The sequence below is a fragment of the Orcinus orca genome, chromosome 15 (genome assembly GCF_937001465.1).
Source record: "Orcinus orca chromosome 15, mOrcOrc1.1, whole genome shotgun sequence".
Classification (NCBI taxonomy): Eukaryota; Metazoa; Chordata; class Mammalia; order Artiodactyla; family Delphinidae; genus Orcinus; species Orcinus orca.
In genome coordinates, this window is record NC_064573.1 from 72,679,979 (window position 1) to 72,965,190 (window position 285,212).

At 44.9% G+C, this 285,212-nt stretch overlaps 5 protein-coding genes and 1 long non-coding RNA gene across 13 annotated transcripts; 2 read left to right on the top strand and 4 right to left on the bottom strand.

The window, feature by feature from the left end:
• The first annotated feature begins 17,747 nt into the window (after window positions 1-17,747).
• Window positions 17,748-136,762, top strand: SPPL3 (signal peptide peptidase like 3). Of its 3 annotated transcripts, none has more exons than XM_033408621.2 (11): window positions 17,748-18,320; window positions 87,882-87,959; window positions 118,129-118,217; window positions 125,148-125,267; window positions 126,039-126,117; window positions 127,035-127,147; window positions 131,205-131,311; window positions 131,794-131,957; window positions 132,706-132,905; window positions 133,963-134,131; window positions 135,034-136,762. In XM_033408621.2, the coding sequence occupies exons 1-10, from the start codon at window positions 18,298-18,300 to the stop codon at window positions 134,097-134,099; spliced, it is 1,110 nt and encodes a 369-aa protein (XP_033264512.1). In that variant the 5' UTR covers window positions 17,748-18,297; the 3' UTR covers window positions 134,100-134,131; window positions 135,034-136,762. The 3 variants fall into 3 exon arrangements, with proteins under 3 accessions (XP_033264512.1, XP_004281456.1, XP_049554205.1); XM_004281408.4 differs by having other exon boundaries at window positions 17,750-18,320; window positions 133,963-134,072; XM_049698248.1 differs by lacking the exon at window positions 118,129-118,217 and having other exon boundaries at window positions 17,754-18,320; window positions 133,963-134,072.
• Window positions 18,331-66,472, top strand: LOC125961295 (uncharacterized). The gene is made up of 2 exons (XR_007471827.1): window positions 18,331-24,854; window positions 41,602-66,472. It is a non-coding gene; the product is annotated as an uncharacterized LOC125961295 (long non-coding RNA).
• Window positions 136,763-168,572: 31,810 nt separating the features above from the next.
• Window positions 168,573-183,601, bottom strand: ACADS (acyl-CoA dehydrogenase short chain). 2 transcript variants are annotated; one of them, XM_004281409.4, is made up of 10 exons: window positions 183,452-183,601; window positions 182,223-182,386; window positions 171,663-171,812; window positions 171,307-171,418; window positions 170,714-170,865; window positions 170,266-170,436; window positions 170,058-170,195; window positions 169,796-169,891; window positions 169,530-169,586; window positions 168,573-169,383 (listed from the first exon to the last, which is right to left on the bottom strand). In XM_004281409.4, the coding sequence occupies exons 1-10, from the start codon at window positions 183,495-183,497 to the stop codon at window positions 169,231-169,233; spliced, it is 1,239 nt and encodes a 412-aa protein (XP_004281457.1). In that variant the 5' UTR covers window positions 183,498-183,601; the 3' UTR covers window positions 168,573-169,230. The 2 variants fall into 2 exon arrangements, with proteins under 2 accessions (XP_004281457.1, XP_049554204.1); XM_049698247.1 differs by having other exon boundaries at window positions 168,573-169,423.
• A 2,236-nt stretch (window positions 183,602-185,837) lies between these two features.
• Window positions 185,838-203,270, bottom strand: UNC119B (unc-119 lipid binding chaperone B). The gene is made up of 5 exons (XM_004281410.4): window positions 197,843-203,270; window positions 195,203-195,316; window positions 191,628-191,751; window positions 191,327-191,499; window positions 185,838-189,415 (listed from the first exon to the last, which is right to left on the bottom strand). Exons 1-5 carry the CDS (start codon window positions 198,084-198,086, stop codon window positions 189,303-189,305), a joined length of 768 nt encoding a protein of 255 aa, XP_004281458.1. The 5' UTR covers window positions 198,087-203,270; the 3' UTR covers window positions 185,838-189,302.
• A 1,189-nt stretch (window positions 203,271-204,459) lies between these two features.
• Window positions 204,460-220,621, bottom strand: MLEC (malectin). 3 transcript variants are annotated; one of them, XM_049698251.1, is made up of 5 exons: window positions 220,598-220,621; window positions 212,265-212,443; window positions 211,375-211,551; window positions 211,211-211,268; window positions 204,460-210,029 (listed from the first exon to the last, which is right to left on the bottom strand). In XM_049698251.1, the coding sequence occupies exons 2-5, from the start codon at window positions 212,427-212,429 to the stop codon at window positions 209,800-209,802; spliced, it is 630 nt and encodes a 209-aa protein (XP_049554208.1). In that variant the 5' UTR covers window positions 212,430-212,443; window positions 220,598-220,621; the 3' UTR covers window positions 204,460-209,799. The 3 variants fall into 3 exon arrangements, with proteins under 3 accessions (XP_049554208.1, XP_033264666.1, XP_004281459.1); XM_033408775.2 differs by lacking the exon at window positions 220,598-220,621 and adding an exon at window positions 219,086-219,195; XM_004281411.3 differs by lacking the exon at window positions 220,598-220,621 and adding an exon at window positions 218,231-219,002.
• Window positions 220,622-230,911: 10,290 nt separating this feature from the next.
• On the bottom strand, window positions 230,912-253,332 carry CABP1 (calcium binding protein 1). 3 transcript variants are annotated; one of them, XM_049698246.1, is made up of 7 exons: window positions 252,612-253,332; window positions 240,128-240,304; window positions 237,211-237,241; window positions 236,796-236,939; window positions 234,922-235,031; window positions 234,552-234,699; window positions 230,912-231,370 (listed from the first exon to the last, which is right to left on the bottom strand). In XM_049698246.1, exons 1-7 carry the CDS (start codon window positions 253,257-253,259, stop codon window positions 231,345-231,347), a joined length of 1,284 nt encoding a protein of 427 aa, XP_049554203.1. In that variant the 5' UTR covers window positions 253,260-253,332; the 3' UTR covers window positions 230,912-231,344. The 3 variants fall into 3 exon arrangements, with proteins under 3 accessions (XP_049554203.1, XP_004281461.1, XP_004281460.1); XM_004281413.3 differs by lacking the exon at window positions 252,612-253,332 and adding an exon at window positions 245,043-245,634; XM_004281412.3 differs by lacking the exon at window positions 240,128-240,304 and having other exon boundaries at window positions 252,612-253,325.
• Window positions 253,333-285,212: the final 31,880 nt, after the last annotated feature.

Consider the following 285,212-nt stretch of genomic DNA (forward strand, 5'->3'; position numbering starts at 1 on the left):
GCCTGCCAATGCAGGGGACACGGGTTCAGGCCCTGGTCCAGGAAGATCCCACATGCCGTGGAGCAACTAAGCCTGTGCGCCACAACTACTGAGCCTGCACTCTAGAGCCCGTGTGCCACAACTACTGAGCCCATGTGCTACAACTACTGAAGCCCGTGCACCTAGAGCCTGTGCTCCACAACAAGAGAAGCCACCGCAATGAGAAGCCCGTGCACCGCAACGAAGAGTAGCCCCCGCTCTCCGCAACTAGAGAAAGCCCGCACGCAGCAATGAAGACCCAATGCAGCCATAAATAAATAAATAAATAAATTTATTTTAAAAAAAACTGTTATTGGGAGCAAAGCAGAAGCAGCCGCAACTGTAGAGCCTGTAGCAGAGTCGCTCGCTCCCCAGTGTGAGCTGCTTGGGGTATGGAGGGACCTTGCAGCGTCGGGACTCAGATTTTGATGCCTCCCCTCAATGGCTTATTGGCTGTGTATCCTTCTGCAAATAGCTTGCCCTCTCTGGGCCTCTGAGCCTCTGGATGGACTGCAGGAGATGAAGCTGTGAGGCTCTGAGCTGCCTTCTCAGCATTACGCAGCACGTTGTACTCTGAACGCATCATGACAAGCCCCAGGCTGTGCTGACAATGGCAGGAGTCCCCACGCCACCGCCTGCCTCCTCCGAGTGGCTTCAGAGTCCCCAGGTAAATACCTGAGCTCGCCTGGCCAACCCCAGCTCTTAAACAACAGAGCTCGCGTTAGGAGAGCGTTTTCCCCCTCCAGGACCTCACCTCAGTTCCACAGCTTCTTGAGCCCAGGCTTGTCCCCAGTCCACCTCCAGATTACTCCAGGCCCTTGTCTTTGTTGCTGTGTTCAAATCCCACTTCTGCCGCGTCCTAGCTATGAGCTTGGGCAAAGACCAGGCTCTCGAACCCCGGTTTCACCATCTGCATAACGAGGACGTGTGAGGATTCAAGGAGATCTTACTGTACATAAAGTGTTCAACACACAACATGGTACACAGCAACCCCAGTAACTGTTTACTATATAATATTCAACACATACCATATAACATATTTATTCCGAAACCATTTATGAAGGACCTGCTGGGTACCAGACCCTGTTGTAGATGCCGGGGGTACAGCAGGGACTGAGATTTCATTGCTGCTTTTGCAGAGCTTACTTTGTAGGAAGAGCTATAGATGATATACAAACAACAACTAACATTTTCATCTCTCACATGGTAATAAGCGTTCCAGAAAAATATTAAGTAGGGACGAAGTAAAGGAGCACAGAGCGGTGATAGGGGGTATAATTTTACAGAGCATGACCTTTAAAAGCTTCACTGAGGAGGTAATTTTTGAGCAAAACCCTGAAATATATTATAAAACTTAATCACAAAATAAACATCTTCCGGGAACCCACCTCCTAATTTATGACCTAGAACATTATCTCTTGTGAAGCTATTATTTTTGTTTTTATTTTTTTTGCATTGCTTTCCCCACACTGAATAGACATTGCTTTTCAAACTTTAATGTGCTCTGGAATCCCCTGGTAATCTGGTCGAAATGGAAGCCAGGCCTCAGGCTTTGCATTTCCAACAACAAAGATATGGCTTTCATCTTATTATTTTCATTTCTTTATTATGGCCTACCCCAGCTTTAGCCATCTTAAGAGGTCTCTCCTGGACTTCCCTGGCAGTCCAGTGGTTAAGACTTCGCGCTTCCACTGCAGGGGGTGCAGGTTCAATCCCTGGTCAGGGAAATAAGATCCTGCATGCTGCAAGGTGCAGCCTGGAAAAAAAAAAAAAGAGATCTCTCCATCTTTCTCCATCCTCCTCTGTCAAGAGGGCTTCCTGTCTGCCATACCGCACATTTGTCTCCTTTCTCATGAGTTCTGAAGTGCTTTACAGCTCAGTTGGAAAACCTGAGTCAGGAGGTCTGTGTTCAACATGTGGATTGACCACAAGCTCTCTCTGTGACCTTGAGCAAGTCATTGGCCTGTGCCTCAGTTTCTCCATTCTGAAACTGAAAGATAAGAGGCTCTTCAAGACCCCTTCCAGCTTAGACCATGGATTGGACCTTGTGTGTGTGTGTGTGTGTGTCTTTGTCTTTCCAGCACGGGAACCTCATTCCTGTGTTTGGAGGATCCAACTTGTAGATCAAATCAGATTTTGTGTGGAACAAAAATATCAAATACTGTTCTCACCAAGCTGGATCATTTGGAGGGAACCCCTCGAAGCACAGGCTGAAGGCTACACAGGAGGAGAGGTGGTCTGGACTTCAGGTGGCCGCCAGTGTCCAGAAGAGGCAGCAGGCTGTTTGTGGGGAAATCCTTAGCTGTGGCTCCAGCCATCCTGCTCCTGAAGGTTTCTGCCAATTCTCAGATCCTGTCCCACCTATCAATTCTCTAAGCCTCCAGACATCCTTCCAACAAACTCCTTTCTGCCTAAGTTACCTAGAATTGGATGCTGTTGTTGGCAGCTGTTGGGCTCAGACCTTCAAGTGATCCTGTGACATAAGCATATGTCTTTAAAAAAAAACCCAATCATTTAAATTAATTAATTAACGTATTTATTGGCCACACTGTGCAGCTTGCAGGATCTTAGTTCCCTGACCAGGGATCGAACCTGGGCCCCAGCAGTGAAAGCACCGAGTCCTAACCACTGGACCACCAGGGAATTCCCCCATGTGTATTTTCTTAAGTGTCTCGCCATTTTTAAAATTTTATTTTATTTTTATTTTGTGGTACGCGGGCCTCTCACTGCTGTGGCCTCTCCCATTGTGCAGCACAGGCTCCGGATGCGCAGGCTCAGTGGCCATGGCTCACGGGCCCAGCCGCTCCGCGGCATGTGGGATCTTCCCAGACCGGGGCACGAACCCGCGTCCCCCGCATCGGCAGGCGGACCCTCAACCACTGCGCTACCAGGGAAGCCCCAAGTGTCTTCCCTTTTGAATGTGTATGATTTACATCTCACCGCCCCCAGCTTCCCCTCCCCAGATAGAGGGGTATCTTGAGGGTCCCAAAGTAGTGCAAAACTCAAAACCAGGTGGTTCAGAGACATGGAATCCTTCCAAAGATCGTGGAGCATCTTCTAGGGGACCAAATTGTCAACCCGATACAGCCAGCATGTGGGTACCCTTTGTTTGCAAATTTCACACAAAAGTTTCAGATTTCCAGATTTTCTCAGAAAATCAGAAGATCTGTCCACACTGACCCAAAGTCCCACATGGCAGCATTTGATTAGAGCTGAGTAGCACCTACCCCCTTTGGATGGAGTGTGACTTCTCCAGTTATCCACAGTCTCCACTCATCCCTTTTCTGTTACACCTGGACGGCTTCACTCATTTAAATGATCTATTGGAGTCCAGGAGGCACTGGAGTTTGCATCCCTTATTTAGGTGGGTAGAATGCTGTAATTCCTACCTTGTTTTCCTTGAGCATGTCTTTAAGGCCACAGCTGGGGATAAGATGTGGCAGTGTGAGATCAGCACAGACCTTGGAGTCATTTACTAGCTGTATAACCCTGGGAAAGTCCCTTAACCTCTCTGACCCTCAGTCCCTTCAACTCTCAAATGGAAATAATAGTTCACAAGAATGTTGTAAAAAAGATAAATGATAAAACCTGACACAGAGGACGTGTTCATTTAAAGTTTATGGAAGAGGGACTTCCCTCGTGGTGCAGTGGTTAAGAATCCGCCTGCCAATTCAGGGGACATGGGTTCGAACCCTGGCCTGGGAAGATCCCACATGCCACAGAGCAACTAAGCCCGTGTGCCACAACTACTGAGCCTGTGCTCTAGAGCCTGCGAGCCACAACTACTGAGCTCACGTGCCACAACTACTGAAGCCCGCACGCCTACAGCCTGTGCTCCACAACAAGAGAAGCCACCGCAGTGAGAAGCCCGCGCACCACAAAGAGGAGTAGCTCCCGTTTGCTGCAACCAGAGAAAGCCCGCACGCAGCAACGAAGACCCAACGCAGCCAAACATAAATAAATAAATAACTTTATTAAAAAAAAAAAAGTTTATGGAAGAGTTAGGGGATTCTGAGATCTTAAATTTGGAAGGGTCCAGTAGGGCCCAGACTCAGAGTGGGTGCTTTGAAAATGTGCTTTCTCTTCCCCCAGCTTCCTGATTGCTGGGCAGAGACACTGGGTAAGGATGTTTTGGCTGAGAGAGGCTTGGGCAATCAGGCCACGGTGCCCTCCAGTGGAGTCTTGTGGGCTGGAAATAGACCAGTCCCTGAATAACTTTGGGATATTAGGTATGAGGTACGGCCAGCCACACCCCCTGATTTGCATGGGACCCGAGGGCTTCTTGGGAAAGAACTGATATCCTGTCCAGGTGTGTGAACCTGGGATTCAGACAGGTTCAAACCAGCCCAACCGTCTTGGCAGGGCAGAAGGAAGCTGGATAGAGGGAGGAATGGGGCCCAAGGGAAAAATCACAGGAGGAAGATAACTGGCAGAGAGGGCCTGACAGCGGGCTGGGCCTGAGATTGGAGAGAACAGATATTCAAGGAACAATCTGAGGCTGTGTTTGCCCTCCTTCATGCCCACGTGGTCCTTGCTTGCTCCGGATGGAGAAGCCTGTGGTATGAAGGCTAGAAGGGGCTCACGTGGAGCCCAAACAGCTCTGCCAAGGGATCCCCCTCCCTGTCGAAGCTCCACAGGAAACATTGCAGGGTCAGCAAATAGCCTCCTCCGTCGACAGGCCGGGGGAGGCCGGCAAGGGGGGCAGGGCCTGAGAACCCCAGACAGCAAACAGCAGCTTGAGTCACACCTGAGGCAACTCCTCCCTTCCGGGACCTCGGAAAGAGCCACAGCGCCTGTCAGAACCCGGAGCAACACTGGGATGCTCGGTGAAGGGGACACATGTCCAGGACAGGACTTCCTGCTGGCCCAGCTCAGGGTGGGGGTGGGGTGCGGGGGGGTTTGGGGGGCCTTGGAGTACCAAGACTATAGGTAGAGGTGTGGCTGTACCCGTGGTCCCTATTATATTTGCGGCTCATCTCCACCTATTCACCACCTGCTCTGTGTTAGGCTCCGTCCCAGGTGTACAGTGGGAGCAACGGGCAAGAGCTTCAGGGCAGTGGGGGAGATAACAAGCAAGTGACCAGATGAGTCAAGGAAACATGGAAGTGATATGTGTTGTGATGCGTCCCAGTGGCTGAGGTAGGTGGGGCTGAGTGTCCAGGGCAGACTTGATCCTTTGTGTCACCGTGGGATGAGCTAGGTAGGGGCAGAGGGACCACCGCTGTTTCCTCCCAGGTCCTGCATTGCGGGGGCCCCTATCTCTCCTGAGAACTCAGGTCCATGGAATGACCTGCCCAGGAGGGGCAGCCTTCTCAACATGCCAACCCCAGCTGTCTCATTTTAGGAATGAGACCAACTGGGTGGGTGTCCTCAGAACCACTGGTGGGGTTGGCAATGTGCTCCTACCTGCCCAGGTAGGCTCAGGCTCCAGGGCTGGGGCGTCACCTGTGACTCATCTCAGGTGGCACCTGCGGAGCCGCCTGCTGCACCCCCACTGCCTGCCCACCAAACACACACACACACACACACACACACACACAGAAACTCTGCCCTGGCTTTGGGCTTCTAGGAGAGGATGTGACCAGAGATGCTTACGGCAATAGGGGTTTACGATCGCTGGGACAGCAGCCGTACCCTACAGCCCTGCAGACCCCATAGTGGCCATGATGAAATTTGAAGTTCATTTCCACCCCTTCCTGTGGGCAGGGGGTGTGGTCCTTGAGGACATGATGTCAGCATTTCTTAGGGGAGTGGACTGGGCTGTCTTGCAGCATTCAGAGCACTTGCTCTAGGAGGCGGCCAGCCGGCTGTCCCACACAGCGCCCACCCGCCCCCTGCTTGCTCCTTCTCCCTCAGAAGTGCCTCCTCCAAAGTCCACTCTGTTTCTGCCTTTGCACCCCCATCTCATTCCTCAAAGCCAGACCATACGCCCCCCACCTCCAGATCTTTCACTTCCCAGGTCATCACCTTTCCTTGGATTCAGATCCTGGCCCCTGTCCAATTATTACCTGTCTGCCCTTCGACCACATCTTATTTCCCTCTGCATTTTCAGTTTCCTCTTCTGTAAAATAGGAAGAAAGAATCTAGCCTCATAGGGTAGTTATCAGGTTTTTCATCCAGCAAATATCGTGTGAGTTAAGAGACCCAAAGCACTTTGAACAGTGCCTGGCATGTAATAAGCGTTCAATAAATGGTAGCTGTTTCACTATTATCGTAATTAACTAGCAAGTATCTCTTCTGCTAGGTGTTGGGGATTCAGTGGTGAGGAAAACAGCCAACATTACAGTGGCTGAGGTACGATAAAGGATGTGCAGGATCTGACACATAGAGGACCCCCAATAAATAGGGGGATCCTCCTGCCTTCTTTCCCAGGAGAATTCCCAGCTCTGAGCATGCCTCTGGTCCTCAGTGTTCACCAAAACCTATAGACCTGACACGGGATGGAGGCTGAGGGATGCTTCTGGCTGGCAGTAGAGTCCCAGGAGGGTCTAGTCACCTCGGGGCGGGCCATGTGCCACCCAGTAAGGGTTTCCCTGGGGAGGAGTCCTGAGGAGAAGTCTGGCAGATGGAGGGCCAGCTCCGAGGGTGGTGGTGAGTCCTTTCATATCCCCCGAGCTGCCTATCCGGCTTCTAGAAATGAGGTGTTAGGAGCTTGCCTTCCGTGGGTCCTTTTTAAAAAATTTTTGGCCATACTGTGTGGCATGCGGGATCTTAGTTCCCTGATCAGGGATCGAACCCGTGCCCCCTTCATTGGGAGCATGAGTCTTAACCACTGGACCGCCAGAGAAATCCCTTCTGTGGTTTCTCTTAGTTGGGCCCAGGTTCCCCTGAGTCTGACTCAGGCCTGACTCTCAGCAACAGGGGTGGTTAGTTTCAACAATTTAAGTCTGGTTTTGTGATTTTCACAACCCATTCTGGTATTCAGAGTTGCCACTCAGGGCTTCACTGAGGGTGTGGCCTAGAAGGTCCCAAACATAGGCAAGAAGGAGCACAAGCTGAGGCCAAGGGCATCTGAGTCACTTCTAAGAAGCTCTTCCAGGCTCTGGGCTCAATTATAAATGCTTCTTGCTCCAGGGCAGAGGGGGTTGGTGGGGATGGGTCAGTGGCAAAGATAGAGGTTGGGTTAACTTTTGGGAGAGAGGGATTTTGAAATACCTTAGAAAACGTAGGTCTGGTTTAATTCTGCAAGTCAGATTTAGGTAGGAGACAGAACAGAGTTCAAGGCGGCAGAAAAGCTGAGGATGTGTTAATAGTAATAGCTACTGTCTGTGGAGTGCTTACAGGTGTCAGGTGCTGTACAAAATGCATCATGTGCGCCATCTCATGGAATCTTTACAACAGCCCTGTGAGGTTACTGCTATTATTATCTCCATTTAAGAGGAAAGAAGACAAAAGGTTCAGAGAGGTCTGGTCACCTGCCCAAGGCCACCTAGCTAACAAGTGATAGAGCCAGGATGTGGATCTAAGTGGAGTGACTTTAGAACCTTCAGCCTTAACCCCAGCACTGGTATCACTACCTAGGTGAAGCATGATGGAAAAGTGAGAGTCCTGAGCTACAGTAGACAGAGGAATACTGGTGGGAGGTACTTTGCCTTTACCAGAGGGATTTTTAACCCTGACTGGGCATTAGAATCATCAGGAAACAGTATAAAATGTAGATCCCTAGTCCCTACTGTTAGAGATACTAATCCACTAAATGGGGCCTAGCATCTCTATTTTGCATAGTTTTGCAAATGATTCTGATGATGTGGGTTGAAAACTACTGCCCTAGCCTGAATAGGGGTTTTGAGGGATCTCACCTCTTCCCATCCTTGGATATTTTCCAGTGGGCTCTAGGCTAGAATCCAAACCACCTTGAAGATGTTTGGGAATGGTTATGAAGTGCAGCAAGGATACGGTTATGTCATTTGGTTGGTTTCAAATTGTGACTCTGCCATGAACTAGGTATGTGACCTTGGGCAAATGGCTTCACTTTTTTCAAAGCCTCAGGTTCCTCCACTTAATAATGGGGGCTAATTATACTGACCTTAAGGGGGTACCCTGATGAATAAAGGGTTAAAGAATATAAGGGGTGGTAATAGCAGAATTAACCTTCCCTCAAATAATGATAAAATCTGAACAAAATATGTACCAGAAAACTCCAATTATTTGAAGGCACTGAGACAACATCCAATAGGAGGCAGAAATGTGAAGGAAGTCAACACTTGAAAGATAAGAGCTGCATTGGATGAGATTTGAGTTCTTGTGGCCTCTTACCTCTGGCACTCTAATCTGTGTGGGAGGTGGGGATGTGTAGAAAGCTTTGATCTTACTGGTTTGAGGTGTCAAGAGTACAGAATTCCAAGCTAATTGTTGGAAAATTAAGCAGGAAATCCCAGGGGAAAAAATTAGCTGTAGAGGAACACCAAAATCTGTATATAAACTCTGTCTAAATCCTTCCCTGTACACGGAACTACACATATGCACAGGAAGCTCCATGGATCCCAGTAAAATCAGTGGCTGGAAGCTGAAAGAACTGAGTGGAAATTTCAGCTGCTGCCCTTTACAAGCGATACAAAGTTTGGAGTTTGAATCCAGCCAAGTTAATTGACTGCTAGAATAAGATTAACACTCTTGAGAGAAACATAATAGAATCCAGGGTCTCTACAATGTATCATTGACAATGACCAGCACACAAAAATCAAGTGCTAGACATAGGAAGAGACAGAAAACTGACTGAATTTCAAAGAGAAAAAGTGATTACCCAGATGTTGGAATTAGCATCAAGAATTTAAAAGCAACTCATAAATATTTCCAAGGCCCCTCCCTGCAAATATAGTCATAATGAAGGAACAGATGGGGAATCTCAGCAGAAAACTGAAACTATAAAAAAAAGTCAAATGGAAATTCTAGAACTAAAAAGTACAATAACTGAAATGAAGAATTAACTTGATAGGTTCAATAGCAGAATGAAGATGACAAAGGAAATACTGAATTTGAAGATCAATCAATAGAAATTATCTATCCTTAAGACCAGAGAGAAAAAGAAATAACTGGAAAAAGTTAAGCAGAGCTTCATGGACCGGTGGGACAACATTCAAAGATTTACACACCACATGCAATTCAAATTTCAGAAAAAGAAAAACGGGAGAATGGGACATAAAAATATTCGAAGATAAGGAGTTCCTTGGTGGCCTGATGGTTAGGATTCCAGGCTTTCATTTCCATGGCCTGGGTTCAATCCCTGGTTGGGGAACTGAGATGGAGCAAGCCATGCGGCACAGCCAAAAAAAAAAAAAAATCGAAGATATATTTCCTGATGATTTCTCAAATTTAATCCAAGATAAATTTACAGATTCAAAAAGCTCCGTGAAGTCCAAGCAGGATAAATGCAAAGAAAACCAGGCCCAGGCATGGTGTAGTCAAACTACTGAAATCCAAAGATAAAGAGAAGAATCTTGGAAACAGCTAGAGAAAAATGGCACATTATAAACAGGAGAACTATGATACAAATGACAGCTGACTTCTCATTGCAAACAACAGAGGATAGAGCCTAATAGATCAACATCTTTAACGTACTGAAAGAGAAAAAAGACCCTCTCAAACCAGATTTCTACATCCAGTGAAGATATGTTTTAAACATGAAGGCAAACTAGACACATTTTCAGATAAACAAAAACTAAATTTGTCACCAACAACCTTGTATTATGAGAAATGCCAAAGAAAGTTCATCTGGCTGAAAGGAAATGACACCAGATGGACACTCAGATCTATTGAAAGGAATAAAAAGGACTTGAAATGGTAAATATGTGAGTGAATATAAAACACTTTATTTTTTTCTTCTCTTTTTTTAATTTTAATTTTTTAAATTGAAGTATAGTTGATTTATAATGTGTTAGTTTCAGATATACGGCAAAGTGATTCATATATGTATGAATATATATATATATATGATTCTTTTCCTTTATAGGTTATTACAAGATATTGAATATAGTTCCTTGTGCTATGCAGTAGGTCCTTGTTGTTTATCTTCTTTTCTTCTCTTGATTCCTTTAAGAGACATAGGACTGTTTATTTTTAATATTTATTTATTTATTTGGCTGTGCCGGGTCTTAGTTGTGGCACGTGGGATCTTCGTTGCCGCGTGCGGGATCTTTAGTTGTGGCATATGGGATCTAGTTCCCTGACCAGGGATCAAACCTGGGCCCCCCTGCATTGGGTGCGTGGAGTCTTAGCCACCGGACTACCAGGGAAGTCCCCATAGGACTGTTTAAAAGCTAAAATTATGACTTTGTATTGTGGGGTTTATAACATAGAGAGATGTAATTTCTATAATAATAGTAGCATACAGGGTGAGAGTGGGGATAAGTGGAGCTATATTGTTGTGAAGTTCCTACATCTTATGTGAAGTAGTAAAATACTAATTTTAAGTAGATTGTGATAAGTTAAAGACTCATGTTGTAATCACTAGATCAACCATCACAAATACAATTCAAAGAAGGTAGAGCTAAAAAAGCCAGGAGAGGAATTAAAATGCAATACTAAAAAGTATTCAATTCGGGGCTTCCCTGGTGGTGCAGTGGTTAAGAATCCGCCTGCCAATGCAGGGGAGACAGGTTCAAGCCCTGGTCTGGGAAGATCCCACATGCCGTGGAGCAGCTAAGACCATGCGCCACAACTACTGAGCCTGTGCTCTAGAGCCCGCAAGCCACAACTATTGAGCCCACGTTCCACAACTACCGAAGCCCACGTGCCTAGAGTCCGTGCTCCACAACGAGAGAAGCCACCTCAATGAGAAGCCCGTGCACTGCAACCAAGAGTAGCCCCTACTCGCCGCAACTAGAGAAAGCCCGTGCACAGCAACAAAGACCCAACGCAGCCAAAAATAAATAAAAAATTTAAAAAACAAACAAAAAAACACTATTAAAAAGTATTCAATTCACCCAAAAGAAGGCAGGAAAGGTGGAACAGAGGAACAACAACAAAAAAGGATGGAAGAAGTAAAAAGTAAATAGTAAAATGGTAGAACTAAACCTAAACATATCAATAATTACATCAAAGGTAAGTGAGCTAAGCATTCTAATTACAACAACTGAAATTGTCAGACAAGGCAGAGAAGTGAGATCCCCAAATATGCTGTCCACAAGACACACACTATTTATTTATTTATTTTTTAATTTTATTGAAGTATAGTTGATTTACAATATAGTGTTAATTTCTGCTATACAGCAAAGTGATTCAGTTACACACATATATATATATTCTTTTTTAAAAAAGTATTTATCTATTTATTTTTGCCACGCTGGGTCTTCATTGTGGCATGTGGGATCCTTGTTGCGGCATGCATACTCTTAGTTGCGGCATGCGTAGGGAGCACGGAGTCTTACCCACTGGACCACCAGGGAAGTCCCCATATATATATTCTTTTTCACATTCTTTTCCATTATGGTTTGTCACAGGATATTGAATATAGTTCCCTGTGCTATACAGTAGGACATTGTTGTTTAACCATTATATATATAATAGTTTGCATCTGCTAATCCCAAACTCCTAATCCTTCCCACTCCTAATCCTTCCCACCCCTACTTCCCCTCCCGCTTGGCAACCACAAGTCTGCTCTCTATGTCTGTGAGTCTGTTTCTGTTTCGTAGATATGTTCATTTGTGTCGTATTTTATATTCCACATGTAAGTGATATCAATATCATATGGTATTTATCTTCCCCTTTGTGACTTACTTTCCTTAGTATGATAATCGCTTAGTATGATAATATCTAGGTCCAACCAAGACATATACCTTAAATACAAAGCCACGTTTAGGTTGAAAGTAAAGGAATAGAAGAATAAAACCACAAATCATAAGAAAGCTGGAGTGATTCTATTAATATCCAATAAAGTAGACTTCAAAATAAAGACTGTAACAGAGGTATTTTACAACAATAGAAGAGGCAATTCGTCAGGAAGATATAACAGTTTTAGGTGTGTATTAACCTAATCATAGAGCTTCACACATGAAATCCAGATAGAATTAAAGGAAGAAGTAACAAACTCACAATCATGATTAGAGATTTTAATACCTTTCTCTCAATAATTGATACAACTATTAGATAAAAAACCCATGGCAGGGGTGGTGGTGGTGGGCTGAATTGGGAGATTGGGATTGACATATATACACTAATATGTATAAAATGGATAACTAATAAGAACCTGCTGTATATAAAAAAAAGAAAAAGTAAGGACATAGAAGACCTAAACAACATTAGCAACCACCTTGACTTAATTGACATTTATAAAACACTACATCCCAAAATAATGGAATACAAATCCTTGTCAGGTATACATAGAATATTCACCAAAATAAGTCATATGCTGGGCCATAAACAAGTTTAACAAATTTCAGAAGGTTGAAATCTTACACAATATGTTCTCTGACCACAGCAGAATTAAATTAGAAATTAATAACAATAAGATAGCTGGGAAAGCCCCAAATATTTGGAAATTAAACAACACTCTTCTAAAAATCCCATGGTGGGACTTCCCTCGTGGCTCAGTGGTTAAGAATCCGCCTGCCAATGTAGGGGACATGGGTTCGATCCCTATTCCGGGAAGATCCCATATCATGGAGGAACCAAGCCCGTGCGCCACAACTCTTGAGGCTGCATGCCACAACTACTGAAGCCCATGCTCCTAGAGCCCGAGCTCTGCAACAAGAGAAGCCACCGCAATGAGAAGCCCACACACCACAACGAAGAGTAGCCTCCACTCGCTGCAACTAGAGAAAGCCAATGCGCAGCAACGAAGACCCAACACGGACAAAAAAAAAAAAAAATCCCATGGTATTCCAAAATAAATTGAAAGTTATGTCCATGCAAAAACTTGCACATGAATATTTATAGCTGTTTTATTCACACTTGCCAAAACCTGGAAGCATCCAAGCTGTCCTTCAATAGGTGAATGGATAAGCAAACTCTGGTACATTCATACAATGGAATATAATTCAGTGATTAAAAAACAACAACAACAAGGTATCAAGCCACGAAAAGACAGAGATCTTTTTTTTCCTTTGGCTGCATTGGGTCTTAGTTGTGGCATGCGGGATCTTCGTTGAGGCATGCAGGATCTTTCATTGCGGCACGCGAGCTCTTCGTTGTGGTGCGCAGGCTTCTCTCTAGTTGTGGCCTGTGGGTTTTCTCTTCTCTAGTTGTGGCACACAGGCTCCAGGGTGCATGGGCTCTGTAGTTTGCGGCACGCAGGCTCTAGTTGAGGCGCGTGAGCTCAGTAGTTGTGGCATGTGGGCTTAGTTGCCCCGCGGCATGTGGGATCTTAGTTCCCTAACCAGGGATAGAACCCATGTCCCCTGCATTGCAAGGTAGATTCTTTACCACTGGACCACCAGGGAAGTCCCACAGAGAAGACTTAAAAGCATATTGCTAAGTGAAAAAAAACCAATCTGAAAAGTCTACATATTGTATGATTCCAACTATATGACATTCTAGAAAAGGCAATCCTATGGAGACAGTGAAAAGACTGGTGGTTGCCAGAGGTTTAGTGGGAGGGAGGGAGGGAGGGAGGGAGGGATGAATAGGGGGAACAAAGGGGAATTTTAGGGCAGTGAAACTATTCTGCATGACACTGTGGAAGTAGATACATATCATACATTTGTCAAAACCCATAGAATGTACAACACGAAGAGTGAACCCTAATGTAAACTATGGACTTTAGTTAATAAGAATATACCATTATTGGCTCATCAATTGTACGGAATGTACCATAATAATGCAAGATGTAAATAATAAGGGAAACCTTGTTGGGGAAGAGGGAGTATGTGGGAACTCTCTGTACTTTCCCATCAATTTTTCTGTAAACCTAAAACTGCTCTTAAGGGACTTCCCTGGTGGTCCAGTGGGTAAGACTCTGCACTCCCAACGCAGGGGGCCTGAGTTCTATCCCTGGTCGGGGAACTAGATCCCACATGCCGCAACTAAGAAGCCCACATGCCACAATGAAGACCAGGCGCAGCCAAAATAAATAAATATTTTTTAAAAAAACTGCTCTTAAAAAGTAAAGTATTTTTTTTGGAAAAAAAAAAAACCCTCATGATCAAAGACTGCAAGTGAGCTGATACCTGATAAGCTTACCATGTACCTTACCTCCAATCATCTTTCTTCCTATAATGTCTCTAACAGAGATTTCTCTGCCCCAAGGATTCTCTTTCTCAGCTGGGAGGAGGCCGTGGGGGATGGGAGAGGGCGCTGAATTTGAGATCCTGGACAGAATCATGGGACTATCAGGCAGAACCAGTTGTTCCGAAACCTGGTTTGCCTTCTCGCTCACTCAAGCATTCATTCCACAAACTTTGAGCTTCTCTGAGCTGAGTTCTGCGCTGGACACAGAAGATGGAACTGGCAACAAGCCACAGTCCCTTCCCACAAGGCATTCGCAATCCAGAGGGAGAAGATGACAAGTAAACAGGCAGTGACCATTCTCTGTGCTGAGTGCTAAGACACCGGGAAATTCAGGGGTCTGTGGGAGCGTGGGGGAGGAGTACCTAACCCAGCCTAGGTTTGGTCAAGTGAGACTTCCTGAAGGAGGGGACATAGAAGCCAAGCTTCAAACTTAATGAGCAGCAGTTGAGAAGCAGAGATTTTGAAGCAAAGAAGAGCATAGCCCATTGGAAGCTGCAAGTGGCTCAGTGCGCGCGCGCGCGCGCGTGTGTGTGTGTGTTGGGAGTATTGCATAGAGGTGAGAAATGGGCTGCAGAGGCAGGTGGGGACCAGTCAGACCTGAGCCTTTGACCCTCTCAGAAGCAGCACCTAAGCAGCCCAGTCAAACCTGGCAATGCCTCCTCCCTGGAGCCTGCACCTGAGGCAGATGACATGTCCTGGGGAGACTCACCAAGTCTCTTTTGAACACACTTGGTAGAAGGAGCAGTCCTATAATTACCGTGGTGATAATTAGAGGAACTTCCATTGCCTCTTTCAACAAATATTTCACAAGCTGTGGCCCTCCCACCTGTGTGGCGGTTGGGGGTCAGTGGGGGGAGCCAGGCACCCCTCCCGGGGGGAGCCTGTGCCTGTGTCTCCTGCCAAGCACACCTGACTCCCCGGCTGAGGCCCAGAGGTGCCATAGATACCACCTGGGACCGCTCCAGCCTGGAGCTGAGTGCTGCTGGCAGAGGGACTGAAAGTCACTCCCCAAGTACCCCAGGCTGGGTGGCCTCCAGCCAATGGACAGACTTGAGATTTATTTCAGCCTGGCCTTCTCCAGGGGACTTCAAGCCTGCAGAGGTCCTGACCAGGACCTGGAGGTGCCTTCTACATCTGGGCAACCTTAGCCTGAGACACTTAAGCCACCAGTTTCTGGGCTCACACTCCATCTGCCTGGACCACGCACACAGGCTTTCCATGGCCTGGATACCTCCCAGCTCTGCCAAATGCTGTTTGGCTTCTTATACGGTCTGCGTTCACATGTCTTCCCAAGAGATGCTTGGAGGGCCTCTGGTTTACACGCAGAGAAGAAAACCTTACTTCTCATTTCGGACCCCATACCTTCACCCAGACCCCTTCTCCCTCCTTTCTTCCACCAGACTTTTCTCAGTGCAAAAAAATGGTCCCTTTGCTTCTGGGAAGGCCTTGACTTTCTTTCCTCAGCACCTCCTGTTCCATCCCTCCAATACCAAGTTTGCACTTGGCTTTGCCTTCTCTGACTCACTGGGAACGAAAGCCCAGGTGAATTGCCCAGGGCCTCAGTGTGTCTTTTTGTTTCATTAGTGACATGTCTGGTCTGTTTTGTTCTTAGCTCTCCAGGAAGGAGACTCTGCACCTCCCAAAGCCATTTGTGCCAATAGTTTCTGGCCTTTCTCATGGGGCCTGAAGCCTCACCCATTTGAGACTCAGAATGACTGTATATCACATTCAAGCGTACAGCTGACATTCTGTAAGAGCACCTGGAAAAGCTGTAAGAACTAAATGAAATAAAAAAATTTAGGCTCTTTGCTTTCCTGTCTCCCATGATATCTCCACATCCAGCGCCATTTAGAGCTGGGCAGATATTTGCAGGCTGGTACCTTTCTGTGAATGGTCAGGGGAGTGGCCCTTGGTGATCTGGTATATTCTTGGGGCCCTGCCTCTAACCCTCTGGGGAAACCTTGATCTTATCATCTTGCCCTTTTCCAGGGCTCTCTGGTGGAGCTTCAGGAAACACATTGAACCTGACTGGTCCTAGCCTCTGGCAGTGGGGGAAGGAGGAAGAAGCAGAGATGGCTTCTGAAGGAAAAGTGTACTTGGTTTTCTCATGAAGGGGTTCCCCCTGGGGAATGGGCAAGTGGCAGATGTATGGGCAATGGCTAACTGATCCATTTGGAGATAGATTCAGGGCGTGGTGTTCCCTGGTGTTCCGTGGTGTAAGGCTGGGCAGGTCTTGGGAAACTGGAGCAGCGCTAGATCCTGGCCTGAAATTGGTCCAGCTGCAGAGGATCTTGAGTATGCTGGTTTCAGGTGTGCCAGCTCTGCTCCCTGTGGAGAACGGGGGTCTGGGAAGTCTAGTGTGTCTGTTGCCCAGGCATGCTTCTAAAACCTGGAGCTGCACTGCTCATTTTCATTCGTGAACATAGTAAGTGGCAGGGAGGCTTAGCTAGGCCTTTCAAATTCTGGCCTCAGAGCACTTTTTCAGTCTCTCAACACTCTCCAGCAGGAATCATCCATCCCTCTCCTGGACCCAAGCTCACTCCAAGCCTTCACATCTTTGGGCCTTTCCTCATGTCATTCTTTTTCTATAATGTCATTTCTCCTAGCAAGCCGCTCACTCTTTCAGTCTGCCTCATCAGCTCCTGGAAAAGTATTCCGCAGTGCCCCTGGGCTCAATTCATCTCTGCCTCCTCTCTCCTCCTAAGCCCCAGATTCACTCTGTCGGTCTCTGGGTCTAGCTCTATTAAGTTTACTTCTTTGCCTGCCTCCAGTCCTCCAGATGGGCTGTTCCCTGAGATTTGCTCTTGCGTGGTCAGCTCCTCCTCATCCTCAGATGTCACCTCCTCCACCAGGTCTTCCTTCACCATCCTATAGAAACTAGGCCCCACCCCTACACACTCTTTGTCCCATTACCTTGTGTTATAATCTTCATAAAACTTAGCAGCATCTGAAATGATCTTCACTTATTTGTCGGCTTGGGTTATCTATGTCATTTCCTCTAGAACGTAAGCTCTCAGAGGGCAGAGACCCAGCAGAATGAATTGATACATAGTTGGCACCCAGTAAATATCTGCTGACTGATTATATGAAGGCAAGTGTGGTGTATTCGACTTGGCCCCAGAGGACTTGGCACAGAGTCTGGGCGCAATAAAAGCTGGCTGCGTGGAATATTTGCTAAACGAATGAATGAACCAACGAACATACGAACGAAGGCATGCAGCGTTCCGCCTGCTGACTGACAAGTTGACTGACAGCTGGGAACCCACGGCCAGCAGACTCTTGATTGATGGGTGACAGCTGAGTGGCAGCCAACAGACGCGCATCGGGGCCCCTGAATAGCTGGCTGCAGCAGCCCCTCAGAAAGGGTAAGGGGAGGGGGGGGGTCCCAGGCGACCGCTCCGCGTTGGGAGGGTGCGGCACCAAGCGGCGGGAGGCGGCCGAACAGTCAGAAGCCGAGAGAGCAACTGTCGCCTCGAACTAAGGAACCGACGTCTCCGCGCATGGGCCCGGCGCGAGGGGCGGGGCGCGCGCATCACGTGAGCGTGTTTTGGACACGTGACCCGCGCAGGGCCAAGGCTCGCCCCCGCCCCCTCCTCACCTCCCCTTCGCGGGTGTGAGCTGAGCGGCCTCGGCTCACCGCTTAGCGCCTCCCTCAGCCGCTGCCGCCGCCGCCGCCGCCTCCGCCTCCGCCCGCTGGCCATGTCCTCCGGCCGCCGCCGCCGCCGCACGAGCGCGGGGCTCCCGCGGCCCAGCGCGCAGTGAGAGCGGGGCCCTCTTGCCGTTCGCCCGCCCCGGGGCCCCCTTGTTCTCAGCGCCGCCGCCGCCGCCATGTTGGGTTCAGAGCCGCAGCGGAGCCGCCGCCGCCGCCGCCGGTGAGGGAGGCCGAGAGCGGAGCCCGCCCCGCCCCGGGGCCCAGGGAGCGGGGCCGCCTCGGAGCCCGGCCTCTCCCCGCCAGCCGCCTTCCCGGCCCGCCCGCCCGCCCGCCCGCGGTGTGAGCGAGCGAGCGAGCGCCGGGCCGCGCCTTCCGTTCCCGGCCTGAGCGAGCCCGCCGTCCGTTCGTTCCCCCGCCGCCGGGCCCGGTCATATCCTGCAGCGGAGCCCTCCAGAGTCAGCGCCATGGCGGAGCAGACCTACTCGTGGTGAGTGCGGGGCTCCGGGAGACCGGGGCGCGGCGAGGGTGGAGGTCGGGGCGCCGGCGAGGCCAGCCCGGGGGGAAGAGGAGAAGGAACAGGTGCCTGTTGGGGGGGCCGCGGGATAGGGGTGCACGCCCCCCTCACCCCCACCGGAGGGGGCGGCAGGCGCTCGGAGAAGGCGTTGAGCGGCCGGGGACCCAGCGTCTGAGGAGGGGGTTGGAGGAGGAGGAGGCCTCCGCGGCGGATGTCATCTGGTCATGGGCGGAGCAGGTGATGGAGAAGGGGAGCTTGACTCCGGGGTGGGAAGCCCACGGAAGGGAAGTGGATTTCCGCGGGCACCCCGGAACTGGCCTGAGGGGGTGGCTGATGGGCAGGAGCAATGGAAAAGGTGGAGAGGGGTGGGCTGGGGCAAAGGTGGGCCACGCAGCTGAGAGGCATCTTCTGAGAACAGGTGATAAGAGGCCGAACTTGGAAGTTGTGAGAGAGGAGGAGCCACCTCTACTGGGACTGCCTTGGGATGGGGAGTGAATGGAGAGTTGGTAAGGTGGGCAGAGGCCCAGGTGTGAGCGGAGGAAAGCTACGGAAGGAGAGAGTCTTGGGAACCCTGGAGGGACACCCTGGTGAAGAGGTTGGAAGGGGAGACTGTTTGGATAACTAGATTCTGGACAGGAAGTCATTGGTGACAGTGGGGCCTGGGCAGAATCTTTGTAAGGGTTGGTATCCTGTTTTGTAGAATATGAAGTGGCCCGGTGCCCTGGGTCACATATGGGGTTGGAGAATCTACAAGTTATGTCCATTTTAATGGGACTTTTTAAAGTTATAACATATCTTGTTAAGGACTGAGAAGCGTACTATGTAGTTTATGGAATGAGAACATACCTATCTTGAGAAGGGAGTGCTGTGGTTTGGGGAAAGGGGGATGAGACACCTCCCTTTAGCAGGCAGAGGTGGAATATTTGCAGGAGGGAGTTGAAGGAATGGCGATAGTATCGTTGAGGAGTGGAGTGGGGAGGAAGCAAGAAATGGGATGATGGTAGGTGCAGGGATGGAAAATCTGCTTGCAGTCTAGAGCGATTGTTCGAAGATGGTTTACTCTGTGAAGCCAATGTGGTTTGGGATAGAACTAGAGACTTTCCCTTCTTAGAAAAGAGCATAGTAGAGTGGGAAGAGCATGGCGTTTAGAGTTGGTTTGGATGTCGGGTTCACCACTTAACTCGGTTTACAACTAGACAAGATAGTAAGTTTTCCATTCTTTTCTCCTTACCTATAAAATAGGGGGATTACCTTTTTCATAAGCTGTAAGGATTAAATGAATAACTTTACAAAGCACAGGGTAAACTGTAAGGTGCCATGTTTTAGTATATTATAATTATCTTAGGGAAACAGCAAAGAAATGGGTAATATCTGAAAATAAGGAATGGCCTTGGGTAGAAGGCTTTAACTGAGTGGATGATTTGTGGTGGTTGGGGTTATGAGAAGTCAGGAACTCATTGTGTCTTCACATAGGGGAAGAGGATTGGTGATTGAAGACGATAATTCAAAAGGGAACTTCAGTGATGTATATACAATCTCAAAAAGAAGAAAACTGAGAGACTGAGAGAAAGCAATGCTAAAGCAAGAATTAAAATCTTAGTGAAAAGTTGTGACAACATATGTATTTTTAAAAGACGTTTAAACTACTTTGTTTTGAGCAACAGTGAGCTGCCTCTCTGTAGCAGGGGATTCGGAACACAGGATTAGAATGTTTCTAAAGAATTAGAGCTTTCTTATGGACAGAATAAGAAAGGAAGTGAAGGGGCCCCTGCGTGCCTTGTGCTAACTCACTCATCTTGAGCGTCTTAACACTCTGGCCCAGCTGAGAGTCCTGATGACGATCCTTCTGTTTGTACTGTGCTGTAGAGAGGCTGTGGATGGTTCAAAGAGTAAGCACAGTGGCCAAGAATTGGGGATAATGAGAGTGTTTTACTAGGTAGGTTGGCCACACACTGTGATGTTGGATGGCTCTGCTACTTAAAGGAGGGTTGTTTAGTGAAGTTTGACAGTTTATAAGATTTATCCTCCTGAAATACTTCCTTCAATCTCAGGTCCCTTAGTTTGCTTTACAGGTAAAGAAAGAAGCTTCTTGAAATCAGAATGCTTAGCTCCTCACCTTTAGCATGTTTTGAGATGGAGAAAGTTTTTACAGCATCTTGGAAGAGGGTGGTGTATGGAGGGAAAGGATTGGGAAGCCAGGCAGCTTTCTTCCTGAGTAGTTCTTCCCAGGTCAACCAGGCAATAATATAAAGAACTATCCATGTGACATTTAATATATGCACCTACTTGTTTCTCACAAGTCCCTGGGGTAGGTGATCTTTCCCTATTTTACAGAGGAGGAAACTTAGGCTCAGGCGCCCAAATGATTTGTCCAAGATACTTCAACTGTGGTGCTTTTTCTTCTTGTTGTTGTTTGGCATGAATTCTCCATGATTTTATTCATTCTCATTGAAATATAAGTATGGAAAAGGTATGCCCAAAGTACATGTAAACGGTTTTGGATTGTCTGTCATTTTGCAGTATCTTTGTCACTGTTCCCTTGGTTTGATCAACAATCAAGAGTTGATTTTTTTGAAAATAGGTTTGCACTTTATTTGTATGTGGTCTTTAGGAAAATCAACCTTGTGGAGACTACTGTGGTGGTATGGATATGTCTGACATGGAGTCAGTGAAGAAGGTAGGAACATATGAAAATAGGTTCCTTTAGGATTTTTGTGGAGTAAGACATGTAAATTATAAAACAGGATTGGCCATGAGTTGATTATTGTTGAATCTCAGTGGTGAGTCCATTTATTCTGTATACTTTTACATGTTAAACATTTTCATAATAGATTAAAAAAAAAGCTTCTACACAGAAGTTCATGCTGTTCTCTGGTTTCTTGTGCCTGCTTTTTTCCTAGCAAATTCTATCAAAGTTCTGTTACCCAGCTGTGAAGCATTTTCTGACCACCCCAACTGAAAGTAAGCTCTTTGTTGTTTTTTTTTAAATTTATTTATTTTTGGCTGCGTTGGGCCTTCATTGCGGTGCATGGGCTTTCTCTAGTTGTGGCGAGACGGGGCTACTCTTTGTTGTGGTGCGCGGGCTTCTCATTGCGGTGGTTTCTCTTGTTGCAGAGCCTGGGACTCTAGGTGCGCAGGCTTCAGTAGTTGTGGCTCGAGGACTCTAGAGCACAGGCTCGGTAGTTGTGGCGCACGGGCTTAGTTGCTCCGCGGCCTGTGGGATCTTCCCGGACCAGAGATTGAACCCGCGTCCCCTTCATTGGCAGGCGGATTCTTAACCACTGCACCACCAGGGAAGTCCCAGCTCTTTGTTTTTGACACTTGTTTTGTCTGCCTCACTTCTTCCTTTTCAAGTGTAAATACCTAGTCTCCTCACTGGATGGTAAGTGTTTTGAGGGTAAGGATGCAGTTACACTAACCTTTGTCCTCCTCTAGTGCCTAGCACATTGTCTTGCCCATAGCTCCTGCTTAGTAAATACTGAACAATTGAATATGATAGGTTTTCAATGTGGTTCGTCCTTTGTTGAAAGAATATTAAATGTAAGAGGAAGCTACAGATAGATGAGTGTTTGTAATACATATACTTACAAAAGAGAGCTTTTGGTAACTTAGTTTCCTGGTGTCTCAGTGTTGTAAGAGTGAAGGGTACCATCCCTTAATAGTTTTAAATAAAAACGATTGACAGAAGAAATTAAAATAATTGGTAGTAACACCACAGTCTTTATCACGGGTCACGATTAACCACAAGATTCTGCTTGTATCCTTTTTATTCATAAAGACTGAGGAAATAAAAGCATGCATATGAAAACACACATTGAAGGTGCAAACTAGACTTTTATTAATTTGAGAGAAACACCTTGCTCAATGTATGTTTATGAGCAGTTGTTTTAGCGTAAGTTCTGTGAGAAATAGTACCTTCTCTCTTCTTGGAGTCAGTGCAGTACTTGTATATACCTGCACTTGAATCTTGGTAAAAATTACTTATATTAGGGTGAATGTTGCTGTGTAGGGGGAAAAGGAAGTCAGTCCATGTGAACCTCATTCACATGAATTTCATTACCAAAGTAGTATCATCATAATTTATTGTGTGTTTTCTGTGTGCTGGGGCTTTACAATCATTGCTCAGTAAGGAAACTGAGGCTCAGAGAGTGTAAGTGACTTGCCCAAGGATATAAATAGAAAAACGGTTCTAAGTCAAGACCGTTGCACACCAAGATTCCAACACTGAATCTATCTGCTTCCTTGTCCACAGTCACTACTCTAAGCCAGCCCTCTTTTGCTTGAGTTCCTTGTTAGCCTCCTCACTGGTTCCCTCCATTCTCCGCACAGTGGCCATCCATTCTCCTGAGTAGTCTTCTGACAGCCTAACTCAGGTCATGTCAGTCCTCTGTTTAAAACTCTTTAATGGCTTTTGGCCACATTTAGAATAAAATCCAAATTCATTAGTGGGGCTCTTCATGGCCTCATTTTGTATGTGTTTTTGAGGGATGACAGATAGTAAAAAAACTACAGGTTACACAGAGGTAAAAGTTTTTCTCTTTTGGTGCTCTGTCCAGTGCTTGGCATATAATAGGTGGTTTGGCAAATATTTACTGAACAGTGAATGAACATGCCTCCCCCTGGGCTGCCTGTCTGAAGATCTGTTCTAAGGACTGCATTATATTGAGGTGATATGTTGTGTGACAGTGAACATTGTCAATGTCAGATATTTGCAAATAATGCTAAACTGGAGAATGAAAAGCAAAGCAGATCTCTAGAATGAATGGAAGTTATATCTGGTTTTGGATTTCTGTTATGTATCACTGTATCTGTTATGATCATATCTGATTGTCTTGTGATCATTGCATCTGGTGAAAGTTTTTCAGAGAGAAACTATTTACTTGAAAATGTGTGTCTAGCATTATAGACTTTAGATTTGCTTATTATTTTTAAAACATGTTTTGCCTGTAAAGTGCTATGATAGTAATGTTTTGGGGACTTCCTGGTGGCGTGGTTAAGAATCCGCTTTCCAATGCAGGGGACATGGGTTCGATCCCTGGTCGGGGAACTAGATCCCACATGCATGCCACAACTAAGAGTTTGCATGCTGCAACTAAGGAGTCCTTCTGCCACAACTAAGACCTGGCGCAACCAAAATAAGTAAATTTGAAAAAAAAGATAATAATGTTTTGGTGATACATGATTCAAGCTAAAATTAGCCAAAGATAAGACCATGAATTTGTTTTGAAATAACCTTCCTCAATGTTTCTTATGTTTCCTCAGTGTTGGGGATCTGGGGACTTGGTAACCATATCAGCCTGTAATTTATCAAGTAGTACTACGAATTAAAATGCCTAATGTTCATGCATTTCTCAAAATAGATTTCTGTGGTCATTTATTTTAGAGATGATAAATGCCACTGAATTGAGGTGTCATGTAGTTCTGTATAATTGTATTTTACTTCAACATTAATAACTTATTTAGTTATCATCATTCTTACCTGTTTCATCAAAGCATCTCATGAAAAATCAAGGATGCCCTAAGAAGAAAACATCTAATGAAGTGCTGTTTTAGTTGGCTACATTTAGTACCTGAAACTTTATGTGATTGCTGTCCTTGACAATAGAGCCATAAGTATAATTTTATTTTCAAAATTCTATAATATATTTTCTGGAGTTTAATGGTTCCTTCTTAGGAGTTAAAGGAAAAGAGTGGTTTTATTTGTTGTATGTATAAATCAAGAAACGCTTGCAACTTTGAGTTTCTATAGCATATTTTCTAATCCTCACTTAAAGAGTTAGAGGCAGAGTGCTCCTTTTCTGGAATTTTAACCTCTTAGATGTCTAGAGGGGCTCCATGTGACCAAATTCAGTTTTCAGGGAAAATCTACAGTTAGTTCCCATGATGTTCACAATGAATTACCTCTCAGATTTTGTTAGTAGATCTCATTAGGGCCACAGCTTAAAATAAATCAGACCCACTCATTTGCTGTGATAAGACTAGATTGAGCTCCTATGAAAAAGTTAGGTTTGAAAATACTTTTAAGACATTAGACCGATGAATATGTAGCAGCCAAATAGAGACCTAAGAGAGAATCCCATTTCTTGATTGGTCCGGTTCACCCTAACTTGGTAAGAAAACTTGATAATCTCTGTTTTGGAGTTCCAGGTTTGATAATGAAGAACCACTAAAGGATTTTTAAAAAATGCACTAAAGTAGAGGTGTGTTTTAATTGCTTTTTACATGTTTATAAATTATACTGAATATAAGTGATCACTCAAAGTATTCAGTTCTGTCAGTACCACTCATTAAATTTTATTTGAAATCCTAAGATAGGATCTGATTCTGTTCTGATTTATTTTTTTTCTTTTCCTTTCTATTTTTTAAATTAATTTATTTTTGGCTGTGTTGGGTCTTCGTTGCTGTGCGCGGGCTTCCTCTAGTTGCGGCGAGCGGGGGCTACTCTTCGTTGCAGTGCATGGGCTTCTCCTTGCAGTGGCTTCTCTTGTTGTGGAGCACGGGCTTTAGGTGCGTGGACTTCAGTAGTTGCAGCACGTGAGCTCATTAGTTGTGGCTCACAGGTTCTAGAGCATAGGCTCAGTAGTTGTGGCACACGGGCTTAGTTGCTCCGCGGCCTGTGGGATCTTCACGGACGAGGGATCGAACCCGTGTCCCCTGCATTGGCAGGTGGATTCTTAACCACTGTACCACCAGCGAAGTCCCATGTTCTGGTTTCTTTAAATTGAGAAGTCTTTAGTTTGAAGGTGATTTTCATCTCTGATTAACTGTGACCTAGTCTTGTCTTAGTCCCAGTGTTGAATTTTGTACAATGGTTATTATGCCTGTCATACTCCACAGGGTTGCTCTAAGGATTCAGTGAGGTAATATATGTGAAAATGCTTTGAAAATTGCTACATGCAATATAGAAGCAAGTTATTTGTTCTCTAAATTTTTAGACCCAGACCAGTTCCAGGCAGAGTTCCTCACTGCAGATAAGATTTTTCTTCTTTTTTTTAATATTTTAAAAAATTGAAGTGTAGTTGATTTACAACATTATGTTAGTTTCCGCTCTACAACATAGTGATTCAGTATTTTTTAGAGATTATATTCCATTTAAAGTTGTTGCAAAATATTGGCTTTATTCCCTGTGCTGTGCAGTATATCCTTGTAGCTTATTTATTTTATGCATAGTAGCTTGTACTTCTTAATCCCCCATCCCTATCTTTCCCCTCCCCCACAAAAAAGATTTTTCTTGTTTCACGATTTAAACAGCATTTAAACTTTGAGATATCCTAGTAAGAATTCTATGGAGATGTTTGAATAATGCCATATAAAAAGAAATAGAAATATTAGTTTGCAAGTTGTCATTGATTTCTATTGTTGCCTTTGAAATGTGTTATAAGGTCATCTCCGTTTAGTCACAAGTTTCATAGTCCAGTGCTGCTTACCACAAAACAAGAAAAATTGTGACTTGCATAAAGGCTAAAATTTTTCGTAATAACTGTATTTTAATCTTTTGAAGGCAGTTTCCCTCATAATCGTGGATAATCCTAGTCATTGTCTCATTTTTGTTTTGTTTTTAAATGCACAGGAAAATTTTCTACCTTAAAATGCCTGAGGAGGGGCTGTTAGTGGTGGGTTATCTGTTTTTCTTACTGCACACCAAGTCTGCCAGGCACGCTCACTTCCCTTTATCTGAGGGCTTCAGGCTTGGGCTTCACTCTTGACCTAAATAAGACATGTGTAGCAAAGTTTTGTTAATTGTTTCTTCAACCTGGTTATACACACATTTTGGCCTAAGTACAGTGCTTGACCTTTTGTTATTTCCTTGTCTTAATTTTTGCCCAGAATTGTCTAGCTTGACCTTCCAAACTTGACTAAATCTTCACGCCTTGCCTGACAGCCTTAACTTTTAAACCTTTGACTGTACACTCTGATTTTATAAATGCCCAGAAATTTACATTCATTTCTCGAAAGTGCTTGCAAAAATACTACTGTTAGAAGTAAAAGCTAGTTTTAGAGAGTGAATGCTCTTACTTATGCTACTGATTAGCACAAGCACTGATACATTAAAAATATTAAGGCCTAATATCTTAAAAAGCATTTTCAAACCTAACTTCATAGGGTTCAATCTAGTCTTATTACAGGAATACATCCTGGGACCACAGCTAGGTTAGCTAAAGTTAGTTAAAGATTTGAGATGAGGTCAGTTAACCAAGAGGGAGAGTGTAGAGAGGACAGAATGGAGGACTAGAGTTGAGGCCTGGGAAACTCATAGTTGAGAAATGGGAGGAAGAGGAGGAGTCAAGGGAAGCTCCATCAGAGGTAGGATAATTAGGAAAGTGCAATCAATGGTGATTAAAGAAAAGGCACAGAGAATTTTTAGGGGCAGTAGTGTAAAAAGCTTCAGGATTCAAAGAGAATGAAGAAAAAACAGGCTATTGACTTTGCAAAGGAAGTCGTTACTGAAAGTGCTCTAATAAAGATCAGAGGAGTGAGGGTGAAACGGAAATTAGGGATGGGTAGTGAAGAAATAAAGGTGTCCTTTGGGCCTTGGGTACTGGCCATTTGTTTGAGAGATGGGATGTGAAAGACATAAGGAAGGAGGATGGTTGATATAGACAGCAGAGTCATGAGGATCTTTTGTTTTTATTTATTTTATATAAGGGAGAGAACTGTGTATTTGAAGCCAAGGAGGAGAAATTGATCTTGGAAAGAAATTGGTTTTTTACTGTAGTTTAAGTTTTAGAGATTTCTAGTTTTTTTTTTTAAGTCCTGGATTTCAGTTAGGAGTTGTGAAGAGGACTTAATGGGGAATGAATGCTATGTAGTGTACATTCAGTCTTTGTTTCTTTTGATCTTTACATTGTCACTAGTTTGGATTGTATTACATTTGCATTCCTAGGGCTTTTTTAATTGCCTACAGTGTAAAATCCAATCTTCGGTCTGCTTTTCAAAATAATCTGGCCTTGTAACCCTACTTTTCTTTAAAAATTTGTTATTTCAGCCAAACTGGATTACTCGCTGTTTCCCCTTTTCTTTAAGCTGGCTGGTATACCTGGTTAGCCTTTCTCCCAAGCCTCTGAAATATGTGAGTCCTACCTGTCTTTTCAAGGTCCAGCTGAAATGCTGTCCTCTTGTTACAGAGCCTTCTGATTGGCCCAGGAGAAATATTCTTCTGATGCCTGTAGTTCTTTATCTGATCCTGTCAGATGGCAGTGCTTTTACGGTTTTCTGACCTTGTATTGAATGTATTTATGTGGCTCTTTTCCCATGTTGGCAGTGAACTCTGTAAAGGTAGGATCAAAGGCATTAATTTCATGGTTTAACGACCTATATGCATAATAGAGACTCAGATTTTTTTTAAATTTTATTTATTTATTTATTTATTTTTGGCTGCATTGGGTCTTCGTTGCTGAGTGCGAGCTTTCTGTAGTTGCGGCGAGCGGGGGCTACTCTTCGTTGCAGTGCATGGGCTTTTCATTGCAGTGGCTTCTCTTGTGGAGCACGGGCTCTAGGCGCATGGGCTTCAGTAATTGTGGCTTGCAGGCTCCAGAGCACAGGCTCAGTAGTTGTGGCTCGCAGGCTCATTAGTTGTGGTGCATGGGCTTAGTTGCTCCGTGGCATGTGGGATCTTCCCGGACCAGGGCTTAAACCCATGTCCCCTGCATTGGCAGGCGGATTCTTAACCACTGTGCCACCAGGGAAGTCCCTTTTTTTTTTTCTTTTATAGAATGAATACTTTAGAGGTGAAGTTTGTCAGGTGCAGGATTTTAGAATAGAATGTCTCCTTAAAAATAAAATGACAGGGCACATAGAAGAGAGAAAATAATAACTTGCATAACGTCTCATTCCTCTTTGAAGAAAATACAAAAGTAAAATTGTTGCTATTAAATTGGGTCATGTGTTGTGGCCAGATTCCCCTAACTTCTTAATATCCATACAGCACCTAGAGAATGAAAGTGGCTCAGCCTGGGAACTGAACTCCTAAGGGAGACATTTACAAAGGACCACAGGCCCTTTAGAGTAGTCATCTCCATTTATCTCCAGTCTTCTTCAACTGCCCACAGACTGACTGCTAACTATTTATAATTTATCTCCCAAACAGGTACTGGTTAATATGTGACATATATGACACCTATGTAAGTGGAGAAGCTCTGCTATTTTGTTTCTGCAATTAGCAAAACAGTTTTAGGGAAATTTTTTTCAAATGAAAATATTTTGCAGGAAACTTCCTTTGAGGTGTGAGGAGAGCTATAAGCTATATGGAAACTAGCTTCTGAAGAATTTAACATTTTCTCTCTTTTGCTTCTATTTAAGAAATTCATATTTTTTTGTATTTAAGCTTCTGTTTAAAAAGTTAACATTTTTAAAAGTAGAAACTTACATTTCATTTTTTTCCTGTTTCTAAAAGACTGTTTTCTCTTTTGACTCATTTTTTTGGTCTCTTGTTTAATAATTAATATTCAGAAAGGGAAATTAAATTTTTTTAAATTTAAATTTAAATTTTAAAAATTTTTATTGGAGCATAGTTGATTGAAAATGTTGTGTTAGTTTCTGCTGTACAGCAAAGAGAATCAGTTATACGTATACATATATTCACTCTTTTTTAGGTTCTTTTCCCATATAAGTCATTACAGAGTTTTGAGAAGAGTTCCCTGTGCTATGCAATAGATCCTTATTAGTTATCTATTTTATATATATATTACTGTGTATATGTCAATCCCAATCTCCCAGTTTATCCCTCCCCCACTTCCCCTCTGGTAACCGTAAGTTTGTTTTCTATATTTGTGACTCTATTTCTGTTTTGTAAATAAGTTCATTTGTACCATTTTTTTAGATTCCATGTACAAGCGATATCATATGATATTTGTCAGAAAGGGCAATTTAAAAATATATGGCTTGGTGTGTACATATTATTTTTGTTTGTTTGTTTGTTTTGTTTTTGCGGTACGCGGCCTCTCACTGTTGTGGCCTCTCCCGTTGCGGAGCACAGGCTCCGGACACGCAGGCTCAGCGGCCATGGCTCACGGGCCCAACCGCTCCGCGGCATGTGGGATCTTCCCGGACCGGGGCACGAACGCGTGTACCCTGCATCGGCAGGCGGACTCTCAACCACTGTGCCACCACGGAAGCCCTGGTGTGTGCATATTTTAAATTTCATAGATACAGTAGTGATTCAATCTTAGGTCAGAATTAAGTAACCTAGTTGGGACTTCCCTGGTGGCGCAGTGGTTAAGAACCTGCCTGCCAATGCAGGGGACACAGGTTCAAGCCCTGGTCCGGGAAGATCCCACTTGCCGCAGAGCAGCTAAGCCCGTGCGCCGCAACTACTGAGCCTGCGCTCTAGAGCCCATGAGCCACAACTACTGAGCCCGAGTGCTGCAACTCCTGAAGCCCGCGTGCCTAGAACCAGTGCTCCGCAACAAGAGAAGCCACTGCAATGAGAAGCCCGTGCACCGCAACGAAGAGTAGCCCCCACTCGCTGCAACTAGAGAAAGCCCACATGCAGCAACGAAGACCCAACACAGCCAAATAAATAAATAAATTAATTAAATAACCTAGTCATCTGGAATAGGCATAAACCAGAAGTTTGGGGAATTAGGAGTTTGTTTTTGAACCTTTGCATGCTGCACGATGGTGAAAATAACCTGCAGGCCTAAGGATGATGTATTAGGCTGGTATTCATGGATAGCAGAAATTCTAAAAACCAAACTAAAGGTTATCAACCAACTTAGAAAAAAGGGAATAACAGGTAACCTCTTCATTCTTTCTCATCTTTGCTCCTGGATGACCCTTCTTTGTGTTCTCTTAGTACACTGCACTTGCCTCTTTTCAGTTGTTTGTTTCCTTGTTTATCTCCCCGTAAAGTTTTGAGGACATGAGTTATAGTTTGTTCATGTCTTTATCTTCAGTGGTTTGGTACCTAGTTTATTTAAATTAGTATTATTCTGTCTTTAATTTTTTAAAATAATAATCTTAAAATAGTAAAATTAGTAAGATGGAAGAGTATGTAATATCTTAAATTGCTCTCAACCTTTAGTTTAAGAGCTTAAAGGGACAAGCATTAAATATCTTTTGAGATACATAGATCGCTCTCTTAAGCTGAGTAAATGAAACTTTATTCAAGGTGCTAAGCTGGACTTACCTTGATAATCACTTTCATTCTTGGAACCTTTTCAAAATACAGTGGGAGAATTGGCTACTGTATTGGTTAACTATTGCCACCATAATACTGCATAACAAATTGCCCCATAACTCAATGCTTAAAATATCAATTGATCTTCACGTTGGCTGGGACAACTTTGCTTCTTGCTTCAGATCTATAAGTCAGCTGGGTGACTGCTTCATGTGTGTGCATTTTGGAGCCCAGGCTGAATGGGCAGCAGCTACCCAAGGGAAGTTCTTCTCATGACAGTGGTAGAAGCACAAGAGGGCAAGTGGGAACATGCAAGGCTTCTTGAAGCTCAGGCTCAGAACTGGCACACTACCATTTCTGCTTCGTTCTTTCGGCCAAAAGAAGTCATGTGGTGGAACCCAAAGACAAGGAGCCACAAAACTAAACCTTGCCATTTTTGTGGGAGCAGCTGCAGAATCACAGGGCTAAGGAGCAGATTTGGGGAGGGGTGAGGAATTCGGGCCAGTAATGCAGACAACCATAGTTGAAATTCTTTCTTCCTTTTCATATGGCTAGCTTTCACTTGTTCATTCTGTTCTATCTAAAATGAAGGATTTCATATAGGTCCCTTTCTATAACATTATGGTTTTCATTCTAATGGTTTATGTTTTTAAAATAGCTTTTTTGAGATATAATTCACATACTGTACAACTCACTAATTTAAAATATACAATCCAGTGGTTTTTAGTACATTCACAAAGTTGTGCAACTATCACTACAGTCAATTTTAGAGCATTTTTTTCATCCCAAAGGAAACCCTGTACCTGTTTCATTTCCCCCTTTTCCCCAGTCCTGGCAGCTGCTAATGTGCTTATGGTTTCTGTGGACTTGTCTATTTCATATAAATGGAGTAATAAAATATGTGGTCTTTTGACTTATTTCACTTCGCATGTTTTCAGGGTCCATCATGTTGTAGCATGTATTAGTGCTTCATTCCTTTTTATTGCCAAATATTCAGTTGTATGTATATACCACATTAGTCTATTTATACACATTTGTCCATGGTTGTTTGGGTTTTCACTTTTGGGCTATTATGTATAATAATGTTGCTATGAACATTTATGTACAAGTTTTTGTGCAGATATGTTTACATTTCTCTTGGGTAGATACCTAGGAATGGAATTGCTGGCTCTTAGGGTTTCTGTGTTTAACATTTTGAAGAACTGCCAAGCTGTTTTCCAGAATGGCTGCACCATTTTGTATTCCCACAGCAATGTCTGAGGGTTCTGATCTCTCCAAATGCCCACCAATTCTTGTCATTGTCCATCTTTTTAATTATAGACATCTTAGTGGGTGTGAGTAGTTTTTGTGTAATATTTATATCTTAGAGTTTATAAAAGAGGAAAAAAGCAGTGGTTTTAGAAGGTTAGATCTGTTTGTTCTTAACAGTGTAGTACCAAAGTTGAACCTCAGTTTTAGTTACCTAAAAATCCAGCATTGAGGGAAAAAATATAATCTTTTGGCTCACAGATTTTTCTTCAGACTACTCCTTGTATTTTTTACGTGCTAGAATCATTTAGGAAGAAATTAGACTCAGATGACTGTTACTTCCCTTTGGGTAAGTGAATGACCAGATTGCTCTGGCAACCTGCTGCATCATCAGTAGTCCTGGGACTGGTTTAATGACTGAAGTTGTTGTGGTTTTGTTGCGGGGGCGGGGGGGGGGCTCCATATCTCTTTTTGCCAGGAAGGTACTCACTAGAGGAATTAGTTGTAAAATATGACCTTCTCTGGGGAAGCACTGTCCAGTAGAAATATAATGTGAGGAACATATATATAATTTAAAGTTTTCTAGTAGCCACATTAAAAGCAGCAAGTGAAATTAATTTTAATAATGTCATTTAACTCAGTATATCAGAAATATTTATCATATCATTTATTGTATATAATCAATACAAAAATTATTAACAAAATATTTTATGTTATATTTTTAGCACAAAGTCTTCTCAGTTCAGACTGGCCACATTTCAAGAGCTCAGTAGCTACATGTGGCTGGCAGCTACCATATTTTACAATACAGTCCTGGAGGTCTAAGAGTTTATGATCTAGATTTCTGCTCACATGTATGATGATTGTGTATCGTTAGGAAAAACAGATGAGTGCTTTATCAGCCTGTATTTCTGGTTCTTTAATTTTATGTTGTTACTGACCCCTCCCCCCCCCTTTTTTTTTAATGTGGAAGACAGTCTTTAGAAGGGTACAGAGAGGCAAGCTCCTTACAGGTCAAATTTTTATGGTGAGTAGAGATTAGTTAGCAAGAGGAAGAAAAACATTGGTCTCCCTCATCATTAAGGATGTATGAGGTTCCATTGTTCTTAGCAAATGAAAGAAATCTGTTGGATCTGCTGTTGTTTGGTCGTAATTCTAATTGTTCTGTATGTTCAGGGTCTGCTTTGGCCTGTTCTTTAGATAGTTATGCACTACTTGTACTGTTTGACCACATAACTCACTTGGTTAGACAGAAGAAGTTGTAGATTTGATTTCTATAATTAATGAATGAGTTTATGTCTGCTGGGACTCCAGCATAGTAACTAAAGCAGAATAAACAGGATCCTCTCTCTTCCATGAGTTTGCGGTGTTGTTAGAGACTGTTTGGCATTTGCTGGGTTAAATGCCAGCAAATGTAATTAAGACAGTTTTGAGAGAAAGGAGATTTCAGGGTGGGCCATTATATAGACTGTGTGTCCCAATCATTTGATTACTGGAAGGACTGAATTTGGTCAAAAGTGTCTTAATATTTGAGTGCCTTACTCATAGTGTACATTTTCTTTCTTCTTTTTTTTTGGCTGCACCTTGCAGCCTGTAGGATCTTAGTTCCCTGACCAGGGATCGAACCTGCGCCCCCTGTGGTGGAACTGCAGAGTCTTAACCGCTGGACCACCGGAGAAGTCCCCCATGGAGTACATTTTCTAATTTGCCTCAGTCCCTACCACATTCTGTTCCTGTACACTGAGTCTCTACATCACTAGTTTATATTATTTACCTGGCCCCTAAAGGCAATCAGGTTGTGGCCCCCTGTGATCAGTTCGTTGCCTCAAGGATGGGCTAGGGATAAGGAGATAGCGATCAGTACCCCAGTGCCTCTGGATATGGGCACTTGCATATTGAAGACACAAATACTTTCACCAAATTTGACCACTGCATTAAGTATCACTGACAGTCGGATACCTTAATGTTCTAACAAATGTTCCATCGGCCATTGTTCTGGTTTTCTAAGTGTTAATAATGCAGTTATTCTAAGTGGAATTCACATGCCTTTGGATTGGGGTCTATGAATGGTATCCTGACCAAGGAAACAAAGATCAGTACTTAATTTACATGGAATAGCCTAATGCACTCATCTTTGAGCTCTTGGCATTTTTGATAGTGTGGACCCAGGGCCCGTTTGTGAGTTTATAGATTTGAATTTGAAGGCCACGTGAAATCCTTGTGTATTGTACGTCCTCAGTGCACAATTGTGGGATTAAAGAATACTGTGAGTGGTACTATTTTTTTTGGTCAACAGTTTATTTGGTGGCTTTGTTGTGTTTTTGATACACATTATGATTTTGATAATTTCCAAATAAAGTTTGTCTCTTGTTCGTTAACTTCATTTTTTGAAATGGACTTGAAAGCTTTAGCCAAAGAGAGAAATAATAATGTTTTTTAGTTGTTGAGTTTTAAATGCTTTGGTTTGTTGGAGGGATGAAATATTGATTTAAGGGCTATTTTACTTGTTCTCAGCTGAATGCACAGTATGCAAGTGGCTAAGCTTCCAGTTTGTTGGGCCAGTGTGGACAGAATTGGAAGGCTTACTTCTTCTCTGGTCTTGTATACTAAATAATTCCACTCCTCTGGTAGTAAAACCTAATTTAGATCTCTTCTGGTAGTAAAAACACAAGACCTTAACTGATGTGAAGTTAGTTATATGACCTATTTATCACACTTAGTGTAACTCTTCACTTTGCTGCAGGAATGTTTTTGTTTTTGCTTTTTTTCGCCATGCCGCGCGGCTTGCAGGATCTTAGTTCCCCCACCAGGGATTGAACCGGCCCTGGTAGTGAAAGCACTGAGTCCTGACTGCTGGATCGCCAGGGAATTCCCAGGAATGTTTGTGTTTGATTGTGGAGTACTGCCTGAAACCCTTCTCGGGATGTTGGGCAATGCTAATGTATGTACTGTGTTGCCTTTCTTAACGTGAAAAAATCAGGATTCTGAGACATCTTTAGTTGCAGGAATATCAGATAAGGAATTTTGGAACTGTAATACGTATTTTATTGGTACAGATTTGAAAAATGTAGATAAACAGAAAACGGTAAGAACACTACTCAGAGTCCCACCAACCCACAGAAATCCTTCATTAAATTTGTTGCTTGTCTTTCAGTTCTGTAAAAAAAATGCATATGCTTGTGACCCCCCCCTTTTTAAAAATTTACACAAAAGTTCACTGACAATCAGAAATCTCAGATAAGGAGTAATTTAAAAATTATAGCTACCTAAAATTTAAATTGCCTAGAAAACTCATGGTAACATTTCATATTATCCTTTGGGGTAGATCTTTTTTTTTTTGCGGTACGCGGGCCTCTCACTGTTGTGGCCTCTCCCGTTGCAGAGCACAGTCTCCGGACACACAGGCTCAGCGGCCATGGCTCACGGGCCCAGCCGCTCCGCAGTATGTGGGATCTTCCCGGACCGGGGCACGAACCCATGTCCCCTGCATTGGCAGGCAGACTCTCAGCCACTGTGCCACCAGGGAAGCCCCTGGGGTAGATCATTTTTTACACAAAAATAGGAACAGCTTCATACTGTGTTTTCATTTTTATGTGATGTTTATTATCTACAGAAGAATGTGTTCTGTGTATGTAAGTTATGAAGCATAATGAACACTCAGGAACATCACCAAATAACTAAATAACTATGGGATTACGAATACTCTTGAAGTTCTCTATGTACTCCTTGGTCCCTCCTCCTGCCTCTGTCCCCTACCCCTGCAGGGTAACCTCTGTTGTGATTTTGTGTTTACCATTTCTTTGCTTTTTAAAAAAATGAGTTTTACATTTACTGTGTTTTTATGTTTTACTGTACAACATAATGTTTAGTTTTGCTCTGTTTTTATAAACTTGAGTATTATAAAGATATATATTATCTTTCATAATTTGCTTTTTTCAATAAATATTGTTCCCAAGACTTGTCTGAGTTACAGTACTCATTTCCACTGCTGTATATTGTTCCATCCTGTGCATATCCCATACTTTATTTATCTATTCTTCTGTTGATGGATATTTAGGCCTCTAGTTTGGGGCTATTGCAAAGAGTTCTGCTGTGAGCATTCTTGTATGTATTCCTGGTGTTTGTGTTCATGGGTTTATACCTAGGGCTAGAATTTATCAGTCTCTTTTATGGCAAGTGCTTTTGTGTCATAAGAAATCCTTTTCTGGCCTGGGGTCTTAAAGATATTCTCCTATATTTTTCTTTAAGTAGGAATGGGTTAGGGTTAATACTTTGCCTTTCACAAACTTAGAATTTAGTCTAAATTGAGATGGCTTTAGATAAGACTAAATTAAGACGTCTAGAATAAAGTTTAATTTGTCTGTGGGTGAGTTAGGAATCCGGTTGTCCCAGCACCATTTACTGAATAGTCCCATCTTTCCCTAATGATCTTTAATGTCACTTCTTAGACTCTTTCTGGGCAGGTGTGTGTGTGTGTGTGTGTGTATGTAAGTGTAAGGTTAAATGGTAAATAGTATTTTGTTATCTGCTTAATATATCATGAGCATCTTTTCATACCATTAATATTTTATAGATCGGTTTTTAGTGCATACAGAGTAGACCACTGTATTCAACCCCTCTTTATTGTGTTCATTCCTGATCCTACAGCCTCCCTCTACAAGAAAATTTATAACATGTGTTTTCTCTCCATTCTTCTAGAAATATATGCATATGGGCATGTATGTGTATAACCCTGTTTTTTTATTATTGTAAAATATACAAAACATAGTTTTTCATTTTAACCATTTTTTAAAATAAATTTATTTTATTTTTGGCTGTATCGGGCGGCTGCATGCGGGCTTTCTCTAGTTGCAGCGAGTGGGGGCTGCTCTTCGTTGTGGTGCGCGGGCTTCTCATTGTGGTGGCTTCTCCTGTTGCGGAGCACGGGCTCTAGGTGTGTGGGCTTCAGTAGTTGTGGCTCGTGGGCTCTAGAGCGCAGGCTCAGTAGTTGTGGCACACGGGCTTAGTTGCCCCGCGGCATGTGGGATCTTCCTGGACCAGGGCACGAACCCGTGTCCCCTGCATTGGCAGGCAGACTCTCAACCACTGCGCCACCAGGGAAGCCCTCTTAAAGACTTTGCTTTCAAATTTTTTGGATGCATACTCAAGTGGGATTGCTAGGTCGTATGGTAATTCTCTGTTTAATTTTTTGAGAAGTTACACCATTTTTCATAGTAGCTGTACCATTTTACAGTCCCACCAGCAATGCACAAGTGTTCCAGTTTCTCCATATCTTCTCTAACACTTGTTATTTTCTGGTTTTTTGTTTGTTTGTTTGGTTGTTTTTTTAAAAATAATAGCTGTCCAGATGGGTGTGAAGTGGTATCTACTGTGGTTTTGATTTGCATTCTCCTGATGACTCTTGATGTTGAGCATCTTTTTATGTGCTTATTTGGCTATTTGTATATATTTGGAGAAGTGTGTATTCAAGTTCTTTGTCCATTTTTTATTCAGGTTGTTTAGTTTTGTTGTTGAGTTGTGGGAGTTCTTTACATATTCTGGATATCAATCCCTTCTCAGTTGTATGATTTGCAAATATTTTTTCCCATTCCATAGGTTGCCTTTTCATTCTGTTAATAGTATCCATTGGTGCACAAAAGTTTTGAATTTTGATGAGGTCTCAATTTATTTTTCCTTTTGTTTCCTGTGCTTTTGTTATCATATCTAAGAAATCTTGCTAAATCCAAAGCCATGAAGCTTTTTCGTATGTTTTCTTCTAAGAGTTTTATTGTTTTGGCTTTTTACACTTTGATCTGTTTTGAGTCCGTTTTTGTAGATGGTAGTAAGCGTTCAACTTCATTCTTTTGTGTAATGCCTTTTTAACAGAATGATAGCATACTATACACTATGATGCTGTATCTTGTTTTTTCCACTTAATAGTGAATCTCAGCCCCACTAACTTGTTTCCTTTTGTTCTATACTCTAGTATTCAGTTGAAAGGTGTGAGTCAATACATAGGAGAGCTTTTGGGTATGACTTTAATAGTTAAATTAAAAGAAAATCAAATAGGAATGTTAAGCCCAGGAATGACCACTGAAAGGAAAAGACAAAAGTGAGGAGAGAGGGAGTGTATGGGAATAAGTATCATCAACTTTTGTTCTCAGGAGGACAAATTGCAGTGTTGTTGAAAATTTATCATGTACATTTGTTAACACTCTCTGTGTGTATAACCTACCCTTAAGTCAAGTCCTCTGAAGTTTAAGTATTGTTTCCCCCATTTTACAGTTGAAAAAAATGATTACTCAAGATTATATAGTTACTGGGTGGCAGAGCTAGAATTTGAACACAAGTATTTTTAACTCCAAAGCCAGGGCTCTTTGCCATTAGTGATTCTCTGAGAATAAAGGGAACCTTTAATCAAGTAAGCTTGAGAAAGGCTGCTTGTTAAATCCCTCTTTTGGAAATTCATAGTTTGAATTAGCATATTATGAGCTCTGGTAAGTTGGATAGTAAAAAAGAAACCTGTTTAATTTTATTTTAAATGTTAAAAGACACTTGCTCAAGGGAGGGGTTTGCTTGGCATCTTAACAGTACCTGGAACAGTTCTCCCTTAACACTATTTTGGGAAGTGCCACTCACAGTTGTGTTCTCTTGTATCAAATCTCAAAGGCTAAGGACAGGAAATTAAATCCTAACTTGGTGAAAAGGAACAGCCTATAGAATTACCAAACACAGACCAGGCTTATAAGCTTTTTGGAGAGTGAGGGTCAGCTTATACCCCAGAGTCTACTGTGAGGTAACTCAGAAGGACAGGTGCTCTTCCAGAGGTGAATTGCATGTGACTACAACTTTTCTTGTCCACATGACAAGTATTAAGTTCTAGCTTTATTTCAGTGTGTATGATATGATAAAACTATAATACAACAAAAGGATCTAAGACATTCATTTAGAGATATTTAAGAAAAAATAACATTTGACCTGCAGTACTTCTTACACATGAGCTTTGTGTTAAAGATTCTGTCTTGGTCATGAATTGTTCATTTTAGCTGTACCACAGGTAGCATAAGCTATGATTTAGGAAATGAAAGATTGTGTCTATTATGAGGGTAACATTTAAACACTGGACAGAAGCTAGTGTTAGAGATGGTCAGCAAATGAATGAATCAGCCATCTATTTGCATTTATTTTGTAAGAGAAAGTCATTTATGAGTTTGAGACCCAACCCCTCGATTAGGCATTGCTTTTAGTATTCCAAAGGGCTAATCCTATTTTTTTTCACTGATTGCTCTTTGATTTTTTTTCCCATTTATTTTTCCAAGTTCTCAAGCTCTGTAAAGTATCTTGTTAATGTTTGTTGTTTTTGCTTTTTGTGTTTTTTGCCTCACCATGCTTGTGAATCTTAGTTCCCCGGCGAGGGATTGAACCTGGGCCTTCGGCAGTGAGAGTGTGGAGTCCTAACCACTAGACTGCCAGGGAATTCCCTTGTTAATGTTTTTATATTTATTTATTTATTTATTTTTAAAAAGAACATTTATTTATTTTTGCTGCACCGGGTCCTAACTGCAGCATGTGGGCTTCCTGGTTTCAGCAAGCGGACTTCTCAGCTTTGGCACGTGGACCTCTCAGTTGCAGCATGTGGACTCCTAGATGCAGCATGCGAGATCTAGTTCCCTGACCAGGGACTGAACCTGGGTCCCCCGTTTTGGGAGCACGGAGTCTCACCCACTGGACCACCAGGGAAGTCCCTTGTTAGTGTTTTTAATTGGGAGTACATTACATCTGTTTTTCTAAGTTTTGTGTATTTATTTATTGAAGTATAGTTGATTTACAATGTTTCAGGTGTACAGCAAAGTGATTCAGTTATATGTATTTTTTCAGATTCTTTTCCATTATAGGTTATTACAAGATACTGAATTTAGTTCCTTCTGCTGTCGTAGATCCTTGTTGTTTACCTATTTTATATACAGTGGTTTGTATCTATTAATTCCAAATTCCTAATTTATTGCTCCGCCGCACATCTGTTTTTTAACTTGTGCAAAATTATCTCCTTCATGATGTTATGGTATGTTTCTTCTCTGCAACTAACCAAGTTTTTCTCCCGTTAAAGTTTACTACACTAAATTTACATTCACTACACTAATTACCAAGTATTTTATACTTTTTATTGCTGGGTTTTTTTTGTTTTTTTTTTCCGGTACGCGGGCCTCTCACTGTTGTGGCCTCTCCCGTTGCGGAGCACAGGCTCCGGACGCGCAGGCCCAGCGGCCGTGGCTCACGGGCCTAGCTGCTCTGCGGCACGTGGGATCTTCCCGCACCGGGGCACGAACCTGTGTCCCCTGCATCGGCAGGTGGACTCTCAACCACTGCGCCACCAGGGAAGACCCTTTGTTGCTGTTTTAATGGAGACATTTCCCCATTCTTTTTCTAGGTGGTTATTACTGCTGTATAGAAATAGCATTGATTTTTGCAGATTTGCTTTATATCCAACAACTATAGTAGAGAAATTATTCTAATGGTTCTTTGCTTAAATTTTATATAGAATCAAGTAGTGATATATATTTTTCAGTAATTTTTGTAATTCTCTTGTTTTATCTGTCCCTTCAAAAAAAATTACTCTGGAGTAAAAAAATCTGTAATATACTGTTATAACTAATTGAATCAGGTGTCCCTTGGTCTTTTAAGTGGAAGACCCCTAATGTTTAACCATCATATTTGTAATGTGGATTGTTTTAATTATATTTAAAAAGAAAAGTTTTTTATTGCTTTTTATAAAAAGGGAGAGGAGGGGCTTCCCTGGTGACGCAGTGGTTGAGAATCTGCCTGCCAATGCAGCGGACACGGGTTCGAGCCCTAGTCTGGGAAGATCCCACATGCCGCGGAGCAACTAGGCCCGTGAGCCACAACTTCTGAGCCTGCGCGTCTGGAGCTTGTGCTCTGCAACAAGAGAGACCGCGACAGTGAGAGGCCCGCGCACTGCGATGAAGAGTGGCCCCCGCTCGCCGCAACTAGAGAAAGCCCACGCACAGAAACGATCCAACACAGCCATAAATAAATAAATAAATAATTTTTTTTTAAAAAGGGAGAGGAGCCAATAAAAATTATGAATCACATTTTTTTTTCTAAAAAAAGTGTGGGGGCTTCCCTGGTGGCGCAGTGGTTGAGAGTCTGCCTGCCGATGCAGGAGACACGGGTTCGTGCCCCAGTCCGGGAAGATCCCACATGCCGCGGAGCGGCTGGGCCCGTGAGCCATGGCCGCTGAGCCTGCGCGTCCGGAGCCTGTGCTCCGCAATGGGAGAGGCCACAACAGTGAGAGGCCCATGTACCGCAAAAAAAAAATAAATAAATAAATTTAAAAAGTGTGGGATTCATTGAATTTTATAAAAGTTAGTCTTCTTTAAAAATAAATTTATTTTTTTATGGCTGCGTTGGGTTGTTGTTGCTGCACGTGGGCTTTCTCTAGTTGTGGCGAGCGGGGGCTACTCTTCGTTGCGGTGCGCAGGCTTCTCATTGTGGTGGCTTCTCATTGCGGAGCAGGGGCTCTAGGCGCACGGGCTTCAGTAGTTGTGGCTCGCAGGCTCTAGAGCACAGGCTCAGTAGTTATGGGTCAGGGCCTTAGTTGCTCTGGGGCATGTGGGATCTTCCCGGACCAGGTATCAAACCCGTGTCCCCTGCATTGGCAGGCGGATTCTTAACCACTGTGCCCCCAGGGAAGTCCCTAAAAGTCTTGCTGTCATGACTTTTTTTTTAAATAAATTTATTTATTTATTTTTGGCTGCGACGGGTCTTCGTTGCTGCCACGTGGGCTTTATCTTGTTGCGGTGCGCGGGCTTCTCATTGTGGTGGCTTCTCTTGTTGCAGAGCATGGGCTCTAGGTGCGTGGGCTTCAGTAGTTGTGGCACACGGGCTCAGTAGTTGTGGCTCACAGGCTCTAGAGCGCAGTCTCAGTAGTTGTGACACATGGGCTCAGTTGCTCCGTGGCATGTGGGATCTTCCCAGACCAGGGATTGAACCTGTGTCCCCTGCATTGGCAGGCGGATTCTTATCTACTTCTTCTCTTCTTCCACCAGGGAAGTCCTGTCATGACATTTTGCATGAATCTTTTGCTTGTATGATATCAATAGTTAATCTTATTTAAAACCCTTGCATTCTTAGAACAAAACCTGTTTAGTAGTATTTAGTAAATCTCTTGAGGTATTGCTTTAATTGTTTGAGTTTTATCTAAGATTTTCACATCATTATTTGTAAACAAGATTGTCATATAGTTTTCTTTTTTCATTTTATCTTATCAATTTAAGGACCTGTTTCCTCCACAGCACTTGGAGGTGAATATACCTGCCACATTTTTGTTAGAAATCTTTAAATTTTCGTGTAATGCTGTTGGGTTTTAGTGCTCTCGTGGGGGTAAAGAAGGGATGATTGTGTAACTTTTTGTTACATTGGTCAGCGTCTTCTGTTATGGATTTGTTTCATGTTTTCTTGTATCAGTTTTGGTATTTAACATTTTACTAGCATACTACTCATTGAACTTAAGTTTTAAAATTTATTAGCATGTAAATGTGTATGGTATTCTCCAATAATTCTGAGCTCTTTTATTTTGGCTCTTATGATTTCTTTCCCACTTCCAGCTTTGAGATTTTTCTTTTCCCATTTAAGTTTTAAAATTTTAATCAACTTTCTGAGGTATATTTGCCTACAGTAAAATTCACTCATTTTAAAGTAATAATTTGTGAGTTTTGGACAAATACATGCTATTATTGTGAGACTACAATCCCAGTCAAGAATAGGACAATTCTTTCCATCACTCCAAACAATTCCCTTGTGCCCCTTTACAGTTAATTTTCTCCTCTCACTCCTAGGCCCTTAGCAACCACTGATTGCATTTTGTCTCTCTCTCTATATATAATTTTGCTTTCTCTAGTTTTTCATATAACTGGAGCCATACAGCAATAGTCTTTTTTTTTTTTTTTTTGCGGTACGTGGGCCTCTCACTGTTGTGGCCTCTCCCGTTGCGGAGCACAGGCTCCGGACGTGCAGGCTCAGCGGCCATGGCTCACGGGCCCAGCCGCTCTGCAGCATGTGGGATCCTCCCGGACCGGGGCACAAACCCGTGTCCCCTGCATCGGCAGGCGGACTCTCAACCACTGCGCCACCAGAGAAGCCCAGCAATAGTCTTTTGATTCTGGCTTCTTTCACTTAGGATAATGTTTTTGAAATCATGTATTTTGTTGGGTGTATCAGAAGTTTCTTGTGTTTTTTTTTTTTCCCCCCTGCCTCAAGGCTGGCAGGATCTTAGTTCCCCTACCAGGGATTGAACCCAGGTCCTCAGTGAAAGCGCTGAGTCCTAACCACTGGACCTGCAGGAAATTCCCCAGAAGTTTGTTCTTAATTGCTGTGTGGATATATCACAATTTGTTTACCATTCACCAGTTAGTTGATGGACGCTGTTTCTCATTTTTTTTTTTTTTTGGCTATTATAAATAAATCTGCTATGAATATTCAAATACAGGTCTTTCTCTGGACACATGATTTTATTTCTCTTGTATAAAACCTGACAGTGGGAATATTGGGTCATATTGTAAGCATATGTTGAAGTTTTAAAGAAACTGTCAAACTGTTCTTCAAAGCCTGTAGCATTTTGCATTCCCACCTGCAATGTGTAAGTTCCAGTTGCTCCATTCTCATAGTGGAGAGTTTTAGTTGCTTCATTTTCTAGCCATTCTAGTGGTGTGTAATGGCATCTCATTGTTGGTTTAAATTTGTATTTCCATGGTGACCGATTATATTGAGCATCTTTACATGTGTTGAAATGCTATATAAATATCTATTAGGTCAAGTTGATTGATAATGTTCAGATCGTTGGTGATTTTTAAAAATTCTATCAATTACTGAGAAAGGTGCGTTGAAGTTTCCAGCTTTGCATGTTTCTCCTTTCAGTTCTGTGAGTATTGAACCCCTTATTAGGTATATACATATTTAAGATTATGTCCTTTTGATGAATCGACCCTTCCTTCATTATGTAATATCTCTCCTAATATTCCTTGTTCCAAAGTCTACTTTTGTTGTAGAGATATAGTATAGTCTCCTTTTATCTGTTCCAAGATCCCCAGTGGATGCCTGAAACCATGGTAGTACCGAAACCTGTATATACTTTTTTTAAAATGTTTTTTCCTATACGTACATACCCATGATAAAGTTTATAAATTAGGCACCGTAAGAGATTATTGTAATAAAAGTTATGTGAATGTGGTCCCTCTCTCAAAATACCTTATTGTATAAATTTAATGTTTTTTCCACCTTAGCTAAGCACTTACCATTCCCTGTAGCTGTAACTTTTGCAGTTTGAGGTGTGATGTCAAAATGAGCATGAATTTCTTTTTCTTTCTGTACAATTTCAAAAATTCATTCTTACTGTAGATCTTAGCAACCTCAGCATATGATTGCTTTTCTTATGAAGTTGAAAACTTTCACCTTTTCACTTAAAGGAAGCAGTTTGCAGCTTGTCTTTGACGTGTCCGTATTGCCAACATCACTACTCCTGTGCTTTGGAGCTATTATTAAGTAAAATAAGGGTTACTTAAATACAAGCACTGTGATACCTCGACAGAGCTAGATGGCTGGCTAGTAAGTGACTAACAGGTGGATACTAGAGCACACATCTTTTTAATAGTCTGTGTGATGTAATGGGAAGTTATAAGGCGCTTATAACTTCTTATAAGTACCTTAAATTATAAGGCACTTACTTCTTCTGCAAGTTGAAGTTCCGTGGTGGTTTTAACATGGAGGATTGTTTGAGTTGCATGCTGACCTAGCAACATTTTTCATGGGATACCATTTTTACTTGAGAGAATAATTGACAGAAAAACTGTTGTTATTCAGATTTGAATATTTGGCAACATTTTCTCAAAAATGAAGGAGCTGGGAGTATTTGTTGCCAATGATAAAATTTGAGTTTGACAAATTACCACTATTTAAAGACTTCTCTGATGAGATCAGTGGTGATGTTAAATATGGATTTTTGGTATTGAATAATGAAGTGTATCAATGTTTTAGGAGTCACACAACACTAGTGAACTATTTGCTGAGGAAAGATTCATGCAAAGTGCAAAGTAGACTGATGGTTTTTAATGTAACAGAGTACAAAAAGTTCATTGGTAGGGTTTCAGATTCCACACTGCCTGTAACCTTTAAGAAACTACCATCTGTTGAGTTTTTTTTTAATTATTATTTTAATATTTATTTTTGGCTGTTTTGGGTCTTCGTTGCTGCGCGAGGGCTTTCTCTGGTTGCAGCAGCGGGGGCTACTCTTCATTGTGGTGCGCGGACTTCTCATTGTGGTGGCTTCTCTTGTTGCGGAGCACGGGCTGTAGGCATGTGGGCTTCAGTAGTTGCAGCATGTGGGCTCAGTAGTTGTGGCTTGCGGGCTCCAGAGCGCAGACTCAGTAGTTGTGGCACACGGGCTTAGTTGCTCCGCGACATGTGGGGTCTTCCCGGACCAGGGCTTGAACCCGTGTCCCCTGCATTGGCAGGTGGATTCCTAACGACTGCGCCACCAGGGAAGTCCCCATCTGTTGAGTTTTGTTGCAGTATTGAAGAATATCCAGTTATCTGAAAGGCTATTAAAATACTTCCCTTTCAGGGCTTCCTTGGTGGCTCAGTGGTTGAGAGTCCGCCTGCCGATGCAGGGGACACGGGTTTGTGCCCCGGTCAGGGAAGATCCCACATGCCGCGGAGCAGCTGGGCCCGTGAGCCATGGCCGCTGAGCTTGCGCGTCCAGAGCCGGTGCTCCGCAACGGGAGAGGCCACAACAGTGAGAGGCCCGCGTACCACACACACACACACACAAAATTCCCCTTTCTTTCTTTCTTTTATTTTATTTTTGGCTGTGTCGGGTCTTAGTTGCGGCCCGCAGGATCTTCATTGAGGCATGCGGGATCTTTCTTTGTGGCGCACGGGCTTCTTTCTAGTTGCAGCCTGCGGGTTTTCTCTTCTCTAGTTGTGGCACACAGGCTCCAGGGCACGTGGGCTCTAGTTGAGGCGGGCGAGCTCAGTAATTGTGGCGCGCGGCTTACTTGCCCTGCGGCACGTGGGATCTTAGTTCCCTGACCAGGGATCAAACCCACGTTCCCTGCACTGTAAGGCAGATTCTTTACCACTGGATCACCAGGGAAGTCCCAATACTCCCCTTTTAAACTACAGATTTGGGTGAGGCTGGATCTTCTTCATATACTTCAACCAAAACAAATGATCACGTCAGATTAAATGCAGAAGTAGATATGAGAATGCACTTCTGTTAAAGTAGGCATTAAAGATATTTGCGAAAATGTAAAACAGTGCCATTCTTCTATTTTTTGTTTGTCTTGGAAAAGTTATGTTTCATTAAAACATGTGATTTATGTAATATGTAATACTTAGTTTCAAAATAAATATTTTTAACGTTCACGGTTTTAATTCTAACATAAATATCCATAGATATAATGTACATAAACAAAAGTTTGAGAACAGCTAGCTACTTTAGACATTATGGACATTATTTTACAGTAGTACTGATTGCATTATACTTATTGTTGATTAAATCATTGTTGTTTTTGAGTCTTAGTCCCTTCAAGTACGTTGCCCAAAATTCTAGAATTGAAACCATGAGGAAAACATGAAAATGTTGAGAGCTACCACCCAAAGCTGTGGTCTCAATCCTTTGAGAGTTATCTCTTACCCCTAACTCTCTTGTAGCCCTCTTGTTCTTTGGTATCTCGGAACTCTTGGGTATCAGGGATCCAGGTCATATTTTGAAGGGTACTTTCTGCTCTTCCCTCCTTCTCTGCCACATCAATTACCTGTGTTACTCCTGTAGTATAGTTATTGGCCTACAGTTTACAGTTGAGAGATTGTTCTTCAGAGATATTTTAGGTATCTTTTAAGTTTCATAATTTTATTTAAGATGGTTGGAAATCTGCTGGTGGGATTTTGTTCTTTACATATATTAAGGCAATCACGGTCTGGTGGGAAACTGAATAATAGGGGTTAGGAAATCTGGATTGTGGTCTTGAATCTGCTTTTAACCAGCTATAAAATTTTTGTTCCCTTAGCTTCCTCATCTGTGAAAGGCAGGTAGCAATTACTCACCCTTACTCACACCTTACTCATTCAGCAAATGGTTGGTTGGTTGGTTGGTTGATTTTATGTGCTTGTTAGAAGAGATGGAAAGAAGACTCGGGCATGAATCCTGCTCTCGAGTAACTTAGGGTCTAGTAGGAAAAGTAGTGTCATTTTTGCATTGCATTTTGGGTATTTACGATGTATCTTACTTTAATCACTAGAATATAACTTTTTTGAAGGCAAAATCTTATTTTTATACCCTTAATAATGCATACCACCAGCAGAGCTTTGCAACTCTTAGGCACAAAAGCTATTTCAAAACACAAATAATGAGGGACAGAACTAATCTGTTAGGAGATTGGATTGTTTTATATGTTATGATTTCAAGGATGTGATTTTTTTTTAATCAACCAGAGATTTGATTATATAAGTGTAATGTCAGACAGTGTTCTTCCCTGCCAGTTAAACCAGGATTCAGTCCTTTGCTAAGAAGTATATAAACAAAGACATCTTACCTGTGTAGTATCATCATAGGGCACTGTAGTTTATTATAACAAAGCAAGAATCCACCACAACCTGTTTAACATATGACTAGAAACATGGCTGATCGCATAGCTAAATGAGATCTAGACCACATTGATAGCAGTCTCTTCAGGATTGGTTTCCAAAAATCTTACTCTTTTCCTTTTACTTTATTGCCAAAACCCTTTCCAAGGTTCTGTCCTTTTGGAACATTCTGTGCTTTGTCTCCTTTCTTATTCTATTTTTCTTGAATGTTACAGTACGGGAATCAGCAAACTGTGACCTGCAAGCCAAATCTGACCCATCGCCTGTTTTTGTAAAGTTTTCTTTTAACACAGCCATACCCATTTTGTTTACATGTCATCTATGGCTTCTTTCATGCTGTAATGGCAGAGTAGAGTAGTTGCAGCAGAGACTGTATGGCTTGTAACACCTAAAATATTTACTATCTGGCCCTTTACAGAAAAAGTTTGCTGGCTTCTGCTTCTCAAACTATTTCTGGTAATGTACCAGTTCCTCCTTCTTCCCTCCTCCCAGTTTGTCACAGACAGATTTTTTTGTTAAAATACACTAAAAATAAATTACCAGATTAAAAAACCTTACAAAACGCATGCCCCAAATTTTCATTATTAGGGTCAACAGGCATAAAATTACCAAATTGCTGTAAAGGTTTTGAAACATTTATTGTTTTTCTTTTTTTTTTTTTAACTTAACTTGAAGTGGATTGGTTACCAATGGTTCGTGGACCAACACCAGGGCTGAACCACCCTTTGAATAGTCCTGTTTTAGTAGTCAGTGTATTACTAGAAAACTTTGACATTTATACAATTTATTCACCCCTTTCATGCAAGTATTTTTGTAGACCAGGTATATTATATGTTATATACACTTGTGGTTAAGTATGATGAATATATATCATGAAAGTGATGTGACTCTTCCAGTGGTGAGCCAGATCCTTCCTAGGTCATTTGATGTATACTTTTATCACCTCAGTGATTGAGAGGACTTTTGGACTCTATATGTTTTTCTATTATGTTGAAACTTAACATAGCTTCCTTATTAATAGGGACAATATGACTGTAGGCATAAGTGTTCAAAAAATTCTTTTAAATCAGTGGTTCTTAAAGAATTTCTGTTTCAGGTACTGTTGGTGGGTTTTTTTTTTTTTGAAGAATTTAGTAGGTTCTTTTTTTTAAATTTTTTTAAAATTTATTTATTTATTTTTGGCTGAGTTGAATACTTAAAGAATTTCTGTTTCAGGTACTGTTGGTGGGTTTTTTTTTTTTTAAGAATTTAGTAGGTTCTTTTTTTTTAATTTTTTAAAAATTTATTTATTTATTTTTGGCTGAGTTGGGTCTTTGTTGCTGCACGTGGGCTTTCTCTAGTTGCGGTGAGTGGGGGCTACTCTTCCTTGTGCGCGGGCTTCTCATTTGCAGTGGCTTCTCTTGTTGTGGAGCATGGGCTCTAGGCGCATGGGCTTCGGTAGTTGTGGCATGTGGGCTCAGTAGTTGTGGCTCACAGGCTCTAGAGCGCAGGTTCAGTAGTTGTGGCGCACGGGCTTAGCGGCTCCACGGCATGTTGGATCTTCCAGGACCAGGGCTCGAACCAGTGTCCCCTGCATTGGCAGGCCAATTCTTAACCACTGTGCCACCACTGTGCCCTGTTTTGTTTTTTTTGTTTTTGTTTTTTTGTTTTTTTTTGGCGGGAGGGCAAAGTAAACTACATACACACACACAATATTATATATAGTATGTATACTATACTATCACAATTTTAACCTCAGTTACTGCTTTATAAAAACATTTAGATTCGGCAGTCTTTATCTTATTTAGGTGACATGTTAGCACTTATCTTTATATTTTGCTTGTAGCACGCTATAAATTTATACATAAAATCTCCCCATTGGAAAGTTGTTTTACTGTGTCTCTGAGAAACATGATGAGACAGGATAAAAAATGAAAATATAACTCTGTACTATAAGGATCCTAAATACAGTTAATAAATAAGGGGAACACTAATAGATTCTAAAAAGAAACTGGCTCTAAGAAGTTAAACAAATTCACCATATGACCCTACAGTTTCACTCCTACTAGTTTGACTGCCTGTAAGTTCTTGGCTCACGTGTGGTTTCCTCTGTTGTCTTCTGCCATGTAGCATTGCTGTCAAAGACTAACGATATTCTGATAGTCTTAACATTACAAGTGACTTGGATTTTTTGCCAGGATGCCGGGACTTCTGCTTTTTAAAAGATCCAGTAATTATACTAGACTGTTTCTCAGAGTTGGTCATTAGGGATTGACTGATTCAATATAGAATATTTTTTCGTGAAATTTTTCTTAAATTGTGATTTTTTAGTATTTCTTACGTCGCATTGCTTTGATTTTTTTCCCCCCTTTGGGGCATTATTGGCATTATTATGTCATTTTCTTAAATTTTTAAAGCTGATTTTGAAATATAAAATTATATTCATCTGTTTTAAAGTATTGTTTTTCTAGTATGCTTTCATTGTTTTTAGGAATACTGTCTGTACCCCTCATCCCCCTTTTTTGTTTTTTTGTTTTCTTTATAATGACTTTTAGGTGTAACCACACTGCTTTCCCGTGCTCATTTCAAAGTTAGATTAATTTTTCTAAACTATTAGAAAAAAGAGGTGAGTCGTGAAAGTTTTTCTAGCTTCATGGTTCTAGAGCTCCCTCTTCTGAGTTTTTTTGTGGGAACCTTGTACTTTCATACATTTCCTGGCCCTTTCTCCTCCCAGTTCCGTATCTGGGCTGCCTTCTTGCTTTACCGCTCTTGTCTCTATTCTGCTTAATTTGGATTCTGTTCCCAGTAGTTTTTCCTCAGCACAAGACTGTTCTGAAAGGAGCTTCAGATGGTTAACTTTGAGTTTATAGGGCCCAGATTACTTCATCCCCTTCAGACTGCCAGTCTCCTTGTGCTCACGCATAAGTTGAAATGTGCAAAACTCCTTTCCTTTTCAACTGCTGTTCTCAGTTTGGCCCAGTGCACTTTCCAGTGAGTGTCTGTTGTCTCTTCGGGGTTTTCCTAAGTTCAGGTTCATCAAATACCCTGTTGCTTCCCTCTGCTTTTTCTCACACAGATGGTAGTTCCACATGAGTCTTTAGCAGTCAGTAGTTTGTCCCCACCCAGTTGTATTCTGGGTTTCATGAGAATACCTTATCACTTAGTATTGTTGTAAATGCAGGCTTTCAGTTTTGCTATCCAGATTGCTCCATGTGTTTTTTATGGGAGAATTCAGGAGGATTCAAAAACAACTGTGCCCTGGCTGCTGCCATCATTCTAGAATCCTGTCCCATAATTAAATTTCTTTAATTTTTATTTTTAAGCAGAAAAGTGGCAAAAATTGAGGGCAGTAGTGTTTTGGTCTTGTTTTTTATTTTCAAATGTGTGTGTAGTCTGTTTAACACAATATGGTGGAAAAGCTCTGGTGTGATACACTTACTTGATCCATTAGGGGTACCAAACAGATTTCAATTATTTCACTTTGAAAACATGATTTAGTCTGTGTTTACATGATTAGTAAAATTCATAATGTGTTATTGGACTATTATTTGGTTTGAGAACAGTTAGAAAATTTAAATAATGCGTGTTTTGTAATTGTTTAAAACGGTAGAGAGGGAGTTGAATGGAGGAGAAAGTAAGTTAGAAAATTTTTCTGTTTTGTACCTACATCTTTTTTTTTTAATAAATTTTTATTTATTTTTGGCTGCTCTGGGTCTTCGTAGCTGTGCAGTCTTTCTCTAGTTGGGGCGAGTGGGGGCTACTCTTTGTTTTGGTGCACGGGCTTCTCACTGCGGTGGCTTCTTTTGTTGCACAGCATGTGCTCTAGGCATGTGGGCTTCAGTAGTTGTGGCACGCAGGCTCAGTAGTTGTGGCTCACGGGCTCTAGAGCGCAGGCTCAGTAGTTGTGGTGCATGGGCTTAGATGCTCCGCGGCATGTGGGATCTTCCCGGCCCAGGGCTCGAACACGTGTCCCCTGCATTGGAAGGCGGATTCTTAACCACTGTGCCACCAGGGAAGCCCTGTACCTACATCTTAATAGTGATAACTTTAAATGAGTCCTTGGATGGTAGTGTACAGGTGGTTAGTTTACTGTTAACCATATTTATTTATTTATGTTCCTTAGTAGTCTGGCCTTAATATTTGCTAACAAATGATCTTTAGCAAAGTACTTATGATCCATTATTTGGGATATATTTGTTCTAGAATTACTCTCTTTGGAATTGACATCAGTATCTGATCTTTAAATACCTAGGTTTATTTCACTACTGCTCCAAGGAGGACAGTTTACTTCATCTACTTTTACTTTGTGTGTCTTGTGAATTAGTATATCTTCAGCTATGGTTAACCAAAAAAATCCTGATTTGGCTGACTTAAACAGTAAGAATTTGTTTAATTCTTATGGACAGGAATTTTTATCTATTAGGCTCATTGCTGTATCTCTAGTCAGTGCTTAGGAAATATCTGAATAAATGGAAATATCTAAAATATCTTAAATAAATAGATTAAAATGTTATTTCTTCAGCAGTGGTCAGGCAGCTAGCTCATTGATAGTTTCAAGGGGTCGTGTTCTTTGCCTTCTTCTGTTCTGCTCTCTTCAGTGTGTTTGTCTCATCTGTAGGTTTGCTGTGCTACTATTTGCAAGATGGCTGCAGCATTTCCTAGACATTACATCTCAAGACCACATCCAGAGGCAGAAAAAAGAAACTTCTCTGCCTTGTGGTGTGTCCTTTTTTTTTTTTTTTTCCTGGTACAAGAGAAACCTTTTCCCCTTATCTCATTGGTCAGAATTGCATCAAACGCCTAAGCCAGATCACTGCCAAGGGGACTGGAATCCCCAGGATTTTCTTAGGTCTGTGCTGTCCAGTAAGGTAGCCACTAGCTGCACATGGCTATTTAAATTTAAATTCATTAAAATAAAATTACAGTTTCAGGTCCTCAGTCGCACTCACCACTTTTCAAGTGCTGACTTATTGGACAGTGCAGATATAGAATGTTTTCATCATCACAGAAAGTTCTGTTAGACAGTGCTGGATTACATTAATCATGAGTCACCCTTTGGGCCTTTCAGAATTCCACTCACTCTTAAGACTGGAATTCTCTCAGCTGCCTTCCAGGGACATCTATGTGGTGGATAGGCACAGTATCTGACAATGATAACATCCTGGTGTGGCTCTTGGGCTTCAGGTACACCTCCACTCCTTGGAGGAGTGACATATTTTCTCCATGTATGAAAAAGAGTAAGGTTGTTTTACTGCTGGAAAGAAGACAGCACATTTCTGAAGCAAGTATTATTTTACTTGAGACCAATAACTTTTTTTGAAAATAAAGCCTTGGACTTTCCTCGTGGCACAGTGGTTAAGAATCTGCCTGCCAATGCAGGGAACACAGGTTCAAGCCCTGGTTTGGGAAGATCCCACATGTCGCAGAGCAACTATGCCCATGTGCCACAACTGCTGAAGCCCGCGTGCCTAGAGCCCATGCTCCGCAACAAGAGAAGCCACCGCAATGAGAAGCCCGCGCACTGCAACGAAGAGTAGCTTCTGCTCGCCACAACTAGAGAAAACCCGGGCACAGCAACAAAGACCCAATGCAGCCAAAAATAAATTTTAAAAAAATTTATAGAAAAAGAAAATAAAGCTTTTAAGTCATAATGCTAAATAGCAGGGACCTATGATGTACTTGATAAAAATTTGTTTATATATGTTTGCCAGTTTCTAGTTGGGTGGTTGAAAAATACCATTAATCTGTATTATTTCTGTTCATTTATTGTGCTATCTGGAAGCTCTTCTACTGGGAAAGTCTACTTCATAAGTTATTAGAATCAGAAGTTGAGAAGCTGTGGAGTACCCAAAAGGTGCGAAGTTAAGTTGTTAGGCCATAAATGCCTATTAAGTTTGGACCTAACAGACTATTAGGCATTCCTTTTGGCCTAGGGCGTGCCATGAGGAAGTGACCTACATTCTAAGAGAGCAGTGACCTGAGAAGGTTTAGGAACCTCTGGTGTGGTCTAAATTTTTTTGGTGACTTGAATTTTGGACTTCCAGTGTGTTAAGAAGTTGTTCAAGAAAAAAGCAAGGGAGAAAGGCCAGGGAATTACAAACAGCACTGTGGAGGAGAAGGCAGTATGTGGTTCTGGTTTTGAGTCTTAGTTCTTTGGCTAACTTTATGATGCCTGAGAAATTAACTTTTCTAGACCTACTTGATCATTAATAAAAAAGTAATGATAATACTGCATGAGGTTTAAATGAGATAGATAAATATGCTTTATAGAAGTTAAAATCTCTATACAGGTGTGTGGTAGCCTGAATAATGGCCCCTCAAAGATGTCCATATCCTAATTTCTGTTACTTGTGAATATGGTAAAAAGAGATTTTGCAGGTGTAATTAAGTTAAGGATCTTGGGATGGGAGAATGAGCCTGGATTATCCAGGTGGGCCCAATATAATCACAAGGGTCCTTAGAAAAGGGAGGCAGGAGATCAGAGTGCATAGTAGATTTGATGATGGAAGCCAGAGGTTGGAGTGATGTGATGAAGAGTAGGTGACCTAAAGAGTACAGGCAGGCCTCTAGAAGCTGAAGAAGGCAAGGAAACTAATTTTCCCCTCAGAGCCTCCAGAAGGAACCAGCCCTGCCAGCACCTTGATTTTTAGCCCCGTAAGGCTTGTTGTAGGTTTATGACCTCTAGAATAAGTTTGTGTTGTTTTAAGTCACTTAGTTTGTGGTAGTTTGTTACAGGAGTAATAGAAAACTAAAATAGGGTATTACTCAAGTTGAAACGGGGAAATTTTCTTTAAGAAACCATTAGTTCATTATCCAACATTCTTTTTCATAGTGTGAAGTCTGGAATAGCAGCAGTTGGCTTTTTAGACTTCCCTGCACTATGGCATAAACTTCCATGGTGTGGGCATGTTGGTGATTTCCTTTGGCCTTAACACTCAGGTGGCTCTAGAGACTGAGTAAGTAAGTAGATTTGAAAGGGGCAGTGGGGAGGACTCATTAGCCTCTGGTACATCTGAGATAAAGAGTGTCTCCAGAAGGCTTTAATTTAATGGAAAAGGTTCTAAGAACTGAGTTCCCTTGGTAGCTTCTAGAGCTGATCCTTTACTGATCATCCATCATATTTCCAAATCTAGCTTGGTCCAGCAACTTACTTTAGAACAGTTTCTCCAAGCTTAATATACTTTAAGTTTGCACACCAGAGGGTAGTATTTCAGAACCTCTCTGAGTGCAAACTTGGGGTTTTGCATGGCCTGGTGATTCAGCTGAGGGAAGCCTCTGACCAGCATCTGCCTAAATGTATCTGTTACACTGTTAGGAATGGTTATTTTTACTGAATCCTTGTCCACATTTTTTCAGTCTTAACTTTTCCAATGAAAATATTTTACACTAGAGTTATGGATTTATAAAGCAGAGGCTATCATAAAGAAGTGGTGAGGCTTGAGGACATGAAAACTTTAGGGGGAGGGTATGTGTGAGAAGATTAGGAGCCTATAACCCAGAGTTGTTTTCAGGAATCTCAGCTAAATAGGATTTGCCCAGTCCTAAAAGGTATAGACCACATGTATTACTCACAGCTAACTAGAATGCCTGGGACAAAGCCAGACATTTTCTTGGAGATACTCTCAGATGGCACATGCAAAAATCACAGAATATGTTGGTCGCTGTTTTTTAGAGCAGCTTTGATTTTCTAAGTAAAACTCATGATTTTTTAAACAGTTACCGTTGTAAACAGACCACCCATTTCATCTGCCTCTGTGGTGACCCATTAATCCATTAGTAGCTACTTAAACAATAGTTTAGGAAATGTTCTGCCAGTTGGCTACAACTTTGTAGAAGTTGGTACAAATTACATGAATTTTTTTACCTTTAGAAAACTGACTTAGATGGTTTGATATACAAGAAAGCTTTTTAGAGTTGATGATCCCATCTCTGGTAACTTTGTTAGAGGGAAGGGAGAGTATTGCGGGGGTGGTATATGTAAGTTTAATTCTACTTTCATTAATGTAAAAATATTTACATACACTAATCAAGTTTGCATTACATCCTGGGCCCCGAAAGATGGTTATAAATAAATAAATAATTGAATGTCATACAGACCATCTCCAGCATGCTCATTTTTTTGTCATTGGTGTTATATATCACAGAGGTGATAAAGAATAGTTTATATGCAGATTTTTTTGGAATTCTTTTCCTGACTGTTTGCTTACTTTCTTCATTATTTCCTTATTCTTTAGATATAATAAGATATGCTACAAGAGCAGTATCTTAAAATACCTGTGAAAAACCTAGCCTTTCCCTTTGTAGCCTTCTGGGTTAAAGGTTGATGTTTGGAAATGAAACCATTAGAAAGTAGTTATAAAAATTATAAATTTGGCTTCCTTTTATCTTAAATATATAGATTAATTCCACAACTAATCTGTATGTGAGATACGCAGATGATTAAAGTAGTATAGCAATTCTAAAATAATACTTGTTAAGCTAGCTTACTTGGGTGGGGGGAGTGGGGGCAGGTAAATTAGTTAAACTCTTGCCATTCTCTCAATGGTACCACTACTCTCAGTCATTCAGACTGGACAAGAAGTAGCAGTGCTCATGTCCCACCTTCCTTGCGCCCCTCCTGTTGAGAGAATTTAATTTGAGGTTCTGTGCATATGACAATAATTCTAGACCCATATGCATCCCTGTAGTCCTCAGCCCGCTCCAGGGTTTTAGGATCCAGTGGCTGTGGTTTGGCCTGTTTTCTGAGACTCTTTCCTTGAGATTTACGTCCTGATCCTGGTATATTAGAAAGAAGCCATTGGAGAAAATGAGGTTAGACATTGCAAGTACGACTTTGCTTACAGTACCAACTAGAACAGCCTTGAGTTTCTCTGTTCTTTAATTGTTCCTTCTCTCTAATGGATTCTGGCTGTTCTTTTCATCAGGAGGTGGTTTATAGTCTAGGTCAGAATCTACTCTTGTACACATATACCACCTTCTCATCCCACTCCAGTGTTGGTGAACAAGACTAGTTTTGTTTTGTTGCATAATGCCGTACTTCTCCTTTTCTGTCACCAGATGTTCAACTGCTTATAAAAATTTTGACTCTGTCCCAATAGAGGTTTTCCCCTTTTTCTGAGCAGTTCAGGTGAACACAGGTTCATATTCACTGCGGCATTTATAAAGTAGGGGTACACACCCAAGCTGATTATGGTATGTAGGTGCAGAAGAACAGGAAAACCAGTGCTTTGCTATGGAACATTAATTATGAATATTGGCATTATTTTTTAAATTAGTTTAAAAGCCGGTCAAATGGCTGCTTTAAAAATAAACCTAATCTGTATTTCCAGCCTCCCCAGAGAGACTAACTAGTTCCCCCTGCCTCTTTTTTCTTGTTTTCTTTCTCTCTGGTTAGTGTTGAAATCAGTGTTATATCTTTTTTTTTTTTTTGGTGGAGGATCTCCTTTGTTTATTTGAATCTCCTTTTTCCTGATGTTTGGTTCTGTGCATAGTGAAGCTTGAGGCTGTTGGTGTGGGTATTCAGTGACATAAAACTTCAATTTATTTGTGTTTATAAGTCAGAATCCTATTTCACTTATTCCTGAGCCTGAGGGGAAATCTTAGAAAAGTCCATTGAGATTTAAGTTATAAACACACTGCTTAATTACTGCACAAGCTTAACCACAGAGTTTGCTGTCACAATATAAATACCCAGATGAAAGCCTGAGAAAAGCCTCCACACTTCCACCCCCGTGAACTCTGGTGGGTTTTCTAATCCTGCCCTCTGTCTGGCAAACAAAAATATGAAATCCAATCCAAGAGCTTCTGTGAAGCTGGTTTAGAAGCCTTATAAATGGCTCAACTAAATGCTCAAAACTCTACTACTTCCTTTCTGTTTTGCCAGCTTTCTCCAAGCCATTTTGTTTTATTTTTTAAAAAATGGTTATTTTTCTTGAAAACCTACTGTATTTTACCTAATTTGCTGCAAGGATTTTAAAAAAATATTTACTTATTTATTTGGTTGCATTGGGTCTTAGTTGCAGCAGGCAGGCTCCTTAGTTGTGGCTTGTGGGCTCCTTAGTTGTGGCTCACTGGCTCCTTAGTTGTGGCACATGAACTCTTAGTTGTGGCATGCATATGGGATCTAGTTCCCGGACCAGCGATCGAACCCCAGCACACTGCACTGGGATTGCGAAGTCTTAACCACTGCACCACCAGGGAAGTCCCTGCTGCAAGTTTTTGAAACTCCAGTTTTAAAACTTGTTTCTCTTTTTGGTCTTAAGTAGCATACACTAAATAAGCAAAACAGCCCTGGCTCACTATTTTACTCTCCAAAGCCTTTATAGGATAAAACATGTTCAGTCTTTAGGATTCTCACACAACTACTTTAAAGTGAAATAGCAGCTGTGTGAGTAAACCAGAAACTAGGATATTTCATCATCTTAAAACAGTAAATTTTTTTTAAAAATAAATTTATTATTTATTTGTTTTTGGCTGTGTTGGGTCTTCATTGCTGCGTGCAGGCTTTCTCTAGTTGCGGCAAGCGGGGGCTTCTCTTGTTGCGGAGCTCGGGCTCTAGGTGCGTGGGCTTCAGTAGTTGTGGCACGTGGGCTAGTTGCTCTGTGGCATGTAGGATCTTCCCGGACCAGGGATTGAACATGGGTTCAATCCCTGCATTGGCAGGCGGATTCTTAACCACTGAGCCACCAGGGAAGTCCCAAAACAGTAAAATTTTGCTTTTACTATAATTAAAAATCTATTTGAAGAGCTCGACATATACCTTTGATAAAATTAAGTGACACACTAAACAAATGTGCCATACTGTGCATGCGTTTGAAATGAATTCATGAAATTAGAAATTTTTTCACTTCAAATGCTTTAGTTTTTTGTTTTTAAATTTTTATTAGAGTATAGTTGATTTACAATGTTGCATTAGTTTCTGCTGTACAGCAAAGTGTATCAGTTAACACATTTATATATCCACTCTTTTTTAGATTATTTTCCCATATAGGTCATTACAAAGTATTGAGAAGAGTTCCCTGTGCTGTACAGTAGACCGTTATTAGTTATCTATTTTATGTATAGTGTGTATATGTCAATCCCACTTTCCCAGTTTATCCCCCACCCCCTCCGCTTTCCCCCCTAGTAACCATAAGTTTGTTTTCTACATCTGTGACTCTATTTCTGTTCTGTAAATAAGTTCATTTGTTCTGTTTTTTTTAGATTCCACATATAAGCAATATATGATATTAGTCTCTATCTGACTTAACTTCACTCAGTATGACAATCGCTAGGTCCATCCATGTTGCTGCAAATGGCGTTATGAAATTATAAAATTATTTTATCAGTCCCCTTAGTGTGGCCCTACTTTTCAGTTTTTCAGTCATGTAAAATATTTACTGAACTCCAGTTATGTGCCAGGCACTGTTGTAGGTGGTAGGGTTACAGCAGTGACCAAGGTGTCAAAGCCCCTGCTCTAGTGGAGTTTACTGTCTCATGGGGAGCAGTAAACAAGTAAAGAAGGTACCAGGAAGGAATTCTAAGCAGAGCATGAATAGAGAATGATATATAGTGATTGGGATGGCCCTGAAATTGGGTGGGCAGGAAGTGCCTGTCTGAGAAGGTGACATTTAAGCTGATATCTTATTAGCAAGAGCCAGCCATGCAAAGATCAGAGGCAGCCATATTCTAAGCAGAGGGCCTAGTCCTACGGTGGAAATGAGTTGGGTATTCAAAACAGAAATATGGTCGCTGAGGCTGAAAGTGTTTGTGTATAGCATGGGGTGAGGGAGGGGATGTTTTTAGGGAATAAGGGTAAGTTTGATGTCAGGTAGGCAGACAGGAGCTAGGATTTTATTGGTACAGTGAGATGCCATTGGAGGATTTTAACAGAGGCATAAAGAATGGAAGTAAGACCAGTTTGGAGGCCATTGCAGTAGTTTAGGGTAGAGATGGTGGTGACTTGAATTAGGATGCTTATATTGGAGATTGAACTGGATTTGGGATAGGTTTTGGAGGTACGGTTGATTTACTTGTGTTGTAGATTTTGACCTGAGTACCAGGATGGCTGGTGTCTTTACTGATATGGTAAAACGGGGGGAAGAGCAGCTTTTTGGGAAAAATCAAGAGTTTCTGTTTTGTCCATTTTAAGCTCAAGATACCTATTATTAGATAGGCAACTGGAGATCTCAAATTAGCAATTGAATATTGCTAATTTGAACTCAGGAGTTCCCAGGAGAGGCCAGGTCTATGGGTATAGATTTAGGATTAAGCAGTAGAGAGCAGGTACTATTGAAAACTGTTGGACTTTATAAATCATGAGGGCAATCGTGTAGATTGAGAAGAGGAGAAGACCTAGTACTGCCGACTAAAAACAAAAAACAAAAAACGCACAACGTGAGAGTTGTGAGTTAAGTTTTATTTGGAGCAAAATGAGGACTGTAGCCCGGGAGACAGAATTTCAGATAGCTCTGAGAAACTGCTCCATGCTCCAAAAAGGTAGGGGAGAAGGTCGGTATATATGTGATTTTGGTGAAGGGTGTAGTACATGTAATCAAGCACATAGTTGTGGAGAAGTTTTCTGGTAGTCACGAGGAGCAGATGCCACCATGAAGGATTTTAGTGCTTTTCTAGATATGAGGAGATGCAAGAATTGGGCTCCTAAAATAGTCTCCTGAAAATACCTGTTTGAAGACCTGTTCTGCCGGTTTTTCGCAGAGCACAGAGGGCCTCATTTCTGATCTCTGCCCTGAACTCCTTTCAGGGGTTGGTTGTTGAAGGTCAGCAGCTGCAGCGGCTCATAATTTAATCCCTGTAGAGGTAAATGGCCAGTGCCAATTTGTAGGTGACCCTGGGGACTTCAGGAGAAAGAGCCAGCAAAGGTGACTGAGGAGGAATGACCATTGAGGTGGGAGGAAGCCAGTGGATTGTGGCATCAGAGAAACCAAAAGTTGAAAGTTTCAAGAAGGAGGCCTAGAAACCAACATGCTACTCTGAGATCAAGTTAAATAAGAACGACAGAGACATTGGTTTTGAGAATCACTCATGATCTTGACAACAGCATTCTCAGTGGAGTCAAGGAGAGAATAGATGTGAGGAAGGAGACAGTGATTATACACAACTCTTGAATCACAAAGGATTATATCAAGAGTAGATATAACAGGTAATTATGTTTTCTAAGAGAGAACAGGGATAGCAAACATATACTGTGTTCCTAATGCGAATCAACAGAAATATCACTATATAATTTATACATGTGTATCCGCCACCTGGGGACCCAGACACAGATTAGAACTCTCATGGTGTGAATGCTATTGAATGGAGCACCGGCACAGTGGTCCTTCATGTAGCTGCACTCCTGGGGATGTGCTAAGGAACTCACTCTACTAGTTTGAGGCTGTAATTCAATGTATTTCACACTAGAAATAGTGCAGAATGCATAGTTGGAAGGGGTGTGTGTGTGTGTGTGTGTGTGTGTGTGTGTGTGTGTGTGTGTGTGTGTACTGCCTCCTGCAGCTTCCAGATCACTGCTCAGGTCCTGTTTTGCATTTTAAAAAATGCCTTCTTGGTGTTTTTTCCATTAACTGAATGTTTGTTAGAGCTCTGTCTTTAATACTATATTTTTTCTTTTCCAGTATTTTTGAAAAATAATTTGTTCAGGGACCTTTTTACATAGGAACATCTTCTAAGCTATTGGTAAGGTTCCCCCCACTCTCTGTAACTTGGAGAGTAGTGTAATGCTGTGCCACTATCTTAGGTTGAGGAACAAGAGTTTCTGATATTTGTTTGTAGATGTCTTTAACTTTGTGGTGCCCGTTGGCATTATTACTTTCATCAATCAATTAGACCATCAGAGAACTTTTATGACTATTTTCTCTTATTACTCTACCTAAAAAGTATCAACTTCTTGTGTGTGCTTCTGACCCATCATTTCAAAAATTGAGCTATTCTTTTCTGTTTGCCATCACAGCTTATAGCTGCACTTTTATTTTCTATCTGTACTGAGATAGTCCAACAGAAGAGATACAAGACAGTCTGTGTTGGTGATCAAAATAAATTCAGCCTGCAGATCCTTAGATTTGCTATTCCAGATAGTAAGCTAGTATTGTGGTGTGAAAGAAGCTTAGAATGTAATAGTTATTATGTCTTATTTTGCCTTAAATCCCTAACAGTACTGGTGCACATTTAAATGTGCAAGCCAGTAGTTCTGTGATTCAGGCTATTGATTAGTAGTAATAGGAGAAAGATAAGTTATGTTGATGCTTATTTTGCTTTGAAGAAAGAAGTTGTAATTGCGAGGTAGTCAGATACTGAGACTGTCTAACGGAAGGAAAATTCAGTTATCACTCTTGTGTCTGACCTTTCACTTTCCAAACTCAGAAACTGAATAGATTTGGATAACAAAGCGTAGTTGTTTCTGTAACATTGGGCTAATTGTATAAAGCACAGACTGGGACTTGCCCAGTTAACACATTTTGTTTCATATTCCAGAACTTCTGACTTATACAGTCAAGTAATTTAACCTAATTCACATGAAGGAACAAACTGAGGCAGTTTTCTCTTTTCACTCTTCTAAGGAAAATATGTAACTTAGCCTTTTATTTTCCATCCTCTTACAACATGAAGGTTTCAGAAATCTATAATAATGAAAAACTGAGTTGCAGGAAGGAGACAACCCAGATGTTTTGCATATAAGTATTCTTTTCACTTAAAAGTGCATAGCAGAGGGCTTCCCTGGTGGTGCAGTGGTGAGAGTCCGCCTGCCAATGCAGGGGACGCGCGTTCGTGCCCTGGTCCGGGGAGATCCCACATGCCGCGGAGTGGCTAGGCCCGTGAGCCATGGCCACTGAGCCTGCGCATCTGGAGCCTGTGCTCCGCAACAGGAGAGGCCACAACAGTGAGAGGCCCGCGTACCGCAAAAAAAAAAAAAAAAGTGCATAGCAGAGAAAACCAGTGGATAATAAATATATGAACAATTCAAAGCTTTTATTGTTTCTTTTTTAAAATAACAGCTTTATCTAGATGTAATTAACATATCATAAAATTCATCCTTTCATAGTACACAGTTCTGTGGTTTTTAGTTGTGTCGCCATCATCATGATCTTACTTTTATTCCCCCCATAAGAAACTCGTATGTACAATCACTCTCCATTCTCCTATCCCCCGTCCCCCACCCCAGCCCTAAGCAACCACTAATCTACTTTCTGTCTCTGTTGATTTGCCTCTTCTGACATGTCATGTAATTGGAATCATACAATATATGGCCTTATGTGTCTGACTTCTTTCACTTAGCATAGTGTTTTCAGGATTCATCCACGTTGTAGCATGTGTCAGTACTTCATTCCATTTTATGGCCCACATTATCCTTCACCACAATTTGTTTATCCATTCCTCAGTGGTGGACTTTGTTTCCACTTTTGAGTGATAATGAATATCTATGTACATGTTTTTTCTGTGTGTGAACATGTGTTTTCAATTCTCTTGAGTATATACCTGGGAATAGAATTGCTCCATTTTATAGTCTATCTTATTGTTAAGTAATATAGTTGTCGACTAGTCCATTGAATTAAATTATCAGATGTATCTACATAGTGAAAAAATAATTTAACCCTGGGGCTAGGGGTATTATTATACTATTTTCCATCTTTGGTTATTTAAAGAGAAAGACTTAAATTAAAGGTGAGTTGAAGGTAGCTCATTGGGTTTTTCGAGTCTGCCCGCTTTCTTGGAATGATAGCTTATGTATAGTACTTTGGTACTCTAATTCTCATTTCACATTTGCTCCTTGGTAACTCTAAAAATTTTATCAGTTGAATGTTTGGAAGCAAATAATAAAATAGAAAGCCCAATGGCTTAAGCAGTAATGAGGCTTTTCTAGAACAATAACTGAAAAGTCCAGGTAGCGCTGGCTTCGGGCAGGACTTGTTCCTTCACTCTTAGAGTTCCCTGGTGGCTTAAACAGAAGGCCCAGTTGAATCTTATTCGCCCTGTTGATCTATCTTGGGTTGTGTGCTTATCTTTGGTCAGGATTTGGAGTAAGCTAGAGCCGGGAATGGGTACAATCCATGTCAGTGTTCTGTTAGGAAAGGAAGGAGGAATGTGTGCTGGAAAAATACCAACAAGTGTGCACTGCAGAGTCACACCTCTTTTTCTGTAGAGCTGATAAGGAAAAAATAAGTACGTATTCACTGCACCTGAGTCTGTATCTGATAACCTACTGAGTTCAGAAAGCCCATCTTTGATCAAAAGACCAACCCTTTTCTTTTTCTAGGGTCTCCTGCAGATCCTTTGGATGTCTATGCCGTTTTATTCTTAAGTATTTGTTTGGTAAAGTATTTTATAGCTTTGTTAAACAAAACTGGTTCCTTTGTTTTAAGTGGTAAGTGTGGGCTGTATTCATAATCACTGTGTCTGAGATTTAATTCTAAAGAGACAGTGAAGAATGTTTTTATTACTTTTGCTCAGCGATAGTCTTGTTTGATACAAGGGTTGGGCTTTTAGTGACCAGTGCAACTTGAGTTTTATCTGAAGCAGCTTTTCTACATGACCCTTCCAGTTAATTCTAATAAGTAACAGGACAAAGAAGTGGGTGGATTACAAATGATTAAGCAATGCTAATTTACAGTAAAGTGCTGTCTTAAGATAGGATGCACAGTACTAGTTGTACTTTGGTTATCACATGTCAGTGACCGACTAGGTGCTGATTTTTTTGTGTTGTAGTGGTAGTTCTATGTTCACCCCCACTGTAGAAAGAGTACCACAGTGTTATTTGGCTTTTAGGTATTAACTACCACCTTGCTCTTGACCGGAAGTCCAGCTGTGGTCTCCACCTGTGCTGAGGACCCCTTCTAGGTTTCCTGACCTGTGTTGCTTTCCTGCCTGGGATCCGGAATCTCAGAGCCTGATCACCTGCAATTCTAATCTACTTCCTGGCCCTGGCCCTAGTTTTTATTGTGCCCAGCCAGGTCTTGTCACTGCCCTACCAGCCCATCTGATTGCCCCCTATCCTAGGATACCTCAAGTCTAAGCCCCGGTTTCCTGATTTTATTAACAGATTTGTCATTACTGGTTGAGTTGGCTGACAGAACAGTGTCTCTCAGCTTTAATTGTTCTAGCTGTAAAATGAGGATAATACCCGCTGTTCCATCAATCTTATAAGAGATTTGTGAGGCTCAAAGGTTTTATGTGTGAAAATACCTTGTAAAGAAGTAAAAAATAATAATAATAATACGGAATTAGGTGGCTTTAAACATCCCCCTCTGGGCATCAGTGAGGAGAATGAGATGAGCATTAGGTGAGTTTCAGCATATCATGTGAATTGTATCCAATTTAATAACTTTCCTTGTATAGCTCTGTTGGCCTTTTTTTCCCCCTGCTGGGTAACAACCTCAAAAACCTCACAGTGAATTAGAACCAACAACATTTATTTTTGTTTATGGGTATTCAGGTTGGTGTAGTTCTGCTGATCGAGGCTTTTCTAGTCTAGGCCAGGCTGGGCTTAAACTTCTGGCCAGGTTCAGTTCTCTTTCATGCGTTTGTATTCTGGAGCCTAGGCTGAGAAGCAGTGGCTCCCTGGGCATGTGGCTACATGATCTCATATAGATTTACAGGAGTTTAAGAAGGGTGAGTAGAAACATGCATTGTCTCTTAAGGCTTCATCTGGGAACTAGCATATTGATAACTTTCTCCCAGTTTTAATAGACAAAGTAAATTATATGGCTAAGCCCAGTATCAATGGAGCCAGGAAAATACTGCTCCCACAGTGGGAGACTGCAAAGTCGCACAACACGGGTGTATAATTCTAATAAGGATGGAGTGAAGAATTGGGAATGATAATCTACTTAGCCATAGGTATTATCCTAGGAATAAAGGTGCATAAAACTATATGTGACAAAAGCAGATTTCTCTGTAGAGTGAGGAGATTAGGATTATGTAAGAATATACTTGGGTACATTTTAATAATCTGATTAAAATGATTAGTAATGTTCACAATAAATTAATAAATGATGCTTTGTTTACTGCTATGTCTGAGAAAGCAACCATGGTGGTACCGTGTTCAATTCCTCACCTCACTGTCTGAAGACCCTTGCTAAATTGCTTAGCAATTTTTAATACTAGCCTCTTGCGTAAATTTTTTTTTTAAATTTATTTTATTTTTGGCTGTGTTGGGTCTTCATTGCTGCACGCGGGCTTTCTCTAGTTGCGGCGAGAGGGGGCTACTTTTCGTTGCGGTGCACGGGCTCTAGGTGTGTGGACTTCAGTAGTTGTGGCTTGTGGGCTCAGTAGTTGTGGTTTGCGGGCTCAGTAGTTGTGGCTCATGGGCTCTAGAGCGCAGGCTCAGTAGTTGTGGCGCACGGGCTTAGTTGCTCTGCGGCATGTCGGATCTTTCCCAGACCAGGGTTCGAACCCGTGTCCCCTGCATTGGCAGGCGGATTCTTAACCACTGTGCCACCAGGGAAGTCCCCTCTTGTGTAAATTGTAATAGGGCCTGAAATGCCAGCCTGTGGTCAGTCTTAAATTATTAACCAATTCTTATTCCCATTCTTTCTCTAAAACTTAGCAAACTACTAATTGGTCAGTTTTTACATCAGCTGTTACAAGACTTTCATAACAGCTAGAATATAGAAGCAGTGAAAAGGTGAGGCATTTAAAATTATATTTAGAAACATCTAGGTCATCTAAGGAACATTTCAGGAACGTTGTATGTAGTTCCCATAGAAAGAATTATAAATTTGTTTTTGTCTTTTTTGAGAGTTTCCAGTGCTGGCAGAGAAATGGCTTTTGTAGACTTTGAGGAATCTAGGTTTTAATGGCTAGGACAGTATTTTCCCTACTAATTGAACTATGGAACTCTTTTCCACAAGAAAAGGATATTTTGAAAAACTAAGCTTCCATGAGGTACATTTTGGATAATACTGTTGTAGGCCATATTTATTTATTAGGATTAGGTTTAACTATATGTAATAAAAACTCAAGGTAATAGTGGCTTATACAGGAAACAAATATAAAAAAACACAAATGTTTTGTTTTTAAAATGCAGCTAAATAAATATTTGGACTTACTTGAAAAAGCTCATATTTTAATATAATGTATTTCAGCTAACCTAGACTGCTAATTTAAAATGGCTCATTATTTTGTGCCACTAAAAAAGAAAAAAATATACTGTCAATTGTAAAACACACTTCAATTTCAGAGATGTTAAAATGTGGGAAAGTGTGTTATTGACAGTATTAAACATTTTCATGTCTGGCTTTTGTCTCCTCCCATTTCTCTCTAACTAGCCTGTTGGAGGTGTCTTTACTGTGTGTAATTGAGAGCTGTTTGTTCACATGCAAATAAACTAGGTAAAAATAATGCACCATACCACTACTAATAGCACTTGTTAACATTAATTATATACCCAATAAGTCTTCTCTTATGAAGCTGAGCTGTTAGTTACATTAAAGTATTACTACTCTGTGTCACATCTATTACTGTATAACAGCCTACCTCAAAATCTCATAGCTTAAAATAACCATTTTTAATTGACATTAAATTTAATTGAGATAATTGTAGATACGCATGCAGCGGTTAAAAAAAAAAAGAAAGAAAAGAAAGTTATATGGAGAGATTGCTGTGTATCCTTTGCCCACTGGTAAGGTTTGCAAAACTCTAGTGTAATATCACAGGATATTGGCATTGATATAATCCACTGATCTTATTCAGATTTCACCAATTTTACTTGCACGGGTGTGTGTGCACGTGTGTGTGTTAAGGTGTGTACAGTTTTATCACCTGTGGGTGTTTGCATCCACCACCAAGTCAAGGTAGTGAGCAGGACTAACACTAAAAGTACCCCTCATATTGCCCTTTTATGAGCATACCCCATACCCACCTTCCTCTCCATGCTGAGCTGCCACTCTCAGTCTCATTCCTAACCACAGGCAGCCACTGCCTGCCATTTCTAAATTCTCTCCTTTCAGAAATAGTGTATTTGCTCATGTGCATTTGTCTGTGGATCTGCAGTTGGGGCAAGGCTCAGTTGGGATTGTTTGTCTTTGCTCCATGTGGTATCTGCTGGACTCTACTGGGACTGGAGAATCCAGTGTAGTCTCACGTCGCATGCCTGGAGCCTCGGTGCTGGCTTTCCGTTAGGGTGTCGAAGTGCTCCTCCTCCAGGGCCTCTCTCTCCACGTGGCCTCTTGCTTCTAGCAGTAGAGCCTGGACTTCTCTTTTTTTTACATGCCAGCTCAGGGTTCCAAGAAGGCACAAATGGAAGCTGCCGAGTCTCTTTTGACCTAGGCCCAGAACTGGCACAGTCTTACTCCTGTAGTAGTCTGTTGGTTGGAGCAATCACAGGGGTAACCAAGGTTCGAGGGAGAGGGGAAACAGACTCTGCGTCTTGATGGGAGGAGCAGCAGGTGTGTGCAGAGAACAGTTCCTTTGCAAGGCAAGTTGCTGAGTTCAAGTTAGCAACCAGATCTGAGGATTCCCAAGGGGCCTGTGGTATTTGTAGAACAAGTGGTTGCTTGAAGTGTCTGTTAAGATGTTAGGAATGGTTCACCTCTCTTTTATTTTCCCAGGCTAGCTGTTTTCTCGTGATCTTACAATAGCAGGGGCTTTGTATACATAGTTCCAGCTTTCTATATTACTAACTTTAAGAGACCGTACAGATTTTCCTCCTTTCATTAAGCTTTTTTAGGTAGGGTGTAAGGATATTGTTTTTCAAGATATTTTCAACTTCATAGAAAAGATCTCTTAAGAGGGAATAAGATTGTAGAAGGAAGGAGATACTCATTTCAGCTAAGGATTTGAAACCAGAAGAGCATTTTTCTCTTAAGACTTTTTTGACTATCAAATGTTACATTTCCTTTGTTTTGTTTGAGAGTGGCAGTAGAATGGGTTAAAGGTTAGAGATTCTGAACTTTGCCAGAAAAATTCTTGATCATCTATTATATTGTAAGGAATGAGCTTTCATAGAATTTGTGGAATGAGAGGTAACTCAAGAGCTAGTGCTCAGTGAGGGCTACATGCTTAGAGAGCCTTTAATAAATCATGGGGATGATCAGGTATATAGTGTGGTTGCCAATATAGAAATGACCTTTCACTCTGAGCTTTAGAACAATATGTTATTTGGCTGAGAGTTTCCTTTCCTCCTTCCTTTCTGAGTGGTAACTGATTTCATAGACATTTACTATGCACTCTCTATACATGGGACACTCTGTTAGACATCATTAAAAGAAAGTTAGAACAGGGTCCCTATTTTCCAGGAGATTGTGGTCCCACGGGGCTAATAAGATGTTCACAAATAGCTGTTATGTAATACCAAGGTGATAACACAGAAGTTCAAAACAAGGAGAGAATGTTACAGACAGCAAGCTAGGTAAGCTGCCCGAACCTCATTTTTCTATAGCTGTAAAATAAATGTGGATGGGTTCTCTTCCATCTCAAAAGTATTGTGATTCTGAAACATAGGTTTCCCGAACCTCATTTTTCTATAGCTGTAAAATGCATGTGGATGGGTTCTCTTCCATCTCTAAAGTATTGTGATTCTGAAACATAGGTTTCAGTAATTAGAGGCTTACACTTTTTTAATAAGATGCATCAGATTCCATGTGATGGTGTGGAAGATTTATTACTGCGTATTTTTGGCACATTTTACCCACGGTGCACACAGGTGAACACTTGTTTTATTATTTGTTAATGAAATATAGAATTACAGAAAGGGAAGCACAAAGGTGTTTTTATCTTTGGTTAAACCAGAGTGGTTCAAGACCTTCATTTAGTGCTTTTCATACCATTCATAACGGTGAGAATAGCTCAGCTGATCCGTATTCACTGTGATAGGAAAGGAGAATGAATTTAAAATTGCAGAAAGAAGTATCAAGACAGACAATGGGGGAAAATGTCTTTCCTTGTTTTAGTAGACATTTCTAACTTCTCCTCCTTAGGCAACATCCATGGTCCTCTTTTGCTTCCCACCTCCTGAATGTTAGGTGTCCAGGAGGAAGCTGTCATGGCCCATCTGTCCGTCTTTCAGGCAGTCTCTCAAAGGGTGCTTCAGAGGGCAGGATCCTCACCCACCACCCCACTCACAACCCCTGTTGGAGATGACTGAGAAGACTTCTGGACCACTGAGCCCCTCTCACTACTCTGTGGCCCCCTTATTAACGTTGGCACAGTTGCCTTGAAATTGGTTAGCACAGGTGATTGTGCTGAAAATGAACAGAAAGATTCTCATGCTAGCTTGGTTGCCTGTTATGAACTGAAGACTTTTAAAACTCAGTCTCGTGAAGTTTCCTTTGTTTCTGCATTCCAGATTGTGATTAACATAAACTGGTTATGTTAATCACAACTAGTGAACTCATTAGCTAGGAAGAATTTATAGGCCAAATATTAAAATTTCAGGAAATGGTGATAAGTAATCTTGTGAAATAAGTATTATCTCATTAGGATTAAAGGAGAATATAAGTGAAACTGTCTGATCCTTGACACATTTATTCTGAGTCTTTGAAGGTCAGTGCTGTGCAAATTTACAGTCACCTTTCATATTTGTGTGTATGTTAAAATGAAATCTCAGTCCTGAGCTCTGGCCCCACGTTTGCAGCCCACTTTAGTTGTATAAAACAAAAGTGGATCTCACCGCTTATAGATCTCTCTATCACTTGAAGCTCAGTATATAAAGAGCAACTCTTTTCCCTGTCCCTTCTCGCATGCATTCGTTTCTCCTCCTTTGCACCACACTCTTATTATTTTTGTTACTGTACTACCACCTTCTTATTTACCCAGCTTCACTCCTATTTCTCTCTTGCTCTGCTATACCAAGTCAGCTGCCAAATGCTGTCCATTCTACTTCTCTTCTACCTCTTAAAATGATTCGGATATTCTTCCTGTCTAGACTCTCTCCTAGTCTCTCTCCCTTTTTTAAGGCCTGTCTGCGCCCAGCCTAACCAACCTGACCAGGCTTCTTTTCCTCTATTTCCTTTCTGGTCCCCGTGCTCCAAGTAACCTCCAAGTACTTAGCACACCCCATACTTCTTTGTCATTATGCCATCATTCGTCTTGTATCCTTTGCTTGTGAATGTTCTCCCTGTTGGATTCCACATATCCAGATCCTACTCATCTTTCAAGAACAACTCAAATGTCACGTCTTCAGAAGAGGCTAATTTGAACTCTGCAATTGGAAGTAGTCTCTTCCTCCTCTCCTGTAGCTGTCTGTTCCTTTTACTGAATTTTAGTTGTCTTTCTGGTTCATTTAGAGTTGTTTATGTGTGTTTTCTCTTCCCGCTTAGATTGTAATCTTGAGGTCAGGAGCTGTGAGTTATCACCATATCCCCATAGGGCTGATGTAGTGCATAAAGCATTCCTTATACTTCGGAAGGGCTCAGTGAAACATCTGTCCCAAACACTTTTAAAAGAGTCTTCCTTGTAGTTCAGATATCTAATGTTAAACAACAGCGTGGCAACAAGTTGCCTGTATAGTATAGTGAGCTCTGAATTGCTATGAGAGCAACTTGACATTTTCATATGATCCACTTTAAGAGGGGCATGCCTCTATTTTTTTTTCTTTTTTTTTTTTTTTTTTAATGTTAGAGCCAGGAAATAATAGTATAAGGCAGAAACCGATCTCTCATGATCCTTTGGGGATTAATTAAATGCCATACTCCTTAGTATACTGCCTAAATATTGGACATTCAAACCAAATTTTAGGTACTTGGTGCTTGCTTATTTTATTTCTAAGGTTGACATTATAATACCTCCCGTTTTTATGAATGTTACCTTAAATTGAATGCTATCTTTGCATGTGTAAAATAGGAATAACAGTAATGATAACTTTGTCACAGGATTATTTTGAGTATTAAATGGGCTGATTTATTTAAAGCACATAGCACAGGGGAGACCTTCAAGATGACGGAGTAGTAAGACATGGAGATCACCTTCCTCCCCACAAATGCATCAGAAATACATCTACATGTGGAACAACTCCTACAGAACACCTACTGAACGCTGGCAGAAGACCTCAGACTTCCCAAAAGGCAAGAAATTCCCCACGTACCTGGGTAGGGCAAAAGAAAAAAGAAAAAACAGAGACAAAAGAATAGGGACGGGACCTGCACCAGTGGGAGGGAGCTGTGAAGGAGGAAAGGTCTCCACACACTAGGAAGCCCCTTCACTGGCGGAGACAGGGGCGGGGGTGTGGGTGCGGAGGGGGGGAAGCTTCAGAGTCACAGAGGAGAGCGCAGCCACCGGGGTGCAGAGGGCAAAGCGGAGAGATTCCTGCACAGAGGATCGCTGCCAACCAGCTCTCACCAGCCTGAGAGGCTTGTCTACTCACCTGCCGGGATGGGTGGGGGCTGGGAGCTGAGGCTCAGGCTTCGGAGGTCAGACCTCAGGGAGAGGACTGGGGTTGGCTGTGTGAACACAGCCTGAAGGGGCCTAGTGCACCACAGCTAGCCGGGAGGGAGTCCGGGAAAAAGTCTGGACCTACCCAAGAGGCAAGAGAATGTTGTTTCTGGGTGTGTGAGGAGAGAGAATTCAGAGACGGGCGCGAGCCGTGGCTATCAGCGCGGACCCCAGAGACGGGCATGAGACGCTAAGGCTGCTACTGCAGCCACCAAGAAGCCTGTGTGCATGCACAGGTCACTATCCACACCTCCCCTCCTGGGAGCCTGTGCAGCCCGCCACTGCCAGGGTCCCGTGATCCAGGGACAGCTTCCCCAGGAGAACACATGGTATGCCTCAGGCTGTTGCAACGTCAAGCTGGCCTCTGCTGCTGCAGGCTCCCCCCGCATTCCGTACCCCTCCCTCCCCCCGCCTGAGTGAGCCAGAGCCGCTTAATCAGCTGCTCCTTTAACCCCATCCTGTGTGAGCGAAAAACAGATGGCAAAAGGCGACCACCTACACACAGAGGTGGGGCCAAATCCAAAGCTGAACCCCAGGAGCTGTGCGAACAAAGAAGAGAAAGGGAAATCTCTCCCAGCAGCCTCAGGAGCAGCAGATTAAATCTCAGCAATCAACTTGATGTACGCTGCATCTCTGGAATACCTGAGTAGACAACGAATCATCCCAAAATAGAGGCAGTGGACTTTGGGAGCAACTGTGGACTTGGGGTTTGCTTTCTGCATCTAATTTGGTTCTGGTTTTATGTTTATCTTAGTTTAGTATTTGGAGTTTATTATCATTGGTAGATTTGTTTATTGATTTGGTTGCTCACTTTTTTTTTATATAGATATTTTTTCCTTTTTCTCTTTTTGTGAGTGTGTATGTGTATGCTTCTTTGTGTGATTTTGTCTGTATAGCTTTGCTTTTACCATTTGTCCTAGGGTTCTGGCTGTCTTTTTTTTTTTTGTATAGTTTTTAGTGCTTGATATCATTGGTAGATTTGTTTTTTGGTTTGGTTGCTCTCTTTATTTTTTTTAATGATTTTTAAATTTTTTGATTTTAATAACTTCCTTTTCTTTTCTTTTTTGTTTCTTTCTTTCTTTTTTTTCTCCCTTTTCTTCTGAGCCGTGTGGCTGACAGGGTCTTGGTGCTCTGGCCAGGTGTCAGACCTGTGCCTCTGAGGTGGGAGAGCCGAGTTCAGGACAGTGGTCCACCAGAGACCTCCTGTTACCACATAATATCAAATGGCGAAAGCTCTCCCAGAGAACTCCATCTCAATGCTAAGACCCACCTCCACTCAATGACCAGCAAGCTCCACTGCTGGACACCCTATGCCAAACAACTAGCAAGACAGGAACACAACCCCACCCATTAGCACAGAGGCTACCTAAAATCATAATAAGGTCACAGACACCCCAAAACATACCACCAGATGTGGTCCTGGCCTTCAGAAAGACAAGATCCAGCCTCATGCACCAGAACACAGGCACTGGTCCCCTCCACCAGGAAGCCTACACAACCCCCTGAACCAAGCTTAGCTACTGGAGGCAGACACCAAAAACAATGGGAACGATGAAACTGCAGCCTGCAAAAAGGAGACCCCAAACACAGTAAGATAAGCAAAATGAGAAGACAGAGAAACACACAGCAGATAAAGGAGCAAGGTAAAAACCCACCAGACCTAACAAATGAAGAGGAAATAGGCAGTCTACCTGAAAAAGAATTCAGAGTAATGATAGTAAAGATGATCCAGAATCTTGGAAGTAGAATGGAGGAAATACAAGAAACATTTAACAAGGACCTAGAAGAACTAAAGAGCAAGCAGGCAATGATGAGCAACACGATAAATGAAATTAAAAGTTCTGTAGAAGGAATCAAGAGCAGAATAACTGAGGCAGAAGAACGTATAAGTGACCTGGAAGATTAAATAGTGGAAATAACTACTCTAGAGCAAAACAAAGAAAAAAGAATGAAAAGAATTGAGGACAGTCTCAGAGACTCTGGGACAACATTAAACGCACCAACATTCGAATTATAGGGGTCCCAGAAGAAGAGAAAAAGAAAGGGAATGAGGAAATATTTGAAGAGATTATAGTTGAAAACTTCCCTAATATGGGAAAGGAAATAGTTAATCAAGTCCAGGAAGCACAGAGAGTCCCATAGAGGATAAATCCAAGGAAAAACATGCCAAGAAACATATTAATCAAACTATCAAAAATTAAAGAAAAAATATTAAAAGCAGCAAGGGAAAAACAACAAATAACATACAAGGGAATCCCCGTAAGGTTAACAGCTGATCTTTCAGCAGAAACTCTGCAAGCCAGAAGGGACTGGCAGGACATATTTAAACTGTGTTAAAAGGGAAAAACCTACAACCAAGATTACTCTACCCAGCCAGGATCTCATTCAGATATGACGGAGAAATTAAAACCTTTACAGACAAGCAAAAGCTGAGAGAGTTCAGCACCACCAAACCAGCTTTACAGCAAATGCTAAAGGAACTTCTCTAGGCAAGAAACACAAGAGAAGGAAAAGACCTATAATAACAAACCCAAAACAATTAAGAAAATGGTAATAGGAACATACATATCGATAACTACCTTTAACGTAAATGGATTAAATGCTCCAACCAAAAGACATAGACTGGCTGAATGGATACAAAAACAAGACCCATATATACAGTGTCTAAAGAGACCCACTTCAGACCTAGGGACACATACAGACTGAAAGTGAGGGGATGGAAAAAGATATTCCATGCAAATGGAAATCAAAAGAAAGCTGGAGTAGCAATTCTCATATCAGACAAAATAGACTTTAAAATAAAGACTATTATAAGAGACAAAGAAGGACACTACATGATGATCAAGGGATCAATCCAAGAAGAAGATATAACAATTGTATATATTTATGCATCCAACATAGGAGTACCTCAATACATAAGGCAAATGCTAACAGCCATAAAAGGGGAAATTGACAGTAACACAATCATAGTAGGGGACTTTAACACCCCACTTTCACCAATAGATCATCCAGACAGAAAATTAATAAGGAAACACAAGCTTTAAATGATACATTAAACAAGATGGACTTAATTGATATTTATAGGACATTCCATCCAGAAACAACAGAATACACTTTCTTCTCAGTGCTCATGCAACCTTCTCCAGGATAGATCATACCTTGGGTCACAAATCAAGCCTTGGTAAATTTAAGAAAATTGAGATCTTATCAAGTATCTTTTCCGACCACAACACTATGAGACTAGATATCAGTTACAGGAAAAAACTGTAAAAAGTACAAACACATGGAGGCTAAACTACGCTACTATGTAACCAAGAGATCACTGAAGAAATCAAAGAGGAAATAAAAAAAAAACCTAGAAACAAATGACAATGAAAATACGACGACCCAAAACCTATGGGACGCAGCAAAAGCAGTTCTAAGAGGGAAGTTAATAGCAATACAATCCTACCTCAAGAAAAGAAAAATCTCAAACAACCTAACCTTACACCTAAAGCAATAGAGAAAGAAGAACAAAACCCCCCCAAAGTTAGCACAGGAAAAGAAATCATAAAGATCAGATCAGAAATAAGTGAAAAAGAAATGAAAGAAATGATAGCAAAGATCCAATAAAACTAAAAGCTGGTTCTTTGAGAAGATAAACAAAATTGATTAACCATTAGCCAGACGCATGAAGAAAAAAAGGGAGAAGACTCAAATCAACAGAATTAGAAATGAAAAAGGAGAAGTAACAACTGACACTGCAGAAATACAAAAGATCATGAGAGATTACTACAAGCAACTCTATGCCAATAAAATGGACAACTTGGAAGAAATGGACAAATTCTTAGAAAAACACAACCTGCCAAGACTGAATCAGGAAGAAATAGAAAATATGAACAGACCAATCACAAGCACTGAAATTGAAACTGTGAATAAAAATCTTCCAACAAACAAAAGCCCAGGACCAGATGGCTTCACAGGCGAATTCTATCAAACATTTAGCGAAGAGCTAACATCTATCCTTCTCAAACTCTTCCAAAATATAGCAGAGGGAGGAACACTCCCAAACTCATTCTACGAGGCCACCATCACCCTGATACCAGAACCAGACAAGGATGTCACAAAGAAAGAAAACTACAGGCCAATATCACTGATGAACATAGATGCAAAAATCCTCAACAAAATACTAGCAAACAGAATCCAACAGCACATTAAAAGGATCATATACCATGATCAAGTGGGGTTTATCCTAGGAATGCAAGGATTCTTCAATATATGCAAATCAATCAGTGTGATAAACCATGTTAGCAGATTGAAGGAGAAAAACCATATGATCATCTCAATAAATGCAGAAGGAGCTTTTGACAAAATTCAGCATCCATTTATGATAAAAACCCTCCAGAAAGTAGGCATAGAGGGAACTTACCTCAACATAGTGAAGGCCATATATGACAAACCCACAGCCAACATCGTCCTCAATGGTGAAAAACTGAAAGCATTTCCACTAAGATCAGAAAAAAGACAAGGTTGTCCACTCTCACCACTGTTATTCAACATAGTTTTGGAAGTTTTAGCCACATCAATCAGAGAAGAAAAAGAAATAAAAGGAATCCAAATCGGAAAAGAAGAAGTAAAGCTGTCACTGTTTGCAGATGACATGATACTATACATGGAGAATCCTAAAGATGCTACCAGAAAACTGCTAGAGCTAATCAATGAATTTGGTAAAGTGGCAGGATACAAAATTAATGCACAGAAGTCTCTTGCATTCCTATACACTAATGATGAAAAATCTGAAGGAGAAATTAAGGAAACACTCCCATTTACCATTGCAACAAAAAGAATAAAATACCTAGGAGTAAACCTATCTAAGGAGACAAAAGTATGTATGCAGAAAACTGTAAGACACTGATAAAAGAAATTTAAGATGATATAAGCAGGTGGAGAGATATACCATGTTCTTGGATTGGAAGAATCAACATTGTGAAAATGACTCTACTACCCAAAGCAGTCTAGAGATTCAGTGCAATCCCTGTCAAACTACCAGTGGCATTTTTCACAGAACTAGAACAAAATATTTCACAATTTGTATGGAAACACAAAAGACCCTGAATAGCCAAAGCAATCTTGAGAAAGAAAAACGGAGCTGGAGAAATCAGGCTCCTGGACTTCAGACTATACTACAGAACTACAGTAATCAAGACAGTATGTTACTGGTACAAAAACAGAAGTACAGATCAATGGAACAAGGTAGAAAGCCCAGAGATAAACCCACACACATACAGACACCCTATTTTTGATAAAGGAGGCAGGAATGTACAGTGGAGAAAAGACAGCCTCTTCAATAAGTGGTGCTGGGAAAACTGGACAGCTACATGTAAAAGAATGAAATTAGAACACTCCCTAACACCATACACAAAAATAAACTCAAAATGGATTAAAGACCTAAATGTAAGGCCAGACACTATCAGACTCTTAGAGGAAAACATAGGCAGAACACTCTATGACATAAATCACAGCAAGATCCTTTTGACCCACCTCCTAGAGAAGTGGAAATAAAAACAAAAATAAACAAATGGGACTTAATGAAACTTAAAAGATTTTGCACAGCAAAGGAAAACAAGATGAAAAAACAACCCTCAGAATGGGAGAAAATATTTGCAAATGAAGCAACTGACAGAGGATTAATCTTCAAAATATACAAGCAGCTCATGCAGCTCAATATCAAAAAAAACCAAACAACCCAATCCAAAAATGGGCAGAAGACCTAAATAGACATTTCTCCAAAGAACATACACAGATTGCCAACAAACACATGAAAGGATGCTCAACATCACTAAAAACTAAAAATAAAACTAACCATATGACCCAGCAATCCCACTACTGGGCATATACCCTGAGAAAACCATAATTCAAAAAGAGTCATGTACCACAATGTTCATTGCAGCTCTATTTACAATAGCCAGGACATGGAAGCAACCTAAGTGTCCATCAACAGATGAATGGATAAAGAAGATGTGGCACATATATACAGTGGAATATTACTCAGCTATAAAAAGAAACGAAACTGAGTTATTTGTAGTGAGGTGGATGGACCTAGAGTCTGTCATACAGCAAGTAAGTCAGAAAAACAGATACCGTATGCTAACACGTATATGTGGAATCTTAAAAAAAAAGGTTCTGAAGAACCTAGGGGCAGGACAGGAATAAAGATGCAGATGTAGAGAATGGACTTGAGGACACGGGGAGGGGGAAGGGTAAGCTGGGACGAAGTGAGAGAGTGGCATGGACATATATACACCACCAAATGTAAAATCGATATCTAGTGGGAAGCAGCCACATAGCACAGGGCGATTAGCGCTGTGCTTTTTGAGCACCTGGAGGGGTGGGATAGGGAGGGTGGGATAGGGAGGGTGGGAGGGAGACGCAAGAGGGAGGAGATATGGGGATATATGTATATGTATAGCTGATTCACTCTGTTATAAAGCAGAAACTAACACATCATTGTAAAGCAATTGTACTCCAATGAAGTTGTTAAATAAATAAAGCACATAGCACAGCACCCCACACATATTAAATGGTCAATAAAGCCAAGGAGTTATAATTACTATTAGGAATTTACAATTTGAGAGTTAAGATTGTTGGTGGTATAAAGGCAAGTGTACTGCTGGTTTTTGTGTATTGAACTGTGCCAAGTAGTTTCCTAGGAATTAGATTAGCCCTGAAATGTTATGTCAGCTGAGAATTTTGGTTTCTAGGTGACAGTGCTACGGTAGGAAACAGCACTGGCATTCTCTTAAGAGAAGAAAACCTTTCAGTGGGAATGTATAGTACCTTTTTCTTTCTTCTCAACTCTCAGATTAAAATGATAGTCAATGTAAAGGAGAGAATAGAGAGACTCTGCAAAAAGGATCAGGAGCTACAGAACTTAGGAGGAACTGCTAACAGATGGGAGAAATGAGAACAAAATGGTTTTGTTTTTTTTTTCTATTAAGCACGCACTTTACTAGTAGAAATGAAAAACTCCATAATAGGAAGGAAAACCTGTATCAGAAATATAAGTGATTCAGACATGAATTCCCAAAGTATACAACCTCTCCTTCGGGATAAACATTGAACATAAGGAGTGAAATATAGAAATAGTAACATGGAGGAATTTCTTCAAGAGGGGTGTAAGTGGAACCTGATTAAAGGAGCCAAAGATAGTGAACACATTTTTCCCTTTTGTAAAAGAGGAACATGTTTAACTTGGGGGTGAGAGCTGGTAGACCCATCAAGCTGCAGTGAGCAGAACTATATGATGCCTGGGCTTCCTTCTAGGGTCACAGCAAAGTCTGCATAGTAGGACTTCCAACTGAAATGGAGAATGCAGTGATGTTTACTGAAACGAAACAAACTATGAGTTAAGTAATGGCATAATCTCTATTTTACAGCAGACTAGAACTTAGAACTGAGTTCCTGATCCCCACTCCCCAACCCCCTTCCTCCCCGCCCCCCACTTGTTCCATCTGTAGCCTTCCCGTCTCTGTTGGTGGTGGCTCCATCTTTCCACTTGATTGGGCTAAAACCATGGTAGTCATCCTTTGCTCCTCTTTCTCTCGTGCTCCATGGTCAATCTATCAGGAGATTCTGCAGAGCTTTATCTTCAAAATATAACTAGAATCATATCACTTCTCAACGTTACCATGACTTTTACCCCAGTGCCAGCCATCATCTGTCATCTGTCATCTGTCATCTGTCATCTGTCATCTTGTGCCTGAATTATCACAGTAGCCTGTTCTCTCTGCTTCTGTGTTACCGCACTATAATCTGTTCTTTCCCCCCACCCCAAGGTTGATATTTATTTATTTATTTACTTATTTAGTATAGTTGATGTATAATATTACATAAGTTTTAGGTGTACAACATAGTGATTCACAGTTTTAAAGGTTATATTCCACTTATAATTAGTATAAATTTTTGACTGTATTCCTATATTCCGTGTTGTACTATATATCCTTGTAGCTTAGTTATATTACACATAGTAGTTTGTACCTCTTAATCCTCTGCCTTCTTCCCCTTCCCTCTCCCCACTGTTAACCACTAGTTTGTTCTCTATATCTGTGTTTCTTTTTTGTTATATTCACTAGTTGTATTTTTTAGATTCCACATATAAGTGGTATCATACAATATTTGTCTTTCTCTGTCTGACTTATTTTACTTAGCATAATACCCTTCAAGTCCATCCATGTTGTTGCAAATGGCAAAATTTCATTCTTTTTTTATGGCTGAGTAGTCCATTTTATTTTTATATATTTTTATATGAAATATATTTTATATATATGTTCCACATTTTCTTTATCCATTCATCTGTCATTGAACACTTACGTTGCTTCTATAATCTGTTCTCTTTTTTTAAGATTTTTTTTTGATGTGGACCATTTTTAATGTCTTTATTGAATTTGTTACAACATTGCTTCTGTTCTATGTTCTGGTTTTTTGGCCGCGAGGCACATGGGATCTTAGCTCCCCAACCAGGGATCGAACCCTCACCCCCTGCATTGGAAGGTGAAGTCTTAACTGCTGGACTGCCAGGGAAGTCAGAATATGTTCTTAATACATCAGCCAGTCATCCCTTTTCCCCCTACTTTTCTAAAAGTCAGATTTCTTAAGGTATAATTTACAAACAGTAAAATTCACTCTTTTTAGGAGTAGAGTTCTGTGAATTTTGACAACACACATAGTCTTGGACCGACCATCTTAGTCAAGAAATAGAACATTTCCATTGCCCCCCAAAGTTCCCTTATGCCCTTTTGTAATCATCCCTCCTCCCACCCCCAACCCCTGGCAATTAGTCTCTTTTTTCTCCCTTTAGTTTTGTCTTTCCTAGAATGTCATATAAATGGGATATATTTGTAGTGTTTTGAGTCTGCCTTCTTTCTGAGCATAATGCATTTGAGATTCATCCATACATAGTACATACATAGTGCATCATATTGCAGGTATACTGTTGCAGGTAAATATTGCTATTCTGATTACTGATACAGCTTTTCACATAGGAAACAGCAGCAAACTTCCATACCTTAATTCATCAAAAGGCAGCTAAAAAAATTTTAAGCGGCTACTATAACACAGGTCATATTTAAATTCCAGGTTCCCCGAACCCCATCCCACCCTCATTTGGAAAGCAACCCAACGTCTGCTCCTGAGCTTGCACCGCGTAATCTCTTGTAGGAAGAAATGCAGTGTTTGCTTCATAGCTGCCTTGATTGTACTGGGGACTTAGTCCATAGGTTAGCTTTTCGTTTTATTTATGGTTTCCTTTTCTGTGCAAAAGCTTATAAGTTTGATTAGGTCCCATAGCACTTTGTTTCTCTATTAAACATTACATTCTGCCACCTTGTACAGTGTGTCTTTACTAGATTGTAACCTTCTTAAATGTCTGTCTTTTTGTATCTTAAACATGGATTTATTAAAATTTTATTTGATGAGACACCTGTTCCATTACTATGCTTAGAATACATACTTGTTTTTTTCCCTTAAAATAAGAAAAAATGTGGAAGAGAATTATTGTGGACCTTATGATAGACAATATTTTTGATAAAAATACAAATTAAATTCTGTTTCAATATATTCCACCATGAAGAGAAAGATTGTAACATTTCTTAGGCCTGGAATATGTCATTTTCTGCATATTGTATTTGAAGCCAAGTATTTTGCAAAGCACAAAAAAATTGTAGCTACACTTGGTGGTTTGTGATGTGTTAGAATTGCATGTGAGAAAATACTAGCAGTTTATATAGCCAGGGCTTGTGGGGAAATGTATAAGGCAGCAGTTCTCAAATTGTGGCCTGTGGATCACTGGGGTTTACTCAGACCCTTTCAGGGAGTCTACAAGGTCATACTATTTTCATAATGCTAATAAAGTTATTTGCCTTTTTCATTTTGACATTTTTTTTCTTGCAGTGAAAAGCAGTGGCGCATTTAAAAAAAACATTGCTGTGCTGCTGTAACATGAATCAACGCAGTGGCACCACACTTGAACTAATAATCATTGTATTCTTCACCACCATGCACACACTGCTTTAAAAAAAAGAAAGGCAGTTTCACTTAGAGCAAAGCAGTGAAAATTGCTTTTATTAAATCTCAATCCTTGAGCGCACTTGTTTTTTTCTAATAAAATGAAAGTCCTCTGCCCCCGATTAAAAAATGGGCAGAGGAGGGCTTCCCTGGTGGCGCAGTGGTTGGGAGTCTGCCTGCCGATGCAGGGGACACGGGTTCGTGCCCCGGTCCGGGAAGATCCCACATGCCGCAGAGCGGCTGGGCCCGTGAGCCATGGCCGCTGAGCCTGCGCGTCCGGAGCCTGTGCTCCGCAACGGGAGAGGCCACAACAGTGAGAGGCCCGCGTACCACCAATAAAAAAAATAAAAAATAAAAATGGGCAGAGGACCTTCTTTTCCAAAGAAGATATACAGATGGCCAACAGGCACATGAAAAGATGCTCAGTGTCATTAATCATCAGGAAAATACAAATCAAAACCACAGTGAGGTATCACTCACCCCTGTCAGAGTGGCTATCATCAAAAAGACAAGAAATAACAAGAGTTGGTGAGGATGTGGCGAAAAAGGAACCCTTGTGCACTGTCAGTGGGAATGTAAATTGATGCAGTCACTGTGGAAAACAGTATGGAAGTTCCTCAAAAAATTAAAAATAGAACTATCATATGATCCAGCAGTTCCACTTCTGGGTATTTATCTGAAGGAAACAAAAACACTAATTCGACAAGGTAATGCACCCTAATGTCATAGCAGCATTATTTACAATAGCCAAGACGTGAAGTAACCTAAGTGCCCACTGACAGATGAATGGATAAAGAAGATGTGGGGGCATGTGTATGTATGCATAGACACACACACTGTGGAATATTACTCAGCCATAAAAAAGAATGAAATCTTGCCATTTGTGACAACAAGGATGGACCTGCTGGGGGTGTTTTGCTTAGTAAAATAAGTGAGACAGAGGAAGACAAATACTGTATGTGGCATCTAAAAAACCAAACAAACAAATGAATATAACAAAACAAACAGATACAGAGAACAAACTAGTGGTTACCACAGGGGAGAAAAGGGCGAAATAGGTGAAGGGAATTAAGATGTACAAACCGGCAGTTATAAGTAAGTCACAGAGATGTAATGTATAGCAAAGGGAGTGTAGTCAGTATTTTATAACTTTGTATGGTGTGTAATCTATAAAAATACTGAATCACTATGTTGTACACCTGAAACCAATATATTGTAAGTCAACTATACTTCAATTAACTTTTAAAAAGTTCTTATTAAGCACTTCTGCTATATAATAAAATACCATTGGTTTTCTTAAGAAAAACACTTGTGCAGTCATTTAAAATGCTAGGTGAACTAGCTACTTCTTTCTTGGAACCTTCCATTTTTACTTGAAGGATGACTAGTGGACAAACTATGGAGTTATTCACACTTGGGTATGTGGCAGACAGTTTCTCAAAAATGAATGAAGTGAGCCTGTTACTTCAAGGGGGAAAAAAGTTATATTTGCCAGTGATAAAATTTGCATGAAAATAGGAATTTTGTGCCCATTATCATTAGCCTCAAGAGTGAAATTAACAGGCTTCCCTGGCGGCTCAGTGGTTAAGAATCTGCCTGCCAATGCAGGGGGCATGGGTTCGAGCCCCGGTCCAGGAAGATCCCACATGCTGCAGAGCAACTAAGCCCATGTGCCACAACTACTGAGCCTGCGCTCTGGAGCCCATGAGCTGCAACTATTGAGCCCACGTGCCACAGCTACTGAAGCCTGCATGCCTAGAGCCTGTGCTCCGCAACAAGAGAAGCCACCACAATGAGAAGACCGCACACTGCAACGAAGAGTAGCCCCCGCTCGCCACAACTAGAGAAAGCCCATGCACAGCAACGAAGACCCAATGCAGCCAAAAATAAATAAATAAAATAAAATTTTTAAAAAAAGTTTAACAAATGTGGTTTTTCAGATATTGTGTAATGAAATGTAACAACATCTGGAAGAGCTGCATAACTCAGTGACCAGTGTCTTCCAGGTGACCAATGCATGATGTTACAAAATCATCCATGGGTAAAAGATCCATTCAACTATAATATAGTCCGTGGGATTTTAATGTAATATAGTTTTTTTTAAATTCACTGATAAGGTTTCAGATTCCACACTGCAAGTAACCTTTAAGAAATTGCCACTTGTTGAATTTTAGTGTAGTATCAAAGAAGAATATCCTCAGTTATCTGAAAAGGTTATTGAAATATTCCTCCCTTTTCCAGCTACACATCTGTGTAAGGCCAGATATTTTTCCCCCCACAAAGTTCAACTAAAGTAACATACAGCAACAGATTGAATGCAGGAGAATTCTGCATTGAATTATGAGAATCTGGCTATCTTCTGTTTAAGCCAGAAATTAAAGAGGTTTGCAAAAATGTAGAAGGATGCCCCTCATCTAAATTTTTTGTTTTGGAAAACAGTTACCTTTCCTTTAAAAATGTAATTTATGTGCTAGTGTAATGGTTTTATTATATTTAAATGAATTAGTAAATAAGCATTTAAATTTTTTCTCACTTTTAATTTCTAGTATTGTAAATATCAATAGCTGTAACCCACAGGAAAAAAGCCCTCAGGGTCCTTGAGAGTATAGATGGTCTCAAGACCAGAAAGTTTGCCAAGTGCTATTCTAGGTCAGTGTGCAGGGTTGGAATAGTAGCTGCTTGGTTTGTTGGGTGGACAAGAATGCTTTCATTGTATAGCTGGCAGGCTGACACATAGAACACATTATAGAACAGAACTCTCTGTGTCTCAGTTTGGCATGATTTTTAGCAGGATGTGTCTAAGCACTTGCTGGTAAAGCAGCTAGAAATAGATGCTTGACTGTAGAGCAGCTCTTAAAATCCAGCATGGTTCTAAAAATCTTAGGGTGTGAAATATAACCTTATATATGAGAGAACTTTCTGGTAGCTCTTTGTCTATTAAGACATGGGGGAATGTAGTTAAAGAATTAATGGTTTTCATAATGACCATATAAAATGTTTCAACTCAACAGCTGACCTATACTAATACATTATTTGGCAGTCTTCAAGTCTGTTTTTAGTGCGTTTGGCTAACCTGCTTTCAGCATGTCTCAAATGCATGTATGTAGTTTCTTTTTGCATTTCTGTAAGAATTCTTTACTTCAGAGTGTAGAGTAATTCCTCCTCTCTTTATCGTGAATCCAGCGTCTCTGGAAACAGTCACCTCAATGGGAGGGCCTGAGAGATGATACATTTCTGTTGATGCTTTGGTAGAGTCTGAAGTATAGGATACAGAGGGGCTGTAAAATAAGATTGCTGGCCTTTAATTTTATTTTTTTTTTTTTGTGGTACGCAGGCCTCTCACTGTTGTGGCCTCTCCTGTTGGGGAGCACAGGCTCCAGACGCGCAGGCTCGGCGGCCATGGCTCACGGGCCCAGCCGCTCCGCGGCATGTGGGATCTTCCCGGACCGGGGCACGAACCCGTGTCCCCTGCATCGGCAGGCGGATTCTCAACCACTGCGCCACCAGGGAAGCCCCTGGCCTTTGATTTTAATCCATGTTCTGTAGTTTATAATAAATTCTTTTTGTTAAAAGGCTTTTTGTAAAACTTCCATAATGGTAGTTTGAGTTGAAATATATGAAATTTCAAATAACACTGTGAAATAAATTAGAACTTCTAATTATGGGATATTTGGTAGTTTTCAAAGTTGTTCAAACTTTTTTAAAAGTTTTACTGTAAATTATAAAATACCATGAACTATATTAGGCGTCAGTTTTAACCAGATTTTCTTGATACAGATTTATTTGAAAAATAAACTGGTCCAGTATAGAAGAAACCATTAAATGAAACATCAGAACATTTTTTCTGAAACCATGCATTTTGCTCTGCAGTGGGTGGGTAGTATGCTTATCACCAGAAAATGGAGATGAGAACAGGTAGTGCTAATCAGCCTCTTCGTAAGGTATTTAACACATGGCCAAGACTGCACCTTGAAAAACAGATTGTGAGGAAAGTCAGTGACTAAGTATGGTTAGTCACACAGAGTAGAGCACAGCATAGAGAAACTGTGGAGGAGGAAGAGCTGGTTTAACCAAAATTCAACCCAGACTTCTAGAAGTCTTAAGTGATGTCTCTGGAGGGTCTCCATTGATTTGAGAGTTATAGCAAAAGAAAAAAACAATAGTACCAAACCTTAAGACACTGAGTTTGGGAAGTTTAAATGTTTAATCTACTTTTTAGGGAATGGCAATATGCTTCAGAACATGAAAGGTATAGAAAAGCTAAGTCATCTAAATAAAACACCATCAAAAGAAAAGTGCCCCCCCCCACAAAAACAGGCTCCCTTCATATTTTATAGATCAGGAGTCTGAAAAACTTTTAAATTGCTTTTTAAAAAAAATGCCTATTGGCCCTTAATTATATGAAAAGCTGCTGAATCTCACTGTAATTCACTTTAAAATTAATTACATCAGAAAAGTAATTAACGCAAATGAAAACTAACTGCTGGTAAGGGGTAGAGCAGTTTAAGTTCAGGCAGCATCTCATGTGATCCTGCTGCTCTCTTTGAAGACACTTCATCAGTTACCTGCTATCCTGGGTTTTCTTCCTCTTTGTCTGTTTCATTTTGTTTTCTTTGCAGCTCCTCCTTCTTTCTGATCTTTAAATTTCTGAATTTTCAGGCTTTCATCCTGGGTCCTCTTCTCACCCATACCCGTGGCTTCAATTACCATGTGGAAGGTTATGAGCTCCCAATATGTATCCTTAGCTTAGAGCTGCTTCTGAACTCTAGACCCAGATAGCCAGCTGTTTCCTCAGCACATCCAAAACTTCAAATCTCCTCCTCCTGTTTTTTTGCCAAATGGTATAGCCATCCACCAGCTGCTTAGCAGAAACCTGGGGATCCTCTCTTAGCCTCATAAACAATCACCAAATCCTATTTTGTTGAGTCTTGTATCTCTCTCATTCATCTGCCCCCCTAAGGAAGCCCCCCCACCCCTAGTTCTTAGGTAGAATCCTAAGATTTGAGAATTATACATTCTCAAGGTACCCTGTACTTGTTGAAAATTTATAACATTTTCAACAATTATATTCACTTGCTTATGTTAACTTTTTGTTTTCGTTGCTTTAGAACAAAATTTAATTTTTACATTCCTTTAGAAAAGACATTCAGGGAGAAGACAAAGACAGTCTTGGTTTTTATTACGTCCCTGGGGGCTAGCAGAGTGCCAGGCACAGAAGCATCATTAAATATTTATTGAGGGAAAAAATGAAGAGAAATTTGTTTTAGGAAAATCCATAACATGAATGGATAGTGTGAACGGTGAATTCCTGAAGACAGACTTGCAAACATTGGGAATTCCTTGGTGCTGGGAATTCCCTGGGACTCTGTGCTTCTACTGCAGGGGGCCTGGGTTCGATCCTTGGTCCGGAAACTAAGATCCCACAAGCCGAGTGATGTGCCCCCCCCCCAAAAAAAAGATCTCTGATAGTCAAGCCATAGAAGGGAGCTAAGGAATTGGCAGTAGGATTGAGAGAAGTAGGGTATTTGCAGAAGTGGAAGTTGTGAGACTTACTGACTGTCGTCACATTTGGGAAGTAAGAGAACAGGGTGTCGAGAATGCTGAGGGAATCATGATATCATTCCTTAAGACATTTGGGTATGAAGGGAAGACTAATGACTTTAGTTTTGGACGTGTTGACTTGAAAGAACCTTCTGTGGGACACCTAGATGGAGAGAACCAATAGGCAGTTATAAAAATAAAACTAGAATCCAGGAGAGAGACACAGGCTTTACTCCATCACTGAGCAAAACCAGTAAAATACTATTGATAATTCAAGTGTACAGAGTTGATAGATGTTTTGGTACTTTTTAACTTGGGAGTGGAAGCACATATTGCCTATCATATGGGGATGGCATTTTTTACATTAATGTCATTTAACATCCTGTGAATGTTAACTAATAATAGCTGTGAAGCTATGCGTTTACTCTTTATGTTAAGCTAGCAGATCTGTGTTTTAATTATGTATTTTGTTAATGCTAATTTATACCTGTTTTCCTTCCTAAAGACAAAAATAAAACTTAGTGGGGTTTATAAAAATCCATCAGACTGTAAACTCCATGAGGACTTGCTGCCATGTGATTAAAATTTTTTTCCTCTTATTTCTCTAGGGCCTATTCCCTGGTGGATTCCAGTCAAGTGTCTACATTTCTGATTTCCATTCTACTTATAGTCTATGGTAGTTTCAGGTAAGCTGCTCTCAAAATGGGATTGATTTCTGTTGGAAGTGGAAGAAGCGTTGCTCTGAAAATGTTGGCACCAAAACTTATTGCTTCTGTGAGGAAAAACATGACTTTGACAGGAATTGAGTTGAATAGGATAATTCTGATATTTATTCTTTGGTTGGCTTCTGTTAAAACACTTCTTGGTTTTGCTTATGGCTTTGGCATTTTAATGCAAACAAGCAAAAACTAATTGCTTAAATTCTGGTTCTGAAAAAAAGGATTCACGTAAATACACTCATTGAGAGGGTTAAGGAGAGTCCTTGACAGTGATTCTACAGAGTCTCAAAGGGGACATAAAGTTTTTCTTAATTAAAAAAAAGGCACTGACCTACGTTGAGCCATATGAGACTGCTGATAGTCAAATTTTTGATCTACACAAATAATTTCATATGGTTCCACCTACTTTTATGAGGATTGTGCACGGTAGCATTTACCAAGTATTCTCTCTGCTGACCTTCTCGAAGTTCCCATCCTAGCAAACAGCTATAGAAATACAAAGGAAAATCAGGAAGCTAGATACTCCCTTCTTTTCACTATTCTTACTTGAGAGGAAATTTGGTGGTTGTATAACTCAAATAGTTTTGTGGCTGATACATTTAAAAATGAAGGCTGCCTGAGAAATTTTAAATTGAGAACTTGAAAGGGAGCAACAGTGATAAACGAAATAATCAGGCATAAGGATTTTGAACTCTCCAGTATTATATCTGGATTTTAATGGGTATTTGGTAAAATCATAAGACTTCCAGGCTTTATCTCAACACTGAGTAGGACAAGTAAAATACTGTTGATAATTCCAGTATCAGTTGATAAAAGTTTTAATCATTGAGACTTCAGCTGGGAGCCCTAGGTTCATAACCACTCTTAGGAAGCATTAGTCAAGCCAGGGCAATTTAGAACCTCATCAACATAATCCTGATATTTTGTATCTCTATCCTTTGGACAAGTTTTTGTTTTTTTCTTTTTGAGTATATAATGTTTCAACATTTCGAAAGTCTTTAGGGCTTCCCTGGTGACGCAGTGGTTGAGAGTCCGCCTGCCGATGCAGGGGACATGGGTTCATGCCCCAGTCTGGGAAGATCCCACATGCTGCGGAGTGGCTGGGCCTGTGAGCCATGGCCGCTGAGCCTGCGCGTCCAGAGCCTGTGCTCCACGATGGGAGAGGCCACAACAGTGAGAGGCCCGCGTAACGCAAAAAGAAAAAAAAAAAAAAAAAACTCTTTATGATTAAAAAAAAACCTTTAGACTCACAACTCTAATACTCCTTTCATTAGCTCATATGACATTTTCTTTGGCACATACTTATATACTGTGTACATTTTTATATTTTAAATCATTTATATTCTGATTATTATCTAACAAAAATATTTTTCATTATCTTCATACTAATTTTTAGTAATTTGATATTTCTTTGTATTACTATCTTATTCCACTCTTTTTGGACATGTGAGTTGTTAAAGTGACCATCTTTTTATGTATTCTTTTGCTTTGGCTGAAAAATATCCCTAAGATAAATATCCAGAAATTGAAAAACTTCTCCAAAGTGTATGAACTGGCTCTTACTACATATTGCCATGTTGTTTTCCAGAAGGGTTATACCAACTTAGAATTGGGCAAGTTTTAAACAAAATTTTATGTAATAAATATACCATAGAATTATATTATGTGGATGGAAAGGATTTCTCTGGTACTTCTCCTTATTTTACAAATGAGGAAACCGAGGCCCAACAAGATGAGGTAACTTGCTAAAGATTATACAACTAGTTGGTAACAAAATCTGGATTGGAACCCAGTTCTTAAGACTTGTGGTCCAATACTTTATGTCTTTCATACTTTAGTAATGCACTTTCTGCAAAAAGTAAATCATGATGCCTTTAATTATACATTTAAATTTACCTCATTTTAAGTAAATTTGCAAGTATTTCCTCCTCTTCTGTTTTCTGGAAAAGATTACGTGAAATTGTGTTACTTCTTTTTTAAATATTTGATAGAAATCACCAGAGAAGCCATCTAAAGATGGAAGATTTGGGGGGGTTTGGCTTTGGTTTTTCCTGCTTTATTCATCTTTTTTTTTTTTAAAGCATTGGTAAAGGCTTTGTGTGTGTGTGCGGTAAAATACACATAACATAAAATTTAATATTTTAACCCATTTCTAAGCATACAGTTCAGTAGCTGGTAAGGGCTTTTTAAAACACATGTTACTATCTATTTTTATTTTTAAATTTTATTTTATTTATTATTTTTGGCTGCATTGGGTCTTCATTGCTGCACACGGGCTTTCTCTAGTTGCTGTAAGCAGGGGCTACTCTTCATTGTGGTGCGTGGGCTTTTCACTGCAGTGGCTTCTCTTGTTGTGGAGCACGGGCTCTAGGCACATGGGCCTCAGTAGTTGCGGCATGCGGGCTCAGTAGTTGTGGCTCGTGGGCTCTGGAGCGCATCCTCAGTAGTTGTGGCTCATGGGCTTAGTTGCTCTGCAGCATGTGGGATCTTCCCGGAGCAGGGCTCGAACCCGTGTCCCCTGCATTGGCAGGAGGATTCTTAACCACTGTGCCACCAGGGAAGCCCACTATCTTTTTATTATAGCCATTCTAGTGCTAGGGTATGAAATATCTCATTGTGCTTTGATTGCATTTGCCTGATAACTGAGATCAGGTTGAAAAGATGTTGAGCATCATTTAATGTACTTGTTAGGCATGTGTTTTTCTTCTTTGGTGAAATGTCTATTCAAATCTTTGCCCATTATAAAATTGGGTTGTCTTATACCAAATTGTAACAGTTCTTTAAATATTCTAGATCCAGGTTCTCTCTCAGTCACATGATTTGCAAATATTTTCTTCCAGTATCTAGCTTGCCTTTTCATTTTCTTAACAGTGTCTTTCAAAGTGTAAACATATTTTATTTTGATAAAGTCCAGCTTACCAACTCTTTGTCTTGTGGAGTATGCTTTTGGTGGTGTACCAGAGAACTCTTTGCCTTATCCATGAGCACAGTTTTTCTCCTATATTTTTATGTTTTACATTTAAGTCTATAATTCATTTTGAGTTGATTTTTGTGAAATACAAATGAAGTACAAATCTAAATTCGTCTTTATGAATATGACTATCCAGTTGTCCCAGCACCATTTGGTGAAAAGACAGTCCTTCACCCATTGTCAAAAATCAGTTCTCCATAAGTGTAAAGATTTGTCATGGGACTTCCCATTTCTTTTTTTATTTTTTTAATAAATTTATTTATTTTAGTTATTTATTTTTGGCTGTGTTGGGTCTCATTTCTGCACGCGGGCTTTCTCTAGTTGCGGTGAGTGGGGGCTACTCTTTGTTGTGGTGCACAGGCTTCTCATTGCGGTGGCTTCTCTTGTTGAGGAGCATGGGCTCTAGGTGCATGGGCTTCAGTAGTTGTGGCTCGCAGGCTCTAGATCACAGGCTCAGTAGTTGTGGCATACAGACTTAGTTGATCCGTGGCATGTGGGATCTTCCTGGACCAGGGGTCGAGCCCATGTCCACTGCATTGGCAGGTGGATTCTTAACCAGTGCGCCACCAGGGAAGTCCAATTGCTACTGCTTTTATAGTAAATGTTGAAATATAGTAGTGTAAGTCCTACAGCTCTTTTCTTTTTCAGAAGTGTTATTATGGATAACACTTATATGGCTCTACATTTACATGGTTATAATGGCTATTATGGATCCTTTGTATTTCCATATTAAGTTTAGGTTCAGCTGGTCTGTTTCTACAAAAATTCTTCTGGGATTTTGATAGGTATTGTGTATCTATAGATCACAGTTTGGGGAGAATTGCTATCGTAATAATATTGAGTCTTTCAATCCAGGGACCTGGAATGTCTCTCCATTTATTTAGATAATCTTTAATTTTTCTTAGTAATGTTTTGTAATTTTCAGTGTACAAGGTTTGCACCACTTCTGTTAAACTTATTCCTAAGTATTTTATTATTTTCGATGTTATTGTTGATGGAATTTTTCCTTGATTTATTTTTAGATTTTTCATTGCTAAGTATATAGAACTATGAATGATTTTAAAATATTAACCTGGTATCCTATAGCTTTGCTGAACTCATTTATTAGTGCTAGTAGTTTTTTGTGTATGGATTTCTTGGAGTTCCCTACATGCAGGATAATGCAGCCTGCAAGTAAAGACAGCTTTGCTTCTTCCTTTCAAATCTGAATGCCTTTTATTTTATCTGTTAATTTCTAGGATAGTTAAAAGTATTCAACAGTGATTGGAATTTGTCTGTTTTCCCTTACATTTTTGTTGATTCATTTTTAAAGTTATTTTGTTAAGTACAAAAAGGTTTATGATATTATATCTTGGTAGACTGTATTTTCAAATTATTATCCAGTAGCCCTTTTTCTTCTGTTTTATGCTTTTTGCTTTGAGTTTTATTTTGTCTGACATTAATATTGCTATACCTGCTTTCTTTTGATCGATTTAATTTTTAATTTCTTTAAAACATTTATTTTGAAACAATTTCAGACATAAAAGTTCTAAAATTAGTACAAAAAATTCTCATATACTCTTTACCCAGATTCCTCAAATGTTAGCATTTTACCGTTGCTTTCTGTCATTCTTTGTGTGTGATAAAGTACATTTTTTTTTCTGGGAAAAAAAAATTGACTGCCTTTAATCTTTCCTCCTCCTTCTCCTCCTCTTTTTTTTTTTTTTTACATCTTTATTGGAGTATAATTGCTTTACGGTGGTGTGCTAGTTTCTGCTTTATAACAAAGTGAATCAGTTCTACATATACATATGTTCCCATGTCTCTTCCCTCTTGCATCTCCCTCCCTCCCACCCTCCCTATCCCACCCCTTTAGGTGGTCACAAAGCATCGAGCTGATCTCCCTGTGCTATGCAGCTGCTTCCCACTAGCTATCTATTTTACATTTGGTAGTGTATATATGTCCATGCCACTCTCGCTCTGTCACAGCTTACCCTTCCCCCTCCCCATATCCTCAAGTCCATTCTCTAGTAGGTCTGTGTCTTTATTCCTGTCTTACCCCTGAGTTCTTCATGACATTTTTTTTTCTTAAATTCCATATATATGTGTTAGCATATGGTATTTGTCTTTCTCTTTCTGACTTACTTCACTCTGTATGACAGAGTCTGGGTCCATCCACCTCATTACAAATAGCTCAATTTCGTTTCTTTTTATGGCTGAGTAATATTCCATTGTATATATGTGCCACATCTTCTTTATCCATTCATCTGATGATGGGCACTTAGAGTGTTTCCATCTCCTAGCTATTGTAAATAGAGCTGCAGTGAACACTTTGGTACATGACTCTTTCTGAATTTTGGTTTTCTCAGGGTATATGCCCAGTAGTGGGATTGCTGGGTCATATGGTAGTTCTATTTGTAGATTTTTAAGGAACCTCCATACTGTTCTCCATAGTGGCTGTACCAATTCACATTCCCACCAGCAGTGCAAGAGGGTTCCCTTTTCTCCACACCCTCTCCAGCATTTATTGTTTCTAGATTTTTTGATGATGGCTATTCTGACTGGTGTGAGATGATATCTCATTGTAGTTTTGATTTGCATTTCTCTAATGATTAATGATGTTGAGCATTCTTTCATGTGTTTGTTGGCAGTCTGTATATCTTCTTTGGAGAAATGTCTATTTAGGTCTTCTGCCCATTTTTGGATTGGGTTGTTTGTGTTTTTGTTATTGAGCTGCATGAGCTGCTTGTAAATTTTGGAGATTAATCCTTTGTCAGTTGCTTCATTTGCAAATATTTTCTCCCATTCTGTGGGTTATCTTTTGGTCTTGTTTATGGTTTCCTTTGCTGTGCAAAAGCTTTGAAGTTTCATTAGGTCCCATTTGTTTATTTTTGTTTTTATTTCCATTTCTCTAGGAGGTGGGTCAAAAAGGATCTTGCTGTGATTTATGTCATAGAGTGTTCTGCCTATGTTTTCCTCTAAGAGTCTGATAGTGTCTGGCCTTACATTTAGGTCTTTAATCCATTTTGAGTTTATTTTTGTGTATGGTGTTAGGGAGTGTTCTAATTTCATTCCTTTACATGTAGCTGTCCAGTTTTCCCAGCACCACTTATTGAAGAGGCTGTCTTTTCTCCACTGTACATTCCTGCCTCCTTTATCAAAAATAAGGTGTCTGTATGTGTGTGGGTTTATCTCTGGGCTTTCTATCTTGTTCCATTGATCTATATTTCTGTCTTGATTACTGTCTTGATTACTGTAGTTCTGTAGTATAGTCTGAAGTCAGGGAGCCTGATTCCTCCAGCTCTGTTTCTCTTTCTCAAGATTGCTTTGGCCATTCGGGGTCTTTTGTGTTTCCATACAAATTGTGAAATTTTTTGTTCTAGTTCTGTGAAAAATGCCAGTGGTAGTTTGATAGGGATTGCATTGAATCTGTAGGTTGCTTTGGGTAGTAGAGTCATTTTCACAATGTTGATTCTTCCAATCCAAGAACATGGTATATCTTTCCATCTATTTGTATCATCTTTAATTTCTTTCATCAGTGTCTTATAATTTTCTGCATACACACTTTTGTCTCCTTAGGTAGGTTTATTCCTAGGTATTTTATTCTTTTTGTTGCAATGCTAAATGGGAGTGTTTTCTTGATTTCTCCTTCAGATTTTTCATCATTAGTTTATAGGAATGCCAGAGATTTCTGTGCATTAATTTTGTATCCTGCTACTCTACCAGATTCATTGATTAGCTCTAGTAGTTTTCTGGTAGCATCTTTAGGATTCTCTATGTATAGTATCATGTCATCTGCAAACAGTGACAGCTTTACTTCTTCTTTTCCGATTTGGATTCCTTTTATTTCCTTTTCTTCTCGGATTGATATGGCTAAAACTTCCAAAACTATGTTGAATAAGAGTGGTGAGAGTCTTGTTCCTGATCTTAGTGGAAATGCTTTCAGTTTTTCACCATTGAGGACGATGTTGGCTGTGGGTTTGTCATATATGGCCTTCACTATGTTGAGGTAAGTTCCCTCTATGCCTACTTTCTGGAGGGTTTTTATCATAAATGGATGCTGAATTTTGTCAAAAGCTCCTTCTGCATTTATTGAGATGATCATATGGTTTTTCTCCTTCAATTTGTTAACAAGGTTTATCACATTGATTGATTTGCATATATTGAAGAATCCTTGCATTCCTAGGATAAACCCCACTTGATCATGGTATATGATCCTTTTAATGTGCTGTTGGATTCTGTTTGCTAGTATTTTGTTGAGGATTTTTGCATCTATGTTCATCAGTGATATTGGCCTGTAGTTTTCTTTCTTTGTGACATCCTTGTCTGGTTTTGGTATCAGGGTGATGGTGGCCTCGTAGAATGAGTTTGGGAGTGTTCCTCCCTCTGCTATATTTTGGAAGAGTTTGAGAAGGATAGATGTTAGCTCTTCGCTAAATGTTTGATAGAATTCGCCTGTGAAGCCATCTGGTCCTGGGCTTTTGTTTGTTGGAAGATTTTTAATCACAGTTTCAATTTCAGTGCTTGTGATTGGTCTGTTCATATTTTCTATGTCTTCCTGATTCAGTCTCGGCAGGTTGTGCCTTTCTAAGAATTTGTCCATTTCTTCCAGGTTGTCCATTTTATTGGCATAGAGTTGCTTGTAGTAATCTCTCATGATCTTTTGTATTTCTGCAGTGTCAGTTGTTACTTCTCCTTTTTCATTTCTAATTCTGTTGATTTGAGTCTTCTCCCTTTTTTTCTTGATGAGTCTGGCTAATGGTTTATCAATTTTGTTTATCTTCTCAAAGAACCAGCTTTTAGTTTTATTGATCTTTGCTCTCATTTCCTTCATTTCTTTTTCATTTATTTCTGATCTGATCTTTATGATTTCTTTCCTTCTGCTAACTTTGGTGTTTTTCTGTTCTTCTTTCTCTAATTGCTTTAGGTGCAAGGTTAGGTTGTTTATTCAAGATGTTTCCTGTTTCTTGAGGTAGAATTGTATTGCTATAAACTTCCCTCTTAGAACTGCTTTTGCTGCATCCCATAGGTTTTGGGTCGTCTTGTCTCCATTGTCATTTGTTTCTAGGTATTTTTTGATTTTCTCTTTGATTTCTTCAGTGATCACTTCGTTATTAAGTAGTGTATTGTTTAGCCTCCATGTGTTTGTATTTTTTTACAGATCTTTTCTTGTAATTGATATCTAGTCTCATAGCGTCGTGGTTGGAAAAGATACTTGATACAATTTCAATTTTCTTAAATTTACCAAGGCTTGATTTATGACCCAAGATATGATCTATCCTGGAGAATGTTCCATGAGCACTTGAGAAGAATGTGTTTTCTGTTGTTTTTGGATGGAATGTCCTATAAATATCAGTTAACTCCATCTTGTTTAATGTATCATTTAAAGCTTGTGTTTCCTTATTTATTTTCATTTTGGATGATCTGTCCATTGGTGAAAGTGGGTTGTTAAAGTCCCCTACTATGAATGTGTTACTGTCAATTTCCCCTTCTATGGCTGTTAGTATTTGCCTTATGTATTGAGGTGCTCCTATGTTGGGTGCATAAATATTTACAATTGTTATATCTTCTTCTTGGATCGATCCCTTGATCATTATGTAGTGTCCTTCTTTGTCTCTTCTAATAGTCTTTATTTTAAAGTCTATTTTGTCTGATATGAGAATTGCTACTCCAGCTTTCTTTTGGTTTCCATTTGCATGGGATATCTTTTTCCATCCCCTCACTTTCAGTCTGTATATGTCGCTAGGTCTGAAGTGGGTCTCTTGTAGACAGAATATATATGGGTTTTGTTTTTGTATCCTTTCAGCCAGTCTGTGTCTTTTGGTGGGAGCATTTAATTCATTTACATTTAAGGTAATTATTGATATGTATGTTCTATTCCCATTTTGTTTTGGGTTTGTTATTGTAGGTCTTTTCCTTCTCTTGTGTTTCTTGCCTAGAGAAGGTCCTTTAGCATTTGTTGTAAAGCTGGTTTGGTGGTGCTGAACTCTCTCAGCTTTTGCTTGTCTGTAAAGGTTTTAATTTCTCCATCAAATCTGAATGAGATCCTTGCTGGGTAGAGTAATCTTGGTTGTAGGTTTTTCTCCTTCATCACTTTAAATATGTCCTGCCAGTCCCTTCTGGCTTGCAGAGTTTCTGCTGAAAGATCAGCTGTTAACCTTATGGGGATTCCCTTGTGTGTTATTTTTCCCTTGCTGCTTTTAATATGTTTTCTTTGTATTTAATTTTTGACAGTTCGATTAATATGTGTCTTGGCGCGTTTCTCCTTGGATTTATCCTGTATGGGACTCTCTGTGCTTCCTGGACTTGATTAACTATTTCCTTTCCCATATTAGGGAAGTTTTCAACTATAATCTCTTCAAATATCTTCTCAGTCCCTTTCTTTTTCTCTTCTTCTTCTGGAACCCCTGTAATTCGAATGTTGGTGCGTTTAATGTTGTCCCAGAGGTCTCTGAGACTGTCCTCAGTTCTTTTCATTCTTTTTTCTTTATTCTGCTCTGCAGAAGTTATTTCCACTATTTAATCTTCCAGGTCACTTATCCGTTCTTCTGCCTCAGTTATTCTGCTATTGATCCCATCTAGAGAATTTTTAATTTCATTTATTGTGTTGTTCATCATTGCTTGTTTCATCTTTAGTTCTTCTAGGTCCTTGTTAAATGTTTCTTGCATTTTCTCTATTCTATTTCCAAGATTTTGGATCATCTTTACTATCATTATTCTGAATTCTTTTTCACGTAGACTGCCTATTTCCTCTTCATTTGTTAGGTCTGGTGGGTTTTTATCTTGCTCCTTCATCTGCTGTGTGTTTTTCTGTCTCCTCATTTTGCTTATCTTACTGTGTTTGGGGTCTTCTTTTTGCAGGCTTCAGGTTCGTAGTTCCCGTTGTTTTTGGTGTCTGTCCCCAGTGGCTAAAGTTGTTTCAATGGGTTGTGTAGGCTTCCTGGTGGAGGGGACTAGTGCCTGTGTTCTGGTGGATGAGGCTGGATCTTGTCTTTCTGGTGGGCAGGTCCACGTCTGGTGGTGTGTTTTGGGGTGTCTGTGGACTTATTATGATTTTAGGCAGCCTCTCTGCTAATGGGTGGGGTTGTGTTCCTGTCTTGCTAGTTGTTTGGCATAGGGTGTCCAGCACTGTAGCTTGCTGGTGTTGAGTGAAGCTGGGTGCTGGTGTTCAGATGGAGATCTCTGGGAGATTTTTGCCATTTGATATTATGTGGAGCTGGGAGGTCTCTTGTGGACCAGTGTCCTGAAGTTGGCTCTCCCACCTCAGAGGCACAGCACTGACTGCTGGCTGCAGCACCAAGAGCCTTTCATCCACACGGCTCAGAATAAAAGGGCGAAAAAGTAGAAGGAAAGAAAGGGAGGGAGGGAGGGAGGAAGGAGGAAATGAAAGAAAGAGGAAACAGGATAAAATAAAAAGTAAGATAAAATTAAAAAGTTATTAAAGTAAAAAAGAATTATTAAGAAAAAAAATTTTTTAAGAAAAAAAACAAAAACAGATCTAGAACCCTAGGACAAATGGTGACAGCAAAGCTATACAGACAAAATCTCACACAGAAGCATACACATACACACAAAAAGAGGAAAAGGGGAAAAAATAATAAATCTTGCTCTCAAAGTCCACCTCCTCAATTTGGGATGATTCGTTGTCTATTCATGTATTCCACAGATGCAGGGTACATCAGGTTGATTGTGGAACTTTAATCCTCTGCTTCTGAGGTTGCTGGGAGAGATTTCCCTTTCTCTTCTTTGTTCGCACAGCTCCCTTGGCTCACCTTTGGATTTGGCCCTGCCTCTGCGTGTAGGTCACCAGAGGGCGTCTGTTCTTCGCTCAGACAGGACGGGGTTAAAGGAGCTGCTGCTTAGGGGACTCTGGCTCACTCAGACCTGGGGGAGGGAGGGGTGCGGATGCGGGGTGAGCCTGCGGCAGCAGAGGCCGGCGGGACATTGCACCAGCCTGAGGTGCGCCGTGTGTTTTCCCGGGGAAGTTGTCCCTGGATCCCGGGAACCTGGCAGTGGCGGCTGCACAGGCTCCCCGGAAGGGAGGTGTGGATAGTGACCTGTGCTCGCACACAGGCTTCTTGGTGGCAGCAGCAGCAGCCTTAGTGTCTCATGCCCGTCTCTGGGGTCCGCACTGTTAGCCGCGGCTCGCGCCCGTCTCTGGAGCTCCTTTAAGCAGCGCTCTTAATCCCCTGTCCTAGCGCACCAGGAAACAAAGAGGGAAGAAAAAGTCTCTTGCCTCTTCGGCAGCTCCAGACTTTTCCCAGGACTCCCTCCTGGCTAGCTGTGGTGCACTAACCCCCTGCAGGCTGTGTTCACGCTGCCAACCCCAGTCCTCTCCCTGCACTCCGACGGAAGCCCTAGCTCCCAGCCCCGACCGCCCTGGCAGGTGGGCAGACAAGCCTCTCGGGCTGGTGAGTGCCAGTCGGCACCGATCCTCTGTGCGGGAATCTCTCCGCTTTGCCCTCTGCACCCCGGTGGCTGCGCTCTCCTCCGTGGCTCCGAAGCCTCCCCGCTCTGCCACCTGCAGTCTCCGCCCACTAAGGGGCTTCCCAGTGTGTGGAAACTTTTCCTCCTTCACAGCTCCCTCCCACTGGTGCAGGTCCCGTCCCTATTCTTTTGTCTCTGTTTTTTCTTTTGTCCTACCCAGGTACGTGAGGAGTTTCTTGCCTTTTGGGAAGTCTGAGGTCTTCTGCCAGCGTTCAGTAGGTTTTCTGTAGGAGTTGTTCCACGTGTAGATGTATTTCTGTTGTATCTGTGGGGAGGAAGGTGATCTCCGCGTCTTACTCTTACGCCATCTCCCCCCTTCCTTCTCCTCCTAATTTCTGTTCGTCAGTAGTGATGTTCCCTCTTCCATTTTCTATTTTAGTCATTTGTTTTCTGTCTTTTTTTTCTTTGTTAGTCTAGCTAAAGGTTTGTCAATTTTGTTCATCTTTTCAAAGAACCAACTTTTGATTTCATTGATTTTTCTTTTTCTTTTTTCTATTTTCGCTTTTCATTGATTTCCACTCCAGTCTGTCATTTCCTTCTTTCGGCTTGCTTTGAGTTTATTTTTGCTTCTTTTTCTAAATCCTTAAGGTAGAAGCTCAAGTTTCTGATTTGAAACCTTTCTTCTTTTTTAAATTTATTTATTTTTGCGGTACGCGGGCCTCTCACTGCTGTGGCCTCTCCCGTTGCAGAGCACAGGCTCTGGACGCGCAGGCTCAGCAGCCATGGCTCACAGGCCCAGCCACTCCGCAGCATGTGGGATCTTCCCAGACCGGGGCACAAACCCATGTCCCCCTGTATCGGCAGGCGGACTCTCAACCACTGTGCCACCAGGGAAGCCTCCTTTCTTCTTTTTTAACATAGGCATTTTAAAGCTACAAATTTCCCTCTAAACACTGCTTTAACTGCAACCCATAAATTTTGTTATGTTGTATTTTCATTTCATTCAATTCAAGATATTTTTCCTGGTGATTTTTTTCCTTGACCTATGGGTTCTTTTTAAGTGTGTGGCTTACTTTCCTAATAATTGGAATTTGTCAAAATTCTCTCTGTTATTTAAAAGAATTTCATCAGCCTCAGTTCTGCTGTGCTCAGAGACATACTTTTTATGGCTTCAATCCTTTTAAATATTTGCGACTTGTTTTATGGCCTAGCATATGATGTGTCCTGGAGAATGTTCCATATGCAGTTGGAAAAATCAACCTACAACAGAGTGTTGAGAGCAGGGAGTGATATTATCTGGTTTGTGTTTTAGAAAGGTTGGTCTAGGTTCTGTATGGGAAATAGATTGTTGAGTAAGAGGGAAGAGTGAAATAAGGGAAACATGGGAGACTGCTGCCCTAGTATAGGCAAAAAATGATGGTGCTTTAAGCTAATAATGGTGGAGTGAGATATCAGTGGATTTAGGACAGGATTGCTGATGGAATGGATATAGCGTGTGAGAGAGAAGAGTCAAGGGTGACTCCAAGGTTTATGGCCTGAAACAGCTGGACCCCCAGTGATGGTGCCATTTTTGAGATGGGAAGCTCTAAGAAAAGCAGATTTTTCATGGAAACTTGATACACAAAGCAGACACAATTTGTTAAGAGACTGATATTGGTTCTAGTTTGGCTCTTGCCACTGTTTAATTTGGGGCAAGTAACTTAACCTCTGTGAACCCATACCTTGAAAGTTGGTATTTCATTAATTATGAGTACTTTAACTATAATTTATAACAGTAGTGGCATAGTGTTAACTATATTCTGATTTGTAATACACTCTCTAAGTCTTCCAGAGTGATTTGTAAGTGTATTGTTTTAGTAGTACTTAACCAAATAGTTTTACAACAGATTTTCACATCTAAGTATTTAATAAACAAACCATACTGAAATTACTGTTTTGATAGGTCAAAACTTGTCAAATATTGTAGTTCAGCTGATAGTTTCTTTTTACTCATTGACCTGTGATCACGTGGGGGCTTTTAGGAATGCCTCTTATCAAAAATATCTCTTTGTGGTAACAAAACGAAAATTGCAGTAGTCAGTGAGGTAAAACTGGTATCAGGTTAATTTCCTTGATTCTTGCTTTAATGTAAACAAGGGATAGCTAGATGAAGAACTGACCTGTTACTTATTTGGTTGTGGATTCCTTGATGAAAATACTTAAGGGAGTTCTTCATTAAGACACAGCCAGTTGGGTACCCTAGGGTGCTGAATGATGCTTCCCAATCTATCTTGCTCTCTGACTTCTACCACTTCTACCAGCTTAGATGCCTCTCAATTGTTGTGAGTGACTTCTGTTTCTTACTCTGAGGGGATTGGGTAGAGATGTATGATTTTTATTGGCTATTTTAATTTTTTTTTACTCAGACCTTGACTATATTAAAGAAACCTGATGAAGAAAATAGCTGACATTTTACTGAACATTTATGTACCAAGTACAGTGCTAAGTGTTTTACATAAAGTCTCACTAATCCTCACATCAATTCAACAGGATAGGTATTGTTATTCCCATTTTATAAATGAGGAAACTAGGGCCCAGAAATGTTAAGTAGCTTACCCAAGTAATAAGTGATGGAGCTGGGATTCAAACTCAAGCAGTACTTTACTGCTGCTGGCTATTGAGAACAATAATAAAATTTTAAATATGAAGCAAATAAATTGATCTGGTAGTAAAGTCAGAAGGAATGAGAAGCTTTCTTTAAAACCCCTTTTTGATGATTTTTTTTCTTCATCAGTGGTTCTCAGACCTTATTGTGCATAAAAATCACCTGGGGAAGATTGTTCAGTAGGCTTCGGATGGGGGCCCAGCACCTCATTCAGGTGACCTACACAACACGCTTTGATAAAACTCTTACCTAACACTCAGTTGTTGGTTCTTCATTGCTGGTAGCATTTTACGGACCCATTCACTGATATGTTATTTAACTTTTACAACTCTGTTGAAGTTCTCCTGAAGTTCTCAGTTTCCCTTTTTGCTAAATCAAAAAAGTTTCCCCTCAATCCTCATCCTTGATAAACCTTGATGGTTTACCACCACTTACTATTGCAAATTTCTCCTCCCTTGGCTTCCATGATTCACTTTCATGCTCCATTCCATATAGGACATGCACAAAAAAATGCTTCTTGAATTTGCTTAGCCCTATCCCTATTGCCCCTCCAAATGCCTAGCCAAATATTAATATGTTCTTATCTCCTCTGATTTGGGACCATAAAAATATATTATTTGCTCATTTAAATTATTCCATTTGTTTAGAGCTGGGATGACATGGAGAAAATCATAAAATACAGGATAAAAGATTTGTGAATTGTACTGATTATTTACCCCCAGGCTTTCACATTTCAAAGTACAGAGGGGAAAACTGTGCCAAACAAAATGAGATTCTAAAGCCCAGAACAAAGCCTTGATTTAGGAACCCTTAACGTTCGCCATCCCTTGGCTGAGCTTTGCTAGCTGGACTTCCTGTATTACTTAAAGATGACACCTGTCTCTCCTTAATCTTTCCAGCTGCTCAGGAAAAAAATAGCATAATTACTCATCTAATATGTATGTCCCCAAAGCCTTTGACAAATCAACAGAACATTAATGGAGGGGAGAGAGGAGGAGAAAGGGACTGTCCTGATGGGCATATGGACCCAAGAATCACAATGTGAGGATGGTTTAGAATTTCTTAGGCAGCTTATTACTGTCAGGACACTTAAGTTCTGTCCCATCAGGAATCATAGACAAAAAAATAACAGTTTGGAAGTAGATGTAGGGACTTCCCTGGTGGCGCAGTGGTTTAGAATCCGCCTGCCAATGCAGGGGACACAGGTTCGAGCCCTGGTCTGGGAAGATCCCACATGCTGCAGAGCAACTAAGCCCGTGCACCACAACTACTGAGCCTGCGCTCTAGAGCCTGCGAACCACAACTACTGAGCCGGGGTGCCACAGCTACTGAAGCCCGCGTGCCTAGAGCCCATGCTCCGCAACTAGAGAAGCCACCACAATGAGAAGCCCGTGCACCGCAATGAAGAGTCGCCCCCCCCTTGCCACAAGTAGAGAAAGCCCACACGTAGCAACGAAGACCCAATGCAGCCAAAAATAAATAAATTAAATTTTTTAAAAATGACGTAGATGTAAAAGGAAATCAAAAGGAAGATATACTTTATGATCAATAGACAAATAGATAATATATAATTATAATACATATATCTCTGTATATGTGAAGTTGCTATATAAAGGAATAATGGAACTTTTATAGAGTAACTGCTACCTTTTTTTTAAGGCAAGCACCTACCTGTGCTTTCTTTAATGGTGAGGATAGTTTATTTGCTTATACGCAAACCTACTCTAGGAAGACAAAGTCATCAGGTTAATAAGACCGCAGAGATGATAAGAAATGCACTTTATATGATTGTGTTGCCCTTCATACTAAATGCATGTAATTAAGTTAGATCAGGTTAACCAAAATAAGTCTGACTATAGTTCACGAATGTCATGATGTGTTTATCACACACTGATGTGATATGCTTATCTTTTGAATTGTTCTTTTTGCCCTCTCATAACCTGTCCTACTTTAAGAAAACATACAGATCTGAATTTATTAGATAATGTAGGGAATGGTTATGTACATTGTAAATATGTATATGGATAAGTTCCTTGATATATTTAACAGTTTTATCAGTTCCTTTTTCAATGTTCCATTTATAAAAATCACTGTAACTTTTCTAGGAACACACATTTAGTGTAAAGCCAAGTTCAGCCATATAGTGTTTATCTTGACCAAGTGAATTCTCCCCCTTCATTGTGCTTGCTTCCAAAACTGAAATGATCAAAAAACATGGTACTCTTAAATTAAAATATTAAAATAAAAAATTTTAATTTTCCTTTCTCCTCCAGTATTCACAGTTGTACTCCGTTATCAGAATTCAAACAGATGAACAAGTATAACTTTCAGTAAATGTGTTCTCAGCTCCATTTTGCTTCCTGCAGTTGTTTATTTTTGCTCTGCCCTGTCCAAAAGGATTTCAGACCATTTATTAAGTTTTACAAGTTGTGATGAGATAAGGTAAATTAAAATGGGACCAAAGAAAAGTATGGGTGGAGACAAAGTAGAGCCAAAAATAAGTCTAAAAATGTATACCATATTGGCCAGCACCCTTACTACTGGTGGTCTACGGACACCACAGTAAGCTTTCTAGCAGCCAACCTTCAGTAGAAAGAAAGAAAAACTTTACAATATCCTTGAATAAAAAGAACCCAGTTGTTCAGGTGAATTGCAATTATTCTTGGTCTTATGATCAGACAGACCTTTATCCCAAAGACCCTCAGAAAGAGGATGCAACATTGAATTTCATAGCATCCATAATAGGCATTCATTGTTTGTTGAATGAATTATAGTACCCTTCAATATAAGCTGGTAGCATTTTGTGAAAATAGATTTCAGCAAAAGCAATTTTGCCAAAACTGGGGAGACACAGCCAGCAACAGAAAGCTGTGGTCTAGATTGCTAGCTTACTCTAATGTTACATTGTACAATACCTGGAGAAATTAATGGGTTATTAATTCTTCAACTGATTATTCCGGAATATTGATTTCTTGATAAATGTGGGCAGCGGTCCAGATGTGTACTCCGTGGCTGGCTGAATACAGACCTCTTTGTCTTAACAGTTCTTACAGCACATTTGCATTTTTATCACAACCAAGGAACGTAAAATGGCCTAACTATAAGCCCATATTTCCCCTTGTCCTCAGCAAGCAGTGGAAGTTCTCATGGGCCTAGGACTTTCTCAGAAAACCCTGTATAATCCAGTCTAGTACCTAAAGATACTAATAGTTGATTTCCTAAAGTTCTGTTCCTTACAATACAACTGAATTAGTTTTAGCCTGAAAAAAATTTGGAGCAAATATAACCAGATCTCAGCCACAATAAAACCTTATTAAAGCACTCAGAGAATGTTAAACTACTTCCTGAAGTACTGTCTGTGATAAACTACTTGTTAAATGTACATCAAAGTGACCAAAAAATGCACCCTGGGGTTTATACTTATACATCAACTTAAATTTGAAAAATGTTGATCAGTTGTCATTCTTTCTGACACTACTTATCTAGCAGGCTCAGTTGTCGGGTTATACCCCACCCATCAAGATCAAACCATATCATCTGCTTGTAAAAGGTTGCTTTTCTTGCTGTTTCTTTCTAATAAGGCAGGATATATGCAGTTCATCCAAAAATAATGTCAGATCAAGTTAACCCAAGGAGAAATAGTCTTAGCTTTTTTTGTTGTTTTTAAATGAAAAGGAGTTGTATGTATTGATGTGGAAAGGTAGTCTTGGCATACTACTGAATGAAAATTAACTTGTGAGATGACATATTAATCCTCATTTTTTTAAAAGGCAAAATATATACCAAACATATATATCTCTGGAGATAGGGATTATAGGAGTCTTTTTTTTTTTTTTTTTTTTTTGGCGGTACGTGGGCCTCTCACTGTTGTGGCCTCTCCCGTTGCGGAGCACAGGCTCCGGACACGCAGGCCCAGCGGCCATGGCTCACGGGCCCAGCCGCTCCGCGGCATGTGGGATCCTCCCGGACAGGGGCACGAACCCGTGTCCCCTGCATCGGCAGGCGGACTCTCAACCACTGCGCCACCAGGGAAGTCCCAATTATAGGAGTCTTTTGTACCATTCTGTATTGTTTGAGTTTTTAATAATCATATATATTACTTTTTCATAAAAAATATAGAACTTTGGTTGTTTTGTAAGGGGAGATGATACAGCCAAGGCAGAGTGGTATAATAAGAACCTTGGTTTCCTTACTATAGGGATAATAATAGAGCATCTCTGTATAGTTTGCGAGGGCTACTATAACAAAGTGCCACAGACTGGGTGACTTAAACAGCAGAAATTTACTTCCTCACAGTTCTGGAGGCTAGAAGTCCAAGATTGAGGTATTGGCAGAGTTGGTTTCATTCTGAAATGGCTTATAGATGACCATCTTCACATGTAGATGGTGCCCTTCCTGTGGTCTTTTCTCTGTGTGTGCATGTGTCTAGTGTATCTGTCTCTCTGTCTTAATCTCCTCTTCTTATAAGGACAGCAGTCATATTGGATTAGGGTCCACCTTAACAACCCCATTTTAATTTAATTCTCTCTCTGAAGACTCTGTCTCCAAATGCAGTCACATTTTTAATTATAGTTATTCTATGAATCAAAAGAAATATTGATTGCAGAGCTCCTAGCATAGTGCCTGAAAGTATAAGCTCAATAAAGGTTAACTATTAAAAATATTTTAATCCACGGCTGCATAGTCAGAAGACCATCTCTTCTACTTGGATTCTTAGTAGTAGGTTCTTAATGTAGGTCTGTATGAGCATCGATAATTGGAAATTTGTCTGCCTCCTACAACTGACACCCGTAACTTTTTCCTGTTTAGTTATAGTTGGTGAAAAGACAAACTGAAAATAGCAAATAATATGCTATAATTTAGATGGCTTTTTCCATAAGGTAAATGGTTGTCTGTGATGGAACAGCCATAGCTCAATCTTTTTGTTACCATATAAACATTGATTTCAGTAACCTAGACTTGCTGTTTGTTAAGCAGATAGCTAAGATACAATCTGGATGGAATATCTAGTAATAACATTATGATGTATAAATATCATATTGTATGTTATTGCATAGTAATAACAATAGGGTTGTGATGGCAGGGGTTGGGGCATTGAAGGGTAGTCTTCTATGAAGATGGAACAGACTGTTCTAGGTCCAGCCAAGCAATTTCATATCTGGAGAGTTAATAAAGATTGCCAAGTAAGTTGGGATAAAGGCCCATAACTCACAATGGTCCCTGGATAGCTCAGGAGGCAGGGTCTTCTACAGAGGCTCTGTTTAACAGCTTAAGTTTGCTGTCAGCTATGCAGTGTGGGTAACCATTACTAGACCACAGTCATAGAAGCCTGGGATCTGCTAAACTTAGGTCCAGGATGTCATTTTATAAAGCTGGAATGCATGTATCTTCCATGTTTGAGCAAATATATGGGGCCTCACAACCTCATTTAGCCAGATTTCTGTTTTGTGTAATAGTGACCCATGGTAATATATTCCATATGTACAAGAAGTTAGGTAGGTACATAGAAGATATTTTTACATACCCAAATCAAACTTCTGGACATGAAGACAACAATGTCTGAGATCAAAAATACGTAGGGTTAGATTAAGAGCAGTTAGACATTACAGAAGAAAAGATTAATGAACTTGAAGGCACAGCAATAAAAACTATCCAAAGAGAATTAGAGAAGAAAAAATAATTTTTTTAATGAAAAGTGTCATTGAGCTATCATTGGAAATCAAAGAGCAATCTCCAGTGGCCTAATATGGTAATTGGGATCCTTGAAAGGAAGAGAAGAAAGAGGGGGACTGAAAAATGCTTGAAGAATGAATGGCCAAAATTTTTCCAAACTTGAAGAAAACTATAACCCACAGATTCAGTAAACCCATAGCACAGGAACCGTGAAGAAAACTACACCAAGGCACATCATAATCAAATTGCTCAAAACCAGTGATTAAAAAAATCCAAAAAGCAGCTGAGGGGGTGAGGGGATGGGAGGTGGGAGGGAATCCGATTTCTCACTGAAAACAATATAAGTGAGAAGACAGTGGAACAACAGCTTTAAAGTACAGAAAGAAAAACTGTCAACATAGAATTCTATGGCAAATGTATCTTCCAAAAGAAAAGAAAAAATAAAGATGTTTTAAGACACACAAAACCTGAAAGAATTCTTCACCAACCAACTTGCACCACAAGAAGTGTTAAAGGAAGTACTTCAAGCAGATTAAAAGTGGTACCAGTTGGAAGTCTGGGTCTACACAAAGGAATGAAGATCACCAGAAATGACGCCTACATGGGAGCTCCCTGGCAGTCCAGAGGTTAGGGCTTGCTCAGTGCTTTCACTGCTCTGGCCTGGGTTCAGTCCCTGGCCAGGGAACTAAGATCCTGCAAGCCGTGCAGGACATAGCCAAAAAAAAAAAAGAAAAGAAAAAGAAATGGTGACTACAGTGATAAATATAAAAGGGTTTTTTCCCCCTTATTATTTAAAACTCCTTAAAAGATAATTGTATGAACAAAAATAATAATATAGTATGGCATTCATAGCATAACATGTAAAAATAAAATGCATGGTAATAATAGTACAAAGGTTGAGGGGGACTAAATGTACACTGTTATCAGGTTTTAATATTATATATGCAGTACTGCCATATAACTTGAAGGTAGGCTGTGCTGATTAAAGATGTATACTATAAACTGTACAACAGCCACTAAAACAAAAGAGCAGAGACAGCTAATAAGACAACAGAGGAAATAATACAGAATCATAAAAAATACTGTGTTAATCCAAAAGAGGGCAGGTAAAGGGGAGCAACAACAGAAGAGATAGGACAAACATGATAGTCTCAGACCTGATCGTAACAATAGTCACATTAAATGAAACTGGTCTAAAAACTCCAGTTAGAAGACAGCAGTCGTCAGATTGAATTAAAAAGCAAGATCCAATTACATGATGCTTACAAAAAACACACTATAGATATAAAGCCAGAAAAAATTTAAAGTAAAAGGTTGGGAGAAGATACACCTTATACTCATCAAAAGAAAGCTGGAGTGGCTATATTGATTCAGACAAAGCAACTTTCAGAGCAAGGAATATTACCACAGACAAAAAAACCATATTTCATAATGATAAAGGGGTCAGTTAAGCAGTAAGACATAATAATCCTTAATGTTTGTGCATCTAATAGGAGATTTTCAAAATACATGAAGCAAAAACTGATGTAAGTTCAAGGAAAAAGTAAAACAAATCCACAAATGTAGCTGAAGATTTTAGTACCTCTCTCTCAGTAATCGATAGAACAAAGTAGGCAGAAAATCAGTAAGGATATAGTGGCTTAAACAATATTCTCAACCAGCTTGACCTGATTGACATTTATAGAACACTCCATTCAACAGTGGAAGACACATTCTTCTCAAGTGCATGTGGAACATTTACCAAGATAGAATGTATTTTGGGACATAAAAAAAAATTCTCAGTAAATGGATTCAAGGCATACAAAGTATGATCTCTGATCTCTTTTAGTCAGCTGGGGCTGCCATAACAAAATACCACAGATTGGGTGGCTTAAACAACAGAAATTTGTTTTCTCAAGTTCTGGAGGCTGGAAACCCAAGGTCAGGGTGCCAGCATGGGTGGGTTCTGTTGAGCACTCTCTTCCTGGCTTGCAGATGACCTGCTTCTTACTGTGTGCTCACATACATGGTCTTTCTTCAGTGTGTGCATGCTCCAGGAGAGAGAAGGAGAGAGTGCGAGAGTGCACACGCAAACTCTCTGCTTTCTCTTCTTAGGATACTAATCCCATTGTGAGGGCCCCTCCCTCAGGACCTCAGCCAAATTACCTCCCAAAGGCCCCATCACCAGATACCATCCATCACATTGAGGGTTAGGGCTTCAACAAATGAACTTTGTGGGGGACACAAACATTTAATTCCTAACAAATCACGATTGAATTGAGCAGAAAGAGCTTTGGAAAATTCCCGGATGTTTGGAAACAAAAGTAACACACTTCCATGTATCAAATAAGAAATCAAGAAGGAAATTAGAAAATACTTTGAATTAAAACAAAGTGAAAACACAACACACCAAATTTATGGAATGCTGCAAAAGCAATACTTAGGGAACTGTAGCTCCAAATGCCTGGATTAGAATAGAGCAAAAAGTATCAATGATCTAAGCTTTTACCTTTCTTAATAAACTAGAAAAAAGGAGCAGATGAAACCCAATTCAGTAGACAAAAGGAAAGAATAAAGATCAAAACCAAAGTAAATCAAATAGATTTCCTCTACTGGAGAAAAATCAGTGAAACTAAAAGCTGATTTTTTTAAAGAATCAATAAAATTGGTAACCCACTAGCCAGACTAATCTGGGGAAAAAAAGAGAAGACACAAACCTAATATCAGGGGTAAGAGAGGTGATATTACTAGAGCCTACAGATATTAAAAGGATAATAAGGGACTACTATAAACAACTTTATGCCAATAAATTTGACAACTTAGGTGAAATGGACAGATTTTTATGAATGGTACAATCTACCAAAGCTCACTCAAGAAGAAATAGGTAGGGCTACCCTTGTGGCACAGTGGTTGAGAATCCGCCTGCCAATTCAGGGGACACGGGTTCGAGCCCTGGTCGGGAAAGATCCCACATGCCACGGAGCAACTAAGCCCGTGCGCCACAACTACTGAAGCCCATGCTCCTAGAGCCCGTGCTCCACAACAAGAGAAGCCACTGCAATGAGAAGCCCACACACTGCAACGAAGAGTAGCCCCCGCTGGCTGCAACTAGAGAAAAGCCCGCGCACAGCAATGAAGACCTAACACAGCCAAAAATTAATTAATTAATTTTTAAAAAAAGAAGAAATAGGTAACCCAAATAGCCCTATACTTATTAAAGAAATTGAAAATTGCCAGACTGTTTTCTGAAGTGGCTGCACCAGTTTACATTTCCCACCAGCAACGTGTAATGGTCTCAGTTTTACAGCCTTCCTAACACTTGGTTATTATCTGACTTTTTGGTTACAGCCATCCTAGTGGGTACGAAGTGATACGTCACTGTGGTTTTGATTTGTATTTCCCCGATGACTAGTGTTGTTAAGAACTTTTCACTGAGCTCTGCCCACCAAAGCAACAGCCAGCTCTACCCATCACCAGTCCCTCCCATCAGGAAACTTGCACAAGCCTCTTAGATAGCCTCATCCACCAGAGGGCAGACAGCACAAGCAAGAAGAACTACAATCCTGCAGCCTATGGAACAAAAACCACATTCACAGAAAGACAAGATGAAAAGGCAGAGGGCTATGTACCAGATGAAGGAACAAGATAAAACCCCAGAAAAACAACTGAATGAAGTGGAGATAGGCAACCTTCCAGAAAAAAAATATTCAGAATAATGATGGTGAAGATGATCCAGGACCTTGGAAAAAGAATGGAGGCAAAGATCAAGAAGATGCAAGAAATGTTTAACAAAGATCTAGAAGAATTAAAGAACATACAGAGGTGAACAATACAATAACTGAGATGAAAAATACACTAGAAGAAATCAATAACAGAATCACTGAGGCAGAAGAACAGGTAAGTGACCTGGAAGACAGAATGGTGGAATTCACTGCTGTGGAACAGAATAAAGAAAAAAGAATGAAAAGAAATGAAGGCAGCCTAAGAGACCTCTGGGACAACATTAAACACAACAACATTCGCATTACAGGGGTCCCAGAAAGAGAAGAGAGAAAGGACCCGAGAAAATATTTCAAGAGATTATAGTCGAAAACTTCCCTAACATGGGAAAGGAAATAGCCACCCAAGTCCAGGAAGCGCAGAGAGTCCTATACAGGATAAACCCAAGGAGAAACACGCTGAGACACATAGTAATCAAATTGGCAAAAATTAAAGACAAATTATTGAAAGCAGCAAGGGAAAAATGACAACATACAAGGGAACTCACATAAGGTTAACAGAGTTTCTCAGCAGAAACTCTACAAGCCAGAAGGGAGTGGCATGATAAAGTGATGAAAGGGAAGAACCTACAACGAAGATTACTCTACCCGGCAAGGATCTCATTCAGATTCGATGGAGAAATCAAAAGCTTTGCAGACAAGCAAATGCTTAGAGAATTCAGCACCACCAAACCAGCTCTACAACAAATGCTAAAGGAACTTCTCTAAGTGGGAAACAAAAGAGAAGAAAAGGACCTACAAAAACAAACCCAAAACAATTCAGAAAATGGTCATAGGAACATACATATCGATAATTACCTTAAACGTGAATGGATTAAATGCTCCAACCAAAAGACACAGGCTTGCTGAATGAATACAAAAACATGACCCATATATATGCTGTCTACAAGAGACCCACTTCAGACCTAGGGACACATTTAGACAGAAAGTGAGGGGATGGAAAAAGATATTCCATGCAAATGCAAATCAAAAGAAAGCTGGAGTAGCAATACTCATATCAGATAAAAGAGACTTTAAAATAAAGAATGTTACAAGAGACAAAGAAGGAACACTACATAATGATCAAGGGATCAATCCAAGAAGATATAACAATTATATATGCACCCAACATAGGAGCACCTCAATATATAAGGCAACTGCTAACAGCTATAAAATAGGAAATTGATAGTAACACAATAGTGGGGGACCTTAACACCTCACTTACACCAATGGACAGATCATGCAAAACGAAAATTAACAAGGAAACACAAGCTTTAAATGACACAAAGTAGACCAGATAGATTTAATTGATATTTATAGGACGTTCCATCCAAAAACAGCAGATTACACTTTCTTCTCAAGTGTGCATGGAACATTCTCCAGGATAGATCACATCTTGGGTCACAAATCAAGCCTCAGTAAATTTAAGAAAATTGAAATCATATCAAGCATCTTTTCTGACCACAGTGCTATGAGATTAGAAATCAATTACAAGGGGAAAAAAAACACAAACACATGGAGGCTAAACAATACGTTACTAAATAACCAAGAGATCACTGAAGAAATCAAAGAGGAAATAAAAAAATATCTAGAGACAAATGACAATGAAAACACGACGATCCAAAACCTGTGGGATGCAGCAAAAGCAGTTCTAAGAGGGAAGTTTATAGCTATACAAGCCTACCTCAAGAAGCAAGAAAAATCTCAAATAAACAATCTAACCTTACACATAAAGGAACTAGAGAAAGAAGAACAAACAAAACCCAAAGTTAGCAGAAGGAAAGAGATCACAGCAGAAATAAATGAAATAGAAACAAAGAAAACAATAGCAAAGATCAATAAAACTAAAAGCTGGTTCTTTGAGAAGATAAACAAAATTGATAAACCATTAGCCAGACTCATTAAGAAAAAGAGGAAGGGCTTCCCTGGTGGCTCAGTGGTTGAGAGTCCGCCTGCCGATGCAGGGGACACGGGTTCGTGCCCCGGTCCGGGAAGATCCCACATGCCACGGAACGGCTAGGCTCATGAGCCATGGCCGCTGAGCCTGCGCGTCCGGAGCCTGTGCTCCACAAAGGGAGAGGCCACAACAGTAAGAGCCCTGTGTACCGCAAAAAAAAAAAAAGAGGGAGAGGACTCAAATCAATAAAATTAGAAATGAAAAAGGAAAAGTTACAACAGACACCGCAGAAATACAAAGCATCCTAAGAGACTACTACAAGCAACTCTGTGCCAATAAAATGGACAACCTGGAAGAAGTGGACAAATTCTTAGAAAGGTATAACCCTCCAAGACTGAACCAGGAAGAAATAAAAAATATGAACAGACCAGTCACAAGTAATGAAATTGAAACTGTGATTAAAAATCTTCCAACAAACAAAAGTCCAGGACCGGATGACTTCACAGGTGAATTAACATTTAGAGAAGAGCTAACACCCATCCTTCTCAAGCTCTTCCAAAAAATTGCAGAGGAAGGAACACTCCCAAACTCATTCTGTGAGGCCACCATCACCCTGACACCAAAACCAGACAAAGATACTACAAAAAAAGAAAATTACAGACCAATATCACTGATGGATATTGATGCAAAAATCCTCAACAAAATACTAGCAAACAGAATCCAACAACACATTAAAAGGATCATACACCATGATCAAGTGGGATTTATCCCAGGGATGCAAGGATTCTTCAGTATACGCAAATCAATCAGTGTGATACACCATATTAACAAATTGAAGAATGAAAACCATATGATCATCTCAATAGATGCAGAAAAACCTTTTGACAAAATTCAACACACATTTATGATAAAAACTCTCCAGAAAGTGGGCATAGAGGGAACCTACCTCAACATAATAAAGTCCATATATGACAAACCCACAGCAAACATCATTCTCAGTGGTAAAAAACTGAAAGCAGTTCCTCTAAGATCAGGAACAAGACAAGGATGTCCACTCTCGCCACTGTTGTTCAACATAGTTTTGGAAGTCCTAGCCATGGCAATCGGAGAAGAAAAAGAGAAGGAATACAATTTGGAGAAGAAGAAGTAAAACTGTCACTGTTTGCAGATGACATGATACTATATATAGAGAATCCTAAAGATGCCATCAGAAAACTACTAGAGCTAATCAATGAATTTGGTGAAGTTGCAGATACAAAATTAATGCACAGAAATCTCTTGCATTCCTATACACTAATGATGAAATATCTGAAAGAAATTAAGGAAACACTCCCATTTACCACTGCAACAAAAAGAATAAAATACCTAGGAATAAACCTACCTAGGGAGACAAAAGACCTGTATGCAGAAAACTATAAGACACTGTTGAAAGAAATTAAAGATGATACCAGCAGATGTAGAGATATACCATGTTCTTGGATTGGAAGAATCAATGTTGTGAAAATGACTAGACTACCCCAAGCAATCTACAGATTCAGTGCAATCCCTATCAAATTGCCAATGGCATTTTTACAGAACTAGAACAAAAAATCTTAAAATTTGTATGGAGACACAAAAGACCCCGAATAGCCAAAGCAGTCTTGAGGGAAAAAAACAGAGCTGGAGGAATCAGACTCCCTGACTTCCGACTATACTACAAAGGTACAGTAATCAAGACAATATGGTACTGGCACAAAAACAGAAATGTAGATCAATGGAACAGGATAGAAAGCCCAGAGATAAACCCACGCACCTATGATCAACTAATCTATGACGAAGGAGGAAAGGATATACGATGGAGAAAAGACAGTCTCTTCAATAAGTGGTGCTGGGAAGAATGGACAGCTACATGTAAAAGAATGAAATTAGAATACTCCCTAACACCATACACAAAAATAAACTCAAAATGGATTAGAAACCTAAATGTAAGACCGGACACTATAAAACTCTTGAGGAAAACATAGGAAGAACACTCTTGAACATAAATCACAGCAAGATGTTTTCTGATCCACCTCGTAGAGTAATGGAAATAAAAACAAAAATAAATAGGACCTAATGAAACTTAAAAGCTTTTGCAAAGCAAAGGAAACTACAAACAAGACAAAAAGATAACCCTCAGGGGCTTCCCTGGTGGCGCAGTGGTTGAGAGTCCGCCTGCCGATACAGGGGACGTGGTTTCATGCCCCGGTCTGGGAAGATCCCACATGCCGCGGAGCGGCTGGGCCCATGAGCCATGGCCGCTGAGCCTGCACGTCCGGAGCCTGTGCTCCGCAACAGGAGAGGCCACAACAGTGAGAGGCCCGTGTACCGCAAAAAAAAAAAAAAAAAAAGACAACCCTCAGAATGGGAAAAAATACTTGCAAATGAATCGACGGATAAAGGATTAATCTCCAAAATATATAAACAGCTCATGCAGCTCAATATTAAAAAAACAAACAACCCAATCCAAAAATGGGCGGAAGACCTAAATAGACATTTCTCCAAAGAGAGGACATACAGCTGGCCAAGAAGCACATGAAAAACTGCTCAACATCACTAATTATTAGAGAAATGTAAATCAAAACTAAAATGAGGTATCACCTCACACCAGTTAGAATGGGCATCATCAGAAAATTTACAAACAACAAATGCTGGAGAGGGTGTGGAGGAGAAAAGGGAACCCTCTTGCACTGTTGGTGGGAATGTAAATTGATACAGCCACTATGGAGAACAGTACGGAGGTTGCTTAAAAAACTAAAAATAGAATTACCATATGACCCAGCAATCCCGCTACTGGGCACATACCCAGAGAAAACCATAATTCAAAGAGACACATGCACCCCTATGTTCATTGCTGCGCTATTTACAATAGCCAGGTCATGGAAGCAACCTAAATGCCCATCGACAGACGAATGGATAAAGAAGTTGTGGTACAATATACAGTCGAATATTACTCAGCCATAAAAAGGAACGAAATTGGGTCATTTGTAGAGACGTGGATGAATCTAGAGACTGTCATACAGAGTGAAGTAAGTCAGAAAGAGGAAAACAAATATCGTATATTAACATATATATGTGGAACCTAGAAAAATGGTACAGATGAATTGGTTTGCAGGGCAGAAATAGAGACGCAGATGTAGAGGACAAACGTATGGACACCAAGGGGGGAAAGCAGCAGGGGGTGGGTGTGATGGTATGCTGAATTGGGAGATTGGGATTGACATGTATACACTGATGTGTATAAAATGGATGACTAATGAGAACCTGCTGTATAAAAAAGTAAGTAAAATAAAATACAAAAAAAGAAAAGCAAGATGCAGAAAATGTGAATAGTATGACCCTGTTTTTGTAAAACAACGATAAAAATATTTCATGTACATGTATATATGTGTAAAAAACAAAAAAAAAGAACTTTTCATGTGCTCATTGGCTATTTGTTTATCTTCTTTGGAGAAATATTTATTCAGAGTCTGCCCACTTTTTAATTGGGTTGTCTTTTTTTTATTGAATTGGAGGAGTTCTTTCTGTATTCTAAATGTAAGGCCCTTATCAGATACATAATAGCACGTATTTTCTCCCATCCTTTGGGGTTGTGTTTTCATTTTTTTGAAAGTGTTCTTTGCAGCACACAAGGTTTTAATTTTGATGAAGTCCAGTTTATCAAATTTTCACTTGTGTGTTTGGTGTCATATGTAAGAATCCACTGCCAAATCCAAGGTCACAAATATTTTGTCTAAAGTTTTATAGTTTTAGCTCTCCAGTTATTTAAATTTAAATTAATTAAAATGAAATAAAATGTAGAATTCAGTTCCTCAGTTGTGCTCCCACATTTCAAGTGTTCACGTGGCTAATATCTACCAAATAAGTCAGTGCAGGTACAGAACATTTCCACCATCACAGGAAGTTCTTTTGGACACACAAACACTTTAAAGGAACGCAGTAGTAGAAAGTGAGCTAAGGACTTGAACAGTTAGTTCACAGAAAGAGAAATGGGCAAGCTCAGGTACATAAAATTGTTTAATAGCTAAAGAATTCTAAATTAGGACAGAGACAGCATTTTTAGTCCCCCAGATTGACTGTGTCTACTTCCTTCAGGTCTTGACTCAGAAATCACACCAGTGCGGCCTTCCCTTGCCTACCCTGTTTAAAATTTCAGATCTACCCTCTCCATTTCCTGCCTTTTCTCCTTAGCTCTTACCATTAGCTTACCCTATATTTAACTTATTTTTCTTGTTTATTGTCAGTTTCCCCCCTCTTCGAATGTAAAATCCATGAGAGCCTATTTTACTCACTATTGTCTCTCCAATACCTTGGATATTCCCAGATATGGCAAAAACTCAAATCCGTGTTGTTGAATGAGAGCTGGCAATGTGTAGAGAAACAAGTGCTCTTACACACTGTTCTCAGAGAGTGAATTGGTCCACCCTTTTTGGAAGCAATTGTGTGGTATGTAAAAGTCTCAAAATTGTGCTTGCCTTTTGACCCAATATTTCTCCTTCTAGGTATTTAGCATAAGGAAGTAATTAAAGCTGTACACAGAGATACGGCTGGAATATTCAGCCACAATGGAATGCTTTTACCTGCAGTCAAGAAAACTCTTGAACTGCCACTGTAAGGAATGTAGATTGTTTTTTTAAATGTGGCATCAAGAAGTGTTTTGCAGAGCTGTTCAAAACAGATCTTCCTTTCTTTCCTAATGCTTTAGCATTTAAAAGTATGTCTCATTACTGACTTTTCTGGTCTGCTTCTTAAGTAAAACTAAAACTTACTTATACAATTTTTTCCCACAGGTCCCTTAATATGGACTTTGAAAATCAAGATAAGGAGAAAGACAGTAACAGTTCTTCTGGGTCTTTCAATGGCAACAGCACCAATAATAGTAAGGCATTTTATGACAATTAGCTTTTCACATGTAGCTGTCTTAATTTGATTCTTTCTATAACCCCAGTAGATAATTTACTGGGTTCAAGGATTATGTTTGGTATAATAATAAAATTAAATCTGTATGGTATAATTTGTTAAAGTCTTATGTTCTGAACCTGAATTACGGATTTCTTGTGTACTGCTTTTAATTCATGCCTAAAAGCTTGCTGCCAAGATTCTTTTTTTTTTTTTGCGGTACGCGGGCCTCTCACTGTTGTGGCCTCTCCCACTGCGGAGCGCAGGCTCAGCGGCCATGGCTCACAGGTCCAAGCCGCTCCGCGGCATGTGGGATCCTCCCGGAACGGGGCACGAACCCGTGTCCCCTGCATCGGCAGGCAGACTCTCAACCACTGTGTCACCAGGGAAGCCCTATTTTCTTTTTTTAAATAAATTTATTTATTTTACTTTATTTATTGTTTTTGGCTGCGTTGGGTCTTCGTTGCTGTGTGCGGGCTTTCTCTCGTTGTGGCGAGCAGGGGCTACTCTTGTTGCGGTGCGCGGGCTTCTCATTGCGGTGGCTTCTCTTGTTGCGGAGCGTGGGCTCTAGGCACACAGGCTTCAGTAGTTGTGGCTCACGGGCTCTAGAGCACAGGCTCAGTAGTTGTGGCCCATGGGCTTAGGTGCTCCGTGGCATGTGGGATCTTCCCGGGCCAGGGCTTGAACCCGTGTCCCCTGCATTGGCAGGCAGATTCCCAACCACTGCGCCACCAGGGAAGCCCTCTTTATTTTCTTAAAGACGAACAGGATAGATGGGTATCTGCCTGCTTATAACTTCATTTAAATCCTTTGGTGAGGTTGATAATTTTGTAGGTGTTGATCATAAATTCATTTAGTGATTCTTAAAGATAGCTACTTGAAGTACTTGTAAAACTATTGTATCTTTTCTGATACTTAAGATTTTAAAGAATGTTTGCTTTGAAAAAACAGAAGTGTGCTATATGGCAAGTATTCAGCAGCATTATTCATCATAGCCAAAAAGTAGAAGCAACTGAAAGATCAATAAACTAGTTAATGGATAAACAAAAGATGGTATGTCCATACAATGGAATACTATTCAGCATTAAAAAAAGTTAATTACTGAAATATGCTCCAACATAGATGAACCTCAGAACACTGTTAAGGGCTTCCCTGGTGGCGCAGTGGTTAAGAATCCGCCTGCCAACGCAGGGGACACAGGTTCGAGCCCTGGTCCGGGAAGATCCCATGTGCCGCGGAGCAACTAAGTCTGCAAGCAACAACTACTGAAGCCTGTGTGCCTAGAGCCCGTGCTCTGAGATGAGAAGCCACCACGATGAGAAGACCGCACACCGCAACTAGAGAAAGCCCACACGCAGCAGCAAACACCCAGTGCAACCAAAAATAAAATAAATTAATTTTTTTAAAAATTGTTAAGTAGGGCTTCGCTGGTGGCGCAGTGGTTAAGAATCCGCCTGCCAATGCACGGGACATGGGTTCGAGCCCTGGTCCAGGAAGACCCCACATGCTGCAGAGCAACTAAGCCCGTGTGCCACAACTACTGAGCCTGTGGTCTAAAGTCTGTGAGCCACAACTACTGAGCCCACGTGCCACAACTAATGAAGCCCGCGCGCCTAGAGCCCGTGCTCCACAACAAGAGAAGCCACCGCAATGAGAGACCTGTGCAGTGCAAGGAAGAGTAGCCCCTGCTCGCCGCAACTAGAAAAAAGAAAGCCCGCGTGCAGCAACAAAGACCCAACGCAGCCAAAAATAACTAAATAAATAAATTAAGTAAAAAAAAATTAAGTAAAAATAGTCAGATAGAAAAACTACATATTGTATGAGTCCATTTATATGAAATTTCCAAAAAGGCAACTATATAGAGACAGAAAACAGATTCGTGGTTGCTTGGGGCAAGGGATGGGAAGGAGAATTAACAGTAAACTGGCATGAGGAATCTTCTTGAGGTGATGAAGATATTCTAAAACTAGATTATAGTGATGGTTTCACACTTGGTAAACTTACAAAAAAAAAAGTATTGAATTACACACTTAAACTGGGTAAATTTTATGGTATGTAAATTGTACTAGAAAATTGGTAATGCTTATTATAGAAAGAGAACTGAATTTAGAAGTAAGGAGACTTGATTTGATAATACTAAGAGATTGATATTGGGTACCTACCATGCGCTTGGCATTTATTAGGTATTTTGAAAGATGCGAAAGTACAAGAGCTGGTACTCAAGCTGTCACGCAGGCAGTGTGGCCAAAATACTTCCCAAGGCGTTAATAAAGTGCTAAGACAGAGCAAATACCACTTTTCACACTATACCTAGAGCAGGTACTTTTTCTTGTGGACCCTTACCATAGCCTCAGAATCTACTATCAATAGATCAGAGTAAGCACCAGAGGGAAGTCATTTTGACATCCATGTACAAAGAGAAAAAAGAGAAAGGCAAGCCAAAGTGAGCAACAGTGGGTCAACTTAGTAAGGGACTCTCCTGGAGAAAGTGAATTTGACATGAAACAGTGAACTTGGATTGCTGGAGAAGTTCCTCCAGGTGGGAAGAGCATATAATACAGGCACAGAGGAGGAGAATAAGAGTGACTTGTAGGACAAATCAAGGTCACTGCCTAATAGGGAGGAAAGACTGGAGATCTAACATAAAGTTAATAGAATATTGATGGAGGATCTTAGAAACTAAATTGAAAAGAGATCACTTAATATCTATTTCATTTTCTACCCCATCAACTAAATTATACTTGCCCAATTTTCACTGAGTTAAATGTGTTTCATTGTCCCCAGCAATGTAAAGTGGGCATGACAAATACAGTAAGTAGAATCATTTAAATATAATGAGCCTTTTCTTAAACTTATGACACACACACACAAAAACTTATGACACAGATCCTTATATTAAGTAAAATACCATACCAGTAACTTCACAGGAACCAGGTAAAACCCAGTGTCAGTATCCAATTTTAGGGTTAAATTATTACATAGCAGCTTACCTTCTATCAATAGTTTAAACCAAATCACTACATACACTTGAAACTCCTTTAAATTCCTGTTATATAGCATATATACAAATGATGTACTTAAACCAGATTACAAATCTGTTGTGCATTGCATCACATAAACCTAAAAGAAATCAGTAGTATGTATCTAAGTACCATTTTATCCTCAAATAAATGGTTAAGTCAGTCCGTGCAGTGGAAGGAATTTACCTGGTAACATCAGTTTTGTATTTCTCATTGTTAATCAGCATCTAAAGAGTAGTTGGTGGTTGTTTAATGGTAATTTCCTTGAATCTACCTCTTGTGTTGTGCTAAAATTATCCTCAACAAAAGTTATTTCTTCAGTGCCTAATCTGGGCCATGGATACCAAAAAGGATAAGCACAGACCAGGACAGAATGCAGTCCACTTCCACATAATCAGGAAAAACATAATGAAAGAAATGGCCATTGCAGAGAAGGCCAGTACTTGATTATGGAACATGGTATCATTCCAGTTTGAAGGGGTGGCATGGAAAACGGGATGCAGTCATCAAAAATCAAAGAAATAATAATAGCCAGAAAAATGAACAGAAACATGAGATGGCGTAGGTGCTGAGGAGATTGAAATGCTTAACAATGAAGATTGACAAGAAGAATTGGGGGGAGTTCTAAGAAAAGGAGGGTATGACTTTAGTGTTAAGATTTTGCCAAGTGTTACAAACTAATTAATGAAGAAGAAAGTAGATAGATGTTTTTTAAAAGTTGCAGTTGCCTACTCCCAAAATACGAATCAAGGAATTTGTGAAAAAGACATGAAAATTAATGAACTACAGCTATGTATAACAGCGTGGATGTTTCTAACAATGCTGAGTGAAAGAAGCCAGACACAAAAAAACACATACTACATAATTCAGTGTATATAGTAAGTTCAGGAAACAGGCAAAATAAATATTAGTATTTTAGGATGCATGCTTGGTAGAAAACAAAGCAAATAAAAAGTACCGTAAAAGCCAGGATATAATAGTAGTTCCCTTTGGGGGAAAGAGAAAGAGCAGTGATTGGGAGGGACACAAGAAAGACTTTTGGCCTTGGCAAGTTCTCTTTCTTGGGTGGTATTAGCCATGTGATGATTCAGTGAACTCTACATCTTTGTTTCATGTACTTTTCTGTATGTGTGTATGTTTTACAGTAAAGACGGTTAGAAAGTGGAGGGGAGAGAGTTCCTTCCAGGTCCTCTCTGATTTTCCCTAACTTTGTTCTAACTCCCATCTTATCCCTGAATCTGCCCCAGGAAACCTATATAGAAATTTTCCCCTTCTGGCACACCACTCCTTCATCTAATTAGCATTAAGAGGGTTTAAACAACAACAACAAAAACAACCCCCCCCCACCTCCAATTATCTGATACCTTGAAGTTCTTTACTAGGCTTCCCCTATAATTTATTTGAACTGTGAAGACTGATGGAGATGTACAGTTGAATTCTCTTCATTAATAGAGAAACACATCTTAATAGAGAAACACATCTTAATCTCCCCACCTAGACTGCAAACCCCATAAGCTCTGGAAATGAGTTTTTAAAAAAACATCCTTGCTTCTCTCATGGAGGTGCAAAATCAGTAACTTTCATAAACAGTTATCAGTACTACATTGGTGTATTGCTCTGCAACCTGTTCACTAAATACAAAAAATAATGTCTCTGTACATAATTTTTAATTCCCTCATCATGCCTATTTCTTACGTTGATTTTCCCTTTAAAGGTAAAGCCACTGCAGTTGAGTAAGTCTGCCCAACTATGGCTGCTCTCTTTTGCTTTTGCTCTGTTCTGTTTTGTCACTGGAGTTTGGCTAAAATTTCTAATTAATTAGCTCCTTCCCCTTCAGGACCATTATTTCCAGACCTTTAGGAAGTGCAGTATTAAAGTTGTGTACATTATTTTTGGTAACATATTGTAAGCAACTAAAGGAGCTTCACTTGCCCTGTGACATTGCTGTTTGATAGACTCTCTTGGGCAGTCCTTCTGTAAAACTAATGGAAATAACGTCTAATACTTACTGGTTTAAAATCTGTGCTTTCAAAAAACAAAAATCTGTGCAGTCTAATATTCTAGAAAGGTTCTTTGTATTCTGTTTCGCATTTTAATTGCAGACTGAACTCATAAAATTTAGATTGATTATAAACAAATACTTCTCATATGCCTGCCTTAGTAAACAGTCTTTGTTCTAGCCATTTGATTTTTTTCTTCTCATATTTTAAACCAGTATAATTAATCTGTAGACTATATGATGCTTTGTTTTACAGAAGGAGGGGGGTGTGGGGGTGTATTTTCAGATTTATAGATTTTTTTAAAAGATTTGTTTCTTATATAACAAATAATCATTTATTTGAGAAAACATTATTTTCTGTTGTGAAAGGCATCTGAAATCTAGCTTCCTCAAGTAGTTCTTTGAACTATTGTAGAGCACTCAAAAAAAAACCTAGGTGAAATTTAGTTAGAGATTTCATAGAGTTTTGCCTTACAAATGCCCATAAGATACTTTAAGATATGCGCCCCCCCCAAAAAAAAAAAAAAAAAAAAACCTATCCATGGGCCAAGATGAATGGGTTTGACTGCAGTTCAGGTCAGACTCTTCACCAGATCATTTCTGTTTGTCTTGACACATGGCTCACTCTTCTGAAGTTGAATTGCCCTATTCCTTAGTGAATTATTTGACTCATCTACCTAGCCAATAAGAAGCAATTTTGTTTTGTAGAAATATTTAATATTCATTTCACAAAAATCCCTAAATAGCTTTCTTGAGGACAGGTAAATTTGAATACTGATGAGCAGTTTTTGTTTTTAATTTATTTATTAATTTTTGGCTGCATTGGGTCTTCGTTGATGTGCGCAGGCTTTCTCTAGCTGGCGAGCAGGGACTATTCTTCGTTTCAGTGCGCGGGCCTCTCATTGTGGTGGCTTCTCTTGTTGGGAAGCATGGGCCCTAAGCGTGCAGGCTTCAGTAGTTGTGGCACATGGGCTCAGTAGCTGTGGCTCACAGGCTCTAGGGTGCAGGCTCAGTAGTTGTGGTGCACGGTCTTAGTTGCTCCGCGGCATGTGGGATCTTCCCGGACCAGAGCTCGAACCTGTGTCCCCTGCACTGGCAGGTGGATTCTTAACCACTGTGCCACCAGGGAAGCCCCCAAAATAAAATCTTGTGGGGAGTTTTTCCTGGACCTACTAACCCTTGAGATTTCAGTTTAGTTGGCTCTGGGGTTGGGCCCGGGCACTGTGATTTTTTTTAAAGCTGTCCAGGTGATTCTAATGAGCAGCCAAGACTTGAGAACCACTGTGCTAAATCCTGCTCTATCCCAAGAGCTTCTGGTTCCCCCATTTATCTCCTATTTACTCTTTAAAATGTTCCCACAAAGAAATGTTTTTGATTTACTGTTTCCAGATATATCTTGTTCTCCCCCCCTCCCCCACCAAAGTCAGTCCTCAACTATTAGCAACAATGGGAAAGAATGAACATGAGTACATTAAATCCACAGATGATGAGAAATTATTTTAGTCAGGGGGTTTAAACCACCTCTCTTACCAAACCTATATATACAGGACCACAGATGTACTCAAATTGACTAAAATGAATTTTTACTGCCTCTTAATGTTCTTGTTTGCTGTTTGTTTGTTTTGGCACCCTGTCATCCAGATGGTAGCACCAGGAGGTAGTAAGTCAATTCAACAAGTATTTCTTGGGCACCTACTATAATAAAGGCACTATGAGGACAGCAAGGAGCTCACAGTCTTCACTGGGAAGGAGAGAATCCAAGGGCCTAGATAATCTATATTTTATATACTAATCCCTAGAACTGTCTGCATTTTATGAGTTAATGTATCTGAAGTACATGGGTACAGTGTGTATTAGGTAAGTCGTTGATATGTCCCTTTTTCTCTTTCAGGTATCCAAACTATTGACTCTACCCAGGCCCTGTTCCTTCCAATTGGAGCATCTGTCTCTCTCCTAGTAATGTTCTTCTTCTTTGACTCAGTTCAAGTAGTTTTTACAATATGTACAGCAGGTAAATGAGTTCCTCTATCTGATCTTAACATTAAGCTGAAAGGAAATTTTTAAAACTTTTTTAAAATCATCATTCAAAAATTAAGATTTATACACTGCACTGTGCAAGTTTTTCTTCATAAGTCTGGCTTTTTCTCCCCCAACTCCTCCTTGAACCACTTGATACCTGTATCATCAGTTCAGTCCTGCAAGATACTTGATACCTGTATCATCCATTCAGACCTGCCAACCCAATCTGAATGAAAGGCCAGGGGTTGAAAACTCATGAGCTTTGTGGCACCAGAGCAGAATTGCTTTGGCTGTGGCTCCTTGTCTGCTAGGTTACCAGAAAGTCCAGTTGGCAGAGTAGTCGTTGGCAACCCCTACCCATGTTTCTGCCGATAGAAACACTCATAGCTGATCACAGCAATTCGACTGTCAGCTATCTGACCGTTTTCAAGCTGAGCGACGATGGACATGTGTGAAACATCAAAATGCTAGACTTGTTAGATCATACCCTGGCCCGCTGTTTATCATTTCTTGTTGAGATAGGTGAGAAAGAGAAAACCTACCAATGCTACCCCTACTTCAAATCAGGTAATCTTTTTTTAAGAGGTTGTCTGTGTGGTGCTAAAGAAAGATACTTTTCTTCTCTAGTTAATTAATACTATTGTATGCACTTGTCGAGAAAAGTATTCTGGGCAATGATTGTTTCCATAAGTCATGCCATTTTTCTTATGCTTAGTAAAATAATAAACAACAAAAAAATTAACCATACGTTTTCTTTCTCTAGTTCTTGCAACGATAGCTTTTGCTTTTCTTCTTCTCCCGATGTGCCAGTATTTAACAAGACCCTGTTCACCTCAGAACAAGTAAGGACTTGGGATTTTCCTCTAAATTGTAAACTTGTATATGTATGTTTTTGTCTCATACTTGATAGCAGTATTAGGGGTCTAAATTTTTGGTATTGACTGAAGCACACAAATGCCAGAAGACTGGAAAGTGAAATGTTTGATTTTTTTAAAACTGTAAGATAGTACTTCTTTTTGCACCTTTTCGTAGCAGAGGAAATATAAACAAATCTTAGGAAGTCAGAGTCACTGTAATATGCTTCCTTGCTTTGATTATATTGAAAGATGAGTTTTCTTTTGAAGCAACGTTTTCATTCCTTTACTAGTTAATGGAATATGAAAATAGTGCTTGACTCAAACATTCTTTGCCTTTCGTCTTTGATGACCTAGAATATATACCAGCCATTGGGGTTTAATCCCAGTGTTCACACTTTAACTCCTAAAGCCGTTGCTCCATGGAAACAAAATGCTGTGCTAATGGAGAATGCTGTATGCACTTAGGAAATCAGTCACTTGGGGCGGCTGATTTTCCCAGGAATTAGTGATAACCATAGATGTACCATCTTAATTTTATTCATCTTTGCTTAATGAATTGAATTGTTGACTTTCTTCATTTTGTTTTCCTCATAAGAATTAGAATTTCCCCTACATTTAGATTTTCTAAAGATATTATCACTTTAAACTTCTCAATACCCATCCCATGTTGATAACTTGGGATAAAAAGTACATTATCTAATGGATGCAGAAGTATAATTCCTTTGAACTTTCTGTAGTTTTTTCCAGAGAGATTTGGGTATTTTGGATTTCTGGGTATCTAGGTATTGCCTGCTATTTTAATCTGGCCATCACAAATTCTGATAATGAAGAACCAAAGGAGAGTTTGATTATTGAATATAATTTATTGTCCATTAGTCCAATACATGTTGTGTATTTTCTAGGATTTCCTTTGGTTGTTGTGGGCGTTTCACTGCTGCTGAATTACTATCATTCTCTCTGTCTGTCATGCTCGTCCTCATCTGGGTTCTCACTGGCCATTGGCTTCTCATGGATGGTAAGTAACTACTATGTGACAAGTTGAAATTTTAATATCATTTATGGTTAAATTTGTCCCCTCTTCCTCTACTTTCTGTGTTTTAGTAGTGGTACCTCTGATTACCATGAAAATTAGGTGTCCACAGATGGCGTTATGTATCAGATTTTTCATTATTTTTACCTACATTCTTAAGATCTTTTTTAATAACAGCTTTTTGGGGATGTAATTCACATACCATACAATTTACCTATTTAAAGTGTACAATTCGGGGGACTTCCCTGGTGGTGCAGTGGTTAAGAATCCGCCTGCCAATGCAGGGGACTCCTGTTCGAGCCCTGGTCCAGGAAGATCCCACATGTCATGGAGCAGCGAAGCCCGCGAGCCACAGCTACTGAAGCCCGTGTGCCTAGAGGCCGTGCTCTGCAACAAAGAGAAGCCACCGTAGTGAGAAGCCTGCACACCGCAACGAAGAGTAGCTCCCACTCACTGCAACTTGAGAAAGCCTGCATGCAGCAATGAAGACCCAGTGCAGCCAAAATTAATTAATTAATTAATTAACTTATTTTAAAAAATGAAGTGTACGATTCGGTGGTTTTTAGCATATTTGCAGAGTTGTGCAACCTACACTACAATCAGTTTGGGGGTTTTTTTTGTTTTTTTAATTTTTTTTTTATTTTTGGCTGCATTGGGTCTTCGTTGCTGAGCAGGGGCTGGTCTTCGTTGCTGAGTGGGGGCTTCTCTTCATTGCAGTGCGCAGGCTTCTCATTGCGGTGGCTTCCCTTGTTGCAGAACACAGGCTCTAGGCACGTGGGCTTCAGTAGTTGTGGCACGTGGGCTCAGTAGTTGTGGCTCATGGGCTCTAGAGCACAGGCTAAGTAGTTGTGGCACACGGGCTTAGTTGCTCCGCGGCATGTGGGATCTTCCTGGACCAGGGCTCAAACCCATGTCCCGTGCATTGGCAGGTGGCTTCTTAACCACTGTGCCCCCAGGGAAGTCCCCGGTTTGTTTTGTTGTTTGTTTGTTTTTTAAATGTATTTCGGTTGCGCTCGGTCTTAGTTGCGGCTCACTGGCGCCTCAGTTGTGGCATGTGAACTCTTAGTTGCGGCATGCATGTGGGATATAGTTGAACCTGGGCCCCCTACATTGGGAACACGGAGTCTTATCCTCTGCGCCACCAGAGAGGTCCCCTACAATCAGTTTTAGAGCATCTTCACATCCACCCTCCAAAACCCACACCCAGTAGCAGTCACTTCCCCATTCCCCCCACCCCAGCCCCGGGCATCCACTAATCTACTTTCTATCTCTGTGAATTTGCCTCTTGTGGACATTTTGCATAAATAAAATTACATATGACCTTTTGTGTCTGCCTTCTTTCACTCAGCATAATGTTTTCAAGGTTCATCCATGTTGTAACTTGTATCAGTACTCCATTCCTTTTTATGGCCAAATACTGTTTAATTGTATAGATGCATTAATTTTATTTATCCATTCATCAGTTGTTTCCACTTTTTTGGCTATTGTGAATAATGCTACTGTGAAAACTGGAATACAAATTTTTGTGTAGACTATACTTTCTTAATATAAATGGAATTATACTGTAATATAATATCCATATTATATATAAATATATGTGGAATATATAATGTATGTCATATAATATGTTGTATATGATAGAGATTTCTTTTGTGTAATAATATAAATACATGTCTATATCATTTTATAAAGGTACTAATAGCTAACATTTATTGAGTGCTTTTTATGCACTGGGCACTCTGCTGGGTGTTTTACATGGACTTTCTCATGTAATCCTGAATACAGCTCTTTGAAGTAGGTACTAGTATTGTTCTTATTTTACAGAAGAGGAAACAGGTTCTGAGAAGTGACTAACCACAGTCACAGAACTCCTGTGTATATTTCATACGTACTATCAAAACATCTTGATAGTTGTTTTGATAGAAGGACATTTCTCAGAGTCCGCCATTATTCTTCTGTTCTCTCCCTTAAGACATTGTTAGACTTTTATTTAAAACCCTGTAACCATCTCCACCTCTTTTTTCATTCAGTCCTTATTACTTCTCTTATTTTCATAGTTTGCTTTACTAATCTCATGAAATTTTATCTAACTGCTCTGCTCCACAAAGTCTGTTCACCTTTTCCTTTCTTGGTGTTTCAGAAGGGAAGGAAGCTGAAACACAAAAGTCAATTTTATACTGTTTGTAACACTATCTAAAGAATTTTTTTAAGGGAGGAATTTGGAAAGCAGAGATTATGGGTATGGATCACACTTTTTCCTGTTACCCATTCCAAGCAACCATGAGGCTAATCCAGACCTTGGAACGGAGCTCTTTGGAGGCAGTGCCACGTCTGAGGGGCTCCTCTCCTCTCCAGACACTGTGTCCCTGGCAGCTCTGAGGATGGCTCAGCTACAGTGGTGCTGTCATTGAGTGTTCAGGGAGGCGCCCCAAACCCTTACTGGCCTTAACTTTTATATCGTTTTCTGTCATTGTTGCTACTTCCCAATATCTACTTGTCCAAGGATCTCTTACCAGTTTACACTAGTTACATTGCCCTTGTGACCAAGCTTAGTTTTCCCTCAAAAAAAAAAAAAAAATGGAGAGAGTCTTTGAGCTTTTTAGTTGTTTGTTTCTCAGATTGGTATTTGATGTGTGTTTGACTTGTTTTCTGCTATTAACAGAAAAGATAGCTTTCTAGCACGTGACTGTAACATTCTGAAATATGTTCTTCTGAAAACAGAATGATAAATGTGGTTATTTTAAAGGGCGAGGCATGAAGTATGTTTTCAGAGTTATACCAAGAAGCATTAATATTAAGGAAGTACTTCAGAGTTTTTTGAACTAAATCTATAATTTTTTATCTACTCAGTTTCATCTTACAAATTAATCTTTTAAATTTGGGAAGACTTGAAAGAATTTGACCAGTTAAGTGGTGTGGTATGTTTGCAAAAGCTGATGAATGAAGAAAAAGAGGCAAACTGTATGAATAGTTGAGCGTGTGTTTCAGGGATGTGACATGGCTGGTGGCACTGTTCAGTTGGGGGTGGGAGTGATTCTCATTCAACATGCTTGTATTAAGAACCTTCTCTGAAGTAGTCAGATGGGATGCATGCTGCCTCTTCAAACATGGAGTACGGTGGGGAGACTTGGTGGGCATGATTGGAAAGAGGTTATCGCTCAACTTAGAGAAGGAGTAGGTGGAGGCATAGGAGCAAAAGAAGAGGCTTGAGGCCAAGCGCGTGTGGTGCAGCGCCATTCTGTGTGAGTTATGCCTTTACAGTCGGACTTGATTCTTCAGAGAGTAGGGGACCTTGTGATTTAAGGCAGGGAATGATGTGAACTGATTTTTGACAATGGCAGTGAAGAGTAAGTGGGGGAGAGAGACAGAAAATGGGAAAGGATACACACATCACACTAGGAAGTATGGGAATCATGACCGAGGTGTGCCGTGACAGTCAAGAGGAGCACCCCAGGTGGTTGCAGCCTGAGTGTGCATGATGAAGGTTACGATACGATGAAAAGGAACCCAGAGTTTCTTGTTTGGAAGATTAGGGATAGAATGACATTGTGTGGAGTCATGGAGAATCCTGTCATTGAGCAGTTCTGAGTTGTTGTGTTTAGTTTAGACCCAGGTGGGGAGGATGAGCATAAAATGAGTGGCTGGAACAGTGTCCTTAAGTAAGTGAAAAAGATGTGATCCAGGGTGTGCATTGGCTTTAAAGGAGCAAGGGCGATGCATCTGAAGTAATGGGGGGAGGCAGGAGATGAGAGCTGGGAGGCCGGAACTGAGCTTGGCTTAGAGCTTTAGCATTCAGAACAGTCCCCTGGGTCTTAGTTGAGCACCATCTATAGCATGAGAAAAGGGATTTCCCCAAATACGAGCAGGTCACAGTTGGCTAACGGTGGGCACTTTGCACTAGTAAGGTGTAAACATCTTAGACTGGGGTTTAGGGCTGCCTGATTTTTTGAGGGACTTACAAACTCTGTTAGGTTTATGAGCGGAATAGCTTGTGGAGAGAAGCTGAGCCTGTGCTCCACACTGACTGCTGTCTCCTCCCCAGCCCTGGCCATGGGTCTCTGTGTCGCTATGATCGCCTTCGTCCGCCTGCCCAGCCTCAAGGTCTCCTGCCTGCTTCTCTCAGGGCTTTTAATCTACGATGTCTTTTGGGTGAGTGTCTGTTTCCCCAAAGCTGCTGCTCTCCTTTGTGTTTAATTGGAACATTCACTCCGGAAAATTTTTAACTCTAAATATCCAAAGTCTGCTTGCCAGAGTACCTCCTGTCTGAGACCACTCCGGCCTGCACTGTACCTGTTAAAAGGTGAGCAGGCAGCTTTCCGTGCCTGTGTTTGTCGAGACTCGTTACCATAGAGGGTACACGTGTGACTCTCGGGGTGGAAAAGGGAGCAGGCAGGCTAGGTTCTCTGCCCTGGAGCACTGGCAGCTCTGCTGTAAGGGCTTCCTCTGTGGGTGTGGAGAGAAAAAATCTGCACGTACACACAGGAGCAAAGATTTTCTTTCTCCTCAAAGCGTGCAGTCTAAAAAGCTTGATGATGCAGTACTGAGACTCTGCTCTTAAGAACAAAGAGGGCTGGTGCTGAGATCGGGGTGCTTCCAGCTCCCTCTGGTAAAGGTGACTCTCCCCTCGGCAGGTGTTTTTCTCTGCCTACATCTTTAATAGCAACGTCATGGTGAAGGTGGCCACACAGCCGGCTGACAATCCCCTTGACGTTCTATCCCGGAAGCTCCACCTGGGGCCCAATGTTGGGCGCGATGTTCCTCGCCTGTCTCTGCCTGGAAAACTGGTCTTCCCCAGGTAAGACTGGCGTGTCGGCCTCATCTCATGATGGTGAGGACACTGCCTTCCTCTGCCCCTCTGTTCCCCAGTTTGTCTGTCTTTGTCATCAGCATTCTGATGCTGGACTGGAAAAGGGTTGTGAGTCATCTCCATTTTACAGATGGGGTCAAGAATACTGACTTAACTTGCAAAGACTGATCATTAAGTGATACAGGTGCAGCTTTTTAATATTGAATAATGTTATCAAACAACTCTATGTTACCCCTGTTACCATAGTTTAAAGTTGGCTAGAGGGAATTAACGGGAGAATCTGGATCTTTTTTACTTCTAAGACATTTGTAAAAATGTCTTAATGCTAAAATTATACAGTTCCTGGAACTATAATCTTGGAAAAATTAATGTGCTGCTTTAATCTCCCATGTCTGGTAGTAGTAGGTGCTTATTTGAAGTCTTAGCAGTGAATGTGTGACACATAGTGAGCTGCTTGACATTTCTAGAGGTGGCAGCGCTCAAGCAGATGGCTCCAGCAGTCACTTAGGCGGTGCTCTCCCGAAGCACTTAGGGTGGGGCTGAAGACCTCAATCGCCAGTACTCTTGTGTCTCTTAATCTCTGAACTCTTAAAAACTAGTGTTGTTAAACCCATAGAGATTGCCATCTACCGTTCAGATAAGTTCTTTGACTTCTTAGAAAGTGAACAGACTTTGCGCAGGAGGAGAAATGGGGTTGTAGAAGGCGGCACCCCTGACATGTGACACTACATTCCAGCTCCACTGGCAGTCACTTCTCTATGTTGGGCATTGGAGACATCGTGATGCCTGGACTCCTGTTGTGCTTTGTCCTTCGTTACGACAACTACAAAAAGCAAGCCAACGGTGACTCCTGCAGTGCCTCTGGACCCGCCAACATCTCCGGACGCATGCAGAAGGTTTCCTACTTTCACTGCACCCTCATTGGATACTTCGTAGGTAAGAGAACCAGAGACTGCATGCAGTCCCCTCTCTGGCTGTCCTCCAACCCCTGGAATTAAATCAGGTCTTCTAGCTGCAGATGCCAGATGAAAGGAAAGCAGTGACTCTGGTTGCTGTTATAAACAACCACAAAGGAAAAAAACTGACCCACGAGATGAAAGATGCTCTATGTGTTGGCCAGCAGCCTAGTTCCCTATCCAATAATATGTTTGAAGAACATTGCAGGAAAAGTGTGGTCAGGCCTCAAAGTTGAGAAGACCTACCACACGATGAAATCTTCGGCTTGAGTTTAACGAATGTCATGTTTATTTCCTACTTTATTAGACAGATACTTCCTTTCATCTGCTCTAACATTTCCATCACCTCTGACCTCGGACTCTCCCTCGGCCAGCTTTTCTCTAGCCAGCTCTGATTCGGGCAGACAGGAAGAGACGGTTGTAATTGGGCTAGTAACCTGTTTGTACTCCAACAGCTACGACAGTGAACGGAAAGGAGCACCTTTCTTGCCTCTGTGCCTCCTACTGAAGGAGCACCTCATAGTCCACGGTGCTCTTATAGGTGTGGGTTCATTGCCACTCCACTCCACTGGCTCTGAGGGGGGCAGGGCAACTGTGGTATCCCCATTAGACGGATGAGCAGGCTGAGGCTCAAGACGTGAAAGGCCTTAGCCAAGGTTATATGGCTGTCATAAGCAGCAGAGTTGAAACTTGAACCCAGGTCTCTGCCTCCAAGTCTGTCATCATATACCACAGGAGACAGAGGGAGACCAGGCACACTCAGGGCTGAAATGAGGCCTGGAACCAGGGACCTGGGCATGGAGTGGGACTTGGGCTACTCACAGGTCCTTAGAATTCTACGCTTTTGAAAGCTGTGCTGCTCCCTGTTTCTTTACCTGCTCAAGCTGGGCATTTCACTCCCCACCATTGGATGGAATGTGTCACATTACAGCTGTACAATCTCAGGACTGTGCCAAGCAGCAGCCAGGTAACAGCGGCTCTCCTCTCTCGGGGCTGTCCCCTTGGAGTTATTCACAAATGTTTCTGTCTCCCGGCAGGTCTACTCACTGCTACTGTGGCGTCTCGAATTCACCGAGCAGCCCAGCCCGCCCTTCTCTATTTGGTGCCATTTACCTTATTGCCACTCCTCACGATGGCCTATTTAAAGGTGAGAGAGGCAGTTATAAACCAGTGAAAGCAATAACATGGCATTGACCCTGGACTTGGGTATGTATTCTCCTCGCTGGAGGTGGTTCTGCTTAAGACCCTAAGCTCTTGATCTTGAGAGCGGGATCTTTTTGTTTTTGTTGTTTGGGGAGGATTTTGTTTGTTTGCCTGCTTTTTTTTGCTAACCTGATATTAGCAACCTCTTCCAGGTTCTTACAGCCATTGGCTGACAATACTCATGAGTAGACCCCTTACCACCTGGTCATGGATTAATTAACTGAAATCCCTAAAGCCCCGCTACAGAGACTTCCTGCTTCTCTTAAAAAACAGCACCCTGGGGCCTCCCTGGTGGCGCAGTGGTTGAGAGTCCGCCTGCCGATGCAGGGGACATGGGTTCGTGCCCCGGTCCGGGAAGATCCCACGTGCCGCAGAGCGTCTGGGCCCGTGAGCCATGGCCACTGGGCCTGCGCGTCTGGAGCCTGTGCTTCGCAACGGGAGAGGCCACAACAGTGAGAGGCCCGCGTACCGCAAAAAACAAAAAAAAGCACCCTGTTGCCACCTAATAGCCCTTTAATACTCTGCATTAAAGTTTGGAAATAATTAAGAAATGCATTGTAAAAACTAAGGGCATTATCTGATTTACAAGATTTATATTATCATCCACATTTTACAGATGATGAAACAGGCACAGAGGTTCATTATCTTGCCTAGATCATCTGAATCATAAGTGATAAACTGCCACCAGGGCAGAGTTGGTAAAAGCCCTTACCCACTCAAGGGGCCTAAGAGCCCTTCTAGGAGTTCTTCAAAGAATGAGGGGTTACTTTTCAGTGAGTAAAATTTGAATGTTCTTTGATTCTCCACAGAAGCAATCTGATCTGAGATCAGGAGTCAGAAAGGACTTGTAGGTATGTATGCCTCGAGTTGAAATCTGTGACTTAGTGAAGTTCCTTCTTTCCCAGGGTGACCTACGGCGGATGTGGTCTGAGCCATTCCACTCCAAGTCCAGCAGCTCCCGATTCCTGGAAGTATGATGGATCACAGAGAGCGACCAGAATGGCCTCTCAGTCTTTTTCTGTCCACGTGTGGTTTTGTTTCCTCTTAGAGCTGGCCTGGTACTCGGAGATCTACCTGTCTAAGGACTGCCATGTGACCGGATTATGCATTTGCAGGAGCGAGGTGCTGGAGCCTGCGTGGTTCCTTCTCTTCCTGCCGTTGGAGAGGTGGAGCCCCTCCTGAAGTGACAGGCCTTCCCCAGCACTCCTCCCTCCCCCGTTTTTATGGATCTGCACCAGACTGTTAACCTTTGGGGGACGGAGATGTGACTGTTTAAACTGACAAGGGCAAGGAGTTGTTCTATACCTTTGAACACTAAAAGGATGAAAAACATTAGCGAACTGGTTTCCTCAGTGAACCCTCAAGAACTTTTGGGACCAGTTTCCTATGGGGGACTCAGTTTCAGAGAACTGAGACAGAAACTCTTCTGTCATTATATTCTTCTTTCCGTTTTTTGGATTTATTAAATATTTTCTGTGGTGTGAAGTGACTTATTAAATCCACAGACACTGAGTGACTTCTTACAACATACACATAAGAATTTGTTGTAATGAGTTCACGTCCACCCAGATGTTGTGTTGGCAGTGAACGAGGGCACGGTTTTTATACATACATACACACACATGCACATGGATATATATGAATAAACAAAAATTAAAACCTGCTAAGATCATGCTGTATAGCAGACAGGGGCTTGCTGTAATTTTTAGCATGTAGAGCAGTTCACTCTGGCTTCCTTGTATATGGATAAGCGGCTGTCTTTCCCTCCACAACTGAACGTGCAGTTAAAAAACAGTATAGTATTTGTACTGATATACTCATGGACTTTAGGGGATGCTCGTTTGGTTTTTGATCAGTGTAGCAAATTAGGGATGAAAAGTTAAAACTTTCTGGCCCTTTTTTCATTTTTACAGGCTTCTCCCTTGCAGGGTTTTTGATAGTTTCTTCTTGAACCAGTGCATGTATTATAGCAGCAGGTGTCTTTGTGCTTTCTGATCATAGTAATGTACTACTTGTAAATACATTTTTCTATTTTCTATTTTTTTGTATTTTTTTTTTTGGCATTTTGTTTCATTGGTGTGCTGTATTTTCCATGCCCTCACTCCTTTAAGAAAAAAAAAGGAAAAAAGCAACACGATCCTGTCCTTGCTGTTGTGATTATAGTCTTGGTTTACCTGTTGTGACAACTGGGTTTTGGGGACAAATGTCAAACACCCCCGGAGATGGGCCCTACGTTCCAGGAATTGTGGCAAGAATGAGCTGCTGTGACCCTTAAATCTGCCCGTGTGCTGTGGCCTTGGCTGGAGACCCAGTGTCCCAGCAGTGACTAGTGGGAGTGGTGTCCACAGCCTGAGGGGAAATTGCCCGTTGTTTGGAGGCAGAGAGAAGCCGGGGATTGGCCTGCCCACCTGAGAGCAGGGGTTGGAGAAGGGCCCATGTTTCCTGGGCTCTCCCTTAAGCAGGTGACCTGTGTATAAACTGGGGCGCTGTGGGCCCCATGGCTGGAGGTCGCAGTGGGTGGCACTCACAGGTGGTGCACGTGGCAGTAAGGATGGTGTGCTCCTCCGTCATGTCTTCAGATCCTGCTGAAGGCTGTATGTTTTTTGTTGTTTTGTTGGTTTTTTTTTTTTTTTTTTAATAAATGACTCCTTTCTAGCCTTTGTTACCTCATCTTCACTTTTGGTTGTTGGTACCAAATGGAGCTCCCATCCCCTCCCACCTGCTCTGCCTGTTCAGGAGACTGACTTCAGGAAGCCCCTGTCTGTCTCCAGATGGGGTCTCCTGCAGCTCTGGTTCAGCCTACAAACATCAGAGAACGGAGGCTTCTGCTGTCCACAGAACTCAAAACAGCCTCTGGGTTTAGTGAAGACCAGAAGTACACCCATATACTCTCTGCTGAGCAGCTGTACTTCTTTCTTAGCCCTCAAGGATGCTAATGGCTGCTTAAACAGGGAGCAGAGCAGGAGGTGGGGGGAATCTTCCAGAATGACTGATTAACGGCAAGTGCCAATAATAGTTAAAAATAATATCCTGGCAGTTTGTCATTGTAATTTTTCTAACTTTTCATTACAAAACTAAATTCCAGACAGAAAGAATGTAAATTTTTGTCATTGCTTTTGTGCAGATTTCGGGGGAAAATACCCATACAGGACTCCTGAATGTAATTTGGATTCCAGTTGTAGTCTTCAGAGCCCTTGAAACTTCGGCAGAGTAACTGCAAATGTTCCTTTTGTTTTAAATTAAACACAGGAGACATGCTAGAATTAGCCCGGTTCTGGAAGTGTTAGGCTCTTCTAACGGGGAGAGGTTGAGGGTGGGGTGTGCAGTTAAAGCACATGCTCTCAGTTTCTCCTACAGCCTCCCTCTCTCCCCTGCTTCATATACTTATGTCCTGGTCTTATTTTTCCTGGTTTCTCAGATACTGAGTTTTGGGGTTTTGTATCTAAGAAGTTTCTTGCATTAGGCAAGGCATGTTGACAAAGTTCCAGCATGGACCCCCTTCCTCCCTCCCTCCCTGGTCTGGGGATCTTCTTCCCCCAAAGAGTCTGCATGTTGGAACTCTCACTTTTTCACAGTAACTTTCTTCTTTCTAATTTGAGCTAATGGAGATATGGCAGCAAAGTTTATCCAAAGCCTAGCATGTTCCATGACTATTATTACCACTTATGCCTTTTCTGAATAAGACAGCTGCACAGCTCCCTGTGTAGGAACAGTTCAAACTGAAACTGGGGCGGGGGGGCGGTAGGCTACTATCTGAATTGCCTTTGTAACATGCCAACACAGGCCTTGGTTAAGCAGGTAAGTTATGTTACCCACAAGAAAAACAAAAGGACTAGTTCTCTGTAACAATGGAGGGAAGGGAGTTTTGCCAATGAAGTGTTAAAAATAGAATCTGCCGAGTCTGCATAGCAGCTCTCACACTACTGCTGACCAGATCCAGTGTTGTATGTAGACATTTGTGTTTTGTAAAGCCTAACATTTATGTCAGAGCCTTGGAATGTAGCAGTTTTGTACATATGTGAATGTCAACTGTGTAATTCTTCTCCACAGAGACAGGTCAGACAGCACAGGATCAGAAGGAAACCAGCCCATTCTGCTTCTGGTCTTCCAGTGCATACTGGCCTGGACAACCTCCTTCCTTCACTCAATCCCATTTTTTGGGCAATTTCCGTCACTGAAATCAAGAACAAGGGCTCCTAACACAGGTGTCAACCTTGCTACAGGAGTTTGTACTGAAAAGCTGCAAATCTAGTAGTAAAACTCGGGCCCTCCCCTCTTCTCAGAGGGATAAGCCAGGTAAGAGGGGTTTTTTTGGGTTTTTTTAATCCAGAAATTATTTCTATTCCTATGCAATTTACAGACTGCTTTCTACCTGCAAGCCTCTTAACTTCTTCAGGTTCGGAATCCAGCTTCTCATGTACGGAGCCTCTCCCAGGACAGTATTTTTCCCAGTCCTTCTTTTGACTATGGCAAGCCATAATTTGTTTCCTCCCCAAGCTTTTCCTTGGAATTCAAAGCCCTTTGCCATCCATTTGAGGTAATTCAGTCATGTTTCACTTAAACTGTGTTAGTCACTGGGTGCTCCTTCAACAGAACCAGACATCCTGATCCCTACCCTCTTGGTCTAACGCAGGCCTTGCTTCAACTTGCTTGATGTGTGGGGAAAGTGGGGTGGCAAGCATCCCCCGCTACGAGGTTACTCAGCGGCACAGCACAGAGCTGCAGTCATAGCTTTCTGTGCTCGAATCTGGGCTTAGCTGTAAATGGCAAAGGCGTGGCTGGGAATGCTGATTCACAGGGCTGGGCACGCCTGGCCAAGAGAAGGTTGGAAGCAGGGTTGTAAGTGCTCTTTTTTCCTGTACCATTGGTGCAGGTGAAGCCCAGTGCTCCTGAGGGACACAGGCCAGTGCTGAGCCAAACGCATCCCTGACAGCTGAAGGCAGCAGCAAGTGCAGTCCGGAAGTCTCACTACTTAGAGCCAGCAGTTGGCTAGCAGGCGCTTTATCTCAGTGTCCTGCGGTCCTTTGTGGAAATTCTAACTTCATGCGGTGCTCTTTAGCAGTGATCCCTTTGCTGTGATGTAGAGCTCTTAGATGTTTGAGTTATTGAAGATTCACGTGGAAGGCTCAGGCTTAGTTATGGTTTCTTTCATTTGGATTCTGCCTAGTCAAAATTCTTAAGTTCCAAAAAGTTGGTCCCCTGTTGGGTGGAACCTGTAAATCCTGCCACTGGTTTGCAGGTGAACAGAAGCTCTGAAGGGTCCTGAAATAGGGGAGCCCCTGGGCTTCCTCCAGTGCCCACTGCGTCCTAGGGTTCTCACTAGACCCCAGGAAGACAGAGGAGTGGGAAGCCTGTTAGGGAGAGGAAACACGGGTTGGAACTGAGAGTCGGGAGGTCTGCCAGGCAGTGGGCCGCAGACTTCTGCCTTGTGAGTAATGAAAGACAGGAAGTGGGTGTCCAGAGGACAAAGGCGGAGGGCAGCAAGGTGGCCGCCTGCCAGCATTCCAGCCTCAGGATTCTGGGGGCCAGTCCTCTGCCTTGCCACAGACTTGCTCCTGCAGGCAGGTTGCACGTCAGCTTTCTAACGAGAGTTCACTCAGCCCGCTGGATCTTCCTGGGTGCGGCAAGCTCGTGCACCTAACTTCTAGTAGTTGAACCTTTTCCATTGGAGACAGTGGATTTCTTCCCACTTTCGGTCAGTGTTGTAGCTTGATTATTTTAGGTTTTTTCCCCGGGTATACAGTAGCCATGCCCAGCTATGCAGGCTTACAAGGGGAGGGCAGAATCCTGGCTTCAAAGAGGAGATTGAGGACTTGGTAGTTCAGGGAGGAGCAGCCCAGCCTTGGCCTCTGAGATGACGAAGCGCTCTGCAGATGAGTCATGGTCTTGCCAGCTGGACAGTGGTGGAAACAGTGCTGCGCTCCCCAACGCTGTCAGCAGGTCAGGCCCCGGCTCCAGCCAGAGCTCTGTGAATGGAGAAACACCCTAACACACCCTGCTACCACCTCCCATTGCCCTGGCCCGTTCAGCAGCCACTGGTGTTTTCGGGGCCTGCGCCATTGGATGTCACCTACTACTGGGTCTCCCTGCCTCCATCTGGCCTTCACCTTGGTCTTCACTGAGCTGTTTTGCCAATAGGCCTTCCCGTGAGAGCTGCCCCGGGCTAGGGTGAGGTGGGAAGAACAGACAGAACTTGGTGCCACATTGGATGCAGAATGTGGCGATTAGAAGATGACTCTGGCTTCTGACCTGAACAATTAACTGCCAAAACTGAGATAAGGAAAAGAGAGTGAGTCCTGTTCTAGCCAGTAGAGTAAAGCTAAAAAGTTGGGATGAAAGCATAGAAATGGTATTTAAAGCCTTAGGGAATATACAAGCTGTTCTCAACAGTGAGAGGTAGGAGAATGGCTCCTACAAGGTGCTGTGCGTCGAGGCACCCGCCAGCACACATCCCTCACAGCCACATGGGGCCTTGCTTCGGTGACAGAGTCCCTCTGAGCCTTAGTTTCCCGATCTGGAATGGGAATAAAGGTGCGCCTTACTTAAAGTATTAAGTGAATATTAGGCACTGTTCAGGTTTACTGAGTTTTCGTGTACTCCACAATTTACCAGTCTTCATGGAGTTAAAATACAATTAAAAACATCAGACTTAAACAGATACACACACTTTCTTTATTCAAATGACCACAGCATCTGTAATACTTTCAGTTCATCACTGAGGAAACTAGTTATCCTTCCACTGTTGAGGGGTGAAGGCTCTTCAGCCCTAGTCTAGGCTTTCAAAATTGAGTGGCTGCTGGATAGATAATAGGGTCTCTACCATCATCCTAGGCCAGTCCAGGATCTTGACATTTTCCTGGACACGCTGAAGGACTTGGCACAAGGAGTGCGGGGGATGAGTGAGCCTGAGTAGAGGTGGTCCAGGTCTGTGTGTCCTAGGATGTCTGGGCAGTCCCTCTGCTGCCACGGCTCCTCTGGGGAAGGGCCCAGCCGGTCACCCTGGTCAGGTTTCAGGAGTGACCCTTAGGAGCCATTCCTTAGGAGGTCAGCTTAGGCCTTAATCATTTTGCAGCCCAGTCCGAGCAGAAGGCTCGCAACAGAAGCATGAAATGTCCTGGCTACAGAACACAGAGGGGGCCTGCAGAGGGTCCTGGACTTGTTCTTGCAGTAACTCAGCTGGGACAGAGTCTGCCTAATGGATCCTTAATATTTTGGCTGCTTAAAGCCAAGAGTATCAACCTCTAACCAGATTCTGCAAACAAACCAACGTTGACCTTTCATTGGTCCAATGTTGACAATTTTATTTTTCTATACTTTTGATTTTCTTTTTCATAATAAACGCTTCCTATGCCCTCTTTTACTTTATTGTACTTTACAGCTCTGCTGCTTGTTTTGAGGGAAAAGGTAACTGCTACACTGTAAAGCTACCCGGTCAGTCACTGTGGGCCTGTATTCTCAAATCTCAAGGCTTGTCTTGAACACACTTGGAACAAAAGACTCAATGGGCCAAACTCCCAGCCTGCTTTCACATAAAGAGCAGCATCTTTCTAAGCCTCTTGGCTCTAGTCAGCCCACAAGACAGGAGAGGAACAGGAGCCAGACTAGGTAGAGGGTGAAGGCTACTCTTTGTTTTCCTTTTCTTAATTTTTATTGGCGTATAGTTGCTTTACAGTGTTGTATTAGTTTCTGCTGTACAGCAAAGTGAATCAGTTAAATATATATCCACTCTTTTTTAGATTTCCTTCCCATCTTTAGGTCACCATGGAGCATTAAGTAGAGTTCCCTGTGCTATACAGTAGGTCCTTATTAGTTATCTGTTTTATGTATAGTAGTGTGTATATGTCAATTCCAATCTCCCAATTCATCCCACCCACCCCCTTCCCCCCTTGGTAAGTTTGTTTTCTACATCTGTGACTGTTTCTGCTCTGCAAATAAGTTCATCTGTACCATTTTTCTAGATTCCACATATAAGCGATATTATATGATATTTGTCTTTCTGACTTACTTCACTCTGTATGACAATCTCTAGGTCCATCCATGTCGCTGCAAATGGCATTATTTCGTTCCTTTTTATGGCTGAGTTATATTCCATTTATATACGCATCACATCTTCATCCATTCCTCCGTCGATGGACATTTAGGTTGCTTCCATGACTTGGCTATTGTAAGTAGTGCTGCAGTGAACAGCAGGGTGCGTGCATCTTTTTGAATTATGGTTTTCTCCAATACATGCCCAGGAGTGGGATTGCTGGGTCATACGGTAGCTCTATTTTTAGTTTTTTAAGGAACCTCCATACTGTTCTCCATAGTGGCTGTACCAATTTACATTCCCACCAACAGTGCAAGAGGGTTCCCTTTTCTCCACACCCTCTCCAGCATTATTGTTTGTAGATTTTTTGATGATGGCCATTCTGACTGGTGTGAATACCTCATTATAGTTTTGATTTGCATTTCTCTAATAATTAGTGATGTTGAGCATCTTTTCATGTGTTTTTTTGGCCCATCTGTATGTCTTCTTTGGAGAAATGTATATTTAGGTCTACCACCCATTTTTTATTGTGGTGGGTTTTTTTTTTTGATAGTGAGCTGCATGAGCTGTTTGTATATTTTGGAGATTAATCCCATGTCAGTTGCTTCGTTTACAAATATTTTCTCCAAGTCTGAGGGTTGTCTTTTCATTTTGTTTATGGTTTCCTTTGCTGTGCAAAAGATTTTAAGTTTAATTAGGCCCCATTTTGTTTATTTTTGTTTTTATTTTTATTACTCTAGGCAGTGGATCGAAAAAGATCTTGCTGTGATTTATGTCAAAGAGTGTTCTGCCTGTGTTTTCCTCTTAAGAGTTTTATAGTATCTGGCCTTACATTTAGGTCTTCAATCCATTTTGAGTTTATTTATATTGAGGTATAGTTGTTTTACAATGTTGTGTCATTCTGAGTTTATTTTTATGTATGGTGTTAGGGAGTGTTCTCATTTCATTCTTTTACTTATAGCTGTTTTCCCAGCACCACTTATTGAACAGACTATCTTTTCTCCTGAAGTCTACTCTTAAAAGACTTCAACAAAGCATTTGGGAGATTCTCTGGGTCAAGGTGGGGAAATTGGGGCATCAAAATATCATTGATGAAGTAGATTAATAACTAGTTGAATGACCCTGTTATCCCAAAGGTCCTTGCCTTTGTCCTCAGCCCTGCCCTGCCCAACATTTCTCTTGGTAATTTGTCTGAGGACACAACTTCCAGGCTTAGCAAATTTGAGGAGGATGTGAAGCAAGGAGAGGGAACCTAACCATGATCCAAAGAGAGCCCTGAGGACTAGGACAGGGGGTCAAACCAAACACGGGGAAGTCTGATGGAGAGAGCTACTGCAAATGATAGCCACGCACCGGACATCAGTGACAGCCCACAAGAATCCCCTGAGGTAGGTGCTACTATCACCAGTTTTACAGAGGAACACACCCAGCCCCCGAGATCACCACCTGGTAAGTGGCAGAATAAGCCCTAAACACTGGCCTGTGACCTTAACCACTGTATTTCTCCCCATCACAGAATTGCTGATAGCCCTTACCCTCAGAATATACAGCTGGGTCATTAAATACTGCTGGCTCAGTGGCCTACGCCTCACTCCGAAATGCCTTCAATCTAGCCACTACCCAGAAGAGACGAGGACTGTTACAGCCACCTCTGCCCTGTTCTTCCCAAGGCCAGTGTATGTTCCACATTGTGGGCCAGAATGGTGGGCAGTCATCTCAGACTTGTAAAATCTCATGATACAATATAGGCAGGGCAGATTTTATTACCAGTGTTACACACCGGGAGTTTCAAGCTCAGCTAATTTTGCCCCAGGTCTTCCTGCCTCCAGAGCCTGAGTTCATTCTCAAAAGGTAATTCCAGAAGGTTTTTCTTTTTTTTGGCTTAAACAAAAGCAGGGAAGCTTCCTTAAACAGAGGAGGAGTGTGAAAACAGCTTCCTATTGGAAGTGGGGGACCACTGACCCTATTAGGAAGCAGGGAAGAGCTGGAGTTTGCTTGCCTGAGCCCTACGTGACCCGGCTGCTGCCCAGAGGGGTGTGCAGACCTCCCTCCCAGTAATGCTGTAGCAACATGGACTACTACTCACTAAAATAGGGTTACTGCCTCACCCAGGGACGAGGACGCATGCCTCCTAGCAAGCGACAACCAAACAGACTTCAGTGTTAAAAGGATGCGTCTCCCATCGCTGTCATTAAAACAAAACAACAAACCATGAAAACAACTGTCAACTGCTGTTCTGATCTCCAATAATGGTGGACTGTAACTCAAACCAATCCTCCTACTAAAAATAACTTTAAAATATAGATGAAATACAGACAATATCTTTTGAAAAGCAATGGAGAAGGTTCTGCTTCTGCTAATGATGGAAGAACTCCTATTCCACCCAACCCTCCCACAAATGACAGCTATAAATTCTCAACAAAATGTAGAAAGCAACCTTAAGGCAGTGTAGAGCAACCAAACTGAGGAGAAACGGGAGGGGAGCTGACAGTTGGAAATGAACTGCACTGGGTAAGTTCCCACTTTTATGGCTTTTTGCCTGATAACAGGCCCCAAGTGGCACTCTGGGGTAGTTAAAACTTATATAGAAACCTGGCTTCAATAACCAGCCAAAGGAAAGGGTTCGAAATGATCCCAGCACTGTGAGGGAGTAAATCCCAGAAACAAGAGAGTGAGTCCCACATCCCCAACTCTATGATCCCTAAATATATATAGACTCCAAGCAGCCAGCTAAAAGAACTAAAGAGACATATCAGCTGCTGCCCACCAAAGAGGAACCCAAGTTTTAAGTCTGGGTTCAGCCAAGTTAACTGCCTACTTGAAAAATAGTCATCAGCAGAATTTCTACAGTGTGCTATTAACAATATCCAGGATGTAATTCAAAATTACATACGAAAAAGCAAGAGAATGATCGATACACGAGAGAAAAAGCAATTAATGAGAACTGACTTTGAGATGATCCAGATGTTAACATTAACAAATTTTTTTTTAGTTGGCCGCGTTGGGTCTTTGTCGCTGTGTGCGGGCTTTCTCTAGTTGTGGCGAGCGGGGGCTACTCTTTGTTGCGGTGTGCGGGCTTCTCATTGCAGTGGCTTCTCTTGTTGCGGAGCACGGGCTCTAGATGTGTGGGCTTCAGTAGTTGTGGCACGCAGGCTCTAGAGTGCAGGCTCAGTAGTTGTGGTGCACGGGCTTAGTTGCTCTGTGGCATGTGGGATCTTCCTGGACCAGGGCTTGAACCCGTGTCCCCTGTGTTGGCAGGCAGATTCTTAACCACTGTGCAACCAGGAAAGCCCAACACTCAAGATTTTTAAATCAACTGTTATCCATTTGCAGCAACATGGATGGACCTAGAGATTGTCATACTGAGTGAAGTAAGACAGAGAAAGACATATGATACCAGTTATATGTGGAACCTGAAAAATGGTACAAATGAACCTATTTACACAACAGAAATAGAGTCATAGATGTAGAGAACAAACTTATGGTTACCAAGTAGGGGAGGGATAAACTGGGAGATTGGGATTGACATACACACACGACAATATATAAAATAGATAACTAATAAGAACCTACTATATAGTACAGGGAACTCAATACTCTAATGGGAAAAGAACCTAAAAAAGAGTGGATATATGTATAACTGATTCACTTTGCTGTACAGCAGAAACCAACACAACATTGTAAATCAACTATACCCCCATAAAAATTAAAATTTTTTAAAATAATAAATCAACCATTATAAACATGCCTGAGAATTATAAATGCACAAATAGGAATTGTGAACAGGGAAACAGTAACAAAACCAAATAAAAAGTGTAGAACTGAAAAAGACAATACCTGAAGTAAATTTAATAGATGGGATTAACAGCACATTGAAGATGACAGGTTAAAGAATCATTAAGCTTGAAAAAGAGCAAGGGGGCTTCCCTGGTGGCACAGTGGTTGGGAGTCTGCCTGCCAATGCAGGGGACGTGGGTTCGTGCCCTGGTCTGGGAAGATCCCACACACTGCAGAGCAACTGGGCCCGTGAGCCACAATTACTGAGCCTGCGCGTCTGGAGCCTGTGCTCTGCAACAAGAGAGGCCGCGATAGTGAGAGGCCTGCGCACCGCGATGAAGAGTGGCCCCCGCTTGCCACAACTAGAGAAAGCCCTCGCACAGAAACAAAGACCCAACACAGCCATAAATTAATTAATTAATTAAAAAGAAAAAGAGCAAGGATTAGTAAACCTTTTCTGTGAAGGATCAATAGTAAATACTTTGGGCTTTAAAGGTCAAAGATCCATTACAAATACCCGTCTCTGCCATTCTAGTGTGAAAACAGTTATAGTAAATGAATGAGGATAAACAGATTCAACCTGGGGTGGTCCATAGTTACAGACAGCAAACAGGCATCCAAAATGAGGAAGACAGAATAAACAAATGGGACCTAATGAAACTTAAAAGCTTTTGTACAGCAAAGGAAGTGATAAACAAAAGGAAAAGACAACCCACAGAATGGGAGAAAATATTTGCAAACAAAGCAACGACAAGGGATTAATCTCCAAAATATACAAACAGCTCATGCAGCTCAGTATCAAAAAAAAAAAAAAACCCAATCAAAAAATGGGTGGAAGATCTAAATAGACATTTCTCCAAAGACGACATACAGATGGCCAAGAGGCACATGAAAAGATGCTCAACATCACTAATTATTAGAGAAATGCAAATCAAAACTACAGCAAGGTATCACACCTCACACCAGTCAGAATGGCCATCATTAAAGAATCTACAAACAATAAATGCTGGAGAGGGTGTGGAAAAGGGAACCCTCCCACACTGTTGGTGGGAATATAAATTGGTGCAGCCACTATGGAGTTTCCTTAAAAAAAACTAAAAATAGAGCTACCATATGAGCCAGCAATCCCACTCCTGGGCATATATCTGGAGAAAACCATAATTCAAAAAGATACATGTACCTCAGTGTTCATTGCGACACTATTTACAATAGCCAGGACATGGAAGCAACCTAAATGTCTATCGATGGAGGAATGGATAAAGAAGATATGATACATATATACAATGGAATATTACTCAGCCATAAAAAAGAATGAAATAAGCTATTTGCAGTGACCTGGATAGACCTAGAGGTTGTCATACTGAGTGAAGACAGGAAGACAAATGTGATACCACTTACATGTAGAATCTAAATGGTACAAATGAACCTATTAATTTCTGTTTTGTAGAGTCACAGATGTGGAGAACAAACTTACGGTCACCAAGGGGGAAAGTGGGGAGAGGGATAAATTGGGAGATTAGGATTGACATATACACACTACTATATATAAAATAGATAACTAGTAAGAACCGACTGTATAGCACAGGGAACTCTACTCAATACTCTGTGATGGCCTATATGGGAAAAGAATCTAAAAAAGAGTGGATATATGTATAACTGATTCATTTTGCTGTAGAGCAAAAACTAATACAACATTGTAAATCAACTATATTCCAATTAATTTTAAAAAAGTTTGAATGTGGCAAAAAAAGATAAAAGATAGAAATATAATCAGTCTTGTTGATCTGTGGGACAGCATCAGTCTAACATACACATAACTGCAGTCCCAGAATGAGAGGAGAGGGAGAATTAGGGCAGAAAAAATTTTTTTGAAAAAACAAATGGCTGAATATTTCCAAATTAGGGGAAAGTTCAAGAATCACAGCAAACCACGAGTAGAATAAGTGTAAAGAAACCCCTACCCAGGGACTTCATAATCAAACTGCTAGGAACTAAAAATTGAAAATACTGAAAGCAACAAGATAGAAATGGAGCATTATATAGGGAAACATTTCAATCATATGAAATATCCCACAACTTTGTGAGTATACCTAAAAAAACTACTGAACTGTATACTTTTAAAAGGGTGAATTTTATGGTATGAGAATTACATCTGAACTTACCCAAAAAAAGGCCACTTCCATCTTACTCTCCTGGATCACTCACAATGGGGGAAGTCAGGTGCCATGTCATGAGGACACTCAAGCAGCTGCATGAAGAGGTCCACATGTAAGAAACTGAGGTAGGTCTCTTGCCAACGGCCAATATCAATGTGCTGTGATGTGAAATTCTGGAAGCAGATCCTCCAACCTGAGTCAAGCCTTCAAATGACTGCAGCCCTGGCCAATATTCTGACCGTAATCTCACAAGAAACCACAAGCCAGGATCACCCAACTAAGCCGATTCTGAATCCCTGACTCACAGAAACTGGAAGATAAATGTTTACTGTGTTCAGTCACTAAGGTACGGGGTTATTTGTTATACAGCAATAGATAACTAATAAAACTGACAATGGTAAATACGTGGATTAAATATAAAAGGCTTTTAATTTCTTTAATACATATAGCTGAGCAAAAATTTTAACATTGTATGGTATACATTGTATGTATTATATAGTGTATAAAGATGAAATACCTGTAACAACTATTGCATAAAATGCGTACCCTTCCCCCATACCTCACCCTATGCATCTCTTCCATCTGGCTGTTCCTGAGTTAATCTGCCTGTAACAACCTGTGTCCATCGATGGGTGAATGAATTTAAAAATGCGACACACACACACAATGGAATACTACTCGGCTATAAGAAAAGAATGGCATTCTGCCATCTGTGACAAGATGGATGGACCTTGAAGGGAATACACAATACAATCACCTATGAACACTAAACCAAATCTCCCTGGACTGCTGAGATTCATGAGAAGGACAGCTCCCTGTGGTGCTAGCTAATCTTGAACCTCAGGCAAATGGGTAACGTGCAGGCTGAGGAATATCATCATGAGTTTGAACATTCACAGGAGCTTCTGTCCGATTATAATGTAAGTCTTTGGGGATGAGCATTTCTTCCCAATGCCAGTAGGTCACACTGACCTTATAAAGTATAATATTAAACGAGAGTGCTAGAGAAATTAGCCTTTAAAGATCTTGAAATGCTCCCCTTATCATCTTCCACAATTAACTTGTTTTATTTCCCTTTGTCCTAACTACTGAAGTAGAAATACAGTTATTTTTATGGAAGATAGATAATTGACGCTTCAAGCAAAAGTAGTAAGATGTGAGGTTCATAATATATAGAAGTAAAGTGTATGACAGTATCACACAAAGGTTGGAAGAGAGGAAACGCAAATATACTGTTTTAACATTCTTGTATTACGTATGAAGTGGTACAATATTATTTGAAAATAAACTGGTTAAGTTAAAGAGGTATACTGTAAATCCTAGAGTAACCAATAAAATAATAAGCCAATGAAGAGATAAAATGGAATCATAAAAATAATCCAAAAGAAGGAAGGAAAGAAAAAAAGGAAACAGAAGAGATGAGGCTAATAGAAAACAAATTGCAAGATGCTAGATATAAAACCAAACATATAAATATTCGCATTATATGTAAATGGTATAAACACCCCAATTAAAAGGCAGAAATTCTCATGGGATTTTGAAAGCAAGGTCCAATTATATACTACCTTTGAGAAACCAACTTTAAGTATAAAGACACATAGATTAAAAGGATGGAAAGGGGCTTCCCTGGTGGTGGTTGAGAGTCCACCTGCCGATGTAGGGGAGACCGGTTCGTGCCCCGGTCTGGGAAGATACCACATGCCGCGGAGCGGCTGGGCCCGTGAGCCATGGCTGCTGAGCCTGCGCGTCCGGAGCCTGTGCTCCGCAACGGGAGAAACCACAACAGTGAGAGGCCTGCGTACCGCAAAAAAAAAAAAAAAAAAAAAAGCATGGAAAAAATATATAATGCTAACACCAACCATTAGAAAGACGGAGTGGCTACATTAATATCAAAATAGATTTCAGAACAAGGAACATTATTAAAGCAGATCATTCCATAATAATAAAGTGGTTAATTTATCTGAAGTACATAATAATCCTAAATGTGTATGCAGCTAATCGTAGAACTTCAAAACACATGAAGCAAAAACTGACAGAAATAAGAGGAAAAATAGTCTAATCCACAAGTATAGTTGAGGTTTCTATATCCCTCCCTCAGTAATTTATAGACCAAGTAAATAGAAAATGAGGAAGGACATAGAAAATTTAACACAAACTCCTTAACCTAATTAACATTTATAGAAGACTCCACCCAACGATAACAGAATACATATTCCTTCCAAGTGCACAAAGAACATTTACCAAGAGAGACCATATTCTGAGCTGTAAGATAATAAAGAGAAAGGACTGAAACAATACAAAATATGTCCTCCACCACAACAAAAGTAATAATAAAAATCTAGAAAATCCTCAAATATTTGAAAGCTGAATAATGCACTTCTAAATAACCCATGGATCAAAGCGGGGGGGTGCAGATCACAGGAAAAGTTAGAAAAAACACTTTGGAAAGAAATGGAAACATGACATGTCAAACTTGTGGGATACTGCAAAAGCAATGCTTAGAATTTGTGTGTGTGTAGATGTATATGTATATATATCTATATATATAGATTTTTTTTTTTTCGCCACGCCACGCAGCTTGGGCGAGTCTTACTTCCCTGACCAGGAATTGAACCCGGGCCCCAGCAGTGAATGTTCCAAGTCCTAACCATTGGACTGCCAGGGAATTCCCAAGAATTTATACTTTAAATGCTCATATTTAAATGAAGAAAAATCTCAAATTACCTAAGCTTCCATCTTAAGAAAATAGAATATGAAGACCAAAGTAAGCACAGAGGAAATAATAAAGGCACAAAAATCAAATCATATACAGAAAAATAACAGAGAAATCAGTTAAACCAAAAGCTGATTCTTCGAGAAGTTCAATAAAATTCATAAAAAATTTAACCAAATGGATGGGGCAGTGGGGAGACACAAATTACCAACATCAAGAATGAGAATGGGAACATCCCTCCCCAGAGATCCTGTAGACATTAAAAGGATATTAATAGAATGTTATGGATAACCTTATGGCAATAAATTCAAGCATTTAATTGAAATGGACAAATTTCTTTTTTTTTTTTTTTTCCTCCTCATCCTCCTCCTCTGGCCCCATCCTGAAATGGCTGAATTTCTTGAAAGATAAAAACTACCAAAGCTCGGGCTTCCCCAGTGGCACAGTGGTTGAGAGTCCGCCTGCCGATGCAGGGGACACGGGTTCGTGCCCCGGTCCAGGAAGATCCCACATGCCGCGGAGCCTGCGCGTCTGGAGCCTGTGCTCTGCAACGGGAGAGGCCACAGCAGTGAGAGGCCTGCGTACCGCAAAAAAAAAAAAAAAAAAAAAAAAAAAAAAAAAAAACTACCAAAGCTCAATGAAGAGGTAATAGATAACCTTAATAGCCCTACATCTATTAAATTGAATTTATAGTTAAAAACCTTCCCACAAAGGAAACTCCAGGCCCAGATATCTTCAATGGTGAATTCTAACAAATATTTAAGAAAGAAATATTACCAATTCTACACAAATTCTTCCAGAAAATTGAAGAGAAGGAAATGCTTCCTCTATTGGGGAAGCATTTCCCCTGATACCAAAACCAGAAAAACACTGCAAAATAAGAAAACTACAGACTAGGGACTTGCCTGGTGGTCCAGTGGGTAAGACTCCATGCTCCTAAATGCAAGGGGCCCGGGTTCGATCCCTGGTCGGGGAACTAGAGCCCACAGGCAGCAACTAAGACCCGGCGCAGCCTAAATAAATAAATAAATATTTTAAAAAGAGCTTCCCTGGTGGCGCAGTGGTTGAGAGTCTGCCTGCCGATGCAGGGGACACGGGTTCATGTCCTGGTCCAGGAAGATCCCACATGCTGCGGAGCGGCTAGGCCCGTGAGCCATGGCCACTGAGCCTGTGCGTCCGGAGCCTGTGCTCCGCAACGGGAGAGGCCACAACAGTGGGAGGCCCACGTACCGCAAAAAAAAAAATAAATAAAAATAAAGACAGCAACGAGAAAAACTAAAGATGCCTTAATTTTCCAAATTACCCAGGGGAAGACATTATGGCAAAAGATGAAGAGCAAAGAAAGCAATATGGAAGCCTTAATAAAGGGGAAATATGAAAAAAGGGAAAGTTAAGATCAAGAATCTGGTACTAATGTAGGTGGGATAAAGTCATTTATTAGAAGCAAAAGTTCATATTTGACTAAAAAGATAAATCCAACCATTTGTGACTCAGTTCCAAAGTAAAAGTTTGAGCAAAATACACCAAGCAAATAAATACACAAGAAAAGAAAACAAGGACGTGATAGTCATATCCAGCAATGCTGAATTTTGTTAAGAAGTATGAAGCACAACAAACATTTCCTTAAGGTGAGGACCATAATCCACACAGTATTTCATTATTCAGCTCAAGCTGTGAACCAGCATTACTTTCAGAGGGGAATGGGGCTGGGGGTCAAATATGGACCGTCCATAATTTCAAATCTTTAATGATAACGTTTTCAGTTATTACTACAATAATTAAAAATAGAAATCTTAAAATCTGACATTGTTATGAAACTTTACTGTCAAACATATCAAACTGTAAGAGAAATGCAAGACAAGAAATTGATAGACATTAAAATGTGGTTGAAGGGACTTCCCTGGTGGCACAGTGGTTCCACCTGCCAATGCAGGGGACACGGGTTTGAGCCCTGGTCTGGGAAGATCCCACATGCCGCGGAGCAACTAAGCCCGTGCACCACAACTACTGAGCCCACGAGCCACAACCACTGAAGCCCGCGCGCCTAGAGCCCGGGCTCCACAAGAGAAGCCACCGCAATGAGAAGCCCACTCAATGTAACAAAGAGTAGCCCCCGCTCGCCGCAACTAGAGAAAGCCCGCGCGCAGCAATGAAGACCCAACGCAGCCAAAAATAAATAAATTTAAATAAATAATTTTTTTTTAATGTGGTTGAAGAGTTGCAATAATGTCTTTCAGTCCTGGACAACACAAGTCGGCAGGGGAAGGGGGGAGGAGAATGGGTGTAGAAAGAAAAAAGGTCATGATGCCTAAGCCAGGTCTTGTGCTCTCCCCAGCACCACCTCCGACAATGGTGTCCCTCTTCTGCACAAATGACACCACCATCCATGCAGCTGGACAAGACCCTGTACCCTCATGACCAGTCAATCGATCGCTGACTCCTGTCCATTTAACCTCCTGAATGCCCTTGGACTCTGTCCATTTCTCTCCATCACCTCTGTCTCCACCCTGATCCAAGATACTAGCATCCTGCCCCTAGACTATGACAGGAGCCTCCTAACTCACCCTGACAAACCTTCCCTTCCACCTCCCATCACCTGCTCTGCACATCACAGCCAGAGTGATCTTTTCAAAATGGAAACATTCTCGTACCACTCCTCTGGGTCCATGAGCCAAGGGCTTCCTGTTGCTCTCCGGATACGGCAGAAATCCGTTACGTGACCCTCAGGGCCATGCCAACCACGGCACTCCCTGCCTCTCCAGCTCCTCTCACACCAAGCTCCGTCACTCTGTCCTCCAGACGTCCTTCCATTCATTAAAGACCATGTTTCTCTCCCACCACAGGGCATTTATCTGCCCAAGCCATCTCCTAGACCTGGACTGCTCACCTCTGGGGCTCTTTGTCTCACTAAGGCCAACTCATCCTTCAGATCTCAGCTCAACTGTCACCTTGTCAGGGCAGCCTTCCGTGACCCACCGGCCTAGCTCAGATGCCGCTATTTCTTATGCTCTCAGAGAACTCTGTTCCTTTCCTGCATAGTACTTATCCCATTTAGGCTATTACTTGATTAATGTTTGCCCCACCACCACCACCACCACTAGCCTATAAAGGACTCTGAGAAAAGGAATCCTGTTTTTGCTCACCCACTATCTCCTGCAATGGCTTGCACAGTATCTCAAATATAGTAGGTGCTGCAATAAACATGAGAATCCATGAATGAATCTGAATCAAAGTATCAATATTAGTAGATCAATCTTATTAATCTCTATTTACTGTCATAGAAAACATAACCTTTTTAGTTTCTCATGGAATATCGGTGGAAACTGACCATAAATTTCACCCTCACAAAGTCTCATATTCTGAAAAGTGGAAACAACTGATTGCTTTCTCTGACCAAAGCACAATATGACTGGAAATATACATGAAAACTAGAAACTAAAAACAGCAAGGGCAGTATCTTATTCACTGCTGTATCTCCAGCACTTTAAATAGGTGTTTGATACGTATTTGTCAAATGAACAAATAAAAATAGGAAGATGAAATTGACGACCCCCAAAGAGTAGGACAGAGAGACAAAGAAAATAGGAGAGAAAAAAATCAAGAAGGAATAATAATAGGAATTTTAGAAAGAAAACAAAAGAGACTAAAATGATCAAAGAAATAATGTAATTTTCCAAGAAATTGAGAACATGGATCCCCAGATTGAAAGAGCCCACCAAATACCCAGCTAAATGGATGAAAAAAAAGATGGTGTGTGTGTTACACACACACACACACACACACACAGGAATACTACTCAGCCATAAAGAATGAAATAATGCTATTCGCAGCAACATCAATGGACCTACAGATTATCATATTGTACTAAGTCAGAGAAAAATATCGTATGATATCACTTATATGTGGAATCTAAAATATGACAAATGAACTTATTTACAAAACAGAAACAGACTCACAGACACAGAAAACGAACTTACGGTTACCAAAGAAGAGGGGCAGATAAATTAAGAGTTTGGAATTAACAGATACTATATAAAACAAATAAACAACAAGGACCTATTGTACAGCACAGGGAACTATATTCAATATTTCATAATTACCTAGAATGGAAAAGAATCTGAAAAAGAATATATACACACATACATATACGTGTAACTGAATCAATGTGTTGTACACCAGAAACTAACACAATCAAATATACATCAATTTAAAAAAAAAAAAAAGTCACCCACACCCAAAATGACCACACATCACCTTAACGTTTCAGAACACCGGAAGCAAAGAAAAGATGCTACAAGCTTTCATAGAGAAAATACAGGTTGCCTATAAAGATTCAAGAATCAGGATGGCTCTGGACTTCTAAACGGTAGCACTGGAGGCTAAAAAACAATTGATGCCTTCAAAATTCTGAAGAAATATAATTCCAAACTAGAGTTCTACACCCAGCCAAACTATTAAGGGTTTAATAAAGGATAGAATAAAAATATTTAAGATACACAAGGTTTTTTTTTTTTTTTTTGGCCAGGCCACATGGCTTGTGGTATCTTAGTTCCCCGACCAGGGATTGAACCCGGGCTCCTGGCAGTGAGAGGGCTGAATCCTAACCACTGGACCACCAAGGAATTTCTGCAAGGTCTTTTTAAAAATGCCTGTCATTCCCCTTTTCTCAGGAAATTATAGGAGGAAATACTCTGCCAAAACTAGGTAATAAAACAAAAAAAGCCAGAATCTAAGAAACAAGGAATCTAACCCAGGAAAGATGTTAAGTTCCAGAATGACACTGTGGGAAGTAAGTACAGATAGACATGAAGATGGTGTGGAGCCGTGAAAATGCACCTCTCAGACCTCCACACCCAGGAACACGACTGACCAAGGCCTCAACAGCTCTCCCTGAAAATCCATGGTAGGGTTTGCACCAAGACCTCACCTCCCACACATTATTCCTAGTCAATGACCAAGTGCGACAGGGACACTAAAGCAGGCCTATTCCTGGGAAACATGGGACTCCCCTGATGGCTGGAGACCCTGGAGGCTTTGCTGAAGTTTCCTTAGACTGCACAGAGGTCTAGGATGCTTCCACCCAACCTCCTCTCCTTCACTTGTGGTCCAATGACTCTCACAGCCTTTGCCGCTCCCTCCCTATTTCCCATCACTGACGTGTTGCTCTTAACGAATTCTCGCATGTTTAATCCCATCTTGTTTTCTGCTTCTCAGAGGACCCAGAGGAACACGAGTGGAACCAGGAGCGATCTGAGAAAACAGGGCGTTGGAACTGTCTTGCCCACCACCAGCATGGGAAGAGGATACAGTCCTGGCTGGCAGGTGGCATGGATAGATCCTGGCACACTCAGGGCTCCATTACTAAAGATCTCACCAGTTGTGACCTGGGGAATATCACGGTGGAGGGAAATGCTGTGGTGGGTGTTAACGGTGCAGGCATTTGAAAAAATCAGGGGTGGAACCTGAGGGGACAATGCCTACAAAAAATAGGGCTGACTATTAATATTATTAAGAATTGTATAATTGTACCGATGCCCTGCAGAAAGATAGTGAGGAACTGAGCTGTTAACATGCAGTCAATGGCTAAGTGGGGGCACCTGAGGGCCTTGATGTAGAGTAGAAATAAAAGGATCTTTTTTAAAAAATTGAGATATAACTGACATACAACACTGTGTAAGTTTAAGGTGGACAACGTGTTGATTTGATCCATTTACGTATTGCAATTTGAGTCACTGACAAAGAGGCCCTTAACACCTGCAGCAAAAGGGCAGACACAGTTGAATGACAAGCTAAAGCCCTAATTGAAGGAATCAGAGCTCCAGAGACTGAATGCTCATCCAAGGCACACCTGTTATGCAAACGAGGGGCGTGGGGAGGAGAAGGTCCTCAAAACTGAGGCATCTGGATGGATGCCCTCAGGAATGTGGATTCCACACCCTCCACCCCCAGACTCTGGGCACGCAGAGGGGGCTCAGCCCCGTAGGGGAGCTGGCACTGCTGCTGTGTTGGAAGATGCTTCAGAAGCCCCTTCCCCACAAGGCAACAGGTTCCCCCTCAGAAGCTGCCCTCGCCTCTCCAGGCTGCCCGGCCACTAATTACGACTAAATCCCAGCATAACGGGGCCTGCTAAGGGAAGAGACTATATCCTGTATTAGTCTTCTACTGCCATGTAACAAATTACCACGGACTCAATGGCTTCAGAAAAGAACCCACTGATCATGTCATGTTCCCACAGTTCAGGAGTCTGGGTACAGCTTAGCTGGACCCCCCGCTCAGGGTCTCACAAAGCTGCAGAGAAGATGTAGCTGTGGCCACGGTCTCATCGGAGACTCCGAGTTCTCTCCCAAGCTCCTGGGGTTGTGGCAGAATTCAGTTTCTTGCGCTTATACGATTGAGGTCCCTGCTTCTTTGCTGGCTGACAGCTGGGGTCCCTCTCAGATCCTAGGGGCCCCTGCAGTTCCCTGACATATCGCCCTTTCACAAGCTCTCCTCCCTCAGCATGGCAGCAGAGGCGCACCCGTGAACTCTAGAGCAGCTTTTATAGGGCTCGCCTGATTAGGTGAGGCCCACCCAGGAGGAACTCCCTTTTGATCAATCCAAAATAAACTGATTTGGGACCGTAATTACATCTGCAGAAACCCTTCACCTTCGTCCACTGACTGGAGTGCCATCCCACAGCTATTCACAGGTCCTGCTCACACTCAAGGGGGCTATTCAGAGCCCATGCACTGGGGGCAGGAACCTTGGGGACCATTTCAGAATTATGCCCACCCCCATAGCCAGAGAACTAGTGGGCATGCACCAGCGGGAGCTGGGAGAGGGGTCCTAGGGTAGACTTGGAAGGCACTCGGTCAAGGAGGCTGGAAGGTGAGGTTGGATGTAGGGGCCCTTTCCTGGGACACGGGGTTTAACATCCAAGGAGGAGATGGAAAATGGAGCAAACAGGTTGCTTGGTAGCTCTTAACATCCTGGAAAAGATTAGAGGTGACTAAGTAGAAGACTACAAAGGCTAAGTGAAGCAGGTGTGCTGGAAGGGATATTTCATATTGGCCAGAAGACCCACCGGAGGATCACGTTCTTCCGGGGACCCAGAGGACACGCCACTCTCCAGGGCCATCGGGAATCACTGGAGAGAGAGGCAAGGACTGCTGAGCGGCTCACTGGTGGCTCTCTTCTGTGGGCTGGTGTTGACAGGGGCAGAAGTGGCCACAGAGCTGGACTGGTCACCTGTCCTGTAGTCCAGGGCTGGCCCCTGACTGCACAAAGTTGGAAAAACACAATTGCTGTAACACCAGTAAGGTCGGAGAGCTGGTCAGGGGAGCTCGGAGGTGTGAGATGGTTAAGAGAATATGATGCCTCTATATTTTTTATTTATTGGCTGCGTTGGGTCTTTGTTGCTGCGCGCGGGCTTTCTCTAGTTGCAGCGAGTGGGGGCTACTCTTCACTGCGGTGCACAGGCTCTAGGTGCACGGGCTCAGTAGTTGTGGCTCACGGGCTCTAGAGCGCAGGCTCAGTAGTTGTGGCGCACGGGCTTAGTTGCTCCATGGCATGTGGGATCTTCCCGGACCAGGGCTCGAACCTGTGTCCCCATATTGGCAGGCGGATTCTTAACCACTGCGCCAACAGGGAAGTCCCCATGCCTCTATTATTTTTCTATTTCTGCTCCAACAATCTTAGTGGCTTAAGACACTACAAATATATTGGGTTGGCTAAAAAGTTCACTCAGGTTTTTCCGTAACAGCTTATGAAAAAACCTGAACGAACTCTGTGGCCAACCCAATATCATCCTACAGTTCTGGAGGTCAGAGTGCGACACTAGTCTCACTGGGCTAAAATCATGGCATCAGTAGAGCTGTGTTCCTTTCTGGAGGCTCTAGGGGACAATCCATTTCCTTGCCTTTTCTAACTTCTAGAGGCTGCCCACGTTCCTTGGCTACTGGCCCCCTTCCCCCATCTTCAAAGCCGGTGATGCTGCAACTCTCTGACCATTCTTCCATAGTCACATCTCCCTCCTCCGCCTGCAGCCTGGAAAGGTACTCTGCCTTTAAGGATTTATGTGGTTAGATTTGGCCCACCTGGACAAGGGGAGGTATGGACTCTCCCCTTCTCAAGGTCCATACCCTTAATCACACCTGCAAAATCCCTTTTTTCAGGTAAGGTATCATATTCCAGGAATTAGGGTGTGGGCATCTTTGGGAGGCCATTATTCTGCCTGCCACAGTCATCCCTCCGGCCCCAAAAGATTCACTTCCATCCACATGCAAAATCCATCCATCCCATCCAAAAGTCCCCAAAAGTTTCAACCCATTACAGCACGAAAAGAACAGGCTCAAGCAGTTAATGATTAGGACAACAGAGTCACAGAATCTTTAGTTCCTCCCTGAAATACATAAACAACAGTGTCTGATGAACATTCCTGAGTGGTCTTGCAGATACTAAAACCGCCACGAGAGGGAAAAAGCTAACTGCATGATGACCAGACTGTAGCCAAGACATAAGTTGCTCCATCTTGCACAATTCCAGGAACTGGTCTCAAGGAAATGGGAACAAACAAACCCTGGAGTTGAAGATGAAGTGAGCTTAAAACAATCAAGATGGGGCTTCCCTGGTGGCACAGTGGTTAAGAATCCACCTGCCAATGCAGGGGACACGGGTTCAAGCCCTGGTCTGGGAATATCCCACATGCCGCGGAGCAACAACGCCAGTGTGCCACAACTACTGAGCCTGCGCTCTAGAGCCCGCGAGAAACAACTACTGAAGCCCATGCACCTAGAGCCTGTGCTCCGCAACAAGAGAAGCCACCGCAATGAGAAGCCTGTGCACCGCAACGAAGAGTAGTCCCCGCTCGCTGCAACTAGAGAAAGCCCACGCACAGCAACAAAGACCCAATGCAGCCAAAAATAAATTTTAAAATAAATAAATAATTCTATTAAAACAAAGAAACAATCAAGATGGCCCTGACCAGACCTCCGCATGACCAATTTCAAGATGATCGTCAGAGCTGACAGTGCTGTTCTGAACGCAGTCCCCACCCGCACACCCTGGAAGCTTTCCTTTAAAAGCTCTCGCTCCAGGCTTCCCTGGTGGCCTAGCGGTTGAGAGTCCGCCTGCCGATGCAGGGGACACGGGTTTGTGCCCCGGTCCGGGAAGATCCCACATGCCGTGGAGCGGCTGGGCCCGTGAGCCATGGCCACTGAGCCTGCGCGTACGGAGCCTGTGCTCCGCAACGGGAGAGGCCATAGCAGTGAGAGTCCCGCGTACCGAGAGAGAAAAAAAAAAAAAAAAAGCTCTTGCTCCCGATTTGCAGTGGGGAGAAGGTTCTGGGGGACACTAGTTCCCCATCTCCCCAGGTTGCCGGCTTCCTGAATAAAGCATCTTTTCCCACCAACCCTGTCTCTCGAACATTGACTTTTGAGCAACAAGCAGCCGAACCTGAGTTGGGCTCTGGCTCTGGCCAGTTACAGGCCTGGAGTCCCACACAGCACAGCACAGCACATGGCCATGAAAGAGGTGCATTGTGTGAGGGCATCCACCATCATGGGAACCGCTGGCTGTGTCACATCCTGTGCCAGGAAGGACACGTGACTCTTGATTGAAACAGAGAGTGGCAACAGGGTGGCCCCACTTGCCATTTTGGGGGAACTAGCCATTCGATGGGGAAAAGGCAGTCTTTTCAACAGTGGTGCTGGGAAAACTAAATATCCACAGGTGAAAGAATGAAGTTGGACCCTCAACCTTACACCAGATACAAAAATTAACCCCAAATGGATCAAAGTCCTAAGTGTAAGAGTCAACACCATAAAACTCTTAGAAGAAAACATAGGGGAAAAATCTTCATGACATTGGATTTGGCAACAACTTCATGGATTTAACACCAAAAGCACAGGCAACGAAAGAATACACAAATTGGACTTCATCAAAATTAAAAACTTTTGTACATCAAAAGACACCATCAACAGAGTAAGAAGGCAACCCACAGAAAGGGAGAAAACATTTGCAAATCACATATCTAATAAGGGATTAATAAAAAGAACTCCTACAATTCAACTACAAAAAACCCAACTGGAAAATAGGCAAAGGAACTGAAATAGACATTTCTCCAAAGAAGATATGCAAAAAAGCAATAAGCACATGGAAAGATGATCAACATCCTTAGTCATTAAGGAAATGCAAATCAAAACCACAGTGACAGACCACTCCACACCCATCTCGATGGCTATCATCAAACAAAGGAACAAGAAACAGAAAATACCAAGTGTGGACAAGGATGTAGAGAAACTGGAGCTCTTGTGCATTGTTGGTAGGAATGTAAAATGGTGTAGTCACTATGGAAAACAGTATTCCTCAAAAAAGTAAAAACAAACAACAAAAAAAGTAAAAACAGAATTACTATATGATCCAGCAGTTCCACTTCTGGGTATACAACCAAAAGAACTGAAAGTAGGGAGTCAAACAGATATTTATACAATCCATGTTCATAGCAGTATTATTCACAATAGCTAAAAGGTAGAAACAATCCAAAAGTCCATCAATGAATGAATGAACAAAATGTGGTCTACCCATACAATGAAATATTATTTAGCCCCAAAAAGGAAGGCAATTCTGACACACACTACAACATGAGTGAACACTGAAGACATTACGCTAAGTGAAATAAGGCAGTCACAAAAGGACAAATATTGTATGATCTGATTACATGAGGTCCCCAAAGTAGTCAAGTTAATAGAGACAGAGTAGAACAGTGATTGCCAGGGGCTGGAAGAGGGAGAAACGGGGACTTATTGTTAAATGGGTACAAAGTTTCAGTTTGGGAAGAAGAGAGAGTTCTGCAGATGGATAGTGGTGATGGTTGCCCAACAATGTGAATATGAAACCTCACAACTCAGATCTCATACCCAGCCAAAACCCAGATTGGGATTTGAACCCATGGGCTGGGACTTGAACCCACTGCCCTTTTTAAATTTTAATTTATTTATTTTTGGCTGCGTTGGGTCTTCGTTGCCGCGCATGGGCTTTCTCTAGTTGCAGTAAGTGGGGGCTACTCTTCGTTGCAGTGCGCGGGCTTCTCATTGCGGTGGCTTCTCTTGTTGCAGAGCATAGGCTCTAGGCGCGCGGGCTTCAGTAGTTGTGGCACATGGGCTTAGTTGCCCCACGGCATGTGAACCCACTGTCTTTTAATTAAGATCGCACACCTGGAGCTTCCCTGGTGGCGCAGAGGTTGAGAGTCCGCCTGCCGATGCAAGGGATGCGGGTTCGTGCCCCGGCCCTGGAAGATCCCACATGCCTCAGAGCGGCTAGGCCCGTGAGCCATGGCCGCTGAGCCTGCGCGTCCAGACCCTGTGCTCCACAGCGGGAGAGGCCACAACAGCGAGAGGCCCGCGTACAATCGAAAAAAAAAAAAAGGATCGCACACCTGGTCTCAGGACTTAATGAAGCTCAGGTTCTTTATGTCTCAGCATAGAAGGAATTCAGCAAGAGGCAAAGTGATAGGTAAGAAGTGGATTTATTTAGAGAGATATACATTTCATAGACAGAATGTGGTCTGTCTCAAAAGGCAAGACCTGCCCTGGGAGAAACACACTCCACAGACAGAGTGTGGGCCCAAAATATGGGTGGTTAGTTTTTATGGGCTGGGTAATTTCATAGGCGAATGAGTGGGAGGATTATTCCAACTATTTTGGAGAAGGGGTGGAGATGTCCAGAAACTGGACCACCACTGCCCACTTTTTGGCCTTTTATGCTGGGCCTCGGGACTGTCATGGCACGAGTGGGTGTGTAGTTTAGCACAGGCTAATGTATTACAATGAGCGTAATGAGGCTCAGGGTCCACCGGAAGTCGAATCTTCCACCATCTTGGACCTAATTGATTCTGACAAGTTTATGTCATATCTTCAAGGGCTCTGTCATTCTTTTGAAGGTGGTGCCCTGCCCCCTTCCCTCCTGTTTCAAATATACTTAATGTCACTGAACTGTATGCTTAAAAATGGTTAAAATGGTAAATTTCGTCTTATGCATATATTACAACTTTTAAAAACGGGAATATAGACAAGCTGGCTGGCCCACGAGCAACCTCTCCTCTCTCTGGTGCTGGGCAACTCTAGGATGTGTGTGTGTGTGTGTGTGTGTGTGTGTGTGTGTGTGTATGTATATATGTGTAGGGGGAGAAATCTTTCTGCTAAGGAGAGGTATAGAGAGGTCACTTGATGTAAAGGCCGCATAATACATAGAGCATTCATCCCATTTCTGGGGGAAAAATACATAACTGAGCTATTTGCAGATGCACAGGAAAAGGTCCGGAAAGATGTACCCAAACTACCCCCCCAGGAGGAGACTGTCACTTTTTATCATGAAAAGTGTATTTGAAACGTTTACAGAGTATAGATAAAACTTCTGAAAGTTTTTTTTTTAATTTTCAAAGTGGACATTAAAATGTAAAAACACTTTAAAAAGTGAAAGTCGGGCTTCCCTGGTGGTGCAGTGGTTGAGAGTCCGCCTGCCGATGCAGGGGACACGGGTTCGTGCCCTGGTCTGGGAAGATCCCACATGCCGCGGAGCGGCTGGGCCCGTGAGCCATGGCCGCTGAGCCTGCGCGTCTGGAGCCTGTGCTCCGCAACGGGAGAGGCCACAGCAGTGAGAGTCCCGCATACCTCAAAAAAAAAAAAAAAAAAAAAGTGAAAGGTCACACACTATGAGTCTTTTTGCAACTCTACAGCTGGCAAGTGATTAGCAGCCAAACTATGCCCGTGGGACGATTACAAATCAATAAGGAAAAGAATAACCCATAGAAGAAACAAAGGACATAAATGGCAATTCACAGCAGGAACCAGAATGGCCAATCAACAGTGAAAAGATGGGCAACTCCTCTAGCAACCAGGGGTGTAAGTTAAAATCACAATCAGGTTGAAGAAAAATGGTCAAATCTGATGGTACCAAGGGATGGACACTCCTCCCCTGCTAGGAGGCTATGTGCTGATGGAACCACGGTGGAGATCTGGCAAATATCTGTAAAGCCGAAGCGACAAACAGCCTGAGGCCAACAAGCCCACTTCCATTTAAATGCTCAGAAGATCTCACACTTGAACAAGGAGACACAGTCTAGAATGTTCACTGCACCATGGTTTATAACAGAGAAAAACTGTAAACTACCTAAATACAGTATATTTACACAATGGAATACCATACAGCAATCAAAATAAATGAACTAGAGCTATGTGTATCAATGGGGAAAAAAAGAATCTCTTAAAAAATATTCGGTTTTTATAGAAAATGACATGGGGCCATGATGCAAGTCTGAACCAATTTCAAAGAATTTAAATAATGCAGACAATGTTCTGAGACTACAATGCAATTAAGGCAAAAATCAATAGCGGTGGGGGACTTCCCTGGCGGTCCAGTGGTTAAGGATCCGCTACCACTGCAGGGGGGCATGGGTTCGATCCCTGCTCAGGGAACTAAGATCCCACATGCCACACCATAGCATGGCCAGAAAAAAGAAAAAAGAAAAAGAAGAAAAAAGAAATCAATAGCAATGGGTATAGAGTTGCCTTCTGGGGTGATGAAAATGTTCAGGAACTAGATAGCAGTGATAGTTATACAACTCTGTATATGTACTAAATGCCACTGAATTGTACTTTTTTTTTTTTTAGGAAAAATGGTTAAAATGGTCTTTTTTTGGCAGAAGAGCAAGTCATTTATTAAAATTGGAATTCAGAGTGCGCAAGTGGGTGTACTGATCAGATCTGCATTTTAGAAAGCTCACTTTGCCATCATGCACAGGATAGTTCATCTTTTTTTTTAATAACTTTTTTTTATTGAAGTAGACTTACAATGCTGTGCCAATCTAAAATGGTAAATTTTATGTTATGTGTATCTTACCACTATTTTTTAAAAAATCAATAACAAAAAATACTGCAGAAACCCCGTCTTAATAAAATAATACTCTTTCGGGACTTCCCTGGTGGCGCAGTGGTTAAGAATCCACCTGCCAATGCAGGGGACACAGGTTCGAGCCCTGGTCCAGGAAGATCCCACATGCTGCGGAGCAACTAAGCCCGTGCACCACAACTACTGAGCCTGCGCTCTAGAGCCCACGAGCCACAACTACTGAGCCCACATTCCACAACTACTGAGCCCGCACGCCTAGAGCCCATGCTCTGCAACAAGAGAAGCCACCACAGTGAGAAGCCTGTGCTCCACAACGAAGAGTAGACCCTGCTCACTGCAACTAGAGAAAGCCCGTGCACAGCAACAAAGACCCAACGCAGCCAAAAATAAATAATACTCTTTGAAACAACTGATAAGTCAAAGGAGAAAGCATAATGGAACTCAGAAAACTGAGTAATAATGAAAATACAATCTACTGAAATTTACAAAATGAAGCTAAAACCATGCTTAGAGAGAAATGCATAACTTTAAATTCATTCCTTAGAAAAAAGACTGAAAAAAACCAATGAACATTCATCCCAGGAAGCTGGGGGGAAAAAAACAGCAAATTAAATCCAAAAAAATTAGAAGGAAACTATCAAATTAATTTAAAAACCACAATACTGAATGTCAATAGTCAAAAATTGGTATTTTAGAAGAGAAGCCACCGCAATGAGAAGCCTGCGCACCGCAATGAAGAGTAGCCCCTGCTCACCGCAATGAAGAGTAGCCCCTGCTCACCGCAACTAGACAAAGCCCGTGCGCAGCAACGAAGACCCAACACAGCCAAAAATAAATAAATAAAATAAATTTTTTTAAAAATTGGTATTTTAGAAAGATGATAAACCTCATCTTAATTAAGAAAAAGATAAAGCACTAATAGTCGAAGTCAGGTATAAAATAGGGATTTCACTACACTATCATCGCCCAAAAATACACACCACGCATTTTATCACAGAGAAACCATCAGACAAAGCTGGACAGAGGGACAGTCTACAAAATTAACCAGCTGGACACTTTAAAACTGCCAATGTCACCATAAATTCAGTATGAGAAACCGTCCTAGAATGAAAGAAACAAGAGACCCCTCAGCTAAATGCAGCGTGTGATCCTGGACCTTAAACCACCGTGAAGGGCATTGAGAGGACTGGCAAATCGTGAGTGGCGTCTGCAGACCATGGTTAAGCTTCCCAACTTTGGTAACTGTCCCCCTGATGTGTAAGTGAATGTGACTGTCCTTATTCGTAGGAAACACACACTGGGCACAAAGCGACATGATGTCTGCGACCTACTTGCATAGTTCTAGTTCAAGGAGACCCAGGGCAGAGTTCAGCATTCAGTTCTGAGCTGGAGAAGCTTCAACTAAGGAAGGCCTGCTCCCCGTCAAAGCCAAAAGGTTGGTGGTTGACTCTCCCCACCTCCTGTCCCCCCACAGGAGAGGGAGACCCCCAACCCATGAGAGCATCCAGAAGATCTGGAGCGCACATACTGGACCTTGAGCGGAAATGGAGGACAGTATGGCCCTCTATGACCCCGAGGCTGAGGTTCTTCCCAGCTCCATCTAAGCAGACGCCCAGCTGGGGCGGCCGCTGGGAAAACAGGCCCGTTCCCCGGCCGGGCGGGCTCTGATGGCCCAGCCCTTTGCCCTGGAGAAGCGCTGTGGCCCTAGCTGGCCGCCTGGCCCTTCAAGGCCCAGAGGCTTTTCAACAGGTAGGGCAGACTGGCCCGACCAAGACAGGAGGGGCCAGAGTCCGGAGCAGGAGAGCTGGGTTCCCAGCCTGGCGTCCCAACCTGGGACTGGGGCTCAGGTCGGGCTCCTCTGAGCCTCAAAGCTCCCTCCCCCACCCCGTCCCCCACTGCCTAGAGGAAAGACCCAGAGACAGCTTCAACCACGTGCCTGTCCCCTCACCCTCACCTGGGCCAGCAGCCAGGGCTACCTCGCTGGAGGCGTCGTGGAGCCACCTGAACGCCACTGCCCCTGTTCGTGGGGTCAGCGACTCAGGGAGAGGCCGCCCTTCGCCTGCCTCCCAGGTGGGATGGGTCAACCGCGGCTGCTCCGGGGGAGAAGCCTGGAATCCCAGCCTGCTCCCCGCACCCTCGGCTTGCACCCGAGCCCAGGGCCCCGCAGAGGTGTGAGCTAGTCGCTTACCTGGAGCAGGAGGCGGCGCCATCCACCAGACCCCAGGGCGGCAGGGAAGCGGTCTCTGCGTCTCGTTAGCGGGATCCTTCTCCTGTTGCCCCTCGCGCCCCGCCCGCCTGCGCAGTGGGGGAAAGCGGGCCGCAGCTGCGCCTGTCGGCCCTGCGGGGCCCGGCTCCTCCACCCCGCACACCTGGGCCAGGTGCCCAGACCCGGGAGGCCCGCCCCGCCAACAGCGGCCCGTGGAGGCGTGTGCGCCCGGAGAGCCGCTGGCGAGGGAGTCGTTGCTCGGGCGCCGGGGCGCTGCCCGCGGGCCCAGGGCGAGGCCGGCGCTGGCGCGGGGAGGCTGGAGGCTGCCTCCCTCGACCGCGCGGCGCCCCTCACCCGCGCCCCTGCACGTGAACCCGCGCGCCGCGAGAGCCCGCGCGGTTGGGCGCCCACTTGATGGTGGCTCCAACTGGTCAGGTTCCCGTCCCCTCTTTCCTCCAGAGACCTCACAGCAGTGGCAGGTCAGCTTCCCGGCCCTTCCCGTTCTGCGGAGGGCTGTCCGCACCTCTTCTGAAACTGTCTGCGGGCTCTTGCCGCCGCCCTCACCCCTCTGTTCCGTTTCTCCCCCAGCAGCTCCGCTCTCCACACCGCGCCACAACGGTTAACAGCATGGGCTCCCCGCGCAGAGGCACGTCGGCCCAAAGCCGGCCCCGCACCACCAGGACCCAAACCGAGCCCTCCTTAAACCAACTCCCTTGCTGAGCTGGTGATTAATCTCTATCCAAAACTTTATCCCCTTTCTTATACCCTCTGGCCTCAATCCTGTGCTAACTTCACACTAATCAACCAGCGTCAGATGACTACAACAGCTGTTGTCAATAACGTTGTTAATGTGCTAAAATTGCTATCATAGATACCATTACCACACAAACTCAGGGTGTTTCTCCAGGGCAAGATGAGTTCACAGACCCCTGAGCCATGGGCCACCCGGCCAGAGAACCCTAAACCAGAGACACCCTGACTCCCAAAACTACCATTCATCACAGAAATGATTAATCTCAGCCTCTCTGTTCTTCCCCTTAAGAAACCACCTGGAGTGGATCTGAGGCTTGTCTCCACTCCGTTGCTTGGGGCCTGCAATAAACACTGTAGTTCCTTCACCACAACCTGGTGTCAGCAGATTGGCTTTGCTGCACGTTGGACGAGTGGACCTGAGTTCGGTTCGATACAGGACCCTCTCACTACAGGCTCAGTGCTGGCCCTCAGTGAACAGATAGTAAGCAAATCAGACGCTTTCAAAGTCTCCGTTTCCTCGGCTTTGCTCCTTCCCCTCTCCTCTCCCCCAGCCCCTCTGCATCCTCCTTCCTCCTGCCCTGAGGCTGGCACTCACTCACCTGCCTGCCCGCCCGCGGCCCTAACCTGGCTGGCCCTCCCTGCTCAGCAGTCGGTCTCCTAGACACCCAAGCCCTTATTCTCCTGAACTGCATCAACCCTGCTTCGTGCTGGAGCTCTCCCAGGGTGGAAATGGACCCTCCCGCTGCAGCCGGCTTCACATAAGCACGCACACGCGCGCGCGCGCGCGCGCACACACACACACACACACTCTCTCTCTCTCTCTCTCTCTCTCACTCACTCACTCACACAGAGGGGGGGGTTTGCAGGAGAGCAGATTAAAGGACCATCTTTCCCTCCCCAGCAGCACCCAAGCAAGGACATGAGGGTCAGGGGACAGGTATGCTTTATTACTTAGTTCCCACAGGTGATCATCCCACAGCACGAATCAGACCACCCACCTGCACTCATTTACACTTTACAAAGAACAGGTTAATGGGATGCAGGGCAGCTTCCACAATGACCCAGCCCCGAGGCTACAGGGCCTGAGAGAACACTTCTGCTTCGAGGCCTGGTCATTCCGGGCCCCCACCGCACCCCACTCCTCCAGACTCCTGACCTCAGAGGAAAGAGGAGACGCTGGGTCTCACGCTAAGCGCCAGGGCCCACAGAAGAGAACTGGGGAGTCCCCAAGTGGTAATTTCTCCCTTCCCACGGCCCAGCCTCCAGATGAAGAGAATAAGGCACAGTCGGTGGTGGAGAGGGAACAAAGCCAAGAACCTGAGCTGAGGACGGGCATCCTCAGACCACAGCCCAGCTCTTCCTTTCTCCCAGGCAGCTCAGTCTGGGGCGGATAGAGCTGAGGGCGGCAGGTCCACCCAGAAGACTGGGTCTGGGGACCCTGGCGAGAGGAGGCGTGGCCCCCGCCGTTCTGCCCCACAGGCCTTGACAGGGAGTCAGGGGGAAGGCCACGTGGCTCCTGCCCACTTTCCCCTGGTCCTCAGGCCAGCCCGGATCCCGGCGGGCACTGTCGGCCCTACCGAGGGTTCAGCTCCGGTAGCTCCTGAGCAGGTGCCCGGCGATCACCAGCCTCTGGATCTCACTGGTGCCTTCATAAATCTCAGTGATGCGAGCATCACGGTAGTGCCGCTCGGCTGGCATCTCTGTCACGTAGCCCATGCCACCCAGGATCTGCATGGCCTAAGGCGGAAAGGAGGGGCTCAGGAGGAGAAGACCCCCACTCGAGGGGAAAAACAGGACAGGATCAGCCGGGGGAGGGGCAGCCAGCACACTCACTGCTACTCAACCCTTGGGACCTCCCTCGCCCAGGCACCAGGGGCACTCACCTGGTGGGTGATGGCAGTTGCGGCCTCCGATGCAGCCAGCTTGGCCATTGCGGCCTCCTAACCACAGGGGATGGTGGCGTCAGAAACTCGACCTTGGGCGGAGCGCCCAGCACATGGCCCTCAGCAGGGTGGGCCTGGGGGAGCCACCCCTTGTAGCAATAAACCCACGGGCCCAAGGAACCAGGACCCCGCCCAGATGTTTCCCTCAGTCCCTCCACCACCAAAGCTCTGGGCCGTGCCCAGGGAGACCCCAGCCCCACGGGCACCTTGATGAAAGGCCTCTTGTTATCCTTCAGCACCGCAGCGCGCCAGGTCAGCAGCCGGGCACTCTCCAGGGCCAGGGCCATGTCCGCCAACTTGAACTGCAACAACCCAGTCCCACCCCGGCAGTCGGTGTTTGCCCTCCCTCCCCTCTCCCTGCAAGACAGGAGGGAGGAGGGCAGAGGACACGGGAGCAGGTGAAAGCCATCTGGGAGGCAGAGCGGAAAGGCCAAAACTCTCTCCCTCCGCGGCACCGTGCCTCGTTACCTGGATGACCTGCAGCTTGGTGAGGGGCGCCCCGAAGGCCGTGCGGTTCTCGGCGTAGTTCACAGCACAGTCGAGGGCAGCCTGGGCGATGCCCAGGGCCTGGGAGGCGATGCCGATGCGGCCCATGTCCAGGGTTTGCTGTGAGGACCGCCCTGTCAGTGGCCGGCCAGCAGGGCCCCAGGGCCCCCGCCCCCGCGGCTGGGCTCACCATGGCAATCTTGAAGCCCATCCCCGGTTCCCCCAGCAGGTTGTCCTTGGGGATGCGACAGTCCTCGAAGATGAGGTTGGCAGTAGATGAGGCCCGGATGCCCAACTTGTCTTCCTTCTTCCCTAGCGTGAGCCCAGGCGTTGGCATGGGAACCAGGAAGGCACTGATGCCCTGGAGGCCAGATGCGCCCAGTGACTTTTTCACCTGCTCGAGGCCACGCCCCTCACACAAACCACCACAGCCACCAGCTCCTGTCCCTTCCCTCCACCTCCCTCAGAACCTCGCGGTGACGCCCTCTGCCGGCTCCTCTGGGGAAGGCGCCGCCCGGGGAGGGAGAGGGACAGGGACAGCGGCACGTGCCCCAGAGCAAGAACAGCTCCATCGGACCGAGGAGGTTTGGATCTAGAAACTCTGAACGTCTCACTGACCCTCTCTCCGGGGTCCCCACCTTGTTCTGCAAGGACCTGTCCGTGCTGGCGAAGACCACGGCGGCCGAGGCCTCCCAGGAGTTGGTGATCCAGGCTTTGGTGCCACTCAGGACCCACGAGTCACCGTCTGCCCAGGCAGTGGTGGCGGCGGCCCCCGCGTCGCTGCCGTTCCCTGCCCCACACGCAGACTCAGAGTCCACCGGCGCCTCCGCCCTCCGAGGGCACCGCCACCAACTCACCCGGAACCCAGCCTCAGCCCTGGCTGGTGAGCCAGACCCGGGTCCAAGGGATCAGGGTCTGGCTCCTGAGAGAAGGCTCGAGGGCCGCACCGGCTCCCACAGCTCTCGGGGTGGGGGGATGGGGGGGATGTGACAGCTGGGTGTCTTCAAGCCAAAGGGACCCCAGGGCCCAAGTCCCTCCCTCCCAGCTCAGCCGAGGCGAGCTCGGGCTCTGTGGCGATCCCAGCAGCCAGAGCTCCACCCCAGGCCCTCACTCCTGCCCTCCTGCCCCGGGAGGCAACGAACAGCTGACCCAGCTCAGCACCGGCCCCAGCCTGAGTCACGCCGATTCTGAGGGGAGGGGACAGGGGCAGACCACTGTCCCACGGTGATACCTGGTTCACTGAGGGCAAAGCAGCCTATTTTGTCACCACTGGTGAAAGGAGTGACCCACTGCTTCTTCTGCTCCTTGGAGCCAAACTTCAGGATAGGCCCCAAGTAGAGGGACTGGGGGGACAGTGCAGAGCGGTCGGAGGCCTTCCAGCCCAGAACACCTGCCCGCCCGCGTACCCACCCCCAGGCCTCCTCTCTCCAGAGGCCCACACAAGGGACCAGGTCCAGAAGTGGTCAGGGGCAGGGAGCCAAGGCCGGGCTGTGCCCCGGATGTGGGGCTGTGTGGCAGAGGGCCTGCCCCCCACCCACAGGAGCTTCCCCTCCACCGGTGTATCCAGGGCCCAGGCGCGAGACTCACGTTGTTGACGCTCATGATGACTCCAGTGGAGGCGCAGCCCCGGCTGATCTCCTCCATGGCAATGGCGTAGGCCAGGTAATCGAGGCCGGCACCGCCAAACTCCTCGGGCACATCCATGGCCATGAGCCCCAGCTCACCCATCTTCTTCACCTGGCCCCAGGGAAGGATGTCATGGCAAGGGCAGCTGCCAGGGGACGGTGCCCACCCTCTCCACCCCCAACCCTCCTGCCCCTGAGCCAGTGCCTGCAGAAACTCGGGTCACATGGCCACATCCACCTACCCCAGGACCCCCGAGGCTGAGTCTGCAAGACAGCACCATTCATTGAAGCCGTCCTGTCCCCACATTCCGCCCCAACTCTACCCTGTGTCTACAGACACAACCAGTGAGCAAGCAGAAGGCACAAGAAGGCTTTAGGGGCCTCTGAGGTAGGGAGCAGAGCAGGGCAGCACAGTGCCACACAGACCTTCTTTCAGTCCCTCACACGTACCACACTTCCCCTCCCCACCACAGGGCCTTTGCACATGCTGTTTCCTGCCAGTGATACCCTTTATCAACTAGTTATTATCTCCTCCCATCCTTGGGGCTCAGCTCAAGCATCGCTTCTGCTGCATGGCCATCTCTGACCTCACTGAGTCAAATCCTTTAATCACACGCTCCTGCAGCATCTGTGCCTCTCCTTAGTGGTGCTTGCGCAGCTGTAATTTCACACCTATTCACGTGCTTGTTCTGATTAAGGTCTCTCTCTGTGACCACGAGGGCAGAGACAGTGCAGTTTTGTCCACTGCTATATTCCAATGCCAGTGAAAGAATGAATAAAGGGGAAGAAGCTTGGAATTTTTGACTTGGAATACCAGTGGTGGTCATCGTTAATTATCAATGCCCAACACTGAAAAATGCTTTATGTGTACTCTTCAATTTGAGTCTCGCCGAAGCTCTGTGAGGACAATGCTGAGTCAACCTCATGTCACAGGTGAGGAAACCGGAGCTCAGGGAGGTGAAGCAACCAGTTCGGGGCAGAGCTTGTAAGTGGTGGGGCTGGGACTGAAACCCAGCACTGACTCCAGGACCTCAACCAGCTCAGACCCTTCAGCAGGTTCCTAGGACAGATTCCTTACCCTCTGTCAGCCTGCTCCCCACCTGGGAAACAGGGACCACAACAGAACCTGCGTAGCTTTGAGAAGAAACAACTAAAACCAATGGCCTCTACGGAGCAGGCTGGGGTAGAAGAGGGACCGTTGCTTTTCATTAGAAAATCATTTTAGGACTTCCCTGGTGGCGCAGTGGTTAAGAATCCACCTGCCAATGCAGGGCACATGGGTTCGAGCCCTGGTCCGGGAAGATCCCACATGCTGCGGAGCAACTAAGCCCAGTGTGCCACAACTCCTGAGCCTGCGCTCTAGAGCCCACGAGCCACAACTACTGAGCCCACGTGCTGCAACTACTGAAGTCCGCGTGCCTAGAGCCTGTGCTCCATAACAAGAGAAGCCACCACAATGAGAAGCCCGAGAACCACAACGAAGAGTAGCCCCCGCTCGCCACAATCAGAGAAAGCCCACGCACAGCAACGAAGACCCAACATAGCCAAAAGTAAATAAATTTATAAAAAAGAAAAAAAAAGAATCCACCTGCCAATGCAGGGGACACGGGTTCAATCCCTAGTCCAGGAAGATCCCACATGCCACGGAGCAACTAAGCCCGTGCACCACAACCACTGAGCCTGTGCTCTGAAGCCCACGAGCCACAACTACTGAGCCCACGTGCTGCAACTACTGAAGCCCACACGCCTAGAGCCCGTGCTCCACAACAAGAGAAGCCACCACAATGAGAAGCCTGCGCACCGCAACGAAAAGTAGCCCCCGCTCACCGCAACTAGAGAAAGCCTGCATGCAGCAATGAGGACACAACGTGCCCAAAAATAAAATATAAATAAATTCATAAAAAGAAGATCATTTTGTCATTTGTATCCTGTAACCGTGTTCTTAGACTATGCTGACTTCAATGAAGCAAATCAGTAAGAATGTCTGCCATATTTTCTCATTTGTCTATAATTAACATTACTTCTGTGATTATAAGTTTGATTCCCCCCCTCCCCAAACAGTACTTACTTCATAGAACTGTTTTAAGGACTAACTGAGACAATATATATATAAAATGCTGAGCCCAGTACCTGGCACGAGGTGAGTGTTCAGTGAATGGCACTGTTTAAAAAATTTTATTGAAGTATAGCTGATTTACAATGTTGTGTTAATTTCTGCTATACAGCAAAGTGACTCCGTTATACATCTATATAGTCTTTTTCATATTCTTTTCCATTATGGTTTATCACAGGATGTTGAATACAGTTCCCTGTGCTATACAATAGGACCTTATTGTTTATCCATCCTATATATAATAGTTTGGATATACTAATTCCAAACTCCCAATTCTTCCCTCCCCTTGGCAACCACAAGTCTGTTCTCTATGTCTGTGAGTCTATTTCTGTTTTGTAGATGGCTTCATGTGTGTTGTTTTTTGTTTTTTGTTTTGCGGTACGCGGGCCTCTCACTGCTGCGGCCTCTCCCGTCGCGGAGCACAGGCTCCGGACGTGCAGGCTCAGTGGCCATGGCTTACGGGCCCAGCCGCTCCACGGCATGTGGGATCTTCCCGGACCGGGCACAAACCCGTGTCCCCTGCATCGGCAGGCGGACTCTCAACCACTGCGCCACCAGGGAAGCCCCACGTGTGTTGTATTTTAGATTCCACATATAAGTGATATCACATGGTATTTGTCTTCCTCTGACTTACTTCGCTTAGTATGATAATCTCTAGGTCCATCCATGTTGCTGCAAACGGCATTATTTCATTCTTTTTAATGGCTGAGTAGTATTCCATTGTATATATGTACCACATCTTCTTTATCTATTCATTGGTCGATGGACATTTAGGTTGTTTCCATGTCTTGGCTATTGTAAATAGTGCTGCTATGAACACAGAGCTACATGTATCTTTTCAAATTATAGTTTTGTCTGGGTATATGCCCAGGAGTGGGATTGTTGGATCACATGGTAGCTCTATTTTTAGTTTTTTAAGGAACCTCCATACTGTTCTCCATAGTGACTTCACCAATTTACATTCCCACCAACAGTGTAGGAGGGTTCCCTTTTCTCCACACGCTCTCCAGCACTTACTATTCATAGACTTCTTAATGATGGCCATTCTGACCGGTGTGAGGTGGTACCTCATTGTAGTTTTGATGGGCAGTTCTCTAAGAATTAGCAATGATGAGCAAGTGAATGGCATTTATTATCATTAAGTGACTGATAAGTTCTTGTCTTGACAGTGATGTCTGGGAGGAGGGGCACTGGTGAATCTGCTGAACTTCCATAATGATTTGTGTCCCTCCACGAAACTGCTTGTTTGATTCTGCCTTGAGTTGTTCCCATGGGAAACTCTTGTAAGACTCTAAGCTTGGGGTGGGCCTGACTGTGCTCAGGGTCTCCCGTGTAACACAGGGGAGGAGATGGCCAGTGCGTGGGAGGCAGAATGACAGCCCCTCAAAGACGAGCACGTCCTAACCCCCGGGACCTGTGAATATGTTTCCTCACGTGGGAAAAGGGACTCTGCAGGTGAGATTAAGAGAAGGATCGTGAGGTGGGGGGGCTTCCCTGGATGATCCAGGGGGGCTAATGTCATCGCAGGGTCCTTGTAAGGGAAAGACGGAGACAGGAGGGGCAGAGAAGGAGATGGGACAATGAAAGCAGAGGCTGGAGGGACTGGGATGCTGGCTGGAGGGGTGGGCGTCATGAGCCAAGGAATGCAGGCGGCCACTAGACGCTGGGAAAGGCAAGGAAGTGATTCTCCCCTGAAGCCACTGGAAGGGACGCAGGCCTGCCCACACCTTGATTTTAAGCCCAGAGAGACCCACTTTGGATTTCTGCCCTCCAGGAACTGTCAGACACTAAATGTGTACTATTCTAAGCCACTGAGTCTGTGGTAATTTGTTACAACAGCAACGGGAAGCTAGTACACAGTGATAAATGGGACTCAGAGCTCCCAGGGATGTGTCATTTCGAGAATCGCTTAAAAAAAATTCTGTGGTCACCGCGCACCTGGGGCCAGCGGGGGTGATGCTGCTCGAAAAGCTGCATCATTGCAGCTGGTGGGAATCAAGGAGGGGGTGGGAGTGGAAAGTAGACAGTGGTTTAGGCAGGGTTGTCTCTGAACACGACCCGGCGACTCACTAAGCCCTGTGCCAGCACAAGCGTGGCCTCAGAACAGAGCCCCCTTTTTTTTTTTTAATTTTCTTTGGTTTTTGGCTGCACTGCACAGAATGTGGGATCTTCGTCCCCTGACCAGGGATCAAACCCATGCCCCTGCACTGGAAGCACAGAGTCTTAACCACTGGACCGCCAGGGAAGTCCCAGAGCCCCTTCTGAACCCACACTTAGGGCCTGCAACAAACCTATTCCAGGGTGGAATAGTGTTTTATGGGGAATGCCTGTGCTGGGTCAGGAGCCAGGGTCGTATTCTACCAGGTGCCAGAAATACGCAGGGTCCCCAAGATTCATGCTCAGGCCTGGACAGGAACCCCGCTGAAGTGCTTTCTCTGGCCAAACAGCAAGAGAGACTGAGCTAAAAAAAAAAAGCCCCAATTGTCTCACCCTACACGCGCCACCCAGCTTCCCTGGACACTAAGACCCACCCCCTCTTCAGCCTCTATCTCCAGTACACAACCCTGGGATAAACGACAGATCAGCCGATCACACCATGACGCCATTTCACCCCAAGAAACAGAACGGGAACCAAAATTCCCAGATGGAGTGTAGGCAGGACAAGGATTATCCCATTTTTCTGTTACGTAAGGGGGCTCACGTGCAGATGGTGCCAGTCCCGGGACACCTGGATGGGGAAGCCAGAACTCCCGGCACTCGTCTCTACACCACACCACTGTCCTCTGACTCTCCTGACAGTTCTCTCTGTCTGAATAAAAAGCTGTAGGAGTTCACAATGACTGCACCCAAGCAACTTCACTAGCATGCTATTTCCCCCAACCCTTCTCATTCTGAAGTGGATCTCGAGATTTCTGGCAATATGCCATGGCCAGCTGCAGGAACATTCTAGAAAAAAATTGGAAACATGGACTTCCCTGGCAGTCCAGTGGTTAAGACTCCATGCTTCCACTGCAGGGGCCACAGGTTGGATTCCTGGTTGGGGAACTAAAATCCCACATGCCGCACGGTGTGGCCACAAAAAAAAAAAAAAAAAAAAAAAATTGGAGACAATGGCAGTGGAGAGGAGAGACAGTACAATCAAAAAGAAGAAGAAATCAGGGACTTCCCTGGTGGTGCAGTGGTTAAGAATCCACCTGCCAGCGCAGGGGACACGGGTTCGGGCCTTGGTCCAGGAAGAAGATCCCACATGCTGCAGAGCAACTAAGCCCGTGCACCACAACTACTGAGCCTGCACTCTAGAGCCCGTGAGCCACAACTACTGAGCCCACATGCCTAGGGCCCGTGCTCCGCAACAAGAGAAGCCACCGCAATGAGAAGCCCGCGCACCGCAAAGAAGAGTAGCCCCCACTCGCCGCAACTAGAGAAAGCCCGCATGCAGCAACGAAGACCCAATGCAGCCAAAAATGAATAAATAAATAAACTTATATTTTAAAAAAAAGAAATCAGAAACAAAACAAAAAGCAGCAGCACACACACACAAAAAGACCGCATGTTCAGTTGTATAAATCATTCCTGATCTAAGCATGTTGATGGTAACTGGCTAACAGCTGCCAGGCTCCCTAATATTTTCCCCTAGCAGCCTGACCTTCAGAGCGACCTCAAGGGGAACCCCTCAGAGCTGCTACCCACGGTGGTTACTCTCGGCCCCTTATGTCTGTGAACCAGGAGTCCAGACCTGCATCCCTGACTGGGCCAAGCCTGGTGGTCTCCAAACTCCCAAGAGAAAATGTGAGAAAGAGAAGGACCCCTTTCCTAGCAGAGTGAGCCTTCAGCACCTGCTGCCTTCATATTTGGGACACATTTAGAGGACACTTCATATAAAAATAGTGCTTTTAAGTCACTTCTAAAAGCTCACATGTTTAAAAAATCAAATTTGTCCCGGGACAAAGTCCCAGGGAGTCTGGGACTTCCCACCAGGGAAGTCCCAGACTCCTTTTAGAGAATCAAATTCCCTAACTTGTTGAAAATTTGTTGCTTTATTCAAGGGGAAGGGGCCACGGGAGCCACCTCCCCAGTTCCCACGCTGGGTCAGTGTGTGCTAAGTGCTGGGACAATAAGGACACTCAGGATGACTTAACCATAAAATTCAAGTCCATAAAGTTCAGCAAACATCTGCTGAATGCCAAGCACTTACGGAGGGCGAGGAGGTCGGGGCGTGAACAAGACCAATACGGGCCTTCAGGGAGGCAACTGTGGGAAATAACTGTTGACACAGGATACACACCATCACGTGACAAGCACACCCAGAGAATTAGGGATTATGAATGAACACTCCTGAAACACAGAGAGATGAATTCTTGCCGGGAGAGGTGAGAGGCAGTGCCATTCAGGGGACACTTCCAGGGTGGAATTCACAGAAGTCTGTGCACATGAGGAAGAAGAAAAATGGACTATGATTTGAGAGGTTTCTATGCAGTTAACTACCATCTGAGATAGGGCAAGAGGACGAAAAGCAGGTTTTGCACCTGATATATTAAAGTTACTCAATAAGGGACTTCCTGGCGGCACAGTGGTTAAGAGTCCGCCTACTGATGCAGGGGACTCAGGTTCGAGCCCTGGTCCGGGAAGATCCCACACGCCACGGAGCAACTAAGCCCGTGCACCACAACTACTGAGCCTGCGCTCTAGAGCCTGTGAGCCACAACTACTGAGCCCACGTGCCACAACTACTGAAGCCCGTGTGCCACAACTACTGAAGCCTGTGTGCCACAACTACTGAAACCCGCGAGCCACAACTACTGAGCCTGTGTGCCACAACTACTGAAGCCCACGTGCCACAAGTACTGAAGCCCACACGCCTAGAGCCCGTGCTCCACAAGAAGCCACTGCAATGAGAAGCCTGAGCACAGCAAATGAAGAGTGGCCCCTGCTCACCGCAAGCAGAGAAAGGACCGCACGCAGCAACGAAAACACAACGCAGCCAAGAATAAAATAAAATAATTTTTTAAAAAGTTACTCAATAAACATTCACTGAGTGAAGGAAAAGAAACTGGGTTCAGTTTCATACATATAAATATGCACATGTAGGGACTTCCCTGGCAGCCCAGTGGTTAGGACTCCACGCTTCCACTGCAGGGGCCCGGGTTCCATCCCTGAAGAGGGAACTAAGTTCCCACAAGATGCTCAGTGCGGCCACAAAAAAAAAAAAAAAGCACATATACATTTCCAGGTTCCGGAGTCCAAAGCTGGTTTGGAAACACCATTCTATTTCCTATTTCCCTTTATAACATAAAAGCATTATAAACTCATAACTATTTCTTTTTTTTTTTTTCTCGGGGGCAGGGGTTAGGTTTGGACACAAAAAGAGTAAAGTTCCGCTTAGATTACAAAACAAGCCACGTGAGCAGAAACTGGCACTAGCTTTCCACCTCCTTCGTGGCCTGCCCACCTCTCAATTCTCCCCTTGACTCTTCCCCAGTAAACCCACTTTTCTTGGGGGAAAAAAATTCTTCAGGAAAAAAATATTAGAAATCACTAACTAGGGACTTCCCTGGTGGTCCAGTGGGTAAGACTCCGCACTCCCAATGCAGGGGGCCCAGGTCGATCCCTGGTCGGGGAACTAGATCCGCATGCATGCCTCAACTGAAAGATCCCGAATGCCGCAACTAAGACCCGGTGCAGCCAAAGTAAATAAATAAATTTTTAAAAAGAAGAAAAAAAAAGAAAGAAAGATATCACTAACTAAGCATCTCCTATAGGCCGGTGGGGTCGGGGGGAAGCTCAGAGTCTACATCTGGCTCCTCCAATCCCAGCTGTGTGACTGCTGACCAAGAAATGTAACCCCTGGCTTCAGTTTCCTCATCTGAAGACTGGAGATCAATGAAGTAACTGCCTCAGGGTGTTTTGTTGAAGATTTAATGGATAAGTACCTGGAATACAGTAACCCTCAAATGATAGTTACTCCTGTTATTATTACTATCGCCATTTTAAAACACTAGTGGACACACAGCGCAGGGAGATCAGCTCGGTGCTTTGTGTCCACCTAGAGGGGTGGGATAGGGAGGGTGGGAGGAAGGGAGACGCAAGAGGGAGGAGATATGGGGATATATGTATATGTATAGCTGATTCACTTTGTTATAAAGCAGAAACTAACACACCATTGTAAAGCAATTATACTCTAATAAAGATGTTAAAAAAATTAAAAAAAATAAAACACTAGTGGTATTATTTTTAATTTTGCAACCTGCCCTATTATCCCTGTGTCTACTGCTTTGACCCTTCTGCCTGTTTAAGCCCTGGATTCCCTTCTGTAATGGGGTGAGCTGAGCACTACCCACAATAACAGAGAGTGATAAAAGCAAAAAGCCAACCGGCCTCAATCCTTAGCGAAGGGCAACATTGAGCAACCTCTGCATCCCATCAGCCACCAAAACGACAGAGTCCAGTTTGTGTGGGGCAGGGGCAAGATCAGAAGATCTATTTCTCCCCAAGCTCTAAGACCTCAGGCAATTCCTACAACTGCTCCTACATCCTCTAGACAAAGGAAATAATAGCAGGACTCCTGATAACCTAACCAGATTACAGATATGAAAACACCTGTCCAAGATCAAACCAAATAAATGCTATCACTACTCTGAGCTAGGTCATGCATCAGCAAGTCTGGACTGTGCAGCCTCCGGGTGCCAGAATGTGTCAGAAGGTAGGAAGCTGATGCTTTTGATCTCTTCCTTCCACATCCATTTCTGCCACTATTTAGTGGCAGGATCAATCTGCAACCTTCCCCGCCTTATAAAGCAAGTAAGAGATTACAAAGCCAGAGGACTGGTGAAGAGTTGGTTGGTAGAAAGCCTGTTTCTACTGCCAGTTTTCTTGCACAAAGCAAGTCTATGTCTGTAATATAATAAGTATTATAATTTGAGGGAATATAGGAAAAATAAATCAAGTGGTCTGTCATTTGGCCAGAAAAGCCCCAATATACAGCCATGTCTTGGACAACTGCTCTGAGGGCAGCACCAGAGTGTGGCGGTATGGAGGATACAGGGGTAGTTTAGGCCCTTGACGATAATATTCCCGATTAGAACAGGGCTTCCCAGCTGGGCTTCTGGGACAAGCACGTGGCTAGGGGATGGAGCAGGGTTTTGGAGCCAATCACACCAGGTCTACTGGTCCATAGACAGTATACCTTGGAAAATCACTTCACCTCTCTGTGCCTCAATTTTCTCAACTGTAATAAAAATAATAATAGTATTAATAGCTTCTGGTTTTCAAGTACCAGGCACCATGAACTTGACATATGTGATCTCCCACAATCCTTGCAAGCATTCCAGGAAGCCAAATGGAGATTAGACGTGCAGCTGGGGATGCCCTCAGGACTAAATGAGATGACATGATTTCAATGCTTAACACCTAAACGTTGCCCAACTAATTTTGGTGCTCAGAATGCCACTTGCCTACCCCACTTTGAGCTCCTTGGGTATTCCCACAGTCCAGGCACAGTGCCCGATACACTGTGAACACACAACATTCACTAAGCTGGAAAAGTGGCCCCAGAGCCTGTGAGGCATGTGAATGGTGATCACAACTCCTGAATTCCTCAGACTGGAAAACAGGCGTGGAGAAGAGGCCAGACAGATTGGCTCTTTCACAAGTTATGTACTCAACAAATATCTATTGAGTATACTGTGTGCCACACATCTTGCCAAGCCAGGGGATGGAGACAGCAGGAACATCTCAAACTTGTCATTATAGATGGAGTGATACAACGGCACGGGGAGGAGGGGACTGACTGGGATCTCAGCAGCCGGCAGAAGACAGACTTGGGTTCAAACTTTAGCTCTGTAACTTATTAGCTCCATGACCTTGGGCACATTTAATCCTCTCATCAATCTGAGTTTCATCAACTGTACAAAAGGGTATGTAATAATGGCACCTTCATCTCATAGGACAGTTTTAAGAAACAGATAAGCTAGGGACTTCTCTGGAGGTCCAGCGGTTAAGAATCCGAGCTTCCACTGCAGGGGGGCGCAGGTTCTCTCCCTGGTCGGGGAGCTAAGATCCCGCATGCCACGTGGTGTGGCCAAATGAAAAGAAACAGGTGAGCTAACCCATCGGAACTTAGGACAATGCCGAGCACGTGGTCAGCATTTTATAAGCATTAACTATTACTATCAATACAACGCCCAGTACGTAGTAAGCATATCAACCATCCACCATTATTACTGTTATTCCAGAAGTTACATCCTGGCTATAGGCCTCATTCTGGACAAGGGAAACCTCCAGGGCATATTCTGGGTCCCAGGACCACCCCCCACCCCCCACTTAGGGTTCCTTGATTGCAGTCTCCGTGCCTCTGGATGTCACTGTCACCAATCATCCTGGAGCTGATGGTACCTGTACTCAAACTCTCACCTGAGCCGCCGGGAAGCGATGTTCCTTGTCCACCTGGGCCGCGATGGGAAAGAGCTCCTTCTCAGCAAAGTCCCGGCACGTCTGACGAAGCATCTGGTGTGTCTCGGGCAGTTCCACAGACTGGTAGATGGTATGTAAGCAACGCCAGTCCCGAGGCCGGAGAGCTGCCAATGAGAAGAGTAGTCAGTGGAAGGGGAATGTAAGAGGTCTTGCGTAGTAATAATAATAATAATAATAATAGTGATCCACTAACTGGGTGGTTCTCCACCACGGATGACTTTGTCCCCCAAGGGACATCTGGCAATGTCTGGAGACATTTTTGGTTGTCTCAACCGAAGGGTAGTATGGAGTGGGTAGAGGCCAGGAATACTGCTAAACATTGTATAGGACAGATACCATGACAAAAAATTATAGACCCAAAATGTTGATAGCGCTGCTGTTGGGAATAGCACTGAAGGTTTACTATGCTTGCTAAACACTTTGTACAACGATCCCACTCGATCACCAGTATAACACCAATAATAGTAAGAGCACAGCTCCGTGACCTTAGGCGAGGATCCTAACTTCACAGGTTTCTCTAAATGTGGAGGACAGCAGTACTCAGCTCCTGGGCTGGGAGGATGAGATACTGACTGTAGCACTTAGCACAGGGCCTGGCAGAGACAGCTCTCAAAGAGGGTCCCCTTTATTATTATTCAGGGTGAGTGGGTCTTGACCAGGCAAAGGAAGCCCTGGCTACAGGTGTCACTGCTGCTACAGCTGGAGAGAAATGAGAAGATGGGAAAGGTACTGTATGCAATCAGCCACAAGCGCTAATACTGAGCACCTGTATAATGCCAGGCACCTGTGATTTAATCCTTATAACAACTCTATGAGAACAACAGTATTACTGCGGTCATTTTACACAAGAGCCAGCTGAGGCTGACAGGGGCCCAAGGTCACATAAGCACAGTCTGGGTTCAATCCCAGGGCTGGCTCCCGAGGAATGGCGCACCCTGAACCTCCGCTGAAGGTGCAATGAAGGGAGGGGAATGTGGGTGCAGCGGTGAAAACTGGTCTGGGAGTGGGGGTCAGAGCAGGTGCCGGGGCCACGCAGGCGCAAGGAGCAGCCCAACTGCAGCAAAGGCCGCGCGTTGCCGGAGGGGCACCGCCAGCCCGCCTGCGTCAGGCGAGAATCGGCCTCCGGGTCCCACGCCCGCCCGGCCCGCCCCGGGCCGGAGCGCACTCACCTCCGCGGACGGGGCCGCAGGCCCGGGCGAGCAGCGTGGCGGCCATGGAGGACGGAGACCGGCAATGGCACCGGGCTTCTTCCAGGCGACCTCGGGCCGCGAGCGCGGGTTCCGGCGCGGGGCGGGGGGCGGGGCCTGCGGGGCGGGGCCGGCGCGCGCTCGCTCTCCGGGGGCGGGGCCTGCCTCGGGTCCTCCTGAGCCCCGCCTCCCTCCCAGGAGATAAATCAAACTGTCCGGTGTTTGAGGAAGTCTCCGAAATCGGTTTCAGGCCGATCCTAAAGCTCTTCGAGGGGGGGGCCCTATCTCTCCTAAAATCCAATTCCGTGGCCTAAAAAGCCCTATCTGGCCTTCCCCCGCCTCCCTCCCCGGCCCCACGCCCACCATGCTCTTGCTGTAGCCTCACAGGGCAGCTTTTCTCTAATACTTGTAGCTGGTTCCTGCCTCCAAACCTTTGCAGTCACCGTTCCCTCAGCTGGAACTCTCCTTCCCTTCATCACTCGCTGAGGCCTGCCGTGACCGCAGGAGGCCAGTGTTTCCCCCCACACACTCTCCATCCCGTTGTTTTATTTATTCCTGGCACGTAGCATCTGAAATCTTATCAAGCCCCCTGTAAGTCTGAGCGCCAAGAGGGACAAGGGTCTTGTCTTGCGCTGGTGCTCATTATGTAGACATGGGGAATTGGGTTGCTGGGAGGCTGTGCAGGTGGGGTGGCACTGCTGCTTCCCTGTTCCATTGTGGTCCCACCGTCTCACTCCCAACTGGGGGGCAGAGCCCCCCACCCCACCCCTCCACCGGGATCAGGGGGCACTGGTCCTTAGCGTCCGTCAGGACGCCTTCACCCTGCCCCAAAAACTACGGCGATTTCACTTGCCTGCCAAGGGTCTTGCATGGGCACAGGTGTGAGTCAGACTTCACAGGCTCCAGACACCTCCCACACGCCCCCAGAAACCCAGTCTCTACAGCTGCCTTTCTTCCCCCATAACTCAGCCAGGCGTCTGTCCCCAGCACTGACCCACACGCCAAAAGTTCTGTCTTCCTTCAAGACCTTGCTCTGCTTCCTGCAGATCTATTAAAAGATGCGGCAAAGTCTTTCAAATGTTACCTTCCACTTAAAAGAAATGCATTCAGAGGCTTCCCTGGTGGCGCAGTGGTTGAGAGTCCGCCTGCCGATGCAGGGGACGGGGGTTCGTGCCCCGGTCCGGGAGGATCCCACATGCCGCGGAGCGGCTAGGCCCGTGAGCCATGGCCGCTGAGCCTGCGCGTCCAGAGCCTGTGCTCCGCAACGGGAGAGGCCCAAACAGTGAGAGGCCCGCATACCGCAAAAAAAAAATTAATAATAATTAATTAATTAAAATATAAGTAAATTAATGGAGCCAAGATCTCAGCTTCATTAATAAATTAAAAAAAAAAAAGAAATGCATTCAAAAGAAAGCCTCTAAATCCACAGTACTTTTACTGTCGTTGGCAAATGCTCCGAAGTTTCCTCACCTTTCATCACTCTACCTGGGCACCAGGAAGAAAAGAGCAAGAAGCAGGAGAAAGGGGGAAATGAGTGATGTTTGTGGGCAGAGGCCAATAGGCCTTCAGGTGCCACAGACCATCTAAACCAGACTTATTTTTAACTTGTTTTGTTTGTGAGCTTAAACATAGATGTAAGTTTTATACGAAAAGTATACAAGTTTTCCAAAAGAGACACAAATCAGAAGATGGTTGCAAGGGGTTGGATAGAGGGAGGGAATGGGCTGCAAACACCAGGCACTTGAGGGAACTTTCTGAGGTGATGGAAATGCCCTGTATCATGATTGTGATCATGTATCCATTTGTCAAAACTCATCAAACTGTACTCTTTTTTTTTGGTGTTTTTGTTTTTTGGTTTGTTTTTTTTTTGCAGTACACGGGCCTCTCACTGTTGTGGCCTCTCCCATTGCGGAGCACAGGCTCCGGATGCGCAGGCTCAGCGGCCATGGCTCACGGGCCCAGCCGCTCTGCAGCATGTGGGACCTTCCCGGACCGGGGCATGAACCCGTGTCCCCTGCATCGGCAGGCGGACTCAACCACTGCGCCACCAGGGAAGCCCCAAACTGTACTCTTAAATGAGGTGAATTTACTCTTAAATGACGTATAGTTAAAACACACCTTAATGAACATGTTTTAAAAACATGTATATACATTTTTAATTCTCAAAGAACTCCATCAAAATGTAAAGCAAAAAATACTAAGCCTAAAGCTCAATACTGTGCCCTAATCACCCTAGAAACCAGCTCTACTCGTTAAACCAATATTTACAGAAAGGCCACGTAAAGAAACTCAGAGCCCACCCCCACTCCATACCTGCCCGCCCCGTGACTCAAGGGGCCCAGTCAGGAGACCAGAGAGGGTACGCGCATACTGTGAAAATCTTTCTTTTATTACTGTCTCTTGTGGCAAAATAACATTTTATACAAATAAGTCACCTAGTTTACTTTGGACACAAAGACAATACAAACTGGAATGAGGACCTCAGGTGAAGGGGAAAGGGGAAGAAGGACAGACCAGGTCATTAACGCTTCTTACATTCTGTGAAAAATAGATATACAGGGGAAAAAAATAGACTTTCACAAGTTCAGTGACTTTACATGATCCTTTGTGCAACAAGGGGTAAATCCACCTCCACCAGACCCTTCTTGTACCTAAGATGTCCTGTGACACGGAATGTGAGAAACATGGTGATCTGACAATTGGGCCCCTAGGCCAGGCACGGCAGCACCCTCTGCATCAGGGGTCCACACACACAGACGAGTCTGTGCTATGATTCTGAGAACTGTCCCCATTCCCCAACCTCACTGACGTCAGAGTGACAATGGCCACCAGAAGGAAGGGACGTTACAGAAAAAAAAAGAGAGTACCCTGGGAGCCTATCGAGGGTGGCAAGACACACTAAAGCAAGACTCACCCAATCTGTACATTAGACACAGCCTATTAAGTCCATTCCGGAAATGAGTCCCACTTCAACTGAAGAAACAAGCTGAAGATTCCCCCAGCTACTGCCACGTCAAGAATCTCCAGTCTCTGCATAGCCCCAACGCCCCCAAATCACCGCCCCTATTTGAGAACTGGACGGCCCAAAGACTGTGAGGTCTTCAGGAAGGCCGACAAGGCCCTGAAAAGTACTTTCCTTGCAAGACAGCTCTGAGCTAACACATGAAGAGAGGATGACCTACTTTATCCCAGGACTACTTTTACTTATTTCCTCTGTTTACTCTTTAAAACATAGAATAAAATAAACCAGGATCTTCTTTGCAGCAGCTGAAAGGGCATCTTAGCCCAAAAGCTCCACAGGAAAAGAGAGTCGCTCTCCCAGGAGACTCCAGGCCAGAGGGACACGAAGGAGCAAGACACGAGAGGGAGGGGTGCAGGCAGCAGGCCCCCAGGCGCCAGCTGGACCTGTCAGTCTGCTGGAATGTGTTCCCTTTAGGCGCTTCCTCTCAGGTACCAGCTCTGAACAGAGGGCATGGTCTCCCCAGGCAGGTAGGTTTTTTCCTCCCATCTTATTGCCCACAGGTAACTGCTATCAATAGCCCAGACTCCTTAACAACACGGCCTCCTGATTCAGCTTCTGATGAGTTCAGCTACTTTCAGAGAAGGTATGACTTCCAATTCTCTCCCCAGTTCGGGTACAAAAGCTTGAATTTCAGACTTACCCTAGCTAACACCCCAGAGAGGTAATGCTTCTCAAGGTTTCCTGAGTAGCTAGCCACAAGAATCCAGAGTCCCAGGTACAGAACACCAGACCTTCAGGAGCAGAAGATAGCAAATCCCTGTGCTGTTGGGCACAGATCAAGCATGGCCTCAAAACGGTCTCCAGTGAGACTAAAGCAAGCTCTTGGGAAGAGGATACAGCACTATTCAAGCCAGAATGCCTGCCTCCTCGGCCCTCTTCCCAGCAAAAGCTAACACTGCAGGTAAGAGACAGCCCACTAGCCTACAAGACGTGGTCTGCCTGGGACACATTTCCAAGACACACTCTACTGAGCAGAGTTCTGGGCAGCTCCAGAAACCACATCCTAGATAATAATTAAACATCAAATAGTAGAAAAACTCTCCCGACTGGGTTCTGTCACAGAGAGAAGGGGTTATTCTGAAGCTCAATGAACACAAATCTGTTGAGGGAGCCCCAGTGAGAAACAGAAGGTGAAGAGGCAGTGCTGATGTCTGTCCGGCAGTGTATGGGATGGAGCCACACATAAGGCACCTGGATTTGCAGCCGACTCCAGTTCTGGGATTCACCGGTCTGGGGATGAGTAGCCCACCCTGCAGGGAACCCGGTCTCTTCCTCCCTCGGGGGTTGGGTGCAGGGCCAGCACACAGGGCTAACCAGGGTTTTCTCAGTGAGGAAGTTGCCAGCATCTGGCACAGCCCAGACTCTGGCCTGACAAAAAGCACTGGACCACGGTTCAAGGCCCCTCACGCTCTAGAATGCAAACAGGGAGCAACACCGGTCAGTGAAAGCACAGGAGCATCTGTGGCAAAGCGCTGGCCCTTCTCTCCCTGGCTCCACCTGGCCTTTCTCCCAAGCACCTAGGGAGACAGCTCTCTGGTCACAGATACCACGTACCTGGGCCCTTCCTACTGTGACCTTTCTAGCAATGCTAAACCCTGGCCGCAGCAACAGTCTTATCAGAGGGTCAGGAGTTGGGCCTGAGCACTTAAATCGCCCGCACTGTCAGACAACAGTAGGGAGCTGAAGCGCAGACAGCCCATCCAGTGAGGCCTGAGGGATGTGTGAGGAAGATTTTTGAGAACACGTCTCTCTGATAGGCCACCTCAGCTGATTTCCCCCTTTCCCAACGCCCAAAGCCATTCCAAGTGGCAGACATTCCAAAACCATTCCAAAGGACCAGAATACACATTACTTAGGTCTGACCAGCCAGGATGATTCCAGGAACTACTTCAGTACAAAAGCAGGTACGACATGACCCAGATTAGCCCCGGGAGCCTGACTGATACTATCAGAAGTCTGGCCACACATCCTATATGCTGGGAATGCCACTGACATTTTATAAAGCCTCCCCACAAGAAGCTTAGAAATAAAAAAACAAAATACAATAAGGCCTGCTCTGGCCTCCAGAGATACTACAGTTCCAACAGCAAAACTGACACATTGTATTTCAGGAGAAACTCAAAAGTTAGGAGCCAGGAGAAGCAGAGCAAGCTCATCTTTCCTCTGGAAGGAGAACAGGAAGGCACTGCCAGGTTGAAACCTCAGTGGAGCCCCAGGAGGACCGGCTGAGGATCCGGAAGTCAGACAGATAAGCGGCCCCTACGTAAGACAGATCCTTCAGTTTGGCAGCCTTGCCCACCCCAGTGCCTCAACTCCTGGCACCACTCCTTCCCTCTGCCCCCCGAGTTGGTTTAGGACGATGCACAGGCTGAGGTCAGAGTGTGCTGATGGCGACCCCGCAGGCGAGAGAGGAGTCTCAGCTTCCCACAGCGCCCCTGAACCTACGGAAGAGCCTTCTCTCCCCGGCACAGCTCTGCCTGGAGAGACCCAGGCTCAACAGGACAACCCAGAGGAGCCATGACTACATGAAAATAAACTTTCTATTTTTATCTGGATTCCAGAAGCCTTATGCTAAGTTTTACTATAGTACCTCCGTGACCTAAGGGGCAGGGAAAAAAGGAAGAAAAAATACTGGGGAAGGAAACACAGCACTGCTTGGCACCTCTCTTGGAGCACAGGAAACTGCCACCCCAGCCTCGGCTTCCTGGGGCCAGGTTCCAGATGTGTGTTGACAGACCGCAGCTTCAGCCACCTCCGTGCACCAGGACCTTGGGCCACAGCAAAGCACCTCCCCGTCCGCTCCTGCCACAGCTACTGGCCCCCGTTATAGGCATAGTCAGCCTTGTTGTGCATTATCAGCTTGTTGTCGACAAAGTAGAAGCTGTCAGAACGGGTCTCATAGGGATTTTCAATCATCAGACGAACTGCAAGTCAGGGAAAGGAAAAAAGCAAAGACTTATGTGTGAGTCTGCCCCATGGGCCAGGTGGGATAAAACTTAGCATTCCCTCTAAAATTCGTAAACCAGCCCTTCCTGAAAATGTGAGCACACGCTGTCAGAATAATGAAGTCAGAACAGAGGGAGCCAGGCCTTGAGAGCTGGAGAGACCTGGGGACCACAGAGGCCCCCAAACTGAGCATGCTGTCCACTTCAACAGAAGGATGCAACCAGCTCTGGACCTGACCCTCCGAGGCCATCGCCAGCCTGGTGCTCCGTCAGAACCCCAGGGAGAGGTGCCCGCCCGTTTGCCAACAGGCACCACAGCAGCCTGTTGACTTGGTGCTTCTGGTCCCCACCTCTAGACACTCTGGTCCAAATTCAGAAAGCTGCGCCTCACTGTGCTCACGTCCCGCAGGCAACCCTGACAACAAAGGAATCCCAGATGCGCATGGATGTAGGGGCACAAAGGGCAAGGAGCCTTCTCCAGAGGTGGCTTGGGGTATTAACTTGCCAACAATCCAGCAAAGGGTGAGCTTGTCTTGGGATCCAGATTTAAATCTTCTGTTTGTTCTGGCAGTTGCCCCGACCTCTTTAACCGTAACTGGAGGGTCAAGAGAACTGCGAGTCACTACCTCTGGTTGGTTCTGAGTCAATGGTCACATGCTATTCTGAATCCTCTGGAGGAAATGCTGTTGCTGACCACAGTTCTCAAAAGGAGAGCTGACTGTTTCAAGTTCTTTGGACTCAGCCAGGCCAGAGTTATTTAGTTCATATCCAGAGTACTGACCCCCACGCTCTTTTAGCTTACTTGGCTTCAAGAAGAAAAAGTTACATGGCCTTAGATAAAAACTTGAAATACTGTACGTAATCTTTTCTCGCAAGCATCTACACATCCCAGCCCAGCCTGGGGAGCGGGCTTCAAACGAGGATCCTAACAGTTGATGCGGTCATCAACGCCCTGCGCACTCCTCAGCAATCCTCACTTTACCTGGGAACAGTACTGCTGCACCAGTCAAGAATACCTGTCAGAAAATGACAATTTTAAGGACCCGGGATTCTGAGAAAATTGGTCGGTGTATGTAGACCTTCGCCAACAATCCAACTAAACTCCACCACTACTCACAGGATCCCACTCACATCCTGCCTGCTCTAGAACAACCTTCCCTAATTCCTCACAGGGGATGCTAATGTGAGAGGGCCAGACCGAAGCCATGGGAATACACAGCCTGTTCTTCCTCTGTCATTCAGTCCGTCTCCTCCCCAGCCCAGCCTTCTCCCTCCGGCGCCTTCCCCAGTTCTTCCTCCCCAGAACTACAGGGTGACTCTATCTCAGACACGGCTTCCCTCACGTTACTCCTTCTGCTCCGAACCTCTAACAGCTTCCTAGCGCCTGCTGGATCTATTCTAACAGTTTCATCTAATTAACCTTCTACCTGCAGAGAATGAGAAAGAGGTAGTCCTCAGGACTAGAATTCTACTTAGCTCACAGTTTCCCATGTAGTTCTGATTAGGGAAAAAGCAAAGGGCTAAAAGGAGTGCCGAGCAGGAGCCGGTGACTAGAACACAGTGAAACCATGACTGGCCGTGTATTGAACTGGACTCCCAGGGATTGTCAGGGGCCTCCTCTTATCTCCCTCACCACTCTCTTCCCCGCAGCAGGCATCTAAAAGGGATGGCCTGTATTAAAACCTTCAGTGTTCCCATGCAGGCAGAGTCAGAGTTTGAAACATGAGACAGGAGCAATAGGAAACGAGAAGCCTGAGGTCGAAAGACTAGAGACGCATCATGTCCCTATTTCTCTGCAAATGAGGTCGTTGGACTAGATGGATTTCATTTCAAGGTCTGTTCCTCTAGCCTGAAGAATCCAGGATGTTCTGAAAGTCAGGGGATACGTACTGACATCCTCAGAAAGCTGGGGAAACTCATAGATATGTTCACAAGTGTTCCTACTGCTGGGGATGCAGAAGCCGAAATCAAAGTCAAAGTTTTTCAGCAGGCGTTCCCGGAAATAGTGCCGTTCGATCATCCGGAAGTTTGACACAGGTTTGTCTCCCACCGTGAACTCCACCCTGCAGAATAAATCTCTGTGAGCCTGACTTTGCCTCCTCCCTCCTCTAAAGCCAACCCCAAACCTAACAGAGAACATTCTTCTCTGAACCAGAAGAACATCCCCCCTTCAGGAAATGCTGGTACTCACGTGGCGCCCACGGTGCGGAGGCGGAGAAATGCTGGCGTGAACTGATAGCGGACGAAGCGGCCAGCACTGACATCCACATCTCCGCCTGCCGCCGCCGCCACCTCCTCCTCCTCCTCCTCCTGGTCTGCAAGAGCACACGGAAGCTGAATCACCATCTCGGCAAAGAGCACGACCGATCAGCAGTACCGACACCGACACCGATATGGCAGGGCAGCCAGTACTCACTGAGCACATGCTGTAATTCCAGGCCCCGTGCTGCACGCTTCACAGGATCCTGTGATCCTGTAGATTTTGTCTTCATTTTATCTCCACTTTAAAGACCAGGAAGCTCAGACTCAGAGAGATTAGCTAACGTGTCCAAAGTCACCCAGATATAGGCAGACCTCAGAGAGATTGCGGGTTCAGTTCCAGACCACCATGATAAAGAGAGTCACATGAAATTTTTGGTTTCCCAGTGTATACAAAAGTTATGTTTACACTTTACTATAATCCATTAAGTATGCAATAGCATTATGTCCAAAAATAACAATGCATATGGCTTAATTTAAAAATAATGCTGCTGGGGCTTCTGTGGTGGCGCAATGGTTGAGAGTCTGCCTGCAGAGGCAGGGGACGCGGGTTTGTGCCCCGGTCTGGGAGGATCCCACATGCCGTGGAGCAGCTGGGCCCATGAGCCATGCCTGCTGAGCCTGCACGTCCAGAGCCTGTGCTCCACAACGGGAGAGGCCACAACAGTGAGAGGCCTGCGTACCGCAAAAAAAAAAAAAAAAAAAAAGTGCTGCTATATTCAATATCCTATAATAAACCATAATGGAAAAAATATGAAAAAATATACATATGTATAACTGAATCACTTGGCTGTACACCAGAAAATAACACAACACTAAAAAAAAAAAAAACTGTAAATCAACTATACTTCAATAAAAAAAAATTTTTTTAAATGCTGTTGAAAAAAATGGAGTCAATAGACTTATTCAATGAAAGGTTGCCACGAACCCTCAGTTTGTAAAGAACACAATACCTGTGAAGCACAGTAAAGTGAAGCACAATAAAATGAGGTACGCCTGTAGTAAATGGAGGGAGCAGGGATGTGAATCCGGGTCCGTCAGACTCAAGGCCTGTTCTTAAACACTAAGCTGTTTGCCTTTTATATAATCTGGGGCCTTGGGCCATATCCTAACGATGAAGCCTGAAACACCAGCTGGGTGGCTGTGACGTGGTCTCTGCTATACAGACTAGGTCTGCTGTTGACCCAGTTAAAGTGCTTGCTGCTAACCAAAAGAATGAGGCTATAAAAGTTGAAACTATTCAAAAGGCACCTTCAAAGAATGCAAAAATTTCTGACATAGCAAAGACAAATCCCTAGAAATAATTGTGCTATTTAAATGGAAGACACTGACCTATAGCCTTGGGGTACTGCACTTCCTTGGACTAATGCCTATTCCAGGCCATACCAGGCCCAACACTCCGAGCACCTGGGAAAAGGTGAAGCAGATGGGCCATGAACCAACATGTGAGACCTGAGAGAGGGTCCACAAGAGTAACGACGGGCTCTGGTCTAGTCCACTCCTGAACCCAGGAATGAAAGATTTGTAAAATGAATCAGAGAACATTCTAATGTAAACAAGGAGTTAGTTCCCTCTCTAATAGCTACAGCCACCCAGTATCCAGCAAGGGTATTTTTTCCAGTTCCAGGCTGAACATAGGTGCAGTAAAAGAGGAGTCTTTTTTAGCATCAAACATCTCTGCCTGTGACAAGCCCAAGAGGAGCTGGGCAACCAGACTGAGTAGGGGTTCAAAGTCAGAGACTCCACAGCCCTGGCTCCAACAATGGGATTCAAAAAGCATCAGACCAAACCTTCTCAGGGATTCGAACTCATCCGAACAAGTGCTGTAGGAGGGCACTGAATCAGTGTGTGCATATTCTTAGTGAATCAAGATCCTTAAAGGTAAAGACTGGATGGGTCGTAAATCAAGGTATTTTTACAGTATCTGCAGCTGACCTTCTTCTTGAGATTTAGTTTTATACTGAAATGACTATTCTGAGCCCAGTCTCATGCAAATCCATACACCTGAAGTAGCCCTGGGGTCCTGGGAACATCTTAAGTACTAGGACCTGTGGCTTAGAGATACGAACAGCACAGACCCAGGAAGCTGGCTGGCCCTGACCCTCCCAATACAAGATTTAAGTACCCACAAGCTTGAGCCTTTAGATGCCCTGGTCAGTACTAGATTATGACAGCATAAAGAATACTGGGTGGTGAGACTTCTCTGCTGGTGCAGTGGTTAAGAACCCACCTGCCAATGCAGGGGACACGGGTTCGATCTCTGGTCCGGGAAGATCCCACATGCCGCAGAGCAGCTAAGCCTGTGCGCCACAACTACTGAGCCTGCGCTCTAGAGCCTGCGAGCCACATCTACTGAGCCCATGTGCCACAACTACTGAAGCCCGCACGCCTAGAGCCCATGCTCCACAACGAGAAGCCACCACAATGAGAAGCCCGCACAACGCAACGAAGAGTAGCCCCTGCTCGCTGCAACTAAAAGCCCACATGCAGCAACAAAGACCCAAAGCAGCCCAAAAATTAATTAATTAATTTCAAAAAAAAAGAATACTGGATGGGGTGAGGAGACCAGTGCTCTAGCCTTGTCTGTATAATTAACCTGAGCTGAGACTTTTTCATGAAAGCCTTTTGACTTACCTGGGTTACCAACAGCTGTCTTACCAAATTTACAGGCTCTTTCTGAATAGCAAATCAGATGAGAAAAGCTTGGCAAAAAGAGTCATCAACACAGACCATGACTGATACTCTGAAGGACTATCTAGGCTGGTGTTCTAGTAACTAACTCCAGGGGGTGCTCCATTTCCAGTGATGTGCTCCAAAGACCTACGTGTGGTCCCCTGGTCAGAAATGAATCACCCTGGAACTGCATCACAAGCACAGGAAGTGTCCATTCAAAGCTACCTTAAGGGGTCCCAAGTAGATGAGTTCACAGGTCTGGGCCTTCTGTTCATCCAGAAAATGGCAGACATTAAAGTCCAAACTAGGACTTACTGGGAAATCTGAGACACTATTTAAAGGAAAGGGCGTGAGAAGACACTGCCTCATGATCTGGACTAGAATCCTCCGTATCACCCTTCCAGAGTGTCCCCAGGACTCAAGGTTCAGGTAGGCTTCCTCACTGGAGTTTAATTTCAAGGATTCCTTTCCTAAGTGGAGGAAACATGGTAAGATCAAAGGGCAGAGGACCTTAGAAAAGTCACCTGGAAATTCTGGGCCTCAGTTCCCTTATCTGTAAAATAAGGATAATAACCCCCCACGGAGGTGTGAGGATTACATGAACTGATGTAAACAGAAAGATGTGGAACACAGTGACCAGCACAGAGTAGATACTCAACAAACATCAGCCTCTCAGCACAGCTTCAAGCCAACAGGCCCACAGGCAGGCTTCAGGAGGCGGCTGGAAGCAGGCCGCTGGAGTCTGTGACACAGGATGCAATGGCACACAAAAACTCAAGCGTGAAAGACCTTTTGCTCCAACTGTCAAGTGACTACTGCAATACTAAGGCCTACCTGACACACAAGGTTTGGCAATCTCAAAAAGCACTGTCCCAGTCTCCAAATCTCGAATTTTGAAGCGTGTGAAATCAATACTGTAGATGTTGTCTTCGGGTTTACATAAATAATCTGAAAATGAGAGAGAGAGACCAATGCCGTTAAATAATCCTCCAAATCCACCATTTCTTTCTCAAGTTTTGAAGCAAACTCAGGTTTTTTTCTTACACAATTCACTTAAAATACACCCCAAAACTTCCTTTTATGTTATAAGCAAAAGTTGTGTGGAGAGAATTAGGGGATCCAAGAAAGAAAAAACGTGCATGGGCTTGTGTGGATGAAAGATTACTGTAACACTTTAGAAATAGGGATGGTAAAAGGGGATTTCTTTGGAAACACTTCAAAAATGGCCTATAAACCTTTCATTGGATATCACAGCAGGATAGAATTTTTTTTAGAAATCCATTTTAAAACATTTATGCTGATCTAATGGCTAATATGGTGCATGTTTGCTGAACGTATCACAAAGCACAGATCAGCAAACATTTTCTGTAAAGGGTCAGATCATGAATAATTTAGGCTTTTGGCCACACAGTCACTATCACAACTACTCAGCTGTGTCGCTGTAGCACAAAGGCAGCCACGAACATGGAAATGAATGGCGTGGCTGTATTCTAATAAAACTATTTATAGACACGAAATACAAATTTTATATAACCATGTGTCCCAAGATTTTTTTTTTTTCCAACCATTTGAAAAGGTTAAAACCACTCTTAGCTTGTGGGCTGCACAAAACCAGGTGGTGGGCCATACCTACCCAGGCAGCAGGACGGATCTGCTGTGGAGGGCATGAGGCCAAAGTGAAGGAGAGCCCCCAGAAACCTGATCAACTAATCAAAACAGTACTGATCAAAGACAATTTCATTGATTTCTTTCTCTCATGACTCCTGAGAGCATCTTCTCCACAACTCACTTTGACACTTTATCTTATACTGCCTGTTTGTGTTAGCTGTTTCATGTTTTACGAGCTGACTCTCCAATAAGATGGCAAACTTGAGAGCTACTGATTATTCTGTAACTCCCAAAAGTGCTGAGATTGGTTCTGCACCTTTAGAGGCGACTCAATAAATATCCTGCTGAACGGAACAGACTTTAAGAAGAGTAAAGAATCCAGAGGTCACCAAGCTGACTTGTGACTTTCTCCAATAAGCTGCTGAGGTGTGTTTGGGCAATGGCACCACGCTTAAGCTCCTACACAGGACCTGAGTGCTCTCCTAGAATGCCGCGTAGGGCCAGGCATTAGAGTGGCCTAATTCACCTTTGGTATCAGGAGAAAGCATGGGGTGAGAAAGGTGAGGTGGTGAGCATTTCCGTACCTTCAGAGCCCCAAATGAAATCTGGGTCAGAACAGAAGCAGCTTTTTCACAATGTTTCTATTAAACAGAATAGCAAGACCTTCTAAAGATATACTCAGGCATGCAAAGGACAGTCCCAAACCAAACAGTGATGGAAAATGGGGATATGAAAATACCCAGACTCAAATTAAAGCTATTTTAGGAGATGGGAATTCCCTTTCATACAGGCTGGACCAAGGCCTATCCCCCCAAACTGTCATCCTCAAATCACTGGGGGCGGCCTCCATCTCCCTGACGGACACCTGAGCACCCCTGGGCTGCCGACTAAAGCAGTTCAGCAGATAATAGGACGGCAGCCTTTAATCCATCAAGGGAGTGCTGGTGCTTCAACGTTAGAAGTCTGGAGGACAGGGCCGGCTGGGCAAGCAGGGTCTAACCAACTGACTGCAAACTCTTAGCGGGGAACAGCAGCAAGAAAAAAGGCATCAAGTCAGGGGTTGGCCTGGAAGAGAACAGAAAAGAAGAAAACCAGGACTATATTTCTCCCCACCCCTCGTACTATCAATGAAAAGGTGTAGGACGGTTGCATTTTATGCAAGAAATGCATCTCTGACACCCTGACATATTCTTAATTCACTGGAACAAGTGTCAAAAGCAGGATTCACATTTTGGTTTTGTACGTGAACTGAAACTTTATTAATATTTTTTTAATGCGGCACGAAATGCCACGGCAATGTATTTGAGGAAGGAGGAGTCCACCTGCACACAAAGGGGCAAGCTAGGGACCCAAAGAGGTAGGGGGCCAAGGCAGGCTGGAAAGGGGGCGGGGCTGTCAGGGGCCGGAGGGGAGGGAAAGGCAGAGAAAGCAGCTAGGGTAGGGGTCTGGGCTGGCAGAGGGCGGCAGAAGCTGGCTGTAGACAGGTTGAGGGCGCCTAGCTGGTCAGGAACTTCACTGATGGCTGGGGGGCAGCGGCCCACTTCCCAGGGTCAGGAGGATCCGGTTAAGCCAAGGCGGGCCCCCACCCAAACAGATCCAGCTGAGGAGGAGAACGGCCGGGCCTGAGGGCCCAGCGGGGACGGGCCACAAGGAAGCCTAGCGTGGCCGGACTCAGAGGAGGGCAGTCAAGCCCACGAGAACCCCTGCCGACCAGGTCTAGGTGAGGGTGGGCAGCGCGGCCCGGCCGGCCGGAGGCGCCTGGGTGGACACCCTGGGCCGGCCGAGCGGCAAGCGGCTGGCTCCGCTTAGGCTACAAGGGGCCCAGGGACCGGCGCGAGGGGAGGGCGCGGCCCGCCCCGCACTTACTCTCTGTGACCCGGCTGAGGCGCAGGACGTGCTCGGGCCGGATGGTATCCAGAGCCAGCAGCTCCTGCTCCGTAACCGCTGCCCCGATGCCGTCGTCGGCCGCGTGGTGGGGCGCCTGCCGCCGCGCCTTAAGCCTGTTCAGGACGCCGCCGCCAGCCTTCTTCTTCTCCTCCTTGCCAGTCACCAGCCCCCCGGGCCCAGCCGCCGACCCCACGGCCGCAGCCTTAGAATTCGACCCGCTCATCGCTCCGCCGCCAAGATGGCCGCCGCCTCCGCAGCCGTAACTATGGAGAGCGGGGGCGGGGCCGGGCCTGTGCGGGCGGGACCTGCGGGCCGCGTAGCTAGCGCCCTCCCGCCAGCGTTGGTCCAGCCAGGTGGCTGGCACCTTAGCACTCCAGATTCTCCATCAGGCCCCCGAGGTCACCCCAAATGTCTAAAAAAATATCCCGTACAGTCAAATGACTTTCCATCACATAAAATGTAGACGAGGCATCTTGAGAAAATGTTTTTTCATCTGTAGTCTAGGAGGTAAGACAGTTCTTGCTATGCAAAGGCAGCTTTCCAATTAGATTGCCATTTCTAAACCGTACTGTGTCAGGCTTTGGGCTAGACATTGGGCTGGGCTACAGGGAATATAAGAATACGAAAGAGGGAGGGATTGAGTCTGCTGTATTCACCACTGTATTCAGGCAGTCTAGCTAACGCCTGACACATGGTAGGTGCTCAATGATGATCGAATGAATGAATGAGTGAAGGAAGGCCTGAACAGCACCGGGCTACGGAGGAGCTCCCACTTTGTTGGGGAAGACTGTGAAGTACATAATTCATCATGTGGCCCTTCCTCTAGATCAGCCCAATAAGTATGAATGAACCAGAAGACAAAACAGACTGCTAATTGCTGAAGCAGAGGTGCTACCAGAGCACACAGGAGGGGTCTAGGGGCTAGGGGAGAGGCTTCAGGGGTGACATCTGCACTGAGCCATGGAAATTAACCATGATTTCAAGGACTGGAGGAGGTGAGTGGGAGGGGGGAGGACACTGCCCTCTTATACCCCTGGTGGCTCCTTCTCTAGAGATTCTGGATCCACACCCTTGTCTGTTGGAGGCTTGGGCCTGACTGATGCAAAGTGTGTGTGCTAGGTTGATGTCACCTCTTAGATAGACTCAGGCCGAAGTGAAACTCTACCCGTCTCCCCACTGGTCAGCCTCAAAGCCTTGATTTATGCAGGATTTGCTGGATCCCTCTCATCCGAGGGGTTTGGGAGTGGCTGACAGGCCTCGCCTGGTTCCTGGACCAAATCCAAACCTGACTCCACCTCAGCTGCCCAGCCTGGTGGAACAGTATGTGGCCAGTTCCTATCTAAATGCTGTCCTGTCTTTGAGAGATTACCACCCGGGGGGAGACTTCCCAAACTGTTCAGGGAAATTTTAAGATGTGTACAAGAATTACACATTTGCACATTGCAATTTCCCTTTGCAAACAATTCTTTTTAAACTACTCAGCAGTAAGTGGTTACTGAAGAATTTCCAGAACTCTTAATATGCTACTTGATTGTGAATCACCAAGAAGGGAGTTTAGCATGGAGCCATTTCACACAATCACTTGCTGACTAAACATTTGTCCTCAGCAACAGGACTAGAGTTACCTGGATCCCAGCTTTTCTCTTTTTAGGGATGATAACAAACGTATTGACGCGTTTACCTGCAATTCCACATCCGGGAACTTAGCCTACATGTATGCACGAAGATGTTTACTGCAGGACCATTTGTAAAACTGAAAAATTACAACAAGTTATAGTTGCACCCATTCATGTTATGAAGCTGTTAAAAAGAATGAGGTCCATCTCTACTTACTAGTATGGAGAGATCTCAGATAGTTTGAGGTGGGGGGAGCAAAGCACATAATCCCATTTGTTTAAAATTTGAAAGTAGGGCTTCCCTGGTGGCGCAGTGGTTGAGAGTCCGCCTGCCAATGCAGGGGACATGGGTTCGTGCCCCGGTCCAGGAAGATCCCACATGCCGCAGAGCGGCTAGGCCCGTGAGCCATGGCCGCTGAGCCTGCGTGTCTGGAGCCCGTGCTCCGCAATGGGAGAGGCCACAACAGTGAGAGGCCCGCGTACTGGAAAAAAAAAAAAAAAAAAAATTGAAAGTATATGAGTATTTCTATCTGTAACTACACAGGAAGGGGTTTGGATATACACTAGAGTTAAGTGAGGTTCCCTTGGGGGAGGAGAGAATTGGAAGGGATTAAAGGGGGATATATTCACTTTTGACACTCTTTAGAGCTACTTCTATACTATTTTATCACAACAAGCATATGATCATGGGCTGCTTGTATACCTTTAAATAAATAAATAAATAAAACTAACTAACTAACTTAGGATCTGCATCTGGAAGGCAGACTCTTAAGTCAAAGGAGACTTATTATAATCTCTTAAAATTTAAAAGCCACCTCAAACTTGATCACTTTTTTCTGCTCAAAAATTTTTAAATAAATACTGCCATATAAGGGAGTTGAGGCCTGTACTCTCTCTGATCACTACCTATAAACTGTGGTTAAAAAGCAAAAGATTATGTCTTTAGGAGAATAGAAAACACACAGAAAGAAAGGGAAAAAATCCTTAAATATTCCTTTTTAAGAGGCAGTAGGAAAAATTAGGGCCATAACCTCCAATCTGCCTCTGTCTCTCCTCACCAAATCTTTCTAAGGTATGTCAAAAGGCTCTTTAAAAAAAAAAAGTTTTCTGAAAAGTACATATACTAATTCCCTGTTGGGTGGAAAAAGAAAAATAGAGATTGACTGCATTAAATAGCAACCCCAATGTCTCCTTGGGCCAGACGTGGGAAGACTGGAGTGGAAAGGCTGGCCTCCCTTTCACCGCAGCTTGGTGCTCTTCAAGTCCCTCTCCTTAAGCTGGTTATTTTCCTCACTGTAAGAGGTGTGACAGTGGCTGTTTTCCAGAGCAGTCCCAGAGTTGCCAGGCAGTCTGCCTCAAATCAGGCCAGGCAGGTGGGGCCCAGAGCTGATGAGGCCAAGGTAAGCAGGACATCAGAGGGCTTTTTTCTGCCGAGCCAGGGAAGTTCAGTCCTCCTTCCTGCTGCTTCCCTAAAGATGGCATCCACCGAATCAGCAAGTCGTGGCTGGGACTGCAGGCAGGCCTTGTGGTCTGGGAAACAGAGCTAGTGATTTCCATAGTACCCAAGTCACTTCTCTCCCTGGCTGAGGGCTGTTCTTTAAAAGCATTAATTTATTATTTATATCCCACCTGTTTCCGAAAAGGATTCATGGCATATTCCAAAGTCGTACAGCACAAGACTGGTGGGTGGAAATTCACATAGCCTTGCTGAGGGCAGAACTTTCAAAATTTTAAGTGCATATACCGTTTTTTGTTTTGTTTTGTTTTTGGCCGCGCTGCGCAGCATGTGGGATCTTAGTTCCCTGACCAGGGATTGAACCCGAGTCCGCTGCAGTGGAAGCGCAGTCTTAACCACTAGACTGCCAGGAAAGTCCCGTGCATATACTGTTTGATTCAGTAATTCCTTAATGGAATTCTAAAGGCACACTTGCACATGTGCAAATATATTATGTAAATATGTGTGTACGTACATATAAATATACATAAATACATATAAAATGAAAGATATACACCAAAGATAATACACCTGTATATCCTCTAGGGATTAAAGAGGTAGGACTAAGAAAGATGAGTTTTCACATTCTGCACCCCATATAAATTTTTTTAAATATTTTATTTATTTATTTATTTGTTTGTTTTTGGCTGTGTTGAGTCTTCGTTGCTGCGTGCGGGCTTTCTCTAGTTGCAGTGAGCAGGGGCTACTCTTCATTGTAGTGCGCAGGCGTCTCATTGCGGTGGCTTCTCTTGTTGCGGAGCATAGGCTCTAGGTGCGTGGACTGCAGTAGTTGTAGCACGCAGGCTCAGTAGTTGTGGCTCATGGGCTCTAGAGCGCAGCTTAGAAGTTGTGGCACACGGGCTTAGTTGCTCCGTGGCATGTGGGATCTTGCTGGACCAGGGCTTGAACCCGTGTCCCCTGCATTGGCAGGCGGATTCTTAACCACTGTGCCACCAGGGAAGTCCCCCGATTTTTAAAATGTACTTACGCACTTTGTATCACTAAGTCTTAAAAGGCTACTTTCTTTTTAGAGAAAGAATAATATAATAAACCTCCACGTAACCAACACCCAGCTTCTTCAGTTATCTACATTCAAAAGGTTCCTTCTTAAAAGTAGTACCTCATGACGTTAAGAGCACAGGCTTTGCGGTTAGACAGAGCTAAGTTCCAGTCCTCACTCTGCCACCTACCAGTTATGTGACTTTGGGCAGGTCATTTATGCCCTGTGAGCCTAAGTTTTCTTATTTATAAGTCAGGCTAGTCACTGGTCTTTCCTAGGGTTGTAAAGAGGAGATGAGGGCTTCCCTGGTGGCGAGTCCTGGTCCAGGAAGATCCCACATGCCGTGGAGCAACTAAGCCTGTACGCCACAACTACTGAGCCTGTGCTCTAGAGCCCACGAGCCACAACTACTGAGACCGTGTGTCACAACTACTGAAGCACACGCAGCTAGAGCCCGTGCTCTGCAACAAGAGAAGCCAATGCAATGAGAAGCCCACACACCGCAATGAAGAGTAGCCCCTGCTCGCCACAACTATGGAAAGCCTGTGCGCAGCAACGAAGACCCAACACAGCCAAAAATAAATAAATAAAATAAATTTTTAAAAAAGGAGATGAAAACAGCAACAAAAAGCACTCTGCTGGCGCCAGGGAGAGTGTTTCATGAATGGTCGCTATGACAATACATTTAAGTGGCCTCTTTCTCCAGGACCCCTCTGCTGAGGGCAGGCACCCTGGGCAGGGAGAAGCCATGGAGCTGGATTGAAAAGTGCGGTGACCAAAAAGAACAGTCAAGTCAGAGCAGAGAGGAAATGAGCTGGGGACCAAGGCTTGAGGAAGCAACAGACGGAGTCAAGTAGAAGCCGTAAGAAAACCCAGGAGAGGAAGTCTTAGGACAAGGCCCCAGCCAAAAACTAAGTGGGGTTATTTTTCACTAATATAAGTGGTTAGCAACAAACAAAACTAAGACCCTTGGGCCAGAGTACCGCGGTGAGGTGCCTACCATCTCAGGTTGCTAGAGAGCAGAGGCCTGCCCACTCCACACCTCTGTGCTTCACCTCTGTTCACCTCTGTTGACCCCTCACCATTGCTATGGCAACAGGCTTTCCAGTAAATGTTGGAAAAACTCATCTCTCTTCCTCTATGGGGGGTGGAGGGGCATGGGGTACTAAGTATGGAGAAAGGACCGACACACCGGCTCCAGCCAACCGGGAGCCTGATTTCCTTAGTGAGATTAAGATCTGGACCCAAAAAAAAAAAAAAAAAAAAAAAAAGGGATCTGGACCCAAGAGTGGTTTAACCCAACCCCCCCCACTTGGCCCAAGATCTTCTGTCAGACAGTTTCCCTCCCTGCGAGTCCCTAGAGCAGGGCTTCTTCAGGTCTCTTCCCCATTTGGCAGCTCATGCGAAGCTACTTGAAATAGTAACAGCCAAGTCTAAATTAGTAAAGAACTCCAGTTATGGGTGGGTTCAAGCTAAGAATGAGGCTCTGTGGGCCTCCTGGCTTATTTGGGCCCTGAGAACAGACTCCATCCACACAGGCTTCATTCTTAGAGCTGAGCACTGAATTCTGCCCTTCAAGGGATAACTGAGGGAGGTAGGCCAAGCTCTCCCTCCCATTCCCCAACCAGCAGCCTCCATTCCTGCTTGGAGAAACACAGCACATGGCATCAGGCGGGGAGTGGAAGGCTGGAGAGAATAATGATTAAGAGCAAGAGTCCTGGTGTAAAACCTCAGTTCTGCCTTTTGCTGGCTGTGTGGTCTTCGGCAAGTCACCTCACCTCTTAAAAGTACCAGCTGGTTGGTTGAAGATTAAACAGAGATAACATCTGTAAAACTGCTTGGCCTTGTGCCTGGCCCATTTCAAAGGCTCAATAAAAGATATCTGTAATTATTATTCTTATAGCCTTAGAAAGATCATGGGCTTTGCAGACAAATAGACTGGGTTTGAATCCTGGCTTGATCATTTACTGACTAGCCTGGGGTAAATTACTAAAGTTTTTTGAGCTTCATGTTCCTCAGCTATAAAACATGATGGATAAATTATAGGGGAAAAAAAAATCCTTCCTGCTCTTTCTGCCCCTTCCCTTGTCAACACTGACAACACATCAGAAAAGGAAAAAGCAGAGAAAACCATCCCATGGCTTAGTCTGTCCACAGGCTATTGTGGAAGCTGAGGGGAAAACGGGAGGGGAGGCAGCAGGCTCAGTGTGCCTTGGAAGTGAAAGTGTCATGGCCTGGTGTTCCAGTGAAAGTGGAAACATAACAACTGTTTATTTTTCCTTGAATGAGCTGCTGGTTGAAATGGCCAGGCAGCATTTAACAAAACTCCGTTCCCTTAACCAAACATCCTGGTGAAAAGAAAAGAAAGCTCCCAGACTCATCACGGAAGAACCCTTAGCAGCCAAGAGAACCCCTGGGTTTCCCTCTTCCCACCCCATCACGTCACTTCTTTGCAATCAAGTTCAAACTCAATCCCAACACAGAGTGTCACTGCAAATTGTTTATTAAAACACAAAGCAATGGACAGTGAAAAACATCCTGATTTTTTTACTTTTTGGTGGGAGTAGGGTGGGGCATGGAAGGGGTAGGGACAGATGGAGACAGCCCAGAAGGAAAGAGCTCTATCCACCCCTACAGCTTTCCCGGGCCAGCCAGGTTCAAAGCCCCTCAATCACATCTCACTGTGTCGCTGGAAATGCGTGTTGTGGCTACAGACAGAGAGTAGGTTTGGCCTCTGCAGGGAGAGGATGGTAATCTAGAGTTGGAGCTACAGGGGCTACTAAGAACTTGACACTATCGTCCAGTACTTGGGTACAGAATAGAGCAGCCAGGCCCGATCTAGAGGGGTGGGGTTGGTTTCCTGACGAGCCAGGTTAGGCCAGTAGTGGTTGAAGAGGCTGCCCTGAGCTCTGAATGGGCAGCTGGTCCAAGCGTGGGAGAACTTGATGGAAGGAAAATCCAAGGAGGGAACTAATCCAGGGTCAAATTTCTCTTCATTCCCTGGATCATGACACACCAGGGAAGACAGGAGTCAAGGATGTCTCATTCCTGGTTCTGCCATAATGCCTCTCCCTGCCAACTCTCCCCTCCCACCTGGCAACTCAGCCCTCCTTTCCCGACAGTTGTCCTTTGAAAGGACGGAAAGCGCACTTCAGATTGTTGTTGTTTTTCCTCGTACTGAAATAAAGCCCCGAAGCTCAGAATAGAGGTGAGAATGGAGTTCTGCTTTTCCTGGTGCTACGTGCTCCCCTCTCACAAGACTGCCTGGATGCGAGAGGTGCCAGGGCCCTCTGTGCCAACTCCAGCAGGCACTACTGTTTCCCAGGCTGCCAGCACAATCCTGGCTCCTTGTTTTTATACTCCTGGGGGGTGGGGAGGGGGGAACCCGTCCCAAGAGATCCATCCTGCTCTTTTCCTGCCAACCCAGCCAGGCCCCAGATCATCTGCCCTTATCCAAATGATTTGGCAGCCTACAGCCAGCTTGCCAAATGCAGCTGGGCAAGGACAAACCAGCGGCAGCAAGCCACCCATGTACAGGGAAGAAACCGCCCTCGCTGGGAAGCGGACCCACTGGTGCCAACCTAGTCTTGTAACAAAATGAGGAAATCTAGCCCTCTTGCCCCAGGAGAGATATAAATACAGAGAGTCCTAGCTCAGACTGAAAGGGAAAAATTACTCTGATCTCTCCTAAGCTTGAACATGAAGGCTTCTTTGCAATTTTCTTAGAGCATTTGATCCCTAATTACATCTTCCCATAGAAGAAAAGCAGATTTCTTCTCTGGTTTCTGAACTGATCCTGGGTGTTTCTGGTTCTGCTTCTGCACCATCACTTAGCCTCGCCCCAGGCTCCTTCCCCAGGGGCCACAGTGGATGGAGGCCCAAAGCTTACCCTCCCTCCCCAACTTGTTTTTTGAAAACAGGAGCATCTATTCGTCTCTCACTCTGGAAAGCTCACCTGCTCTTCTAGGTCCTTTTGGAGAGGCATGGAGGACAGTATTAATGTTGCCACTTGATGCCATTAAGGCTCCTCGAGGCAAGAAGACACCTGAATTAGGTCAGAGCCAGACAGGAAAGGGGAGGGGGAGGAAGGGACTGTGAGACCCCCTGCCCAGACCTGAATCTAGAGGGAACGCCCACCCTGGCTCAGAGCAGGAGAGGACAAGGCACTGTGCTGACCGGGTGGGTCCTTCCCCAATCCCCTGGGAGGGTCAAGAACCTGCTGATTCTCCCCCTGTGCTTCCCAAGGTGAGCCAATTTCTAGGGAAAGGAATATAAGTGCTAGGAAAGGGAAAATACTGCTGCTGTTTTCTGAAGTTCAACTGAGATTCTAGAAGCCATGGCCAGGCCTTCCCAGGAGAGGGCAGAGGCAGGATATGGAGGAAGAGAAATTCCTTAAAACAGAAGCTTCTCCAAAAAGAAAAGAAGTCAAATCACAATTCTAAAACTGGATTAAACAGTTCCCAGGCAAAGAAAGGGGGCGGTAAACTTAACTCAAACTTCACCCCATCTCTTCCAAGCCTAAGTGACCTCTACTGTGATCCTCCAATTTCAGGCCAGTATCTCTTAGGCAAACAGTGGGAACAAGAAAACAAGATCACACTCTCAAACCAACAGGTGGGCCTGCAGGCCCTGTGGTCCTCCTGCAATCTGACACCACTGACACAAAGAGAACCACCTTTCAAGTCACCAGAATGCAAGGTAAACACTGAGCAGCTTCTCCTCAAGAGTGGAGGCTTTTTTAGAAAAACGTATCTGGTTTAGGGGACATGGGTCCCAAAGATTGTTTCCTGGCATGATGTTCCCGTCAGCAATGAGTGAAGCCCCCAAAAAGTCTGTTTAGAGGCCAGTTGGTCCCTGACCCAAATCAGGGCTACACTGCAGACTCTCAGCCCACCTCCCTCAGACATCTTTGCCCAGTCCACCCGGAAACTGAACCCAAGCCACACTTCTGGCAACAAGAGTTTCACCTTGGCTATCTGCTCTTGGCTTTGGCCAGCTGGGCTCAGGAAGATCTAAAACCCTAGGACAAGCATGGATCCAGTAGAAGAGCCCAGGCCTCTCCTTCCCCATGCCTAATGGGCGTGACTTCTCACCTCCCCAACCCCAGCCAGACTCCCCTACAGCGCAGCCTCTCAGCCCCTAGCACCAGCTCAGGATACAGACGTGGGGACAAACAGTGCAAAAAGCAAAAGATGAACAACAGAGTGATTCTTGACATACACAATACAAAATAAAAATAAAGAGCACCCCATGCCCACCCCTTTAACCCAAGCTTCATGTACCAAAAACAAAAACAAAAACTTTCAAGTTCAGCATCACAAGCCAACCGTAACCAGCCCTGGGCAGCTCTGTGATCTGGGTGTGCTTGGCTCCAGGGGACTCTACCCCAGCCGCCCCCCATACTTCTTCCTGTTTCCTCACTTCCCCTTTAGTTTTTGTGAGCCACAGAAAGATGTTCCTTCCTTTCAGGCACAACCAAAGAGGAAAGTGCCCGTCCCTATCCCTGAGCTCAGGGGGAAAGGGTGGGCTTGGAAACAGAGGCAGAAGCAAAGCTGCTTGGCTTACAGTACCGTTAGGAAATGGCCCCAGGAACCAGGGTTTCCTTCTGAGACTCTGAGTCACCGAAGGGAAGGGTTGAGGTGAGGAGGCGGGGAGCCCTCCTTCCTCAGAGAGACCCAGGCAAACTAATGAACAAGGCAAAATGGAGGCAGCAAGTCCTCCCGCATCCTGTTTACTCTACTGGCAGTAGCCTACGGCTTTGGAGAGCTGTGACGGAATGGGACTCGAAGCCCCTGTCAGAAGCCCAATTAATAGTCAGGATGTCCACTGCCCCAGGCAGGTGGTCCCAGGACCAAGGCTTCAGGACATCATCCTATAACGCAGGAGCTTCATGAAGCACTCCAGAAGTGTTCCTCTGATTATAGCTTCAGGCCGCAGCTGTCCAGCTGCCTGACTCAGTACCCAAGTATCGAGGCCTAAGTCACAGCTGAAATAAAGGGCTACGACTCTCAAAGGACTAAATGCTGACTTGGAGTAACTCATTAAGAACCAAAACCCAGGACATGAGCCCAAGGGCTACTTACTTTGTCACATAATGAGCAGTTCAAATATATGGAGCTCTTGGAAAACATATCCAAAGAGACAAACTCAAAATTAAACGCATTGTAAAAGGATGAGCCTGGCCTGAGATTCTATGCTGCTCCAGCCCAAGCATAAGCTAATCCTGTGGCTTTCCATCCACAAAATTCCTTGTAGCTTGGCTGGGTCCTCCCTCATTGCTCCCCTAACTGGGAAAAGGATGACAGGGACCAGAAAGGAGAGGAACAAGGAAGCCTCACTTCCTGCAGAAATTTTCCCGTGGAATTCAAGGCAAACACTTAGAGGCTAAGGGTGGCTTCAGAGCTGCCAGGACTATGGCTGACTGGCAATCTTTCAGCCCCGTCACATCAAGAACCTGGCTGAGACTTGGACAAGGAAATGAAAGGACAAAAAGGGCACACTATTAAGGTCAGTGAGAGGCATCACTGGGCCAGATACAGACAATCAGTCTAGCTCCTTGGGGCAGCTCTAGGCTTAAACCAAAACTGCTTGAACCGTGACATGGAAGGATATGGAAATAAATGAACATCAGGTACTAGATACTCTCAACAGTGGTCAGTCACTTAGTAGGGCTCAAGTCTCCGAGGTTGCTCTTAAGTTACGCTAACATAAGCCTTTTCTGATCCAAAGACCAGAAGAGACTTTTAAGGTCAAGTGTTCTGTTGCTGCAGGCTGGAAAGCATCCCTGTCCCCTGGCAGCAAGACCCTACAAAGGGGCCAATAAAAGAACTGCTGGGTCAGGTCCTCCTGGCTGCTGGCTCAGAGATCCAGGGAGGGAGGTACCAGTAAGGTGAGGTGGTAGAGGATAAGACATTCAAGCAGAGGGAACCCCAAATCCCTATGACTCCTTCCCTTCTTGGCAATAACTTAGCGGGATGGTTGAGAGAGAGATTTCAAATGAGCCAGGTTCAGAAAAAAAGAGAGAGAGAGAGGAAATCAAGTCCCCAACAGGCACTGAAATCAAAATGATTCGTTTGTGGTAAGAAGTCAGAGGCAACTTGAGGACCTGATATAAACTAATCGTCTCGGATACCAGACAGTTCTCTAACTGGCACATGTCAGGGAGACAAGCAATGACAAAGCTCAAACACTTAAGGTGGAACCATCATTGGGCTAAAACCAGAAAGGCTTCCAAGTAAGGAAGTATCTACTTTTCTTTCTTCTTTTTAATCCCCCTTCCGTTTTCATCTTTATCATACAAATTGTACACCTTCACACACACACACACACACACACACACTTTGAATCCCAGGACATCTGAAAACTTATCTGGACATAACTTCAGAACATACCCAACTCCCAGCGCTAATCTTCTCAGGTAAGAAGATGACATTTCCCTGCTGTTAATTTCTAACCTAAAAAAAGGAACCGTGTCTGCTCTGAGTTCAGAGTCCTTTCCACTGTGTTTAGGGACGAACACCCTGGACCAGGTAGGATCCAGTTTACCCTCTGTACCCTGGAGAGGAAAGAGATGGCTGGGGGCCACCACAAAGAGAGAACTAGGACTGGAGCAGGTCTAGGACCAGGTGGTGGATGAGGGCTGCTCTCTACTCACTCCACCTCTTTTCATCTCCTTTAATTGTGTGTGTGTGTGTGTGTGTGTGTGTGTGTGTGTGTGTTTCATTTGTTTGTTTTTGTTAATCACTGTAAAAAATACAGAAACCCAAACCAACATGTTTGGTTTCTTTCCCACACCCCTCCACCTGTTCAGGATGGTGATTTGTTCTCACAATCGGCAGAGGCAGAAGAGGGTTGGAATGAAGACTCCGAAGGCCACCAGGATGGGAAACATGAGGCTGCTGTTGTCCGAGGCATAGGGGTTGGGCGTGCGGGGGCCCGACTGCACCCGGTTCTTATTGGTCTGTCTTTTGAGATTAGACCCTTCATCGTATTCTTCCTCCTCCTCCTCCTCTTCTTTCTTCTCCAGTCCTGGATGAGGCTGCAGCTTTGGTACATCTGACACAAGAAGAAGAACACTTTTTAAGTAGGACCCATGGCATTTACGTGAGGCCCTTAAGGGCAGTGAATGAGCCACAGTAAAGAGACCCTGTGACCTAAGCAGGATCCACAGGAAGGAGCAGAAACAGTTCCCAGCCTAGAGAAGAGCAGATTGCTGCGCAAACATTTGTCTTCTTTAGATTTAACTAAAACGTAGTAAAAGCCCTGAGCACGGAGAGGTTCACTATCTCCCCTTCCTGTCCTACTTCTTCAGAGCCCAGAAAGAACCAGACTGGACAAGGACAATGACCCGACACCCAAAGATTAACCTTTTCAAACCTCTCCTCCTCCCTCCTACAATCCCACATTCCCTTTTGATTCCCACAGCAATCAAGGAAAAGCTGATCCACAGAGTTGTGGGTTCTCAGCACACACTACCCCTCTGTTTTCTGTCCCCTCCTGAGGGACTCTGGCTACAAATCAGTTTGGTGGCAAGACATCCTCTGGGATGTCAAAACAATAGAATGCGAAAAAAAAAAAAAAAAAGGATGCGAGCCTCGGTGCTTCCAGGATGAGGTGGGGAAAGGTACAGAGGTGGGATGGGGGAGAAAAGTCACTAAGACAGAAACTTTCTCTGCAAAAATCAGCCTGGGAAAGCTGGCAGCCAGGACCCTCAACCCTGAGAAAGAGATGTACTCTCAGGCTGGATCCCAAGGACAGGGAGACATTAATAGATGAAGTTTTGCTCAGTGCAGCCCAGCAATGCTGCACTCTCTTGGAGCACACCAAAACACTCAAGGACCCTTCCTTCTGCCTTTTTCTTCTTTCTGCCCCCAGGACACAGATGTCAAAGAAACAGAATAAGGATGAGTTTTAGGCAATTCCAAATGACTACAAGGCTCAGGGTACACCATGGGTAACATTATTAATCCCAATTTATAGTAGGGTTAAAGGATTTTGTCCAAAACCAATCCGCTGATTAATTGGCGGCAGCAAGATATGAACACAGATCTTACTCAGAAGCTTACGGCTAGCACCATGCTACACTTCACCCCCGGCCACCGGACTCTGGGTTCCCCACAATCTGGCTTTAAGTATTAGTGTTTTCAAAACAGCGATCAGCTAAACCATCCCCCCAAGGGCTTCCTCAATCATATCCTTCAGACCACGTCAAAAAGCAGATCAGAAACACAACTTACCGTCCACTGTCCCAGCCATGATGTAGAGTGCACAGACTTTGGGATTGTCATAGTATCCCTAGGAAATGGGAAACAGCGGTCAACCCCACACAGCAGCAAACATCCCCCCTGCACCCATTCTTTTGAGCTCATCCTCAGCTGTGAGGGCAGAGTAGGAGCGTTACCTTGACAAACTCAATGTAGAGTTTCCCTGTGAAGGTGGACACCTCCCCCTGGACACTCAGCTTCCCCTTTCTGATGCTCATCGGGATGATTTCATCATGAGCTGTACTGTGTCCAACGCGATCAAAGATATCCAAGTCCTTCACCACAACATGGCCATTCAATCGCACATCAAATACCTGCCAAGATGAGAAAAGGAGACAATGTCAAAACCACCCGCTTCACACCCCTTCCCCAGTTGGACATGAGGTACCTGCCTGGGCTTCAAGTTCAAAAGTAATTCAAGGAATGACAGGACTGGATATACTCCAGGGTGGCTAGAGTCCTTTACCTGAGCTAAATCAAAGCCATGTTCCTTCACTGTCAAGGTCGCACACTGGCCGTAGGGAACAAAGAATACAAACAAAAAGCTCAACATGGAAAGAAGGAAATTCAGAGGAAGGGACAGGAAAAGAACAGGGCTAAAAACAAGAAGGTGCTGACAACCAAGAAGGGAGAGGCTATAACCAGGAGGGCCTTAAGAGGATTAGTGGCCAAGAACTAGGATTCTGGCGTAGCCTTCTGTCACCAATCCCAAGGCAAGTTCAGTCGTGTAGTAATGGGACACAGCTGGGCAAAAGGAATCCAGCTTTGGGAGTTCCCTGGCTGCCTAGTGGTTAGGATCCTGGGCTTTCACTGCCATGGCCTGGGTTTGATCCCTGGTCACAGAACTGAGACCCTGTAGGCCGCATGGTACAGCCTTTAAAAAAAAAAAAAAAAAATCCAGCTTTTCCTCAAAGCTCATCTGTTCCTCCCTTCTGGGAACACGTCTCACACTCTCTGGCCCTTAGCAGAGGGCTATCCAAAAGTGGTAACATCCCACTGGTCAAGCAGGGGCCTGACCAGGCCTCACCTTCTGCTGGGACTGTGCAAAGTAGACCTCGGCAAATTTCAACACCAGTACATAGTCCCCCTCCTCCTTGATGGGCACTTCGTAGCCAAAGGTCTCCTCATTGTACCGCTCTGTTTGATACAGGATCTGGTCTTCGGGGTTGGAACGCAGAATTGGCAGTTTCATGCCATAGTCAGAGGCTGGGCACAAAAGACAAAGAGAAACCATGTCAGAGGCAGAACACAAAAGAAGAGTGGAGACCCCAGAACCACCAGAGGCATTTCCAGAGCAATGCTAATAACCCTCCCAGTGGAAGGGGCCACCTCCATTGCACCTGGCTCTCAAGAGACCAGCCACAAAGGCAAGAATCAGATAACCCGTTACCAAGGAAGAGTAAAATGAAAGAAACCAAGCACTAATCACCCCAAGAAGCTCCCATAACCCTCATAGCGGAACTTTTTGAAAGCATGTGAAAATGACTTTTCCCCAACTATATCCAGAGTGATGGGAAGGGAACAAGTCTAACTCATTACTAGAACAAAGCACTATGCTACAGCTGCTGGGCTCCCTGGTGAGGGAGAGCTTCAGAGAAACCTCATAAAACCAGGGGGATGGCCAGGAACACCGCAAGACAATTAAGTTCAAAGAATGTTGTTTTTTTCTCATTCAGAAAAGCTCAGTCTAAATAAAAAACAGGATATCTGTTAGGAAAGTCATTCTTCATTGTCTTTACTACAAATTAAGATACCAGCTTTGGCTGCTTTTTATAATTATTTCATTCAAAAAGTTCCAAGGATGGTCAAAAGAAATATGTTCATTAAAAAAAGGATGTGATGGGCTTCCCTGGTGGCGCAGTGGTTGAGAGTGTCCGCCTGCCGATGCAGGGGACACGGGTTCGTGCCCTGGTCCGGGAAGATCCCACATGCCGCAGGGCAGCTGGGCCCGTGAGCCATGGCCACTGAGCCTGCGCATCCGGAGCCTGTGCTCCGCAACAGGAGAGGCCACAACAGTGAGAGGCCCGCGTACCGGAGAAAAAAAAAAAGGATGTGATGTTCTCTAATTTCCTTTGGGTCCAAACACCTTACTTCCCACAGACTCATAGAACTCAACCTCACGCAGGCTCTTGAACTTTTCCCCAGACAAACCGAAAGGAAAACAAGCTCCTACGATATCCCCAGCACCTGACACAGGCCCTGGCACATACGTAGGCACTCAATATGATTCGCTGAACGAACAAATGGTAACAAAGGAGGTGCCTGCAGAGAGTCAAGCCATGCACTCCTCTCCACAGGGCCAGAGCCACCCTAGCAGGGAAAGAAAATGTGCCACGGTCCTATTGGCACCTCTGGCCTAAGATGCCCAGGTCCAGAGGGAGCCACCTTTCCCGTTTCAGACAGACAAGGAATAAGGTGGAGTAATAGTAAAAAGTTCTTACTTGGGTGGGTATTAGAAGAGCCAAAAACCTCTGTTGCCCTCAGCCTGCCCCCAATCTTAGTAGGAAACGGGTCTGTACATGTTTTTCTTTCCCCCACGTTACAAACCATACCCAGGTCTTTCCTCAAATATAAGATTCCACACTCCGGCCCCAGAGATGACTAGCTATGCTTTCCAGGGCTCCATCAATCTATTGATACTTTCCAAACCACAGACTTAGCAGTGATTTCAGTACATGGGCCTAGTCTCTCCTCCTCCTTGGAGAAGTCTTGGAATTAAGATTTTAAGACCATCTTCCAATCTCACATGGTGACTCTGAAGACATCTGGCACCTAGATCCTTTGGGTGACGTTTGAGAGCGGTCATCCCGGGAGCTTTATCTTCTGAAACTCCAAGGGAGAGGATCTTTTATCTCTAAGGGAGGTAAAAGAGTAACTAAAAGATCCAATGGCTAAGGTCAAGCCCTCGGAAAAATAAACAGAAGTGTTAACAGTTCCTGTAAGTGAATGGCAGCCAGGAGATCAGATGGACCTATGAGACAATGAACAGGAAACTCATTGCACTTTTGTCTCCAGACATTTTTTTCTTCCTATTTCTCCTCAAGAAATCAAAGAAGGTGGGGGCTGAGTAGCACTGCAAAGGATGTACTGCCAACTGCCCCAGCTCTGTTCCAGGCTCAGACCACAAACCTGTAAAGATTAAAAGATTGCCAGTCCTCTTCCACCTGAGTTCTAAGAATCTCCCTCTTCCTCAAAGACCGTGATCCTTACAAATTTGCAACAGTCACTAGATTTGCTTTTCAGAGACACAGAAAAGGTTGTGCATGTATACAGAATCATTTCCCCCCCCTTCCAGCATGGAAAAAGTGAGAAACTGAGGTAATGTAATCTGTGGCACTCTCAGTCCCACGGCTATGAAAACTCAGCCATGTGAGCAAAAAACTACTTAACAATCTTGGAATTACCTTTAAATATTTTCCCAAGTGGCTTTCCAACGAGATTTGCCACAGGCAAAGTTTTGCCCAAGTCCCAAAAGAGACAATAGCAAGAAGGACTTTTTCTCCGCCCCCACCCCAGCCTTTATGCATTCACAGCTAAGTTTCTCTGAAATACAGTGTATACATGCAGCACACCACTGCAGCTGGTACGACATGGTTCAGATAGTTAACCAAAGGAGGGGGACCAAAGGGCCCACACTATGTCCCCAGCTTTTTAGCTCTAGACAATGGAGTCAGCAGGCTACGTGAAAAATTCAGCCCAGGTTTGAAGGTAAGAGGGGCCTGGATTTGAATCCTGGCTCTGCCACCTACTATGTGATGTGGAACAAGTTGTCTTCTCTAGGTGTTTTCTCACCTGGAAAATGGGGTATCACCTACCTAAATTCTCTACCAGTGAACTGCTTCTAGGAGGGCCTGCAAACAAAGTCTGCCCCTTATGTGGCAGTATAGGAAGAGAATTCTAAGCAAATCCCTTGGTCTTAAGCAAATCAGAGGTAGCAGTGTCTCTCTCACACTATCTTTTCAAGCTCTTATCTCCCCAAAGCCAAATCCTTCCCCAGCCAAAAGGAAAGGGTCTTCGTTAGGTCTACAGAATTAGTCATCCGATGGGCTCAGGCCCCTGGCCAGCTTTTTTCCCCTCCAGAGCCACATTCTGCTCCACTTTTAATTCCATGTAAAAGGTCATTGAGCAAAGAAAAAGATAGAGACACTTTAACCTACTCTGGACAGGAGAACTTTCAGACTCGTGTCACTGATTTCAAAAGCATGACAAGTTTTATGAAGGAAAACTGAAGGCTCAAGAGAGGGAAAGCGAATACTTCAAGGTCATACAAATGACTAGCGGGCATCCTTCTATGAAGAGGAAATATCTCCTAAAACCAAGCCAAGTTCAATGCCCTCAAGCCAAATAACCAGGTCTTTTCCACCACAGAGTCAAGAGAAACCCAGAAAGAGCAAGTTAAAAAGAACCTGGAATGCACAGCACACCAAAATCCCACACGGAGCGCTTCTGAATCACTCTCGGTAGTGGTACCTCCATCTGCTGAAGCACACAGGTTGAAAAAAGCCTTTCCCAGGCTGTCAGCATCTTCTATGAGCACTAGCTATCCTCAAGGCAGAAATGAAATTCAATAAACATTATGAAGTGCCTTTGAAAGCAAAAGCCACTGGGTGCCCTGGCCCACTCACGGTTACGAGAATGCTGAACTACAAAGACGCTATAGAGAAACAGCAAGTTCAAAAGCAGGCCAAACTCCTATCTGGATTAACTTGGCAACAAATACCTGAATTCATTCAACATAAAAATGGACTTTCCTCGCGTGCTGGAAACAATATCACAGGCATGTGGGAAAGACAGACATACAGCTCCTACCGCAATTACTATAAATAGCTGCAGGAGGCAAGGGTCTCCAAATACCTGGCAACCCTTACCCAAACAGTGCCAGAGAAGGGCAGGCAGAGGGAACCGCTGCACCACCCTTGGTGGTGCTGACTCCTTCACACAGAAAGAAACTAGAGAGCTGCCTTCTGAGAGAGGATGATAAATCACTTCTCAGCCCCAGACCTAAAGCCAACAAAATGCTACTCTCAGGAGCCCTCTAAGTGCAATGTTGCAACTGGCTGGTCCAAGCTACAACAGCCTACAAGCCAACGACCGCCCTCTACTCTCCATCCACGCCTTAATACTGCTACAATTCATACCCAAATGGACCGCCAGAGTGGAGCAGGGAACCTCTTTATGGAGTGGCAGGGTCTGTCTGAGACAGGACTCCAGTACACATGAGCTTTGGTAATTTGGTAAGTCGCATACTTTTACCTGCTACAATAAACTCTTCCAAAGGAACTGCGACCATGAGCCAGTAACCCAAGGACAGAGAGCCTGGCTGAGTGCTGACCAGACCAAAAAAAAAAACCAAACCCACCGGCACCAGCAAATTAAAACAACGATTTCTGAATAAGGGGAGTAGCTGGGGACTAAACCTGTGTGGTCTTAGCTCCCTCCTCTGCACAACGGACCAAAGAGGATAATGTAACCTATGTAAAGCCTGGTATCTGTTAAGTGAAAGGAACCATCTGCACACTGTCTCACCATGGCTATCTCTAGAGGCAAAGTCCATAAACGGTCTCCTTCCTCCCTGCCCACACCCATGAAGAAAGAGGAAGGGTCCAGGATGGAGATAGCAATGACCTCCTGCTATTAAGTCTGGCTTTGGCTGCTGTTACAGCTGCTAGAGACCAGGGCCCTGACTCAGCTGAACCCAGGCTACTGAGACCTACATGCCAGGGCTAAATAAATTCCAGAGCTAAACTGAAGACAAACATAGTGCTTCAGAAAACAGCTCTGTGTCCCAACACCGTGACATGTATGGAAGCAATAAACTCCCCAATATAACAAACTCCAGGACACTGCAATTAACTTGGTTGGAAGAACTAAGTTAAACCCTTTAGGAAAGGCAAGAGCCAAATCTGGCATTGTGGAAAAAAGAGTGAGAAAGTCTGTCTCCTACTTTTCTGAAGATGGCATATTGCCAATCTGGCAGCCTCTGAACCCAGCATACGGCATAAATCTCTTTCCAACACATGAAGCGACGAACTTCCTTCTTAATCCTGTTTTCCAATCCTACTAACAGAAGAAACAGAGTCTAGAGCAGATTTTCCCAAAGGGTGGTCTGCAGATGTCCTACATCAGAAGCCCTGGGTGCAGAAACCTGGGTTTAATCTACAGGTCTGGAATTTGTATTTTTAACCAGCTCCCATGGCAGTTCCTACACTAACTTTGAGAACTGTGCAGCTCTGTCAAAACTACTGTTGCTCAATCAATTAAGTCAAAATCATTTTTCCCATAAGCTGGAATCACACCTCTCAGGACCACTTAGGGTAGGTTCTCCGCACTCGCAGACGTAATATTCAGACCTTACGCTGGCTGACCCAGCTGACACACCACCAGCCCCCTGTGCAGTATGGTTTCGACATAACCGCCCTCTGGAAAGGGCCTGCAGCTTCTACTTTTATGCACACACATGCCCCGCTCCAAAGGGGGTTGGGGGAGGAGGCTACAATCAAACTTTCCTGGCCCATCCTCTTCGAAGACTCCTTTCCATTCTGGCTAAGAATCAAGCCCCGCTCTTGCAGAGAGGGCAAGAAAGCGGCCCATTTCTGGGTCGGCAGGAATATACCAGAAACTGACTTGAAAGGCGAGCAGAACCTCCGGGTCAGGGACAGCGATAACCGAAAAACCCGTGAGGCCTCAAGGTGGCAATAGGCCGCCCTCGTCTTTACTCTCCTAGCTTGGGTGGAGGTGAGGGGTTAAGAAAATGCAGGATGCGAGGTCCAAATATCACTTCTCGCCAACTCTCTGCCTCGACGGCTCTAGGTAGCTTCGAGCCAGTGCCAGGCTCTGGGCTCTGATCGGGTTCCCGAGGAAACCGTAGAGAGAAACTTCGCTCCAGAGACGTGGCCCCAGGGTCGAGGAAGGGGCTCGGGGCCCGCAGCCCTCGGCGCGCTGCGCCGGGCACGGCAGGCCCGGAATCCGGCGGCTCAGCCGAGGAGCTCTCACCTCGGCCCACCCGGCCTTCCAAAGGGTCCTTGCGAAAGTGGATGCCGTGCACGTCCACATGCGCCTCTCCGCCGGCGTTGACGGCCCAAATCACGCTCTCGGGCAGCCCGGCCCCAGCCGAGCCCACCACGCCGAGCCCCGGTCCCCGGAGCGCCGGCAGCAGCAGCAGCAGCAGCAGCAGCAGCAGCAGCAGTCGCAGGAGCGCCACGGCGGCTCCCTCAACCGCCCGGGCGCCCAGCATGGCGGCCTCCACAGCGGGGGGCAGCCTCCGCCGAGCCTTGTCCTCAGCCCCGCCAGGCCGCCCCGGACTCAGAAAAACAGCGCCACGGGCCGCTGTGCCTCAGCCGCCGGAGACATGTCGCTCTCAGGCCTACTTCTCAGCCACGGGTGCCACCTCCCACCTCAGGAACAACCTACCCCACCTCCCAGCCCCGGCCACGACCCTGCAGCCAATCAGCACCCGGCCCTCATTAACTACCCACCACCCCGCCGGGAGGCGCCCGCCCATTGCCTGCCAGGCGCGGGAAAAGGCGTGGCTACTCCCAGGAGCTGGCCCAACCACCAAGGCACGTGAGGGAGCGCGCGCAGAGTTGGGTTGAAGCGGCGGTTCAATGCGGAAGTGGCGAGGTGGAAGCGCCCAGGCGGCCCCGGAATCCCACAGCTGAATAGGAAAGGGGGCCTAGCGGGGAAGGTTTAGAATAGGGCGCACTGACACGTCGCCAGCACTTCCGGTGTTCCAGGTTTGGGGGACCGAATAGGCTCCCGAGGGGGCGCTGCCGACTTTCCCGCCCCCTTTCTTTCTCAGGGAGAAGCATGAGCATACGCTCTAGTAGGAGAAGCAATGACTCTTCCGACCTGAGACTCGGCCTTTCTCCCCGCGTGAGAAGAGAACCCATCCTCCTCTAGAAAGGCCACAGGCACAGGTTTTCAGGGCAAGGTTCTCACGAAGATCCCGCCCCCACCCCTTAGCGGGCTCTGGGCTGGTGGTAGCGTCCAGACGGCCGCCCAATCAGAAGGCTCCAACGCAGCGGAAACGCGTGGCTTGGGGGGAGGGGCTCCAGGCTACCCATATCTCCATGGCGACAGCCTCGGGCAGGCCCCAGCTTTGGAGGGGAGGGGCTGGGGCTTTGCCGGCTCCGGCAAGGACTTGGAGGTACCCAGTATGGAGGTCCAGGCTGTCCCGTACAGGCATGACCCTAGCTTCCTCCCTGCTCTTTGGCAGTTCACCCAGCGCTCTCCTGCCTTGGCGATCCCTGCGCTGTGGTCGCTGCCCGAACTCCCACTTCTCAGAGAAACTGAGGCCCAGAGAGGGGAGGAGCGTTGCCCAAACGGTCAAACCGCAAGTTTAGGGCGGAGCCAAGGCAAAACTCCATTTATCCATTTGTTCCACATTATTTATCAAGACCCTACTACTAGGGTTGTCAGATTTAGCAGATAAAATACAGGAAGCCCAGTTAAATTTGAATTTCAAATAAATGGAACATATACTAAAAATAATTTATTGCTTGTCTAAAATTCAAATTAAACTGGGCTTTTTTGCATTTTATCTGACAACCCTGCCTACTACCTGGCAGGCAATTAGTTTTGGGCAGCAGTGAACAAAACTACACCCAGGATCTCGCATGAGAATCACAGTCCTGACTCAATTATTTAGTTAGAACAATGAGGAATGCTATAAAGGAACAAAGTGAGGTACGGAAAAGGAGTGTAGGTGGGGAATTTAAATGCACCCGAATTCCTTCCCCAGACCCCAAGAGCAGATTCCCACAGAGACAATTTCTGTAGTATCCTCTACTGGTCCCACTTTTTTCCCCCTGTTTTGCAAGAATCTGGACTTGCTTCCTCCCACAGACTTGTTTCCCCTCCCAAGGCCTCTTTGGGGCCCTGCCCTAGAGTGTCGAATCCTACTTTCCTCTGAAACCTGTCATCTTTGGAGGAACCTGACAAGTCAGAGCTTGAAGAGCCCTCAGTGCAGGGGCGTGGTGCAAATGGGGAAACACAGGCACAAAGAGGTGATGGAGACTTCCTCCCTCCTGTAAAGCCTATGTTCTGGCCATTTACTACACTGCTTCCAGGAGCTCATGTTTATCCTCAAGGCAGTCTAGTCTAGGAGGCACTATCACAGAAACGATTAAACTTTTGAAAAGGACCCAGAAACCCTAACCTTAAGCCTTCTCCCAGTCTCCTAGATCCTTGGTCACCCCAGGAGGTAAACAAGATAACTGGCTAGCCCCCCTCCCCCAAACTAGGCCCTTCAGAGTCCATGCCTTGCTGGGCTATCCTTGTACCGAGGGGCCTGGCCCCGCTTTTGAGGTTCAGATGCTTGTCGATTAGGCTACCTCTTAGGTAAAACAAAAGTTCTGATACCCTGGAGGCGGGATGAGCATGGGATCTGAGTTAGACTTCCTGGGTTCCAAACCCTGCTCCACCATTCACTCACCATGTGGTCTTGGGCAACCTCTCTGAGTTTCAAGTTTCCTCAACTGTGACATAATAATAGTTTCTACTTCAAAGGGTAGATGTGAGAATTAGAGAAGGTAATGCAACCATCTGACTCAGCAATTTCACTCCATTTCACCCAAGAGAAATAAAAACATATGTTCACACAGACACTTGTACATGAATGTTCATAGCAGCATTATTCATAATGGCCAAAAAGTAGAAGTAACCCAGATGCCCATCAACTAATGAATGGGTTTTTAAAATGTGGTATATCTATACAATAGACTATTCAGCCAGAAAAAGTAACAAAGTACTGCTACAGACTACAACATGGATGAACCTTGAAAACATTGTACTGAGTGAAAGAAACCAGAAAAAAAAAGGCCACAAAGTCTATTATTGCATTTATATAAAATGTCCAGAATAGGCAAATCTATAGGGACAGAAAGTAGCTTATGGTTTGTCTGGGGCTGGGGAAGCAGGGAGATTGGGGCGTGATAACTAAAGGGTATAGGGTGTCCTTTTGGGGTAATGAAAATATCTAAAATCAATTATGGTATGATTGCACAATTCTGTGAATATACTAAAAACCACTGATTTGTACATGTTAAATAGATGAATTGCATGGTATGTGAATTATATCTAAATAAAACTGTTACCAAAAAGAAGAGGGAAGAAGAGGAAGAGAAGGAGGTGGGTGGAGGAGGGAGGGGAGAAGGTGATGTACATTAGAATAGAATAGACATTAGAATAGTGGCTGCCACAAGCCAAGCACTCAACCAGTCGTTATCCTGGAATGAAAGGGTCCCTGAGTTTTTGCTTTCTGCAATGTAACCCCACCTGCACTGTGACAGACTGCCAGAGTTAGGCTTTTTTAGGAATGCCCAGAGCTCATGATAAGTATAATCACTGAGGTTGCAGCCTCCTCAAACTCCTTTCTGCTGGAAGACTCTGTGCCCCTTAAGGGTGACAATGTCTTCTGTAGGCAGCACCCCCTCACCCTGGGGCAGGTGAAATTGGTGGTACCATTTAACAGGGTATTTCCTAACAGAAGAATTGGGCCCTTCAATTCAAGCTCTTTCTCTTATCTCATGAGATTCTTACAGTGTTTGAAAGCCCCATAGCCTACTATCCCCATGTATATAACAGAGGAAACAAGCCCGCAGGGATAGGGGCCAGCAGTTTTCAAATGATGGGCGTTGCTCCTGCAAGCAGAAGTTGGTTGCTACAGAATGGGGTCTCATCTGAGAGATTCTGGCTCAGGGGCAGTCTCCTGGGGGCAAGGCGACTTGACTGGGGCGGAGGGAGTCAAGTTTCTAGCAGCTGAAGGGTCATCAGGAGTGGGACTCAGGGCTGGGATGGCAGTGGGGGCAGGATACAAAAGGATTAGGGTTGCAGCTGCCAAGCCAGACTGGAGGTCCTGACCCCAAGGCAGGATTACATCCAAAGTCCCTGACCTAGGGAATTCCCTGGCAGTCCAGTGGTTAGGACTCCGTGCTTCCACTGCAAGGGGCATGGGTTTGCTCTCTGGTCAGGGAACTAAGATCACGTGGTGTGGCCAAAAAAAAAAAAAAAAGTCACTGACCTAGAGGAGTCCCCAAATAGCCCCAGGCCTGCTCTCAAGGCTGGCTGTCCACACAGCAGAGAGTGTGAGCTCTAGGAAAGCAAGGGTGTCAGTTCCCTGGTGGCACTGGGCCCAGGCCATTTCTCTCCAGCCTCCAGTGTCTCCTGCCTGCTGTGGAAGGTCAGCCCCATTTGAGAGCCCAAGGACCCTCAGAGTGGCTGCATCCCCACCTCCTTCAGCTGGGGCTGGTTTTCTCCAAAAATTACTTCAAGTCTTCAGAGGAGCAGAAACTCTCATTCATTGCTGGTGGGAATGGTCAGCCACTTTGGAAAACAGTCTGGCAGCTTCTTACTAAACTCAACATACTCTTACCATGAGATCCAGCAATCAAACTCCTGTGTATTTATCCAAAGGAAGTGAATACCCACGTCCACACAAAAACCTGCACACGGATGTTGACAGCAGCTTTGTTCGTAACTGCCAAAACTAGGAGGCAACCAAGATGCGCTTCAATAGGTGAATGGATAAATAAACGATGGTACATCCAGACAATGGGATAGTCTAATATTATTCAGTGCTAAAAAAGAAATAAGCTATCAAACCATGAAAAGACAAGGAAGAATCTTAAAAGCATAATACTAAGTGAAAGAAGCCCATCTGAAAAGGCTACATACTGTATGACGCCAACTATATGCAGCAAAACTATGGAGACACTAAGATCAGCGGTTGCCAGGGGTTATTGCAGGGGGTGGGGGGATGAATAGGTAGAACACAGAGAATTTCTAGGGCAGCGAAACTACTCTGTGTGATATTATAGTGGTGGATACATGTCATTATACTTTTGTCCAAAGCCGTAGAATGTACAACACTAAGAGTGAACCTTAGTATAAACTGGACTTTGGGTGATAATGGCATGTCAATGTAGGTTCATCAATTGTAACAAATGTACCACTCTGGTGGGGATGTTGATGGCGGGACAGCGGTGTATGGGTCGGGGGAGTGGGGACGTGGTAATATGGGAACTCTGTGTATTGATGCTTTCTACTCAGCTTTGCTGTGAACCTAAAACTGCTCTAAAATATAAAGTCCATCTAAAAAAACGCTACTTCAAACCCTCCAGAACCTTCTCAGGGTGGAGGATCTGCCTCCATGGAGTGACAGGAATGGAGATTTGAGGGTCAGACAGAACTGGGTTCAGGTTCTTTCTTAGTGGTTCCCCAGCTCTGTCACTCCTTTTCTCTCTAATCACTTCTCTCCTAAAGTGCAAATAAGATCATCCATCTCATAGTTGTTGCAAGGATTAAATGAGATGGTTTAAAAATATACCTAAATTATTTTTCTCTGTTTGTGGAAGAAAGATAAATGTTTTGTGGAAAACTCAGAAGAGAATTTTACAAAGATAAACTTCACCATAATTCCATCCAAAACTGGCATAAGGCATAAACTCAGGCCCTGAGAGAGCAGGTTCTCAAGAACCATTGTTTCCCAGCCATTTGATTCTCACCTCAAGAAGTTGGGAAAATAGAATGTCCCCATTTTGCAGATAAGAAAATGAAGTTCAGAAGGGTTAAATGAATTGCCCACACAATGAAGAGGCAAAAGCTGTGGCTTTTTTGGCTTCTAATCTACTCCTTTTCCTCTGAGCCAGGCTACCTATCAGACACAGATTGGTGCAAATCACAGCTCCACCATTAATTGCTGTGTGACTTTGGGTAAATGAATTCACCTCTCTGAGACTCAGTTTCCTCATCTGTGAAATGGAGAGAATAATTATACATGCCATGTAGGACTGTAAGAAGTAAAAAGACATGTTTTAAACAAGGAAAATAAGGACATGTTTTAGAAGCTAGCGTCATGGGACCCTTGAGCCCAGAGCTAAGTACTCAATAAATATTAGTCATGGGTGTATGGAGGCATGGACCCCTTGATTCAAAGCCTAGCTCAACTTCTTAGAGCTATGCAGCCTTGGGAAAGTCATTTCTCCTCTTTGGGCCTGTTTCCTCATCTGTAAAGTGGAAATAAGATCCACCACGTAAGGGTGTTAGGAGCCCTTAATGGAGTAGGTCTTCAATGCATAGTAGCTGTGAATCATTTAAGAAGAAATAATTATAACATGTGACACTGGTAGTTTGGTAAATAGAAAAGGCCTTGGTGAAATCTTCAGGCTAAGGAGTTGGGAAAAACCTTTCCACCCCAGGGAGGGAAAAGCCAAAGGGTCCCACAGTTCAAAAAAAGTAGAAAATGGAGGAGCTGTTTGGAAGCCCCCAGGGGCAATTTCACCTTGACCCACAAAACTGAAAAGGGGTGTTTCTTCCTATATAGATAAGGATCAGAAGAACAAAGCATGCTATTAATTAAGTCTTGCCTATTTTAAGTTTATGGAATATTTTTCCCCTTTAAAGATAAGCTCACAATAAAAGTTCAAAAGGTAAACACAGAGAAGGGGAGGGGGCCAGCCCTGCCTTCTGCTCAGCTCTCCCTGCCAGCCCTTGGTCTTGGAGGTGGCTGGGTCTGGTCCCAAAGCCAAGTTTCCATGCCTAGGGCCTCTAGTAGTTAGATAGCAGGGGGACCAGAACCACCCAAAGAGTCAGGGAACCAGCCCACGGTGTCTCCTGGTCCTGCCCCAAGTAGGCAACTTGAACCAGAACTTGAAGAGAAACCTGGCTGGGTCTCCAATGTCATGGGAGGGAGAATGGACTTGGCTATTCTTTGCTTCCCCCAGGAGGATATGAGTCACAGGAAAGTTGCCTGGGACAAGGACAGAAAAAAAACAAATGCCTTCCCATCTGGGTGGCCTTGGGCAAGTCACTTCCTTTCTGCATTTCAGTTTCCTCACCTGTAAATGAGGTGGTGAGAACCCTCAGCCGCCCAAGGTTGGAATGAGGATTATATAAAAGCAAATTTCCAAGAGTGCCTTACACAGCCATCATCAGCACTCCCTATATATTAGCTGTTCTTATTATCTCCCAGACTCTTCTTATGTTAAGGACACAATTTTTTGGAGTCAGGAACACCAGGGACGGTCTTGGCAAGTCACAACCCCTCTCTGAACCCCAGTTTCCTCATCTGTAAAATAGGGTGGTTGTATAGATGGAGTGAGATGATAAATGAAAGGGACTTAACACATACCCAACAACACCGCATAAATAAATGAAGCAGCTGCTGTATCCTTTCCATTCTCTCCCCTTGACCTGGGCAAATTAGGGAAGCAAGAAGAAATACAATAGCCAGTGCTTGCACGCCAGGTTACTTGTCAGCTGTCCCTTTAGACTTGAACTTTCCACCATGATGGAAATGTGCCATATCTGCACATCTAGTACAGCAGCCACCTGCCACACGTGGCTATTGAACTTGTGAGATGTGGCTGGTACAACCAGGGAACTAAATTTTTACTGAATTTGAATTCACTTAAATTTAAATAGCCACATGTGGCGAGTGGCTACCATATTGGATGGTATTACAGATGAGAAAACTAAAGCTTCAGCAACTGACTTAAGGTCCCAGAGATTGTTAATGATTGATCATCAAAGACTAGCATCTAGGTCTGCCCAACTCCCAATCCTTTGTCTGTTTTCTGATTCCATGGCACTGCCTGTGACTTTGAGACCCCTGTAGCACAAGGACATGGTCCCCAAAGATCCAACATTGGAACAGAGTGAGACCTGAGGTCAGGAAGCCACCAGGAATGGGGCCTGGAGCCCTTCCTGCACCCGACAGCAGTGGTCACAGATGGCTGCCACCCTCTGCACCCCCAGGCTTTTTGTGGATTTTGTTCATTTGTTCAGTAAATAATTGCTGAGTACCTACTAGACACTGGAGGTACTGCAGTGAACAAGGTAGATGTGGTCTCTGCCAACATGGAACTTACATTCCAGTGAAGGGCAGGGGGCATCAAACGATTAAAAAAAAAAGTAATATAATAAATGTATTAGGCCAGAAATTACATATATGCTCTAAAGAATATAAATGAGATGTGGCAGTGGCTTCCTTCCTTCCTTCAATGGGGAAGCCAAGGAAACATTCAAGCCCAGCCCCAAGAAATGAGAAAGATCCAACAGCTACTCAATGAATGCAGGGAAAAGCATTCCAGGCAGAGGGAACAGCATGTGTGAAGGCCCTGAGCCAGGCCTTCTATTAAGCATTATGCATGGATTATTTCTCCACAACCCCCCCAGGTATGTGCAATTATTATCATTAATAATGGATAACAAGGCTCAAAGAAGAAGAGGGACTCCCTTAATACCTATATCCCTTAACCTCTCTAAGTGGCAGAGATGGGTTAGAAAGCAAGTTCATGTTACCACCAAAGCCCATCCCTTGATCATGAAACTCAGCCCCTTTGTCCTCTTTCGAGGAAAGACAGACATCAGTAAGATCATTGGAGCAGGTGGCAGGCACCTCCAGAGGGGTGAAGGGACATTCTGGCCCTGCAGCCTAAGCCACAGGCACAGCCAACAGCATCAGGTCCGCTTTGCAGGACCATACTGTGCAGATCGTCACTCCCTGGTCATAGAGCCAGATCCCAGACTTAAGCTGTGATTATCTTGTCACTGCCAATGAGAGGTTCAGCCACAGTTATTAAAGAATGCCAAGGCTGGCTCTCCCTTCCCCTTTCCTTGAGAGGGGATCACGGAGGCATGAAGACACATGGGAGAAGGGATAGGGAAATAGGGAATAACAATGCAATAATCATAAAAATAGCAAAAACCTGTATCAGGATTACTATGTGCCAGGCACCACTCCAAGGGCTTCAAGTATACTAGCTTGTTTTGTCTTCAAAACAACCCTGTAACCTCATCCCCATTTTGCAGATGAGGAAACTGAGGCCCAGAGGGTCTTATAACTCACCCAAGAAGACATAGCTTATAAGTGGCAGAGCTGAGATTTGAAACCAGGTGGCTGACTCCTGAGTTCACACTTTAAAAAACAAACAACAATTAAAAAAAAAAACCTTTTTATTATAAAATAAGACAAACAGAAAAACATACAGAATAAATGTACAACTTAGCGAGAGGCAAACACCCTTGTAACTACCACATGGATCAATAAATAGAACTTTGGGAGTTCCCTGGCAGTTCAGTGGTTAGGACTCAGTGTTTTCACTGCCATGGCCCTCGGTGCAATCCCTAGTTGGGGAACTAAGATCCCACAAGCCTTCCACAAGCCGCATGGTGTGGCCAAAAAAAAAAAATAGAACTTTGCCAGACTCCCCAGAAACTCCCCTCTCTGTGCCCCATCCCAATCCCAGCCCTCTCCCTCTCTCTCCCTAAAAGGAACCACTGTTCAGACTTTTTTTTTTTTTTTTGGCTGCACAGGCATGTGGGATCTTAGTTCCCTGACCAGGGGATTGAACCCACGCCCCTGCTATTGGAAGCGCAGAGACTTAACCACTGAGCTGCCAGGGAGGTCCCTATTCAGATTTTTATAGGAATAATTCCCTTGTGTTTCTTTATGTTTTTTTGTTCCACTGGAGTGCACATCTCTAGACACTGTCATTTATTCAGACCCATTTTTGTTTGTTTGTGGCCATGCCACGTGGCATGTAGGATCCAGGATCTTAGTTCCCCAACCAGGGATCAAACCCATGCCCCCTGCAGTGGAAGCACGGAGTCCTAACCACTGAACTGCCAGGGAAGTCCCTATTCAGGCCCGTTTTTTAAAAAACCTTGATACCTGGGACTTCCCTGGTGGCGCAGTGGTTAAGAATCTGCCTGCCAATGCAGGGGACACGGATTCGAGCCCTGGTCTGGGAAGATCCCACATGCTGCGGAGCAACTAAGTCCGTGCGCCAACACTGCTGAGCCTGAGCTCTGGAGCCCGCAAGCCACAACTACTGAGTCTGCGTGCCACAACTACTGAAGCCTGCACGCCTAGAGCCCGTGCTCCGCAACAGGAAAAGCCACCGCAATGAGAAGCCCGCGCACTGCAACGGAGAGTAGTCCCCGCTCGCCGCAACTAGAGAAAGCCCGTGTGCAGCAACAAAGACCCAATGCAGCCACAAATAAATAAAAAAATAAAGGTTTTAAAAAAAAAACCCTGCTGTATAAAAAATAAATAAAATAAAATACACGGCTTCCCTGGTGGTGCAGTGGTTGAGAGTCCGCCCGCCGATGCAGGGGACACGGGTTCGTGCCCCGGTCCGGGAAGATCCCACATGCTGTGGAGCGGCTGGGCCCGTGAGCCATGGCCGCTGAGCCTGCGCGTCCGGAGCCTGTGCTCCGCAACGGGAGAGGCCACAACAGTGAGAGGCCCGCGTACAGCAAAAAATAACAATAATAATAAAATAGAATACAAAAAAAAAAAAGAAGTCCCACCTGAGCCGCTCTACCCTCCAAGGTCTGCGGTGGGGTCAGGCCTTGCCTCTCTGACCAGCATCATCTCTACTCCTCCCTCCAGCCCAGTACACCAGGCAAGTGGAATTCTGCTTCGTTTCCCAAAGGAGCCACACTCTCCCTTACCTCCAGGTCTTTGCTTCCGCTGTTCCTTCAACTGGAAACACTCTTCCCCTCACTTCCTCTGACTGAGCATGGCTGAGCCTTCAGGTCCTAGCAAATCTGTCCCTTCCACCCCACTAGATTGGGTGGGTATGTTTTAGTACCCTCACTTCTCCTAGGCTAACCTCATAAGTAACCTAGTAACTATAGCACTTATACCACTACATTAGCCTTGTCTGTTTTCTTATCTGTTTCCCCTTCCAGTCTGAGCTCCTAGAAGACAGGGACCCTGGCACAGGACCTGGCACATAGTAGGTGCTCAATAAACAGTGGTTGAATGCATGAATGAATGAGTGAATGAGTTGCACTTTACAAGTCACAAGGAGGCAAATCCAGGCCCAGTTTAAGACCTTACAGACAAGGAGAACTCTTCTAAGATGACACCCACCCACCCAGGGGTGAAGACGCAGAAAGAATTCCTACCTGGGATAGGGTCCATCTCGGAAAATGGGTCTCAGTTCTTGGAAAGTAAGAGAAACTTTTCTTCAAATGATCTTATTAGGAACCCCTAGATATAAGACAAATTCAAGGGGAGAAGCACTAGTTTCAGCATTGGCGAAGGCAGCAGCCCCACCTCTGGGCCTCCCCTTGACTCGAGCACTCCTCTAAACAGTGGCCTGTCATCTTCTCAAGTCGCTTTATCACAGCTGCCTTGTCTATGATTTTAGGAGGCCACAATACTGAGGACAGAAGTGTCCTAGCTGACACCCTAACTCTACCGTCTCCCTGAGGTGCCCCCAAGGGTTCATCCTGTCAGCTGACACAGATGCCCCCAGAAGCCCCCTTTCTACAAATGGCTCCTCTGGCCCTCCAAGGTCACTGGATTTCTGAAACAGTGTAGATCTGGGGGTCTTTGGGCAGAGCTAGGTACAGGAGCAGGCAGGGCTGCAGGCCTGCCTACTGGGGCACAGAGCCAAGGGCTTAGTCTCAGAATTGGATTATTCAAGGGAATTTGGAGCTCCCAGACACCCTAGCCTCTGGGACACGGGGATTACCCAGGCCTTTGTGTGGGGGGGTGCCCGGGGGTGCCCACAGTCCTTCCCTGCAAGATCCGAGAGCACGAATCCTCCATCTACCTTCTGCTTCCAGCCTTTAGCCCACAGCACACCTGCCTCCCTCGTGTCTGGGATTTACAGCAGTGTTATTCAAATTGAGGTCCTGAGAACATCAAGCATGCCCTGGAACTTGTTAGAGATGCAAATTCACTGAATCTGAATCACTGGGTGGGGCCCAGGCCTGGGGGCGGGGCTAACAAACCCTCCAAGCGATTCTGATGAAAATACTCAAGTTTGAGAACCACTGGCTTGGAGAACATGGGTCCATCCCACACACCTGTCCGATTATGCCGCAAGCCTGTCAAAGATTCTGGGCGACTTCTACCCACAAACTTCTCCTTTGGATTCCTTCAGCCCTTGGCTTATAGAAATTAATTGCAATGATTACAATGGATCCTGTTTAATAATGCCACTTTGCACAATTTCACAGCCCCTGGAGGTGGGCAATGCAATACCCTGAGATCATTTACTGTGGACTTTATTATCCCCTTATTGCACATGAGGAAACTGAGGTTCAGAGAGGAGACGTGACTCGCCCAAAGTCACACAGCAAGTAAATCCAGGACCTAACGACTATACCATCCTGCTTCTCACTCAGCAGAGAGTCTGGCAGCTGATTCCATTCTAATACATTCGTGTCCTCACACACACTGCGATTTCCTCCAGGGCAAAAACCTCGTTATCACTTCCTCAGGGAAGCCTCTCCTGATCTCCCCAGAGAGTAGTCCAGGCCTCCTTATCCTACCCCACCAAAGGTCCCTGCATTTTTCCTTAAAAGCAGGATCACAATTCGTAATCACATGTGGATGTGATTATCTCGACCAGTGTGAAATCTCCAGGGAGGCCGGAAGTGAGGCAGACCCTGCTAGATGCTTACCCAACCAATATCCAGTCTCCTTTCCTTATAGAACTTGACCTTGTTTGGGGTAGCAGCAAATCCAGCTACATCACTATATGCCCCAGTCTCCCTTTCAGTCAAAGGTGGAAGAGGCTGGGTGCCTAATGGGAACTCAGTACAAGTCAAGGGCAGGGAGGTTCACCCAGTTCTGAGCGCGCAGCTGGTACTCAGGAAACGCGTGTGTCATCTAACCAGGCTGGAGAAGCAAAGACCCCCCCCACGGCCGCCTTTCTCTTGGAAATATTTTTATTGGTTCTGAGATAACAGGGCTGAGGCGAGGGGGGGCGGGCACAGAGCTAAGGGGGGCGGCGAGAGGCTCTGCCCCGGGGGGCAGACATGCTGTGTGGGGCGCCCCCAGTCAGCAGCGGCTGGGTCTATGGCACTTGGCGCCCGGCCTGACTTCCGCCGGCCTGGCGCGGTGGCCTCCTCGTCGGCGGGCGCCCCCCTTTCCAGTTGCAGGAGTCGTGAGTCTTTCACAGTGCGGAGGGGCGGGGGTCCGGGGTGGGCACCTCCCCGGGGTGCAGGCAGGCCCCATCCGCCAGTACGTCCCGGGCTCTGGGCGGCGGCGGCGGCGGCGGCGGCGGCGGCGGGATGAGGCGAGCTCCGGCTCCTCTTCTCCCCGCCCGTGGAGCTTGGCAGTCCTGGAGGGGCCCTGGCGGCCTCAGCGGGACATCATCCGGACAAACTCTGCGGTGGGGTGCACAGGAGGGGGTGGGGAGAAAGCAGCAGTCAGGGCCCAGGACGCTGCCTCCAAACCTCCCTCGGATCGGTGGCCCCGTGTCTATTGCCGCGGCCCCTGACCGATGCTGGTCCCCAACGTCCACCCAGCATCTTCTTTTTTTTTTTTGCCAGCGCCACACGGCATGCGGGATCTTAGTTCCCCCACCAGGGATCCAACCGCGCCCCCTGCAGTGGGAGCGCGGAATCCTAACCGCTGGACGGCCGGAGAATTTCCCCCATCCAGCATCTTCCAATCCACCTTCTACACAGCAGCTAGCAGGAGTTTTCTATCTGCGTATCTGACCCCTCTTAAACCTCTCATGGTCCCCACTGGATAACGTGCTGGATGCTGACACGACCCCAGGGCCTCCGTGTTCTGGCCCTAGCTGACATCTCCAGCCTCACCTGTCACCACTCACCTCCAACCACTAAGCTCTGACTCCACAGAGCTCCCTGTCAGCTCCTCAGGGGCAACCAACACACGCCCCTCCTGTTCACCTCTCAGCTTTCCTGCAGCCTATCCCTGCTCCCTTCTCTTTTAACTCGACTTCATTTTTTAGACCAGTTTTAGGTTCACAGCAAAATTGAGCAGAAAGTACAGATTTCCCATACGCTCCCTGCCTGCCATACACACGCACGGTCTCCTCCATCGTCAACATCCTGCAGCAGAGTAGGACGTTGGTTACAGTCAATAAAGCTACGCTGACACATTATCACCCCGAGTCCACGGTTACATTAAGATTCATCCTTGGTGTTGGACGTTCTGTGGGTTTGGACAAATGTATAATGACATGTATCCCTATTGTACTATCATACAGAATAGTTTTATTGCTCTAAAAATTCTCTGTGTTCCCCGTCTTCATCCCTCCCTCTCCTCACAACCCCTGGCAACCACTGATCTTTTCACCGTCTCCGCAGTTTTGTCTTTTCCAGAATATCATATCGTTGAAATCACAAAGTATGTAGCCTTTTCAGACTGGCTGCTTTCACTTACTACGCATTTAAGGTTCTTCCATGTCTTTTTATCACTTGATAGCTCATTTCTTTTTAACGCTGAATAATATTCCATTGTCTGGATATACCATAGTTAATTTATCCATTCACCTACTGAAGGACGTCTTGGTTGCTTCCACGTTTTGGCAATTATGAGTAAAGCTACTATAAACAACAAATCTGTTTGCAGTTTTTTGTGCAGTTATAAGTTTTCAATTCCTTTGGGTAAATATCTCTTCCTTCTTTTTCACCTGCTGGCTCCTACTTATCTCTTAAGGCTCTACTTACTTATAGCCTCCTCCAGGAAGTCTTCCCTAATCCCCCCTCCCAGCGTGGCAAAGATGCCCCCACTGTGCCCCACAGCCTGCTGTACTTCCCCCAAACAGCATGGACTATACTGCTGGCTTCGGCTTTCCTCGCTGGTCTTGGGCTCCTCAAGGCAGGGATCAGGTCTTGGCACACACTAGGTGTACAACACACGCTGGTAGAATGAATGGGGGATGCTGGGCTTTCAGGGAAGAGCCGGCATCTGTGGGAGTCACTACCTGGACATGGGGTGACCTGAAATGTTCAGCTCTCGTGGTAGCAAAGCCTTCTCTCCATTGCCACACTCTCTTTGACCTTGAAGACCAGCTACTCCCCAGAAAAGGCCTCCCAGCTTTTGTGTTCTGGACTTATTCACAGTCTTGCTCATGGTTATCTTGCCTTTCTGCTCAGAATGCACGTTCCTGGAGTGCAGAATCAATGTTTTGCTGTTGTTTTTTTTTTTTTCCCGTATCCCATGGTGCCTCGGACGGTATCATGTACAGTGTAATGTATGTAGTGGTTGAGATTCCAGGTCTGAGTTTATGACCCAGCTCTGCCTCTTACCAGTTAGGAAGTTATATTACTTCTCTGAGCCTCAGTTTCCTCACCTATAACATGAGGTAATAATGTGCAGTCCCTAGAGTCATCATGAAAATTAAATGAGATAATATGTGTAAAGCTACTTACTACAGTGACTGGTATACAATAACTGTACAGTTATAGATGATCACTATTATAATTATTATTAGTTATTTTAAAAACACTTTTACTGAGCGTTCATTATGTGTCCGGTACTGAGTTCTGTGGGAATGACAGAGATAAAGAAAGCAGGGATCCTCTTCTCCAAAAGTTCAGAGTCAAGCAGAGATATAACTAGCATTTAGGGGCCAGTGTGAAGAATGAGGGTGAGCCTGAAGTGCTGTGAAAGCCCAGAAAAGAGGAAGTTCAATCTGGGGAATGAGGAAAGCAGTGTTTGAGGGAGTGGCCCCACTGCTGGGTCTTGAATCATGAATAGAATTTAGGACCAGCGAAGAATAGGACAAAAGGCATCCTGACAAAAAGAACAATGTATTCAAATGACAGCTTATGAGGTTCATGGACCACCTATGGCTTTAAGGTGGAGTGTGAGTGAAAGAATGGTAGGAGCTGTGGCCAGAGAGGTGAGCTGTGGAGAGATTTTAGGGGGCCTGAGTGTCAGGTTGAGGAATGTGGTATTCAGAAAATACCTACATGGATGGATGCAGGAGTAGGTGGACAGATAGATGGAGAGAGATGGATGGGGGCAGATGGACACAGGGATGGATGGATGGATGAGTACATGGATAGAGATGGGAAAATGACTGTACAGACTGATGGACAGATCAGTGGAAGTATGGGTAGAAATATAGGCAGATGAGTAGAGATATATAAGTGTATGAATGAATGTTGAGAGGTAGAGATGCATGGATAGATGGAGAGAGGTACATGGGTAGATGGATGCATGGATGAATGCATGGGTGAATGTAGAGAAGAATGAATAGGTGCATGGATGGATAGATAAGGCCATAGATAAATGGGTCTATGGATAATTGTTTACACATGGGTGAGTGGGTAAATAGGCACCTGGACAGATAAAGAGATAGACGGATGAAAAGATGGAAAGATAGATATGGAAAGATGGACAGATTGTTGGATGGATGGACGGGTGTAGGGATGGAAGGCAGATTAGAGGGGCGGCAGGATGGAAGGGTAGGGGGATGGAAAGTTGGAGTGCACTGATGATTGCATCATGGATACACACGTGGAGGGCTCTGTGGATGCCCACTACTGCCCTGGTTTCTCTTCCACTCTCAAAACCACTTCCACCTACCTTCAAAGTCCACTCGTCCATCCCCATTGAGGTCCACATCTCGGATAATTTCCTCTATGTCTCGGTGTCCCACCTGATGACCCAGGAGTTTCCTCATGGCCTCTCGTAACTCACTGGTACTTATCTCCCCATCACCATTGGTGTCAAACTAGAGAGGGCAGGAAGGAGGGAGGAGTAGCTACAACATGGAGACTGTTGGAAGCAGATCCCAAGGTTGAGCCCCTTCTCCAGCACCACTGTCCCGCCTTCCCCGGATCCCTTCTCTGTCCAAGCTCCTTCCCCTGGTCTGGGATCCAGAGCTCACATTTCCGTCCCAGGTTGGAAATCTAACAAGCTCCCTGCCCCTGCCTGTCCACTGCCCATCACTCACCTCTCGGAAGGCATCTCGCAGTTCCTTTACTCCAATCATATCTGCCGTCTCCGCCAGGAGTTTAGGTCCCATTAGCTCCACAAAGTCATCAAAATCCACATGGCCACCCACTGAGGACAGAGGAACAGGCTGGATCATCCATCTAACCACTGCCCATCTGGGACTTCCCTGGCAGTCCAGTGGTTAAGACTCTGCACGTCCACTGCAGGGGGCACGGGTTCGATCCCTGGTCGGGGAACTAAGATCCCGCATGCCACGTGGCGCAGTCAATAAATAAATAAATATATATTTAAAAAAATAAAAATTTAACCACTGCCCATCTCCAACTAGGCAACTGAGGGAACTGCCAACCCTCCTTGGCCTGCCCAGCTCCAGGCCCAGGGTATAAGCAAAGGCCACATGAGGACAGAGAGGTGACCATGGACCGGGGATTGTCACAGAAAGGCTCAGGGGAGTGGCTGGAGTTTGACTAAAGGAACAAGTCAGGAAGTTGACAGGGGTGGATATGGAGGGGAGAAAGAATTATTAGGTCACAGAGACACGCAAAGAATTTCAGAGAAGGAGAGACAGAGACACACATGCAGAAAAGCAGAGAGAGAAGCAGAAGCCGTGGGCACCTGGCCCACCTGCCCCCGCCTTTCCCTCGTTGTGCAAATAGAATTCACCTTCCAAGCGGCCCTCAGCGGGGAGAAATACAGGGGACCTGGCCCCTGGGGTCTGCTCACAGCACTTTCAGCCAGTGACTGAGTTTGGGGGATAAATACCCAGCCTGAGAGGTAAGGGCTGGGGACAACTCCGAGGTGGGCCTGCTACGCCAGCTTCCCGAGCTCCCGGCAGAACTAGACTCCATCACCCACAGTGGCAGCTGCTCCAGCGCCTCCTGCCTTGGCTCCTCATCTCCGCCCTCTCATCTCCCTACCCCCTACCGATGCCGTCCTGCCCCTACGGAGTAAACTACCGTACTCAAACCCCTGTCTCCTGGTCTGCTCCTGGGAGAATGAAAATGAAGACAGAGAAAAACATAATAATGGCATCCTCTGTTCACCTCTTACTGTGTGCCAGGTAATTGGCTGTTTTAAGTACGTCCAAAAAAGAAAAACAGACTCACAGATACAGAAACAAACTAGTGGTCACCAGTGGGGAGAGGGAAGTGGGAGGAGGGGTGAGATAGGGGCAGGGGATTAAGGGATGCCAACTACTATGTATAAAATAAATAAGCCACAAGGATATAGTATACAGCACAGGGAATAGAGCCAATATTTTATAATAACTTTAAATAGAGTATAATATATAAAAATTTTTGAATCACTATGTTGTACACCTGAAACTAATATAATATTGTAAATCAAGCATACTTCAATAAAAATAAAAAAGAAACTTCCAGAATAGGCAAATCTGCTTAGATAGAAGGTAGATTAGTGGTTGCCTAGGGCTGGGGAGGGACTTGGGGGTAATGGCAAAGCGACACAGGGTTTCTTTTGGGGGCCATGAAAATATTCTGAAATTGATTGTGGTAATGGTTGCACAACTTTAAACATACTAGAAGCCACTGAAGTGCATGATTTAAGTGAGTCAGTTGTATGGTCTATGAATTATATCTCAATAAAGCTGTTACCAAAAATAAAAATAAAAAATAAATGAATAAATAAACCATGAAAAAATAATAAAGAAATAAACATACCCCCAATTGACTTCCTGTGCTCTATTCCCTCTATCCCACCCCTCATTTTACAGGTGAGGAAATCGAGGCACAGAGAGAGTAGTTTGCCCCAGGTCACAGAGCTGGGAAGAGGTGGGCCAAGAACTTGAACCCAGGCAGAGGACAGCGAGGGCGAGGCTGGGGAGGGAAGGAGGTACCCGGTGGAGGGACTCACAGTTCATGTTGATCTGCTGAGACAGCTCAATAAGCTCCATCTCGGTAGGCATGTAGCCCATGGTGCGCATGCAGTTGCCCAGGTCCCGGCAGTTGATATAGCCGTCCTTGTCTTTGTCAAACTCTCTGAAGGCCTCCCGGAGCTCTGGGGAAGCGAAGGAAGCGGGGGAGGGTTGGTTGTGGACGGTGGGGTGGGGGGTGGGGGGATGACCTGCAAGTCTCTGGGGCAGAGGCAGCCCGAGGGCCTGCTGACTCTTGCATTCCTCCAACGCCTGGCTCCACAGATGATGCCTGGCTCTGCACCAGGCCCCGTTTGCAGGAGGCCGAGATATCTCTGCCTCTCTTCCCACCCACCTTCCTCTCCTCATCTTTCTGGATGGCTGAGCAGCCCTCTCCCCTAAGGGGCCAGTTCTTACCTTCAATCTCCTCTGGCCGCAGTGATCTGTCCTGAAACAAAAGAACATGTCCTATTAGCAGCTGCAAGGGGCCCAGAAGTCGTACATGGCCCAGCTGACGGCCGTCCCAGTGGCAGCAGGCACTGGGCGGGAGGTGATGGGGCAGCAGCGGAGGCGTGCCTGGACCATGTCCTGGAGGGGAAAGGATGCAGCCCCACCTGTCCCACAGACATGGGAGATGCCCAGGGAAGTAGGAGCCCTCTCCAGCCTGGGTACAGAACCTCTGGGCCCCCAGCCCCTTATTCCAGACACAAGAACGTGTCAGCGAACACAGCTGGTCTGGAGGCCAAAACCTGTAAATAAAACGGGGTTAGCGGGAGGTCACAACAGAAAGAAGAGGGCTCTACCCAAAGAAACCAGGAAGAGTAGGGGAGAAGAGGCCTGCAAAGCAATGGGAGAAGCGAGGGGCCGGGGGGGAAGTGGGGGCCCAGACAGGCACCCAAGAGGGAGGAACAGGAGGTGGAGGAAGAGCTGAGGGAGTGGAGGCAGGATGCGGCTGTGCCCTGATTCCTGGGCACCGCCCCACCTTCTCCAGTTGGACCCCCATCCTATACCTCGCCCTGTCACAGGACACAGCATAGGACCCTGGGGGCTGCCAGTGCCTCTGGCGGCTGCCAGGGTCCAAAGTGCACGTCTGCAACCTCAAACAGTGCCCAGCTCTCCTTGGGGAGTCAAGGAAGCCCTGGGACGAGGCATCTGAACAGATGGCAGAGAAGTCTCCAAAGAGCAGGCCCAGAGGAAGCAGGGGGCAGGCTCCGGCTGGTGAGGTGTCAGTCGCCCCAGGCCTGCCCAGGAGGGAGACAGACTGGCATGAAATGGATGCGGTGCCCAGATGGACATGCTTAGCAGGCTCCAAAACTGGTCCACGGGGCTCATCCTCTCCATATGTCACAGCTCTCTGCCTTTGGGCAGGGAGAACACGGGGCAGGGTGTGCCCGCCCTGAGGAAGTGCACACCAGGTGTGGGCACACCGATCGCAAACACAGACACACGGGTGTGCCACAGCGAGCGGACCACAGCGAGCATGAGGCATCTCAGCTGTGCACATAGGCTGTTCTAGCCAATAGGGCCAGGGCGGGTGAGAGGCTGCTGCCCACCTGCTCCAAACTGGCCCCAGGGCAAGGGACCCCAGTGCTGGAAAATCTGAGAATCTTCTAGAAAGGGGCTGCTGAGCAACATTTTGTGGGACCACCAGCTGCGCAGGAAGGACCCGGCTCTCAGAAGTGGCCGTACGTGGTAGGACAGTGCTGAGAGCGTACGTGAGCCTGGAACGAGTAGGCTGCAGGCTACCAGGTCCTGCTAGCGGCATTTTTAGCTGAAGGTAGGACTCACCTGAAGGTGTCTGTTTCTGTGAAATAATCGTAAGGACTTCCACTTTAAAAACCTGTCACTGTTCACAGGGAGGGGTTGTCACGCCCTCTAATACCTACCTAATCCTACCTCTATCACCCACTAGCTGCTCCGAGTCAGACTGGGATCTTGGGTGACCAAAAAGAATGTCTTTTACGATGCCCGGGACCCCCAGTAAGTGAAAGTGTCAGCGACTATATGCATGCACTCACACGTGCAGAGTATGCTCACTGGGACAAGTGACACAACCTTTCCCACCCTGCAGGCCTCAAGTAGCCTCTCACATCTCCAGGACCCAGCTCTGCAGCCCCCACCCTACTTCTTATAAACCCAGAGCCAGGGAGCAAAAAAGCTGGGTACCCCTTGGCAGTGTGCCCGTGGCCGGAGCTGGTCCAACTGAGTCCTGCTGGCCGGTCCCTGAATCATACACTCCCCAGGGCAGAGCGGCGTGAGGATGTGTAGTAGAGCCGGGGATGCCCACCGATGGGGCAGAGAAACCATGAGCACCGATTTGGGGGGTCAGGTGGGAATGGAGCCCACCACACCCCTCACTCCTCAACTTAAGCAGTCGAGGGATGAGCTTGGCCTCTAGAGTCAGATGGACTCAAGGGCAAAGCCCAGATCTGCTGCTTCCTAGATGTAGGATCTTGGGCAGGTCCCTTCAACTGTGTGCGCCACAGTCTCCTCATCTGTAAAATGGGTTAATACCAATACTCACCTTACACGGCCTTTGTGAGCATCTGTGAGGCAAGATGCGTAAAGTGTTTAACAGGTGGCATTTAAACCTACTGATGTTTGAATCTGTAACATCACTATTAATACCCTCCTCTCTGTGACTGTTCAGATACCCATGGGAGGCCGTCCAAAGCAGTGGCCACATGTGACTATTTAAATTGGAATCAAAGAAAATTAATAATTCACTTCCTCAGTTGTACTAGCCACATTTCAAGGGCTCGGTGGCCACAGGTGGCTAGTGGCTACTGTAGAGGGAGGGCAGCGCAGATTGGACAGTGTTTCCACAGAAAGTTCTACTGGATGGTGCCGCGTATTCAGTACTGTTGTTCAGAGCACAGGAGGTCTCTGAGTCAGTATCCCTGAATCTGAATCCCACCTCTATCACCCACCAGATGTTACCTTGAGCATGTTACCTCTCCAACTCAGTTTCCTCATCTGTAAAATGGGGAGGATAATAGCACCTACCTCTTGGAGTTGCTCTGAGGCTTAAGAGAGGTGATGAGCCAACGCACTTAGCACAGTGCCTGGCACATAGTAAGTGCTTAAAAAAAAAAACAAACACCCAAGCAATATTAGCTGCTATTATTTCTTGCTGGTGGATGTGGACTCACCAGGGCTTTGCAGCCATCAGTGGGAAACTTTGGGGGTCAGATTCACAAGTTGCGGGTTTGAGGTGTATCCGTTGGGGGACGCGCACTGCTGAGTACAGAGCCCCCTCTTCTTCCCAGCACCTCCTTCCTCATGCCCTGTGAAGCCAAGTCGAGCGCGGCTCCACCGGGGCCAACTTACGTACAGGCTGCCTGTTCTCCGCGAAGCCCTTACGCAGGAAAATGCAGGCTGGGCCCAGCAGGTTGTGCATGACGGCGCAGTTCTGGGCCAGCATCAGGAGCGGTCCGGGGAGCTCGCCGCTGGCCGCCAGCCCCTCCTCACTCGTCTGCACCACCGTATAGCTGGTCTCCTCCTGGCGCATCTTCAGCCAGCACCAAGCAAATACAAAAGAGAGGCGGGGCATCACCTCCCTGCCCAGCTGGGTCCTCCTGGCCCCAGCCTGGCTCCTGGTCCTAGAAGGGGCCCTTCTCAAGAGCAGACCTTGCGAGGCAAACAGCAGGGTGCAGAGAGCCCTCAGGATGCTCTGGGGCAGGCATCAAACTGGTCCAACAGGTGGAGTCCCCAGTCCTTGGCCAAAACGGATGCTCCAGGGAGAGCTGGGTCTGATACCCTCTGTGTGGCCCATGTGCAGACACAACACACATACACACATACGTGCACAGAACCACACACTCGTGTGCATGCAGAAGCTCAGAGAGAGAAGCAGGCAGAGGGAGGCTTCTGTTCATTCAGGGAATAATGTCCTTTCCCAAGATGCTCCCAATGTCCCAGCGCAATTCCCGGGGCTAAGCTCCCCGACTGACCTCTGACCCTACCCCCACTGGAACCCACTGGAAGGCAGTGAGAACCATCAGAACTGGTGACACAAAGAGCAGAGGCTCAGCTAGCCTGAGAGACCGGCGGCTGCCAGACACAGGTGCCGCAGTGAACAGAGATGAAGCAGGCAGGTGTGAGAGGCGGGGCTTGGGGCAAAACGGATGCTGTGTGTCCCCTTTGAAGGGACAGCGTTATGTAACTCCAGCCCTGTGTTGCCAGATCTTCTGATTTAAAGCACCAGGTGGGCTAAACAAAGCACATCTGTGGGTCAGATTCCACCTAGTGTGTGGCCTCGAGACTAGACGCTCTCTACCACCAGCAATTCTCCTCGTCCCTCCCGCCTTCACTGGCACCCTGCCCAGCCCAGCCTGCAGGACCTCTAGAGGCTGAGGCAGGGGCCGTCTCTGCTGGCGGAATATAGCTGGGCTCCCAGGCCACGGCCAGCCCACCCTCTTCCCTGATGTTTCCCATGCAGCTATAAAAAATCAACACTGCCCACAGACTGTCCCCTTAGGGCAACAGCGGCAGCCAGACACAATATTCTCTTCCACCCCAGCCTCCCGGCCAGGATGCCCAGCATTCCCCCCAGAATCCAGGTTAGGGCAGTCTGCCTTCGGCCCTGAGCTTGATGCCTCCCCGCCCCCCGGCGTGGGGATTTGGAGTCAAACCTTCCAAGGAAAGACAGAGTGGTGGAAACTTAGAGGGCTGTCTTTGTCCAAGAACGCCAGAGCTGCATGCCCTGCCCGTCCATCCTGCTGTACCTGCTTTCTAACAGTTTCCTCCAGCTCAAGGAAGGCCACGCCCAGGAGGAGATCCCACGACCTAACAGGTAGCCTGTCCTCCTAGGCGGACAAGCAGAGCAACCTCCCCCATCTCACCCTGTCCTCGTGGTCCTCCTCCCCGGAGCCCCACACTGTGGAGCTATAGTCTAGACTCTCTTCCAACTTCCTAAGCCTCTTCCAGGCCTAGAGATGAAGGAGCAATATTCTGGCTCCTCAAAGGGAAAGCAGCAACTCAGACCCGAGGTGCAGGACCTCAGTCCAAGGCCTGAGTCCAGTGAGTGCAAAACAGTGTCACCCTAGGTAATCTTAGAACTTGAGGGGTGTCAGACATGACCAGGGTCCATTCTGGTTTGATGACCAGGAGAGGTTCAGAGCCTCGGCCACACTCGCATAGGCTTCGGGGACATGTCTCGAGCCAGGGCAGGACCAGAGAGACCTTCATGACAGAGGGAGCCCAGGAGTCGACCGTGGCTTAACCCCAGGAAACAATCTCGGGAGATGTTGGTCGAGAATCAGCCTTTTCGTTTCTGGCTGATTCTCACTCACTTGGCTTGGATGAGCACACCCAGAAGGAGGCAGCAGGCAGCACAGAATTCCGAGAGGAGCTTGAGTATAACTGGCTTTGGACTCAAACAGTCTTGGGGACAAATTCTGGCTTGCCGCTTGCTTGCTATGTGACCTTTGGCAGGTCATTTGACCTCTCTGGGCTCTGGTTTCCTTCTCTGTCCAATGGGTACGATCAGGGCAACTCACAGAATTCTGTGAGAGGTAAATGGGCTATTGCACAGTGCCTAGAGCAGCGTAAGGGCTGACTCTGTGGGGTTGCCATGGTGATGACAATGATGATGACAACGATGATGACAATGATGATGATGATGCAACTTAAGAGATGCTGGATGCCAGAAGGCATTTACATCTGGCTGCAGAAGAAGTGGGAGAATATTTGCCAATCAAGAAAGAAGTGAGAAGGACAGAGAAACATTTGCTCCTACGAAGGAGGAACCAGTGATGGCTGGGAAATTTCCACTGCAGCTCTTGATCTTAACCCTGCCTGGCACCAAGTTGCCCCAGGACGCTTCTGTTCTTCCCTGGCCAGTGATGGTACCTGACAGCCCAGTCCTGCCCTGCTCAGAGCCTGGAGGAGGCCTCCTCTTTCCATTACCAATTCCCAGCTACTACTTAGGAAGCCAAGTGGGCAGCGGCCCACAGGCTGACAATGTTTCCTGGCACTGAGGGGACATCTCCTGAGTGGCAGGGCAACAGGAGGGGCTGGCACGACTCATGACCTAACAGCTCTCTAACAACACAAGCTCGCCAAGCACAAGCTCCTTCTCACTGAAGGTATTCAAGGAGAAGTTGAGTGAGGAAGCACTTGGTGAGGTGGGCGAGAGCATTGCCCAGGGAGTGGGAATTTGGGCTAAGATGACCTGTAAGGTCAGGTTCGTTAATCTATGAATAACATCTCTGACAGCAGGAAAAAGAGAGAGGCAGCCTCTCACAGAGGCAAAAATAAAAACAAAATACCAGATTGGGATTGACATATACATACTAATATGTATAAAATAGATAATTAATAAGAACCTCTGTATAAAAAAATAAATAAAATTCAAAAAAAAAAAAAAATACCAGCTCTGGATTTACACAGATCAGGGTTTACATCTCAGCTCTGCTTCCGGTTGGCTGTGGGATCTTAGTAACGCTCTTATCTCTGAGTCCAGCTCCTTTCTCTAGAAAATAGCCAAGAGAACTACTGGGTGGAAAAGAGCAAATGAGATAACAGGTGTTGGAGATCTTGCAGATATTCAGGAAGAAGCAATGATTACTATTATACAAATACATGAAATTGAATGCAATACGTTTTATGATCTTTTGCCCTACTCCATGGATGCAAAACCTCTCCTATTTCCCTTTTTACTTCCATCCCCCTTCTCAGAAAACCCAGAGTGGAAAAGCTAATAACACTAGCTAACATTTACTGAGTACTATATTCCAGGCAGCGTTCCCAGCTCTTTCCTTAGCCCCCAAAATCACCTTGGGAGGTAGATGTTAGTATTTCCACTTGATGGACAAAGGAACTGACACCCAGAGGGGTCAAGTAACTTATCCAAGGTCATATGGCTAGAAAGAGGAGACCTGAGAAGTCTGACTCTTAAGCCCTCTGCTGTATAAGGGAAGATGGGTTGGGTAGGACAGAAGGACAATACTTGTTCTTTAGTTTACCTCTTTAAACTCTGGACAGAACCCAGGGAAAGGGCCTTCGCCCTGTGGTCCTCTAAACTAATTCAGATCCGTTTCTGCTTCTCTGCAACAGTGTGGAGGCCACCTCTGATGCAAAAGACTCTCCTTTAAGATGACAGATGATTGGGGGGTGTGTGCACAGAAGAAACAGTCAACCCTCAGAAGGATCCAAGGAACAGTGAAGATTAAAAGGAATTTGATGTGAGCAGCTTAGCTAAATGAGGAAGATGATGAGCAGAAAAGCCTGAAATGTCCTAAATTGAGAGGCTGTCAAACTAACAGAGGAGATAGAATGGGGCTGGGGGTAGAGAAGCCATTAGCTAACCTGAGACCTTGGGTTAGTTACTTAACCTGAGTGGCAATCAAGTTCCTCATCTGGTAAATAAAATAATTTGGAGGAAAACATCCCTCACATTACTTCTTCCTTTAAGTAATATCTATGAGTTTCTTCTATGGCCTGACTACAGAGGGCTAGAGATACAGGCAGAGCCCACTTAAAGCAAGACCTTACAGATATAAGCCCAGGTTTGCAGGAAAGATGCTTTGGAGGTGATTATTTGCTTTCCTAAAAGGATTCTTGCAAAAGGATATTACCGTGGTGTGTAAGCAATACATCCACTACAGAAAGCAACTTACAGATGCCTTTGCTGTACACTCTGTTTCTCGATGGAAACAACCCTGGGGCCCCAAACCAGTCTGGTTCTAGCTGTGAGTCTTTGACCTGAGTCAAGAATTATCAAGGGTAGAAGGGGACACCTGGCTTGGTTCCTCTCATGAGCAAGACGATCTACTTCAAAACCCACAACTCTGAAGGCTTAGAGACCACCAGAGAGGCTCAGAGACGCTCAAAGGAGATGAATGAGCCCCCATCCTAATGCCGGGAAGGAACCAGCAGCAGCAGGGTCAAAGCCCAGCTCAACCCTCTTCTGATCCTGTTGGCTTCAAGGGGGGGTCCACTCACATCCTAAAGATCCACGCTTTTCATGGAGCTACGTGGTTTCTTTCCTAAATCTTGCACAAATTCCCAAACACAGCGCCCCATGCAGCTTAAAGTCCCAACTTCAGCTCAGAGCCTGGGACATAGAAAACTGTGATAGGAGGGAATCTGGAGGTAGAAACAGGGAAGCAGCTCTAGACAGAACCCACGGGAAGGGTAGCAAGCTTCAGATGCCCACCCTCTCTGCCCCCAACTTCTGGGGCAGAGGGCAAGATGCTCCAATCCCCCGCCCCAGGCTTTGGGCCCTGATCACTCCAGAAACATACCTTCCTTGAGAGATTTCTCAGTGGAGACTTGACACAGTTGCCCATCCTAAGCTGAGGCAGCCCCTCTCAGGATCCCCGGGTCCATGAAGGAGGCTCCTGGGGGCTAAGAGACCTTAGTCTGGCTCCCCACCAACCCTAGCCTCCCTCTGCCTGCGCCGTCTTCCTCCAAGACCGATCTGAGTCCTCTCTCTTGCGCGCGTGCTCTCTCACTTGTCTGCCTGCTCCTGTTCCCAGATTTTTTTTTTTTTTTTTTTTTGTAGATTGTGTGTGTTCATGTGTGTGGGTTTAACTTTCTGGACACTTTCTTAAGGAGACGAAGGTAGGAGGGGAGAGTGCAGGCATAGAGGAAATCGCCCGGAGAGCTGACAGCAAAGGGCAGCCGAGCTGGAGAAGGCTGCCGGATCATCTACATCAGATTACAGCTGAGGCCTCTCCCCAGTCCATTCCCCTTCCCTCGGCCCCTCCTCTCTGGCTGTCAAATCTGCAGAGAGATTGCCTCGGGGAGGGGAGCCCAGAACGGCAGCTGCAGCTAGGAATTAGGCCAGCAGACCCAGAAGGGGAAGCAGGCTAGTTTGGGCCCCCAAAAGCCAGGGTGCCTCCCAGCTTCCAACCTTATGTGTGCATTCACACACACACACACACACACACACACACACACAGGCGCTCAGGGACAAACACGCATCTTAATCACCCCCGCCATCGCAGCTGGATTGAGAGCAGGCAGCTCCAGTGAGGCCCTGGGAGATCTTGTGACGAGTCTCCATCACGCTCCATTTTTCACACTTGCCTCCTCACCGAAACGGGATGAGGCTCCAGGGCTGGAAGCACAGCTGAGCCGACGCAGCTCCTTCGGCTCCCTTCACTGTGCGCGCTCTCTCCGACCCAAGGGAAATCAAGAGCCGGCCCTGAGGGGGTCCTGATGGAGGCAGTGCTGGCACGGCGGGCGGCCGTGAGCGAGCGAGGGCGACAAAACTCCTAATCCTCTGCCTGATCCCCATAGAGGATCTTTCACCGGTTTCCTTGGGGGTGCAGAGAGGCCGCCCTTTGCAAAGCGGTCTTCAAGTTCCCATGAATGAAACTTTTTAGGTAACTGGCACGTCCTTGTCCCTCCAGCTTCCAGCTTTGATGTGAATTCATCTCAAGCCTCAGATGTCACCTCTGTGACCTACAGCCCCAGCCAGACGACCCAGGAGAGGAAGTGTCCCCGTTTCCCTGCACCCGGCTTTTCCCAGCAGGGGGCACCAGAGCTAGGCTGGGAAGCCGAGCTCTTCCCAGGCCCTGAAGCAAAACCCTTTACACGCAAGGCTGAGAGTTTCAGTCCAGAGGGGCTCCTCTCGCAGGAATTTTTGTCCAGTTTTGGGTAGCTGGTCAGAGCTCCCATTAGGGGAAGATGGGTGGGGACGCTGCCCAGAAGGTGCCACAGGCCAGCTCCCAGGGAGCTGGGGAGGGAGGTCCCTGGATAGCTTTTGAGGACCGTGGCACTGACGACGATGGAATGGTTTATTTTAGTCGGGGAGTCTCTCAGCAGCCTGGTTCCGGCCTCTGGAGGCCAGAAGGAGGAGCCTGGGTGGGGCTGGGGGGGGCGCTGTTGACACTTAAAAGGGCAGGAAAAGGGGGTGAAGATGCTGCCGGGGAGCTGGTATGGGAAGAGCAAACAAAAATGCCTTCTTCAAAGACCTGTTCTTCAGAAACAGAGCCTGAAGGCAGGGTCGTGGGAAGAGCAACGGACTCAGATGGATGGGAAGGATCTGGAGGTCTGGGGCTGAGTCCTGGCTCACATGGCAGCTCACATGGCAGCCCTCAGTTCCCTCGCCTGGTGATACGGTGCGTGCGGGGAAAGTGCGTGGCACAGGACAGGTACTGGATAAGGAATTATTAAAACGGAAGAAGGAAGTATCATTTGTCCCATGTGCTTGGCTCTGGGAAAGTTGTGGGAACGAGATACACACGGTCCCTGCTTTCAGGGAGCTCACATTCTGGCAGGCGGGCAGGAGATATTAAAGGGCTATCAACATACTTAATCTCAGTTCAGGTAAATGCTATGAAGGAGAAACACAAACACTCTGAGAATGTGAGACAGGGATCTGACTTAGTGTAGAGGGATCAGGAAAGACTTGTAGACAAAATGTAGAACACTGACCATCTGCAGACTCTTTTGAAAAGCTAGGTCTCACCGCAGACCCCAGAGGGGAGATGAGTTAGGCTCCGGGTACAAATCCAATTCGTATGAACTAAATGGGTGGATACATGAAAAGGCAGCACAGTGTGAAGCAGGGGTTCTGAATGCTGGCTGCAGACTAGAATCATTAGGGACCTTCCCCAGAGATGCTGATGGAGTAGGTGTAGGTGAGCCCCGGACGCTGGTGTTGTTTAATACTCCAGGTAATTCTAACCCGCAGCCAGTGTTGAGAACCACTGATCTAGAGGTAAAGAGCTCAGCATACAGAGTCGGACAGACCTGCGTTCAAACCTTGCCCACCTGCCTAGCAACCATGTGACCTTGAGGACTTCTTAATCTTTCTGAGCCTCAGTTTCTGTATCTATAAAGTGGGTACTCTAATAAGGCTTCCTTCATAGGACTCTTGTGAGGAGTTAATAATACATGCAAAGGGCTTGGCACAGTTCCAGGCACATAGAAGGTGCCCCTTCCCCTGCCCGGTGGCGACGTTGGTCCTAAAGGGCCCAGCAGGGCCTCCATTAACTCAGCAGGGCACCCACAGGCTCAGACCTGGTGGCTCCTGCCCGCCGCAGGCCAGTGCAGAGCACAGCACACATTTGTCGACCTTGGGATAGGCCTCTGTCCTTAGAGACAAGGAGACCAGGAGACAGCAAAACCAGGCCCTTGTGGAAAAGTCCACGCACTTGGAAGAAATCCCATCCTTTAGCGAAGAGGGTGCTGACACCAGCTTGAGGCTTAAGGGCAGCCAGGGATTCAGGATTCCAACCCAGAGCTTGCTTAATCTATTTTAGGTTGAGCAGATGGGGTGTGTGGTGGTTCAGTGTGACAGGAGTAACTACTGATCTTGAGGAGGCAGATGGTTTGACCTTTGGCAGAAAATTTCAGAGGGCTGAATGGTGGGGGCTTCCCTAAGGAGTAAAGCACATCCCACGGCCCCGCCTCCCCATCAGTATGCACTGTGGCAGCAGCCCCTGGGCCTCCAGAAGCCACGCTTAGAGTTCTGGAATGGAATAATAGGATCAGAGGGATGAGAAGGATAAACCCATTGCTGATTATTCCTGATTAGGAGGGAGGCTGGCTTTGGGCCCTGATCAGTCCTATCACCAGCATTTGAACTTGGATGGCAGCCCAGTGTTAAGACACTTGGGGAAAGCTGGGTCGTAACCTGAGAAGTGCTTTGTGGATGCTTCTGACAAATAGGAAACGCGCTTCTCTGACTTTCCACCGGCCAGTATGGTGTGGCACTGGCAGGTTGTTTGGAGACAGACACACCACATCACAGTCCTGCCATTTACTTACACTGTGACCTTTGGACAAGCCACTTCCCCTTTCTTGAACCTGTTTCCTTGTCTCTAAAATGGGGCAAGATAATGCTAAGTTTCACAGGTTGCTATGAAGATAAGATAATGAGAAGATACTTTGTCCATTGTTTACTGGGCTCTAGACAGAGGTTGAAAGTGCCAATGTTGCTTCTGCAAAACCTATGACCTGACATCGAGTGATTCCTATCATCTACGATTGAGCTCAACCACAAACTGACCTTCTCTTCCCCTTCCCCAGGACCCAGAGAAAGGCCACAGGGACTCCCAGCCCTCTCAGAGAACAGTAGGGAGTGACTTGGCTGGGCAGGAGTAAGTAAGATACACAAGCCATCATTCTAGGCACACAGGCCTAGTGCACTTGAATCCGTTAGGATCCGAACCATATGGTCCCTCTCCCTCATCTAAGCTATAGGAACCAAGAAACTGAAGTGCAGAGGCTGGAGATTCATTCACTCACGCATTAAATACCTTGACCCTCTTACGTACAAAGCAGTTTGGGAATTGGGCTAGCCTACTCAAATCAGAAGAGATGTCTCTATAGTTAAAGAAAGGGGATGGGACAGAGCTATGGGTTTTTTTCCTCTTTGCCTCATCTACAAGAGGTGTTTCTTCCCAAATTTAGGGTAAGGAACAGAAAGACTATTCTTAAAATAGTTTTCCAAGACCCAGTGCCAAGAGTTGCCCCCAAGTCATGCCTGTCCTCAGTTAATTTTTGATACCACACCTTCTCTCTAGGCAGCTGGGTGGCTCGTCCTTAGCTGGCTACAAAGAGGGTACTAGAGGAGGTCCTTTGTCATTCAGCTCCTTTTTTTGTTTTTTTAAAATTTATTTAATTTATTTATTTTGGCTGCATTGGGTCTTCATTGCTGCGTGCGGGCTTTCCCTAGTTGCAGCGAGCGGGGGCTACTCTTCGTTGCAGTGCGCAGGCTTCTCATTGTGGTGGCCTCTCTTTGTTGCGGAGCATGGGCTCTAGGCACGCGGGCTTCAGTAGTTGTGGCATGTGGGCTCAGTAGTTGTGGCGCATGGGCTTAGTTGCTCCGCGGCATGTGGGATCCTCCCAGACCAGGGCTCGAACCCGTGTCCCCTGCATTGGCAGGCGGATTCTTAACCACTGCGCCACCAGGGAAGTCCCTGAGTTCCTTCTTTTAATGGCCTTCCTCACTTGGCTCAGAGACAGCTTTCAAACTACCTGACGCAGGCCCTCGTTCTGACAATTACTCTATTAATAATAGTATTAATGAAGCCTGTGCCCTTTTCCAGCACTCACTCTGAGCCAGCCCATTTGACATCCTTAATCTTGTATAACCCTCATAAGAGCTCTGCAAGGTAGTTTTTTGTCAATCTCATTTCTGGATGAAGAAACCCAGACCAGAGAGAGAAAAATAACAGGCCCAAGGTCACAGCAATAGGAAGTAACATTGCTGGGACTGGAACCTGCAGCTCTATCTCCTAAGCCACCATTCCATGCCTTAGCCTCAAAATCACACCGTCTCCCTGCAGGCAGTAAGGATGCTCTGTTAGGTCACTGGAAGAACCCTAATTCCTGTTCCCCCTAATGAAAGAGTCCATCTTGGTACCTTCAGTGTCACTTTGGCCCCTGGCCCTCCCTGACTCTATTACAAATGGAAAGAATTTCTGACACAGTCCTTGGTAGTTAATCAACAACAACAACAATAATAATAGCTAACATCCATAGACCCTTGCTCTGGGCCAAGCTCTGTGCATATCTCCATATCCCCTTTTATTCCCCCCGAAAACCCATTGAGATACTATGATTATCCCTATTTTGCAGATAAAGAAACATAGGCTTACTGAGGTCAAACGATTCACTGAAGGTTAAAAAAAAAAAGGAACTTGGGAGACATGAAAAATATACTTCCCCAGGGCTATATTTTGCCCAAGGCAGATCCTATCGGAAAGTTTCTATATTCAGAATCTCATTTCCCTTCTCTTGGTCCTGACCCTGTCTCTAAGGACAGAAATCTCAATGCAAAGAGAAGGGACGGAAAGCCTAATTCTTGCAGGAGACTGGAGACTCTGACACAAAGTCCCAGGCCGGGTTTTGTTGCTGTTGCTGTTGCTGGAGCAGATGCCTTAGAGCCGTCAGCAGGAAGGCTAGACGGGATGTGCCCAGCTTTAAAGACAAAGCCTGCAGCTCCAGGGGCAAGAGCTTCCAGAGGGAGCTAGTAAATATTTGATGGGACCTTCCAGTTCTTCCTGACTCAGGTGACCCTGGTGACATTTCAGAACACAGAACTGGAAAACAGCCTTCATTTTATGACTGAGGAAGTAGAAGCAGAAAAGCACATGAGCTGAAATACTCTGAGCTCACAAAGGGCCCAGGCAGGCAACTCCTGCAAGACTGCAAAGAAAGGACCCTTTTTCCAGAAACGAAGTCAGATCACCGGCAAACTAAATAACCAGAGTGTGTGATCCTGAGCCAATGACCTACCCTTCCAAACTGCTAGATTGTAAGCTCCAAAGTAGCCAGAACCCTGGCTATCCTGTCCACTTTCGTCTCCATAGTGCCCAGCAAATGCCTGGGCAAAGTAGGCGATCAAAATATATTTGATAAATGGATAGTTGTCACCAATTCAATGACACAGTGTCCCTTTTGCAATCCAGACCACTCCTGCCCTAACACCTGACACCCCCTCACTAATACAGAAGCCACTGCAGTCAACTCTTCAACATAACACTGCACTAACTTTCACAGCTCTGCATTCAAATCTCTACTCTGGAGAACCGTTTCCAGATAACTTGGCTAACGAGGGCTCCTGGCAGGAACAAAGCCACACTGCTGCCCTATCACGCCACCACAGCAGCCCCGTGCAACCCGAGTCTACGTGCAGCTGCCTTCATGTCAGCTGCCTTCATGCCTCCACCGGCATCAGCCACTGCAGAGTAGTATTTTGAAAAGGAATGTGCAGATCTGAAACAAAACACGCACGGCCTCCTTGGAGCATGGGCTCTAGGCAGCATGGCAAGCCAGGAGCTTGAAACGGCTTCTTTACGCTACATCCTAGCACAGAAACGCACAGGCCCCACCTTCGCCCACACAGCACGCGACACTCTGATCAGACCCGTGTTACACCCCTCCTCGGCTGCTGCAGAACTGTGTCCATGCTGTGCCAACGAGTTTGACTTAATTATGGACTCAGAACTAGAGGAAATCCTGGCTTTGCTCAGGAGTTCACAGGTTCCTGTCTGCTGAGCCTCTCTCCCCAGCAGCACAGCCCCTAACTGTAGACCTGGATTATGACCACGGGGCCATTTTTAAAGGGCAGATGCCCAGCTGCTTGGGGTTCTTGAGAGAAAAGAAACAAAACGAGCCACTCATGACCCCTTAGTGACCTTTCTGACCCTAGAATACACACTAACTCAGACTAGGGGTCTCTAGGTGTTATTCCATGTCCCACAACTCGACAACTGCCCACTACCGTCTTAATGGCATCCCTAGATGACAACCTCTTTAAAATATCCCCAAAGTTCCAGTTTGAGCCATAGCTCTGTACATCCCTCCATGACTACCCAGACACTCCTCTTTTCTCATATTTTTACCTTTCCTAACTTTTCCCAGGTCTTTGGGGCCACCACAGGCAATGGCTAGGGTCCCTCATCCCCAAGCAAGGCTGTGTACCCCGAGGTCCCCACTCTTGATCCCCAGACTCCATGCCCATTGCTCTCTTGGGTCGCTCATTGGCCGTCTTGGCCAGAGGCCGGAGGAGTGGGTTTGGTGCCACCTGCTCGGAGCACCCCTCCTTGACCCCTGCATATTTCCAGGCGGTTTGTGGAGGTCGCTCCCCGTCCAGGACTGGCCCATTCCGGCAAGTGGAGGGAGGCTAGGCGGTGGGGCCTCGCCCTGAAGACGCCCGGAGCGTGGACAGCGCACAGGGTGCTGAATCAGGCACGGGGGAGGAGGCGCGCGGGCTAGGGCGCCGGGCGGCGGGAGGACCAGAGGAGCGTGACCCGGGGACCCGCGGGCAGCGGGAGGAGGGCTGTGGGCGCGCAGCCGCGGCAGGGTCCCGAGCGCCTCTCCAGGGAGCGGGCGGGAGGCGCGGCCCTTACCTGGCCGAAGGCGGAGCTGAGCATGGGGCGCAGCTGGTGGAGGAACGGGTCTGCCTCGGACGCGGCGGCTGGAGCTGAGTCCCCGCGACCCGGGGCTCGCAGAGAGCCCCGGAGGCCGAGCGCCGGGGACAGCCCCCGTTCCTCCCCATCCCGCCCGCGGGCCGGCGGCAGCGGCGACGGCGGCGAAGGTCGGGACGCCGCGGCCGGCGGCGCCTCCCGGGGCCTGCAGTGCGCCTGGGGGAGCCCGCGCCGGCTCCCCCGCGCGCCCTCCTCTCGCGGCGCCGGCCGGCACAGGGGCCTCCGCGAACTGGGGTCCCCGGACGGCGGCGGCGTGCCCGGGCAGGGGCCGGGCAGCCGGCGGCTGGACAGCACTGGCTCCCGGACAGGGCCGTGGCGGGCAGCCCGGCTGCCCCCGCTCGCCGCCGCCGCCTTCAGCAGCGACGTCTTGGACTCGCTTTTAGCGATGTGCGAGCTCATCGCGGCGGGGCCCGCGCTCGCATGGCCCGGCGGGGGCGGCGCGGTGCGGCGCGGCGCTGGGCCCCCGGCGGGCAGAGAGCGGGGCGCCCGGCGGGAGCCGAGCCCGAGGACGCGCTGGAGGCGGGCGCCGTCCCCCGGCCGCTTAAATGCGGCCCCGTCGCCACCGCCCATGTGACAGCGCAGCCTCTACGCCTGGAGCCCCGAGCTCCCCGGCGGCTGGCAGTGCGAATCTGGGGGGGCCGCCGGCTGTCCCAGAAGAGCCCACCCCCGGCTCCCCGGCGGCCCAGGTACCGCCGCGCCCCGCCCCTTGCCCCGCCCCGCGCTCGAGGAGCCCCGCTTCCCGGCGGCCCCTGGCGGCTGAGGGGGCGCTGCGGCGCGTAGCCGGGAGCGCCGGGAGAGCGAGGGAAGGGGCTTGGCGAAGGGCCCCAAAGATGCCCAGACCTTGGTGGCGCCGGCAGTCCCCCTTAACGTGCCCGGACGTTTCCAAATGACCCAGAACCGCCGGAACGTCCAGAAATGCTGGCGGGGTGCAGTGTCCACGGGGTACAACTTTGGAAAAGATGACGAGAGAGGTGAAGGAAGTAAACTCAAGACCCAAGGAGGATGAAAGCACGCTATGCATGACACCACCACTACAAAGCCCAGAGCCAGAACGGCGTGGAAGGACACTGCTGGAAGGAAAGGCTCCACTCTATGGGGGCTTCACCCACTCCCAGTACCCTAGAGTGGGACCAGGATGACCCTGGTGAAGCAGCCACAGGATGTTCAGTTCTCAGAACAGAAGCCAGGTGGTATCCGCTTAACCTGGGCTTTGCAGGGTCTGGTGATGCTCAAGTCTCAGGTAGGACCCATTTGCTGCCCCTCCAGCTCTTGTCTCCCCCTCACCCTCTTGCCCTTCTAGATGTTAAAGAAATTCCTGCTCTTGGTAGGCAGCCAGGAAGTCACACAGGCCTGGTTTGAATCTCAAACCCCTGCTCTGCCACTTACCATCTGGGTAACTTGGGCAAGTGTCATCAGCCTCTCTGAACCTTGTTTTCCTCTTCTGTAAAATGCAGATAATAATCATAACTAACTTCTCGGTTGACATCCGGTGACATCCGATGACACCATCACATAAAAGTCCTAGTCTAGTGTTTGCAACAGGGCCGCACGTGCAGTTAAGCTAGTTCCCTTCCCTCTGCGCCTATGAGGCCCCATCCCCTACTCTTGTTTAGTAATCGGATACTGGAGATTTGAAGGAGTGGGGTGTGAACCTCCCAGGCTCTCCCTGTTCCGGTCTCTGGCCCTGATGCCATCCATGCAGGAGAATAGGGCAAGTCTGGCGCCACCAGGGAAGCCCTAAGGAAAACAGGATGGGTGGGAAAAACAACTGCCCAGAGGCCAAAGCGAACAAGGGAAGTTCCTCTTGTTCTCCAGCAGCTGTTCCCCCCTCACGTACTCTCAGGGGCTGAATTGCCACATCAAATCCTGGGAGTTTAGGAACTCCCAGGTTCCTAAAGCACAAATACTGAGGCCGGCTGGGGTGCAGTAACCCTGACGCCTCATTGCCATGTCCATTCTCTCGGAGTCTGAGGTCAATCAGTGTTTTACCTGTTCCAGTCCTGAGAATAATCAGTGTTGGTCAGGATTAACAACAAATGTACATTCTGGATAAATCACAGGAGATAAAGTACCTTATCCGAATCCCCCAGGAGTTTTTTTTTTTTTTTCCCCCAGGAGCTTTTGAAAGCAGTGGGCTGAAGGGTATTCTAAATCCCCGCTGTGCCCCTCTTGGAGAGCTTTCTGAAATTCCCTAAATATTCTTGGGCAAGACCTCGGTCAGAGACGAGTTTCTGAAAAAGTGAAGAACTTGGTTACATCACCTATGATCTTAGAGTAAATAAAACAAATCAAGATTATGTTCGTGGAGCAAATGGATGAAACACTTGCCTCCAGATCCTGGATTATCGTGGATATAGGCCAAGATGCCATTTCATTTGTAAAATTCGTTACTTTGGTCATTTACTTAACAAATCCGTCTAGAACCAGGCACTGTGTTAGGCACCTGGGCGACACAGATTCATCCATTCATTCCACAAACACTTGAGTGCCTGTTGTTTGCCAGGCACTGCGTTAGGTACCAGGGACATGGTGGTGAACAAAACAAAGTCTGTATCCCTAGCAACAAATGAACAACTAGAGACGCACAGATAATTAATAGTGACCAGCTGGTGGTTTAGTGCCGTGAAGAGATTAAAAGCAGGTAGGAGAGGAGGGCTTAATGGAGGATGCTATCTTAGCTGGTGATTAGGGAGGGCCTTTCTAAGGAGGGGATGTTTGAGCAGAGGTCATAATGAAGGAAGGGAGCAAGGCAGGCATATATTCAGGGGAAGCACTTTTCTGGCAGAGGGGAGACAGTTCAAAAGTCCCGAGGAGGGGATGAGCACAGTCACAGAGAAGCAGAGACCAGTGGGGCTGGCATGAGCAAGGGGGAGAGTGATAGAGATGAAACTGGAGAGGAAGGCAGAGGCCAGAGAGTCCAGGGCTTTGGGGTTTTGTTGTTGTTGTTTGATTGTTTTTTGGTCATGTGGCATGCGGAACTTCCCCGACCAGGCATCGAACCCGTTCCCCCTGCATTGGAAGCACGGAGTCTTAACCACTAGACCACCAGGGAAGTCCTCTGGAAGTCCAATTTGTTTTGTTTTTAAGTGTCCAGGGAAGCCACTAGCAGGTCTGTAGTAGAGGCGAGGCATCTGGTTGTTTACATTGTTTGAGGAGCATTGGCAGCTTTGCAGCAAGTCCATTGCTGGATGGCAGTGTGGCAAGGGGGAGACGGTCGGGTGCTGTCGTGTGGCACAGGCGAGAGAGGGTGGTGGTTTGGACTAGCTTGATAGTGGGGGAGGCGGGAAGGAGTGGTCAGATTCAGGAGATGTGTACAGAATCACAGTATGATTCAGTTCCTGCTCTCCGGGAATTTGCAAAAACAAAAAAGAGAGGATAAACCCCGCTATAATACAATGGGTAGCATGCAATAAGGGAAGGACAAGCAGGCTTATATGGGAGCACCAAAGTGGAATCCTTAGGGGAGTTGGAGAAGCATCAGAGAGGGTGACATTTGAGCTGCGTTTTGAAGAAGTGAAATTCCACCAGGTGAATAAGGAAGGTAAAAGGAAGGTCATTCCAGGCAGGGGGGACAGCTTTGGTGAAGGCTTGGGAGTGTGAACCTGCAGAGGGTGTCTGGAAACTATCTAGTGGTTTGGCGGGGCGGGGGGATAAGGGCTGGAAGACAGGCCTGGAAAGGTGGCTGGAACCAGACCATGAAGGCTCTGGAATGTGATATTCAGGAGTCTGTCCTTTATTCTACAGACAACAGAGTCCTCTAAGGTTTTTTGAGTGTATATAGGACATAAGCAGAACTGTGTTTTTGAAGGTCATGCTGATGTATCATGGAGTAAACTAAAAGGACACTGAAGGCAGGATCAACCAGGAAATTAGGCTCATTTATGTAACAAAATGCTTGAGTGCCCACCATGTGCTAGGCATTGGGAACAGAGCAGTAAATAAGGGAACATCACGCCTTTCTTTATGGATTGTAAGCCTGATGGGGAGGTAATAAGGCCTAAATGTAGAGGCCGGGTATTCAGGAAATATTTCCGAAATCTCACCGTTAAGACATGGGAAGTTCTGCATGTGGAAAATGAGAATGGCTTGCCTCTCTGATTATTGCTATAATGGGAGTATAGTTACTGCAAAGTATCCTGCCACATAGAAATAAATTTTTAAATAATCCTTTTGGATTATACATATTTTTATAGCTTTAAAAGCACTTTCACATAAAGCCTCTCACTTGCCTTTAAATGTTATACAAATTATAATTATTAAATAATTACATGTATAATTACATTATATTATTTGACTGCAAAACCCTTGGTGAAAGTTGTGCAAAAGAAGAGCTGTTTTGGAGTGTTGGAAAGACACAAGGGCAGTGAAATAGAGAAGATGGGTCTGGGACCACGACATTAGTCTAGAGAGAACAGTGTGTTTAGCTATCTTTGCGTCTCATTTCTTTCTTTCTTTATAAATTTATTTACTTATTTATTATTTATTTATTTATTTTTGACTGCGTTGGGTCTTCGTTGCTGCACGCGGGCTTTCTCTAGTTGCGGCGAGCGGGGGCTACTCTTCATTGCAGTGCGCGGGCTTCTCATTGCGGTGGCTTCTCTTGTTGCGGAGCACGGGCTCTAGGCGCACGGGCTTCAGTAGTTGGTGGCACACATGCTTAGTTGCTCCGCGACATGTGGGATCTTCCCGGACCAGGGCTCGAACCCGTGTCCCCTGCATTGGCAGGCGGATTCTTAACAACTGCGCCACGAAGGAAGCCCCTGTGTCTCATTTGTAAGAGCATCCATTCAGATGAGTAAAGCAGGGTTAAGGGCAAAATTCTTAAAATGTACACGGATCTCTCATTTAAAATACCTCCGTCTGATGTTGTCATGTCCCTGTAGCAGACTCCTTTAAAAAGTGTTCTGTCCTGAACAGAACCGTATGTCATGTTCAGAGTCGTGAAAAAGGTGGGGAGGATTTGGACAGCGGTGCTTGGATTACTTCTCCAGGACGTTTCTTGTCTAGCTGGTTCCTTTCTGTCATTGTCAGAATCAAATTCCGTACTTAATCTCTTCCTTGTTTTCAGATGACGAAAATCTCTCTGTTAGGTTTCAGAAAGCTGGGATTACAAAATGTTCTTATGGCTTTAAGGCCTCTGTGGTGATTGGGGAACTCGGGAAAGGATTGGATGATAATTTTTTTCCAGGGGGTGGGGGGAGGGGACAGTCAGTGGACTGAATAGGGGATTCCTTTTCAGAAATCTGCCTTTGGACCCAAATGTTCATCACTTAAGAGGATTCCAGGATTTTTAAAATAAAATGAAAAGGGATGTGGGTTATAAGAATATATATGCATATGTCAAAACTGAACTGTACATTTGAGACACCTAATCCTGCTGTGTATAAATTATAACTCAATACAAAAAAAAATCAAACAAGCGGGACAGACAGAGCAAAAATAATTAATACTGACAAGTAGAACCAACTACCAAGCTGTTTTAGGGACATGAATTATGATTTTCAAAATGGTGGTGACTGAATTCCATTGGGAAGAGGCTCTGACAGTGAGGCCAAGGTTGTCATGAGCTGATTCCTACGTAGGCCATTAACCATCCATGGTTTTGGGGGTGCAGTTTGTACCCCTCCTCCTAGCTAGCAAGTTCTGTATTTATTTGTTCCCTGGTTTCAAGGGCAAAGGAGAGAAAAAGCATAGATGAGAGAAATTCTGTCCCCTACCGATGACTGATTGGTCAGAAGTTACCATCTTCTTTTAAGAACAGCATACCTGATCTCCAAATATTAAATATATCATCATCATCATTGTCATTAAGAATATTCCTTATTTTCTTTCCCTAGTCCAAGGCAGTTCTCAGCCTCTCTGAGATCTTGACTGGATACAGGAAGTGAACTCACCCCCCGACCCTCGCCCCACCATTACTCCTTTAATACTAATGCCACACACCCCTATACTCTAGCAGTGTAGGCACATGCACTCCATATACAATTCACCAGAAGTCACCATTACATCCGTACAGTTTCCATCAGCTGAAATGCAACCCATGTCCAGATGACCCAAGGACACTCCAACCATGGTGGCCTCCTTTATTATCTGTCTCCCCCACTAGGCTGTATGTTCCACGAAAGCAGAGACAGGGTCTGTTTTATTCACTAGTAGATATCCCGCACCTAGCAACACATAATAGCATAGTAGGTACTCACCTGACATTGAGTGAATGAGTCACAAATTGAAAGAAGCAAAGCATTCATTGTTTTTATAGAAATTAGTCCCCTATGCTTGGACTCAGTGGGGGGGAGGGGATGGAACTGAAAGAAGATTCTACATGATTAGGTTTGTTTTCCTCCTTCAGACAGATCGTTTCTGTCATCTGTATATACAACCCGGATTGTGAGTGACCAGCCAGCATAAAGGTACATGTGACCTTCAAGGACCAGCCATGTTTGTGCCACAGGCAGGAGGGCTCTATGCTTTAATTAATTGCCTGGAAGTTCCATCCAAAATCCGAGTCAGCCAACAGTCCAGTCTGTGAGCTGGGCAGTTACATCTGCAGCACTTGGAGGTGAGCCTGGCCCAACACCAAGCAGACATCCTGGTACCGCGCGGTTGGAAACAGAGTAGCAAAGGAGGCTCACAGTGCTGCATGGAAAGGTAGAGCTGCTCATGAAGTCACCTAGGGACATCCCTGGCGGTCCAGTGGTTAAGACTTTGAATGCAGGGGGTAGGGGTTTGATCCCTGGTCAGGGAGCTAAGATCCCACATGCCTCACCCCAAAAGTCCCAAACATAAAAGCATAAAACAGAAGCAATATTGTAAAAAATTCAATAAAGACTTTAAAAATTATTCACATCAAAAAAAAAAAAGAGATCACCTAAAATAAGAGCCTCTCAATAGACTTACATATTAGCAGAAGGATGGGAGGCACTTGGGAGCATAAAGATATAACTATTTAACAACTGATATGGACGTATTTCAATATTTTCACAACCAGAGCATGTCAGCTGATTTCTGGTCCAAAGTATCAGTAGAACTATACCCACCACAGGATGCTCAAGAAGGCTTTGCTTCCTTGGAAGCTGCCGTTTCCACGTTTTTAGATTAGCTACATAGGCAATATCTTTGCCTGGACATCTAAACATTGTGGTTCTCGCGGACAGGGCCTTGCTGGGAGGCTCCTTCCCTTACAGAGTACCGAGATAATTTTCCCGAAGCAAGGATGACATCACTGGCCTGAAGGCGGATCCAGGCAACTGCCCTATCTGGGGAACAATCATTCCTGCAGGTATGTGACTCACAGAGAGCGAAAGAGCGAGAGAGAGCGAGAGAGAGCGAGAGAGAGCGAGAGAGAGCGAGAGAGAGAGAGAGAGAGAGAGAGAGAGAGAGAGAGAGAGCGAGAGAGAGAGCGAGAGAGAGTGAGAGAGTGAGAGAGAGAGAGAGAGAGAGAGAGAAATTCAGAGACCTTATCAAGCAGCTCTCTGGTCTCCCAGCTCTGTCACAGCCAACCCCGTCCCTGGGCTGTGTGTAACCCAGCAACAAGGATGGACCCGGGGACCAGCTGGATGAGGAAGGTCTGGAGCTAAACTCTCCAAAGATGCTCAGCCTTTAATGGAGGAGGCCTTTTAGAAGAGATCTGGCAAATTCTCTGCCCTGGCAACTTCACTTTCTGTTCTCTTTTTATCTGCTTTCTGTATTTCCAATTAATCTTGGAATGAGAGCCCAAGGCAAGAAGCCAGCGGTGCCTGAGGAATGCTAAAGAGCAGACTGAGCCAGGGAAACAAATGCCAGTGAGGGACCCCACAGCAAAGAGACGGGCACCGTGAGCAGCTCTCCTGTTACCATGAGGCTTGCGAGGCGTGTGTGCGGGTCTCCGCGTTGGCACCATCTGCTAGTTCCTCAGGAGGACAGAACAAACCAGTGAGGCGTGGAGATTAGATTATGTAACGCTCGAGGACTGCTGTTTTCAAAGAGGAAACGAATGGAACGAATTGATTTGCTTGTCAGAGTCATGTCACTAAAGGAGACGCCTTCCCTCCTCTTCCAAGAGGACCTCATTAAAGAGGGGGATGATTATACAGATTGAGAAAGTATGAGACCACAGTCGAGTCCATTCACAAGAGCAAGTCCTATTTCCAGAATTGCACTGATAAATCCTCTTCTGGTCCCCTAGCCTGAAAAAATGACTATTCAGCCACTACCTAAAAGGTACCAACACGGCAAGAAACATAACTGCCTGTTGCCAGCCACCAGATTCAGAACCTGTGCGCCTTGCCTGAACTGAACTCTCTTGCTTCTGGGGAAGGAAGCAGCATCTAATTTTGAGTCCAGTGGGGTCACAGGTATATTCAGACCTCTGAACAAGTGCTTCTGTGATAGAGTGGGAATGTGTTCTTAAAGTACATGCATCAGGAAGGAGAATTCACTGCATTTCTGGGATAATTTTGTCATTGCCGGGCTTCTCTCAAAACGCCCAGCATAATACTTTTTATAGAATGTTCAGTAGATCTGAAGAATGAACAAATGATAACCTTGAACCTACTGCCAAAGGGCCATTCCTAAAGACACATTGTCTAAGACACCAAGATTTAAATGTCGGGTATTTATTCCACTTGGAAATGAAGCCCGCTGTACCAGATATTTTCTATTTGCCCTTTTTGATCCACCATGTAGCCTGGGATACTCCCCTGTACAGACTCCATCAACTTGAGCCTCTAGCTTCCATTTGGGTACAGCCAGTGGGAGGCGACAGCAGCAGCAGACTGGAGGGCAGAAGGGCAGCGAGGGTGAAGTATTTATTTCCCTGGTTCTCTCCCTGCCAGATCGCCTCAGGTTGGTTATGTCTTTTGATAAAAGGTCACTGCTCCCTCTCAAGGCAGCCCTTTCCACACAGCTCTCTTTCTGGGTTCTGGAATTTCTCCCTCCCTTCAACTTTTAGATATAGGAATGGTAAAGACCCCAGCTATCCCTAGCCCCCTGGGTACTGCACTACCCCTGTGGCTTCCCTACACTCTACCCAAACCTTTGTAAATAGTCCCTTTATTAAAACCTCCTCAAATTATCTAATTTGAATGTACCATCTGCCTCTTATACAGAACCTGACTGATACACCTACCACACATGTCAGTCTGTTCCAGGCCCTGCACCACAGTTTAAAAAAAAAAAGTAGCAAAATTAATAATACGATATGCTACTACTTTATAGTTGTTCTCCATGTTCACCTTTTCACAAGGCTATAATAACAACTTAAAGATAACACCTAATTCTTCCTTACAACATAATTGTGCAGTAGTGTTTGTATGAGCTAAATATAATTCGAGAACAAGCTTTTTCATGCCATCAAAATTCATGTGAACAACTATGAAGAGAGAGTTGCAGAACTGATGCCCCCGACTTGAGGTTTAGCAGAAGATTTATTCCAATATTTAAATCAACCACGCAAATATTCAAATGCCTACTACGTGGCCAGAAAGATGGAAATCTTACAGTGAGGAATAACATCGCTACGGGCTCTGACATGGTGAAATGCGGTCTTGTTTTATGCTGTAAATGTGTTCCTAAAAAGTTGAATAGAGATTGTATTTCCATAAATCAGAGAATATGTTGTATGATCAGGGGGACCTCACTATTTGAATAATAATTTGGTAAAATAATCACCCTTTGATCTTTTGAACCAATTCTGTTTTTTCATCCATCTAAAGTACTTCAAATGAAATTTATCTTTAGTCTGTAGGGAGGATTGGTCTCCTTCCGTGCTCTTGGAATAGCAGAAATTGTGAAATGGAATTCAGAGGAAAGATAAGGGAACTACCATTTATAGACCACACACAGAATGCTAGGCAATTTGCATCTGTTAGCACATTTAATCCTGGAGGTAAATGCATATTCTACCATTCCCTTATTTTCTCCTTCTGAAAAATAAAAAAACCCAAAAAATTACTTTGACAGGTGTGGAATTCAAAATCCTTTTTTTTTTTTTAATGAGAAAGCAAGGCAAAAGTATTATTCAGTGAAGGACCATAAACACCACATTATTCCCCAACCTCAATGGCTTTCCACTGCTCTTAGGATGAAGTCCAAAATTGTTCACAGGGCCACTGTTCTGCCTCAGTTCTCTCAACCATCCAGGCTTCTTCCCACTTGAAGGCCTTTGCACTCTGTCCCCAGATCTGTCTGCAACCTCTTCCTCTCCCTTCTCCAGACTAACTCAGACTCACCCCTCCAGTTTCCCTCAGTTCACACTTTCCAGGGAATGCCTGTCTCCCCAGCTGGGCCTGTGTCACTGTGTCCCTATATCCGAACACCAGTGAAGAGCTGAAGGCTCAATTGTTGCCTGACTGAACCCAGGAGGGCTGCCCTGCCTGATGGTGGCCATCTCTACCAATTCTTTGGTCCCAGAGGCCCAGCAAGATATCTCTCAAAAATGAAAAGGTCAAAAGAACCTCTTTGAGGTTCTGGAAGGTCTTTGCTTTCTCTCTCCCCCTCAAGTGTATACCTAGGCGCTTCAAGACCTGGAGCTCCGGCTGAGATGAGAACATGACAGTACCGCGTCCCAGTGGGAACATAACGTTCCTTCAGCCTTGCACCTTGGGCTTGTCTGGCATCCAGCCACGTGACTTTTGGAGGCTGCGCATGCGCGGGAGGATTAGTTCTCTCGTTATCTCTCCACCCTCGCCCAGATGTTGCAGCTGCACATTTCAACCTGGTCCGCTTAAAAGCGGGAGGCAGTGTAGGAATGGGAAAGAGATTCAGGAGGTCAGTGGGGGCAGTCAGGGTGGGCTTGGGATGTATTGAGCATCGTCCAGTGGCAGGCATTGGACTAAATTACCCCAAGGGCTTTATGTAGTAGGGATTGCTGTGTCTATTTACAGATAGAGAAACTGAGGCTCCTGTGGTTTGGGGGACTTGTCCACAGGCATAGGTAATGACAGTCCTGGGATTTGAACCAAGTTTCTCTGGCTCCCAAACGCCCAAGCTCTCTTAGGCCCTCCCTCATCTTTCAAAAGGAAAGTTTGTTTTCCCGAAGTGTGGTCACCACTGGGAAGTGGTTCCCTCTCTCCATCCCTAGTAACTCTGAGCCAGCTGCCTGCCTGGGTTCATGTCCTGGCTGTATGATTTCAGACAAGTCATGTCACCACTGAGCCTCATCATCATCTGTAAAATGACAGTATTGCCTGCCTTCCGCTACTCAGGAAAATTAATTCTTCTAACAAAAACGTAGTGACGCCTACCAGATGCCAGGTACTGTACTGTGTAAGTTCGGGGTGTGCAAAAACAGAAGAGATCGTGTAATTAAATGAGATAGAGTATGAACATGCTAATAATCTCCAAAGCCCTTTAATAATATATGTAGTGTGTTAGATGGTAGCAAGTGCTATGGATAAAAATGAGGCAAAAATGAAGCAAGGAAAGGGAATAAGGAGCGTATTGCATGGGTGCAATTTTAAGTAAAAGTGTCAGGGCAAGGCCTCCCTGAGATGTTGGCATTTGAGGAAAGACCCGAGGAGATGAGGGAAGAAAATGTGCCAGGGATTGTTCTAGAAACCTGGGCAAGTTTGGACCCATTTCCCCTTAAGAACAGATAAGATCTAAAATGGGCCTGGCACCCCCAATGAAGGCTGCAGTGCTCCTGTGGGCCTCCCTCATCCAACAGTGGGCAGTGCTGCTGTGGGTTTCTCACAGCTGGCTCCAGAGGAAGTGAAAACAGCCTGTTACAGGTATGAGGATTCACAGCCAACAAGCTCTTCCCTTGCATCTCCAGAGGAGTTGGTGTTTCCATCAGTTAATTGGAGAAGGGTCAGCCATGCCCTTGGAAATGTCTACTTTTTGCTCCATTGAAAACAAAAAGAAGCAGGAAGACAGAATTAGGACCTGTACTGACATTTTGCTGGAATGTCCCATCCCAAACACATGTAGAGGCTCATTCACACAGATGCATCTGCTCAAAGCCCCTAACGTAGATATAAGGGTGCTGGCATATGCCTGATTACAGACCCGAAAGCTCTGCACAAAGAAGCCTAGTCTGGGAGAAAAATATCAAGCCAGGCCTTGGCCAGCTCTCCTTTCAGCAAATGTTAAAAACAAAAAAATGTATATCACAGGAAGCAGGATGAAGGGATAGAGCCCTATGACTAGCCAGACTGGGAGGCCACTGAATCCAACAGACTGAGGCCCAGAGAGGGGAGGTTAGCTGTCCAAGGTCACACAGCAAGTTTGTGAAAAATCCCAGTGAATTCATGCCACCAACAAATACTTTTTGAGTGCCATATATGTGCCAGGCACTGTTCTAGGCACTAGGGTTACGGCAGTAATCAAAAGAGACAAAAATTCCTGTCCTCCTGGAGCTGACATTCTAATTGAAGGAGACAGAAAATAAAATGATAAATTAGTAATATATGCAGTGCGTTGGATTATGGCAACAGACACAGAAATGAGGCAGGGAAAGGGGACTGGGTGTATGCTGTGTCGGTGCAATTTTAAGTAGAAGGGTCAGGGAAGGCATTACTAAGAAGTTGGCATTTAAGCAGAGACCTGAAGGAGGTGAGGGAGGAAGACAGGCCAGTATCTGGGGAAGAGTGTCCCAGGAGGAGGAAGCAGAGCCAAGGCCCCCAAGGCAGGAACATTCCAGTAGTGTTCCCAGGAGCAGCAAAGGAGACACATCGTGTATGAGCTTTGTAGGCTGCTGTGAGGGCTGTGGCTTTTACTCCAGATGAAATGGAAAACCACTGGAGAGTTTGGGGCAGAGAAATGACATCATCTGACCCAACAAAAAGTCTGAAGCTATGGCTGTTCATTCGTTCATTCATTCAATCATTTATTCAAGACTCTTAGGGGCCCGGCACTATGCTGATGACAAGCCAGACTCCCCCAGAGCGAGCCACAGGGTACCTGAGTGTGTATTTCGTGCTGATTGGAGAGTCCAGAGCAAGGAGAAGGGAGGCTGGGCCATGGCCTTCCCTGACCACTTGCCTTCCCTCCTTGCCCTGAGGCCCAGGGCGAAGGGCCCCAGGTAGCTTCAGGGCTCCGTGATCCGGAGGCTGCTAGAACTGCAGGTTATAAATAGCATCTCCTGTGGCTGGGAGTCAAGCTGCTCAGTCTGAATGACTCAGAGGCTCAGAGTCACAGCCCCCTGAACCGTAACATCACTTCCCAACCCCACCACCCCATCCTGGGCTCCCTTGCTGACCCCCTAATCAAAGCCGGGCCTCTGCTTCTCACCATGACCCTCTCTGGCCCTGTCATTCTCCTCTAATTCCAGGCTCTACATCCTGGAGCACCAGGAGACCCACTGCTTCATTAGCTCTGGGAGGCAGGATTGTATAACGTTTAAAAGCTCAAGATCTGTACTTGGGGACTTCCCTGGTGGCACAGTGGTTAAGAATCCGCCTGCCAATGCAGAAGACATGGGTTCGAGCCCTGGTCCGGCAAGATCCCACATGCTGTGGAGCAACTAAGCCTGTGTGCCACAGCTACTGAGCCTGCCCTCTAGAGCCCGTGAGTCACAACTACTGAGCCTGCGCACCTAAAGCCCATGCTCCACAACAGAAAAGCCACTACAATGAGAAGCCCGCGCACCATAATGAAGAGTAGCCCCTGCTCACCGCAACAAGAGAAAGCCTGCGTGCAGCAGTGAAGACCCAACGCAGCCAAAAATAAATTAAAAAAAAAAAAAAGATCTGCGCTTCAGCCTACCTGGATTTCAGGCCCAGCTCTGCTGCTTCCTGGCTGTGTGACCTTGGGCAAGTCACTTCACCCCGGGAGCCCCATATTCCTCATTCATAATAAGAACAGTATTATAGTGGGACTTCCCTGGTGGCACAATGGTTAAGAATCTGCCTTCCAATGCAGGGGACATGGGTTTGAGCGCTGGTCTGGGAAGATCCCACACGCCGCAGAGCAACTAAGCCCGCAAGCCACAACTACTGAGCCTGCACCACAACTACTGAGCCTGCGCCACAACTACTGAAGCCCGCGCTCCCTAGAGCCCACGGGTTGCAACTACTGAGCCCACGTGCTACAACTACTGAGCCCACGTGCTGCAACTACTGAAGCCCATGCACCTAGAGCCCGTGCTCCGCAACAAGAGAAGCCACCACAATGAGAAGCCCAGGCACCGCAACGAAGAGTTGCCTCTGCTTGCCGCAGCTAGAGAAAGCCCGTGTGCAGCAACGAAGACCCAACGCAACCAAAAACATAAAAAAATTTTTTTAAAGAATAGGGGCTTCCCTGGTGGTGCAGTGGTTGAGAGTCCGCCTGCTGATGCAGGGGACACGGGTTCGTGCCCCGGTCCGGGAAGATCCCGCATGCCGCGGAGCGGCTGGGCCCGTGAGCCATGGCCGCTGAGCCTGTGCGTCCGGAGCCTGTGCTCCACAACGGGAGAGGCCACAACAGTGAGAGGCCCGCGTACCGCAAAAAAAAAAAAAAAAAAAAAAGAATAGTATTATAGTAATAATATCAATACTATTGTGATGTTATGATGATGATAATAATAGTACCTACTTCATGGAACTGAAGTAGGTACTATTCAACAAGATACTCCACATAGAGTGCTTAGCCCAGAGCCTGGCTTATAGTAGCTGCTCAATTAATGGAGTGACCGTCCCTGTGCTCAATTAGATTATAATCTGGAGAAGGGTAATAATAAATAAGAAAATGACAGCTTTCATCTAATCTATGGAACATCTACCATGTGTTTGAGGTATGGGCTCCTGACATCTAATGCCGTATGTCTAATCTTCATAACCAAGCCAATTTCACCATCTCCATCTTACACAGGAAGAAACAGACTCAGAGAGAGCCATATGTCTTGTCCAAGCCATACGGTACCCGGTGAGGCAGAATCTGACATCAGCACAAAGGCTTAACCAGCCCCCGTCTGACCGTGGGGACATGTGCAGACACTTGCTCCTAGCCCACCCCACACGTGATGTGCCACTGAGTGGAGGTAGGGGGTCAAGGGAAAGAAGAGGGCAGGTGGGCGGGGGTGCAAGATATCTCTGCTTCCTCTGACCATCCCTCCCACCTCCTGAGATAAGAAGCCCTCTCTCTGCCACCTCCCCAAAGCCTAGACTAGCTCTCCTTTGGGTGATATTGAATAAAATTCTCTCTGCCTAATGGCTCCCAAAAGATGGTCTGTCTGTTTAATAATTTTTAGATGTTACACACATTGTTTAAGGATGAAGATGATGGTGACATTCTGGCTTCATTGATCACCCCCCCCCCCACTTTGATCCTCCAGAGTTGTGTCTGGTCATTCTCCAAAACCCCCAGGTTCCAGAGAAATCTCCTTAAGTCCCCGTCCCCTGCCCTCACCATGCTGGAAGCCTTATAAAGTAGTAGAAACGGCATGCATTTGGGAGTGAGATAAATCTGGGCTCCCTCTTGTCTCTGTCATTTCCTAGCTGTGTGACCTCGGGCACGTCACTTCACCTCTCTGAGCCTCATTCATTTAGCTAATGCATATTTAGCAACGTGGTCAGGAAGAAAGTGACATTTATTCTGAGACATGAATGGTGAGAAGACCTAGAGGCACAGAAGCCTCGAGAAGGGAATAACTTTGGTGTGTGGAGCTGGTGTGGTGGGAACAGAGCGAGCCAGGGGGAGAGAGGGAGATAAGGTCAGAGAGGCAGGCAGGGGCTAGATCACAGAGTGCCCAGTGACGAGAATCCCAACTTCTCACGCTTGTGCGCGTTTGGTGGGATGATGCATAGATCTAGCACAGGACCTGGCATACTGTGGGCGCTCAATACGCAGTAACTATCATGATGATGAGTTTTCCTTGTCCTCCTCCTCCTCCCAGGGACCCTCGTGTCCGTCTCCTGCCTCTTAACCCCCTCTGCCCCACGGTCTCTCCCTGATCCCGGGAAAAGAACAAGGAGTCAGCAAGTATCACGGCAGGAAGGAGGAAGCATTCCCCATTCTCTCCCCCGCCCCAAACCCTCCCACCGTAGCCCAGTGATTTTCCTGCCTCTCACAAGGCGATTTTATTAAACATCTCGAAAAAATATTCTCTCACTCCCTCTCTCTTTATTTATAAAAATCAACTTAACACCCTGCTCCTTTGTTCTATTTGGAAACTGGAACAGCCTGGTTTATATTTAGCTGAAATCCTGCTCCTTTCCCCACAGATTCCAGCACAGCCCAATGAGCTAGAGGGGCTAAGGAAGGAGAGGGGGAGAAGGGGGCTGAGGGAGGAAAGGGCCATGGGAAGAACGGGAGGTGCTGTCCCCCAGGGGCCCAGGTCTCCGCTAAATCCGAAGGACCTGGAAGGGTAGGAGCTAAACAGTCCTTCCCAAGACTTGGGATGATCCAAGTCCAGGCTTTGCCCATCATCCTGTCACTCTCTAGTCCCATTCAGGTATCCCCAGAACAAGAGACGGGGAGATAGAATATGGAGAAGAAAGACCCCAACCCTAATCTGGAACCAGGCTTGGAAAGGCAGTATAAGGCAGTCATTAAGGATGTGGGTCTGGGTTCACATGCAAACTCTCCTCTGCCCCTCACGAGCTGGCTGCCGCCAGAGAAGTTGATGTGCTCGTTACAGTGCCTGGCACATAAACAGTGGCCATCATTATTAATCACTGTGGGCTGAAGGAAAGCTCTCACTCCTCAAACTTCAAGGCTCTCCTCAAAAGCTGCTTCCTCCATGAAGCCTTCCCAGATTAAAACTCATCTCTTCAGTGGCTTCCCTGGTGGCGCAGTAGTTAAGAATCCGCCTGCCAATGCAGGGGACACGGGTTCGAGCCGTGGTCTGGGAAGATCCCACATGCCGCGGAGCAACTAAGCCCATGCGCCACAACTACTGAGCCTGCGCTCTAGAGCCCGCGAGCCACAACTACTGAGCCTGTGTGCCACAACTACTGAATCCCGTGCACCTAGAGCCCATGCTACGCAACAGAGAAATCACCGCAATGAGAAGCCCACGCACCACAACAAAGAGTAGTCCCCACTCGCCACGACTAGAGAAAGCCTGTGCACAGCAACGAAGACCCAACGCAGCCAAAAATAAATAAATAAATAAATAAAAGTTTATTAAAAAAAATAGATGTGGTACATATATACAATGGAATACTACTCAGCCATAAAAAGAACAAAATAATGCCATTTGCAGCAACATGGATGCAACTAGAGATAATCACGCTAAGTGAAATAAGTCAGAGAGAGAAAGACAAGTATCATATGATATCGCTTATACGTGGAATCTAAAATATGACACAAATGAACCGATCTGTGAAACAGAAACAGAATCATGGACATAGAGAACAGAATGGTGGTTGCCAAGGGGGAGGGGGTTGAGGGAGGGATGAAGTGGGAGGTTGGGGTTAGCAGATGTAAGCTTTTATATATAGAATGGATAAACAACAAGGTCTTACTGTATAGCACAGAGAACTATATTCAATATCGTAGGACTTCCCTGGTGGTGCTGTGGTTAAGAATCCACCTGCCAATGCAGGGTACACGGGTTTGAGCCCTGGTCTGGGAGGATCCCACATGCTGCAGAGCAACTAAGCCCGTGCGCCACAACTACTGAGCCTGCGCTTTAGAGCCCACGAGCCACAACTACTGAAGCCTGCACACCTAGAGCCCATGCTCTGCAATGAGAGAAGCCACCATCATGAGAAGCCCGCACACCACAACAAAGAGTAGCCCCCACTCGCTGCAACTAGAGAAAGCAAAGAAGACCCAACGCAACCAAAAATATAAATAAATAAATAAATTTAAAAATATATATCCTATGATAAACCATAATGGAAAAGAATATTAAAAAAAAGAATGTACGTATATGTATAACTGAGTCACTTTGCTGTACAGCAGAAATTAACACAACATTGTATATCAACTATACCTCAATAAAATAAAAAAAACTAGGTAAAGAAATTGTGGTGTGTCCATACAATGGAATATTATTCATCCAAAAAGAGGAATGAAGAACTGACACATGCTATAATGTGGATAGGTCTCAAAAATGTTATGCAGTGTTCAGAGTAGGCAAATCCATAGAGAAGGAAGGCAAATTGATGGTTGCCAGGATCTTGGGGAGAGGGAATGGGAAGTAGTAACTGCTTAATGGGTGCAGGGTTTCCTTTTGCAGTGACTAAAGATATTTTGGAACTGGATAGAGATGGTGGTTGTGTAATGCCACTGAACTGTTTGCTTTAAAATGGTTAATTGTATGTTAATTTTATGTTCACCTCAATTTAAATATATATACATATCTGGGTTGACTTCATGGTCATGTTAATTGATATGAAAAAACATTTGATAAAATTAACAACTAATCATGATTTAAAAACAAAAACAAACAAGTCAGAATAGAAGAGAATTTCCTTAACCCATTAAAAGGCAAGGCTTCAAAATACCTCACATATATAATGCTGAAAATCTACACACTTTCCCCCCTGAAACTGGGAACAAGGCAAGAATATCTGCTCTCACCACTTCATACAACATTGGGAGGTCCTAGCCAGGACAATAAGGTGAGAAAAAAAAAAAATGGAAAAAGGACAAAGTTAAATGGTCTTTATTTTCAGATGACATGATTATGCATGTAGAAAAGCCTAAGGAATTTACAAAATAAAACTAGAACTAATCATTTTATTTAACAAGATCAAAGGATACAAAGTGAATATATAATGTGTTTCTATATATAGTTGTTCCTTGGTATCCACAGGGGATTGGTTCCAGGATCCACCACCCTGCCCATGGATACCAAAATCCACAGATGTTCAAGTCCCTTATATGAAATGGGATGATACAGTCAGCCTTCCATATCTGCAGTTGCAGAACCCCTGGATACAGGAGGGTGGACTGTACTAGCAATGAACAATCGAGAAGTTAAATGTATAAAAATATTTCCAATAGCATCAAAAAACATAAAATATTTAGGGATACATTTAACAAAACATGTGCATGATTTGCAGTCTGAAAACTACAAAACCTTACTGAGAGAAATTGAAGACCTAAATAAATGGAGAGATATACCATGTTCACGTATAAAATGCCACTCTCCCCAAATTGATCTTAGATTCAATACAGTCCTGATCAAAATTCCAGCAGGGTTTTTTTTGGGTTTTTTTGTAGAAATTATCAAGTAGACTCTAAAATGCATATGGAAATGCAACAAACTAGAGTAGCCAAAACAATTTTGAAAAACAGGAACAAAACTGCAGCACTTAATGCTACTTGATTTCGAGAATTACTATGAATCTGTAGTAATCAAGACAATGTAATATTAGCATAAGGATAGACATATAGATCAATGAAACAGAATAAAGTCCAAAAAATAGATCCACATAAATACAATCAATTGATTATTTTACTGAAGTTCCACGATGATTCAGTGGAGAAAGGATGTTAGTACTGAAACATATCAACACAGAAGAGAAAATGAACTATGACCCCTACCTCACATCATACATAAAAACTAACTCAAAATGGATCAGAGACCTAAATGGAAAGACCAAAACTATAAAATTTTTAGGAGAAAACCTTTGTGGCCTAGAGGTAGGCAAAGATTTCTTAGGACACACAAAAGCACAAACATTAAAAACAATTCACTGGGGACTTCCCTGGTGGCACAGTGTTTGAGAGTCTGCCTGCCAGTGCGGGGAACATGGGTTTGATCCCTGGTCCGGGAAGATCCCACATGCTGCGGAGCAACTAAGCCCATGCGCCACAACTACTGAGCCTGTGCTCTAGAGCCCGTGAGCCACAACTACTGAAGCCCACGTGCCCTAGAGCCCACACACCACAACTACTGAGCCCATGCCCCACGCCGCAACTACTGAAGCCCGCGCTCCTAGAGCCTGTGCTCTGCAACAATAGAAGCCACCGCAATGGCTGCGCACCTCAATAAAGAGAAGCCTCCGCTCACCACAACTAGAGAAAGCCTGCGCGCAGCAACAAAGACCCAATGCAGCCAAAAATACATAAATAAAATAAATAAATTTATTTTTAAAAAAATTTTAAAAAAGGCTTACGCTATATCTATGCAGTGGAATACTACTCAGCAATAAAAAAATGAATTACCAATGCATGTAACAATGTAGATGGACCTCATAAGCATTTTTGTTCAACAAAAGGAGCCAGTCACAAAAGAGAACATACTGAATGGTTTCATTTACATGAAGTTCTAGAACAGACAAAGCAATCTATAGTCACAGAAAGCAGATCAGAGCTTGCCTAGAGCAGGGCCCAGGAGGATTGACTGCAAAGGGCATGAAGGAAAATTTTGGGGGGTGGGGGGGATGAAAATGGTCTATATCTCTACTGTAGTGTTTTTATTGTATGTAAATTACAGCCCAATAAAATTGATTGGAAAAAATACTCCATCTGCATTCAATTCCTGGGTTTGCCACTTAGGTGTTTAATCTTGGGCAAGTTATTTCACTTTTCTGTACCTCTGTTTCCTAAACAGAAAAGTGACAATAATAATAATAATACTCATAGGGATTTTTGTTTTGTTTTGTTTTGTTTAGATAACCTCCTAGGGATTTGGAAAGGATTAAATGAGTGAATGTACTGGGAACTGGGATAGCCAACCTCCAAGAAGGCCTCCAAGGATCCCTGCCTCGTGGCATTCCTGCCCCCATCTGCCCCTACCCCCCACATTGAATAGGCTGACCTGTGAAACCTACAGGGTATTGTCGAAATGATGGTCTGTGGTTTTTGAGAGGAGGTCAGAAAACATCTTGAGGATTCTGCTCTTGGATCATTCCTTCTGAGGGAAGCCAGCCACCCACCACACCACGAGGACTCTCAAGCAGCCCTGTGGAGAAATCTGGATGGCAAAGAACTTGAAGCCTCCTGCCAACAGCCAGCGCCAGGCTTGCCAGCCTCAGGAGTGAACTACTTGAGATGAGCGGCCAACAGCTAGGCTGTAACCTCGGGAGAGACGGAGCCAGGACAATCCAGCTGAGCTGCTTCCAATTCTGACCCACAGGAACTGTGTGAGGTAATACATGTTTATTGTTTTAAGCCACTAAGTTTTGGGGTAACTTTTTTTTTTTGGCGGCGCGGCTTGTGGGATCTTAGTTTCCCCAACCAGGTATTGAACCTGCGCCCGCTGCAGTGGAAGCACAGAGTCCTAACCAATGGACCACCAGGGACGTCCCTGGGGTAACTTGTTACACAGCAGTAAATAACTAATACAAGCACTAATAATAGTAGCTAACATTTATTGAGCATGTCTCATGGGACCTACTACTACTTCTGCTATTACTAACCAGATAGTGATAAATCAATAATCCTTCATCTGTCCATCTAGGAACACTCTGCACCTTTTCCCACCCTGCTGTGTGCCCAGGGAGACTGACCTCTTCAGACTCAACATCCCCAGACTTCTAATCAGGTTTGGCCAATGGGGAGCCCCAGGAGGAGGTGGAAAGGGGAAGGAAGAGGCAGGTCAGGATGTTTTTGGGGTTTTTTTTAACATCTTTATTGGAGTATAATTGCTTTACAATGGTGTGTTAGTCTCTGCTGTATAACAAAGTGAATCAGCTATATGTATACATATATCCCCATATCCCCTCCCTCTTGCATCTCCTCCCACCCTCCCTATCCCGCCCCTCTAGGTGGTCACAAAGCACCGAGCTGATCTCCCTGTGCTATGCAGCTGCTTCCCACTAGCTATCTATTTTACATTTGGTAATGTATATATGTCCATGCCACTCTCTTACTTCGTCCCAGCTTACCCTTCCCCCTCCTCATGTCCTCAAGTCCAGTCTCTAAGTCTGTGTCTTTATTCCTGTCCTGCCCCTAGGTTCATCAGAACCTTTTTTTTTAGATTCCACATATATGTGTTAACATACAGTATTTGTTTTTCTCTTTCTGACTTACTTCACTCTGTATGACAGAGTCTAGGTCCATCCACCTCACTACAAATAACTCAATTTTGTTTCTTTTTATGGCTGAGTAATATTCCATTGTATATATGTGCCACATCTTCTTTATCCATTCATAGGTCAGGATGTTTATTCCTCTGCTCCCTCCCTGCAGGGCACCTCAGGCTGGCTGCTCCCTCAGCAGAAGGGCACAGCTTCTCTGAAGGCGGTTCTCTCCACACATCTCCTTCTGGGTAGTAGAACTGCTCCCTGGGCCCAGGCTGCCAGGCCTGACAGCACTTTCCTTACCCCCTGCTCACACCTAAACTGTCCCTTTATTCAGCCTTCCTGAAAGTGCCCAATTTGAACATGCCATCTGTTTCCTTGTGGGACTGACTGGCCACCCTAATTAAGATCCCCTACTTTAGGGAAGGAAGTAGAAATTCAAAGAGAAGCAGGGAGATATCTCAGAAACAAATGAGAAAAGAATAGAGGCCACCCAGAGGTGTGCTCTGCAGATAGCAGGCATTAATGATGCTTGTTGAATGTCTGAATGAATGACTTGATGAGCACCGGGGAGGACCCTGCTACCTTGAAGGTAATGGATGCTAGACCCAGATGTTAGCATCTGAACTACTTCAGACAGACAACCAATGACCTGCCCCTGGCCCAGCCTGAGTCGACTTCAGGGAGTCTTGCCTTGAAAGGAATAACACACAGACTGGGACACCAAGGAAGCAGCTCCCCACCTCTGTGAGAGACTCCAGATTTATTTTTGAAAAGCAAGCAAGGCCTGCGGGCGGCCCTGGCAGAGCTCAGAACTGGAAGGGAGAGCCAGGCACAGAGAGAACAGACAGCGACAGCAGAACCCATGCCACGTCCCTGTGACGTCAGCCCCGCTCTCTGTGACATAACATTGCCCATTCCCCCCCATGCCGCCCCCCATCCTGAGTCCCCTTGGGAATTGTTTTTTAACTGTGGTAAAATTTACATACCATAAAATTTAGCCTTGGAAATTTCTGAGCCACTCCCACCCCAGGCTGAAAGACATTGAGGACTGGATACCAAAAGGAACAGGGAGAAAATACTTGCATCCAAATGGTGTGTGAGGTTTTCCTGGAAAAATCCTGCAATTGGAGGGAGGGTCACCACTCCAACTGAGGCAAAGTCTGGGGACCAAGGATTGGGAAAGAGTTGATATCCCCACCCTACCAGATCGTGAGGAGGCAGAAGCAGCTGTGGAGCGGGGAGCAGAGAGCAGGTGTCAGCTCGAGTCTGAGCTGCAGGGGCAGAAAGTGAGCGGTGGGGAGGCAGCTAACGAACCCTAACGTGTGCAGTTGGAAGCAGAGGTGTTTGCTACCGGGTGGTGGGGGTGGGGGTGGGGAGTGAGGCCAGAGGGAGCCATCAAGGCCCCGGAATAACTCCTGCTTCTGCCAGGAGACTCTGGAACTAATCAAGGTGGGGATAATCCGAAAATCCATCAGAGAGAGGTTGCGAGAGCCCTCCTGTCTCCCAGCGGGGATTGGAGGGGAGGGAAATGAACAAAAGGTGTGGTTTTCAGGGAGGGGCTCTTGTCCTCGAAGATGGTGCGAGGCTTTCCTAGGGCCTCAGTCAGAGGGGTACCCGTAGCTACCCTCTGTTGGGTGCCTGGTGGGTGCCTGCTGTGTGCCCAGGGCCGGTGCACCGGCTGAGAATGTGAGCTCTGTCATCAGCCTGCTGGATTCGAATCCCTGTTCTATTTTTTGCTGGCTCTGTGATCTTGGACAAGTCACTGTGCCCCCATGCTGAGCCTCAGTTTCCTTATCTGGAACATGGGCATAAAATTCATACCTGCCCTGTGGGGTAGTTGAGAATAAGTGCTCGATACATGAGGATCTTTTTTTTTTTTTTTGGGCCATGCCACACAGCTTGCGGGATCTTAGTTCCCTGACCAGGGATCGAACCCGGGCCCCTGCAGTGAAAGCGCTGAGTCCTAACCACTGGACTGCCAGGGAATTCCCTGAGGACTTTTAATACAAATCTTTCTAGTGACCCCGGAGGGTGGGTTTTCATCTCCTCGTCGTCCAGGGGAGTAAACTGAGGCTCAGAGAGCCCAAGGCCACATGGTTACTAAGTAGAAGCATCAGAATTGTGTCCCTTCACTAGGCCCGGCTGCCCTGGCCCCTCCTCCCCGGGGGGGAGGGCAGTAACCCAAAGCCCCTCACTTACCACCTGTCCAGGCCCCATGCAGGGAGGCAGGACCAGCACGGACACTGAAAACAGCCTCCAGGTGACATATGTGGGGTCCAGTGGGGAGAATGTTGCCCTCAGCTGGCTGTGAGACCTTGGCCCAGTCCTTTCTCCTCTCTGGGCCTGTTTCCTCAGTTTCAGAACACGGGGGTAGTGACAGGTGATTCTAGTCCCAGAGAGTCTAGATTCTCACTCACTGCTCTCTTGTGGATGTCTCAGGTAGGGGGCAGTGAGGAGGGGATAAAAGAGAGACCTGGGCAGCTGCAAGGCAGTCTTTTTTTTTTTTTGGCCCTGCAGCATGTGGGATCTTAGTTCCCCGACCAGCTATTGAACCTGCACCCCCTGCATTAGAAGCGCAGAGTCTTAACCACTGGACCGCCAGGGAAGTCCTAAGGCAGTCTTTCTTCATTGCTCCCCTCCCTTCCTCTGGGGAATGAATGGCTCCAGGCAGAGGAAACGGCAAGCACAAAGGTCAAGAAATAAGAGGGAGCGTGGCATGTTTGGGGAGCTGCAAGCAGAATCATCTAGCAGCCTGGCTTATTCGTCCATTCGATTTATTCGACCCAAGTTTATTACCGCAATCCAGGCACTGTACAGGGCACAGAGCAGTGAACAACGTAGACGGACCCAGCATCTTCATGGGGCTCACATTCTAACTGGGGTAACAAGTAAACAAACCAGTAACCAAGATAATTTCAGAATGGGATGAGTGTTATGTGAAAAACAGCAAATTTTTTAAAGCATCTACAATGGGCCAAACATTGTTAACATGTTAAATAGTTTCATCCTTACTACAACCCTATGAGGTAGGCACTATTATCATTGGCCCCACTTTACAGCTGAGGAAACTGGCACAGAAAGGTTAAGTAGCTTGCCCAATGCCACCCAGCTAATAAGCAGCAGAGCTGAGATTCAAACCCAGGCCATCTGGCTCCTTTGTGCCCGCTGGTGGGAAGGGCATCAAATAGGGCAATTTGTGCAGGGAAGAGCACTCTGAAGACATGACATTTGAGTGGAGACGCATGATAAGACACCAGCCCTAGGAAGTCCAGGAGGAAGGAGGATCCAGATGGAGGGAACATTGAGTACAAAGGCCCTGAGGCACGTAGGAGCTTGACAGGTTGGAAAGAAAGCAAGGAGGCCAGCTTTAGCTGGAGCAGAGGAACAGGAGAAGAGGTCAGAGGGGTGCAGGGCAGACACACAGAGGTGGGAAGAGGTGCAGAGGACACTCCTGGGGTCCTCCCAGCTGCCCCCGGGATGCTGAGGAAGTGGTCCAAAGCCCCCTCCTCTCCTCACTTCGGGCCAATCAGGTCCAGGCAGAGTTGAGCTTTTCCCCCAGGGCCTATTGCTGGGAAAGGACCCCAGCTGGGCTCCTGCCCACTGTTCATCCTCCGTGACTGATGGGGACCGGCACAAGGAAGAGCTCATTTCATTCCTCTCTCCTTATCCTAAATCTGCATCCTCCCTGGCCCTGCACTCCCCACACAACCACAAATGAGGGACTTCCATCCTTCAGCAGAGGCCAGCTCCTGCCTTCAGGGACCCTCCAGGCCTGAGTCCAGTCCCAGCCCAGTGAGGGGTAAGGTGATCCTCAGCCTGGTCTCAGAGGGCCTGAGAGTCTGGAGTCTGGCCTCTGGGAGAAATCTTGGGGTGGGGGGAGGTGGAAAGGACTCCAAGCTCCTAGTCCTATAGGCTTGAGTTAGAATCCAGATTCCACCGCTGTGTGGTCTTGGGCAAGTGGCTTCACCTCTCTAAGCCTCAGTTTCCTCATCTGAAGAATGGGGACGATAATAATACCTACCCCTTAGGGTCACTGTGAGAATTAAATATCCCTGAAAGGGAGTTTTCAGGGGGCTGGAAATGTTCTACATCTGTACCTAGGAGGTGGTATATATAAAATTTAATGAACAAATTTGAGATTTGTTTGGTTTACTGTATGTACATTGTAGCTCAATTTTTTGAAAAGCGGAAAAGCGAAAAAGCGAAAAAGCCCAGATCTTGAAGAGAGAGGGTCTGCGGTTAAATTCTGGCTCTGCTGCTACCTGCTGTGCAACTCCAGACAGGTTGAGGAACGAAACTAAGCTTCAGTTTTCGAATACGAAAAATGGAACTAGAAATACCCATCACTCTGAATTTTTGTAAGAATTTTAGATGAACGTTTGTAAAACACCAGTAATGAGCACACAGTAAATGTTAAAAAAAAAAAAAGTGCAAAGTGACTGGCCCATGGCTGGCACCACATAAATGTTGCCTGGTATTAGTATTAGGAGTCCTATAGCTATTCATTCAATGAATGGAATCTTAGCATCCTTCCATGTTTCCTTGATCATTTATTTGGTGCCTGGATGCCTGAGAAAGCTCAAACTCAGCATGTCTAGGACTGAGTTCTTATTCCCTTCACCTAAGTCTTGCTCCTCCCCCAGGCTTCCCCATCTGCCCAGTGACACTGACTCAATCCAGAAAAGTGGATGTCACCCTGCTTGCCTTCTCCACCCCCTTCCCTCCCCAGCCCCTCATGGACAACTCATCACCAAGACCTGCTGTGTTGAACTGTCTCCAAAGATGGCCTCCAACCATCCCCCCCCACTCCCTGTAAGGGCATGCTGACGTCCCGTCAAGAGGTAGAGCTAAACCACATGCAAAAGAATGAAGTTAGACCCCTACCTCACTCCATATACACAGCCTCCTGGACTTCCCATGGCTGGCATCTTATGTGTCTCCACTCAAATGTCATGTCTTTAGAGTGTTTCTACCCTGAACAAATTGCCCTATTTAATGCTCTCCCCACCAGTCAGCACAATGAAGCCAGATGGCCTGGGTTTGAATCTCAGCTCTGCTTATTATCTGGGTAGCATTGGGTAAGTTACTTTACCTCTCTGTGCCTGTTTCCTCAAAATTAACACAAACTGGATCAATGACCTAAAAAGCTAAAACTATAAAACAATTAGAAGAAAATATAGGAGTGAATCTTCATGACCTCTAATTTGGCAATGAATTCTTAGATTTGACACCGAAAGCATGAGCAACAAGAGAAAAAATAGATAAATGAGACTTCATGAAAAGTAAAAACTTTTGTGCATCAAAGGACATTATCAAGAAAGTGAAAAGACAACCTATAAGATGGGAGGAAATATTTGTAAATCATATATCTGATAAGGATCTAGTATCTAGAATATGCAAAGAACACTTACAACTCAACAACAAAAAGACCAAACAACCCAACTGAAAACTGAGCAAAGTACATTTCTCCAAAGAAGATATACAAATGGTAAAAAAGCACATGAAGAGATGTTCAACATCATTGGTCATTAAGTAAATGCATATCAGGACCACAGTGACATATCACCTCACACCCCCTAGGATTGCTTTAATTAAAAAAAAAAAAGTTGGCAAGGATATGGAGGAACAGGAACCCTCATACATTGCTGATGGGAGTGTAAAATGGTACAGCTGCTGTGGAAAATAGTTTGGTGGGTCCTCAAAAAGTTAAACCATACCACATGACCCAGCTCCTAAGTATATACCCCAAAGAATTGAAAACAGGTGTTCAAACAAAAACTTATACACAAATGATCATAGCACTATTCACAATCACCAAAAGATGGAAACAACCCAAATGTCCATCAGATGAATGGATTAGCAAACTGTGGTATATCCATACAGTAGAATAGATCAATAATTCAGCCACAAAATGGAACGAAGCACTGATACATGCTACCACATAGACGAACTTCAAAAACATTGTGCTAAAGAAACCAGACACAAAAGTTCACATATTTTCTGATTCCTTTTATATGAAATATCTAGAATTGGCAAATCCATAGAGACAGAAAGCAGACCAGTGATTGCCAGGGTCTGGGGAGAGGGGGAAAGGAGAGCAATGGCATAATGGGTACAGGGTGTTCTTATAAGCTGATAAAAAGAAGTTGAAATCAGGGAGAAGTGTTGGTTGCACAACATTGTGAATGCATTAAATGCCGCTAAACTGTACAAATTTGATAAAAGAGGTAGTGCGTATTTCCCCTCGCCTTGAACGAGGCTGGTCTTAGGACTGGCTTTGATCATTACGATGCAGCCGAAGTGACGTTCTGGGACTTCTGAGCCAGGCCTTAAGGAACGTGGCAGCTTCCGCTTCTTGGAAGCCAGCTGCTATGCTGTAAGAAGCCCAAGCCCCATGGACAGGCTACATGGAAGCGAACTGAGGCCCCCTAGACGATAGCCCCAATTGACGGCAGCCAATACCTACTACCAGCCTTCTGTGGGTGAGGCCACTTCAGAACCTTCCAGCCATCCCAGTGCCCCAAGCCACATGAAGCAGAACTGCCCTGTCACCTGACAGAATCTTGAAAACTAATAAGTTGTTGTTTTAAGCCGAAAAGTTTGGGGGTGACTTATTACGCAGCAATAGGTAACCAATTCTACCTCTAAAACTTTCACAAAGCCACTCATTTCTCTCCATCCCCCCCCACTCCAGCACCCTAGTCCAAGGCTCTCTTTTCCCCCCCCAGGCAGCACCCTCTTCGTCAAACTTCCCACCTTCAGTCCAACCTCCTGAGGTCCATCCTCCCTTGAAACCAGAGGGAAACTTCTAGCCCCCGATCTCATTCTCTCAGCCCTCCAGATGGTATCCAAGCCCCTTAGTGTGGACAGCAAGTCCCTGAATGACTGTCCCCATCCACCTCTACAGCCCCAGTGCCCCTCACCCATACCTCTAGCCCCTGCTCCTCAGAGTTCCTAGAATTCCTCTCCTAGCACAAGCCGTCCCTCTATCTAGAACACTCTTTCCTACATCTCTTTCTTCTCCTGGCTAACCATTTTTCTCCTTTTGGGCCTGAGTTCAGACATCACCGCCTCCAGGAAGCCTTCCCTGACTTCCAGGCTGAGTTAGGTACCTCCTCCTGGCAGCCACTTTCTCCTGTTCTTACACCCTCATCACAGCAGCTGCCCTGTATTGCTCTTGTTATTTGGGCAACCTCTTTCTCTCACCACACCCTGAGCAATTTCAGGGAAGAGACAAAGTCTTCCTTGTGTTTTCAGAGCCTAGCACAGGCCTGGCATATACTGAGTACTCAGAGAAACCCAGGGGAACAGAGGTGGGAATTCGGTAGTGGGGGCTGAGGACCAGCTCACATCTGACATGGGACTGCTGTGTGAGTGAGACTCAGCTGTGGACTTCCCCTGCCCCTGCACTGAAAAGGTCCTGGCTACTAGGAGGGGCCTGGAGAAGAAAGAAATCAGGGAGGTAGAGTACAGCCCTCCTCCATGCACTCAACTCCTCCTACCTGGGACTTCCCTGGCGGTCCAGTGCATGCCATGAGGAACGGCCAAAAAAAAAAAAACCTCCTACCCAACCTCCGGACTGCACCAACTGAACGACTTTGTCCGTCTCCCCGGTAAAGAGACAGTGTCATGCAGCGGTTTGCATGAGCTCTACAGGCAGGCAGCCTAGGTTTCAAATTCTGGCTCTGCAACCTCCTGGCGGTGTGACCTTGGAGGAGTGACTTCACCTCTCTGAGCCTCACTCCCTTCAGGCCTAAAACAGAGCAAGATTATGTCTCCTCATAGGTTGTCATGAGGAATAAATGGGATGCTGTAGGTAAAAATGCTTTGCATAGTAGCTGGCACATGGCAGATTCCCTGAAATATCAACTAATCTCTTCTTGCCACTGTGTGAGCTGCACCCATCTAGGCCTAGCACTGTGCCTGGCACACGGGAGGTATTCAGCCAATGCCTTAAGGATGAACGAGTGAGGAATCTGATAAGAAAACACTAACAATCATAATAGCCACAAGTATTAACTTGTTCAATCTTCACAACCACTAAAGAAGCTGGGAACTACTATTGTGCCCATTTTATAGGTAATGGAATTGAGGCCCACGAGTATGTATACAGATCATGTAAGTAGTAGTGGCTGGATCTGAACCCCTATATTCTGAGTCCTTTAACCCTTTAACCACCACCCTATAAAGCCTCTCAAAGCCCCAGAGCCTGCCTCTCCCGTCAGCTTGGCTTCTAACCAGCTTTGTGATCTCGAGCATGTGAACCTCTCCCCGGGCCTCAGTTTCCCCACCTGCCAAGAGAGGATTGTGGGGGCCAGTGTTGAAGGGCACTTCCTATTGGTCTAAGAGTCCAGGTCCTGGCCAGGATCTAGCCAGTGCTGGTGACCTGCTGACCACGCAGCCCAGGTGGGGCAACACTTGGCATGGGCTGGATTGTCACAGGTGGGTCACTGCATACCGACAGCTGCACGAGCCACCCGCCCCACACTGGGGGGAGTCTGGCCTCTGCCTATTCCCGGTCCCCCAGGGCTCCTGAGGGAAGCTGAGGCGGCCACCCCCAGATGTCTATTCCTGTCCCTGGCCTAGTGCCGTGCTGGGGAAGCAACAGCTATTTTGAGACCCTTCTCCCTCCAAACATGAGCGGTGGGAAGGCGCTGGGAACATCCCGAACTGGGAGGCCGCCCGTCGCAGCCTCACCCTGGATCTGGGCCACACCAGCCCTGCGGCTCTGCCCCTTTTTCCAGCCCTGGTGATGTGATCAATTCTGATCACAGCAACCACAGTGGGATAACCCAGGAGAACAGATCCCAAAGGACTTCTGCTGGAGGCTGGGGCACAGGGCAGGCTGGGCCTTTCCCTTCAGGGAGGGGACGGGAGCAGCCACAGCTGAACCCACCAGCTGGGAGATGGAACTGCTCTGAGCTTGAAATTGGGGAAGACAGCATTCAGGACAATGTATAAAAATACTCAACATTTCTTGAGCGTTCACAATGAGACAGGCCCTGTTCTAAGCACTTGACATGGAGGTAATGTTCTAAGCACTTGACATGGAGGTAAGTCATTTAATTCTCACAGAGAGGAAACTGAGATTCAGAGAGGGCAAGTGACTGGCCCAAAGTCACACAGCTGGTGAGTGGCTGAGTCAGGACTTGAACCCAGGTAAGCTGGCTCTGGAGTCCATGCTTTTAACTGCTTTTCTCCCCTCTGGGCCTTCCAAGCCCAGGAGGCTAATATAAATTAGGGGAGTGAGCACTGGGTTGAGGGTCAGTACCCCTTTGCCATTCCCAGGCATGTCACCCAGCAAGACCACCTCGGTGAGCTCAGCTTCCTTACCTGCAAAATGGGGGTCATGATAGAACCCACGGCCAGGGTTGAGGTAAGGATTAGTAATAACATACTGTAGTGACTGGGGCTCAGTAACTCCTCTAAATTATGAAACTAACATATGCACATGGTAAAATAATATGGTATAAAAGGGGACACAGTAAAAAGTGAGGTCCCCCTCCTACGTCACACCTGTAATTCTTCTCCCCACAGTTAACCACCATCAAAGCTTTTGTGTCACCTTCTGGAAATTTTCCATGCACATAAAGAAAGAGAAGCTGAATAGGATAGTGGTTAAGGACAAGAACTGCCTGGTCCAAACCCTGGCCCTGCTGCTTACCAGCTATGTGAAGCTTCGGCAAGTTACATGTCATATGGGGTTAATAAAACTAAGTCCCTGTTTTATAGGGTAGTTGTGAGGATTAAATGAGTCAATCTACGTAAAGCATTTAACAAATTCTCTGGCACATGGTCATCTAATAAATATACACCTACAGTGGATCCTTTCTGGCGGACATTGAAGTAGCCTTTTGCTATCACAAACAACGCTGCAAGACATGTCCTAGTCTACCTGTCATTGGGCACAAGTGCAAGAATCTCTGTGGGATAAATTCCTGGTGGAGAAATTGCTGGGTCAAACAGTAGTGCCCTTGTAATTTCAACTAAGTTGGGGATGAGTGAATCCTCACAGCAGGCAGGGCAGAGGAAAAGAGGTCCACAAAGCAGGGAGGATGAGGGAAGAAGCAGGATGGTTCTGTCTCTGAGGTCCAGGGAGGGCCGTGCCTGCCCCTGCAACCCAGTGGATACAGCAGCTCCCCAGGCCCCTGGCCAGGCAGATGGAGGGTTTAATTTTATCCAGACTGTCCCCATAAAGGTTTTATAGGGAATTGGCTGATTGGATTAGAGGAGCAGGAGCCCCTAATGAGCAGCGGCTGATTAACAAAATGCTGAAGCTGAACAATGTTCCTTTGCCACCATCCACCACAGCAGCATCCAGGCTCTGATCGGGACCCCCTGGCTGCCAAAGACACTTCAGAATGTATATGCCTTCTTTGAACGTTCCTCTAGGTCCCAGACATCCCAGAAGAGGTAGAGAGCAAGGGGTCAAGAGCACAGGTTTGGGGGTAAGACAAAAGGTCTCTGTCTGCTGAAATTACTGTGAGACCTTGGACAAGTCACTCCCCTCCCTGAGCCTCAGAGAATAATGGGGCCTACATTCATGGGGTTGTCATGAGGACTAAAGGAAGTCAAGCGCATGAAGTGCTCAGTACAGGGTCTGGAACAGAGCCTAATAAATGGTAGCTGGCAATGGGGTGAGGGGGAGGGATAAATTGGGAGATTGGGATTGACATATACACACTACTACATATAAAATAGA

Excerpts from the sequence above, each read along its gene's own strand:
- SPPL3 (XM_004281408.4), top strand. The coding sequence starts at position 18,298 with ATGGCGGAGCAGACCTACTCGTG. Across the intron at positions 132,906-133,962 it reads CCTCATTGGATACTTCGTAG|GTCTACTCACTGCTACTGTG; the intron begins GTAAGAGAACCA and ends GTCTCCCGGCAG. Across the intron at positions 134,073-135,033 it reads TCACGATGGCCTATTTAAAG|GGTGACCTACGGCGGATGTG; the intron begins GTGAGAGAGGCA and ends CTTCTTTCCCAG.
- ACADS (XM_004281409.4), bottom strand. The coding sequence starts at position 183,497 with ATGGCCGCCACGCTGCTCGCCCGGGCCTGCGGCCCCGTCCGCGGAG. Across the intron at positions 169,892-170,057 it reads CCAAGCTGCAGGTCATCCAG|TTCAAGTTGGCGGACATGGC; the intron begins GTAACGAGGCAC and ends GGGTTGTTGCAG. Across the intron at positions 169,384-169,529 it reads CAACTGCCATCACCCACCAG|GCCATGCAGATCCTGGGTGG; the intron begins GTGAGTGCCCCT and ends TTTCCGCCTTAG.
- UNC119B (XM_004281410.4), bottom strand. The coding sequence starts at position 198,086 with ATGAGCGGGTCGAATTCTAAGGCTGCGGCCGTGGGGTCGGCGGCTGGG. Across the intron at positions 195,317-197,842 it reads CCTCAGCCGGGTCACAGAGA|ATTATTTATGTAAACCCGAA; the intron begins GTAAGTGCGGGG and ends TCTCATTTTCAG. Across the intron at positions 189,416-191,326 it reads CCAGCTTTCTGAGGATGTCA|TTCGTCTGATGATTGAAAAT; the intron begins GTACGTATCCCC and ends CCTGACTTGCAG.
- MLEC (XM_004281411.3), bottom strand. The coding sequence starts at position 218,471 with ATGCTGGGCGCCCGGGCGGTTGAGGGAGCCGCCGTGGCGCTCCTGCGA. Across the intron at positions 212,444-218,230 it reads GGAAGGCCGGGTGGGCCGAG|CCTCTGACTATGGCATGAAA; the intron begins GTGAGAGCTCCT and ends TTTTGTGCCCAG. Across the intron at positions 211,269-211,374 it reads TCTACATTGAGTTTGTCAAG|GGATACTATGACAATCCCAA; the intron begins GTAACGCTCCTA and ends CCCATTTCCTAG.
- CABP1 (XM_049698246.1), bottom strand. The coding sequence starts at position 253,259 with ATGGGCGGTGGCGACGGGGCCGCATTTAAGCGGCCGGGGGACGGCGCC. Across the intron at positions 240,305-252,611 it reads TCAGCTCCGCCTTCGGCCAG|ATGCGCCAGGAGGAGACCAG; the intron begins GTAAGGGCCGCG and ends TGCTGGCTGAAG. Across the intron at positions 237,242-240,127 it reads TCGCGGAGAACAGGCAGCCT|GACAGATCACTGCGGCCAGA; the intron begins GTACGTAAGTTG and ends CTTTTGTTTCAG.